The 265,214-nt window shown below is 55.5% G+C and overlaps 11 protein-coding genes, 1 long non-coding RNA gene and 2 other non-coding genes across 35 annotated transcripts; 8 read left to right on the top strand and 6 right to left on the bottom strand.

Annotated features, from left to right (window-relative positions):
* Positions 1-5,220: 5,220 nt before the first annotated feature.
* Positions 5,221-13,294, top strand: KXD1 (KxDL motif containing 1). Of its 2 annotated transcripts, none has more exons than XM_042978632.1 (5): positions 5,221-5,573; positions 8,139-8,260; positions 9,228-9,380; positions 10,960-11,006; positions 11,952-13,294. In XM_042978632.1, exons 1-5 carry the CDS (start codon positions 5,523-5,525, stop codon positions 12,179-12,181), a joined length of 603 nt encoding a protein of 200 aa, XP_042834566.1. In that variant the 5' UTR covers positions 5,221-5,522; the 3' UTR covers positions 12,182-13,294. The 2 variants fall into 2 exon arrangements, with proteins under 2 accessions (XP_042834566.1, XP_007088415.1); XM_007088353.3 differs by lacking the exon at positions 5,221-5,573 and adding an exon at positions 5,724-5,855.
* Positions 9,373-13,912, bottom strand: LOC102956213. 3 transcript variants are annotated; one of them, XR_006214737.1, is made up of 4 exons: positions 13,797-13,912; positions 12,617-13,310; positions 9,593-9,727; positions 9,373-9,451 (listed from the first exon to the last, which is right to left on the bottom strand). It is a non-coding gene; the product is annotated as an uncharacterized LOC102956213 (long non-coding RNA). The 3 variants fall into 3 exon arrangements; XR_445850.2 differs by lacking the exon at positions 9,373-9,451 and having other exon boundaries at positions 9,539-9,727; positions 13,797-13,910; XR_006214738.1 differs by lacking the exons at positions 9,373-9,451; positions 9,593-9,727 and adding an exon at positions 10,397-10,436 and having other exon boundaries at positions 13,797-13,911.
* Positions 13,913-13,976: 64 nt separating this feature from the next.
* UBA52 (ubiquitin A-52 residue ribosomal protein fusion product 1) lies at positions 13,977-17,207 on the top strand. 3 transcript variants are annotated; one of them, XM_042978634.1, is made up of 5 exons: positions 13,977-14,083; positions 15,164-15,277; positions 15,549-15,635; positions 16,823-16,925; positions 17,022-17,207. In XM_042978634.1, the coding sequence occupies exons 2-5, from the start codon at positions 15,175-15,177 to the stop codon at positions 17,113-17,115; spliced, it is 387 nt and encodes a 128-aa protein (XP_042834568.1). In that variant the 5' UTR covers positions 13,977-14,083; positions 15,164-15,174; the 3' UTR covers positions 17,116-17,207. The 3 variants fall into 3 exon arrangements, with proteins under 3 accessions (XP_042834568.1, XP_042834570.1, XP_042834569.1); XM_042978636.1 differs by having other exon boundaries at positions 13,988-14,083; positions 15,167-15,277; XM_042978635.1 differs by lacking the exon at positions 13,977-14,083 and adding an exon at positions 14,090-14,178.
* Positions 17,208-18,639: 1,432 nt separating this feature from the next.
* Positions 18,640-21,712, top strand: REX1BD (required for excision 1-B domain containing). Of its 3 annotated transcripts, none has more exons than XM_042977333.1 (5): positions 18,640-19,093; positions 19,188-19,270; positions 19,630-19,858; positions 20,237-20,373; positions 20,760-20,828. In XM_042977333.1, the coding sequence occupies exons 1-4, from the start codon at positions 18,992-18,994 to the stop codon at positions 20,333-20,335; spliced, it is 513 nt and encodes a 170-aa protein (XP_042833267.1). In that variant the 5' UTR covers positions 18,640-18,991; the 3' UTR covers positions 20,336-20,373; positions 20,760-20,828. The 3 variants fall into 3 exon arrangements, with proteins under 3 accessions (XP_042833267.1, XP_042833265.1, XP_042833266.1); XM_042977331.1 differs by lacking the exon at positions 20,237-20,373 and adding an exon at positions 21,472-21,712 and having other exon boundaries at positions 18,946-19,093; positions 20,760-20,839; XM_042977332.1 differs by lacking the exon at positions 20,237-20,373 and adding an exon at positions 21,472-21,708 and having other exon boundaries at positions 18,947-19,093; positions 19,654-19,858; positions 20,760-20,839.
* A 213-nt stretch (positions 21,713-21,925) lies between these two features.
* Positions 21,926-32,536, bottom strand: CRLF1 (cytokine receptor like factor 1). The gene is made up of 9 exons (XM_042977334.1): positions 32,425-32,536; positions 27,531-27,812; positions 27,104-27,233; positions 26,758-26,927; positions 25,575-25,732; positions 25,329-25,497; positions 23,033-23,220; positions 22,877-22,919; positions 21,926-22,328 (listed from the first exon to the last, which is right to left on the bottom strand). The coding sequence occupies exons 1-9, from the start codon at positions 32,534-32,536 to the stop codon at positions 22,315-22,317; spliced, it is 1,266 nt and encodes a 421-aa protein (XP_042833268.1). The 3' UTR covers positions 21,926-22,314.
* TRNAK-CUU lies at positions 24,991-25,063 on the bottom strand. The gene has a single exon. It is a non-coding gene; the product is annotated as a tRNA-Lys (tRNA).
* Positions 32,537-38,596: 6,060 nt separating the features above from the next.
* TMEM59L (transmembrane protein 59 like) lies at positions 38,597-43,870 on the top strand. 2 transcript variants are annotated; one of them, XM_042977335.1, is made up of 8 exons: positions 38,597-38,858; positions 39,816-39,972; positions 40,074-40,183; positions 41,336-41,488; positions 42,071-42,173; positions 42,497-42,614; positions 42,716-42,833; positions 43,084-43,870. In XM_042977335.1, the coding sequence occupies exons 1-8, from the start codon at positions 38,697-38,699 to the stop codon at positions 43,210-43,212; spliced, it is 1,050 nt and encodes a 349-aa protein (XP_042833269.1). In that variant the 5' UTR covers positions 38,597-38,696; the 3' UTR covers positions 43,213-43,870. The 2 variants fall into 2 exon arrangements, with proteins under 2 accessions (XP_042833269.1, XP_042833270.1); XM_042977336.1 differs by lacking the exon at positions 41,336-41,488.
* Positions 43,871-56,594: 12,724 nt separating this feature from the next.
* Positions 56,595-84,907, top strand: KLHL26 (kelch like family member 26). 2 transcript variants are annotated; one of them, XM_042978638.1, is made up of 4 exons: positions 56,595-56,680; positions 66,644-67,166; positions 79,394-79,576; positions 81,733-84,907. In XM_042978638.1, the coding sequence occupies exons 3-4, from the start codon at positions 79,395-79,397 to the stop codon at positions 83,312-83,314; spliced, it is 1,764 nt and encodes a 587-aa protein (XP_042834572.1). In that variant the 5' UTR covers positions 56,595-56,680; positions 66,644-67,166; position 79,394; the 3' UTR covers positions 83,315-84,907. The 2 variants fall into 2 exon arrangements, with proteins under 2 accessions (XP_042834572.1, XP_042834571.1); XM_042978637.1 differs by lacking the exon at positions 66,644-67,166 and having other exon boundaries at positions 56,602-56,680.
* Positions 84,908-93,589: 8,682 nt separating this feature from the next.
* Positions 93,590-164,927, top strand: CRTC1 (CREB regulated transcription coactivator 1). 10 transcript variants are annotated; one of them, XM_042978644.1, is made up of 16 exons: positions 93,590-93,720; positions 135,636-135,752; positions 136,946-136,993; positions 138,519-138,656; positions 139,658-139,719; positions 141,503-141,597; positions 143,599-143,684; positions 147,673-147,713; positions 148,200-148,420; positions 153,143-153,276; positions 156,277-156,429; positions 156,538-156,588; positions 158,778-158,882; positions 161,924-162,010; positions 162,633-162,813; positions 164,182-164,927. In XM_042978644.1, the coding sequence occupies exons 1-16, from the start codon at positions 93,595-93,597 to the stop codon at positions 164,391-164,393; spliced, it is 1,857 nt and encodes a 618-aa protein (XP_042834578.1). In that variant the 5' UTR covers positions 93,590-93,594; the 3' UTR covers positions 164,394-164,927. The 10 variants fall into 10 exon arrangements, with proteins under 10 accessions (XP_042834578.1, XP_042834580.1, XP_042834573.1 ...); XM_042978646.1 differs by having other exon boundaries at positions 148,353-148,420; XM_042978639.1 differs by having other exon boundaries at positions 156,277-156,588.
* On the top strand, positions 143,870-143,971 carry LOC122236778. The gene has a single exon (XR_006215030.1). It is a non-coding gene; the product is annotated as a U6 spliceosomal RNA (small nuclear RNA).
* A 5,425-nt stretch (positions 164,928-170,352) lies between the features above and the next one.
* On the bottom strand, positions 170,353-177,960 carry LOC102971808 (cartilage oligomeric matrix protein). The gene is made up of 19 exons (XM_042978650.1): positions 177,867-177,960; positions 177,538-177,623; positions 177,089-177,140; positions 176,461-176,630; positions 175,632-175,769; positions 175,290-175,364; positions 175,035-175,193; positions 174,832-174,936; positions 174,636-174,743; positions 174,255-174,414; positions 173,563-173,681; positions 173,321-173,373; positions 173,037-173,218; positions 172,695-172,873; positions 172,536-172,584; positions 172,021-172,217; positions 171,214-171,386; positions 170,647-170,786; positions 170,353-170,557 (listed from the first exon to the last, which is right to left on the bottom strand). The coding sequence occupies exons 1-19, from the start codon at positions 177,943-177,945 to the stop codon at positions 170,511-170,513; spliced, it is 2,271 nt and encodes a 756-aa protein (XP_042834584.1). The 5' UTR covers positions 177,946-177,960; the 3' UTR covers positions 170,353-170,510.
* A 29,786-nt stretch (positions 177,961-207,746) lies between these two features.
* UPF1 (UPF1 RNA helicase and ATPase) lies at positions 207,747-244,857 on the top strand. 2 transcript variants are annotated; one of them, XM_042978652.1, is made up of 24 exons: positions 207,747-208,195; positions 222,131-222,273; positions 223,904-223,993; positions 226,547-226,714; positions 227,067-227,247; positions 228,953-229,114; positions 229,765-229,882; positions 230,038-230,136; positions 230,610-230,718; positions 230,888-231,047; positions 231,164-231,282; positions 231,743-231,907; positions 232,009-232,123; positions 232,615-232,758; positions 233,428-233,641; positions 236,341-236,458; positions 237,124-237,280; positions 237,939-238,081; positions 239,223-239,397; positions 239,929-240,010; positions 241,403-241,564; positions 241,700-241,917; positions 242,290-242,412; positions 243,008-244,857. In XM_042978652.1, the coding sequence occupies exons 1-23, from the start codon at positions 207,965-207,967 to the stop codon at positions 242,407-242,409; spliced, it is 3,393 nt and encodes a 1,130-aa protein (XP_042834586.1). In that variant the 5' UTR covers positions 207,747-207,964; the 3' UTR covers positions 242,410-242,412; positions 243,008-244,857. The 2 variants fall into 2 exon arrangements, with proteins under 2 accessions (XP_042834586.1, XP_042834587.1); XM_042978653.1 differs by having other exon boundaries at positions 207,748-208,195; positions 229,765-229,849.
* A 387-nt stretch (positions 244,858-245,244) lies between these two features.
* On the bottom strand, positions 245,245-246,735 carry GDF1 (growth differentiation factor 1). The gene is made up of 2 exons (XM_007088368.2): positions 246,684-246,735; positions 245,245-246,029 (listed from the first exon to the last, which is right to left on the bottom strand). Exons 1-2 carry the CDS (start codon positions 246,733-246,735, stop codon positions 245,245-245,247), a joined length of 837 nt encoding a protein of 278 aa, XP_007088430.2.
* On the bottom strand, positions 245,947-264,403 carry CERS1 (ceramide synthase 1). 3 transcript variants are annotated; one of them, XR_006214739.1, is made up of 9 exons: positions 264,155-264,403; positions 261,673-261,832; positions 257,096-257,276; positions 255,263-255,424; positions 254,702-254,849; positions 254,347-254,456; positions 247,391-247,412; positions 246,684-247,070; positions 245,947-246,029 (listed from the first exon to the last, which is right to left on the bottom strand). XR_006214739.1 is itself a non-coding variant. In XM_042978654.1 (8 exons), exons 1-8 carry the CDS (start codon positions 264,401-264,403, stop codon positions 246,747-246,749), a joined length of 1,356 nt encoding a protein of 451 aa, XP_042834588.1. In that variant the 3' UTR covers positions 246,614-246,746. The 3 variants fall into 3 exon arrangements, 2 of the variants coding, with proteins under 2 accessions (XP_042834588.1, XP_042834589.1); XM_042978654.1 differs by lacking the exon at positions 245,947-246,029 and having other exon boundaries at positions 246,614-247,070; XM_042978655.1 differs by lacking the exons at positions 245,947-246,029; positions 246,684-247,070; positions 247,391-247,412 and having other exon boundaries at positions 254,091-254,456; positions 255,263-255,379.
* Between the last annotated feature and the right edge of the window lie 811 nt (positions 264,404-265,214).

Here is a 265,214-nt window from a genome sequence, read left to right on the forward strand (position 1 = left end):
TTGATGAATGAATAATTGAATGAATGAATGAATGAATGAATGAATGACTGGCTATTGGAGGTAGCTAACACTGGAGGAGGTAACTGGCTTTTGGAGGTAACTAAGGTCAGATTGTAGCTCCTTGCGAGGTCACCTCCTACAGGAAGCTTTCCCTGACCTCCCCAAGGCAAGGCCTGGTTGGCTGTCCTCTTAGCATGATGAACCTCTGCCTCCTAACTGATTTTATGTCTGTGCCATTATCTGACTTACCTCTGCCTTGCCCACTATATTAGAAAACTCTCAAAGCCTTGGAATTGTCTACTGTTTGCCATTGTTTTAGCGCTGGGGCCTACACAGTGACTGGCACAAAAGGAGAGGGGGTGAGGGGAATTCAGGAAAATCATTGTGGTTGGAAGGAAGGCAGGCTAGCCAGCCTCAGAGGTGCTAGGCTAGTGAGGATATGTAAGAAATTTCCTGGGAAAGAACATCAAATAAACTCTGGGCCAGTGGTGGTTTTGAGGGACTTGGACTTTTCCCTGTCCATCTCTGAACCTCAGTGTTTTCATCTGCCCAATGGAGTCTCTTACCCATCCAGCTTCACCTCTGTTATAAAGGCTGGAAGAACTGTAATAAACAATGAGGGGTGGGGCACCTGGGTGGTTCAATCCGTTGAGAGTCTGACTTTAGCTCAGGTCATTATCTCTCACAGTTCAAAAGTTCGAGCCCTGCCTCCGGCTCTGTGTTGACGGCTCAGAGCCTGGAGCCTGCTTTGGATTCTGTGTCTCCCTCTCTGCCCCTCCCCCGCTCACACTCTGTTTCTGTTTCTCTCTTAAAAATAAACATTAAAAAAAATTTTTTTTTTAATAAATAAATAAACAACGAGGGGTGCCCGGGTGGCTCAGTGAGTTAATCAACCAACCCTTGATTTCCACTCAGGTCATAATCTCACAGTTCATGACATCGAGCCCCACATCAGGCTCTGCGCTAACAGTGTGGAGCCTGCTAGGGATTCTCTCTCTCCCTCTCTCTCTCTCTGCCCCTCTCCTGTGAGCACACACTCTGTCTCAAATTTTAAAAAACACGGGAGCGCCTGGGTGGCTCAGTCGGTTAGGCATCCGACTCCGGCTCAGGTCATGATCTCGTGGTCCGTGAGTTCGAGCCCCGCGTTGGGCTCTGTGCTGACAGCTCAGAGCCTGGAGCCTGTTTCGGATTCTCTGTCTCCCTCTCTCTCTGACCCTCCCCCGTTCATGCTCTGTCTCTCCCTGTCTGAAAAATAAATAAACGTTATAAAAAAAAAAAACAAACCACAATGAGACTAATGAATAAACAGCTAAGTTAAATATAAACTGAGAACAGCAACTGATACAATAACAATAATAATGGCTGACAGCACAGGCGAAGGCAAACACTTTACATGTATTTAATCCTCACATCAGCCTTATGAGACAAATACATACCCTGATATTGGGAGGCTGTGTCAGGTACTGCATCACGTTGCAATGTCAGTTTCCTGGTGAACTGGACTTTTTATTGTTATGATGTGACCCTCTTTATCTCAACGCTTCTTGCCTTAGAGTGGGCTTTGTCTGATATTAAGATGGCGTGCTTGTTCTCTTTTGGTTCACTTTTCATTTTTGTTTGTTTGTTTAAAGTAGGCTTCACACCCAGCGTGGAGCTCAAAGCGAGGCTTGAACTCATGACCCTGAGATCAAGACCTAGGCTGACATCAGTAGTCGGACTCTTAACTGACTAAGGCGCCTGGGTGCCTCCAGCTCTTTCTTTTTTTTTTTAAGGTTATTTATTTTGAGAGAGAGAGAGAAGTGGGAGGGTAGGGACAGAGAGAGAGGAAGAGAGAGAGAAACCCAAACAGTCTCCATGCTGTCAGCACAGAGACCAATGCAGGGCTTGATCTCAAGAACTGTGAGATTGTGACCTGAGCAGAGATCAAGAGTCAGATGCTTAACTGATTGAGCCACCCAGAGCCCCTCTTTTTTTTTTTTTATTGGCTCATTAAAATTTTTTTTTAATGTTTATTTATTTTTGAGAGAGAGACAGCACAAGCAGGGGAGGGGCAGAGAGAGAGAGGGAGACATAGAGCCCAATGCAGGGCCCGAACCCACGAACCCTGAGATCATGACCTGAGCCTGAAGTCAGACACTAACCAACTGAGCCACCCAGGCACTCCATTGGCTCATTTTTTAAATGCTCCATCCTTTTGCAACCTTTACCTTTCACCTTTCTGTATCCTTATGTTGTACATGTGTCTCTTATAAGCAGCACAGAATTGGGTTTTGCTTTTTGATCTAGTCTGCCTGTCTTTGTCTTGTAACTGGGGCATTTGGCCTGTTTACATTCAATGTCATTATAGACCTTTTTGGACTTAAATTTGACTTCCTGTGTGTTTTTTCTCTGACCCACCTGCTCTGTGCTCCTTTTCTCTTTCCTTTATGGCCTTTCTTAGGATTGGATGCATGTTTTTTGGTAAGACTATCTTCATCTTACAGATGGGGAAACTGAGGCACAGAGACAGTAATTACCTTGTTCAAGGTCACAGGGATGAAAAACAATAGAGGCCAGATCTCTTCCCCTGTTGAGTTTCTATTCCACCTCCGGAGCTGGATATTGCACAATGATGCAAGTAAGTATCTAATTGCAGCTGTGATAAGCACTAAGTAGAAAATAAAACTAAAAAAGTGGCAGAGAGACGCTTCCAGTCCCTAGACTGTGGCGTCCCCTCAACAATGTCCCCATCACTGAATTGACTTTTCTCATCACTTTTCACCCTCTCCCTTGAACACACACAGGGGTTAAATATTTTCTTGTCTCTGATCCACCGTGCATCAAACATTTGGGGCCAACCAAGTCCCTTTTAGCCTTGACTTGTAGCTTCTACCCCTTCCAATACCCTCATAAAGGTTTCCTGGCTTCCAACAGAGCCCAAGGTACCCATTAAAGAGGTTGGTTTCTCCAGCCTGGGCCTTTTCTGCTGCAGCCTGCAGACAGAGCCATGGTTCTCAGCATCCCCAACCCAGGCTTTTCTCTCAGTACTGGTTGCTGCCTGGCTCACAGAACTCCACAGTTCTTACAGAAATCAAATCTACACTCTGTGATCCTCTCAGCCCTGAACGATTGTCAACACCTAGAAAACTCCTAATCTTATCTCAAAACCCCACCCAGATGTACCTGCTTCTTTGCCCCCGAATGAGTCCTCATACCGCACTCTTCAGGTTCCTCCAAGTTTAAGTCTCTCCTCTCTATAGTCCTGCATTATTCTCCTTGGTATTGGCATTGTCTGTGTCAGATACTGTCTCCTTTCATCCTCCAGGGCTAGGCAGGGATTGAATACTCTCTGCATCTCCAGAATATGGGCCACACCCAGAGGAAGTGCCTAGAGGGTTTACTGAACAATTTTTAAAACTGCTGAACTAAATATATAAGAATCCTGATCCTCATTAACTTTTCAGTGAATGAAGGCAGCAGAATGTGGGAGTAAAAAGTTTGCCGTCAGTTTACTGAGGGCTTATAGTGGGCCCAGCCTTATTGTAAGGAAGTAATCTGTATGATTTTACAAGGTTAAGCCATTTTCCCAAGTCCACTCAGCTAGGATGTGACAGAGCTGGAATTAGAACTCAGATATGTCCAAATTCAGGGCTCTAAAAGAGTCTTTTATGTACCCAAAGGCATGTATGTATCTTCCAAGGTTTCAACAACCTTAAGAGGCAGATGCTATGATCACTCACAGTTAACAAACTGAGACCTAGAAAAATTAGATCTATAATGTGTAACAATACACATAAGGCTTCAGTAATTAGCGATTCATGGTTTTCAGTATATTCAAAAGGAGACAGATACAGAAGGAAATATAAATGTGTATGCATTGGTTAGCATATATATCTCCTAACTCTTATTGCTGAGGGGGTCTTTGAGCAATGATACTCCAATAGCAGTGAGCACACACCTAGCACCCAGATCTTGGTTTCTCAATACCATTCTTCAAGAAAAGGAACCAGGATCCCTAGAGAAATGGCATGGAACATTTTGTAGTACTAAAGTAAGGAAGTGCTCAGCTTTAGAAAGTTGGAGACGTTAAAAGGACATAGAAGTTACGAAGGAGCAGCAAAGTAAATAATAGAAATTAATTATAGGGGCACCTGGCTGGCTCAGTCAGTAGAGCATGTGACTCTTGATCTCAGCGTCATGAGTTCAAGTCCCACATTGGGTGTGTGCCTACTTAAAAAAAAAAAAAAGAAAGAAAAAAGAAATTAACTGTAACCCACAGAATAGAATAAATAGTCATGAGTTCATGGTGATATAAATACATGAATAAATGGGGGTGCCTGGCTGGCTCAGTTGGTGGAGCATGTGACTCTTGAGCTCGGGGTTGTAAGTTCAAGCCCTGTGTTGGGTGTGGAGATTACTTAAAACTAAAATATTAAAAAAAATTTTTTTTTAACATTTATTCATTTTAGAGAGAGCCTGAGCAGGGGGAGGGGCAGAGAGAGAGGAAGACACAGAATTTGAAACAGGCTCCAGGCTCTGAGCTGTCAACACATAGCCTGATGCTAGGCTCGAACTCATGAGCCCTGAGATCATAACCTGAGCTGAAGTCCGACACAACCTAGTGAGCAACCCAGGCGCCCCTAAAATCTTTTTTTTTTTTTTAAGTGTAGTTATTTACCTTGAAAGAGAAAGAGAGGCAGAGAGAGGAGAGAGAGAATCCCAAGCAGGCTGTGCACTGTCAGGGCAGAGCCCTATGCGGGGATTGAACTCACCAACTGCAAGATCATGACCCGAGCTGAAGTCAAGAGTCAGATGCCTAACCAACTGAGCCACCCAGGCGCCGCCCCCCCCCCCAAATAATAAATATATAAATACTTGAATAAGTGCATAACTAGTGAAGAATGGACAGCTCTTGTTTACAATAGAATTCCAAATAATAATTAAACTAGTAAGTAGAAAATAACCATAGTAATTGTTGCTGGCAAGAGCCATGGATGGGTGCAAAAACGAGTGGGTGAAAATATATTAAATAAAAAAAAAAAAGCGCTAGGGTATTTGCGCTATGTATCTCCCCGTAAGATACTTATTGCAAAGAGAAAAATGGTAACTTAACAGTTGAGAAACTGACAGACATTGCTTAAGCAAGTAAGCAAAGTCAACATCACCAGTAGTGAGACACATCAATATCCTGTGACGCCAGACATGACGCATCGAGACGGCTATAACATCGCTTCTGCGGGAATCCTGCCCAAAGTGAGAAACTTCAGTCTAATTATGAGGAAATATTGGACAAACCCATATTGATGAGTAGTCTAGAAAACCAGCACTCTTCAAAAATACTAAGGTCATAAATGATTAGGAAAGACTGAGGAACTGTCCCAGAGTGGAGACTAAGGAGATACACTTAAACATAATGCGGGATCCTGGACCAGAAAAAGGTCACCAAAAGCAGAGCAGGGATTTTTGAACTGGATGAATCTGATTTCCCACCTAGGAAGCAGGATGCCTGGGTCTGGGTCAACTACAGGCCACTTGAGCATCGCATGACTTTGAGGGAGTCCCTGCCGCTCAACTTCAGTCTCAACATCTACAAAGTAAGACGCCTTTTAGACACCCCCAACCCCTTCCGGCTGCTGGGCATCTCGGGCCTTGGAAACTACGCAGGCGTCAGAGGGACGGCTTGATTGGCTATTCGTTGTGACGCACTTGCTAACTGTAGCAGCGCCTAAGCCCCACCCCTTCCTGCCGCGACTCCTAGCACGCATATCGGCTCCGGGCACGTCGCCTATACGCGCGGTTGCACGCGTGTTGCGTGGTGACGTCGTGGCGGCACGGGCGCCATCCCGGAAGCGCGAGCAAGGCCGCCAGATGTGCAGGTGCTGCTGCCACCGACGCCGGGGCCGAGTTCGGGGTGGGGCTGGGAATGCCGGGGCCGCTGGGGAGCCGGGCCGGGTCGGGCGCGGCCCCCGGGCTGTTGCGGGGTGGGGCGCGCCGCTGGCCACATCTGGGCACTCCCCCTGCCTACAGGCCTCAGTTTCCCCGTCCGCGCAATGTGTGCGCCGGCGGCGCCACGGGCCGATTCCGGAGCCAGGGCGCCGGAGCCGGGGCTGCTTGTGTTCAGCCTGCAGTGTCACCCGGAACCGGGCGTTGCAGTCTTTGGGCCTCAGTTTCCCCGCTTTGCAGGGGCGGGGCGTGAGGGGATAGGCGAGTCCCGCCTCTCTCGCGGGTTTTGCTAAGCTTGGGCCGCCAAATTAAATTCTGTTAAATACTGGGTGGAATTCATGGCTCTTCCGCCTTGCCGTGTGACCTTGGGTAACTGAGCCAACCCCTGTGAGCCTTAGTTGCCCTTGGAGATGATAGTGTTTGCTTCGTAGGGATGATTGGGGATAAAATGAAGTGCTGTACAAGTGTTGGCTCCTGTTCTTGGAAGGACCAGGGAGCCCCTTACTACAATGCTGATTCCCTGGCCCCGCCCTAGGACTTCATACTCTCCATGGAGAAGCAGCCTGCTCCGAACCCAGCTCGTTATCACTATCACAGACAGCGCTGTGAGATTCTGATTCTTTATTACTCCCATTGTCTGGATGAGAAAACTCAGGGAGGTGCGGTGACCCTCCCAAGGTCACACAGCCTCCTTTTCTGCGTATTTCCCTCATAAGTAATATTTGGAGCAGAGACCAGAGCCCGTGCTAGGTCATTTCTACTCTGTTTGTGGGCCAGACTAGCTGTTAGGGAAGTTTTCCTGAGGCAGGGGAGCGTGCCTTGAATCAGCCCTCACGTCTGGGAGCCAGAGACTGGAAAGAGCCCCTTGAAGCAGAACCATTTTACACAGGTCCAAATCTTGTGCCCTGCCAAGCACTAGCTGTGGGCTTCCTGCCACACGATTCTGCCCTTTGGGCCCAAGTGTCCTCATTATACACATTTCTGAGGGTTTTTTTTTTTTTTTCCTGGAAAAATTCAGAAGTCTGGTAGTAGTCAGTTACTGTAAGAAGCCGCTGTCCTGGCAGAGGTGGATACTGAACATCCGTTCAGATTCACACTCGTGGGTCCTGCAGACTGGGCATCTGAATTGTGACTCGGGTTTACAGAGTATGTGACAATGGTCCAGTTTCTCAGTTTCTGAGTCTCCGTTTTCCTAATATGTAAGTAAGGGTAACAGTTCCCGGTGTATAAAGTTAGTGCATTGGTTAGCATACAGTAAGTGCTCAATAAAGAGGAGAGTGGATTAAGGGCTCTGAAAGCCCTTTGTGATTCTGCATGTGAATCTCAACCAATTGCAAATGGGCCTTTCTGTCAGCAGTTAAATACGTGGACCCCAGAGCCAAGCTATGTCAAGATTCTGGGTTTTACCTGACACCCTCGCCCCTGAGGGTGAGTGCCGAACCTGTGGCCCTTCCTGCCCTGGCAGGGTCCAGGAGGCCCCCCACCTGCCATGATGGTCATCTACCTAGCCACACAGCCATCTGGGTTGCTGGGGCCCGTAGCCTGGCTGAAATTCTTGGCTTGAATTTGCTAATAAAACCCTAGAGTCAGAGCGGAGTTTGAAAGCCTCTGGTTGCCTCCACCAAGCTAAGTTCTGGTGACCCCTTGCTGTGAACCGGTTTCTGGGCTGGGCTCTGGAGGCCTTTGCTCTCTTGAAGCTGACATTGCTTTGGTAGCGACGGACAAAAAAGTCAAATGATTACTAAGATAATTTCAGGAGGAGATGAGTCGATGAATAAAATAAGGCAAAGTGCTTATAAAAGCGATCAGAGTCGAGAGGAGGGGCAGTCATCACGGGAGAAAAGATACTGGAGGTGGTGATGATTTGAGGGGGCAGTCATGTATGTGAGGACGGCAGGTGCAAAAGCCCTATGGTGGGATGAGCAAAGTTGGGGGGATGTAGGAAGAGGCTGGCAAATCTATGCAGGCGGAAGGTGGCCGTGGCCTTGGGCACGTGGAGAGTGGGGGCCACAGAGGTCGGTGGGTGATGGGATTCTGATGTGCTTGGGTGCAATTTACAAATATGTCCTCCCAACACCCCTGGATTCTCAGGATGACAGAGCTGAGGCTCGGGTGGCATGACCAACTCGTGGCCCGCGTTCCCAGCCCCTCCTTTCTGTCCCAGCAACCCCACGGCCTAGTGCAGACTGAAGACTCTTTCGCCTTGCCTGTTTTAGGCAGCGGAGGAGGAGGAAGAGATGGACCCCCCGGACTCGGCCTCGAGGGTCTTCTGCAGCCGCATCCTAAGCATGGTGAATACAGACGACGTCAATGCTATCATCCTGGCTCAGAAGAACATGTGAGTGGTAGCCAAGGGCTGTGGGCCCCAGGCGTGGGAAGGAATCCACTCGCTGGCCAGCATTCTTGCCCTGTCTGCCCTTACCCTGGGCCCACACTGGTGATAAAACGAAGGAAATGAGCAAATCTGCCGACTGGCTCCAAAGTAAATTCCTTCCTGGCCTGGAGGCGAGGCCTTGGCACAGGAAGCAAGGCTTTGGGATGGTTTCGCAGCTGTGGATGGCTTGGCAGGGGCTGTAGCAGCTCCTATCCCAAGGCCCGGGGTGGGCTGTTGGGGGAATAGGAAGGGGCTGCGGGAGGGGATTTAAGGAAGCCAGTGAGCTAATCTCCTGTTGGGAATCTAGTCTCTCACAACCCAGGCTGTCTCTGCAGAGGACCTGTGGTCTTTCGGAGGGGCTGTCAACACCTTTGCCCTCCTTAAGGGCTTGGCACTGTGACCACTGTGACTGATTCCAGCCTGCTCTGTGGGGAAGAGAGGCTTACACAATCTTGGGATGGAAGCACAGCCTCCTGTGGCTTTATTTTTGTGTATTTAAGCCAAAGGCTCTTCCTTCCATTTATGACACAGCAGCGACCTGATACCCTTCCATTTCTCTCCACCTGTGACAGGGGTACTGGGTTTGTCTGGGTCAGATTTAGGCCTGGCCTGGTGAACTCCCAGAATGAGGGGAGACAAAACCAGACACACACCATGGCCCCATGGTGTCAGGGCTGGGCCAGAGGAATAACCTGGGTCTAGGGACTCAGGGGAGTCAGAGTCTGCTTGAGGGAGGGTTTATACATGAGAAGGATGTACTTGGGTAGGGTTTTGAAGGTTGAGTAGGAGTTCGCTAGATGGCTCAAACAGCAGGTCGAGTTCTACATGGCAAGGAAACAACACATGCAAAGATCATGAAGCAGGAAAGGGCCTAGCACGATCAGTTTATAGGGCATGGTTTGCAGGGCTGGTGCCTTCTCTTTGCTGCCAGGCTGGACCGCTTTGAGAAGACCAATGAGATGCTGTTGAATTTCAACAACCTGTCAAGCGCCCGCCTGCAGCAAATGAGCGAGCGCTTCCTGCACCACACAAGGACCCTGGTGGAGATGAAGCGGGACCTGGACAGCATCTTCCGCAGGATCAGGTGGGTCCCCAGCCTCTCCAGCTTCTGCCTCCCCCTCAGGTTTCTCCCCTCTTCAATGAGGATCATCCACTCTGCAAAACAGAGATTCTGCTAATTTGTTCTCTGAGGCTTCATCGCTCACTTAGCGTCTGAGAAGATCTGAAGTTTGGGATAAAATCTTGAAGTTTCTGGATTTAGATTTTATTTTTATGTCAATAACTGCAACGTAGTACCAGATGCAGGATGCAAAAGGCAGGCAAGTGCAGACAGTGAAAGGCAAGTCTCTGGTCCTCCAGCCCCCGGCCCAGGTCTTCTCTCGAAAGGCATCTGACGTTGCCAGTTTTGGTGGGTCTTTTCTGAGCTGTTTTCTGTGAGGACAGAGAAGAATGACGTTCAGGTCCTTAAGCACGTAGAATGCTCAGTGCAGCACCCGGAGCCTGCATCACTGTGGCCACATGCCTGGGCCTGGAACTAGCCAGAGCTGCAGCTGTATTTCCAGCTGACAGCACCACTTACTCTGTCCTGGGGGCAGCCCCACCCACTGGCAGACTCAGGAACAGAAGATCATGAGACAGGCCAATTAAATCCCGTATAAAAACACATATTTTCTGAGGTGTCTCATCAGGCTGGTTGCCCAGGCGTGGTTTTGGGGGTGAGCAGGAACCCCAAGTGTTGGCCTCTTTTGTGCATATCTGTATCACCCAGGAAGGGGATAGTTGTGTCTGCCCAGTTGCCTCGTGGGTGGGGACCCAGCAACGGTGGTGCTTCTGGTGGGGACTGGGTCACCACAGTCAAGGATGAGACTCCACCCCCCGAAGACCCCTTTGTTATTCTTTGTAAAGGTGACTTCATTACTTTTTTTTTTTTAATGCTTATTTATTTTTGACAGACAGAGCATGAGCGGGGGAGGGGCAGAGAGAGAGAGGGAGGCACAGAATCCAAAGCAGCCTCCAGGCTCTGAGCTGTCAGCACAGAGCCCCATGCGGGGCTCGAACCCACGAACCGTGAGATCGTGACCTGAGCCGAAGCTGGGCTCTCAACCGACTGAGCCACCCAGGCGCCCCGGGGACTTCATTACTGTAGGAAGAAAGGCAAAACAGCTGATTAAAAATGAAGGAGGCGTTTCTCTGTGAACGTCAGTTCAATGTCTGCAAGTACTCAGTGTCTGGGGTGCGCATAATCACTCCTGGCCCCCACACAGACACTGTCATCCTCGTGGTGGGGGACAGGATGGGACAAGTCACCCAGAGGAGCAACAGCTGAGGAAGGGGTGAGGAAGCCTCCTGGAGGGTTATCTGGGCAGGGAAGGGTTAGACCTAAGAAAGGCATTGCAGATAGAGGGCCTAGCCAGACCCAGCACGGAGGACACGCACAAGCTCTTGACAGCTGAGCAGCTGCCATCTATCCTAGGGCTGGGAGGTCCGCAGGGCTGAGCACATGGGCCTCCTTCCAGCCCGGGAGCAGAGTGACAAGCAGGAAAGGGTTGGGGGGAGTTCCCATCCCCCGCCACCTGCAACTGCAGCAAGGGTTCCTGGCGTGCACCAGGCCCAGCCTGTCCGCTTGGCAGGTTCAGCCCTGTATGCCTTCCCTTCCCCTGCAGGACGCTGAAAGGGAAGCTGGCCAGGCAGCACCCGGAGGCCTTCAGCCGTAAGTGTCACCCAGGGCTCCTGTGCCCCACGTCTGGCCTCTGCACCCACGGATGCCAGCACCCTCACCCCAGGTCTGGCTTCTGGAAGGTCACCTCAGGGGCTGACACTGAGCCCAGGTCCTGGTGGGCTGTAGATCTAGAGAGACTTGGAGCAGGGGGCAGGGGCATGGGTGCTTGGCTGGTCTTGGCAACCTGTAGAGCAGGTGCTGGGACGAGGATCCCCTCCCTGGGGGAGGTTACGCAGGGGAATGTGGATAAGAACAATGACAGTCCTTGCCCAAGTGGATGTAGTGTAGCTCTATGAGCTAGGCTCTTACCTGCAACCACCCATGAGAGTGGGGGCTGTGAGTATCCCATTTCATACAGGGGGAAACTGTAGCCCTAAGGAGCAGTGACTTCTCAGAGGAAGTGCAGCACCCCCTATGCTGACTCTCAGTTTACCCCCTCTGCCAAACGGGCCAACATCTCCCTACCTCAGGGCTGCTGACAACCATAGGCACAAAGGCAGTGCTGTCGGGTACCTGATTGCCTGTCAGTAGAGCATGCGGCTCTCGATCTTGGGGTTTGAATTCAAGCCCCCTGTTGAATGTAGTGCTTACTTCAAAAACAACAAAACCCAAACAAGGCAATGCTATCATCAGGCCTGCTTTGTTTCTAGAGCAGAATGCTGAGGCAAGGGTAGTGAGAGGCTTGGCCCTGGCAACACAGTCAAGAGGGCAGAGCTAGGCTCAGGCCTGTGTTGGCCTGACTCCCGAGAACCTGGGTCCTTATACCCTGAAGGGAAACCTCTCCTCTGCCTGGGCCTCAGTTTCCTCCTCTGTAAAATGGGCCAAGTTAGGCCCCACGGGGTGGCAGGGGAGCTGTTAGGGGTCATAGGCCCAGTGAATCCCTCATCACGGTGCCCGCCACAGTGACTAAGCCAACTCCTGACCTCCTTCCCCCAGACATCCCAGAAGCATCCCTCCTGGAGGACGAGGATGAAGATCCCATACCACCCAGCACCACGACCACCATTGCCACCTCAGAACAGAGCACGGGCTCATGTGACACCAGCCCTGACACTGTCTCACCCTCCCTCAGTCCTGGCTTCGAGGACCTTTCCCATGTCCGGTCCAGCTCTCCTGCCATCAATGGCCGCAGCCAGACGGACGATGAGGAGACACCGGGGGAGTAACCCTACTCCCTGGCGCCCCGAGGGGTCTCAGGGAAGTGGCAGCTCTCCCCAGGTGTCTGAGGTGGCAGTAGGTAACCCTGCCTGGAGATCAACAGCTTTGCCACCCTGTTCTGTCCCCCAGGGCTCCTGGGGGACAAGACTCCCTCCAGGGGTGTGGAGTTCCTGGGGGGTCTATCATTCCCAATTCCTCCTCACTGAGAACATCTGTCTTCTGCAGACCCCTCTGCCAGGCCAGGGGATGACCAGCGCAGCTGGAGTTATGGGCTGGGCATAAGGGAGCTTTTCCAGAGCCAGGCTTGAGGTCTGCTCTAAACATTTAAAGGCTCCCAGAGACCAGAGCCAGAAGGCCCCTGCCCCGATGCCCTGGTCAAGACCACCTCAAAGTGGATCGGCACTGTCATGTCTGAGTTCACCCCAACCCATCCCTGTACCTACTAATTCTGGTCTCCCTGCCCTTTCCTCCAACAAAAGTATTGAATGCTGTCTCCAGTTGGTATGTCAAGGAGGCTTCTGAGACAGTTGTAGAAGGCTCAAGATGGAGGCGGGCCATTCAGCTGCAAGCCTGATGAGGTCTGTGTTTCTCTGGCCAGAGGTGTGAACCCTCAGGGCCCAGCAGGCCTCTCCCAGGACCTCCATGGAGCAAGCTGAGCCACCTTGGAAAACAGAGTTAAACGGAATATTTTTGTACCCGATGTTTACAGATGCTGTTGGGAAGTTATCAATAAAAAGACTCTGTTACTAAAAAGGGAAGGGTGTACTTAGCGGTGGCTTCCTTCCATCCTTGGGGCCAGGATGCCATAAGGGGGACAAGTGCAGGACGTGAGACAGGAGGGGTATATGGACGGCCAGGCACCACTGAGGTAGAGACGTGGCTGCTCTTGGTGGCCGTCTCCAGTGGTAGCAACCGTAATAACCCAAGTTCCTATCACTACCTATGTACTCACACGTGCCGGTTCCCTTATCTCTGAGTAACTTCTCCAGATCGGTCTCAGGATGGACTCCTCAGGGAGGCAGGCCGGGTCCCTTTCCCCATTAGACACTGTGTAGAGTTCCCTGTAGAGTTCTTTTAAGCACTTAAAAATTACGTTATTAAAGACATTTTCCTAGATCCAAGAGTGTGTGCTTTTGCCTGTTAATAGGGGGCGCTGGTAAGTGTTCAAGGAAATAAAGAGGAACCCTGCCAAACCTACACACACGTAACTTCTCAGCCCTCACCCTTCCCGTTCCTGGCACTGTTTAGCCATCCACGACTCCTTGGTCCTATCAGAAGTCCTCTTTGGCCCCAAACTGACCCTGGGTGGCACCCCATTTTGAGTGAGGGCATCAGCTTCACCTTCCCTCACTGCTCTGATAGGCGCCGCCTTGAAATTCCTCCAGGCACAGCGGCTAGAAAGTTTTCAAATATCTAACTCCTTGGTGATAGGTGGCTCCCGAGGGTTCGGGCACGTCCCACCCCTGTGCCGCCTACCACCTTCCCGTCCTGAGCCCTGAGTCCCGGGCCCGTTGACCCTCTGCCTAATTCCTTCGCTTTAGCACAAATTGTCTCCTCTACTCTTGTCAACAAGCATTCCCCGAGTGACCGTTACGTGCAGTTTTTAGCCAACTGAGAGACAACCTGGAAAGGTGAGGCCGTCCCCTCACGTGCCCTGGAGGACAGGGGAATGCACCCGGAAGCGGGTGGGTGACACTCGCCCACGGGGGCTGCGGCTTCGTTAGCCAGCACCCAATACGGCGGCGGGGCGGGGCCGGGGGTGGGGTACGATGCGCGGCGCGGATTGTGACGCAAGCGCGCAGCGTGCTCGGTGCGCAGGCGCTCTCGGCGGCAAATCGGCGGTTTCCGGTCCGTCGCCCTCTTTCTCTTCAACGAGGTTCCCGAGCGGTTTGGTGGCAGCGGCGTTGCGGGTTCGCTCCAGACCGGGGTCGGGCGGGAGGCTGTGGGAGGCCGCGGGCGTCCCGGTGGCGGAAGGGACAGCCCGGAACCCGTCCACGCGGGCCAGGTTCGGCAGGGCGGCCGGGTCGGCTAAGTTGGGCGCGTGGAGCCGAGGTTCCCAGGCGGGACTGGGCCCGGGTGGCGAACGGGTCTTTGGGAGAGGAGCCTATGCGCCCCTCCGGCCCAAGCTATCCCAGGAGGCCTGGGGGCGCGGATGAACTTTCTGGGCAAGGGGGAGGGGGTACTAAGCGCAAGTTTTGTTTTTTTGGGTTTTTTTTTTTTGGTGTCCCACAATGCGCCAAACCTTTTGAAAATATTAAGTCCTTTCCCCCTCCCACAGGGTGATTCACTACTTGCCTTCTCTCATATATCTGTAAGGAGAGGGTGGTAGCATCCTCCTTATAAGGTTTTTTTTTGGGGGGGGGGGATGAAATATGTGTAAACAAGTACCTGACACGTGCTTGGCAGGTACTGTTTATGGGTTGGAGCAAAGGCAAGAAGTGTGGGCGAGTTTGGGTATAACTTCGAGGGAAGCCAGGGTGTCGGATGTCTGAGCTTGGAGTTGGAGAGAACTGCCACCGAGGAAAATGTGTGGGAGGAGCGGCTGCCAAAACGGGATTCCCATTCAGGTTGCAGGAAGGGCTGCTTGTGGAGCAAATGCGGCTTACAGAGGGGTAGGGAAGGGAGGGAGGATGGGACCTCCCGGCCACCCTGGAAGAAAACGTGCCTGACCAAATGGTGCCCCGGCTACGTACTTCTCATTCCATCTTCAAAGTTGCCAGAATTTCATTTGCTGGGCCCAAGGAGGATAACCACTGTCTTTGCTCCCATGAAGCACACTTTGCCACAGGGGTCCAGGGGTAAGGTGCGGAAAGCACAGTCTTTGATTATAGGATATTTGGGCTGTAGCCTCAGAGAGGTGGAAGGAAACAGGCGCTGGGATGGGCCAGGACTTGTGGTTGATACTGGCACGGGGCTGGCCAGCCCCTGAGCTCAAGCTGCTCAGACCTGCAGTTCTTAACCTCTTCATCCTATTCCTCCCCACCCTCCAGCAGTCGCAGAGATGCAGATCTTTGTGAAGACCCTAACGGGCAAGACCATCACCCTCGAGGTTGAGCCCAGTGACACCATTGAGAATGTCAAAGCCAAAATCCAAGACAAGGAGGGTGAGTTGAGCGGAGTCCAGAGGTTCTGTTCAGCAGCAATCCCTCTCGGCCCAGAGGAGACACCGTCATGTGCAGGATGGGTGCTGGGCTTGTATAGACCTCAGCCTTGGCCAGTGCTTCCCTTGTGTGATCTTAAGAGGACAGCTTGTTCTCTCCACCTCAGTTTCCCCTTTGATAGGTTGGAGGCTATGCCAGAACACGCCTGCGGGGAGAAGGGAAGCTGCCAGCAATGTGCTTGCCAGAGTCTTAGTCTGAGCTTTCCTCTTCCCAGGCATCCCTCCTGACCAGCAGCGTCTGATTTTCGCGGGCAAACAGCTGGAAGACGGCCGCACCCTGTCAGACTACAATATCCAGAAAGGTACTGGGAGTTGAGTGGCTGGACAGAGGCCCGCGAGGCCTAGAACCAAGGAAGAGGCTTTGCAAGGATGAGGCTTTGATGATCTCATTGGCAGCATTGGGGAGGGTGGGGGGAGGTGATCAGATGGGGCTAGAGGAGTCTTTTATAAAATAATGTTTTCACTGGGGGAAGCATCTCCTGGTCGCCACTTAGGTTTCCAGGTGTGGCAGTGGTTTCTCTTGATCATGCTCACCTTTTTTTCTTTAAAAGACTGTTTTGTTTAAAAATGTGCTAAGAGGGACACCAGTCTGGCTCAGTAGAGCACGCAACTCTTGATCTTTGGGTTGTGAGTTCAAACCCCACATTGGGTGTTGAGATTACTTAAAGATAACATTTTTTTTTTTTTAACGTTTATATTGGAGAGAGAGACCGTGTGAGCAGGCAAAGGGCAGAGAGGGAGACCTAGAATCTGAAGCAGGTTCCAGGCTCTGAGCTGTCCACACAGAGCCCAACATGGGGTTTGAACTCATGAACTGTGAGATCATGACCTGAGTCAAAGTCAGTTGCTTAACTGAGCCACCCAGGCACCCCAAAAATAAAATCTTTTTTTTTATTTCTTATTTTTTTATTTTTTATTTTTGAGAGACAGAGCGTGAGCAGGGGAGGGGCAGAGAGAGAGGGAGACACAGAATCAGAAGCAGGCTTCAGGCTCCGAGCTGTCGGCACAGAGACCGTTGCGGGGCTTGAACCCACGAACCGTGAGATCATGACCTGGGCCAAAGTTGGACGCTTAACCGACTGAGCCACCCAGGCGCCCCCACAAAAATAAAATCTTTAAAAACATGTATAAAAATGTGATAAGAGAAATCTTGTCCCTATCGTAAAGGAATTCTTGTCACTTTCTGTAGCAACTAGATTTAATTTCTCAGCAAAATGAAAGATCATCTTTACATCCCTCACAAATTACCTTGTCTGTTGAGAACCCCAATGCACAGTGTGGTTAGCATATGTTAGTCTCAGACTGCCCAAAGCCTGGGCTGGTGGGAAGTGAGATGGAGGTTGTGTGGGGTGGTCTGGGCCAGTATGTCCATCTACGTATAGAGTACCCAAGGGATTCTCATTTGAGGAAGTTCTGGAGGGCCCTACCCTGCGCCTGAGGTGCTGGGGCCAGGCTTGGTCACTGTCTCTCTCTGACCTTCCCCTCCTAGAGTCCACCCTGCACTTGGTGCTTCGCCTGCGGGGTGGCATCATTGAGCCTTCCCTCCGCCAGCTGGCCCAGAAATACAACTGCGACAAGATGATCTGCCGCAAGTGAGTACTCGCAGGTGGCGGCAGGGGGTGGCTGGCCCCGGTGGGGAGGGCTTGGGTTGGGGTGTGTCCTCACCAGTCTCCCTCATCCTTCTGCAGGTGTTATGCTCGCCTGCACCCCCGTGCAGTCAACTGCCGCAAGAAGAAGTGCGGCCACACCAACAACCTGCGCCCCAAGAAGAAGGTCAAATAAGGCCCCTCCACCGGCTCTTCCTTTGCCTGCAGGACGGCCTCCTGCCCGAGCCCCAAGGCCCTGGGGCCTCAATAAAGTTTCCCTTTCATTGACTGGAGCAGTAACTGGTGTCTGCATGGCTGGTGTGTCCAAGGAGGAGCTGGCTGAGTTGTGGGCATCTCCCGGAGGGACTCCCATCACTTGATTCTGCACAGCCCTCGAGAGTCCCGTGTCCTTTGGGTTTTGATCGTCTCAGCTATAAAATGTGCTGTGGTCCCTGCCCTTCACATCTAACAGGGTTTTTCACAGCCACAGCGCACATGGGTTTCAGTCTCGGCCCTCTGCCGCATACCCTCATGAACCTGCCTGTCTGCATTTTGTCATCCTTAATGGAGACTCCCCCAACCCCCCCAAGCCCAGGCTCTTGCCAGACTGCAGGTCAGCCATGTCACCGCCTGGGCCCTACTCAGCCACTCGGATGACTTCATGCCTGTGCCCTGGAGGTGTCCAGGTGTGGGTGGGTAGACAAAAACTGCACCTAGTGTAAAACGTGTTCTCCGTTGGCTGAATATGAGGAGCACCTGGGCCCACCTAAGCCCTCTAACCTTAGTCTTGGAGGGGCAGGCCTTGGTGTTGATAAACCTTGTGCTGATGCTCCTGAGAATCAGGTGAGCTTCGGAGTGCCCTGGACTGGCCCCGGTAAGGCCATGCTTTTATTTGTCTTGAGATGACTGGGGCTTTGTGTCAGGTGACAACCCAGGCCTGGACAGTGACTCAGATCTGGAGTACCAGCTAAAGGCTAATGTCTCTATTGTTTCATGGGTTTCAACCCTGTTAACTGCTGGCCCCTGCTTCCTAGGCTAGGCTACCAACATCTACTTATCCCTGGAGAAAGAAGCTTCCCAAAGCTCAAACAAGGTAGTGTATCCCTAGCAGAAAGCTCCAATGCCTCCCATGCACTTAAGACGAAGCCCTGCTGGCCTCACCCCTACCCCAGACTCCGGGCCTTTGCACAGGCTCCCTTCAGCTAGCTCCTTTCTGAGGGGTGCACACAGTACCTGCCAGTTTGCCAGATTTGTTAAACAGCTGGGGGCTCCTGGGTGAGTCCGTTGGTTAAGCATCCGACTCTTGGTTTCTGCTCAAGTCAAGATCTCATGGGTGAGATGAAGCCCCACATGGGGCTCTGGGCTGACAGAGCAGAGCCTACTTGGGATTCTCTCCCTCTCAAGCATTTTTTAATATGCTTTTTTTTTTTTTTTTAAATTTTAACGTTTATTTTTGAGACAGAGAGAGAGCATGAACAGGGGAGGGGCAGAGAGAGAGCGAGGAAGACATAGAATCTGAAACAGGCTGCAGGCTCAGCGGTCAGCACAGAGCCCGACGCAGGGCTTGAACTCACGGACCGTGAGATCCTGACCTGAGCCGAAGTCGGGTGATTAACTGACAGAGCCACCCAGGTGCCCCTCAAGCATTTTTTTTAAAAAGCTGCATTCCAGCCTTTTGGACTCTCCGGTATTGGAACCTCTGATCAAATCCTCATGTCACAGCAATCATAGCAAAAGATCACCTCTTGGGCTCTTTTTATTTGAGTGGGAAATGGGATGGGAGTGTGAAAGACGTTGAGATAAATGTGTACGAACAAACCGAGGGATGGCCTTGTTTACAGAGCTGTACATTCTAGGACAAACACGATAGGAAGCAGGAGCTCGACGGAGACAAACGAGGTGGATGGGGGGTACAGGGCCTAAGACTCTGGTCTTTCCTCCCTTCTTCCTCTGGATCTCCAAGTTTCCGGTTTGGCCGGCCACAGGTTGGGGTGCGGAGACCTCCGGGCCTGCAGGGGGCGCCTGGTGCAGCGGAGCGCCCTAATCTTGGGCAGGGCCGGGGCTGCGCAGTCATGATCACTGCCAAGGCCTCGGCGGACTCCGCCGTCCCCTCGGTGCATGGTACTGCGGTGGCCACCGGTGTCCCGGAGCGCGAGGAGCCAGAGTGGCCCTGGGTGAGCCCGGGCCTGAGCAGGAGCAGGCGCGGGGTGGGCGGTGCAGGCTTGGGGGCGCCGGCCTCATGCCCCAGCCATGCCCCCCGCCCCGTAGAAAGATGCCCCGATCCGGGCGCTGGTGCAGCGCATCCACCAGTTGCAGGCTGAGCGCGCGCAGGCCTTCCGCCGGCTGGAGGAGTAAGTGCGGGCGCAGGGGTGGGCAGGGGTCGCAGAGTTCAGCCCCAAGCCAGCTCCGGGGATGGGCGTGCCTGCGGGCGGAGCTGGGTCCCTGAGCGGCTGTGTTGTCAGAGGTGGGGAGGGGTTCGCTGGGGAACCAGATCTTTGCTTTCCCCCGCTGGGACCCAGGGCGCGTCCCCACTGCCCGATGGGCCACTCCGCGTGGCGTCTCTCCCTTCCCCAAGCGCAGGAGTGCGCCCATCTCCGTTTACCCTGCGGGAGTCAGAGAGTGTCCTCCACACTCTGGGGTCCAAGGACCCTTCCTGGGGGACTTTCAGGTGGTCAGTGCGGGTGCAGGGCCTGAGAGCCTGGGGGCGTAGCCTCAGGACCCCCACCTGCCGCAGAGGCCACCTCCAGTACCTGCGAAGCGGCCCGCCCTACGACTTCCCCCGCTACCGGAGCACGGTGCACGAGGTGACCCAGGCCTTCGCCGCCGCCTCGCGGGAGGTGCTGGCGGTGGAGGCCGAGCTGTCTGGGCCCAGAGGGCAGCCGCTGCTCGCGAGCCACGTGCGAAGCCTGCAACAGCTGGAGCAGACGCGCCTGGCAACGGTGAGGCCCCATCCTCTGCCCCTGTCCCCTTCGCCGCGCCTGGTCTGTCCTGGCCCTCTGTGCACCTCATAGGCGACAGCCAGAATCCGGCCACCCAAACCCCAGCCCCGGCGCCCCTGACCCCACTTCTCCCTGCCCCACCTCAATCCTCCACTAAAGTTTCACTTGGGATTCTCCTGCCCTGGCCCCTCGTAGTCCCAGGACACGCCCACTTCCCCGGAGCCCCAGTGCTGTGCCCAGTGCCCGCCCCCACTACGCTCCTACCCCTTTGGCTATTCCCATAGCCTCAGGTCTGGTCCTCAACCCGGTGCATACTGGGGAGCGTGAATTTCCACAGCAGACACCCTCTTGGGTAACGCTATATATATCCCCGTCTAGGTTCTGGCCCTACTCCTCCCCTGGGTTCCAAGACCCCGCCTACTCTACCCCTACAGCCAATCCCGACCGAGACGCACTTCCCAGGCCGAGCCCACGTGAGGCCACGCCCACGTCGCTCTCTAAAGTGGGATTCCCAGGTCACGCTGCTTTAGGAGACCCCAATCCCAGTCTAGGTGTTTGGCCCACTTCCACACGCGTCCTTGGGACTATGAGGTCCTACCTACTCCACCCCTGTCACCAATTCCTGGCTGAGCCTGTGCCGCTATGCCCATGCCACGCCTTCACGCGACCACACCCACATTGCGCCACCCACTAATCTAGGGCCTGCCCACTCGATCCTTCTCGGGGGCCCTTGAAACTGACTCGCAGACTCCGTGCGTGCGAAGCACCACCCGTTGCGAAATCCTGCCATGCCCCCATCCTGTGCTGCCTTTCTGGGTGCTTCAGTGTCTCCCTGCCTGATCTGTGTGGGAGGGCGGGGGGGTCCTGCCAGCTGTGACATCCTTCCGGTTGCCCACATCAGGTGGCCCTGCTGCAGCTGATGGGGACGCCAGAGCTGACTGGGCAGGAAGACACCCTGGAGACGCACCAGCTGAAGATGAAGTGAGCGCTTACTCCCAGTGGGCTGGAGGTGTTAGATTTGCACGTGCACCTTCAGGCACCCACTCTCAGCCAGGTGTGCCCCAAGGCTGGCACAGTCATACTGGGCTGACCCTTTGGACCTGCACACAACCCTTAGGGTGTGCACACTGGAGTCCTTACCTGGTGGTTCCCAGACATACAGCACACATTGTCCCGGTGCACACGCCCTACAATTTCACACCAGACTCGCACAGTTCTGGGACACAGTTGGGCACCTCATACATGCCCATCTTGCTCACATGGCTGGACTTAAGAGCTTGGACACGGTTGCCCACCAGACACGGGCCTGCACATTCCTACCTCCAGGCCCCGCAAGCACCCACGAGTGCACACCCACTCAATATCTGCTATGTGACATAGCACAACCTTCTGATGGCACCTGCTCAAGACGGCTTTTTCTCTCTGCCCACTCTCACCCACAGGACCACCCCTTCTCCCAGGCACCCAAATGGTTCTCTCGGCCACTAGTTCTGCCTGGAATTCTGGCGGCGGGCAGGAGGGCCCGGGGCTTGCCACGGCCCCCTAGGAGCTTCGCAGTGGCAGCTAATTCGCCCCATCTGGGTTTTATTTATAGTTCCCATCCACTCTTGTAGGGTAATTAAAACCATGGAAGCGATCAGCGAGGTTCTTCAGGACCTTAGGTTTGATGCAGAATCTGCTGAGTGATGGTGGTTCCCCAGTGACACACCAAGGGATATGGGAAATGTCCCCAAGCCTACCCCTTGACTGTCAGCTGGCTGGGGTCACGCTCCACCAGGTCGCCGACTGCCCTTGAGTTTGCTGCACCTCCCACAATAAAGAACCCTTCGTCTGTAGCTGCTCCACTGTCTCTGTGTCCTGGGGTGCTGGAGTGGGTGTCCCTGGGGAGGAGGCCCCACAAGGCCAGGGATGGCAGGTATGACTCCCCCCTGCTCCTGGACAGTAGGGCTGGTGTTTTGGATCACACCCTCCAGTGAGTTTAAAACCAGATATTTCACATCCTGGAGACAGAGTCTGAAATTCTGGGAGGCAAAGATTCCAAGCCCATAGGGTGGGTCATTAGGATTCCTCGTGCTTCCCCTAAACCCCACGGCCCCTGGGCCAATCGAGCCCCAAACATCTTCACAATCAGGGCACCTAAATAGCTTGTTTATTTAAAAAGATTCTTTGCAGGGGTCCTGGATGAGGTGGGGGCGGGGGAATAATGACCCCTCTTCACCCCCAGCCCTGGCAGGGGTTCTGGGCAGCTTAGCCAATCCTCACACACACCCCCACTGGAGTTGCACCCAAGAGTGGCCTCACATGGAGGTCAAGGATGTTGTGACCCTCAGAACACCCACCCCAGCTCCTGCTGAGGGTGCTCGGTGCCCTGAGGTGAGGGTACAGAGTTAGCCCCCAGTCTGGGTGCAGCCCCCAGGTCTCCACGCAGCAGGGAGGGTGGCCCCAGTCCCTAGAGCTTATCTGGCAGGACCTGCAGGCAGAGGGGAAGCCAAGCTAAGCAGGGAGCCTGGGAGGGGCCAGTACCCTCCAAGGGTACTCTGCCAATTACAGAGCAGTTGAGGAGGCCCCAGTTCAGGTCGGGGCCCTGCCACTTTCAGCTTGGTGACCTTGAGTAGGGTACTGCCCCTTTCAGGGCCTTGGTTTCCCCATTTGAGAAGTAAGACTATCTGTTCGTCCCAAAGGGTGTCCTGTGGGTAAAGCACTTGGCACAGGGCGAGCATGCAGTAGGTGCTCATATATGCTAACTGGGGTGAGTATGTTCATCCTTGAAGATGACATTCGACTTTGGACGTTTTCCGGGGTCAGATGCTTTTACTAGGCTAAAGGCCACAGGACTAGGTAATCACTAGGTGTTAGGTAAATGCTGATGAATAAGACATGGAGGAAGGGATTCCATCTCAGCAACTCTAAGGCTGAGGGTGGGGGGCCCACGGGCCTGTGGCCACCAGGAGGGGCCCTTGTCTCCCTCCCTTGCCCGCCCGCCCACCCACCCAGGCAGCTGGGGTGGGCCCCCCTTACCTCTCGTCGTGCCCCGTCTGCCCGAGGGCAGGATCCCCTCGTCCTGTGCTTGGAAGGAAGGAGGCAGTGTCTGGGGGCTGCGGACCTACCTCCCCAGCCCGATTCCCTCCCAGCCCCCACCACTCCATCCCTCGCCCGCGGGTCCCTCCTTCCTACCTGGTTGCGGGTCTTGTGTGACTTCTGCATCCAGGCTCGCCACTGGTCGTAGAGGCGGAAGCTCAGGTTCGAGCAGTACGCGTGCTTCTTGAGCCAGCCCAGGAACTGCTTGAGCTCGCGCCGCACCGGCCCCGAGCTCGGCTCGCCGCCCCGCGGCTCGCACGCCCCGCCGCCCGGGCCCGGGCGCTCTGATGTGGGGGGAGGAGCCGCAGCGTCATGACGCGCCCGCCAGAGGGCGCGCGAGGGCAGCAGAGGGAGGTTCCGCGCATTGGTGGGACCGTGTTGCCCTTGGGCGCCTCCCTCCCGGTTTCTCCGGGACCGGGTCCTGTCTACCACCCAGCACAGCAGCCCAGCTGAGCCCCCGAGGAGGTAGGAGGCAGGGGAAGGAGAAGGTCTTCCTTCATGTCTCCTCCAGGAAACTGATTCCCGTGGCCTGAGCCAGGTGTGAGTGGAAGGGAGGGGGAGAAGGAGCGAAGCCAGGGCCAGATGAGATGAGACTCAGACACCGAGCAGGGGACAGAGAAAGAGAGAGAGAGAGAGAGAGAGACAGCTGGAGAAAGAGAGGCAGAGATGGAAAGATGGAGACAAGGAGAGACAGGGAGATGTCGGGAGGGCCAAAGCAACAGGGGACAGCAAATGCAGAGGGACAGAAAAGGGCAAGGTCAAGAGAGGACTGGAGTGGGCAGAGACAGTGATGTGGGGATGTAGGGATACAGAAACCAGAAAAGGCAGAAATGCAGAGAGATACAGGGGAAGACAGTGACAGAAGGATGGAGGGAGACAGTGAGATGAGACCCCAAGGGGGCCAGGGGGAAGGGACGGTCCCCAGGACAGGCCTGAGAGAAGGAACCAGTGGGATGGGGAGTGGGCTGGGAGGGCCAGGTGGGAGGCCGGCCTGTCTGTCCAGCTGCCGGCCGCAGCCAGCCCCTAGCAGGCCGGCAGATAAGGACATCGGCCTCACGTCATAAATAACGCCGGGAACCCGCTGACAGGCCCTGGCACGGCCACGGCCCCCACCGCCCCTGCTGGCCTCCCCCGGCCTCCCTAGCCTCTCCAGCGGACGCAGCCGCCTGCTGGCTCCCGTGCAAGAATCGCAGGTGCTGGGCACGAGCAGGGGCCAAGGCGCAGGCCCCTCCCGGCCGTGTTCACTCCCGCCCACCCCAGAACCTGGAGGGGCCCAGGATGGGGGCTGGGGAACTGGCTGAAGCCTGGCTCTGCCCCCCACCATCCCCCCACCCCCCGGTTTGAAACACCCTCTGGGCCTCAGTTTTCCCATCATCCCACGAGGATGGACCTGGACTTCAAGGAAACCGAATTCAGATCCCTGTGTGACCTTGGGGGCTGGCTGAACCTCCTAGGGCCTCTGTGTCCTCACCTAAGAAGAGGAGGCTCCCTTGGGGTGAAACTGTGGGGGCGCAGGAGATGGGAACCATAGTAAGTACCACTTGCAAACACTTAGATGGCACCCACCAGGCGAGTGCACTTTCTTGGATTACCTCATCTAACCCTAACAATAGCCTGAGGTGGGTATGATTATTGTCCCCACTTTCCAGATGGAAAAGCTGAGGGCAGACATTTCATGTAACATATTCCGTACCATTTCGCAAAGAGAATGGAGGCTCATGGGCTTAGAGAAGCCCCAGATGGCAAGGCAAGTCAGACTCAGGCCCCTGATGGTCCCCATTCCCCTACCTTGATCAGAAGGGGAAACAAAGGCCCATTAGAGGGAGAGTTGGTAGCTGATCAGCCTCAGAAGCAGAGGTTTCAAACTCACTTGCCTTTAGGGATTAGGGCGGGGGTACAGATGGGCAAAGTGGGCCTGGTGGGGATGGGGCCACTAGAGAGTGAGGGCCCTGAGTGAAGAAGGGGCCACCTCTGCTGATGGGGGCTGTGGGGCAACTCTGGCTGTGTCCTGTTACATTTTCTTTTTTCAAGATTTTATCTTTAACTACTCTCTAAACCCAACGTGGGGCTTGAACTCACAACCCTGAGATCAAGAGTCTCATGCTCTTCCAGCTGAGCCAGCCAGGCACCCCAACATTTTCTAGACAATTAATTTTTCCAGGAAACCTGAGATACTGGTGTTAAAACTTCCTGTCTTTAAATGTCTGCAAGTAGGTCAAACTCCCTCCCCCCCCCCCAAATGACAGGTCAAAGAAAATGGATCCAAGGGCCACATTTGGCCCCAGGAGCCACCAACTTGAGACCTCTGCTCTCTCGGAGGAAACAAAGAAACAGAGGCTCTCGCTGCTTTGGGAGAAGTCTCCTGACCACCCAGCCCTGCTAGGGTGCTCACCACTGCGAGGGGTGGAGGCGGCCGTGGGGTGGCTCCACTCGCTCCAGATCCCTGCCTTCTTGGAGCCGTAGATGCCAAAGGGATTGCAGCGCACTTGCACGAAGTAGACTGTGCCTGGCTTCAGGCCGGCCAGGCGGCAGGAGGTCTGGTTGCTCACATCGTCCACCACCTGGCGGCAGTGGCAGGGTCAGAGGCCGGGGGCGGGGGAGGCGCAAGGGGTGGGGGTGGGGTGGGGGTGTCAGGCACCTTCCAATCCACGCTGTCCTCCACTCGGTAGCGGATTTGGTACTTGGCTTGGAAGAGGAAGTCCTTGAGGGCCGGCGGGGAAACCCAGCGTACGCTCAGCTGGTCCTCCAGGCCCCCAACTCGGCTCACGTGCACATCGGGTGGGGGGTCGGTGGTCACTGTGGGGCGGGCGGGGCTTCATCACTCAGCTGTCCTAGAACCGGGCTGGCCCCGTGTGGGCTCGAATCTCAGCGCACAGGGCTTTGGTGGCACCTGCCTGGATTCTGCCCTCTCCCCCACCCCCCCACCCTTTCAGGACGGGTGGATTACATTAGATAATATTTGGGAAACACTCAGCACCTAGAAGCACTCAATTAATGTTAGCTGTTATCACCCTTATTATCTGTGACAGGAGAAACATAATCCTATCTTCAGGGAACTATGTAAAAGCAGACGCTGCCTGGCTGATGCTATTGTTATTATTATGCCCAGGAGGCCAGGGGGCCATGAGGCTGCCAGACCCCTGGGAAGCTCCTCCTGACCTCACCCCACCCCCCCTCCACTGCCCACCTGCACCTCTGGACCTTCTTTCTTTACAAAAGTTTTCAAATGACAGCCTTCCTGGTGCAGAGGGAAGACTGAGGCTCAGAACCTGCCCACTGCACCTTCAGGACTTGAGGAAGCAAGGCAGGAAGCCGACTGGGGTGGGGGATGGCTACTAGCTTTCTGGGGATCCTTCTGGGAGCCCTGTGGGCAGCAGAGAGGTCTGGCCTCTCCCCCTGAGGCCTTAGTGAGGGTCTGAAAGGGTTAAGGCACAGGCCTGCTAGGGGCTGAGAAACACCCTAATTAGATTAGGCCCAATTCTGCTCGCAGATCATCCGTTTCCTGCCTCCCGCCTGCGCACCCCCCCCCCCAGCTCCAGGCTGAGGCTTCCTGGGGCGCCTCCCGACCTGGGCGCCCCCTCCCAGCTCCCCCGGGGCCCCCTCCTGCACACCTGGGCTGCCGAGGGGGAGGCAGCCAGGCCAGGTGTTCTCCACAGAGTGGGGGTATCCTGGCTGCTTTAGGGGACTGGGGACCGATGGGTGGATGCCTAGTTCCTCCCGGCCCCAGCCAGGGTCGGAGCTGGAGCCTCAGCCATGAGCTGAGCCGAGAGAGGAGGTGCAGGCTCCCTCGTGGGCCTAGGAGCTGGGGTGGGGGGGCTCACCCACATCCAGGATGTCCAGGGTGAGCACATCGGAGCGGGCCGAGCCCAGCCGGTTGGTGGCCTCTACCCAGATCTCATAGGGCGTAAAGAGAGCCAGGTCCTTGGGGATGTGGCAGGAATGAGGCCCTACCGTGTGGTACTCCTCACACGTGTTGTCCTGCCCGTACCACCTGCAGGGCAGGAGGGGGTGTGAGGACACAGAAGAGTCTCTTCAGACCCCCAGACCTCCCCATGGCAGTCCCAGAGGGCAGAAGGGACACCCGGCTTGGAGAGGGTGGGCTTTGCCGAGACCTCACAGCCAGGCTGGAACACACGTCACCCAAGGGCCACCACCACCACCACCAACCTCAGCTTGTACTTGAGAGAGTAGTTGGTGTGGAGGAAGGTTTCCCCTTGGGCTCCCGGCGTCCAGCGGCATGTCAGGTCCTTCATGTTCTTGGACCAGCAGCTGATGTTGAAGGGTTTCTCTGGGGGCACTGGGGAAGGGGGTGCAGGGGACTGAGGGTCTGGACCAGCCCTGGATAGGTGAGGTTCCTAGCCACCAGCTGGGCCCCCATCCTGGAGTAGAAGGAGGGTGACCAGAGTGGCTGTTGGCAAGGCTGTCTGCCTGGAACCTCCTGGGGACAGGTTTGGGGGTTCCAGGCTCTCATGCCCACGCCCAGAAGTCCCTGCCTCTCAACCAGCATGCCCACTGTTCCGTCCTGGGCCAGAGGGCCCGTGATGCATGCCCCTCTCCCAGGAGTTGCCCGTGGATATCCTGGGGGCCCGCTTACAGCCAACATAGAGACAGGAGCCGGCCAGGATGCTGCCGTCACGAGCGTGGCACACGAGGTTGTCGCCTGACTGCTGCCTGGATCCGTTGAGGTTGGCCAGGGCGAGGGCCAGGGTGGAGGCGTTGAGCACACGGGAGAGCTCGGGGGCTAGGCGGCGTCCGTTGAGGGTCCAGTAGAGGCCCTCGGCTGTGGCGCCTGACGGGTCCCCGTGCACTGAGCATGTGGCCTGCAGGGAGGAGCCGATGAGGAGCGTGGGGTCCTGGGGGCTGATGACAGCCGTGTCTGGGGTCAGAGAGGAGTGCCCGTCAGGCGTGAGATGGAGTTGCCCTGAGCCCCCCACCATGCTAGGACTTCTGGACTCATGGCAATCCTACAAACGAGCTGTTTATTTTTGTCTCCCATTTCGCAGATAAGGAAACTGAGGCTCAATTAGGCCAAGTGACCAGCCCAAGGTTGGCGGCAAATCAAGATTTAGCCTCAGGACTGTTGTGATTCCACAACTCAGGTCCTTCCAAGCCGCGTCTTCACGGACGTGCCCAAGGCTCTGGGAGCGGCCACAAAACTCAGGCATAAACGCCCATTCAGACTCAAGTAAATCTGGCTTCGCACATAGTTCTGACAACTATTACATTCTTTTTCTTGCCTTTTCTTTACTTCTTTTCTTTTCTTCATTTCATTTTTGGCAATTAGAAATAAAAGACTGATATCCCTACAGGCACACACATAGTAGGTATGTCTTTGGGGGTGGGGGGAGGGAGACACTTCTAAAAAAGTGTACTGACTCCTACTAGAATCCCGGTAATCTTACAGGTGAAAAAACTGAGGCTCTGAGTCATCATCTCTTGCCCAAAGTCATTGAATGAGAGAAGGGCACGCTACCGAAACCCAGATTTGTTGCCCTGTGCTGCTGAAACTGAAGGAGGCCGGGGCAAACTCTAGGCCCCCAACCCCCATCCAAAGGGACTGGCTCTCATTGTTCTTTCCTTCAACTCATTTTTCCTAATCTGCAAGACGGGAGCAAGAAAGCTCATGATCCCTAGGGCCATTGTGAAGATCAGATGGAAAGTGACTTCCTAAACAGGATTGTGTGGAACTGGGTGCTGGGCACAAGGGTCTCGGGGATACCATGGTTGATGTCCTCCCTCCTGTCTACTGCTGGGGTTAGAACCTAAGACGAGTCTGTTTTTATCCAAGGAGAAACCAAGGTCCAGGTAAGGGTGAGAGGCTGCGCAGTCCGAGACCCTGATACCCCTCTCTGAGCCTCAGTCTCCCCATCTGGAAAATGGGCATCGTGGTATAAACCACATGTTTGAGAGGAGTGAAAATATTGTCATAAGGACAACGCTGTGGGATGTTTAAGCCAGGCTGACCTGGGTTCAAATGCCCCCAGCTGACTGTGGAAGCTTGGCCCATTCACTTTTCTTCTTTGAGCCTCTGGGAAGGGGCCTCCCCCTCCACCAAGAGCAGTTGTGAGGACTCATTCACTCATTTGTTCATTCATGCATTCATGCATGCATGAATGGAACATCTACAGTTTGCCAGGAGCTGAGGGCACAATGGTGACCAAGATACTCAATATTCCTGCCCTTGTGGGCCTTGAATCCAAGGGAGCAACAGGAAAAAGAACAAATAAATATCTAAGAATAAATACGGGAGAAAGTGAAGCACACCCCCAGGAGACCTATCTGATGAGGCATTTGAGCTGAGACCTGAATAAAGTTGAAGTAACCAAGAAAACATCTGGGAGAGAGTGTCCAGGCAGTGGGAGCAGCAAGTGCAAAGGTCCTGGGGCAGGAGTGGTGGGGAATGAGGTCTGGGAGGTCAGCAGTGCCAGACCTGCAGGGAGGGGTTATTCCAGGGTTCCTAACAGGGGAAGATTTACATTTTAAAAGGATTCCCAGGCAGCTGTAAAAAGGGACTGCAGGGGGGCAGTGGGGTGGGGGTAGCCCAGCTTCCCTAAGATGGCAGCCAAGGACAGGGTGATCCTGGCCCCTTGGGAGGCACCCTGAATGCCAGCGGCTGCCCTTTGCTGGCCCTCACTGCCTCAGATGGGCGAGGTGGGGTGGACGTGGTTCTCCCCGCTGGCCCTGACGGTTTTCCGGGGCAAACTTGGCTTGAGGGCCATTTCTTGCTGGAGCCTGGGATCACAGTTGCGTTTGGGGCTTGGCCCAGGGCTCGCCGGAGGTCTCAGCGTCCGTGCGAAGAAGCCGGCTGAGCGGGCCAGAGCCGAGGAGGCGGGGGCGGCCGGGGGCGGGGGCCAGGGGGCCGCCCCGGAGGTCCCAGGCAGCCAGCCGCCCGCTAATTCGGAATTCCTTCGGCATGAACTCGGGCGTGCCAGCGTCTCTGCCCCGGCCCACCCACCGCTTCCTGCCTGGGCCCCCCCACCAGGGTGGGAGGCACGGCCAGGCCTGCCTGGACCCCAGGCCCACTCTCAACCGTTTGGGGGTAGGTCACGCCCCTCCTGCCCCCCACCCACCAGCATCCTCTTAGCCAGGAAGGGGCTCTCTGGGGGGTCTTGGCTGGGGGGCACTGCCCCTCTGCCACACCCGCCTGGCCTGGGCTGGCGTGGCCTGCCTGCCAGCAGCTGCAGCTGCCCTCCTGGGGCTGGGCGGGGGACAGGGCGAGAGGGCAAGGCCAGGCGGGCCTGGACAGGCCAGTCCCCCCCCCCCCACCAAGTTCCACCAGAAAAGGTCAGAATGAGGACTTCTCCTGGGACGTCGGTGCCAATCCCAGCTGGAGCACCTGAGCAATTGGCTTCCCCTCTCCTGTTCTCAGTTTCCTCCTCCATAAAATGGGAGGAAAATACGTTCTACCTGTTGGGGAGATTAATGAGATGAGATCATGATGTCCAGAGGGCCCAGCACACTGCAGCACCTAGGAACTATGGGGATTACAGCCCGTCCCAGTTCTGAGGTCCCAGCTGGCTCCCAGGTCCCTTCAGGTCTCCCCAAACAATGGGCCAAGGCGCTTGGGACCTGGACGCACACATTTCAGGCCAGGCAAAGCAGCTGGGAACAGCCCACGAAGGTCGTAGGGGCCCTTGCCTGGTTTGGGGGACCTCCTAGAAGGCTCCCCAAAGCATACCCCTGAGCTAAGCTTTTGGACAACCACCCCCCTCCCCTTGCTCCCTGCCTCCCTGCCTTTCACACAGAGCTGGGGCCTTTAAAAGTTTTTTTCCTTCTCCCTTCCCAATCTGGAGCCACTGCCGTTATTAAAAAGGAACACCATGTGTTTTAAAAGGGAAAAGTGTGAGATTCTCTGCAAGCAAGGCAGGAGGGTGGCCTCCATCCCGGGGTCCCGACAGGGGTCCCCATCTCCTGTCCCGCTGGTACCTGCAGACACTTTACGACCCACCCGCCTGCTGCTCAGGTGCTAAGACACACCGTAAGTAGAAACATATTGCTGAGGTGTGAGAATCTTTTATTTAATTTCTTCCCTCTTAAAGGAAAAAACACACGCACAACAATCCCCCCAACCACCACCTTTGCCTGCTGCTCTGCGGACTGGGAAACAAAGCCAGGCGCTAACAGTGGCACTTACAGGCACTGCTCACGGCCTAGAGCAGGGTTGCCAGGGAACCCCGGAGGGCCTGGGTCAGCCCCTCACCTGCCCAGGCACCTCGGGCATGCGGGGCTTTCAGCAAGTGTCCCCAGGGGGTGCCCAGACCCCGTCCTTTCTGGAAGAGCACCACAGGAAGCTTGCAAATGGCTCTGTGTAGCGTGGGATGGCCTGGGGAGCAGTGTGTGCGGGGGGCCCCCCAGCGACCCGCGCGCCTGGATGGGGCGCATGGAATGACTGGGAACGTCTAGGGCAGGCTGTGCCTGCGTGTATACCCCTGTGTTGCCTCCCCCGGAGGAATGTGTGTGACCACGAATGTGTGTGTGTCAGGGATGGAATGTGTGTGTGCGCGCCCCGATGGTGTGCGAATGTGCATCTGGGCTGCAGTGTGCGCTCATCTGAGGGCGAGGGTGACGGGCCACAAGCCAGTGTGTCTTTGTGTGTCTCTGGGTGTGTCCCAGAGAGGGTCTGGATGTAGAGACGGTGTCCTGGAGGGGGTGTGCTTCTGATGGGGGGGACAGAGAGTGCCGGGGGCCAGGAGCTCCTGACAGGGCAGGGGTCTTGGGCTGCGGGCCGTGGGTTCCCTGTTGCCCCCCCCCCCCCACCAAGGCTGGGCCACTGGTGCCCCGACTCTCTGGCTCCTGCTCCCTCTCACTCTCACCCACTCGCTCACAAAGATTTCTCTCGGTGGAGACTTTCAGCCCCGCGCAGCCTGGCCAGGAATGGTTCCGAGCCCGCCGGTGGCTGGGACTCCGCAGACCCCCGAGCGCGGGGTCCCGCTAGGGGAGGGCGGCGGCGGCGGCGCCGGCCCGCGGAGAGGCGCGTCCCCGGGGACCCCGGGCCGCGCGCCAGGCGGCCAGAGCGGCCCCCCTCCCGCCGCCCCGCCTTCCTCGCGGGGCTCATCCCTCCACTCGGGGAGGGGGGGGCGCCCGGAGCCAGCACCCAACGCGCCTACCGCGTGCGCCCCTGACTGGGAGCGGTGCCCCTTGGTCTCCACGGCTCCGAGTCCACGGGCGCTGTTGCGTGCACCCGCCGCGTCCTGGAGTTCAGCTAGTCCCAGGCCGCGGCACCCCCGACCCCCAGGGCAGAGCCGGGTGTCCCCGGCCGGGCGGCCCAGGTAAGAAGGCCTAGGGCGTGGAAGCCAGACCCTCTGGCCGGGGGACTGCGGCGCCGTGCGCCCCGCAGGTGAGGGCGCCCCGAGGGCCGCGCCGGGGGCGCCTTCCTTTGTTCCCGGGCCGTCCAGGTGGCGCCCGCGCCCCCCTCCCCCCGCAGCTGCCCCCGGGGCGCACGCTCTCGGCCCAGGCGGGAAGAAGGGAACAGGACGCCGGGTACTCACGGGCTCCTGATCCGGCTCTCGGCGCCCCGAGGACGCAGAGTAGCAGTAGGGGCAGCAGCGGCGGCGGCCGCCGCGCGGATTGGGCGGCGGGGCCCGGGCGGCCGGCGGGCATGGGGCCGGCGCTGCCGGGGGCGCGCGGCAGGAGGCGGCGGGCGGCGGCTGCGGCGGCGCGGGGCGCCGGGCGCGGGGCTCGAGGCCGGCGCGGGAGGGCGCGGGCCAAGCAGCCCGCACGTCGCTGGGCGCGGGCGCGGAGGCCGGAGCAAGTCTGAGCAGCCGAATTGACAAGGCGCTAATGCGCCGCTGGCCCCGCCCGGCCCCGCCCCCGGCCCGGCCCGGCCCCGGGGGGGCGGCGGGCCCCGCACCGGCCTCCCCGCCGCCCGCCCGCCCGCGGGCACCGCGCGCCCCACCCGTCCGGCCTCCGCCCCGCCGCACACCGCGCGCGCCCTGTCCCGCGGCCCGGAAGCCCCCGCTCAGCCCCTACCAGCCTGAGAACTCTTTCCAACCCCGCCAGCTCCAGGCTCCCCACCCCCAATCTGGGACCTGGCGCCCCCAACCCCGTTTTCATACCTCTGCCCACTTCCCTGCACCCTGCTCTCAGCCCTTTGCCCCTTAAGTGTCCCCTGCGGCCCCCAGCCCTGGCCCGCTCCTCCCCCCCATCCTGCCTCGGCCCCCACCCCGGTTTTTAGCCCCGCCCCCCCCACTGAGTGGTCCCTGAGCCCCGCCTGCTCCCATTTCCACCCCTCCTTCTTCCCCAGGGGCCTAAGAGTCGTACCCCCCAGCCCCACGCCCTGGGCGCGCGGATCCCACCGCTCTCGGCCCAGTGCCCCCCGCCTCCCACTTCATCCCGCCTCTCCTCGGTCCTCCGCGCGCAGCCTCGGTCCCAGGCTTTGCTGGAGGGAAGACTGAGAAAAAGCTGGAAGCCAACGGAGTCCCCGGCCCTGCCCTGGCTCAGCTGTCCCCTTCACGCAGGACAGGGCTGAGGTTCCTCAGGGGGCTCTAGGGGCCTTAGGAGGGAGCTCCGGCGCGGACAGACTGGGAGTAATGGGACCTGGTGGGAGCGGGGACGGGGATTTGCCCCGGTCCCGCAAGCGGGACGGGAAGGGTACCCACGAGGAGAGTGGTAAGGAGGCCCACTCCGACTCACTGACACCCCTCCCCACGGAAAAATCCGTTCAGCGGCCCGCGGGTGGGGTGCGCCACGCAGTGAGTAATAGCTCCGGCGGCCGCCGCCCGCCGACTCCAGGTAACGCCGGCTGCCCGGAGCGACGCATAGTTTGTCTTCCTTTTTTTCTGCGCCTTCTCCGTGTTATTATTTTTGGCCACTGCTTGGGTTTCGGGACCCCTCCTGGCCCGGGCGCCTCACTCCCCTCCTGTCGGTCAGCACCCGATGCAGTGCCCAAGATAGAAGGGCTCCTGGCCTCTCCGGAGGTTTAGGGGGTGCTTGAGATGAGAGTTCCAGGGACACCTCCAGCCCGGAGGTTTGAGTCTCAGCCCTGCCCCCAGCGGTGTGCCCAGAGAGAGAAAGGGCTCTAACTTCCCTTACGGAGGGGTTCCCTTAGAGGCCTGAACCCTCTCTCTCCATGTCCCTAACCATCCAGAGGGGTAAAAGCTTCTGAGCGTGGCTCAGGAGTCCTCACCTTGTTTGCTCAAAAGCTACCCTCCACTCCTGTTGCTTGGGTCCCCAACTCAGACCCCAGACTGTCAGAAAAGAGGATTGGAGGACAGGATCCTGGGGACTCTGCACACGCACATTCTGGATTCTGGGTGGGTTGATGAGAGAGTAAAGCCCTGGAGTAGTACACTGCCGTTCACTGATGCAATCAGGCCTCAGTTTTATCCTCTGTACAATGGGTAGCTCTCAGACAGCCTAAGGTCTTCTGTGAGAAAATGCATTGCTACAGAAGGTGCCACAATCTAAGCCCTTGGCACGGCCATTGGCACTGGAGGTATGTTCTTTTGTAGCAAAGATGGTCCCCAGGCCTCAGTTTGTCACCTCTGAAAAAGGGGGCCAGAGTTCCACCTGCCAGGTGGTCCAGATGGTTAAGAGGCATTGGCAGTTCGTCACTGGAATTGTTTTCAGGATATGCGCGACCCCTCCCCCACAATCTTTGCCCTGCAAAGTTTGACTCCCTCCAGGAGGACTTAAGACTTCTCGAGTGAGATCTTGATATCCCCTCCCCCTATCTCTGCTCCTCCCCCAGTCATTCCTGGGTTTTGGGAAAAGGCTCCCCCATCCACCCAGGTGCTCAGGCCAGAGACCTGGAGGCGTGCGTGACAACTCTCTCCTTCGCTCATCCCCCACGTCCAATCCATCAGCAAATCCTGTTGGCTCTGATTCCAAAACACATCCCCATTCTGAGATTCTGACCCCTTCTCCCCACCCCATCCCGGTCCAGGCCCCACCATCTCCCTCTGGGATACTGCTCGGCCTCCTCCTGGGCTTCCCCGGTGACCCTCCTGCCCTGGTCTGCACGGCAGGCAGGAGCTTTTAAAAGAAGGAAAGCAGGTCTTCTCTGCCCAGCCACCCTATCCCCCCTCCTCTCCCTTCCTCTCCTCCACTCTCTTTTTCCCCTTCCTCTCCCTCACTTCACTCCAGCCACTGCAGCCCTGTTTCCCCAAACACACCAGGCTTGTTGCTATCACAGGTCTTTACAGATTTGCTCTCCCATCTACAGGGATGCGACTCCTCCCAAAGCTCCCCCCCCACACACACACTTAGCACCTTATCTTCCATCAGGTCACAGGTCAAGTGTCACCTCAGAGGGCATCCCCCCCCCCCTTACAAGGCACCCTTCTACCCCTTCACCTCTTCAAGTTGTCTTTGTAACACAACTCTTTGAACATTGTCTTTCTCTTGAGACGTATTTTCTTTAGACTGTGAACGCCCTGAGAGCCATTAGGACCTCATGCTGGGCCCAGTGAGGGCCACAGGAGAAGAGCTCAATGAATATTTGCAAAATGAAAGGATGGAGAAGTTTCATTCCTTCCAAGTAGCTGGAAGACGCAGTCCCAGTGAATCATGATGCCTGGGGTCTCAGTGAGTCCCACGCTGGGACCCTGACTTGCTGTGTGAGCCAAACTGGTACCATCCCTCTCTGGTCCTTACCAATAGAAGGGTAGGGATCATTTGCCCAGTCCTGCCCTGGAGCATGCCCTCTACCCTCTGGGTAACTTTTACTTCATTACCTTTGACTTTAAGGAAAGAGACTTGACCCCTGGGTGCACACTCCCCAGCCCTGGCACTCCCAGAGGTTTAACCCCTTCCTTCCCAATCCACCGCCTTTTGCGAAGGAAGAGGAACCAGCATTGACGGCACTTCCAGCAAATATTGACCCAAGTCCTTGAAGGTGTCTGGGAATGTACTGAGGGGGCAGATGGAGAGAGGGCCCCACGTGGGCTGGGGGAGGACTCCTCCTTAGTCTGCATACTCTGTACCTAAGGATTAGGTCGGGGAAGACCCTCCAGCCCCAGCCCCCCCATGTAATTGAAGAGCATTGAGGGGACACTGGGGAGGAAGCAGCAGTAACAGCACTGGCCCGGAGGAACCCAGAGCCAGTGGGAGCGAGCAGAGCAGAGATGCTTCTCCCACGCTGAGACCCCAGTGCTCAGGGGCCCTCAGTATGGGATTAGCCTGTGTTCCCAGGAGGCAGGGGCAGTGAGGGTCCGGACCTGGACATATGAGGTTGGGACGGCAGAAGGTGGGGCTTTATCATTGCTACCCTGGAGCTTGCGCCTGGGTAGCTGGGATGCCTAGGTTCAAAGCTTTGTGCGCCGAACTTTAAAAATTCAGACCCCATAGGCATTGGAGGTGGGGCCTCAGGAGTGCTGCCTGGGTCCAGGTCAGCGCCCCTGGACACCCTGGAGAACCTCGGATGTCTGGGTTCCAAGAGGAGAAAGTTGCGGTGTGTGTGTGGGGGTGGGGCGGGGGGACGGACAGCTGGGTCCCTTTCTCCTCCTCCCCCCACTGTCAGCAGCGCCGGCGCCACGGTGCCGCGCCTCCTCCTCAGCCTGTACCCAGCTTGGGGGTGGGGGTCAGCGGGGTCGTGGTGACAAAGGGCGCTTGTCCGATGCCCGCCCTGACCTCGGCCGCCGCTTCCCGGACGCCCGGCCCGCCGCTGATTCACGCCCAGGCCCGCCGCAGCGCCCCGCGCCTGCCGCCCCCGGCCGGGCCGCCCCGGGGGGTAGGAAGTGGGGGGGGGGGGGCGGCGAGGGGCGGCGCCGAGTCAACTTTCCCTCTTAAGCCCCGAAGGAATGTCGGCGGATTTCCTGAAACCCGACCCCGGCCGCCCGCCGGCCCTCCCGCCCCTCACCTGGACCTGCTCCCCCGGGAATGGCAGGAGGGGCGCGGGGGCTCACCTGGGGGGCCAGGGTCAAGTCCTCCTTCCGCTCCCGCCCCCAGCGGCCTCGTGGAGCGGAAAGGGGGGTGGGTGGGCAGCAACCAAGCCCTCTCGCTCTTCTCCGGCAACCGACGCCAGCCTCCCCAACCGCGCCAGCCTCAGTTTCCCCTTCCCCAAAAGGATGCAGGGAGTCCTTCTTTCCTGCTGCTCTTTAAGTGACGCCTCTTCTGCCTGATGCCCCACCCTCGGCCCGCGTCTCTTTGCTCCTCTCGCTTGTATCTGGGCCCACTCCTTTTCCCACCCTGAGCCTCAGTTTCCTCATCTGTAAATTAGACAACGCTACCGGCACTTCCTTATAGGGTTGTTGCAAGAACACACCTGGGAGGGGCTTTGTTTGCAATGAATGGAAGTACAGTAACTGTGGAAGGTTTCAGCGCGCGGGGCTCTGGAATTGACATGTGTGGGCTTGAATCCTAGCTCTGCCGAGGGGTCCTGGGGCCCAAGTTTCCCACCTGCGAGGTGGGGGACAGTATCAGTCTTAGCCAATGGCTGTTGCCCAAGGCACAGGGCCCAACGCGCGGGGGTTTAGCCCGGGGGTTCCCTCGCTTTCGCGGAAACCGCGGGCTGGAGGCCCTTGCCGCAGGGTCGCCGCGGCGTAGCCCAGGAGGGGCGGGGCGGGGGAGGGGCCGCGCCGGGATCCAGATGTTCAGGGTCCGCCAGGCACAGCCGCGCCTGATTAAGCCACGTGGGGGCCGGCCGAGGCCGCGGAGATGAAAGCGCCGCGGCCGGCCCGGGGAGGGGGTGCGCCAGGCCCCCCCCCCCCGGGTCCCTTCCTCCTCGGCCGGAACCTGCGGCGCCCTTTGACCCACCGACCCCGCGTGGCTGCCGCCCCGTCTGTGGGGGTGGAGCGTCGATGGAAGCCAAGTGGACGGCTGCGCGACCTCCGCAGGCACCTGCAACCGGGCATGCTAGCGAGGGATGGAGGGGTCATCTTTGCAGGGGACCTAAGCGTAGAGGGGCGCCCACACTACCCTGCCTGACTGAGAGGGAGCTAGGGAGACCTCTTAAACCGAGATACAGGGGGTTTCAATCTGTCACCTTGGAGCGTGGCAGTTATGGAAGGCAGCAGTGTCCCTGTTTGCCCCAAGTTTTCCCACAAGAATTAGGAATTTTCGCAGCACCCACACCCCGCACCTACACGCGCCTCTGTGCCCCCTCTCACTCAGCGCCGGGCGGAGAGGCTCCCAGTCTGGGGCAGAGAGTGCTAGATCCCCCAAGCCTGTGGATCAGGGCTGGGCCAGGAGGGGGCGAGGCTGGGGGAACCCTGAAGGGCCCGGAAAGGCTTCCTACAGGAGGCAAACCAGTTACAAAGTTACCACCCCTCTCACTTGGCTGGCAAAGGACTGGATGCCACAGACCTTCCGGAGGCCTTCACTGACCCAGTCTTGTGATCCTCACGTCCCTCCACCTCCACTCTAGCTTCGGCACCACCACCCTCCTACCCGCCTCAGGGTTCTCAGTTACTTTTGCCTGGATTGCCCTCCCCGCTTGGTCAGCTCAAACTTTGCCTCCTTGGGGAGGCCCTCGCTGAATCCCCTGGCGAACAGAGACGCCCCAGCCCATCACCCAGTTTGTTTCCTTTTGGCCCCAAAGCGCTGGCTGAGATTCTCTAGCCTGCATACGAGGGAGGTGCCGTGGCACCCCCGAGATGGGACAGAGGGTCCACCTGCCCCACCCCACCCGCTCCCCGACGGTGCCGCAGCGCAGCTCCCCCGCCCGTTCTCCGCATCCCCCGCCCCCCCTTCCCAGGCTGCCTCGCTCGGGTGACGTCAGCGACCCGGTCCCCGCCGCCGCCGCCGCCGCCGCCGCCGCCGCCGCATCCTCGGTGCCTGCCAGGAGCCGGCGTCCCCCGAGCCCCTCGCGCCCGGCACGGCCATGGCTTCGGTGGCGCTGATGCCGCTCCTGCTGCTGCTGCTGCAGCCTCCACCTGCCACCCCCGCGCCTTCCGCCCGCGACCCCTTCGCCCCGCAACTCGGGGACACGCAGAGCTGCCAGCTGCGGTGCCGCGACCGCTATCCCGGTCCGCAGCTCTCGCAGGTGAAACGCATGCGGCGCCAGCCGGAGGACCCGAGACCTCCCTGGTGGGGGAGGGGTTGGGGATGCGGTTCCCACCGTCGGGAACGCGAGACGGGGGTTCTTCGGAGGGGGAAGGAGTCGGAAATGGGGCTTCCACAATGGGGATGGGTCCCTCTGGTGAGGGAAGGGCTGGAGTCTCTTCTGTTGAGGCGAGCGCAGGGGTCGGGTGTCCCTCCGATGGGGCTTGGGAGTTGCTCCTCCCGCGGAGGAAGGGCTGGGGGGGGGGGTGTCCCTCTGATGAGGGAGGGTTTGGAGATGCAAGTCCCTCTGATGAATGCGGAGCTGGGGGGGGGGGGTCCCTCCAAAGGAGGGGCTGGGAGGGGGACTGAGGTGTCTTAGTCCGCTGCGCAAAGACCCTCGGGGCGCCCATCCCCCACCTCCCTCAGGCCTGACGGTCCTCTTCTCCTCCTCCTCCACCTAAGCGACTTCCACATCCTCCTCCCTCCCCTCCCCCCCCCCCAAGAGCTACCAGCCCTCATTCACATCCTCAGCGCCCCCCCCCCCCAGCTGGATCTCCATTTTCCCAGGCCAGAAAATACGACAAAACCTCCTCCTCTTAGCCTCCTCCCTCCTTCCTGAGGCCTGAGAATCCCCCTCAATCTCTGCCCTCCTCCCTGGAGCCTTGGTGGGGGGAAGGCATTTCTCTCCCTCTTATGCATTTTACAACCATCTCTCAAACCCAGTGCCCTCCACGGTCCATCCCCCTTCTCAAGCTCCCTCCCCTTCTCTCTTCCTCAGAGCTAAGAACCCCCACTAATATTCTTAGCCTTCCTCTCCCCACCTCAATCTCTCTGGATTTGGGGGGGGGGAGGGGGGAGAGGACCACAAATCTTCTATCTCCTGCTCTGAGCGTGTGCTTCCAGTGCAGACCTCCTCCTGCCCCTCCCCCTGGCCTGAGCCCAGTGTCCCCTCTCCCAGGCAGAGCTTGAGGAGGAGGACCCCACGGAGTCCCCATATGAGTATGACAGGGCTGTCCTGATCAGTGCTTGTGAGCGTGGCTGCCGCCTCTTCTCCATCTGCCGATTCGTGGCCAGGAGCTCCAAGCCCAATGCCACCCAGACTGAGTGTGAAGCAGGTGAGGGCTGGCTGGGTGGCCAGGGTGGGGAGGGGTGGCGGGGGAAGGATCAGCCTTTAGTCACCCCTCCTGCCCCCTCCCCACTCCAACCCATCCCCCAGCCTGTGTGGAGGCCTATGTGAAGGAGACCGAGCAGCAGGCCTGCAGCGAGGGTTGCTGGAGCCAGAACCCGGAGCCGGAACCTGAACCCGAGCCTGAGCCAGAGCAGAAGGTGGGCACCCTCCCACCTGTGGCCCTGGGATTGTCACCACTCTTCTCTACCCCCTCCCTGCAAATCTGCACTCGTATCCAGAGTCTCCCAGGCTCTGCAGTCCATTCTGGGCTTACCGGGTGCCCGCGATGGAGTCAAGTCTGGTCTCAAGCCTCAACTATCACCTCTGTGATATGGGAAGTACTCTCTCCTCCCACCACCTTACGAGGAGGAAGAAAACAGCCACGGTTTGTCAGTCATTTGTCCTGGTCCAGGCTCAGCCATAATCAGCCTCAGTCCCAAATTCCTCAGGCTACCTAGAGGCACCTGGGACAGCGCCACTCCCATTTCGTGCCTGCGAAGCAACTACCCGAGTTCATACAGTTAGGGCTGTACGAGATGGGATTTAAAGCCAGTGCCACCAAGGCTTATGAACACCTCTCCCCTCACTCGTCTTCTGTGCTATTAGAGCTGACTTTATTGAGCACTTACTACATGCCAGGTGCTGGTCTGAGCACCTTCCTTGTGATGAACAGGTGGCCACTGTCTTGGGGGCGGGGGCTCAGAACTGAGTTTCAGGGAGGGGCGACCCCCCCACCCCCACTGCAGGGAGAAATAATAATTGCTCACCTGTCATGTCCATAAGTGAGTCTAGGAAACCCTATATCTGGGGAAACTAAGGCACAGGACATCATTCATCACAGCCAGAGACCCATGGACCGAGATTCCCCAGAAAGCTCTTCTCCCTTCACCCATTTTCCTCCACCCCCTCCAGGCCTTCACTGTTCATAAAAGCACACTGAACTATCATTCCTTCCTATTCTGAATTCTCTGCTGATGCTGTCAAAATAAGAAGGATGGTGGTGACAAATTTAATAATAGCATCTACTACACATTAGGTGCTTGTGCTGTACCGTTGTCTAGTTGAACTCTCATAACACCCCCACGAGGGAAGAGAATCATCCCCATTTGAAGGTTCAGAGAGGGCAATCCACTTCTCCGAGGGCAACAGGAAGCCAAATGCAGCTCCTAAGGCCTGTGTTCGTTGTACGAAGCCCTGTTGCCCCAAACCACTTAGCAAATTCCAATCATAGTGAATGCTCCCAGCTCCCCTCCCGTTGGTGAACGCCCTACCTTGGTGACATTTCTGTGCCTTGGGCCTTCCCTTGGCAGAGAAAGGTCCTGGAAGCTCCAAGTGGGGCCCTTTCGCTCCTGGACTTGTTTTCCACCCTCTGCAATGACCTTGTCAACTCGGCCCAGGGCTTCGTCTCCTCCACCTGGACATACTACCTGCAGACTGACAATGGGAAGGTGGTGGTGTTCCAGGTGAGGGGTCTGGCAGGGGCCACACCAGCGTGGTGGGTGGGTGATCAGGGTAAGAAGGTGGGATGCGTTGGTTCTTGGCTCATGGGATGCAAAGTCCTCAGGTGGTCAAGGTTCAGACACAGCTAGATTCAGGGGTTCACTGTCTCACTCCCCTCCTTGACTCTGCTTTTTTCTGTGGTGGCTTCATTTCCAGGCAAGCTCTTCCCTCCTGATAGCTGGGTAGATGCCCAAGGCTCTAGATTATAACCTCTCTGAAGTTTTAACTAAATTGGGACTTACTTTGATTGGCCCTGGCTGGGTCATGTGACCAATCTCTCGGCCAATCCCTGTGATTCTATTGGCTTGGTCAGGAGCTAAAAAGGATGGGGTCAAGTTGAATCGAGATGCCCACAATAGCAGGGAACCACATCCCTGATGTCACAGCCCAGAGCCCCACAGAAGGGTGTCCTCTCTGCACCCAGTGGAACGATGTGCCAGTTGGGCATGGGACAACGTAGCCTTCATGGGCCAGAGATGTGCTTCCCAGGGCTAACGTGGTGACTTTCTAAGTGGCTCTTCTGTGCTGTCTTGTTCTTGACCCAGACCCAGCCTGTGGTAGAGAACCTGGGGCATGAAGGGGCCCGTCTGCAGCGAGTAGAGGTGACCTGGCGGGGATCCCACCCTGAGGCCTTGGAGGTACACGTGGGTAAGTTCTGAGGCTAGACCCATGCTCCTTCCACAGGCAGCTCCACTGCCATAAGGCATCCTCCTGGAAAATGAACCTCTAGGAATGGGATTTCTGTCTCTCAACTCTTAGAATTGCTTGGTCCGTCTCTTAGGGTTCTGTAGTCTGTTTCCCAGGATTCCATGATCCATCTCCTAGAGTTCCATGGTCCATTTTCCCGGGTTCTGATCTATTACAGGACTGTATGTCCCATTGCCCGAGGTCCTGGCTTCCTTTCTCCTCTCCATGGCTGCTTTGATCTCTTGGGGGAGGTCTGGGAATTGCTAAGAGCAGACCTGTCTCAGACCCTGTAGGCCCCTTGGACAAAGTGAGGAAGGCCAAGATCCGAGTCAAGACCAGCAGTAAGGCCAAGGTGGAGTCCGATGAGCTGCAGGACAATGACTTCCTCAGTTGCATGTCCCGGTAGGTGACAGGACCCCGGGGGTGGGATGGGAGTGGAGCTGGAAGGGAGGGTCTCCCAAACCCCCACCAGGACCGCTGAGCGTGCCTTCTGGGTGGGTCAGGCGCTCAGGGCTCCCTCGCTGGATCCTGGCCTGCTGCCTCTTCCTTTCTGTGCTGGTGATGCTGTGGCTGAGCTGCTCCACCCTGGTGACCGCACCTGGCCAACACCTCAAGTTTCAGGTGGGCGGGGCCCAGTGGAGGGGTGGGAGAAGGACTGCTGCCTGGTCCTGAATTGGGCCACCCACTCTCCCCTGGAGGCAGGGTCTCCTGACTTGCTGTGTGACACTGGGCAAGTTTCTTCACTTCCTTATGAGATGGGGGGAACGATGCCAACCCATAGTTGAGGTGACCTGAGACCAGGGGTGGGAAGGAGCCTTGGCAGGGTGGGAGCTCATTAGCCCTCCCTCCATCCCTCTTCCTCCCCCTGCAGCCCCTGACCCTGGAGCAGCACAAGGGCTTCATGGTAGAGCCAGACTGGCCCCTGTACCCTCCCCCGTCGCATGCTTTTGGGGACAGCCCCCCACCCTACAAGCTGAAGCTGGACCTGACCAAGCTGTAGGTGTCCATCCACCCATGCATTGCCAAGTGCAGGGGCTCCGCGAGCCTCGCTTGCCCTGTGCCCAGGAGTCCAGGCCAGGGTGGGACCATCCTTGGGCTCCTCTACCCCCGATGCTTCTTCTTTCCCCAGTCCCACTCCTTGCCCCTCCGGGCCCTGGGATTGCCACGCCCCCAATAGGGGGGTGGGATCTGGCCTTGGTTCCTCCCTGCCCCCCCTTCCCCAGAGTGTGCTACTTTGTCTTCTATCTTGTAGCTTCTTGAGTATTTGAGCCCCAGTTCTGTGCTGCCTTCCTCTTTCCTCTTTCCTCTCCTTTTGGAGGGTGGGGGCTGAAGGCACAGGGGAGCCACCTTGTGCTAGGGCCCCCTCCTTTTACCCACCTCACCTCTGGAGATCCAGTCCCAAGAGAGGAGGCCCCTGAGAGAGGAGGTGGTGGGCAGCTCCATGCTGGGAGGGTGGCTGAGACTGGGGTTGCAGCATGGGGGTCGGGAGGAATAAACCATGTATATAAAAGATATTTTGGACTGAGCCTGCTTCTGTCTGTCTTTCCATCTGTCCTTGGGAGAATAGCCTGGGCATGGCCAGGACCCCGGTCCACTTGGAGATGGGGACAGCCCTGGCAACTCCCCGTGGCTTGAGGAAGGACAGCCCCTCTGCCGCCCAGCCCACATCACACTTCTGACTAGGGATGTCCCGAGAAAAGTGGCCTTTGCTACCTGCTTGGCCTGGATGGGTCAGTACCCTTTCTTGCCTCCCTTTTAGGGTCCCTTCTGTGAGATGCACAGGTAGAGTCTTGAGGGGGGATGTTTGTTAATGTTGTGGCCATCAGGTTTCCATTGCCCTTTCTTTTGGGGACGGAGTTCTGCTCCACTGGGAGCAGCTTCAGGGCACTGACCTTGGGTCTTATCCCCTTCCCTACCCAAGAGATCCATACTTGGCATGAAAAAATTTGTTTAATGTTATTTATTTCTGAGAGAGAGAGAGAGAGAGAGAGAGAGAGAGAGAGAGAGAGAGAGAGACAGAGCACGAGCTGGGGAGGGGCAGAGTGACAGAACGAGAGGGAGACACAGAATCCGGAGCGGGCTCCAGGCTCCGAGCTGTCAGCACAGAGCCCGACACCAGGCTCAAACTCACGAACCATGAGATCATGACCTGAGCTGAAGTTGGACCCTTAACTGACTGAGCCACCCAGGCGCCCCCGTACTTGGCACGCTTACCCCGTACTTTGCATTTCAGGAGGCTTGCAGGACAAGAGCAGCCTCCCCCCACGAGGCCACAGCCACGGCTCTCCATCCTTCCTGTCCATTCTGCTGACTCCCTGAGATTCTTCCAATAAATCCTCTTTTCAGCCAACTGGAGTCGTTTCTATTGCCGGCAACCAGAGATTGCTGGGGAGAGTTTGGGACGAGGGGTGTGGTGGTGGTCAATGGGGTGGCGGTTTCCCAGGGCTGATGGACATCTATGGGTGACAAGTGGGCTGGGGGAGGGGGTTTAGAGGGAACAAGGTGTGGGGCTGATTATCAGCCCATCCATGCTTCACCTTACCTTGTGTCCCAGGAGGTGGCGATCCACTTGGGCTCTCTGCCTTTTGCTAGAGTCACCACAGGTGGGAGGTGGGAGGAGGGAAGAGCGAGAAGTCAGAGTGTTTCTCTTCTGGTGTCGGTCCCTGTATCCCCCAACCTCCAGCCTGTGCGTGGTCACAGCTCCTCGCTGTTGCTCTCCCAGGCTGCTGCGCCACCCCCTGTCGGTTACCCAACCCTGCCCACACCTCTGCAGATAGCCCCTTTATACAACTCCTGAAGCATCCATTCTGAGCGGCTCCTGCCGGCACCTTCCTCCCTAATACCATGAACATCAGGACTCAACATATAGACAATTTAGCCCCCAAGGGATTGTTCTGGGTCCTGGTGGGGTTTCAAGGCAGCCCCTTGGAACGTTGCCAAGAAATGACACCTGGGCAGAGGTAAGAAGCAACAGCAGGCCCGTGCTGCCCAGTAGAGCTTTCTGCAATGATGGAAACATTCTGTCTGCAACATCCCCACCCACATAACATTATGGGTCCCTTGCGATGTGGCCAGTGAGACTGAAGACTTCATTTCTCATTTAGTTAGAGTTAGTGTACATTTAAGGCTTTCCCCCTATTTTTGTGTGGTGGTAAACTATATATATCACATATTTTAATCTGTTTTTAAGTGTACAATTCTGTGGCATTAGGTTCATCGACAATGTCGTGTGACCGTCACCACTATTTAAGTGGCTACTGTAGGGGCGCCTGGGGGACTCAGTCGGTTCAGCTTCTGACTCTTGATTTCAGCTCAGGTCATGATCTCACAGCTTGATGAGTTCAAACCCTGTATCGATCAGGTTCTGCGCTGACAATGCGGATCCTGCTTAAGATTCTCTCTCTCTCTCTCTCTCTCTCTCTCTCTCAGCCCTTCCCCTGCTTGCACTTTCTCTCTCAAAATAAATAAATAAACTTAAAAAAAAAAAAGGCTACCATAACTGCTCAGTTCAGTGCAAAGGGGACCCTAGTGGTCCTTTCCGCTTTGCCCACGGCCTCCCGTCTCATCGACTCCAAACACCTGGGTGGCATCTTGAGTCTTCCCTGTCCTCCCTCCACCTTATCCCATCCATCGGCAGAGCCTATCTCCCCCACCCCTCCAACCCACATGCTTTTCTTTATCTCCATGGCAACCAGCAAGGTCTAAGCTGCTACCACTTCTCAACCAACCACTGCACCTGCTTCCCCTTGGGGCTCCCCGCTTCCCCTCCAGCCCCCCTCCAGCTCCATGCAGCAGCTTGGAGCTGCCAGGATAAAGCGATCTGATCCCAGCTATCACCCGCTTCTGGGGTTTCCTGCTGCCACGAGGAGTCCAAACAGCCACATGTACCATTGAGGCAACCCACCATCTGGCCCCAGTCACGTCTCCAATCACTTCCATGGAGGCTCTCCCCATCGCTCACTATGCTCCAGTCACACTGCTTCTCTCTGGATCCCTGGAGCCTACCTTGTTCCTTCCCGCCCCAGGGCCTTTGCATTTGCATGTGCCTATGCCAGGAACTCCCTCATGGCCCTGCTCTGCCCAAGTCCTCATCTAAAAGGGCTCCTCCTCAGCAAAAGACATCCTGGCCTCCTCAGACTCCTCCTCCAGAAGCCCCTGTTACACCTGTGTTCAGTCCCTGCACCTGCGCTCACCACATTTATAGTTGATGAATGATCACTTATTTCAATGTTGGCCTTCTTCAACATAATTTCATAAACTCAATGGAGGCAGCTCCTGAGGGGCTCATGTGTGACCTGGCATCATGGAGTAGGTATTAATTGTTTTTGTTGGAATGTCTCCCTATTTCTCAGACCCTAGAAGCAGCCTCATCTGGTCAAGTCCCTTCCATACATGGGGTTAGACCTTTTCCCTCCCCTGCTGATCACCACCCCCTCATCATGAGTCGTTATTGCCCTCGGACATCACCAGATTTCCTCTGTTTATCATTTATTTATTTATTTATTTATTTATTTTAATTTAAAATTTTTTTTTCAACGTTTTTTATTTATTTTTGGGACAGAGAGAGACAGAGCATGAACGGGGGAGGGGCAGAGAGAGAGGGAGACAGAATCGGAAACAGGCTCCAAGCTCCGAGCCATCAGCCCAGAGCCTGACGCGGGGCTCGAACTCACGGACCGCGAGATCGTGACCTGGCTGAAGTCGGACGCTTAACCGACTGCGCCACCCAGGCGCCCCAATTTATTTTAATTTTAGAGAGGGGTAGGGCAGAGGGGCAGAGGAAGAGAGAGAATCTCAAGCAGGCTCTGTGCTCAGCATGGAGCCCGACACAGGGCTCGATCCCTCAACCCTGGGCTCATGACCTGAGCTGAAATCAAGAGTTGGACACTCAACCGACTGAGCCACCCGGGCGCCCTTATCTGCTTCTTTTTGAGATTTTTGTTTTTAAGTAATCTCTACACCCATCGCGGGGCTCGAACTCGCAACCCTGAGATTAAGAGTCACATGCTCCACCGACTGAGCCAGCCAGGCGCCCTTACCCCTGCTTAACCTTTCAAAGGCTTCCAATATTCGCCAGCCTGGCAGCCACCATTTCCTACCTTTGGGTCTGAAGACAAAATGGGTCCTACCCTCACGGTTCCCTGCAGTAACATCAGTCAACGGTCTAACCTCCGGGCCTTTGCTAGACCTGCTCCTTCTGCTCGGAACACCTTTGTGGATTTGGTAGGAATCTACCTGGCACCCTACGTCGCCCCCTTCTTGCTTCTGAACAGAGCGCCGGCTTGGTTTCATCAAAGATTATGTGGCTTCGGGCAAGCTGAGCAGCATGACCCAAGCCTTCCCAGGCGCGGGTGGGGTTTACTGGGAGATACACGCGCACACACACACACACACACACACACACACACGCGCGCGCGCTGTCAGCTGGGGTTGTTGAGCGGGGAGGAGGATGTGAGTCTGGAGCCCTCCATTTGTTACCACAGCAACAGAGCCGCCCAGAGGGACGGAGAGAGACTGTGTCTTCACACGCCATCGCGGGAAGTCCTGGATCAAATGTGCCTGAAGTCCACCCTGTCCCTTCGTGTTTGCCTTAAGCCGGTTTGCGTTGGAACTGCAAAGCTGTGACTGGTCCCAGTCTCTTTGCCCTCCCTCCCCCCTCTCAAGTCTGAGCCCCGAGGGCTCGAGGTTCTTGGTATGTTTCGATGCCATGTGTCTAGTGTGTCAATTCTCGAAGCTCTGGTGACCAGCCTAGGGCTGGGCCCAGAGTGGGTGCCTCAGAGATGTGGGATGAATAATGCCAGGTGGTGTGGGTAGAAACTATGAGTTCTGTGCTGTGTGGTGTGGGGAGAGAAGTCCCTTCCAAATATGTGGCGAGCGGTGGTTGCCCAGAAGAGGTGGCAGCTGACTTGGGCTTTGAGGGCTGAGTGGAAACTGAGAAGGGAGGGTGTCCTGGATATGTGGGTGTGTTAGAGTTGTCCCAGGGGCGTGCGCGTGTATATGGGAGGTGTGTGAGTGTGTGCACGTGCAGAGAAAAGCGATGTTCACTTATGTACACCTACCCTTTGGAGGGCTTCGTCCACCACCCGCAAGGCCTGCATGGCCTGGCCCCTGCCACCTCCTCCCTGCTTCTCCCTCTACTTTCCTCTCTCCTTGCTACAACATGCACCTCAGGGCCTTTGCACTGGTGTGCTCTCTATCTAGAATTCTTCTTCCCTAGATTATCTGGCCCTATCCCTGGATTCATTTTTTTTTTTTTAATCTGATATTACTTCCTCCCTGAGACCTCCTATTCAGCTCAACACCTGCTGAATCTTTCTCCTTCCTTGACTTGCTTACGGCTTCATGATCTGTCTCCTCCCCCACCCCAAACTGGACACGCTGCGACAGTCCAGGCTCTGTTCAGATGCATGATTGGGTCTGCTGTGGCCCCAGCATCCCTACTGGCTGACTTGAGGAATGCCCCAGCAGGGCCACCTGGAATCGCTGGGGGAGACATGCCAAGTGCCGGACAAATGCCTTTGGGCCCCTCTTCCAAGTCACCCCTGTCCCCTTCTCGGAGTCTCAGGAGTGAGAGGGCCCTTTGCCTCTGTCCGGGGCTCATCCAAGGAGTACAGGCCTGCAGAAGTGACCTCATGGAAGAACTCTGACTCTCTATAGCTCTCTAAGCCTCAGTTCCCTTGTCTGTCCCCACCCCCCCCAGGTCTGTGAGTCATCTAGGAAGCTGCCCCCCTGCCCCTTCCTCTGCCTTCCTCCCTCACTGATACAGACCTGATGGAGGGTGGGTGGCTGGCTGGCATCATGGCAAAAGGCAGGAGCACCCATGTGTCTGGGGAGTGCAGTGTTGCCATGGCAACTGGTGGTCCTGCTTCCCTGGTGACGGCCTGAGTTCTGGGCCCAGAAGTGGTAATCTGCAGAGGAAGGGAGGAAGGGAGGGAGGTGTCCCTGGCAACATTTATAAACACTTGGAGGAAAGAATGGGGACTCGTGTCTTTCCCTTTGGGGTAGGGGTAGTGGTGCGAGTTCAGGGCAGGCCCCAGTTAGGGGCTGCCCAAGTTCCTTCCCAGAGCCAAGCGCCAGCCCATTGGGGAAGCCGAGGGGCCTCGAGGAGTCCTATGTCACGTAACACTGCCCACTATCCCTTCACACCTGGTCCTGCCAGGCTCCGTGCAGCTCGAGGCACTCTCCCTCCTCAGGGTCCCCACATCCGTTGTTCCCTCTGCCTAAAAGTTTCTGCTCTCCTCCTGGCCAATTCTTCAGCCTGAGTATCGTCTCTGACCTCCTGGCTCAGCCTGGCCCCTCTAAGTCACTACGCCCCAAATCAAGCCTCTATCATGTTGACAATTAAGTTATTGCTTCTTTGCTTGTGTGATGATTGGTTTAATAAATGTTCCCCCTGCCAGATGCGACGCGCTAGCAGCCTCAGTCACAGCTGTGTCCCACACACCAAGGAGGCTGCTCTCAATACATCATTGTCGACACTCTCCCTCTCACTCCAAGCCTTGCCCACATCACCCCAGACAATGTGGTCTCATCTTTGTCCCTCAGGCTCTTTCTGGCACCAGGCTTGGGCCCTACACATCACTTCCACCTGGAATGTTCTGAAACATCCTGGGCCCTTCTACAATGTTCTGGAATGTCCCAGAACATCTTAGAACATTTTGTCCCCGGCTTTTATTAAAGCTGGCACATCACCTTCTCCAAGAGGCTCTCCCTAACCTTCTGGCTAAAGCAGTCTACCTCACCTGGTCACCCTCAGCCCATTGCCTTTATGACAGTTACCATCATCTGGAAAGGCCTTGGTCGTTGATCCTTTCATGTGTCTCAGGTGTGTCTTATGCATTTATAGGGGCACCTGGCTGGCTCAGTCAGTTGAAGGTCCGACTTCAGCTCAGGTCATGATCACGTAGTTCGTGAGTTCAAGCCCTGCACCCGGCTCTGTGCTGACAGCTCAGAGCCTGGAGCCTACCTCGGATTCTGTGTCTCTGTCTCTCTCTGCCCCTCCTCCACTCACACTCTATCTCTGTCTCTCTCAAAAATCAATAAACATTAAAAAAAAAAAGAATATGTTATTGCAGAGTATCCTGGAGCATGAGGGCAGGGATCTTGTCTGGTATGCATACAGTTAAATTCCCAGTACCTGGCACACAGGAGGTGCATTATAAGTGTGTGTTGATTGAATGGAGGGGGTCAGGGATGAGACCAGGGGTTGGTGCTGAGCTCCAAAGTAGGACAGCTCTGATCCTGAGCCTTGGGAGAGTTACTTATCTCCGTGAGCCACAGGGTCTTTCTTCCATTTATTTATTTTTTAATTTGAAAGAGAGAGAGAGTAGGGCAGAGGGAAAGAGAGAATCCTAGGCAGGCTCCATGTTGAGCGTGGGGCCCGATGTGGGGCTCGATCTCATGACCCTGGGGTCATGACCTGAGCCTGAATCAAGCGTTGGACACTCAAATGACTGAGCCACCCAGGGGCCCCTCTTCCTTTCTAATTGAGGTGTAGTTTACAAACGGCAAGGTGAGCCCATTTTCACTGTACAGCTCCATGAACGTTTACACTCTCCTGTGACGGAAATACAGAACACCCCCAGCTCCAGGGGGACCCCCTCATGCCCCCTTCCAGTTGGTTACCCCCTAGAGGTAGCCCTAGGTTTGACCTCTACCACCTTGGCTCCATCTGACCAGTTTCCTGTTTTGTTTGTTTTTTAATAAGTCAGCTTTAATGAGGCATAATCGCCATCCAATAACACAACCATTCTGAAATACCCAGTTCAATGAGTTTCGACAAACGTAAACCTCTCTGTTGTTCCATCACTAAGATAGCAGAACATCCCATCACCCTAAGTGCTGGGCGGCCAGGAAGGCTCCCTGGAGGAGAAGACCTGCAGCGGACGTGAAAAATGTGGAAGGATGTGCAGAGACCCCTCTGACCTTCCCCTCTGTCATGCCTGAGTGCACAGTTTCTTGTGGCTGCCATAACAGACGACCACAGACCGGTGGCTTAAAGCGATAGAAATTTATTCCCTCACCGTCCTGGAGGCCGGAAGTCTGAAATCAAAGTGTTGGCAGGCAGACCAACTCTGAAGGCTCTAGGGGAGAATGCTTCTTTGCCTCTTTCCAGCTCTGGTCGCCGCAGGTGTTCCTTGGCTTGTGACAGCCTCACCTCAATTTCTGTCTCTGTCTTCACATGGGCTTCTCTCTGTTTGAATCTCCCTTTTCTTTTTTTTTTTTAATATTTTATTTTTAAGTAACCTTTATACCCAACGTGGGGCTTGAACTTACAACTCTGAGATCAAGGGTTGTACACTCCACCAACTGAGCCAGCCAGGCACCCCTGATTCCCCTCCCTTTTTTTTTAGTTTATTTATTTATTTTTTTGACAAAAGGACTGAGTTCGTTTGTTTGTTTATTTATTTAATGTTTACTTATTTTTTTTAAATTTTTTAAAAAGTTTATTTATTTTTGAGACAGAGAGAGACAGAACATGAACGGGGGAGGGTCAGAGAGAGGGAGACACAGAATCCGAAACAGGCTCCAGGCTCGGAGCTGTCAGCACAGAGCCCGACGTGGGGCTCGAACTCACGGACCGCGAGATCATGACCTGAGCCAAGATCGAGAGTCGGACGCTTAACCGACTGAGCCACCCAGGCGCCCCAAGAGTTTTCCTCTCTTTATGAGGACACCAGTTAGTGAATTTCGGGCCCACCCTACTCCAGGATGATCTCAGCATGAGATCCTCACTTTAATTGTTTCTGCCAAGACTCTTATTCCAAAGGAAGGTCATTTTGAGGTTCCAGGTTAGGTATGTCTTTTGGGGAGGACACCATTCAACCAGTGTACTGAGAGTTTGTTCAATGCCTTTTCAGCGAGCCTGTTCACCCAGGGCCAGGGCTCTCTTAGTTTTGTCTGGCGCGTGTGTCCCATGCCCACCATGGCCTTTGGTGCACAGCAGACCGTCAATAGGTACTCGCTGAATGCCTGAATAAAAGAAAGGAGACAGGGAGTCAGCATGGGGCTCTGGAAAGGGCTTGAGACTCAGATTGGAGAGCGGGGTTCCCATTTCCTGATCCTGAGCCTTGGCAGGCTGCTTCCACTGTCTGGGCCCCACCTTCCCTGTTTTGCAAGGTCATCACGAGACCAAGGGTAAAAGGCGATGTAAAACCCACCATTTTAAAGCGAACAATTCAGGGGCACCTGGGTGGCTCAGTCGGTTGAGCGTCCGACTTCAGATCAGGTCGTGAGCTTACGGTTTGTGAGTCCAAGCCCCGCCTCGGGCTTGCTGCTGTCAGCGCAGAGCCTGCTTCGGATCCTCTGTGCCCCCCACTCCCTCTCTGCCCCTCCCTTGCCTGCTGTCTCTCTCTCTCTCTCTCTTTCTCAAAAATAAATAAACATAAAAAAATAAAGTGGACAATTCAGTGGCATTCACAATGTTATGCAACTACCATAGCTAGGAAGAGAAGAGAGTCTTCGCCCCTTGGGGAGTCGGCATTCTAGGGGGAGGATGGAAATACATGACAATTCCCCAGAAAGTTCCTCATAGAGCTACCCTCTGGCCCAGCAATTCCACGCCTAGAGACGTGCCCAAGAGAAGTGAAAACAGGATATCTGTATACACATGTTCATGGTAGCGCTAGTCACAGTCACAAAAAGGGAACCACCCAAATGTCCATCAATGGATGAATGAATAAATGCAACGTAATCCATCCGTACTACGGAATATTACTCAGTCATTCAAAGGAATGAAGCACTGATATGCTCTACAAAGTGGGGGAACTTTGAAAGCATTATACTAAGTAAAATAAGCCTGACCTAGAAGGACACATATTGTATGATCCATTTATATGAAACGTCCCAAACAGGCAAATTCGTACAGACAGAAAGAAGGTGGGTGGTTGCCAGGGGCTGGGAGAAGGGGATGGGGAATGACCGCTCATGGGGATGGGGTTTCCTTTTCGGGACAATGGAAATGTTTTGGAACTAGGCAAATGTCATGGTTGTATGGCATTGTGAATGCACTAAATGCCATTGAGTTGCACACTATAAAATGGTGAACTTCATGGTATGGGAAATACATCTCAATTTTATTTTCTTAATATATTTTTTGAAAGTTTATTTATTTAGGGGCGTCTGGGTGGCCCAGTCAGTTAGCGTCCGACTTCGGCTCAGGTCATGATCTCACAGCTTGTGAGTTCGAGCCCCGCATCGGGCTCTGTGCTGACAGCCCAGAGCCTGGAGCCTGCTTCGGATTCTGTGTCTCCCTCTCTCTCTGCCCCTCCCCCACTCACACTCTGTCTCTCTCTCAAAAATAAATGAACATTAAGAAAAATTAAAAAGAGTTTATTTATTTAGTTTGAGAGAGAGAGAGAATGAGCAAGGGAGGGGCAGAGAGAGAAAGACAGAGAGAGAATCCCAAACAGGTTCCACACTATCAGCACAGAGCCCGACACAGGGCTCGAACTCATGAACTGTGAGATCATGACCTGAGCTGAACTCAAGAGTCAGACACAAGAGTGAGCCACCCAGATGCCCCTTTGTCTCAATTTTAAACAGGGGAAAACTGAAATACCATACAGAGTTTGTTAAATAGGGGAAAAAAATCAAGCAGGGCTTGGGGACCCAGAGTAGGGGAGGAAAAATGCTGGGAGCTGCCTTGGGCTTGAAGCCTACTACCTGAGCTGCCCTGAGTGCTGTGTGTTGCTTATTTCATCCTGGCCTTGCTCTGTCCCACAGGGACACTTTAAACTCGGGAGAACTGAGGGATAAAGTGCTGGAGCGTCCCGCCCAAGGCCTTGAGGCTTATAAGAAGTAGGTGCAGAACTAAGGGTAACAACAAAGGTTAGTGACATTTATTCGATGTTGACTGTCTAGTTTACAGAGAAGCAAAAGGAGGCATTGGGAGCATCAGCAGCTTGTTTCTGAGACCACTCAGCGGCGAAGGGCAGACAGGGTGGACGCTGGCCCCAGCCCGAGGCTGTAAGAAAACGAGGCTGGCTTCCAGGCTTCCTGTTCCTCCTCTGCAACACCTGGGGGTTACAAGGAGGCCTCAGAGCTCTGACCTGGGGCCGCGAGTCCCACAGCTGGTCCGGAGCAGGGGAGCAGGTGGTGAGGCCCCCCGCCTCTGGGAGAGCAATGCCAGCTGTGGGCCAGATGGCGGCCAGACCTGTGGACGCTGTCTGCCGTGTCCTGCCTCCAAGCTCTGCCAGACCACAGGTCAGCATTATTGGATGAGGGTGTGCGGTAGCCTTCGTGGGCCCTCCAGTTCCCCCACCTGCCAGGTTTTCCACCTGCCTGTGTCCCATCCCCGGTACAGCAGCCAATCAGACTCAGGTCAAGAACCCTGGGGGCGGTCCCTGGCCTCGCTCTGCCTCACTCTCACATTCTATCTGCTGTATTCTCTGTTGGCTCCATCTGCAAAGTACATCCCAGCTAGGACCATTTCCCACCTCTCCCTGGGATGAGTCCCATCACTTGGACTAAATACTTGCCTCCTAAATAATGTCCCTAATTCAAGATACGGTCCACAAGGTTCTCTGTGACCTAAAGCACCACTCATTGCTTCCCACCCCGCCTTCTCCTCCCCTCTCCGTCTCCTTCAATTTTCCCTTGCCAGAAAACACTCCAAGCATGATCCTGCCTCGGGGCTGTTGCACCGGCTGTCCGGTGCCACACGATCTTGGAATGCCTGGTATGTTCATCGTCCCATGCATCTGTAGTGTGCCAGGGGCCCTGTGAACCTCTTCTCGCTTATCTTCAGCTGTATGTCTGTCTGTCTGACATGTGGGGCGGATCTTGGTGTTTATGAAGTGTGAGTGCATATGGATGCCATTGACTGCAGCCGTATGTGTGGCGGGCGTGCGAGCTGTAGGTCTCTGCTGAGCAGGGTTTGATGCCTGCATGTGGTTCATCTGGAACAAAGGCTCAAGTGGCAGGCGGACCTCGGGCGGGCAAGGGTGTGTGCGTGTGCAGAGCTTGCCAGAACTTGAGCTGGTCATGCGTGCACATATTTAACATTTACTGAGCGCTTATTGTGTGCTAGAGAAGTCAGCGGGACCTCTCAGCACCTGATATCTGTCAACTTGCACAATGTCAACTCCTGAGCATTTAACACAAATGACTGAGTATCTACTGTGTACCCACCCGATCCTCTGCTGTGGGTGGATCCAGGTCTGGTTCTATCTGCAGGAGGCTGCTCAAGCAGGCCCCTTGCTTCCTCCTTGCCGTTTGCATGTGTACCCCCTTCTCCTCACGCTGATTGCAGGGAAAGCTCTGAACTTCATTTGGACCCCTGGACCTTGCTGGGGGCTGCACAAGGGAGGGTTGGAGGGGTGGAGATTCTAGGCTTTCTAGGCTACACTTCGGGGGCTGTCCTTGAAGGCTCTGGAAGCTTTACAAAGGCTTTGCTGGCCCTGGGCTCCATGGAGTCTACAGTGGGGGTTGATGGAAGAAGGGAGGGGAGGAAAGGAAGGAAGGAGAACAAAGAGAAAAAGGAGGGACACAGATGCACAGCTTTAAGCCTTGGCTGAAGATTAGGTATTTGTTGGGGGGGTTGGAATTTTGGGGTCCAAGGGCATTGGGTCTGGTGGAGTGGACTTTGGGGGTGTAAGTGTGCTTTTGAAGGGTCTGTGGGCAAGGATTTGGGGGAGTGGGAGTTAGGATTGGAGTAGAGGACAGGGGTTTGGGGATGTCAAAACCAGAAATGTGGGTGAGGCAGGTTTGGGGATATGAGGGTCGGTGACTAGAGTCTGAAGGTGGATGTTCTTGGGTTTGAGGGTGGAGGCTCTGGGAGGGTCAGAGGAGAGTTAGGACCCAAAGCCTGGTTGGCAGTCTCAGGCCGGGGCAGGGGATGAATTCCCACGTTTGAGGGAGGTCTTGGGGAGTGAGTGACCCTGGAAAGGGAGGGGAAGTTCTCAGAGCTCTTGGACCAGTTTCTCCATGCTCCTCCCCATCTCGGCCCCGCCCCTCCCCCTTTTTGGAACAGACCCCGCCCCAGACCAGCCGAACTTCACCTTCGGGCCAGCATCTACTCTCCGAGCCCCCTCCCGGGTCCCACCCACCCCTCACTCTTCGCCTTTGTCCCGCCCCTTCCCAGCCTAGGCCCCGCCACCTAGACCACGCCCCACCCCTTCTCAAGACTCCGCCCCCACCCAGGCCCCGCCCCTCTACCCTGGGTTGAATTGGCCTATGCCTTCACCGCCCCAGCCCTTCCGCAGACCCCACCTCTCTCCGCCCAAGACCCACCCCCTCATTAGACTGGGCCCCACCCCTCGCCCAGGGCCGGGCTCCTTGCAGAGCAGGCCCGGTGCCGCCCGCCCCCGTCCCCCCACCCCCGCGTTTCTGTCTCCCGGGCCGGCGCGCGCGGCTCCCGTCACTTGAACGCGCGGCGGCGGCGGCGGGAAGATGGCGGAGTCCGGTGGCGGTGGTGGCGCTGGTGGCGGCGGCTTCGGAGCGGGCCCGGGCCCCGAGCGCCCCAGCAGGTGAGACCCGCCCGCAAGGTGGGCCGGTACCTGCCCCGGGGCCAGGGTAACGTGTGGGGAGCCCGGGGGATCCTGAGGGGCTGAGGAGCCTCCTGGGCTGGTTCGAGGGTCTTTGCGGGGGACTACGGGCTTCAGGGGGTCATGGAGTACTGAGAGGGACCGAGGGCTGCTGAGGGGCAGGTGAGGGCAGGCTGGGGGCCGCAGGACCTCGATGCATCTGCATGTGGCCCTAGGGATCTCCGGGGGCATTGAGGGGCATGGGAGTCTGAAGGAAAATTCATGGACTCCAGGCTGTGATGGGGTCATGGGGGAACTGGGCATGCCAAGGGCTCTGGCAGGCAGAGAGGGCCTCAGCAGAGGACCATGGGCAGTCTTGAGCTTGTTGAGGCAGTCTTGGGGACCCTAAGCAGTGGACTGAGGGAAGCTTGAGGGACTGAGGTCCAAGGCTTACTGGAGGGTGTTGGAGGACCCTGAGGTGTCTAAATGTGGTCCTGGGGGCATACTGTGGGGTCCTGGCAGGGATGAGGACTGTGGAAGGCTGGAGGTGGTGGCTCAAATGAACCTGAGGGCCTGAAAGAGGCCTAAAGGGCTTGGAACCTGAGAGGGGAGGCTGAGGTTGCCTCCCCAGGTCTCAGTGAGTTCTGATGGGCAAGGAGGGGTCTGGAGTTCCCCGGGGTCCTAAGGGCCTGGGGTGCGTCTTGGGGAGCTTTTGGTCTAAAGAAAACACAAGGAGCATCCATCTTGGGTGCTCGTTCCTCCCATCCCTGTGGGGTTCACATCCTCCCGCAGGCGAAAGGACTTGAAGCAAGGTCTTCCCCACAGACCAAGGGGGCAGAATTCACCCTCTTTGGTCAGAGGGAGGCCTCCCCTTTCCTTTGGCCAAGTCCTGAGACTGGTTGCTTGAATCCCAGAACTGGTGTAAAAATGGAAGGTGTTTGTATGCATTGTTTTGGATTCTCAGAGGGGGAAAACACGTGCTTTAAGTAGCACAACCTCCCTCTTCCCATTGCACAAGGGCAGTGTGGCCGGGATCCTCCCATCCTGGCCCCCTAGGAAACCCTACCAGCCTTGGCTGGCCGAGGAGGAAATCTGGGCTCTTCTTGATGGTGAGCTTATGGAAGCGAATAATTTCAGTGTGATAAGTGCTGAAGTTGTTCACTACTTGTGAGCTGTGGAAGCCGTCCTCATTGGGGAGACTTGGGCTGGTGCTGACCTGAAAGACTTGATGGGTCGGCACATGAATTGGGCTTTAGAGGCCTGCAGTGGGGAGCGAGGAGAGCTCAGAAGATTTGTAAGACACTCAGGGGGTAGAGTTGGCAGGGCTTGTTGACCAGGCATGAGGCGACATGTAAGAAACACATAAAAAGGGGCAGCTAATTCTGGGCCCCTGCCTTGGGCCCAGGGAGGGGATAACCTGGGGGCAAGAGCAACGTATAACTAATTGCATACCACATAATTCACTCCTTTTAGCTGAGCAGTTGATTGAGTTTTAATAAGTTCACAGAGTCGTGCATGCTTTAATACAATCCGGTTTTTATTTTTATTTTTATTTTTTTTAAATTTTTTGATGTTTATTTTTGAGAGAGAGGGAGAGAGAGAGAGAGCGAGCAGGGGAGGGGCCGAGAGAAGGGAGACAGAATCCGAAGCAGGCTCCAGGCTCTGAGCTGTCTGCACAGAGCCCGACGTGGGGCTCGAACCCATGAATTGTGCGATCATGACCTGAGCCGAAGTCGGACGCTTAACCGACTGAGCCACCCAGGCGCCCCAATACAATCCGGTTTTTAGAAGGCCTCCATCACCCCCAAGAATTCCCTCAAGCTTGTTGTGGTCAACCAAACTGCCAACCCCCTGCCCCAAACACACCCTGATTTGCCTTTGCTCTCTGGTTTTGCCTTTTTAGAAATTTTCTATGAATGGAATTCTACAATATGTGGCTTCTTACGTCTGGCTTCTTTTCCTTAACTGAATGTTTTTGGAAGTTCATCTGTGTTGTCACAGGTATCAGCAGGTTGTTCTTTTTCATTGCTGCAGAGTATTCCATTATATGGATGTATTTTTAAGAGAGAGTGTGCATGCTCGTGAGCGGGGGAGGGGCAGAGACAGAGGGAGACAGAATCCCAAGCAGGCTCTGTGCTGACAGCGGAGAGCCTGATGTGGGGCTCAGACTCACACACTGTGGGATCATGACCTGAGTCGAAGTCAGATGCTTAGCCAACTGAGCCACCCAGGCACCCCCTGATTTTGGTTTTAATTTACATCTCCTTAATAAATAATCATGTTGGACACTTCTTCATGGTATCATTGGCTATTCATATCTTTGGTAAGGTGTCTTTTCAGATTTTTTGCCCGTTTTCTTTTTGGGTTGTCTTCTTATTGTTGATTTTTAAGAATTCTTTATGTATTCTGGATACAAGTCCTTTATTAGATATATGATTTGCAAACATTTTCTCCCTCTCTGTGATTCATCCTTTTCTTTCCTTTCCTTTCCTTTCCTTTCCTTTCCTTTCCTTTCCTTTCCTTTCCTTTCCTTTCCTTTCCTTCCTCTCTTTTTTAAAGTTTTTATCTATTGATTTTGAGAGAGAGAATGTGTATGCATGCACAAGTAGGGGAAGGGCAGAGAGAATGAGAGAGAATCCCAAGCAGGCTCCATGCTGTCAGTGCAGGGCCCAGTTTGGGGCTTGATCCCATGAACTGTGAGATCATGACCTGAGCTGAAACCAAGAGTTGGACACGTAGCTGACTGAGCCGCCCAGGAGCCCCGCTTTCTTTCTTTTTCTTAATGATATCTTTCACGGGGCAAAATTTTGTCATTTAAAGAAAACGTTTATTTTTTGAGAGAGAGAGAGAGAGAGTGTGTGTATGTGCGCATGCCCGTGTGAGCATGGGAGGGGCAGAGAGAGAGGGAGACAGAGAATCCCAAACAGGCTCTGTCTCACGAACTGTGAAATCATGACCTGAGCTGAAGTCAAGAGTTGGATGCTTAACCGACTGAGTCACCCAAGCACCCTGGAAATTTTGCCATTTTGATGAAGTCTGGTTTATCAGTTTTCTTCTCTTATAGATCACACTTTTAGTGTTGTATCTAAGAAATCTTTAAAAAAATTTTTTTTAACGTTTATTCATTTTTGAGAGACAGAGACAGAGCATGAGTGGGGAAGGGGCAGAGAGAGAGGGAGACACAGAATCTGAAGCAGGCTCCAGGCTCTGAGCCGTCAGCACAGAGCCCGACGCGGGGCTCGAACCCATGAACTGCAAGATCGTGATCTGAGCCGAAGTTGGACGCTCAACCGACTGAGCCACCCAGGCGCCCCAGAAATCTTTTTTTTTTAAGTTTATTTATTTATTTTGAGAGAGAGAGAGAGAGAGGGAGAGAGAGCAAGCAGGAGAGGGGCAGAGAGAGAGAGAGAGAGGGAGAGAGAGCAAGCAGGAGAGGGGCAGAGAGAGAGAGAGAGACAGAGAGAGAGAATCCCAAACAGACTTTGCACTGTCAGTGCAGAACCTGATGTGGGGCTGAAACCCACAAACGGTGAGATCATGACCTGAGTCCAAGTCGAACGCTTAACCTCCTGAGCCACACAGGCGCCCCTAAGAAATCTTTTCTAAATGGAGGCACTTTTTAAAAAGACATCCCCCCCACCTCTGAGATGCCCATTTGCCCCCTTCCATCCATCCTGGTGAAAAATTACCTTTGTCTAGAGTAACTGAAAGGGAAGGTGCTCTTATCCCTGTGGTGCTGGTATGGGGAGAAGGGGCCAGAATCCCTAATATGGTGAGATGGAACGTATAGAAAGAGGATCAGGTTTTGAGGGAGATTGTGGCACACAGTGTTTTGCCAAGGCTCCCTTGAGGTTAGAGGCCTTTGTAGCATTGTTCATTTATTCATTCCTTCATTTATTCCAAATGGACCAGTGAGGACCAGTGTATGACATGCCCATGCTTCATCTCCTCCATACTTCCACACTCCAAGGTCATGGCCTCTCAGGGCCATCTGCCTGACCACCTGAGCTCAGTTAGCCCCAAGAACACTTTTTCTGGCCACTTTGTATTACGTGGTAAAGTTTAAATAGCATAAAGCTCACTCCCTTAAAGCGAACAATTCAGTGGCATTTAGTACCTTCGCGATGTTGAGGAACTATCACATCCGCCTAGTTCCAGAACATTTCCATCACTTCAAAAGAAAATTCTGTACCTATTGACAGTCACCCCCCGTTTCCCCCACCCCAGCCCCCCCCAACTATGCATCCAATTTCTGTCTCTGTAAATTTCCCTGTTTTGTAAACGGAGTCCCACAACATGTGACCTTTGTGTCTAGCTTCTTTCACTTTGCTCGTTTTCCAGGCTCATCTACATTGGAGTGTGTATGAGTATTCCATTCCTTTTTATGACTTTTTATTTTCACCATGTGGAAATAGCACATTTTGTTTATCCATTCACCAATGGATAGACATCTAGGTTGGTTCCACCTTTTGGCTACTTTGGATACTGCCGCTGTGGACATGCACGTTCAGGTTTTGGTCGGAACACTTGTGTTCAGTTCTTTGGGGCATATACCAGGAGTGAAGTCGCTGGGTCTCATGGCTGTGGTGTGTCCTCGATCACGCTGTCACCACCTGCCGCTACTTGGTATGTTTGTTAGTGGGCACGCCTTGAGGCTGGAGAGCATGTCTGCCTCATGCTGTCTTGTATGCCTGGAGCAAGGCTGCAACAGAGGAAGTAAATGTTCGAGAAATATGGCCGGGAGCGGGGAGGGAGAGAGGAAGGGATGGATTTGAAAGGGGTGTGGCAAAGCTCTCTAGAGCTTGCAGTCTGGCGGGAAGGAAGTCCCCTCTGCGGGATTGGGTCAGTCCTTCGCCTTTTCAGGGAGACTCGCGGGGTTGCTGAGGCTGGGGGAGGCTGGCCCTGTCGGTGAGGTGGTTTTCCAGTCTGCCAGGAGGCGCCTGCATCTGCCTTTTTGTCCCATGAAGGGTTTTGTCATTTGGCCAGGGGTGGGGGTGGTTCCTGTCTTCCCCTTGGCCTTTCCAACGGTCCCACAACTCAAGAAACTGTCCTCAGGAGGGACTAAGCTCCCCCACCCCCCACCGCCCCCAGCATTATATAACTTGTTTGTTCCAACTTCACTTTTCTGCAACCAAGGGGGAAAAAAAGAAAGAGAAAAGCTTATTCTCCTTCCTTCCCATCTCGAGGGATCAACAAAAAACTCGTTGCCTAGTAGAGATGGTCGTTAATAACCAAGCTGAACCTCCGGGATGGATGGAGCGTGGCTGTCTCAGCCGAGGGCTTGCAGACGGGAGGTGGGGTCCTAGCTGCAGACTCACTCGCACAAAAGACACTTGTTCTCTAGTGGGCCCCCTCCCAGCTCCACCTCAGGCCTTCCACGAAGGTCTGGGTTTTGGGAGGGAGAGGAGGTTTGTGGCCACTCAGGGTGTTGTGAGGGGGTGGAGGAATTCTCCTGGGAGCTGCACTTCCCCGGCTAAAATTCCATGACTGTGAGGTACCGGGCCGGTTGACTTCTGGAGGGACCTTCTTGCTACAGAGGCTCTTCAGATGTTGGGTCACTGGCATCCTCGGTCCTCGGCCCATCTTCCCTAACAGCGTCTGGATGGGGCCCCGTCTCGCTGACTCACGCTGCTCCCGGGGGCTGAGTCGAGGGTATCCGGTAAGGGACGTGCCGGCCGCAGGTGTTTTCATGGGAAGTTATGGCCCAGACACAGCGTGAGCGGGTTTGGCAGTTCAGCGAGGCATCTGCTTCTGGCTTGGTGACCTTTGCTTGTTTAAACTTTCTTAACAAGCCCTCTCTGCCTGTGCCCTAGATTGTCACCACTCAGCCCCGAGGCCCTAGAAGAGTCCAGCCCCCCAACCGTTGTGTGAAAGACTGGGGGACCTTTTGGCCTTTTGAGAAGGTTCTTGTTCCTTTGGCTTTGTCCTCTTTTCAGCCAGGAGGGAGAGAGGGAGTGTTGACTCTTCAGAGATGGGGCCTCAGCTCCTCCCCTTGAGAATTCTGGGAGATCTGGTGGTATCGGGGGCCTCATCAGAGCCCCCTGTGTCTGTGGTCCCTCCTTCTGGCAAGCAGGGCGGCCCCAGGTACTCACCGTGCACCTCGGGCATGTCTGCAACCCTTCGTGCCTTAAATTGCTCATCTGGGAAGGCCGACTGGGAAGGGTATCTGGGACGAAGTGACCTATGTGAGGGTGCACCTGGATGTGGCGTGTGCGTCGAAATGTTAATGTAGAGATGGCGACGTCACCCTGCAGTCCTGATGCCGCCAACATTCTGGCCGCTGCAGCCACAGGGGGCACGAGGGGATTGTGGGGTTTGGGCAAGTCTTGCCTACGAGTCAGTGTGGCAGGGGGGAAAAGAGAAAGCTGGTGTGTTAGTCCATTCTGGTTGCTGAATGTCATAGACTGGGTGGCTTACAAATAATGCACACATTTCTGAAAGTTCTGGAGGCTAGGAATTCCTCGATCAAGGCACCAGCAGGTTTGGTGTCTGCTGAAACCGCTTCCTGGCTCACAGATGGCTGTTTTCTTCCTGTGTCCTCTCGTGATGGAAGAAGCAAGGGGGCTCTTTGGGACCCCTTTTTCTTTTTCTTAAGATTTTTATTATTTTTAAGTAATCTCTACACCCGACGTGGGGCTCGAACTTACAACCCCGAGATCAAGAGTCGCATGCTCTACCAACGGAGCCATCCAGGCACCCTTGGGTTCCCTTTTATAAGGGCACTGATCCCATTCGTGGCCCCACCCTCATGACCCAATCACCTCCCAAAGCACCCCCCGCGGCCATCTGAATACCATCACGTCACGGGTTAGACTTTGACGTGTGCACTTTAGGGGGACACAAACATGCAGTTGTCCTGAGCAGTGGGGAGGATGGTGGCACTCTTACTTGGTGGCCGGGAGAGGGTCAGTGGCAGGGGCAGTAGGAGAATGGAACACATCAAGTCCAAGCTGCTTCTGCAACATGGAGAGGGCAGGCGCTTCTAGGCGAGCCTCGCACCCCCGGCAACAGAGGGCAGAGCACAGCTCTGTGGGTCGCTACAGAGTATTGGGGTGGGGGCAGTGGAGTCTGAGGCAGGCTGGAGGGAGCGCTGGGCCGGAGGTGCTAGAGGGCCGGGGCCCGAGAAGCTCAGCTCCTCCTCAGGCAGTGAGGTGCCCCCTTCCTCACCGCCCCCTTCCTCACCGCCTCGCCAGCAGGGTCCTGCAAGCTCACGATGTGAAATTGCTCTGAAAACCACTCACTTCACCCCGAATTGTGGAGCATTTGTCTCACAGCTGGACGGCTTCCACCTGGTAGCTGCGACCCCCCTGGGGGACGGCCTTCTTGTCGTCGGCCATAGGGGTAGAAAGGTTTTATTAGCCTCTGCTATCACAGTGCCATCTCCAGGGAGCCCATGCGGTGTGTCATCCCACTTTTCTCAAGGCCGATTATTTTTTATTGCCGATCCACACGGGAGAGCTTAGCAAGACCAGGTCGGAGGTTTGCGCGCGTATCGCCCACCCCAGACACTTTAAAAGCGGGGCTTTCTCTGCATTGCTACCCTTTGGTCTTAGGGCGTGTTACAGACTTGGGGTTGAAGGCCCTGGAGAAGGGGAGGGGAGGAAGGCCCAGATAGAAACAATTCCTCCACATAGGCGGCTTCTGGCATCCCTGGCTCTGGCTCCTTTCTCTTGCGGACGGGACTCCTTTGACGCCTTTCTCTTCCTCTGGTGATTGTCCTATGGTTCCTGTGTGCCTGCTGCTGTGCCTGACGCTAGCCCTGGGCCCCCAGGACAGACAGGCTTTACCCGCGTGGGACATGCCAGCGGGGTTAGCAGGACAGTTGTGTAGTCATTTCTTTTTTAAAAAAAAAAATTTTTTTTTTAACATTTATTTTCTTTTGAGACAGAGAGAGACAGAGCATGAACAGGGGAGGGTCAGAGAGAGAGGGAGACACAGAATCTGAAACAGGCTCCAGGCTCTGAGCTGTCAGCACAGAGCCCGACGCGGGGCTGGAACCCCTCACGGACCGCGAGATCATGACCTGAGCCGAAGTCGGCCGCTTAACCGACTGAGCCACCCAGGCGCCCCTGTAGTCATTTCTTTACACTTGCCATAAATGATCCTGAGGCCAAGTTGGACGTTCCTGCCTTTTCTGGAAGGTTCTGAGAGCCTCATGGATGTGGCTGAGCTGAGTCTGACGGTTAGTGTCATCAGCTCAGAGGAAGGGGGTCGTGGGAGGTAGACTATTTTCTGGGTATGGGCAAGTGGCATGTGAAGGTTCTGAAGGAGGAGCAGCCTGGCTTTTCAGGAGTCATGAGGGCAGAGAGGAGCTGGAGAGGGTGGGAAGGAGGAGGCCAGGAGACTCAGGGGGTGCAAAATTTGAGTCAGGGGAGCCTGGGTCAGATTTATGTTTTAGAAGGACCCCTCTTTCGAGAGACGAGGGGGCCTGGACCTAGCTAGGAGCCGTAGAGATGGTGAGGTGGGCATGAGTTTGGGGAAGATTCGAGATTGAACTTGTGCCATGTGCTGATGGACAGTGGAGGCCAGGCACGGAGTCACTGGCTCTCAGGTTCCCTCCAGAGACCGGGGAGTGAGTACTGGTTATCGACAGGTGGGCAGGTGAGCTGGCAGGAGGTAGGATGAGGCCCCACTTGCCTGAGGATGTGCTGCCTGTGAGCATCCAGTGGAGATGGGGGGCAGAGGTGGACAGCAGCCCGGAGGGCTTGAGGGCTTGTCTATGTTCTGGAAAGCCCTTGTGCCCTTGTGCCTCTCCTTGCCCAAGGGCCCCAGGTCTTCCAGCGAGCAGTTGCTGGTCCCAGGAATGTCCCTTCTCCTGAGAAGAGGCTTTGGCCTAGTCTTAGCCACCCAGGGAGGTCTCTCCAGTTTGGATTCCGCACCCCTGCTGGAAGCTTCGCTTTGTGAGCACTCCCCACACACACGTTTATTTGCTGTCTCCTCCCCTCATCTCTTGGCCCACCATGTTGGTTCCACCTTTGAGCCACATCCCTGTCTGGCCCCTTCTTCCATCTCTTCCTCATCCCTGCTCTGAGCCGCCATCGTGGGCTCTTGCCCTCCCAGCGGCTGCTGCCCTGCCCTCCGGGGGGTCCTTCCCAAGACAGGCATCAGACCACGTGGCTCTGCCTGCCTCCTGCCTGAGGGCTTCCTCACTTTCAGAACAACCTTTACTTCTCCATGGGACCCCCACCCCCACCCCCACCCTACGGTGAGGCCCTGCCCACCCGCTGTGTCCTTGTGCTTCTGCGGCCCTGCTGGTTTCCAACAGCACTCTGCTGCCACCCCTCCTGGGCCTTCCACCTGGCTCTTCTTGGCTGGAGTGTCCCGTCCCTGTGCTTTGCACAGCCCCCGGGTGGCCTTCTTGGGGCCTGGTGGCTCTGTCCACTTGCCTTTCTGCACCCTCCGCCCTGTGATCACAGTACATTCTGTGTGCTTAAAGACCCGTGTCCCCTAGAATGTATGCTTCCTAAGGGCAGAGCCTCCCTGTGGTGGCTCCGATTTGCTCCAGCAAATAGCCCACACATAGCCTGGGATAGGTTTTCGAGGGGACCCGGCCTGACCTAGAGGCTTCTGGAACAGCCTTCCGCACTCCGCTGGGTGAGGATCCTCCGTTCCCTCGCTTTATTTCACGGCACGGTCTGGGTAGGGAACCAGGAGCGGGCATGTTGGTCAGTGAACCAGCCCGTTAGAGAGAAGCCAGTGAGCGGTCCCCTTCTGCGGGTGCTTGACTTAGTTAACGAACAGGATCTCAGCGCTGTGTGCGGAGGACGGGAAACGGCCGGCCGCTCTCCCTGTCCAGCTGCCTGCAGTGGGAAGTGGGGGCCCGGGCCGCAGGGTCCCCACTGCCGGCAGCCCCGCCCTCCTCCTGTGGTAGCCGCTCCGCAGCTGTGCAGACGAGCTCTTAACACTTGTTAACCCCGAGTCTCCAGTCTCTTCCTCCTCCCCCGCCCCTTTCCCATTTCTCTCCAGAGAGGACCGCGCAGGATTCACAGAACTCATCCCCCACGGCTACGAGAGCGCTTCCCTAGCATTCCTCCTCGGCGGAGCGGGTTTTGGGGCACAGCCAGCGTGGTTTCAGACCCCGAGCAGCCGAGGGGCCGACTGCTTCGCGCACACCGCCTCACCGCACACTGAAAATATTGTGATTCGGGAGGAAGTAACCGGCACCTTTGGGGAATCGCAGACCTTTCCTGTGAGGGAAGCAGCTTCCGGAATTGAACAGCTCAGCCTGGAGGAAATCTTGAGGGGTGGACCTTTGGGCTTTTAAAGGCCTCGAGGGGGGTCACCCGAGTTGAGGCCGAAGATGTTTTCTAACGCCACAACTGCAGAATTCCACAGGGGTCAAAGACGGATCGGCCGGGAGCGGGAGCGGGCTGGGCTGCATATCCGGAGAGCTCTCCTCTCAACGGGATGTTAGAATTTGAAGCAGCCTGCCGAAGGAAGCAGAGCAGAGAGTCGTGATCACCAGAATCTTCCGAGACCGGAGCCCAGAGTAGGGCACTCTCCCAAGGCGGGGTTTAGGGGGTGGCAGGTACGGGAGCCCCACTGAGGATCCCCGAGGCAGCCTCCACATGGACAACTCACAGGACTGTGTTTAAAAGTGGTAACCACGTGCTTGCCTTGGTGAAGTCTGGGGGGTCCCTGGAGGGCATCTCCCGCTCTCTTTTCTCCCCTTCTCTGTCCTGCAAGGGGGTGAGGCAGGGCAGTTGGGAGCACACAAATGTCTATGCTCCACGTGAGTCACTTGCAGCAGCAACGGGTGGTGTTTTTCTTGCCGAGGCTGATGGCATCGCATCGCCCTGCAGCTCCAGCCTTAGGCTTGCCGCCAGCATTTTAGCATTTAGAGTTGCTGAACTTTCGCAGTGGGGGCCACGGCTGGCTTGCTGACCTTTCATGGGGAGCCAGCTGTCTTGTCACAGGCAGACAGGACTCAGGCTGAGTATGGCCACTACCCACTTGCTGCCAATTGCCCAGGTTGGACTTCCTCAACGCCCCCGGCTCCTCCCATCCCCCCCCCCCCCCCGGGGTGGGAAGATTAAATGCAGGGTAGGGAGAGGCAGCAGCCGGAGAAGTGTTCATTCCATGGTGGTTTTCTTAGAGGCTCATCTGCAGTGTGGTGGACAGGAGCCCTGGATCAGAGATTTCTGACGTCGAAAGCCCCCTTTGGTTATGAAGTCTAGAAACTCAACTCTCTGCCTTCAATTAGAAAATGAAAGTTCAGGGGCGCCTGGGTGGCTCAGCCAGTTGAGCGTCTAACCCTTGATTTAGGCTCAGGTCATGATCCTGGGGTTGTGGGAGCGTGTGCTGCATCGGGCTCCGTGCCGAGCATGGGGCCTGCTTAGGATTCTCTGTCTCTCTCTGTTTCTCTCTCTCCTCCCTTCCCCTCTGCCCCTCTCCCCTGCTTGCATGTGCTCTCTCTCTTTCTCTAAAAGAAAAAAAAAATTAAATAGATAATAAAGCGTTCTGTTAAAAAAAAGAAAAGTTCATTGTTCACATAAAAAAACCATTCAGGGAGAGTTCTAGTTTTAGGTACACTGAGATTCAGGGCTCAGATGATTCCCTTGGAATCTGTGACTCCTTTCTCTCAGCCCTCTTGCTCCCCGTCATCCTAGCAATCACAGGGGAAAGGCAAATCTCCACTTTCGTAGCTCCAGCAAAAGTCCCAGGGAGGATTCTGATTGGATCACATGGGTCACACCCCCATCCTGGGACCAATCAGTGTAGGCAGGGATCTGGGAGGCTCTAATTGGTCACCAGTCTCCCTTTTCAGCCCAGGGATAGGGTCTCCTGATTCCTACCACGGGGGAATAGGAGGCTCCCTGAGGAAAACAGGAAACCCTTATCTGAAGAGGGGAGGGATGTTGGCACCCCCTAAAATGGAGGTATTCATGACAGGCTCCTTCTGATGCCTGGATTTGTGCTGCTGTTGGAAGGCCTGGGCTGAGCCATCTCCATGTCTGCATCTGCCTGTGTCTGGCCTAGCACCACTGGTCATGAGCATGTGCCATTTGGCAGAACTGTCCCTTTTAGGGCCTCAACACCTGCCCTGCCAGGGGAGGTGGCCGGGCTGGCGCCGAGATGCTGGAGTTTGGCAGTGCTAGAATCTCACTGGGCTTTTGAGTGGTGCTTTGGGGCCATGTAGCCATGGGCCTACTTGCCTGACCTGCAGAGGTTTTGCTTATTTAAGTGGCTCCATCGTCAAGCCCAGTGTGGTGGGGGTAATATGCGGGGGGATGGGCTCTGACTGGGGTCAGCCTTGTGTCAGTGGGTGGGAACGAAATAGGCATAGCCTCAACCTGAGACTTGTCCACGAGTCTGCCCCTGCTGCCCCTCACCTGGAGGCCCTGGCTGGGCTTTGAGGCGAAAGGGAGGCTGTGGAGAACCCTGGCCGGGGCGCGAGGGCAAACATGGCCATGGGGAGACCCTTCTGCTTTCAGAAGGCGGGAGGGTAATGTGCCAGAGTGCATGGAAGGGTTGGTGGACTTGGAAGTGTGGCATAAGGAGGAGGGTTGGGGGGGAGGCAGGAGGAGTCAGCCCTTCAACATGGTGAACAGCATGAGCGAAGTGTGGAGGCCAGACATTCCAGAAGACATCCTGGTGAGGGCTTCCTGATTGAGCCCAATCAAAGGATAACATACTCAGTCCCAGAACTAGGCGCAGGAGGTTGAATGAATGGGACGAAGAGGGCAGACATATGCGGTAGCTATCTGCAGCAAGCAAAGATATGAGTCGGGCTCCAGCCAATGCTGCCCCCTGGTAGCCATCCACCTGCCACCTCACCAGTTCATCGACCTACCTGTCCACCCACTTATCCGTCCGTCCGCCCGTCCGTCCATCCACTCATCCACCCACTCAGCCATCCAGCCACCTAACCAATGAGCATGACTGAGCTCTGAGCACGTGCTGGGCACGGTGCCAGGTACTGGAACACAGCAGGAGACAGAACCCATCCTGCCCTGCCCTGGTGAGGTTCCTGTTTCGGCCTCAGGGAGATAGGCTGGGAACAGATGGGTGGTGTGCCCGATGGAGCAATAGTCGGGGGGCAGATAGAGCTGGGTTGGGGGTCAGAGAAGCCTCGGGGCCTGGATGGGGCTCTCCCACTGTCCCAGTGACCTGGCAGGATGGGATTACATCCCTTGTAGTGGCTGGAGGATTAGTGGGATAGTCTCCACCCTGGCCCTGGCCAACACTGAGGAGCCACATCTGGATCTTCCCGCTATCCAGCTCTGCGTTCACTCATGGTGCAGTGTCCTTAGGGAGTGGTTTCAGCTCTCCCAGCCTCGGTCTCCCCATCTGTGTCATGGAGCTGATATGGGGCTACCCACCTGGGGCTATGGAGCGGCTGACACCACGCCTCTTGTGTGCTCTGTGGCCTCGGTGGGGTGCCTGAACCTCTCTGTGCTTCGGTGTCCCCATCTGTAAGATAATAGTGGTGTCCTCCTTTCCAAACTGCCTACCGAGAGGTGAGCTGGGAGCCAGGTTTGCACCTACTCCAGCCCAGTATGGAGTGGGTGCTCACTCGCCAGGACGGGGAGGGGCGGAGGTACTGCGAAGGCAGAGAGCTTGCTGCTGGTGAGGGAAGTAGGGTCTGGGTGTCCCCTTTTCTTTGTTCCAGGCTTGAGAAGGGCCAGAATTGGGCAGGTATGGGATCAGAGGGGTGCTGCCCACAGGGTCCTCTGGCCGATCGGCAGTGGCCAGGTCCCCATGTGTTCTGGGCTCACTCAGAGATTGGGATATGGCCCAGGGTCCGGGCAGGAGGTCACCGCCCAGCTTGAGGGGCACTGGGCTGACAGCGGCTCATGAAGAATGAGGCTGTGGAGGGCCATGGGGGGCTTAGGCAGGAGAAAGATGGGGTTTGATGTTGTTGCCTTACCCCGGTGGGAGGGTGGGCAGTGTCTGCAGAGTTCTCCTCAAGGACCCAGTAAATAGTTGGGGAGGCGGGGGTTCATGTGGTTTGTCCCCGTCGTAGAAGGGCAGGATGGCCAAGCTGTCAGGGCCCGCCTTGAGTAGAACCGGCACTTGAGCGTGGCCACCCCATGCCAGGCTCCGTGCACTTGGAATCATGGGGGGCTTCCATGTGGGCTTGCTGGGCTCTGATTGGCAGGCTTGTGCTGTGTGGGGGCAGAACCTAGCCTCTACGCCAAGTCCTGAGGAGTTTACTTCTCTCCCCATGCCGGGCCCTTGGGAGGTTCAGGATGGTTCTTTCAAGGTGGATGTGGGAACCTCTGTCCGCTTGCCTCGATGACCTCCTCCCCACCTCAGCCTCCCTGGCTGTCACGTGGGGGCTCTCAGGAGTTGCCAGCCCCAGGGGCCTGCAGGCTGCATGGTCACTTCCTGCTGGGAGCTCCCTGACAGCCCCTCTGTTCTGTCACCCTGTTACTGCCTGACGAACCCCGACGGACGGGAGGTGAGGATATACACATAGGGAGATGGCTGTGATGGTGATGCCATGAAGAAGGTGAAGTAGGCTGGCGTGGCCTCCTCTGCAGGGCTCAGGGAGGGCATCTCTACAGGCAGCATGCTTCCAGGATGGGCTCACAGTGGGCCTTCGTCATGCCCACGCCTCTGGTTCTTGGAGACAGGTTGGGTAGGGGGCAGTGGGTGAGACCCCGTTGGCCCGGTGCACCTGCCCTCCCGGGATACACAGATTTACTCACAGGGTGCACAGATAGTAGGCCTTGGCTCTGGGCATCGTGTTTTAAATAATTGAAGCAGACATGGGAGAAAAACCAGCATGATGACTAGGAGTGAGAAATAAACAACCATTGGTAGCATGGAGAGGGCCCAGGCTTGGTGGGGGAACGTGGGGCCCGGGGGCCCTGGCTGGATTTCTTCTCTGCCTCTCTAGGTCTCTGTCTCCTTCCCTGGCTGGCTGTCCTCCTCTGTCTAGGTCTCTGTTCCCTCTCCCTCTGAGTCTTTGTCCCTTCTGGGTCTCTGTTAGTGGTTTGGTGACCGGGCCTGCTGGGACGCTGCAGCGAAGGACCTGCATCTGCCCCTGGGCTCCACGCTTGTCCACCCAGAAGCTCTGGTCTTTTGTCTGCGCCCCTGGGAGCCCAGGGGTCAAGCCTCATGAGACAATTGCAGGCAGCTCCTTTGGAGCTTATCAGGAAGGGTAGCCCCAGGAATGGGCCTGTTGCCGCCTGAGGGGTGAGGAGGGCGGGCTGGCCTCTGGCGAGCAGTCCCAGGAGAAAGCTCACTGACGTGAGCATGGAGGCTGCTGGCCAGCCTCAGCATTTGAGGGCCCGTGCAAGGTGCCAAAACATGGTGACTCTATCCTTTGGGCTGGGAGCACAGTACCCGGAGCTGTGAAATATTGTGGGAACCATGGCAACAGTAGCTGGGGGCGTCTGCCTTTGTGGGGCATGTGGGACTCTGGCTTAGATGCACTTTTTACCCACGGAGCTGCATGTCCAGGAGCCAGTGCTGCGGCCTTGGCAGTCAGCAGGCTGCGGTATAGCAAGAAGCTAGAGTCGCCTGCGACTACATTTGCGCACAGGGCTGCGCTGGGCCTCAGTTTCCCTGTCTTGAAGGGAGATTCATGAGGTTGCACGTGAAGAACCCGGCCCGGCATGTGCTCAGTCAGTGGGCCTGCCTTGTAAAGAGCCAGAGGTGGACGGGAGAGAGAAGGCAGAGAAGTTTCCGGTATGGCTGGAGGACAGGGGGTAGGGGAGGGTGTTGTGTGAAATAGGGCAGAGAGGTGGACCAGCTGGCCGCCAGAGCTTCTCCAACACTACCCCCCCCCCCCGCCCCGCCCTGGGTTCTGTCTCCCTCTCTGGGTCTCTCTTCCACCCCACCCCCCACAAGTCTCCTTCTCCCCTTCATTCTGGGTCTCTGTCCCCCTCTCTGAGTCTCTGTCCCCCTCTCTCCTGTGAAATGCAGCATCTTCCCTGCTGACGCACCCGGGACCCTCGGGCGGAGTGGCCTGCAGCTCCCTGGTACGTCGTCGGCCGGGGTGTGAGCCAACCAGCTGTGCTGTGCTGCTGCGCTCTATCGAGCCACATGGACAATAAAACCGAAATTGGCTTTGAAAGTGGAAGTGCTCTCCGTTTTGAGGGGAAGTGAGGGAATTTGCATGTCAGAACAGTATGTTAAAGGGGCAATACCGTCAGACTCTGTTCTGGCTCGAGCTTCGGGCTCCATGTGGGGGTGGGAAAGGATTTTACAAAACCCCAAAGAAATGTTTCCATGAAATTCTTTCTTGTTCTTGCCTTTCCTTTCCTTTTTTTTTTTTTTTTTTGACATTCCAATGAAAAGAACTGTTCCGGGGCTTCAGATCTCTCCTGTAGGGTCGGGAAACCAACTATGGGGACCAGGGCCAGCAGCCAGATGAGGGCAGGAGTTGGGGAGCACCCACCCCACCAGGTGTCACTTCCAGGGCAGCCCCCGCGTCCACTGTGGGGCCCTGTCAGTGGGGCGTGGGGACGGCAGTTGGTGTGGTCCTGCACCTCTTGTGGCCTTCCCCACTTGGCCATCTTGTCTTGGGTTGGGTCCCCCTAAAACAGACTCTCAAACAAGGATTCCAGCCCGTGGTGTATTCTGGGGGTGACCCCACGAAGGACTGCTCTGTGTGGGGAAGGAGACCACCCGGGGGGGTGTCAGCAAGGAGCTGGAGACGAGGTGGGCAAAGGGCTTGGCTGGCCGTGGACCCCCAGGGGATTGTGGAGATCTTGCCACAGATAGTCCCCCTGGGGTCTTCACCCTGCCCGGTCCCACTTTACATTAGCCCCGGTGTAGGGGAGACTCCAAGGGAGGCAGTGGCTGTGTCCCCATGTCCGGTAGAGGCCTAGGCCTGGCCAGAGGTGCCCAATGACAGTGCTGGGGGATGCAGTGTGGGAGTATGGGGTCAGGACAGCCCTGAGCTCAGGCCAGGCCTGAGGGGGGCATGTGTAGCCCCTCAGAGGCCAGATCCAGGCCAAGGGTGCAGCTGGGGCGGCAGTAAGCGGCCTCCAGAGACATCCTGACCCGGCTGCTGACGCATTGGCTCCGATGACTCAGTGCGGGTGACCGTGGCTCGGGTGGCCGTCTGGAGACTCGGACAGGCTCAGGGCCGCCGCCGCCGCCTTCCTGGGGGCCCGTGGCCCCGCCGCGCCGGCCGCCCCCTGTCTGGGCTGGCCTGAGTAATGGGTCCTACCCTTAGTCATCGGTCCCAGGCCTCAGCCCTCCCTCCTCCTCCTGCCCACCTCCGCCCAGCCGAGCCTGTCTGTCCTGGGGACTCCAGCTGGCTTTCTCCCTCCTTCCCCGAACTCCCCAGAGGCTGTGAGGTGTGTGTGGTGGGTGCTGATGGGGGCTTCAGGGACAGCTGTGCCATCTATGAGATGAGAGGGGGAAAACAGCCTTGTACAGTGAGCCTTGCCAGGGGCATGAGGAGAAGGGCCTGGAGAAGGACGAGGCGTGTGCAGAAAGGGGCCGTTTCCCCCCCATTCAGCACAGCTCAGGTCTCATACCCTGTCAGCAGCTGTGCGGTGGGCTTGGTCGGGGGCTCTGGGCTAACTCCTGTGTAGGAGCATTTTAATGCTTGAGGTGCACGCGGACCCTGTGCTCAGCTGAGGGCAGCCCTTGGTCAGAAGGTCCAATAATTCTTCATACCCCTTTGGAAGGGGTTTAGCTGGTTTCTCATCTTTGGCCCCCAGAGACGGTATTTGGTGAATATCCTCCTGCGTCCCTCATCTTGCACACGTAAGTATATCTCAGATAAATCCCAGAAGTAGAGTTGCTGGGCCAAGGACGTGAGCCTTTAGAATTTCGCTAGGTCTGTTGAACTGGCTTCCTGGGTGTTGTTTCACTTCACATTCCCACTGGGAACTGATGTGAGTCTTGGCTACCAGCCACAATGCTTCTGCTCACATGAAGGGTGAAGCCGGTCCCTTGCTGTGTGCACGTATTTTATCGTGAGCCCTTCTGACTCTTAGGTCTCTCCAGCCAGCTGTGCTTCCTTTCCTATGAACCATCCTTTGTGCACCTTTCTGTGAGGTTGCTGACTTTGTATTGATTTTTTGGTGCTCTTTTTATTTGAAGAACCATAGTAGATATGTACGGCCAGGAACCGACCAGTTCCAGGATGAAGTTGCCCCTGGTGTGAAATCTTTCTTCTGCTGGAAGCATGCATTGGCACGACAATTCTTAGGGCTTAGAGGAAGCACACAAAGTCCTTTTGCCCTACCGCACAATCTCCCAGCAACTTCTAAGAAAAAAAATGAAGCGTAACGGCAAAGGCTGGGGTAGGGGCACACATGTACAAAGTCTGTGAGGCAAGGTGTCCACAGAGTGGCACTGCCATCCCCGGGGCTGCCCCTAGCTGCTGAGTGTGAGTCTGTGTCTTGACATAGTCCCTGTTCACACACGTGGTGGGGTTGGAGACGCGCCTCTTCTCCACTCCCTGGCCCTGGGAGGGAGGCTCTGAGGGGTCACACCAGCTATCCCTGACCCCTGGGCCACTCTGCTCCACAGAGAGGTAGAGTGCTTGGCCCCAGGCCAGAGGGCCCTGTGGTGTGGGGAAAGGTGGTTCCCTGTGCTGTCTGGGCCCCAGGGGCCCCAGGGGCCCCAGGGAGAGGGTTGGCTTCTCAGGACAGGCCTTTTGTGGAAGCTGGGACTTTGGGGCCAATCCCCAGGATGCGGCCAAGCCTTCTGCTCCAAGGGAGAGGCTGGGTGTCACTGTCTTAACTGTGGGTGTGGTGGGGCTAGGGGCACCCTATCCTCTGCACATCTCTGCTGCGGGCTCCTGTCCCCTCCCCAGCTGTGAGGTACTCAGAGCTGCAGTGCGAAGCTGATTCTGGACGGTTCGACCACTTTGGGTCTCCATTCCCCAGACTGTGCACCCAGTGAGGGCCAGCCCTCTCCATCTTGTTCATTCTGTATGGTCCCTGCCACCAGAAAGGGACAAGGGGCTGACAGGCCAGTGAGGTGAGAGGAGGGTCAGGGGAAGGGTGCACGGATCTGAGCGCCTCAAGGGTCCTTAGAGGCTCATGCGGCATGTGGCCTTGGAGGATGTCAGTGAGAAGGCACAGTGAGATCCCATCGGGCAGCCCTGGCCAGAGGATGGCCACGCTTTGAAGCCGGTGGATCTGTGAGCCAGTGACATTCTCTTTGTGATCCTCAGAACTTGGGGCCACTGTGGGGTCTCGGGAAACTGGAAGAACAGAGACTTGAAGTCCCAGCGGCGGCCTGGTCAGGCACGACGGGCTAGATGTAGCAATGTGGGAGGGGCACAGGGCATGTGACACGGGCATCCCTTCTACCTGGCAGAGAGAGGTGGCCAGACCAAGCTAGAGACTTGGGGTCTTTCTGGGCCCCTTTCCTTCCCTCCCTCTGTGGCCTTCAGCGGGGCTGCGTGTCAAACCTCGCAGGCAAACCCAGGGTCTGGCCACGGGCACCACCGGCATCCCAGCATTACCAGCCCAGATGACCATGGTGCTGGGTTCTGAAACATGCGTTCCCTCCTCCCGGGATGGGAAAGCCTTCTGCCAAGTGCAGACCATGTCCCCCAGACATGTCCTGTATCCCCCTCCACTTCCCCATGTCCTCCCTGCCGTGTCCCATGTCCCCTATGCTGTGTCTTATGTCCCTTTCTCCCACACACCGGGTCCCAAAGGTCTGGGACCTTGCAGGCCTATTGCCAGCACCCCAGGGCCCTGCAACCCCTTGGTTGGTTTGCCTCCCTTTCCTGAGGCTCTCTTGGAAGGGCCACTGAGGCTGGTAGCCTGTGCCGGGGCAGAGGCCTCCAGCTGGCAGCAGTTGCATTGATTGAGTGCTGACGGTATGCCCCGTGCTGGGCATCTGCTGTTTTATCCGTGGTATTGTTTGGGGAGCTGCTGGACAGTGGGGGGCTGAGGAGCCTTCTTTCTCCTGCTTTCTTGGAAAGACCAGTGCCCACATTCCTGGCCCTCATTTGTGGGCAGGCGTTAGTCCCAGGAATGGGAAAGCAAGTTCCAGAGAGCTGGGGGCCTTGGGGAGAGAGCAGAATACTTGGCCTTGCCTTGGGGTGGGTGGGGTGAAGCATGGGTTGGGAGAGTCCTGGCGGGGGTTCTTGACCCTACAGGGGCCTGACCCTAGAGGTGATGGCATTATTCCCTCCTGTTAACGTTTGGGAGGTGAAATGATGTAGTAGGGCCGCCTAAACCATCCATTCTTTAAGGCATTCAACAAGTTTTCTAAGATGAGACGGCAGAGGGGACAGTGATGCTGGAAGGGAGGGGATGTGGGGGTGAATGAAGCAATGATCCTCGTATACGGTGGGGGTGCTGGTGGTTACGGCAGGGTTTATGCAGGACCTGAGAAGGCCCGCATGTCCTTTTGTTTATTTTTATTTATTTATTTAAATTTTATGAGAAATTCACATAACCTAAAATCTGCCATTTTAATTTTTTTTTTTTTAATTATCTTGGGGGCAGGGAGGGGGAGGGAGAGGCAGAGAGAGAGGGAGACAGAGAATCCCAAGCAGTCTCTACAATGTCAGTGCAGAGCCCAGTGCAGGGCTTGAACCCATGAACCATGAGATCATGACCCAAGCCGAAACCAAGAGTCGGATGCTTGACAGACTGAGCCACCCAGGTGATCCAAATCCACCATTTTATTTTATTTATTTATTAAAAAAATTTTTTTAACCGTTTATTTATTTTTGAGAGAGAGAGAGAGAGAGAGAGAGAGAGAGAGACAGAGAAAGAGCACAAGCAGGGGAGGGGCAGAGAGAGGAGACACAGAATCCGAAGCAGGCTCCAGGCTCCGAGCTGTCAGTACAGAGCCTGACATGGGACTCGAACCCACAAACTGCGAGATCATGACCTGAGCCAAAGTCGGACCACCCAGTCGGACCAACCAACTGACCCAGTCGGACCAACCAACTGACCACCCAGGCACCCCCCAAACCCACCATTTTAAAATGCACAATTCAGTGGCATTTAGTGCATTCACAGTGTTGTGCAAACATCACCTCTAACTTGTTCCAGAATAATTCCATCACCTCAAAATGAGACCTGTGCCTATCAGCAGTCATCCCCCATACGCCTGACGCCCAGCCCCTGGCAACAACTAATCTGCTTTCTGTGTCTGTGGATTTGCTTGTTCTGGACTTTTTATACAAAAGGAACCATACAATTTATGACTTTGTGTGACTGGCTTCTTTCACTCAGTGTCCTGTTTTTGAGGTTCGTCCACGTTGTAGCGTGATTCAGCTTCATTCCTTTTTGTGACTGAGTAATATTCCATTGTGTGGATGGCCACATTTTGTTTCTCCATTTGCCCTTTGGTGGACCTTTGGGTTGTTTCCACCTCTTTCTTTTTTAAAGCTTTATTGTTTGTTCTAAGATGACCTTTGCCTCCTGAGTCCTTATTTTGAGGTGCAGGAACCTCTGTTTCACTTGTCCCCATCCCCCCATCGAACCGCCCCCACAGGTAAACCCATGCTTGTAGGGCAGATATTCTCGGTTTTGTGACTTACCCACAATTTGCTGTGCCCCTCCACCTCCCCTGCTTCATTGACCCTGACAGACAGGGAGATCCCACCTACTCTGTCATGTCCTGGGCCTGGGCTCAAATCTTGCTGTGTTGTCTTACAGCTCTGGGACTATGGACAAGCCACTCATTGTGTCCCTGTCCCTGGAAAGTAGGACCAACGGGCCTTTCGCCTAGACTGGGCAGTCACCATAGCCTAGAAGCAAATTCTTCAGAAAATGACTCTGTGGTCATGTGGTTGCCCTCCCCTGGGGTGCTGGGCACAAGGAGCTCACTGGGCAGGTGTCAGAGTAGCTGGGCCTCCAAGAAGGTTGGCCTTTCCTGGCCTGCGACACCCCAACCCTGGGGACTGGAGCTGCCCTGGAAGCTGTCAGTCATAGAGCTCCTCCTGTGCTGGGGCCCTTAATCCCACCCCCAGCCCCTGCAGGGGAGAGAAGAGAGGTTTGCCCTCGGTGGGGGGGAGGGCAGCTTGCTAGGGTATGGGGGACAGTGCTGTGACACGAAGAGTCCTGCACTGCAGAACACGCACTCAGGAGACACATTGAGAATGAAAAATAATGAAATAAAGTTTAAGAGGAGGGGTGGAAGGAACTCAGATGTCCACAGATGGGTGAAGGGATCAAGAAATTGCGGTCTGGCTGCACGATAGAGTATTACTCAGCCATGAAAAGGAGCAAAGCATCGATTCACGCTACGACGTGGATGACCCTCGAAAACATGCTGAGTGAAGGAAGCCAGACACAAAAGAGCACACGGTATATGATTCCATTTACATGAGGTGTCCAGCGGGGCCACATCCAGAGGCAGAAAGCAGATTGGCCGTTGCCAGGGGCTGGGGGAGGGGGAGGGGGAGGGGGAGTGACTGCTGATGGGGACGGGGTCTCATTTCGGGGGGATGAAAATGTTCGGTGACGGTAGTAAATGTCAGTGAATTGTTCACTTTGAAATGGTGCATTTTATGCTATGTGAATCTTATCTCAATGAAAAAACAAAAGGGACATCGGAGCCTCCTCAGTTCGAGCAGAAAGCCTGCCCCTTTCACAGGTGGCAAACGGAGGCTGGAGAAGCGGTGTCCTTTGCCAAGGCCAGTTGGTGGCCGGGTGGCAGATGCGGCCGGGACCCAGGTTTTGTTTCTGCCTCTCCAGGGCTGGTCCTGGCGAGTTGGCGCCTCAGGCATCTTTAGAGCCCAGGCGAGCCAGCCCAGTGTCCCCGGGCAGAGATCAGACAGACCTGTGGCCGCTGAGCTGAGCCCCCGCCTCTGCTCTCCTGCAGCATGGCTGACAAAAATGGAGCTCTCAAGTGCACCTTCTCGGCGCCCGGCCATAGCACCAGCCTGCTGCAGGGCCTCGCTGCCCTCCGTGCCCAGGGCCAGCTCCTGGACGTCGTGCTCACCATCAACAGAGAGACCTTCCACGCGCACAAGGTGGTCCTGGCCGCCTGCAGCGACTACTTCAGGTGAGCCCAGGTCTCGGGGGACAGGCTGGAGAGCGCCCACCCTACTGAGAGGGAGTGTGATCTCAGTGCCAGCCAGCCAGCACGTCGCTGAGGGAAAATGGCCGGCGTTGGCCACGCATTCGGTAAACCTGTAGCTTTGTTTGGGTTTGTAACTTTCTCAAACTTTTGGGGGCCATGGTGCAGGCAAGCAGAACAGGCCTGGGGGATGGAGGTGGCCCGTGGGCACTGGATTAACCGTTTCTGCCCTGGGGGAGCGGCAGGGCTTGGCCAAGTTTTCACTCTGTCTGTGTTTGACACTGGCGTGTCCCAGGCACTATGCTTGCCCTTGGCGTTCCAGCAGGGATAAGACAGACATAAGTCTCTGTCCTCGTGGTTCCTCTACTCAGGCTGAGGGATAGGAGGGATGCCTAGATGGGGGTCCCCACCTGTACCTGTGACTGTGTTGCAGTCCCCTCATGCCGGGTGAGGCCTTGCTGGGTGTACTGGTCAGTCTGCTGCGAGGGTCTTCTAAAGTCTCCTTCCCTACGCTGGGCTGGGCAGGGGGGTGAGGGCCCCTTGGAGAAGGGCGAGGGCCATTCTCACCAGCTGGGGGCTGTCACGGGCCGAGGACAGTCTCCTCATTTCCTCAGTGACCAGCTGGCCGGTTCCTCCTGCCAGGCTGTGACCCTGCCAGAGAGAGCTGGGGCGTTGTCCTGGGGTGGTTCTCTGGCCCCACTTTGCCAGTGGTGGCTGAAGTGCCCCTGCAGACTGTGTCTCGGAGCTCCAGCCTCGGCGTGTTCCGAGGCCCGTACGGTCCTCGAGGCCAGGGTGGCGAGGCTGGGATGGCTTGCCCGGTGCGCCCCCCAGCTGCCCGCCCCCCCCCCCCCAGGCCCAACAAGGCCATTCTGGGGAGACGGAGCAGCCAAGCCATCTGGGGCGCCGTTTCTATTTTTATTCTGGATTTGGGGACGGGTGGGCCGGCCCAGCCAGAAATGCCCTTTAAAGGCTCCTCTGCGCTGGCACTGCAGCCGGCAAGGCCTTAAAAGGCAAAGCTCCCTCCCGTCGCCGTGGCTGCCTCTGTCTTCAATGGGCTGATGGGACTCATGGGGACAAGAAGAGGCAGGGTCCGGGGGGCTGCCCGAGCTCTGCTCCTAGAAGGCTCCATGGCGCTGCTGCTCACAGGGGCGGGCAGTTGTTAGCTGGTGGCTCAACTGTCTTTACTCTGGGACCTGACCCCAGACCACGCTGGTTGTGTGACTTCAGGACAGGTATCCGTTGGGTGAATGGATGAGGGGAATTCCTTCTCCTTGGTCAGCCGTCACAGCGCACATCTGCCCCGTGAGAGGAACCTCCGATGAACTCCCAGCAGGTGCTGGGGTTCTTTCCCCTCCTCCGGCCGGGGGACCCCAAAAGCCACGGGGTGCTCTGACCCAGGTCCTGTTTCTCTCACTGGTGCTCACACTAGCACTGCTTTCCAGAGCAGGCAGAAAGGCTGACAGCTGGTGTCACTGGGAGTCTCACGGTGGGCTAGGGCTCCTGTGGGCCATCCTCGGGGCGGGGCTTTCCTGACTGTCTGGCCTCTCTCTGGAAATGGCAGTGACCTCGGGTGGGGCCTCCTAGCGGGTACTCTGACCGGGGAACCCTAACCCTCTCCCCGTCCCTGTGTGACAGGGCTGAGATTCAGGCTGGGGAAGGTGGGGCCACGGGCCCACATGTGCCTGCTGGTGAGGGGCTGGGCTCTGAGAACCATGGTGCGCGGTGTTCTTGGGGTCCCCACCTTGTCTCCTGAGCCTGCTGTGTGTGTGGTCTTCCAGGGCCGGGTGCCAAGGTAGGGCTGCACCTGTCTCCGGCGTCAAAACCAAGGTTTTGCCTTCTTTTGCCCACCCGTACCTGCCCCGCCACGAGCGGGCCCTAGCACTCCACACCCCTGGGTGGGCTGAGCCCGGCCCCAAAATAGAGGGGCAGAGTGGGGAGTTGCTGTTTGTGGGAAGACATGTGGCTCGGGTGGGTTAAAAATCTTTCTTTTCTTTTTTTTTTGCGTGTCTTTAACGAGCATCTGGCCTCTTTCCCCTGGCCGGCCGTGCCCTGCGCATGGTGTCCAGGGGCCGGGCTATTCCTGGGTGGCCACGATGCCCCTTGGCAGCCCCGAGCCTACATGCTGTGTTTCCGAACTTCAGGGCCATGTTCACGGGTGGCATGAGGGAGGCGAGCCAGGATGTCATCGAGCTGAAAGGCGTGTCGGCCCGCGGCCTGCGGCACATCATCGACTTTGCCTATAGCGCCGAGGTGACGCTAGACCTGGACTGCGTGCAGGACGTGCTGGGTGCGGCCGTGTTCCTGCAGATGCTTCCCGTGGTGGAGCTGTGCGAGGAGTTCCTCAAGGCCGCCATGAGCGTGGAGACCTGCCTGAACATCGGCCACATGGCCACCACCTTCAGCCTGGCCTCGCTCAAGGAGTCGGTGGATGCCTTCACCTTCCAGCACTTCCTGCAGATTGCTGAGGAGGAGGACTTCCTGCACCTGCCGCTGGAGCGCCTCGTCTTCTTCCTGCAGAGCAATCGGCTGCAGAGCTGTGCCGAGATTGACCTGTTCCGCGCCGCGGTTCGCTGGCTGCAGCACGACCCGGCCCGGCGGCCGCGCGCCAGCCACGTGCTCTGCCACATCCGCTTCCCGCTCATGCGGTCGTCGGACCTGGTGGACAGCGTGCAGCCGCTGGACATCATGGTGGAGGATGTGCTGTGCCGGCAGTACCTGCTGGAGGCCTTCAACTACCAGGTGCTCCCCTTCCGGCAGCACGAGATGCAGTCCCCGCGCACGGCCGTGCGCTCGGATGTGCCCTCCCTGGTCGCCTTCGGCGGCACGCCCTACACGGACAGTGACCGCTCCGTCAGCAGCAAGGTGTACCAGCTGCCCGAGCCCGGTGCCCGCCACTTCCGTGAGCTCACGGAGATGGAGGTGGGCTGCAGCCACACGTGCGTGGCCGTGCTGGACAACTTCGTGTACGTGGCGGGCGGCCAGCACCTGCAGTACCGCAGCGGCGAGGGCGCGGTGGACGCCTGCTACCGCTACGACCCCCACCTGAACCGCTGGCTGCGGCTGCAGGCCATGCAGGAGAGCCGCATCCAGTTCCAGCTGAACGTGCTGTGCGGCATGGTGTATGCCACGGGTGGCCGCAACCGGGCCGGCAGCCTGGCCTCCGTCGAGAGGTACTGCCCGCGGCGCAACGAGTGGGGCTACGCCTGCTCTCTGAAGCGCCGCACCTGGGGCCACGCCGGCGCCTCGGCGGGGGGCCGCCTCTACATTTCGGGGGGCTACGGCATCTCTGTGGAGGACAAGAAGGCGCTGCACTGCTACGACCCCGCCGCTGACCAGTGGGAGTTCAAGGCGCCCATGAGCGAGCCCCGCGTGCTTCACGCCATGGTGGGTGCCGGCGGCCGCATCTACGCCCTCGGGGGCCGCATGGACCACGTGGACCGCTGCTTTGACGTGCTGGCTGTGGAGTACTACGTGCCTGAGACGGACCAGTGGACCAGCGTGAGCCCCATGCGGGCTGGCCAGTCAGAGGCCGGCTGCTGCCTGCTGGACAGGAAAATCTACATTGTGGGGGGCTATAACTGGCGTCTCAACAACGTGACGGGCATCGTGCAGGTGTACAACACAGAGACGGACGAGTGGGAACGCGACCTGCACTTCCCAGAGTCGTTCGCGGGCATCGCCTGTGCCCCCGTCCTGCTGCCCCGGTCCGGGACCAGGAGGTAGCTCCCGGGACCCGTGGGACCCGGCCCAGCCTCATGCTGTCTCTGCCAGGGGTTTTGGTGAGCGCACACCGGGGGTGAGGACCGCAGAACCACCCCCCCTGGCCCGTGGCCTGACATCTTGGGGCCTGCTGCGTTGATAAGGCCCCTCCCTGGGGTCCCTCCTTCCTTCCCGAAGCAGATCCTGGCTTCGTGCCCACCGAGGGAGCCTGCCGGCCCTGAGGCCGGCATGTCACGGCAGCGGGGGTTTCCTCACCCGCCCCACATCCTCGCTCATGGAGGGAATCGGGGTCTCCTTTGGGGTGTTGTTGTGTGGCTTACGTCCCACTTCTCTCTCCTCCCCCAGCTCGGCAGTCTCAGACGCTCAGATGCAAGCTCATTAGCGTCGAGCCCCAAACCCATGGTTTGCACCCTGCCCCCTCCCAAGTTTCTTGCACTGTGCGTTTTTAAAAAATAAACACACCCCAAACTCTGTAACACACAGACCTCCAGGAGCTGGTAAGGTGGCAAGGGTGCGCCCTGCTCAGGGTTGACTTCAAGGGTGGGCATGTTCCTGCCCCCAATAAGCCTGAGCCGCCGGGGTGGGGAGGATGGCCTTGGACGAGGGTCTCGCACTTATCTTCATTCCTGTCCCAACTCCCTCAACGTGTTCTGCCGTCCACTTTCAGAAGGAGAAAACACAGCCGGCTCTCAGAGAGGGTCCTTATGGTTTCCCAGCCTTCTATTTGGTGCTGGGCGTCTCAGGGGTCCTCAGTGAGGAGTGGGCCGACACGCCAGGGGGACACCTTTAGAATCTCTCAGTGTGTCTGCATTCCACAAGTCTGATGACTTTTATTTCTCTCCCTTTTTCCAGCCCTCCACCCCCCCACCCCCACCCCACCCATCCCATGTTCCGGTTGTCAGGCCACAGGGCCCGTGCCCTCAGCAAGGGAGATCAGGCGGGTGGTGCAGGCTCTTCCCTTCAAGGGCTTTGCGGCATCTCTGGCCACATTTGATTTGGTGTCAAACCTCTAAAGCTGGTTTGGTTTGGTTTTGCTGTTTTAGTGTTGGTTTTTTTTTTTTTTTTCCTCCTTTGGTTCTGTTTTGCTTCTTTTAAGACACCGGCATTGCTATCTTATAAATGGGATTTGTACCCTCGGGGCAACTTAAAGTGTCTCTTCTGCTGCTAACGGACGATTGATGTTGTGTCTCTGTGACCCACTCACCGTGTAAAGAATTAACCTCATATCTTAGCAGATGTCGTCTCCTAATATTTTCCTTCATTTAATAAAAATGTTATGGTGAAGAGATGGAGAGGGCCCAGCGCTGAGCTTGTGGGGCCTGATGGGTCACAGATTCCTCACGTCCTCTGTGTGGTTAGGGGCTCCTCTCCCCTCCTCACCCTTTTCCAGCATTGCAGAGGGGCTGGAAGAGGGGCTGGCCTTTGGCTCAGGGGCGTGGGGCAGTGGGAAGTGTGGCCAGAACTTCCACCTAGGGACTGGAGGAGAAGACAGATCCGCCCTGGGCTGGGTGGCCTTCGGTGAGACTCTCTCCAGGTTGTTCCATGTGCCTGCTGGCTTCGTCCCCGGCCACCAGACAGCCCCCAGCTCCTGGCAGGTTGTCTCCATCTGCTCAGTCCTGGGGTGTGAGATTGGGGAGCCAGGGAGCCCCTCTCCCTGGAGGCCATGATGGGGGAGACGCAGGGCAGTCCTAAAGGAAGCATGAAATCATCACCATTCCATATGGGCCTGAGAGCTCCGTGAATTGCCCCCAACCCTGGCTCTCATGCCCGGCCTCGCCACGGACCAGGCTGTATGTTGGCGGAGAATGCCTGCTGTCCACGGACAGCTTTCTGAGATGGGAGGCTTCCAGGATCACCCTCAAAATGCACCCACAGGCCTGGTGCTCCTGTGCAGCAGCCTTCGGGGCCCCAGAGCGAAGCCGGATGTGTGGGTGGGGGGCAGTGTTGAAATAAAAACTTGGTTGGGAACCAGGAAGGAGACCATGCTGCCAGGGGCATTGAAATAAAAGCGGCAGCCCTTGGGGACTTACCAGAACATTCCAGTCCCTTTTCACCCCCCTCCCCAACCTGAGCTCCCCCAAAGAGAACCCTTCCCTGCTAGAGGCATGGCCCCTTCAGGGGGGCAGTGAGAATCTTTTGCCAGCTGCAAGTCCCCCCAGATCAGCTCACACCTCAGAACATCTTGTCCCCAATGAGCTGGCAGGGGTGCCGGCGCAGGGGGTGGGGTTGGGAGGGGGGGGGCGCGCCGTATCTAACCGGGTCGATTGTGCATAACCGTCTGGGCTGGTTCATGGAATGTTCTCAGGGGCCCCCTGCCCCTCCCTCTTCACCACCTCCCCCCCCCCGGAAGAAAGGAAAATTATTTTTCGTATTGTAAACTTTAAACACGAAAAAGCTGTTTTTAATTTAGCAGAAACTGGCTTGCATCTTCACTTGGTGAACGTTTGTGTCCTTCAGAGAAAGGCGGAACATGCATTTGCACACACATGCTTGCACAAATGCACGCACATGCATATAAGCTCACATGCACACCTGCACTCGTGCACTGTGACATGCACGTTGACATGGTCACACTGGTATTCACACGTAGCCTTGCTCGTATGCTGAGTGACATGCACACACACTTGCTCACACAAATACACTCACACTCGTCCTTGGACCTGCCCGGGCCTCTCTGCATGGTATCCTAAAGGGTTCTGGGTCCTGTCAGCTCATCTCCTCCCTTCACCTTTCATCCAGGATGGCTTGGGCCATGAACGGCCAGCCACTGCATGTAGGGACGGAGCCTGGGGAAAGCCCGTCTGCTTCCAGATGTCCCATTTCCCCACCAAGGCCCTGGATGCGGCCGGCAGGAGCCTCCCTCCACACCTGGGCTCGGGCTGTGGGAAAACGCTGTCTCCCGGGATGGTGGGATTCAGGCCCGCTAGAGGCAGGCCAAGTGTGACTTCTGGGGCCTCGCAGCAAGCGAGGCCAAGGGGGCCTCCAGGGAGCTCTGTGAGGTGGGAATCTGCCCCGGACCTGGCCAGCTTGGAAACCCGCCCCTGGCTTTGTCTCCGAGAACGTAGCTCCATCTCCCGTGTTCTCACAGGCCCCGGAGAGTTTGCTTCTCATGGTGGAGCCTCAGTGCACGGGTTTTATTAGGGGCACCTGGCCTTGGAAGCGTAGCCCGAATGTTCACTGCACAAATGAGAGGTCCCGGGATGGGGAGGTGGGAGCAGAGCCTCATCCACTCCAGTGTCCATGGGCACCAGCTGCCTGCGGGTCCCGAGGGCAAGAGGGCCATGAAGCCGTGCTCCTGCCTACAAGGCCCCAGCTTATGTCTTGTCGCTGACCCTGCTTATTGCCATTCCGGCAGCCATGTCTCCCGCCTCACCAACAGAGCCCTGATTTGGTGCCAGCAACAGCGTGCCCAGCCTCGGGGGTTAATTTAGGATTTGGCTGAGCCACTCTTGGCAATGCCTTTTGCCGGGGTTGTTTTTGATCTGGGCACATTTCCCAGATCTGGCCAGCCGGCTTTCAGGGGAGGTCGGGGTGGGGGTTTCTGGACAAGGGAGAGGCCTTATTGCCCCCTTTCCTCCCTTACTGCTTCCTGTGAGGACATGATGCCAGGAGCTTCTGCAGCCATCTTGTGGCCACGAGGAGCACGTTAAGCGAGGTGCAGAGATGCCACCTCCCAAAGCCCTGGAATCGCAGGGCCACCTGTCCCACCCTGGAACTTCTGACCTCCGGACTCCTTTTTATGAGAAATCACGATGTTTGTGTCGCTTGAGATATTAGTGCTCAGGTAGTTCTGATACTTGTAACCCAAACAGTTTCAAAATTATATTATAAATGTAACATGCTGGGAGTTCCCCATCTTATGTAAGTCAGGGTTTCTATTTGCCAGCAACAGAAACTGCCTCTGGCTAATTTAAATAGCAAAAGCGTGTATTGGAAGACCATTCAGTTGTTCACGGAAGTGGCAGGAGGGCCGCAAAACCAGGCTCAGAAAACCCAGAGATCAAGGGGGGTGGCAGCCAGAGTGATCACCTGAAATCATGCCAGGGAAGTGGCTGGTGAGGACACTTCTGCCTTCAGCACAGAATCCAGATGCCTCAGCTGGTACTGCCATCTGCCCTTGGCACTCAGCCGTAGCTGCCCCTGAAAACCAGATGCTCAATGGTATTTCTTTGTACCACTTGTTCCAGAATGCAGACGTCCTGTTGGCCTAGCCCACGTCCTGTGTCAGTATGCCCTAGCTGCCTGGGAAAAGAATACATCGGCGTATTAGCTGCTACTGCTGGGTAACAAACAACCCCAAGCCTCAATGGCATGCAGAAATGAATGTTTATTTTTCGTGTTGTCTATGACTCGGCTGAAGGGCGCTTGTTCTAGGCTGCCGCTGGCTGGGCATGCTCTGCTTCTGGGTACGAGGCTGTGGAATATCCAGGAGGCACAGATCCCCCTGTCTCACATCCCCGGACCAGCAGCTAGCCAACATGTGTTCTCCAATGGTACCAGAGGACAAGTGGAACCGTGGGAGCCTTCTAAGGTCCAGATTTGGAAATCGTTGTCTGGCCAAAGCAACTGACATGGCCAAGTCCAAAATCAGCACTGGGGAAACAGGCTCTGGCTTAAGAAGCACGACCTATGAGGTAGTGTTGCAAAGGGCAGGACACAGAGACTGAGGGGGAACTGAGGCCCGTAGTTTGATCAGCCATACTGTTGGCTCGGAGGCTTCTGGTGTCGGTGGGGGAGGGTCTACCTTGGCATATGGGGACTCCCCAGACTTGGATGGGGACTCAGATGCTGGGCCACCAAAAAGAAAAGCCTGCTCTACGACTCCTGCAGCCAATCCACCCCCTGGTGGCCAGCCCTCCTTTTTTGTCAGGTAGGTTGGGGCTGTAAGTGTTCTGTTCTTTTGGACTGCAACGAGGGGGTCTGTGTGGGAGTTCGGTGGGCGCTTGTCCAAGTCGCAGGGCACTAAGGTGTCACTGGAAGGCCTACACCAGGCATCCCCTCAGCATGGGTGGTTACCAGGGAGGGACTGGAGTTCCTGCCCCTCAGCTCCAGCTTCTTCCTTCGGTCTTTGGCAACCCCACCTTGTCCCCCCCCTTTCACCTAACTCAGCCCGGGATGGGGGGATAAGGGGTCTGGCTCTTCATCTAACCTCTTCCTATTCAAGGGTAAAGGGTGAGTTCCTGGTAAAGGGCATTTCTGGCTGCCTTCGGGTTCTCCCCTCTTGCTTTATAATCAAACCTGGCTCTTGCTTTGCCTTTCAAAACTTTGATGGGGGCCTGGTTTGGAAGTCAAAGACGGGCCCTGGACGGTTTTTCTCTTTGCCTTCCCGCTCCGATGGCCCGAATTCACCTCTACCCGATGTGGGTACCCCGGATTGACTAAGATTCCATATAAGGCAGTGCAGAAAAGCAAGGCATGAAAACTAACATCTCGAGGTAGGGTTTTCTTTCCTAACAGTTATTGAATGCTTGCGAGGAAGCAGGCGCTGAGCTAAGTGCTTTACACGCATTATCTATTTAATCTTCCCAAGAGCCTGCGGGAAAGAGTACCACCATCCACATTTAACACAGGACAGCCTGGCTCAGAGAGGTGAAGTTACCTTCCTCTTTTCACAGAGCTGGAGAATTCCTAAGGGTTGGACCACACAGGAATGTTCAGGAGTTTAGGTTTTTTTTTTTTTAAGTTTATTTACTTATTTTGAGAGAGAGAGCGAGAGCGAGAGAGAGTGCCAAGAGGGGGAGAGGCATAGAGAGGGAGAGAGAAAGAATCCCAAGCAGGCTCCACGTTGTCAGTACTGAGCCCTACGTGGGGCCCGAACTCATGAACCGTGAGATCATGCCCTGAGCCGAAATCAATAGTCGGACACTTAACCGACTGAACCACCCGGGCACCCCTTGGGATTTTTTTTTTTTTTAAGTTTTATTCATTTAAGTAATCTCCACACCCAACGTGGGGCTCGCAACCCTGAGACCAAAGGTCCTGTGGTCCTCCAACTGAGCCAGCCAGGTGCTCCTAGAGTTTAGGTTTTAATTTAGCTTGTATTTAGAAGCTTTATGTTGAGGGGTGCTACGGTCTGGATGCAGAGGAAGGGCATTCTAGGCAGGGAGGCAGCCTTAGCAAAGCCCTGAGGCAGAATGCAGCAAGGCTGGAGCAGCGGACCTGAGAAAGGGAAGAGTGGGAGAGGACGTTGGAGAAGCCGACTGGGAACAAAGAGAGCTAGACAGAGCTATGAAGCCGAGAGAGAAAACTATATCCTGCAGCCAGCAGGAAGTGGCTTAAAAGGACTCACTTCTTAGCTCACACTTGGATGTGCTCTGTAAATAAAGTGAAACTATCCAACAATTGGACACTCCCAGCCCCTTTAGGTCAGGACTGGCTGGAGAAGGACCCAGGGCTGGGTGACCCTAGAGCAAGGAATACAGCTCTCCTTTGGGGTGAGGATGGGCTTTCGGGGGGGGGGGTGGTGGGGAGGCATTTGAGGTGGGTTTTGAGGGATGAATAGGAGTTTCCCAGGCAGAAAATGATTCATTTAACAAACACTTCCTAATCCGCCCTCTGTGCTTAGTTTTATGTTAGCTCTGGGGACCCAGGAAAACAGAATCAACAGGAAAGTATAAAATGAGGCTTAGGGCTCCTGGATGGCTCAGTCAGTTAAGCGTCCGACTCTTGATTTTGGCTCAGGTCATGATATCACAGTTTGTGAGTTCGAGCCCCTCATCAGGCTCCATGCTGATGGTGCAAAGCCTGCTTGGGACTCTCTCTCTCTCTCTCTCTCTCTCTCTCTCTCTCGGCCCCTCCCGCACACACTCTCTCTCAAAATAAATAAATAAACTTAAAAAAAATAAAATGAGGCTAGAAGTGCTCAGAACCTTCAAGGGATAGAGAATAAGCCTTACGAGTAAGGAATTGGTGTGTCTGTGTCCTTTGTGCATCACACAGGGAACCTGAGCCCAGGAATGTTCGGGTAGGGTGAACATACTTTCAGCTTTTGATCTCAGTCGGTCTAGCAGGGAGAAGATAGGACCCTAGAAACAGCTGCCTTCAGAGAGTGGGATGTTCCTGGGTCATGGGACGCACACAGGGGCATATTTCAGATGGACCCTCAGGGAGGGTCTCTCAGAGGAGAGCCCTGAAAGATGAGAAGGCTCCAACTGTGATGGTGCCACAACAATGAAAAAGCAGCCAGCAGAGACAACAGCACACGTCAAGATCCGGAGGTGGTGCAGCAAGGAGGCTAGAGAGTGGCTGCAGTGAGAAGCCAGGGAGGGGGAAAGGGGCACGGGGGCCTCCTGAGCCACCAGGAGGAGGGTGGATTTTTTTTCGTGAGTGTGATGGGGAGCATGAGATCCACCCTGATTTACAGAGACCCTGGGCTGCTCTGAGAAGCCCATCCAGACCACACTAGTGTTAGCAGCTTTTTTTTTTTTTTTTTTTTTGATGAGGGAGGAAAGCAAAAACGGCAGGGCTGGGTTCTACCCTGGTCACCAGACGCCTCAGCCTCGCCTTCCTCAGGGCTGGGGGTCAATGGAGCCGGAGGAGGGCTTGGGTCACTGTCCGGCCATTGCGCAATAAGCAGGCTCACAGCTTCCTCTGACTCATCACCAGGGTTTAGGACGGATTGAGTTACTGCCTGGGTGTGGGGTGAATGGGGGTGAGTAGGATGAGCACTGGCTCTTCACCTCTGTTCTGTGGGCATGGCCCGGTTCGGTGACCTGATAACCCCTGCTACCACCCAAATCTTTTTGATTTTTTTATTTTCTCTGCCCGGAAACTGGCTTGGTGCAGGCATGTATGTCAGTGATCAGAGTAACCAGCAATTTCGACCACTTATTATAAGCCAGGCACCTGACATGTATTAACATCATTTAAACCTTACAAACCCCTGGGGTTGAGGCTTGGCTCTGGCACTCAACTTGCTACAGACAGCTGCCATCTTGGTCTGTCTCTATTTCCTCTCCAATCTTACAGGATGGTGGCTGGAACTGGAAACCATATCTGTAGAACGCCCAGCTCTGCACCCGATTCACAGAAGCTGTAGTCTCAGTCAGTGCCAGAGACCAGAAAATGGACCTCAAATCGACTTCAGCAAAAAGGAGAATAAATTATTGGCTCATATAAATGGTAACGCCAGAGTGTTTGGCTTCAGGCATGGCCGGATCCAGGACCTCAGTGTCTCTCTACCTTTGGCTCTTTTTGCTCTGTGTGGGGTCACTCTCTTGGGCCATCTCTCTTCAGGTGACCTCGGGAATGGCAAATTTGTGTTTTCTTTCAAACCAGCCATCCAAGCAAAAAGGATGCTTTTCTTTCTCGTGGTTCAAGCAAAAATTCCAGAACTGGATCTCATTGGATAAACAGGATCACATGCCTGCCCTGAACCAATCGTGAGAGCAAAGCAATGTGCTTTGCTGATTGGCAGACTTCCAAATTGGGATGGGGTATTTGTGGGGAGAGGGGGTAGTGAAGCCCACACATGGACTGAATGATGTGAGTTCATCCCCACATCATGGACTGAAAATTACAGAGTGTTCCATGAAGGGCAGTTGGTTGTTGGCACCCAAAAGGGGATGGCAGATGCTTGTTAGGGGAAAAGGTTAGAAGTCCACGAAAGTGCTCAAAACCATATGAACAAAAAGGATAAAATAAAGTAGTGGCAGTGCCCAGGAGACTCAAAATTAAAACCTATATAGAGGGGAGCCTGGGTGGCTTAGTTGGTTAAGTGTCTGATTCTTGGTTTCGGCTCAGGTCATGATCTCATGGTTCGTGGGTTCAAGCCCCCAATTAGGCTCTGTGCTGACAGTGCAGAGCTTGCTTGGGATTCTCTCTCCCCCTCTCTTCCCCTCCCCTGCTCACTCTCTATCTCTCTTTCTCTCAAAATAAATAAACTTAAAAAAAATCCTGTTTTATATATATTTAATACGGACAGTTCACTAAACTGTTGTAATGTGTAAATAAATGTGTGTTCAGAAAGTACTCATGTCCCTCTGTGATCACCACCAGCATCCCCTCCAGCCATCCCTTGCCCTAGTAAAAAGTACTTTTGTGCAATGAGAGCTGTCCCACTTTCCTCCAGCTGCCCCTCTTGGCTCCCGCCCTGTCCATGATGGGAAACTCCTGGAGCCTCCCGAATATAAACCTTTTGATATTGGTGTTTGTCGTCCCTCTGCTTGGGAAGGGACAGTTAGACGTCAGAACCTCTCATTTCCCTGGGTCACTCTTCTGCCAACTAGGAAGATCCTGTTACCCTTTTCACTGCTGGGTCTGGTCTGGGTGGGATTTCTGGACCTTTCCTTTAGCACTCTATGGCAAAGCTGCATTCCTTCAGTAAGACTAGACTGGAGGAATTTGCAGAGAGAGGCTGAAGCCCTGTAGTTCTGGTTCTTTGGGCTTAAGGATACAGAGAGTAGAAACTGGTCAAATGTAAGGTGATAGGGAAAGCAACGTGTTAAAGATGATGCCTGGGATTTTGGGCTGGGGGCTGAGCTCAAGGTTTAGGGCTCAGTTCAGACGCCCCCCTACTTCCCTGACAGTGGTGGCGGTAGGAGTCTCCCTCCCTAACATCAATATCCTGCCAGTCCATCGCTAGTTTTATTTTCCACATCACAATTATCTCCATCAGAAATGTTCTTGGGTCATTTATTGGCTATGTCGGTCCCCGCCCCCCCTCCCCCCAACTGCACACCCCATCGGGTCAGGGACCACGTCTGCTTGCTCCCGCCTTTTCCCCAGTGTGCCTGGCACATACAGGCTCTCAATAAATATTCGTAGAATGAATGAATGCATGAATGAGCAACTCCTTCAACTGGTCTCAAAGCTGAACTAGTTCGAGCCCCGGCAAGCCTCGGGGTGCTATCTGTCCTTATGGGTTGCTGGCCCCATCCTTGTAAACTGGAAGGGTTTGGGTTCGGCGGTCTCCTTCTTGGGGGCTCCAGCGCCTGGACCCGTCCCCGAACCATGCACGTCCGACAGCCAGGCGGCCGCTGTCCAGCGGGCCAGGAGTCTGCACACTACGCATGTGCTCAAATCCTACTCTTTCTGCACCGCCCCCCCCCCCCGCCCCGCCTCCTCTGTTGGACACGAACGCGCCGGAGGGGCGTGCGCATGCGCTCTCGCCCCCGCGCCGCGCGCTACTTCCATGCGCCTGCGCCGCACTCACGACCGCCAAGGCGCCTGCGCACTGCCCGCCGCCCGCGGGCCCAGCCGGCGCTTGCGCGGTGCCACTGGCAAGTGTTGGGGGGGGGTGAGGAGGTGGAGGAGGAGGAGGAGGAGGAGGTGGCGGCGAGAAGATGGCGACTTCGAACAATCCGCGGAAATTCAGCGAGAAGATCGCGCTGCACAACCAGAAGCAGGCAGAGGAGACGGCGGCCTTCGAGGAGGTCATGAAGGACCTGAGCCTGACGCGGGCCGCGCGGGTAAGGGGGCTGCCCGCGTCGACCCTTCGGGGCCGGGAAGGGAGGGAGGGGGCGCGTGTCCGGCGTGTGCACGGGGCGGGGGGCGCGCGCCGCGGGGGCGGGGCGCGCGCCGTGGGGCGGGGCTTGGCACAGCCGGAGGGTACAGGTGTCCCTACGCCCCGGGCATCGTGGGCGGGACAGGTGCCCCCACATCACCGATACCTGAAAGGGTGCAGGTGCCCCCACATCTATGCTACCTGGAGGTTGGGCTAGGTGTCACTACATCATTATTATCTGGAGGGGACAGGGGCCTCCACATCATTACTACCTGGAGGGAATAGGTGCCACCACATCATCGGTACCTGAGGAGGGACAGGTGTCCCTACATCCTTGCTACCTGAGGGGGACAGGTGCCTCCACATCACTGCTACCTAGGGGAGGCAGGAGGACACTGAGGTGTATGAACTGGGCGCTGCTTGCACGCATCATTGTTACCTGGGGAGGGGGATACGTGCTCCCACATCGTCGGTACCTGGTGTGGGACCAGTGCCCCCACATCATTGCCGCCTGAGGGGAACAGCTGCCCCGACATCATTGCTATCTGAAGGGACAGGTGTCTCTGCATCTTTGTCACCTGTGCCTTCACTCCCTGGGTGTTGGAGGAAGGACAGGTATATCCCCATTTGCAGACTGGAGGTGGGATCGGTGCCTCTCTCTTTTGGGTTACCCGAGGGAAAGTTTTGTTGGCGTCCTCTCCTGTGGGGACCTGAGGGTGGTCAGGAAGGCAGATTGTGCTCCATTCTAGAGCTTGGAGTGGAGACAGCTACCCCTTCCCCATGTAGCCCATATGGTGGGGACCAGGTTGTGTTCCTCCCACTGAGACAAGAGACAGCTGGCCGTGGATGGCTCCTGGCCTGTCAGGACCAGGGTGGAGGGACAGTTCTTCCTCAGGTTGATGGGTGTGTGTGGCACGCAGGGGCAGACCAGGTTACTAACCTCACCTGGGAAGCCACTGCGGGCCCTGAGCAGGGTTGGAGCTGGAGGTCTGTCTTTTCTCCTGGGCCCGTTTCTCCGGCCCAACGACTGCACTGAGGTGCCAGTCTCCTCGGGCCTCAGTATCCTCTTTTGTCAAGGGTGCCTAGCAAGTCCTTCCTTCTGGTTCAAGGAGGAGAGCGCGCTTCGCACAGGTGACAGTAAGTCTCTGCTGCTTCCTGCAGAGTGGTGGGACCCTCCCCCTGTCCTGCACCCTGGGGCCTTGGGGAGGGTGTGGATGGGAGCTGCAGACCCCTATATAGCCGGTGTCCGGATTTGGCCTCCGATCTGACCGTCCCAGGCAGACATACCTCTGTGACATGAGCCTCAGTCTCTGCTTCTTCAGGTGCAACTTTCGGGTCACGTTATTTACTAGTTAGTTGCTTGTCTCTCTGTGAGGTCGTGACTGTGTGGGCTGGAATGCGAATCTCTATTTCGTTGTATTTGTTTGGCACCTATTGATGGGGTGCCCACCATTGACCGGGTACTGCCTGTTCCTGCTCCAGCCACTTGTGCTTTTGCTTAGGATGTCGAAGAAGAGATAATTGGTGAATGAATGAATGAATGAATGAAGTCGAGCAAGCAAGCAAGCAAGCTTGCGCCTCGAGTGTCCCCATAAATCAGGGCTTCTGAGGGCAGGAGTGTCTACTTCGTCGTGTCTCCAGCATGTAGCATGTGTTAGCATTCAGCTGTATGTAGTGTGGCAGGAAGAAGAAGGGGGTCACACAAGGCTGACGTCTGTCTTCATGATTGGAGGTCTGGGTTCTGTGTCGGGGTTGGGAATGTATTATTGTTGTTAAAAAGGTTTCTTTAAAATAACAGCTTTATTGATTCGTGTACTATATAATGCACTTGTTGGAAGCGTAAAAATCAGTGTTTTTTAGTGTATTTACAGAGTTGTGCAACCATCACCAGTGACGAATTCCAGAACATTTTCATCACCCTCAAAAGAATTCCCATCCCCACCAGCAGTCACTCCCCATTCCTCTCTCCCCCAGCCCCCCATTTTTCTCTCCCCCAGCCCCTGGCAACCACCAGTCTGCTTTCTGTCTCTATGAATCTGCCTGTTCTGGACATTTCATATACATGGGATCATACGACATGTGGCCTTTTGTGTCTGGCTTTTTTCACTCAGCACGATAATTTCAAGGGTCATGCACATCGTAGCATATTATCAAAGAAACTTCATTGCTTTTAATGGCTGAGTAATACTCCACTGACTAGGAGGGCCACATTTATTTTTCTGTCATCTATTGATGGATTTAGAAGAGATTTTTAAGATACGTGGATAGGAGTTCTCTCGGTCCTGGGAACCATTTCTGTCTCCCGCCTCCCTCTCTGTTGTCTTCTTTTACATTGGGAGTTGGGTATGAGCCCTGGGTGGAGGTGAGCTCACACTGGATTTTGTGAGACAGAGCAATGTTCTGTACTGGGGGCAATTCTGTCCCTCAGGGACATTGGGCAATGTCTGGAGACATTTGGGTCGTGTCGTCTGGGGGAGGAGGTGCTCCTGGCATCTAGTAGGTAAAGAAGGGATGCCGTTCCGCACCTCAAAATTTGTGGATGTCCCCCACCACAGAGAGTGATCCAGCCCCAAATGGCAGCAGTGCTTAGGCTAAAAATCCTTCAGTTTGGAGGAAAGGTTGAATGAGCAGGGGTGCAACCTTTGCACCTGGGCAGATAGAGTTCAAAGCTCTCTGCCCACCTGTATGGCTGTGCCATTTTGGACAGGCCGATGGCTTTTCCCACACCTGGGGCCAGGATGAGCAAAGTCTTTCCAACCCCGTTTGGCCATTGCATGTGACGAGTGGCGTATCTGCGGTGCCTGGTGCAGGCGAAGTGAACGCACCTGATTCAGGCACCCCCTCTGCCCGGCCGTGGCTGCAGCCTTCCACATCGCCTTCCCCTGTGATAGATGCTGAAGTTTCACCTCTACGTGTGAACAGGTGGCACATGGCCGGTTTGGTACCTGCTCCTTCCCGTGAATTCTTTGACAGCATGTCCACTCTTGGAACGAGCAGGGCTACTTAAGTTCCCATGTGTCAGCCTACAGTCCTCGGTGATGGTAGGCATGTCAGTGTCGTGTGAAAGCAGGCATGCAGCCTTTTTGTATAAATCCATGCTGTCACCTCACCCGGGGACAGGGACCCCGAGGACCAGATTTGGTATTGGGATGGGGTGTGATGTCAGGGAGACCACTTTGAAATCGCAGGGTAGAGGGGTGGGTGCATGAGTATTCCATTCTTGTCCTCAGACTTGGGGCAGCCCAAGGTGCAGGGAGGGCGGTGGTGCTCTGCTGTGTGACTTTGGGCAGGTCTCTTAACCTCTCTGGGCCTCAGAATCCTGACCTGTAAAGTTGCAGCGGCACATTTCAGGGACTGTTCAGGGACCATCTCGGGTGCTGGGGAGCCGGCAGCATACGAGGCATGTGAGGGCCATGCTCTTGGGGGAGCGAGTGTGGTTTTAGGGGGGATAGGAGAATCCCTGCAAATGAACACAACATATGTTCTTGGAGAGAGGCAACAGAGTGATGTGCTAGTTCTGGCGAGGGTGGGGGACTGACATCCTGGTGGTGAGATGGAGCCCCTCACACTGGGGAAGAGTTCCCCAGGTGGGGGACAGGCAGGTGCAGAGGCCCTGAAGTGGGAAGGGCTTGGTGAGGTTGAGAGAACAGGTGAGAAGACTGTGAGGCTGGCATGTAGAGAGAACAAGAGTCGAGGTGAGGTACGAGTGGCTTGTCGAGCCCTGGATTTCACCAAGGGAGGGGCCCTGGGGGGGTTTGTGATGGTGAATGGCGAGCCTTTGCTTATTGAGGTGCAATTCCCGGTGCGTTCGGTTTATTCCCTTAAAGCGTACTATTCAGGGGTTTTGGGTATGTTCACAGAGTTGTGCAGCCGTCGCCAGTCAACTTGGGAACATTTCCATCACTCCGGCAGGAAACCCCATGCCCCCTCCCCCAGCCCCTGGCAACCACTAATCTGCTTTCCGTCTCTATGGATTTGTGTGTTCTGGACTTTTTATGTAAATGGAATCACACAAGGTGTGGCCTTTTGTGTCTGGCTTCTTTGACTCGGCACGATGTTTTCAAGGTTCATCCACATTGTCGTGTGTGTCAGTGCTTCATTCCTTTTATAAAAATTGTGGTAAAATACACAGGCCATAAAATTTACCACCTTCACCCTTTTTGTGCCTACAGCTCAGCGGCATTAAGTACATCCACCATGTTGGGCCTGTGTGTCGTTTCCTTTTTAAGGCTGAATAATACTCCATTTTGTGGCTCCGCTCCTTTCCGTATATCCATTCATCCATCAAGGGACGTTTGGGTTGTTTCCGCCTTTTGGCCATTGTGGGTATCGCTGTCGCGGACATACGCGCCCGGGAGCTTGTGTGGCTGCGGGTCTTCTCCCTTGAGTGTGTACCAAGGAACGGAGGTGCTTGGCCGAAGAGTAACTCCCCGCTTCACCGTTCGAGGACTCTTCGTGTCTCACAAAGATGGCTGTGAGCTGAAGGGGCAAGGGCCGTGAGACGGGAAGCAGGCAGCTGGTGCGAGGCTGCTTAAGCACCTACGTCGGGGACTGGGGAGAGGTGACTTGGGCAAGGAGGTGTCTGTGGCAGTGACCAGGATCGGTGGCTTTTGGTGATGCTTCGGCAACAGAGCCGTCTGAATGTGCGGGTAGATCTCGTGGCGGGGGCGAGGGGAAGGAACGGGGCGTGTCACCTGCCTGCCCGGGACTCGGGACACAGCAGGCTCTGCGTGTGACTGATCACTGAGCATCCCAGGGAGCAGCACCTGGGCCAGAGAAAGCCCACGCGCCAAGCAGTCCGTGGCGGCCCAGCCAGGGCTGCCGGTTATGGCTGCACCGAAGGAGGGTGTTCTCCTGGCCCTACCCTGTTATGGGGGTGGCTCTGCACAGGCTGGAGGAAAACGGGTCCCTGGGCGGCAGGCATAGCGCAGCGGTGGCTCGGGTTAGCTGAGCGTGAAGGCCGCCCCCGGTCCTGGCCCCAGTCCTGGCTTTGGCACTGTTTGCCTCTGTGCCGGCTGCTTCAAGTGTCTGGTGCCATCTGCAGCCTCAACACACACGCACGCAGGACTCCCCGAGCTGCTCTGTTTGAGAGGATGGAGTGAGCCATCTCCCGCCCCCAGAAAGCCCCAGCAGTCTCCTGCTCTCCAGGTTGTGAGCTGCACACTGAGTTGAACAGGATAGGGGCCTCTAAAACGATTTGCCCACGTCCTGCCCCCCAGAACCTGTGGCTGTGGCCTTATTTGGAAAAGACGTGGATGAAATCAGGGTAAGGAACTCGAGATGAGATCATACTGGATTTAGGGTGGTCCTAAATCTAGTGACTGGTGTTTTCATAAGAGGAGAACACACAGGCGCATACGAGAGAAGGCCATGTGATGACGGAGGCAGAGCCGGGAGTGCTGCACCCGTGAGCCGAGGATGCCTGGAGCCCCCAGGAGCTGGAAGAGACCAAGGAAGATCCTCCCCTAGAGCCTCTGGAAGGAATGCGACCCTGCTGACACTTAGATTTCAGACGTGTGGTCTCCAGAACTGTGAGGGAATAAAGTCCTGTTGTTTCACACTTCTCAGTTTGTGGTCGTTTGTGACGGCGGCCCCAGGTCACTCTCTCCCCTGGCTAAGGCAGAGTCTGGGTGCCTTACTGAAACCACCTTGGGACAGTGGGCCTGGGGGCTGTCTGCAGATGCACACATCTGTCCTTCTCTGGCCCACTGGCACAGGCCGTGTGGCCTAGAGTGCACCCTTCAGTCGTCTGTCATCAGGAACTGGAGACCCACAGTCCGTCGCTGGCCCCCAGGCCAGTGGTGACTGAACCAGAGGGATAACACCACGAGCAAGGCCCGGGGGCGAGATGAGTATTTGGGTTGTATCCTAAGGCAGTGGGTAGAGTTTGCCCTCTGCACCCTTGGTTCCTGATCCCTGCCTGGCACCATGTGGCCTTTACTCACTCCCTGATCCTTGATGCTCAGCCCCCCTCAGAGAGGAGGTGTCGTCTTCCCCATTGTGCAGATGGGGAAACTGAGGCCCAGAGTGGTGTCCTAGCTGGGAAGTAGAGTTGCTGCTCAGCCCTGAGACAATCACACAGAACATGTCCAAAACAAGGAATTAAAACCATAAACTAGAACCTTCTATCGCTTGCCAGAGCATGCTTGGTCCCACTTGGGTCTTGGCTTCTCTGAGATGTGATTGTTTCTGCAGCTAAACCCACGTTCCTCTGGCGGCTTAGACCCGGGAATACATGTTTTCTGTCATTAACTATTGTTGTTACAGAAGTGGTGGCTCTGGGGTGCATCACATGCCCCTTTGTGTGTGACCGGTGGCTCTTCTCCCTATGAAAGTCATTTCCTAGATCAGGCTGGGAGCTGCAGTCTCCACAGCCTGCAAGAGACCAGCTTTTAAGTTGTCATTTGAAAGGAGGGAGCCCCAGCCTCGTTTCCAGCCTTTCCATGCGTGCTTCCCACAGGTGACTGTTGAGTGTCCCCCACTAGCCTGAGGTCCTGGGCAGAGAACCCTTCCCAGAGCTCATGCCCGGTCCCAGACACCCCTGGTTCCATGCACACTACAGGTCCAGAAAGTCCTCCTGGATTCCCCAGAACAGGTGGACCCTGCCACAGCACCCTGTCACCACCTGCCACCACCTGCTGAATCAATACACATGGCAGTTCCGCTCCTGAGCATGTGCCCGCACAGTGAAAATGGGCTCAAGCAAACACCTGCTGGGCAAGAGGAGCGTGTGACCGGCTGAGGGACAGGATGAGAGCTGAGGGCTTAGTCCCGAAGATACCTGCTCACTTCCTTGACTGACTCATGGTTAGAAATCTGTGTTTTGTGGCTTCCCAGCACCCAGCAGCAAACATAAAATCAAAACGACTTTCTCCAAGGAGTCCAGCCCTCCCTTTGTTGACCCTGTCAACACCTGGGGAAAGTAGATACAATCAGTTTTCTTCTATTTAACGTAGAATGGTAGTGGGGACCCGCTGAATTGATTTTTTAACCTGCCAACCCAGGGATCAGTAAGCTGCGCTTGTTTTTGTAAATAAAGTTTTATTAGAACGCGACCACGCCCATTCGTTTATGTCTCATCTGTGGCAGAGTTGAGTCATTTTGACGGAGACCACCCGGTCTGCAGAGGCGACAATATGAACCGTCTGGCGCTTCGTAGAAGGAGTTTGCGGGCCCCAGGACAATGGGTTTGTCCTGCAGTTTGAGACCTGCTGACTTAGAGCAACAGGGAAGGTTGGGAAGATGGTGGGCGGTTGTTCTCTCACTTTCCGGGGCCCCTGAACCACCTTGGAGATGAAGGATGCAAACTCCTGGACTCCTCCCAGATTCTGCTTCTGAAGATCCACTGTGGGAGCCTGAATTCTGAGTGGGGACCTGAAGACCTTGTCGTGCAGGCCTTTCCAAGAGGCCTGTGCACTGTGGTCACCAGGGCTGTGCCAAGCAGAGGGAGAGGGCCAGCCTTGGTCAGGGGTGTGAACCAGCTGTCTGGCGGTAGGTTGGTGGCACGGTGGTATCTGTTGGTGCATAGAGCCAAGGAAGGTGTTCCACTGTCACTGTTCCTAAAGCTGGCCAGGGGTACAGTGCAAAGTGACTCCTGTCCTTGCAGTGGGCCTTCTGGTCCTGGTTGGAATTAATTAGATTTCTCTGGGTCAGAGCTGGGCCATTGCAGGTATTGTGGGAGGCTAAGTGTCAGCCCTTTTCTGCTGCTTTCTGTGTTGGGGGCTTTCTGGTTTCTGGTGCTGGGGGCTTTCTGTTTCTGCAGGCTCAGGGGTCAGGATTCAGAGTACTTGGTGCTAGGGAGTTTCTTCAAATGGGACCCTCTGGAAAATGCCGTGGTGATGTCAGGGGTGGGATGTGGCCTGGAAGCATCAAAGATGCGTGGTACCTACCGGGTGCTCACCCCATCCGTTTCTGCCTCCAGGGGCATTTGGCAGCATCTGGGGATGTTTTTGGTTGTCAGGACTTAGAGCCGGAGGATGCTATGCTATTGGTGTCTGGTGGGTGGAGTGGGGATGCTGCTCAACGCCCTGCAGTGCCCTGACAGCCCCACCCCACCTGTGGTGCCCCCCCAACCCCGACAGCCCCTTCCCAGAGGATAATCTGGCTCCAGGTGTCTGCGGTGCTAAGGCTGAGCAACCCTGCTATTGCAGCCCTCGATATGCTGGGGTTGTGCGGGCGCAGAAGGGCTGGGTGGAGCCCCGGTTCCGTGAGATACGAGCGTCAAGCCTGGCAACAGGTAACAACACCCCCGGGCAGCGATGGTATCCTCCCCAGTTTCTAGAGGGGGAGACTGAGGCTTGGAGAATGTCACAGAGCATTAGAAACAGGTGAGTTGGGGTTCGATCCGAGTTGGACTAACCCAGTGTCCTGTATGTTTTCTTTCTTTTCACGCTGCTCTGGGAGTTTGCCAGCCGGTCAGGGTGGAGCAGAGCCTTCCGGGCTCCTAGAACCCTGTGCTCTAGGAGCATAGACTTTCATGGGCAGAGCAGCGGCGAGGGAGGTGGGGCAGGTGGTGGAGAGCCCGGGGCCAGACCCTGCATGTGGGCCATGGGGAGCCATGGAAGGTTCCAGCAGGATGACAACATAAGTGACAGGAAGATGCAGGGAGTGGCAGGAGCCAGACTTGCTAGAGCCCACGTGTGTATGGCCAGTGGGTTGTTGCAGTAACCCACGAGAAAGAGCTGCTGCTTTTCCTGTTGCAGATATGAGAAAGTGGTGGGAGAGGCGATATGGCTCACTGTGTGTGGAGGGGCCAGGTTTGAACCCATGCCTGATTCTGGGGCTCATGTTTTTCTTAACGTAGGCATAGAGGGACCCTTTTGTATGCTGGACTTTAGTTCATATCCATCTGTTGAGGATCATGAAGGTTGTCCCTGGGTTTTTGCAAACCAGACATTCATCGCATTTGTCCCCGTGCATGCACGCACCGGGTGTGGCCTCACCTGTGTGTCCTTACCTGTGTGTCCTTGTGCTCCGTAACAGGGAGGGGGTATGCAGCAGCTTAGGGTGGGCCATGGTGAGGACAAAGGGAGGGCTGATTTGGGACATGTAGGGGGTAATAGTGACAGAGTTAATCAGGAGGTCAGAGGAAGGAGGGCAAGGTGGGGCTCACTGTGATGGGGGAACCACAGAGAACCAGGGGTGGGGGTGGGAGAGTCCTATTTTGCTTTGGAGCTCATGGGATGGAATGGCCCCCTGTTTCTGGCTGGGGTGTCTCTCACCCCCTCTCCTTCCTCCTGCTACCACATCCAGCCCAATGCCAGAGGTGGGTGCCCAGCCCCGGCTGGGCGTAGCCATGGTGCTGCCGGTCGGATGGGGGTCCAGGTGCACAAACAAGGAAGCCACTGCCTGCCTCACGGGCCAAGGACATAGAGAGAGTCAATATTTATTATTTGCCAAATGGAAACAAAGTACAGAAAATGTGGGGGGATTCTGTAGCACCTGGTGCCAAGCCCAGGGCTTGGCTTCTCCTTGCTTCCTTCTGGGTGAGCTTAGATCTGGGTGAGTTTCCTCTGTGCTCTACTTCCTCTCTGTGAAGCAGAGGTCACGGGGGTCTCTGGTCGCTCTGTGGTCAGATTTAGGTTAATGCACGTAAGGCATCCAGAATCGGGCCAGTACATAGATGCTCACTGCGTGGTCGCTGCTGCTGAGCTCCTGGAGGTGTGTGCACAGTGAACGCATGGGGGCGCTCAGCGGGCACTTTTCAGGCGGCGGGTGTTCAGCAGGCACACTGTGTGTACTTAGCAGGTGCTCAGCAGGTACCTGGCAGCAGGCACATAGTGGACTCTTGGTGGGCACACCACAGACACTCAGCAGGCATTTAGCATGCACACAATAAGTACTTAAGTAAGCATTCAGCAGGCACACAGTATGTGTTCAGCAAGCATTCAGCAGGAATTCAGCAGGCACACAAGATATGCTCAGCAGATACTCAGCAGGCACGTAGTGGGCATTCAGCAGGTGCTAAGCAGACACTGGACTGTGACTTCCTTGAGGGCGGGCCTGTCTCCAGTTCATTCTGGAATTGCCTAGGTGCAAGCGTCCTTTAAAAGGGCCAACTTCCCACCACACAGTCAGGCTTACCCCCCTTAAATACCAAGAATGTGTTGTGTCTTCCTGTTATCAATCTGGAACACACAACATGGTGCCGAGGGGTCAAGGACCCAGGTGGGGGGAACATGGTGGTCTTTCTGGAGCTTCAGTCTGCCTGAACAACTTCAGGGAGAAGGTTGGAGTATTGACCATGCGTGGTGTATTATGGGGTGGACTGCAGACGCATGTGGGCTTGGGGCCAGTGGGCCTGGGGCAGCATGATGCCCTGGGAAACAGCATTAAGAAGTGTCAAGGTTGCCCAGTGAGGTCTCCCTGCAGTGGCCACAGTTTGGACTGGAAGGTCCATTGCTCCAGTCAGTGTGTATGGAGCACCTACCTGGTGTTGTGTTGTGGGGATGCCTTGCTGAACAAGTCACAGGAAACAGTGGCCAGCTGGTCCCCAGCCCTGAGGTCATGGCTCTAAGAGAGTGAAATGGGGTGGGCACCCTTTGGGGGAGGCGATGTTTGAACTGAGCCCGGGGGATGAGGACCAGCCATGGGAATGGAGACCCTGAAGCTTGTCATAGAGGGGAATCCTGACCTGATCGAGCTCAGGGAATGCTACCTTGTGGGCCCTGGTCAGGGTCTGGTAGTGGGGTGTTCTAGGAAGGTTTTAAGCAGGGCTGTGATGTGAGATGTAGGTTTAGCAAAGATTCCTCTGACTGCCATATGAGGGGTTGCAGGGACATGAGAGGAGACTGGGGCAGGAGTCTCCTCCCTCCATACCCCCTGCCCCCCAGAGGTCATGGGTGCTAGATTCATTACAAACCAGGACTTGCTGACTTGGCAGATGTTCTTTCATCTAAGAATCAGGAATCTGATTCCCCAGGCAGATGATGAGGTGCGGGGCGGGGGGGGGGGGGGCGGTATATTAAATAGCCTTGACTTTGTGCTCTGGTGGCCCCTGTACTGAGGAAAGGCATTTTTGCAAGAGACCCGGAGTCCTAATTTCATACGTAAATTCCTCTTTCTCTGTGGTCCTAGCTTGACACCCCACTGGTCATGGGAGCTTCAACCCAAAGCTGGGGTGTGGCATTCTGTCTAGAGAGGTGAGTCTCTGCCTGGAAGGACAGACTTCCTGAGTCAGCTAGTGGACCAGCACTCATTCCCAGATACAGCCTAAATGCTCCATGGTCTCTCCCTCATTGCCTAGGGCTCCCTGTCCAGGGGTGGAGTCCCTTGAGAACTTTTGCAGCCTGCCTTCCCTGCTGCTGGGCTTGCAGGGAAGCTCTCCGCCACACCTTTTTTTCCCTTAAAAAAAAAAAAAAATCATTTATGTCTGAAAACTGATGAAAATTGAAAACAGAAAACCTAAAGCACTTCCTGTTTCTTCCGTGCATCTGACACAGCTCACCTGGGCGCAGGGGGGGTGGGGGGCGGGGGGGGGTGGTGACTGCCAGCTGGTCATTTGCCTGGAAATCTCTGGGAGGAAGTGTCGGCCCAGCCAGGCAGAGTGCCTGGGGCTAGCTCTGCAGGGCCAGCCAGTCCTCGGACCCGAGGGCTGGGGACGTGGGGCGGCAGAGCAGAGCATGTCTCGCAAAGGGGTCACTGTGTCCACGCCCAGCCTGGCTAAAAAGCTTTTCTCAGTAAGTTCAGTGTTTCTCAAGTAACTGAAGAGACCAGTTCCTGCTGCCCTCTTCTATGGGTCCTTTTGCACCTGTGAGCATCGTGCTTTCTCCATTCCTTCTGTCCTCCCAGGCAGGCGGGGTTTGATAGCTGTAATTAGGACGGGAGCGGCTCATTAAATCATCACGGAATCAATGCACAGCCCCGGGAGTGATTTGTAGGCCCGGCAGCCTCAGTCTTTGCCTGCAGGTGGCAAGGAGATGCTAATTCCCTCACCGCTGGCTCAGCACTTGCAGAGGGAGGAGCCCTGAGGGTCCATAACAGGGCCCTGCTGGAGGCCACTTGTGTCCCCCCCCATCACCCCAGCGACTAGCCAAGTGGCTCTCTCTGGCTCAAGCCCTGCCTCTGCTGGCTTCCCTCAAATGACTCCACTTCTCGGTGTCTCAGTTTCCCATCTGTAGAGTTGTACGGATTAGGACATAGCTCTGTGCCTGACTGGCATCAGGGTGCCCCGTGGGACAGCTGTGAGGGCAGGGTCTCACCCTTTGCACCCATGGGCCACGGTTTGGCATGTGACAGATGCCACCACATGGCTGTTCAGATTTGTTTGGGGGGGGGGCAGTGGGCTTATTCATTTCTCTTCACTTTTTCTTTTGAGATAGTTTTGGATTCAGCGAGAAGCACAGACCATTTCATTACCTCCTCACCACCTTGAACATGTCACGTGTCAGTGTGGGTGTCAGCACGGTTCTATTAACTAGACTCTGGACTGCCTTTGGATTTCCCCAGATGTCCACCAGCGTGACCTTTTTCTGGCCCAGGATCCCGTCCAGGCTCCCATGTCGCATTTGGTCGTCGTGTGTCCTTGGTCTCTGATCCAGGGCCACTGCTTAGGGTTTCTGTGTCATCTGTGACCTTCAACCCCTTGATGAGAACTGCTCTATCTTTTTGTTGCTCAGGGTGGTTTTCTGGTATTTTCTTGCAGTTGAGCTGAGGTGGTGGGTTTTGGGCAGGAATCCCATAGTGCCAATTGTCTTTTTATAGTTTTCTTTTTTTAAATTGTGGTAAAACATACATAAAATTTATTATCTTAAAAATTGTTATTTTATTTTAATTAAAAAAATTAATGTTTATTTATATTAGAGAGGGGGACAGACAGAGCACGCGCGGCGGAGGGGCAAAGAGAAGAGACAGAATCTGAGGCAGGCTCCGGGCTCCAAGCTGTGAACCGTCAGCAGAGTCTCAAACTCATGAGCAGTGAGATCATGATCTGAGCTGAGGTCGGGTGTTTAATTGACTGAGCCACCCAGGGGCCCCTTATTTTAATTTTTTAAGTCAATTTATTTATTTTGAGACAGAGAATCCCAAGCAGGCTCCACACTGTCAGTGCAGAGCCTGGTGCGGGGCTTGAACTCAAGAACTGTGTGGGGCGCCTGGGCGGCTCAGTCGGTTAAGCGTCCGACTTCAGCTCAGGCCACGATCTCGCGGTCCGTGAGTTCGAGCCCCGCGTCGGGCTCTGGGCTGATGGCTCAGAGCCTGGAGCCTGCTTCCGATTCTGTGTCTTCCTCGCTCTCTGCCCCTCCCCCATTCATGCTCTGTCTCTCTCTGTCCCAAAAATAAATAAATGTTAAAAAAAAAAAAAATTTGAAAAAAAAAAAAAAGAACTGTGAGATCATGACCTGAGCCAAAATCAGTAGTTGGACGCTTAACCGGCTGAGCCACCCAGGGGCCTACTGATCTTAATTATTCTTAAATATGTGGTTCAGGGGCATAAAACACGTTCACATTGTGGTGCTCCCATCCCCATCTCCGGAACTTTTTTCATCTTGCAAAACTGAAACTCTGTCCCCATTAAACACTAATTCCTCGTCCTCTCTCCCCCTGCCCCTGGCTCCTACTTTTCTACTTTCCTGTCTCTGTGTATCGGACCACTCATATAAGTGGACTCGGAGTATTTGTCTTTTTGTGATGGGCTTAATTCACTGAGCATGCTGTCCTCAGTGTTATAGGACGCATCGGTGTCGTAGTGGGTCAGAATTTCCTTTCTTTTTTAGGCTGAATAATATTTCGTTGTATGTATGTGTCACATTTTGTTTATTCACTTATCTTTCGGTCGGCACTCGGGTCTCTTCCACCTTTCGGCTGCTGTGAACACGGGTGAACCAATCCCTGCTTCCAGGGTATATATAGCCGGAAGTGGGATTGCTGGATCATATGGCAGTTCTCTGTTTAATTTTTTTTGAGGAACTGCCCCGTTTTCCACAGCAGTTGCACCATTTTATATTTTCACCAGCGGGGTACAAGGGTTCCAGTTTCTCCACATCCTCACCACTTGTTGTCTTACAGTGTTTTTTATTATATCGTTATGGGTGTGAGGTGGTATCTCATTGTGGTTTGATATGCATTTCCCTAATGACTAGTGACATTGAGCGTCTTGTTATGTGCCTGTGACCATTTGTAGATCTTCTCTGGAGAAATGTCTATTCAAGTCTTTTGCCCGTTTTTGATTTGCTTTTTGTTGTTGAGTTTTAGGAGTTCTGTAGACGTTCTGGATATTAATCCCTTATCCGATTTATGATTTGCAAATGTTTTCTCGCGTTCCATGAGAACGGGGCCTTTTCGCTGTGTCGATTGTGTCCTTTGTTACACAAGTGTTTTTAATTTTGATAAAGTCCAATTTATGTATTTTTCCTTTTGTGGAGTATGCTTTTGGTGTTATAGCCAAGAAGTCATTGCCAAATCTAATGTTATTAAGTCTTTCCTCTGTTTTTTTTTTTTTTCTGAGTTTTATAGTTTTAGCTTTCAGCCTTTGATCCGTGTCGATTTTTATATATGGAATAAGGTGTCGGTCCAACTCCGTTCATCGCCTATGGAGATCCAGTTTTCCCAGCACCGCTTGTTGAAAAGACCGTCCTTTCTCTTTTGAATGGTCTTGGCTCCCTTGTCAAAAATCATTTGACCATGTATGTGAGAGTTTATTTCGGGGCTTTCTATGCCGTTGGTTTCTATGTCTGTCTTTATGCCAGTACCACACTGTCTTTATCACTGTAGCTTTGTAGTAAGTTTAGAAGTCAGGAAGTTAAGTCGGCCAACTTTCTTTTTTTTTTTAAAGGTTGTCTTGGCTATTCAGGGTCCTTTGAGATCCATATGAATTTTATGGTAGATTTTTCTCTTTCTGCAAAAATCGTTGTTGGGATTTTGATAGGGGTTGCATTGACTCTAGATTACTTTGGGCAGTATTGCCTCTTAACAACATGAAGTCCTGCTGTCCTCCTCCCAGCTGTGTGACCCTGGGCAAGCATATACCCGGGTCCTGTCAGATTCCCCATCGTGACTCCTCAGGTGCACTCGTGGAGGGGGTCATCTGTGTCAGCGCACAGATAGCCCTTAGGACTATACCTGTGCGCAGTTGGTGCTCTATGTAGGAAGTTGTGTCTGCTGACTGCCCTGCAGAGGCTACCGACTTAGAGGAGAGAAGAGGCTACAGGAGGGTGGGGCCAAGCTGGGAGGGCTGCCTGGAAGAGGAGAGCTCTGTGGTGGGACAGGAGGGAGGTAGAGAGGGGAAGGGTCTTTGGGAAGAGGAGGAATGACATGTATGGAGGCACAGAAGCTTGGAGGGGGATTGTCAGGGGCATGACTGTTCTATAAGGTGAATCTGGGTAGGGGGTGAGTGGCGAGAGAAGAGAGAGAGGGGTGGGAGTCAGATCTGGAAGGGCCGCAAGAGCCAAGCTGGGGAGCTTGGACATGATCCAGAAACTAGCTGATGGGGGAGGGGAGGGGCAGACCCAAGATTAGCTTTGAGTCTTAGGCAGAGCTTGAGAAAAGATTGGTCAGGGGGAGCAAGAGACCGGCTTTGGAAGGCATAGGGTCCTGGGGGACTCAGGAGCTGGGAGGTGCCTGCCAGGCCAGTGAGTGCGGGAAGCCTGAGGGAGGCACAGGCTGCGACACAAGAAGACCATGGTGCCACTGGCCCGGGCCAGGAGGAGCAGGAGTGTGGAGGGGAGGATTGGTGGGGACTGCTGGGATAGAGGAGGTTCCTCAGCATTGGACAGCATTCTGAGGGCAGGGGCAGGTGGCGCTCGTGAGCTGCTGGCTGATTTGGCATTCAGGGCCTCCCCAGATGGGGTGACACGTGAGGGGCGCAGAGGCCTGAATCCACGCAGAATCATGTTCGAAAGAGCTAGGAGGGGATCACAAGGCAGAGGCTGGAGGAGGAGCAGCAGGATGAGGGAGGGCGTCCCTTATGAGGGCAGCCACGGGTGCCAGGCTGGAGAGGCTCCTCCGGTCAACAAACGTCTGACCGGTACCTGCTCCGAGCCTGCCGGGTGCTTGGAGGTTCAGGGGTGGCAGCCACTTCTGGAGCAGTAGGTGCCGGATGGGGCATGGGGCAGCCATATTGAGCACAGCGGTACCCTGAGTGAGGTTTGCCCGGGGAGTGGGAGAAGGTGCACCTGGTAGGGGGCACGGCAGCTGCAGAGGCTTGTTGTGGGGTGCGTGGGCGTGAGAAGGTAGAGCCACGGGGACAGGATGCTGGGAGTGCCCCTGGCTTGGCCTCATGTTCCTGCAGGCATGATGGACTTCATCCGAGTGTGGCAGTGGGAAGCCTACAGCAGCGGGCACAGCCTCCGGTTGAGGGGACAGGTAGAGTGACGGGAACTGAGAAGAGCTGCAGCACCTTTCATAATTATCTACTAGCCACATGGTCTGAGTTGGGGCTGGATATGAAGGAGGGAGACATCAGGAGGAAGGATGTCTAGCACCTGCATGGGGGATGAGAGAGGGACAGAGTGTCCTAGGCAGGGGCTGTGTTCAGAGAGGCTGTGGACACCGTCCTCGGACCCTTTGGGAAGCTATAAGTACATCCAGGGGTGCGACCTGGGAGTACTCAGTCTCTGGGACCAGTGTTCCCAGGTTCTATCTGCCTAGGCAGTCTTCCTTGTACCTAGACAGTAACTACCTGTCCAGATGTCTCATTGGGCCCCATCCTGGGAGGCAGTGGGGTCAGGGGTCCCATCCCCATCTGGTCTGTGCCCCATCGGCCAAGGATGGACCACCCACTCCCATGTTGCCTACCCCACTTGGCCCCTCAATCCAGCTCCTCCCAGCACAGAGGACTCTATGCAGGGGAAGGTGGTTCAGGTCACTTTGGCTTAAATCTTTGCAGTGGCTTCTCATCATACTCAGTGAGGTCCCACAAGGCTCTGAGCCCTCCTCCCCCCACCTCCTTGCTTACTGGTGGGCGGTCTGGCCCCCTTGTCCCCTCCATGTTGGTCCTCCCCCCATCGTGCTCATTCTGACCCCAGGGCCTTTGCACTCGCTGGGCCTCCTGCCTGGAGTCCTCTTCCCAGCTCCAGTGTCCCCTCCTTGGCCACCTGCCTGCTCCCCCCACGCCCCCCCCCCTCCCATTTCCTGCTTGTTTTCAGCACAGGCCTTCTCACTCGGAAATCCTCAGCCTTCTTTCTTTTCCACTGGTCTCTCTGCCTGGAGCACACCAGGACCTGTTTGTGCTTTATGCTTGGGGCAAGCTCATGAGCCTGCAGAGCTTATCCCCAGCCAGCATGGGCCTGCTGGCTTCCCCTGCCAGCCTCCTTTCTAGCACCCTTGGGTGATGGGTTCCCTCTGTCTCCAACTGCCCGCCCAGGTCTCCCATCCTGCTGGCCCCAGGCAATGCCCTGTAGACCCTCCTTGGAGGGGACTGGCCCTGATGGCTGGGCCAGACATGCAGGATTTTCAGGGACTGCTGGAGGGCAAAGACAGGAGCCGATGTGAGCAGCCTGGGCTCCTGGGCTGTGTTGAGCTATTGTCAGGTGGGTGCTTTGGTGTGGGTGTAGTGTGGGCTGCCCTTGAGGAACCTCTGGCTCTTGAGCAAGCCTATGCCTAGGCCTGGCTGCTGACCCCTCTGCCTTCATTGCTGTCCCCACCTTAGGGCTTTGCAGGCCTCTTGGCATCCACTCAGGGCTGGGCTGCTAATGGTTAAATGCTGAACAGGCAACAGTGGATTTCTTTGGGGTTTTGGCTCAGGGTGAGACCTGCATTCCGGGCCTTGCTTGGCCCACATGCAGCATCCTAGCTCCACACCTTCCCGTCCCAGTTGGCCTGCTTCTTAGGGTGGGGTGGGGGCTTCCTCCCTCCAGGCCTTGGGTCAGGCCACGCAGCTGGAGTGAGGGCAGCAGGGATGAGCTAGGCTTGGAGGCCCTGGGTCTGCGGCCAGCTGGGTGACCTCAGGCTGTGCCGACCCTCTTGGAGGCCTGGGGTTGGGTGTGGGGTGTGAGGGGACCCATGGTGCCTTTATGCCTGGCCCTGCTCTGTCTGATAAAAATTCACCAGCCAGGAATCCAGGCCCTGAGTTGTTGGCACTTCTGGTGTTTCAGGAGAAGCCAGCAGTTCTGATGTTTAAGTTAATTTCAAAAAAAAAATTTAAAAGTTGGCCACCAGTTCACATTCTTTAAAATGCTTCTCAGACCTCAGGAAGGCCGCAGCTGCGGCCACCGTGCTCCTGCCTGCCAGGTTGCAGGCTCTGATGTGGGCCAGTGGACCCCGAGGCTGTCTGGGCTGCAGTGGACAGGCGGCCGTGCCACCCCTGGCATGGGTGCCATGTGGATCCGCCCATTCCTGGGCTGCCTGCAGAGGGGATGTGCAGTGGCCAAGAAGCCACGTGGCCGAGGGTCTCTGACAGGCCATGCTCTTCTTCTGGGTACACACATAGGGCCATAGTGGCTTCCCAGTTTGATGATACTGCTCTGAGGGCAGGGACACTGTGCTCGGTGACAGTTCCCTACCTGTGCTGTTGTCCCAAAGGCACAGACTTGAGATGAGACACTCTGGGCCTTGCCTGCTGCTCACCTTCACACTGATGTGTGCTTTGTCCTGAGCCAGGATGTCGAGAATGCTTTTCATTTCTTGTTTGTATTTTTTTATTGTGGTAAAATTCACATAACATAAAATTCACCATTTTTTAGTGACCCAATTTAGTGGCATTAAGTACATTCACGGCGTTGTACAACCACCACCTCACTGTGGTTCTAGAACAGTTCCATCACCCCAGAAGGAGCTGATCCCTGTTAGCAGTCACATCCCTCCTCCCTTCCCTAGCCCCTGGAAACCTCTTGCTGCCTGTATGGATTTGTGTGTTCTGGATATTTCGCATAAATGGGATTGTACAACATACAGCCTTTTGTGTCTGGCTTCTTTCAGTGTGATGTTTTTGAGGTTTGTCCGCATTGTAGCCTGTGTCAGGGCTTCGTTATTCTTTTTTATGACTGAGTAATATTCCATTGCATGGCCAAACTACGTTTTGTTTGTCCACTGATCCATGGATGGACACTTGGGTTGTTTCCACTCTTTGACAATTGGTGACGAGTGCTACTGTGAACATGTGTGTGTAAGTTTTTGTTTGGACGCCTGAGTTCTTTTGGGTCTATATCTAGGAGTGGAAATGCTGGGTCATGTGGTAATTCTGTGTTTTCACTTTTTGAGGGTCTTCCAAGAGCAGACTGGTTTTGTAAACCACTTCTTCCGTGTTCTTGGTTGCATCCCTCCTTGGGAGCTGGGGTTCTGTGCCCACTTACGGGTCTCCCCTCCACTCCCCACTCACTCCTGATTCTATTGGCCGTGTTACTACTTTACGTTGTCGAGGTTTGTGGCATTTGCTCATGGCCCTGTAACTGTAAAGCTCGCTGCTGGTTAGTCTTAGTTCAGTGTCCAAGGAATCGATGAAGGCTGGGATTTCTGCCCTGGTGCATCTGGAATATTCCATTCGTGTGCTAAGAAGCGAAGGCCCAGGGATGTTGCAGAGTACGCCCAGGGCAGAGCCCCAGGGCATGGACCAGAGTGGGGAACCCCTTTGTGTACCCAGGGGTTGCTCCTGGATGCCTGTGCCATGGCTGCCCGTGAGTCCCCAGCTTAGCTGTGCCCCATACCCACACAGTCCATTCCTTGTCCTAGAGGGAGGGCCTGTGAGTGTGGAAACCCACCCTGAAAATAGCAGCCATGTGCCTCCTGTGGGCGGCCTGTGCTGGCTTCCTCTGCTTGCACTGGGGCCCACCCAGAGGCCTCGGAGTGGAAGTGCTCGCCAGGGCCCACACGACTCCCCACTGGCTTCCAGCCTGGGCCACAATGCTAGGCAAGCCATTCACGCAGGCAGACCTCCTGAAGCAAGGGGTCACGGGTGCTCCAGAAATCATACTGGTTCCATCTCTAGGACGATGGCATAGTGTACATGCAGACATTAGGGAGCACCCTCAGTAGAGTTTGGGCAGCCTCATGGTATGGACCTGGTAATTTGTTTGCAGCAAAACTGATGCTCTGAGAACAGACAGAGGCAGCCTTCCATCCACAGATCAGATGTCACTGCTGGTGGGCTTGTACCACACTCATCAGAAGGGTTTCTGCAGAGTTTTCAGCTTTTCAGGATGGCACGATTGGGGCATCGTTCCCAACTCTGAGAGGTGGTGATGACCTCAGGGGTCTCCATCCCCCTGGCCACATCTTGCTGCCTGCTGCCTGCACCTTCCTTACCCTCCTTCAGTGCCTTTTGAGGGCAGGGCCCCTCCTGCTCCCACTGTGCTCTGGGGCACACAGGCGGAGGGCAGTCTTGCAGAGGGTCCCCTGGGAGTGTTCAGGGACAGTTCAGGCACTGTGTTTATTAGTTTCCTGGGGCCGCCGCAGCAAATGACCACAAACCCGGTGATTTAAAACAGGAATTTATTGTCTCATATTCTGGAGGCCAGTAGTCTGAAAGTAAGGTGTCGCCAGGGCCGGTCGGTTCATTTTGGGAACTCCGGGTGGGAGCCTTCTTGTGTCTTCCAGCTTCTGGTGTGGCTCTGGGCGTCCTCAGCTTGTAGCCACATCTCTCCAGTTTCCACCTTCCTTTTTGTCCTATCATCCTTTTTGGTGTTTTGTTTTGTTTTGTTTTGTTTTTAAGTTTATTTGTTTAATCTTGAGAGAGAGAGAGAGAGAGAGAGAGAGAGCGAGCGAGCATGAGCAAGGCAGGGGCAGAGAGAGAGAGGGAGAGGGAACTCAAGCAGGCTCCATGCCATCAGCACAGAGCCCGCCGCGGGGCTCAATCTCATGAACCGTGAGATCATGACCTGAGTCGAAGTCGAGAGTTGGAGTCTTAACTGACTGAGCCACCCAGGCGCCCCATGTCTGTCCTGTCTTATAAGGACCCCCATCATTGGGTTAGTGCTCGCCCCACTCCATCGTGGCTTTGTCATAACTTGATCACATCTGCAAATAACCCCGTTTTCGAAGTTACATTGCAGGTACAGTGGTTAGGACTTGGACATCTCGTTTTGGGGGTACATAATTCAACTCACAACAGAAAGATACGTGCATGAGGCAACACCTCAGTGAAAGCTCTGATCCCAGTACGGGGGATACCGCTTCCCCCTCGATCACCTGACACCCTCCAGGATACCCGTGCACCTTTGCTCTTGTCATGGTATTTTTGTATCCCAGACTAGAGTGCTATTTGCCTGTGTTCACATGGACCCTCAGGGCTGGCGTCTCTCTGAGTTGGACTGGGTTTTGAGGTTTGTCTCAGTAGAGGAGTGAGTAAGCCAGCATTGCTCAGCGCCGTATCGCGTTCCTTAGTCGGGTTTGCCATGGTTGATACTCCTTCCCACTGTAGCTTCCGCTTTGCTGCTCTTTGGAACTGCCACCTGAATTCTTGCAATCATAACCCTGGGCACGTGTGCAGCTGTGTGATGGGGGGGGGGTGGTCACCGAGGGGGAATGATGCTGAGGGCCAGGTCCCATGTCGGGCTGCAGGCAGGGAGAAGCCTTGGGGGCTCTGAGGATTATTCATTCCATGGTGAGCCGTGGTCCACCCTCGTGGGTCCCGCAGATCGTTGTTCTGAGGATCATTGTTGGAGGTGGTGCTGGGATGCAGCTCCTCTGGAGCCTAGGGCAGGGGTGCGTGGTGGGGAGCAGGGCCTGTGTGTCGGTAGAGGCTGCTGGGGAAGTGAGGACCAGAAGGTCCAGTGAGGAGAGGCGCTGTAGGACCTACCTACTCAGGTTGGCGGTTTGGCGAGACTCTGGTTGCCAGCTGCAGAGAGGACTGGAGGCTGCAGAATTGATTTGGGCACGCAGGCAGGAGGGTTATACATTTGTGGGGCCAGAGATGGTGGGGCTTGGACCAGGTGGATCGAGGTGGGAGAGGGTGACAGCTGGGCCTGGTGCTAGAGCAGATGTGGGAGCCAGTCGGGGGTGCGACAGTGAGAGACGCAGTCCTGGGGGAGGATGTGAATGCACGCATGTCCATGTTCACGAGTGAGTGAGCACACATATTTGTGAACAGCTGTGCACACGAGAGTGTGTGCGTGTTTGCATTGGGCACCTGGGTGTGTCTGAACACATCGTGTTCCTGTTTTCGGTGGCATCCCCCATTAGACCCCAGGTAGCTGTGGACACTGCTCCGGTCCTCCTGGGCCCAAGGGACGGGTCAGGGCCGCGCACTGGGTAGGGAGCAGATGCGGCTTTGGGGTGAGGCAAGGCTTCTTGGAGGAGGGGGCTCGGCATGCCACCCCAGGGTGGGGTGTGGCCATCCCCAGAGCTGGGGGGAGCTCAGGCAGGAGGAGGGGCTGGCACAGACAGAGGCCCTGAGGGGAGAGGGACTCGGCCATCTCCGGGAGCAAGACGACGACCCAGGAGGTGGGGCAGGGGGCAAGGGAGAGGATGGCATGGCCCAGCCAGCCTGGCGGTGGGGTCAGGTTTGATTTTCATTGATGATCTATTTATCATGGAGGTGAGTTTCAGGTAACATAAAATTAGCCGTTTAAAGTGAGCAACTGAATGACAGTACATTCACAGTGTTGTGCAACCGTCACCACTATCTCATCCTGAAATATTTCTGTGACCCCCAGAGGATACCCTGTCCCCTTGAGCAGTCACTCTTTACCCCCCACCCCAGCCCCTGGCAGCCACGAATCCGCTTTCTGTCTCTATGAACTTACCTGTTCTGGATGTTTCGTATAAATGGGATCATGAAGCACATGGTCTTTTATGACTGGCTTCTTTCACTCCGCACGATGTTTCCGAGGTTCATCCCCATTGTAGCGTCTCTCAGAGCTTCATTCCTTTTCATGGCTGAATAAATACGTCCCGTTGTACGGATGGACTGTGTTCTGTTTATCTGTTCTTCCATCGATGGACCCCTGGGTTGTTTCCATCTTTTGGCTGCTGTGAGCACGTGTGTGGACGTGTGGATGTAGACATTAGTCTTTATTTTGTTGTGATGTGTACCGAGGAGTGGAATTGCCGTGTCCTGTGGTAACTCAGTTTAACTTGTTCCAGAACCTCCAAACTGGGGTCGGGTTTTATTTTAAGTAGGATGGCAACCTACTGGTGTGTTTAAAACAGGAGGGTGAGGTGACTTGAATGTAATTAATCGAGAAAAGGAAAGGAAGGGCTCCTGGCAGCCGTGTGCAGAGAAGGCTTTCGGGCAGGAGAACTGGGGAGGAGGCTGTGTGGGTGTCCTGGTGTGACATGACACGGACTGGGACCAGGGAGAGGGTCACACACGGCCCTGGAGGTTGAGCTGCTGGGATTTTCTCACAGAAGTGACAAGGGGGAGAGGGAGAGGGGGGTCTGAGGAGACTCTGCAGTGTCCCCCTGCCAGGGCCTCAGCTCCCCAGTCCAGCACTCAGGCCTTGCTCCAGACTGTCCTGGCTATCCCTGTGGCCCGACCTCTTCACAGTCTCTCTGCCATGTCACCTGTCCAGCCACCGGAGCCACCAGTGGTCTCTTCCCCATAAGACCATGGTGTTCACCTTTCTGAATCCTTGTCTTTGCTTTCTCTTCCCTGGGGGGCATGGCCTTGGACAGGTCACAGTTACTCCATGGTGAGGCCTATTGTGGGAAGTGTCCACTGGACCACACACACACACTTCTGTGCAGGGCCCACGTCACCAAGCCGAGCATGTGGTCTGAGGGCGGTGAGGCAGTGAAGGGGCCAACCCTGCCCTGTCCCCATGCCTGGAGCAGTTGCTGCCCAGGATATGTGGGGGCTTGGGGGGCTCAGGGCAGGCACCCAAGGGGCACAGAGTGGGTCTGGACCACAAAATGGCTCTCATTGTTATTATGTAACTCCATAGTTGTGCTATCTCTAAAAAATGGAGCATAAAGCTATTTTGGGCCCATGGTAATGAGGGCATCTCGCTTTTGTCTTATCTTCCCGGGGCCCCTGCCAGCCATCCTGGGGGGAGGCAGCATTGAAGGAGCTGCTCGCAAGAGGTGGTTTCAACCCAGAACCCGAGCAAGGCCGTGTGTCAGCATGTGGATGCCATTTTCGAAAGGCATTTGTTTGCCATCAGCCCAAGGCAGCTGCTGGCAGACCGCCCTGTGGCACCTGTGATACCGGAGGCCCGCGGGCTCTGACCCCCTGGCAAGAGAAGTGCTGACTTCCTTGCCGAGTCTGGGACCCCACTCCCCCGAGGCACGTCGGGCCCCTGTCAGAAACTCAGCCTGAGGTTTTCAAGGTGGGACGCAGGACCTGTTACGGAGGCAGGTGTCCCTGTCTGGCTCCCTGCCTGGGCTGAGGGGCCGCTTGCTTCTCGTGACCGGCGTTCCGGCTGGTGATTTGTGTTACCCAGTTGGTGGCGAGATTCGGCATCAGGCTGCAAGGGGTCTGTTCCCTCGGCTACAGGTAGAGACGTGTGCTCGCCCGCTGCAGGGGCTGCGTTCACCGAGGGGCGTGTTCAGAGTCAGGGCGGAGAAATGACACGTTTCAGAGTTTTCTCTACACGTGCATGGGTAGGGTCTTGTGCCCATCTTAGTGTCCTGGGGCCGCCGTAACAAATAACCACCAAGCGGGGGGCTTAAACCACACAAGCGTATTCTCTCACAGTTCTGGAGGCCAGAGGTCCCAAATCAAGGTGTTGGCAGGGCCGCACTCCCTCTGAAGGTTCCCTCGGGGAAGACCCTTCCTTGCCTCTTGCAGCTTCCGGGAGCTGTGGCGTTCCTCGGCTTGTGGCTGCTCCACCGCAATCTCTGCCTCTGCCTCCGCCTCCAAATGGTCTTCTCCTTGTGTGTCCGTGTGTCTGTGTCAGCCTCTCCTCCTCTTCTACGGACACCAGTCAGTCATAGGATTAGGGCCCACTCGACTCCTACGTGATCTTGTCTTAACGTCCTCTTCAAAGACGTCTCCAAATAAGGTCACATTCCCATGTGTACAGGGGTTAGGAGGTGGATGCATATTTTGGGATGACACCGTTCAGCCCACTGCAGACCCTCTGCCAGGCAGGTCCCTTGGCCATCAGCGAGGCTCCAGCTCCCCTAGAGGTGCAGTGATGTACCCCACCTTACATTCAAGCACACGAGTGTACCTGGGTCACGGTGAGGCCAGGGGCTCAGCTGAAGGTGGGTGGGGGTCTCTAGTGTTTGGGCGCAGAGCTGTGGGTTTTGTGGACGTGCACGGCGGGCCCCTGGTGTCTGTGCATAGGCTTTCCGTGTCCCAGGCACCGTGTGACACTTCTTGTGTGAGAATCCTACTGACCGCCCCACCATCTTGCCAGGGAGGCACTCCCGGCCCCATGTTGCAGCTGGGGAAACTGAAGTCAAGTGATTACGAACTGGGCTGTGCTCCACAGACACGGGCCATGTGTCCGCTCGGCACCCCCTTCCCCAGCAGCCTTACAGCAACCCCGGTGGAGGAGGTTGCATGGTGTCCCCCAAACATATATGTCCAGGTTCTAACCCCTAGAATATGTGATGGAAAAAAGGTCTTTGAGGATGTGACTAAGTTGAATATCTGGAGATGAGATCATCTGGAGTAGGGCGGGCCCTGAATCCAGTGACTTGTGTCCTTCTAAGAAGGCCACATGAGGACAGAGGCAGAGATTACAGTGATGCAGCCACAAGCCAAGAAACACCAAGGATGGCCAAGAGCCACCAATGTTTAAACCGAGATAAAATGCACCATTTTGAAGTGAACAGTTCAGTGGCATTTAGTATATTCACGGTGGTGTTGTAGCCATGTCTGGCTAGTTACAGATTTTCTTCACTCCGAAAGGAAACCTCGTCACCATTAGTAGTCACTCCCCGCTCCCCCTACCTCTTCGCTCTTAGCCCCTGGCACCCACTAATCTACTTTCTGTCCCTACGGATTTGCCTGTTCTGGACATTTCATATAAATGAATCATACACCGCGTGGCCTTTTGTGTCTGGCTTCTTTCACTCGGCACGATGTTTTTGAGGCTTACCCGTGTTGTAACGTGAGTCAGTGCTTCCTTCCTTTTTATGGCCGAGTGATACTCCACTGTATGGACGGACCATGTTTTATTTACCCCTTCGTTGTTGGGTTGCTTCTGCCTTTGGGCAGTTACGAATGGTTCTACAGTTTATACATTGGTTTCGTTCTGACGTTCAGTCTCCCCACATCTATCCCCGTCTGCCCCAGTCCTCCTGCCCCAGGAGCCCCTGTGAGCCAGGAATGGATGCGAGAGGCCCTGGGAAGGGCAGGCGTCCATCCTACCAAGGCCAGCAAGTGTAGAGCTCTACCCAGCTGTGGGGCTGTCTGGCCCCTGGGGACGTGTAGCGCCACCACACTGCAGTTTAAAGTGTCCGATGTTTGTGATGTGGCAGGTGTGGGGCAGCGTTCCCAGCAATAGGCTTGGTGCCGGCTGCACAGGGGACCTTGTGGGGAACCCTGGGGCATGTGCTTATCTGTTTGGTGTTTCCTGCCTTACGGCCCTTTGGAGTTGGGGATGCCTAAAAGAGCTGTGAGCTCTGGATGGTCAGAGGGGCTCCTGAGGAGGAAGGATGCAGGGCCCAGATGGAGTGAGAGGGTTGCCACCTGGCCGCCATCCCCTCAGAACCCCTGGAAGGCAGGACGTGAGTCAGTGCATCAACAGTAATGACATCCAGCATCACCTGGAGGGAAGCACAGACAGGCCTGTGGCGGCATTCTCAGGGCCCCCTCGTCCACCACTTTGCAGGAGGAGCGTCTGAGATGACGAGGTAGTGACAGCTGTTAGGTCTTGGGCTGGGGTGGAGGTATGTTGTTTTTTGTGCTTGCTGGAATTCAATTTCATTTTCACATGAAAAGAAAGAGGTAATGAGGTGCTCTCTGTGCTTGGGGCGGGGAGGGTGGGGAGAGTGGGTTTCCTGGTATGAGGTTGGGGTTCAGAGACCGCTCACTTGGCCTCAGCTTCCCCTGGGAAGGGGAGATGGTGGGCATCTGTCCCGGCTCAGGGGAGCCGTGGTTTGCACGTCCTGGGCTTGCTGTGACAAGGACCAGAGACCGGAGTGGGGGTGGGGGGTGGGGAGGGGTGGGGACGTTGGGGCTTAAAACAGCAGGAGTTTATTCTCCCACCGTTCTGGAGGCCAGAAACCTGAAGTCAGGGTGTCAGCAGGGCCCTGCTGTCTCTGAAGGCTCTAGGGGAGGATCCTTCCTGGCCTCTCCAGCTCCTGGGGGCTCTGGTGTTCCTTGGCTTGTGACATGTGACCCCAGTCTCTACTTCCATCTCCACATGGCCTCGTCCCTGTGTGTCTCGTATAAGGACACTTGTCATTGGTTGAGTGCCCACCCACACAACACAGGAAGATTTCTTCATCCCATGATACTTAATTTATATCTGTAAAGATTGTTTTTCTGAATAAAGTCAAAGTCCCAAGTTGCAGGGGTGGGGATGTGGACAGAAGCTTTCAAGGATACAAGTGAACCCACTGCATGTACCTGAGTTGACCCACATCGAGTGCTTACATGACACCCACATGAAGCAGGGGGAGGCATTGGCTGGATCTTGCTCTTACTGTGTTCCTGACTGTTGCCTACCCACCCCCCAACTCACATTGCCTTATAGTTACCCGTCCCTCCCATCCTAGTGCCCTTTTTGGGGAGAGGGCTACCCAGAGCGTGGGGTGCCCCTCTGTCCTGACTGCACCAGGCAGATGTCTGTGAGCAATTGTCCATGTGTGAGATCACCCACCACTCCCTAGGCCCCTCAGCCTGAATAGGGAGAACTTCCTCTCTAAACTCTGTGGGGCCTCTGCACCCCAAGTACCGCCTTCCCAGCTCCATCCAACTGGCGTGTCCCTCCCCATGGTCTCTAGGGAGCCTTCTCCATTCTCACAGGACCCCTCACTGTCCAGATCATTGCAATGGCTTATTTTTGGGTTTGTGTCAGTCTCTGTCCTGGGGGGATAACATGGAGTGTTGGGCCCCACTTTGAACTCAAGTGGCCTCTGTCACCCCTGTTACATGGTTCTCCACAGCCCTTCTTTTGTTCTGGAGAATTCCTTTCCTGTTACAGGGGGCATTTATGGGGCTGCTGGCTACCCTGCTCTCCCGCCTGGCCCCCTGTACTTCAGTGTCCGGCCCCACTAGGGGATGTCCTGGGATGGGGGCGGCCCAGCCTTTTCCTCGGTTTGCCTGTGCCCGCGTGGACTGATCTCAGCAGAGGGCGCTTTCCCTACCATCCATCTCCAGCTCGGGGGGGCATGTCCTCTGCACTTCTCCAGAGTAGAGGCTACGCCCTGGCTTGGCCTGATCCTGCAGCAGCACAGTTTAGCTCCTTGCTCTGACGACTGATGATGCAGGAACATCTTTGCGCATAAATCTGTTATTTGGACGATCTCCCTCAGGAGAGCTTCCCAGAAGTGGGATTACTGGGTCAGAGGGCAGGAACGTTGTTCAGGCTCCATACGGACCCTGCCAAATGACTCCGCAGATGCTGCTGACCACCTGCCTGTCAAGATCCCAGTTGTTTCTGCTGTGGCTGATGTGTGCTGGGTGGATCCCTGTGCCACCTGGCTTCACCCCTCAGCTCTCAGGTGACAGTGGGAGAAACGGAGACTCAGGAGGGGAGAGTGCCACCTGGGGGCCCAAGGGCTATGGGAGAAAGACTGGGGCTTGAGCTTTAAGGTGTGGCCATTGTGGGAGGTTCTTAGCATGGGACCTCTGTAGGTCCCGCCCCACCCCCCCGATTTATGTCCAGCCAGAACCTGTGAATGAGACCTTTATGGAGATAGGATCTTTCAGATGTCATCAAGTCAGCATGAGGTCCTCCTGGAGTAGGATGGGCCCTAAATCCAGAGACTGGTGTCCTTACAAGAAGACAAAACAGGGACACACAGGCAGAAGGCCATGTGAAGATAGAGGTCAGGATTGGACTGGCGTGTCTATAAGCCCAGGAACACCGTGGGCTGCCAGCAGCCACCAGCAGCCAGATGAAAGAGGCCTGGGGCAGATTCTCCGTCAGAGCCTCCAGAAGGATCCAATCCTTCCCACACCTTGATTTCAGTCATCTGGCCTCTGGAATGGTGCGGGAATAAATTCCTGTTGTTTTAAGCTCTTTGGTTTGTGGTCATTTATTATGGCAGCCCCAGAAAACTTGTACAGTGTCCAAGAGTCGGGGTGGATGGAGAGAGCCTCTGGGGTCAGGGTTTCTGCTCTTGGAGAAGCACCCCATCCCCTGGTGCCCTGCCACCCACATTGTCCTGACACCCCTCTCTCTCCCCCCCACCCCTCTGTTACTAGGCAAGGAACTTTATTAACCTTGTTCGAAACTTTATTCCCAGGCTTCTTCAGCTTAATTAGCTGTACAGAATGAATTGTGGGTAAGCAAAACCCGGAAAGAGCTGCAGTGTCCAAGCGGTTTGGACTTAAAAATATCAGAGATCTAGATCTTATCAGCACCAGAAAGCAAATAACAGTAGAACGTAGTCATAACTGGCAGCTCCAAGTAACTTATTTAACCCTGATCTTCTTTAGAAGTTGACTTGATTGTGTTTGCCTCATTCTCGAAGCCCCTCTGGCCATGAGCCCCCTAGCCCTGTGACCTCCCCGGAGCCTCTTACTGGGCCAGGGCCGGGCAGGCCCTGGGAGGCCGGGAGAGCTTCCAGAAGTCACAGGTGAAGCCAGCTGCTGTTGGCCCTTTGGACGGGGCCTTGATGTGTGCCAGGGTCGGCCGCCTGTCTCCGGAGATGCTGGCCAACAATGAGCATGCGCCGTTGTGCTGTGGGAACCTGGCGCTCAGACAGATGGGGTGTGGGGTGGCTCTCATGTGCTGGTCATCCTGTCCCCTGTGGGGCAGTCGGCCTCCTCTCCCGTGGACACCATGATGTGGAACCAGGGGGAACAGATAATCTGAAATGTAAAAAGCCACCTCAGCAGTCCAGGGTCATCCATGGCCTCCACCAGATGACGGCAGCAGGCAGCCTGCATGTGCAGTTGGCTCTGCTGGCTGCACCGGGCTTTGCTTTTGGGCCGTGTGTGGACCCCGCAAAGTACCACCCCGTCTCCCACTTGGGGCCCTCACGCCTCCCCTGGGCCTGCCTGGCCTCGTACAAGGCAGAGGTGGGTGAGTGGCACTGGAGCCTCCTGGCCTGCTGTGCCTTGCCCCCTGTGGGTCCGACACTGATGTGCCGCAGCCCTGCAGTCGGTATGTGGGTGAGGGGCTGCGGCGGGGGGCAAGTCGTGCTGCCCGGGCCCTGCTCGCTGGATCCCACCCCGGCCCCGTAGGACGTGGTGCCCAGACACAGGCCAGAGGGAGGCATGTGTAGCCAGGGCTGGGCTCTGGTATTGGTCAGTTGCTCTACGTGGTGCGACCCCTAGGGTCTCGGGGGGGTGGGGTTGGTGTGAGGTCACGACGAGTGCTCCCACGAGCCGACAGGGAGCTGTGTCTTGGGGATGGCCCTTCTGCAGCTGCCACTGTGGTGAGCCACCCCTGCCTGGTGAGCCCACTGTGGTATCATCAGCCCCCGAGCTGCCAGCCGGGCATTCACCATCCCTTGTGCTGTCCTGGTCTAGGCTCCAGTGTCGCCCTCCCTGCCCTTCCACAGTGACTTCCTCCCAGAGCTGACCTGGCCTTGTCTTTTGTCCCTGTCTCCCTGGGCCTCCGCTTCTGCCCCTGCTGTTCCCTCTACCCGGACCCTTACTAGCTTGTTCTTTGAGGGTCCCCATGGTCGGCCCTCCCCAGCTGTTTAATTTTAGGGTCCTCACCTACCCTGGGCTTGGCTCTGATTGGCCCTGCCTCCCCCGGAGCCCCAGTGGGTTAGTTTTCTGGGGCTGCCATAGCAAAGAACCACAAACTGGGAAGTTTCAAACGACAGAAGTTTATTCTCTCACGGTTCTGGAGTCTAGAAGTCAAGATCAAGGCGTGGGCAGGGTTGGATCCTCCTGGGGACCCTGGAGGGGAATCTGTCCCAGACCTCTCTCCAGCTTCTGGTGGCTGCAGCAGTCCTTGGGGTTCCTTGGCCTGTGGCTGTGTCACCCCACTCTCCGCCTCCATCCTCATGTGGCCTTTTCCCTGTTTCTGTGTCCTCTTCTTTTTTCAAGACTTTTTGAAAAACTAATCTCCACACACAATGTGGGGCTTGAACTCACCACCCGAGATCAAGAGTCGCACGCTCTACCGACTGAGCCAGCCAGGTGCCCCTCTGGTAGTATGATTTAAGGACCTCCTTAAATCCGGGGTGTCCTTATCTCAAGAGTCTTACCTGATTACATTTGCAAAAACTATTTCCAAACAAGATCACACTCTGAGGTTCCGGGTGGGTGTGAATTTTGGGGGCCACTGGTCAGCCCAGTACAGGGGCTGAGCTGATTCACCTTGGGCTGTTCCTGCTTTGTCACATTCCCTTGCAGCCGCCCGAGATGCTGTCCAGCACTGTCGCCCATCTGCCAGCCCACGACCCTGGTGAGCAGGTGCATTATTTTGTATTTGGGCAACTGATTCTGGAAATGGTGCCCCGACTTTCCACCCATCGTGTCTTGGTAGCCCTGTAGCCCTGGAGGAGCACGCACTGCTTGTCACCCTCATCTCACTGACTCTTGGGCTCTCCAGGGCCAGGCCCCGAGAAGGTTTCTCCCCACAGGCCCCCCCCACCCGGGACCCTTGGGGCTCCTGCTGGGTCATTCCTGAGGCCCCTGGGCTTTGCCTGGGACTGACTGGCTGTGGGTGGTGTTCCCAGAGGACTCAGGCTGAGTTTTCCAATTCCAGATAATAGCTCTCCCCGGTCACTTCCTGGAGGTAGGCACTCATCCCTGAGGTGCCCACAGAGACCTGACAAGCAGGACCCCAGCTGTCTGGGCAAGCCGGCCCGCCGGACAGACACAGGCAGGCAACATATCCGTGAGAGGGTGCTGTGGACTGAATTGTGTCCCCTAAATTCACATTTATTAGAAGCCCTCATCTCCAGTGTGAGTGTGTGTGGAGATGGGGTCTGCAAGGAGGAAGTGACTAAGGTGAACTGGGGTCATAAGTGTGGGGTCCTGATCTAATAGGACAGGCGTCCTTATGAGAAGCGGAAGAGAGAGTTCTCTCCACCCACATGCACCACAGGGAAAGGCCGCGTGAGGACACAGGGAGAAGGGGAGAAGGGGGCCTTCTGCAAGCCAGCAGGAGGGCTCTCACAGAGACGGCACCCTGATCTCGGACTCCTGGCCTCCAGAACTGGGAGAAATAAGTGTCTGTTGTTTAAGCTGCCCAGTCTGTGGTATTTAGTTATGGTGGTCAGAGTTAACACAGAGGGTTATTTTAGAAGTAGGGGGTCAAGGAGAGCTTCTTGGGGGAAGTGATATTTGAGCTGAAACCTAAATGATGAGAAGGAGCTCCATGGAAGGTTCCAGAAAAGAATGAATTGGGTGCAAGGGTCCGGGGGCAGAAAACAGGGGAGGGCCTTGCGGGCCGCCCGTGGGAGGTTGAGATTTGCGGGAGAAAGACCCTGGCTTGTAACTGAGGCCCCTTCCTCTCGCTGAGTGACCTCGGGACAGGCCCATTGTGCTTCCTTTGGTGTTTCAGTTCCCCCACTTGCAAAATGGAGGTGAAGCCGTGTCTCCCCGTCTCAGAGCGGTTGCAAGTCCCCACCCAGGTCTGGCTCGCGGCCGGCTGGCAGGGCCGGGGTCTCCTTCACAGGGAAAGAGGCCCCCGTGAGCCAGCTGTGCTGCGCGCAGGCCCCGAGAGACCCTTCACACATCCCAGCCGGAACGTCTGTGCTCAACAACCGCCACCAACAAGGGAAACAAGACGTGCTCACAGAGGACCCTCTGATTCAGCCAGGGTTGGGAATTTGGCAGCGGCAACAGAGCCTGATTAAAGGCATTCCGAGGCGCACTCGGTGTTTGTGTATCTGGGTCTGTATTTACACTTTGGGAACGAGTGAGGAGGCAGCTGGGGAGTGTCTCAGTCGGCCAGGGGGCCGGGGGCAGGGGTGACTCAGCCTGGAATCCACGCTCGGCCACACGCCTGTGACGCTTTCATTCATTCCCTCATTCATTCAGCATTCCCTCCCGCGCCCAGCAGACGTTTGATGAGCAACTCCAGCGTACCAGCACGCTTCCGCGGGGCCAGCCTGGCGCTCCTCGCTGCTGCAGAGCCCTCTCGGCCGGCGGTGGGTGAGAGTGGGGCAGCAGCAGACTTACACGGAAATTAACTCTCAGCGTACCAAAGGCCTAAACGTAAGAACTGAATCTCTAAAACTCCTAGAAGGGAGCATAGGTGTAAATAGTCCCGGACCTGGATAAGGTGATGGGTTTTTAGACAGGACACTGAAAGTATAAGGCACAAAAGAAAAATAGACCAATTGGATTCTGTCAACATTAAAAATGTTTGTGTGTCAGAAGACCACGAGGAAAGTAACAAGACAACCCACAGAATGGGAGGAAATATTTGCAAACCACGTAGCCAACGAGAGATTAATATCCAGGATATATAAAGAACTCTTGGAACTCAACAAGAAAAAGACAGCCTAGTTTTGTTTTGTTTTGTTTTGTTTTGTTTAATGCTTATTTATTTACTTTGAGAGAGATAGAACATGAGCGAGGGAGGGGTGGAGAGAGAGAGAGGGAGAGAGAGAGAGAGAGAGAGAGAATGAGAATGAGAATCCCAAGCAGGCTCCACACTGTCAGCGCAGAGCCTGGCACTGGGCTCGAACCCATGAGTCTTGAGATCATGACCTGAGCCAAGATCAAGAGTCGGATGCTTAACTGAGTGAGCCACCCAGGCACCCCAACAGCCCGGTTTTAAAATGGGCGAAAGACTCAAATAGACGTTTCTGCAAAGGTGATACGCAGATGGCCAGTAAGTGCGTGCAAAGTTCCACACCATTAGTCATCGGGGAAATGCAACTCAAAACCACTACAAGAGACCACCTCACACTCATCAGGTGGCAGAAACCAAGTGTTGGTGAGGATGTGGAGAGATGGAAGTCTTGACCACTACTGGTGGGAATGTCAAATGGTGCAGTGGACGAGTCTGGCAGTTCCTGAACGAGATAGATACAGAATTACCATGTGACCCGGGCACTCCACTCCTAGCCATATACCTGGAGACTTGAATACAGGGATTCAAATAGACACGTGTACTCGCCTGTTCAATTCGCAGCAGCGCCAGTCAACAGTCACCAAAGGGCAGAAATGACCCAAATGTCCTTCAACAGCCGAACTGGTGGACGGAATGGGGTCCATCTGTATCATGGACTATAACTCGGCCACAAAAATGAACGGAGCACTGACACATGCTACAACATGGATAAACCTTAGAAACACTGGGCTGAGTGAGGGCGTCTGGCTGGCTCAGCCAGCGGAGTGAGTGACTCTTGATCTTGGGGTTATGAGTTTGAGCGCCACGTTGGGTATGACATTATTTTTTAAGAAACAAAACAAAAACAAAAACAAAAAAAACGTTGTGTTAAGTGAAAGAAGCCAGTCACAAAAAGCCACGTTATGTGATTCCACTTATGTGAAACGTCCGGAACAGGCAAATCCAGAGAGACTGAAGGCAGGTTGGTGGTTGCCACGGGGTGGGGGAGGGAGAGGAGGAGAGGGAATGACAGGTAACGGGATGGAGCCTCCTTTCGGGTTGATGGAAGTGTTCTGGACCTAGATGGAAGTGATGGTTGCGTATGACCTCATGTATAACATATAACTGTGTGCCACTGAATTGTACATGTTAAAATGGTTTATTTTACGTTATATTAATTTTACTTCGATAAAAAAGGTTCAGGAAGACAGAAAAAGCACTCGTGGGCCTTCTTGGTTTGGCACCTGTGCGTGCACAGCTGTCTCCCTCAGAACCCCAGGTTTCCGGTCCTTTCCAGAGAGGGCTGGGAGGCATGGGGAGCCATGGGAGAGATGGTGTGTCCCATGGACATGTGACATGAGTGGTCACACTGCGGGTCTCTCAGTGGCCACAGGGCAGGGGCTGAGAGTCCTTGGTTGGAGCGAGCGGCCCTTGGTTCTTCTTTCCCCGGGGTGACTCTGCCTGGGGTGTTTGGAGTCCATCCTCTGTGGCCTCAATGAGGTGTCCACAGCACACGTCACTTGAAGTCATCTGTGCAGTGTCGGGTCCCAGGTTGATGAGTGGAGCCCGGGAAGGGCTGTCTGCCCTCCCCAAATTCACTGCCTCGTGCCTGAGCTGAGACTGGGGAACCTCTTGGGGTCAGGCCTTGGAAGGAACCTGGAGGGACGTAGCCACACAGACTGGGGTATGCACACGTGTCAGGGAGCCGTGACCCCAGAAAACCCACTGGCAGCTCCACGTGACTCAGAATCACATCCTTTCAGGGGTTCTCGGGGGCTCCGTCCACGTGCCACCGTGGCTGCTGGGAGAACCTGCCAAAACTCTGGTCCCTTCGTCTCAGGGAGCATCCCCTACAGGTGGCCCATTCAGGGGCCTTTCTGCCGTTGGCAGCCTTCTGAAGGCTCCACCAGGGGAGGATTGAGGTGCAGGACTTTGGGCCAGGTGCGTGTACCTCCTGGGGTCTTGCTCTGTGCTCTGGTCCCCGAAGTGTCTTGCACTCGAGAAGGCGTTCACTCGCTACCTTCCTCGCGCGGGTGGTTCCTTGCCTGCGCACTTGGGCAGCTGGCCCTTCTCCCTTGGGCCTCAGTTTCCCTGAGAGGGGGCAGGTACTCCCCGTGTGGATGCAGGAGAAAAATCATCCCTGCCTGGGACTCTGAGTGCATCCGCCAACTGTTTCTATACTCACATGTTCATCCGGACAGCAGGTTCCTCGTGTGGATACCAAGCTCCTCCATTGTGCCAGGGTCCTTTGGGGTTGACGGTCTGACGAGAGGAGACAGGCAGTGCTCGATCAGGAGGTTTTGGACAGTGAACTGTGGAGGAGGTGATCCCCGTGGAGGTGGAGCTGAGGTGCGTAGTGTTGGGCTGACCCAGTGGAGGAGAAAGTGCCACTGCAAACAGCCTGAGGCATCGTCCTACTTGGCTGGTGGCGAGCAGAGGGCCAGACTGTGCAGGCCTTTTTTTGGTGAGAGGGGGAAACCAAGGTCTGCTCAGAGCACACAGCTCCTCCCTGGCCCTCGGCAGTATGGCCCCCAAGCCTGCTTGGCTTTGCAGGAGGACAGAGCTCAGCCTTCAGCATGCCCGCTCCCCTTAATCTCATTAGAAGGCCAGCCTGTTGCCATGGCAATTGCTGGGAGGGGTGGTGGGTGGGGGGAGCCAAGGCCAGCTTCATCTCGAGAGAGAGGACGGGAGGGGCTGGCAGGTGGGGGTGCATCTGCATCATCTGCAGGGCCCTGGAGGCCTGGGGGCTGCCCTGGAGAAGTGTCTGTGTTTGTCATGGCACACCTTCCCAGGGCTCCTGGCCGCCCCCGTTCCCCAGCTTTGTGGCTTCCACTCTGCCAGGGTTGAGGGGAGGCGTCCAGCAGGGGTGTGGGCATGGACAGAGGTGGGGGATGTGCGCGGTGCCCGAGGATCAGCAAGATGGGGCTGGGAGAGGCTGGAGAAGCCACCATTTACATAGGGCTCTGCACAGGGAATGGGTGTCAATGTGGGAGAGAGGGGAGAGGACTTTGTGTGGGCTAGTGGAGTGAGGTGTCCCAGGCCCAGGCTGTATCAGGAGGTGGGGGTGCCCTGCCTGGAAACGAGGGGCCCTGGGCCGAGGCAGGACCCAAAGGGGCTTTTTACAGAGAAGTTTGCGCTGGATCCCACCTTGACGGAGTCAGTGTGGGCTTGCGATTCATGCTCTGACTGGAAGCTTCGAGGAGCTGGTGTGCTCTCATCCCCGATGCCACGTGGCCTCTGACGCTCCGTGGTGCCAGCCACCTGCTGGTCTGCAGGGTCATGCAGGGGTTAAGTTCCAGGAGTAGAGTCTGTGCCCTCCTCAGTCGCCTCCAAGCTGGGTGACCTCGGACAGTCCCGTTGCCTGCCAAGCCTCACTTTTCACATCTGGAAAGTGGAGTGTGCTGGTTCTCCCCTCGGAGGACTTGTCTTAGGGCTGAATTGCGTCCCCCCAAAAGGTGTGTCTGTGTGTTTATCCCAGAACCTGGGAATGTGACCTTATTGGTAGGAGGGTCTTTGCAGATGCAATTAAGGGGCTCAAAATGAAATCATTTTTTTTAATGTTTATTTATTTATTTTGGGGGGGGGCATGCAAGCAAGCAGGGGAGGGGCAGAGAGGGAGAGAGAGAATCCCAAGCAGGCTCTACGCTGTCAGGGCAGAGCCAGATGTGGGGCTCGATCCCACGACCATGAGATCATGACCTGAGCCAAAGTCAAGAGTCCAACGCTTAACCGAATGAGTCACCCCGGCACCCCGAGATCATTCTTGATTAGGGTGGGGCCTGAATCTGGTGACAGATGTTAGAGAAAGGAGAGGGAGATTTGAGGCAGACACAGGGGGAGGCCACATGGGGACAAAGGCAGAGACCGAAGGAATGTGTGGCCACAAGCACAGGAACAACAGAGCCACCAGGGCCTGGGACAGACTCTCCCTTAGAGCCTCAAGAAGAAACCAACCCTGCCCACCCCTTGACTTTGCACTTCTACCCCCTAAACTGTGAGAGGGTAAATTCCTATTGTTTTAAGCTACCCTGTTTCAAGCCACCTTGTTTGTGGTCAGTTGTTATGGTAGCCCCGGGACACGGAAGGTAGGACTCATGTGATAGCAAGTGTGCTGAGACTTGGGAAGGGCTCTGTGCCCATGAGGGGGGCTCAGGGACCCCTGGGGTGCCATCGGAAATGCTTGGAGTGGGAAGATGCTGAGCACAAGGTAGCCGAGGTCTGCACTGTGCTTCCTGGCCATCCATCGTGGCCCTGCTGGCCTCAGCCCTGAGATACCTCTGACCCCAGGGCCTGATGCTGCTTGGTCAGTTGGTTCAAACCTGAGAGCAAGAGGGTTTGAGAGGCCTGGTCTTGGAATATTGTTCTGGAAGGACCAGTGATGGTAGGAGGTGAGGCAGACATGTGGCAGTACTTACTGGAGGTCCAGCATGACTACACAGAGGCCTGGCACTGGACACAGTGTGACCAGCAGACCATGAGTCTTGGGTACCTGCTGTCTGGTGGAGACCAGAGGGAGTGGTGGACAGGGTCAAGGGCATTTCCAATACGGCAAACACTATTAGACGAATTGGGAGGCTTTACATGAGTGGGGTCTGGGTCATCCAGGGGTGCTGCCCCACTGTCACTTTCTTAATTTTGCCCCAGTAAGGCAGGAGGATGGCTTTTAGGGAAAGCTGGGTGAGGGATGTTGGGGAACTGTGTACCACCTTTGCAGGTTTTCTGTAAATCTAAAACTTCTACAATGAAAACTTTATTAAAAACAACAAAAACAGGGGCACCTGGGTGGCTCAATTAAGTGTCCGATTCTCGATTTCGGCCTACATCATGATCTCATGGTTCCGTGGGTTCAAGCTCCATGTTGGGCTCTGTGCTGGCAGCGTGGAGCCTGCTTGTGATTCTCTGTCTCTCTGTCTCTCTCTGTCTCTCTCCCCCCTCCCTCCCCACATACCCTCACTTGCACTCTGTCTCTCTCAAAATAAACTTAAAAAACCAGAGGCTGATGTGATAGTGACTGGGGTGGGGGGACTGCTCCTTGAGTGGGGTGTCAGGGAGGCCCTGTGGGATGGGCATGGAAGGGGGGCCATCACAGGCCAAGGCCCTGGGGGTGTACAAACTCAGGGTGCTTTGGGACCAAGGAGTGGGGAGAGCAGAGGTCGGGCTATGGCAAAAGCATGGGTAATGGGGTACCCACACACCCTCAGCCTAGGCTCTCTACATCTGGAATGGGGTCCACTCATAATCGGGGAGCCTGGGCTCAGACCCTGGGCTATCATCTGACCCACAGGCCATAAGCAGGGAGGAACCCTGGGAGATGCAGGTCTCCTGTTGTAGCAGGTGGCCTCCAGCATATGACAGCCTTGTCTGGGCCTCAGTTCGCTGTCTGCACTGCCCTTTTCCAACAGCCATGAGGATGAGGTAGGGGGAGAAGAAGGCATCCAAGCCCTATTTTGACCTTGAGCCTCTAATACTTTGGGGAGTTGTGTTGGCCTTCTGAAAAGCCCTACGTGCCTCCAGATGGGCTGTCCCCTGGCTTGTGAAAGGCAGCCCCTGGGAGCAGGAACAGTGGTATTCATTGATTCACTAACGTGTTCATACATTGTTTGTTCCATGAGCAGGTGCTGCTGAGCGACAGGCCCTGGCTTGGATGCTGGGTTTATAGAGCTCTTTTGGCGAGGTCAGGGGCAAGTGCCGTTGTGGGGACATGGAGTGAGGGCTGCTGTGTGGAAGGACGCATGAGAGACTGGCTTGGCAACAGGAAGAGGCATGAGCTTTAACATTCAGCAGCACATCAGGTCCTGCCTGATGGTTTCACTCTGCTGTTTTTCCTTCCTTTGCACCCTCTGAGGCAGCAGGTCCTTGGGGCAGAGCCCTAGGCTGGCATCTTCTCACCTCAGTACTCTGCTCCTTGGAGTTCCTGGCCAGGCACAGGAGGGCAGGCAGCTCTTGCAAAGTGAGGGGGTCCCCAAGACCACACTCAGGTCAACTGGGAGGATGGACTCAGGATTCACCAGAAGCTGTTACACTCACAGTGACGGTTTATTAAGAGTGAAAGGACAGATTACAGTCAGCAGAGGAAGGGGTGTCTGGGGTGGTATCCAGGAGCGTTCCATGCATGGAACTTCCAGTCGTCCCCTCTCTGTGGGGTCGTGCGGTCAGCTTGTACTTTTCCCAGCACCAACGTGTGAACAACACGCATGGTGTACTGCCAGCCACGGGTGCTCCCCTGAGCCTCGGTGTCCAGGGTTTTTACTGGACTCACAGGGACCTGGCTGACTGCCACATGGGTGACCTCCACGTCTAGTCCTCGCAGAGGGCGAGCTGGTTCCACATGGCGCAAGATCCTACATCACACTGTTGGCATAGACCACCCGGTGTGGCCCAAGACCGCAGGCAAACAAAGATAGTCCTGCCAGGCAGGATGTTCAGAGGGCTTCCGCCTCCCAGGAGCTGGGGACAAAGGTCAGACTTCTCTAGGCCTTTTCTACATAGCCAATATGCAACCAAGGACAGGCACAAGGTCCCCCAAAGGAAGAGCAGGGCCCCACACAGCTTCTACTCCAAACCCAGAGGCTGTACTCCAAAGCCTGACAGTCCTATAGCAAAGGGGAGTTGGGTGGGGAGGCCAGTGCTGGAAAGAAAGACTCAGATAGAGGTGGGGCCTGGAAGGGCTGGTGTTGCAGCAGCATGTGAGTCAAGAGCATCCTGTCAGTTCCCAGTCCTGTAGATCATCCCCAACGCCAGGCTCTCTAGAGGCCTGGAACATGGCAGCTTTGTGGAGTGCTTGGACAGGATGCTAGGGTCCCAGAGCTGGCAGCTCAGCCTGTGACAAAAATGCATGTAGTGTAAGCACTTCTGTGTCACATGCCATGCATTCCTACACACTCTTGGACAACTAGGGAGGGGGAAACCAAGGCCAAGAAGGGGGCCACATGGTTCTTGAGAGGTGGGTGCAATGCAGGCTTCTGCCATAAGGCTCAGACACAAGGAAGCATGTGGAGTGTCTTGGATCTGAGATGACTTGTGCCTAGGCGGGAGTGGGGGCCCCCTGTATTTAGTCTCCCTCTCCCCCTGGCTGGGGGCTGGCCTGTTTCATCTTGCATGACTGTGGGGTGAGAGGGACGCAGCGGGGTATTCACGGTGAGCGTCTCCAGCCTTTGGAGACAGAGCCTGGGCTGGGCCCCGCAGACCCCAAGAACCACCCGCGAAGGATGGAACAAGGTCATTCTCCCTTCTGACCCCACCACAGCTTGCAGGAAACAGCTGTTTACCTGGGTGAGGTGCTCTGCTGGGCGGGCGGCCAGTTCCTGAGCCTCACTTCCCTCTCCAGTATCCCAGGCCCCCCAGGAAGCAGGGGCCGGCGTGGGAGAGCGGGGCGGCGCGGGCAGCCAGCTCACGGAGCTCTGCCAGGAGCTGTTTGTGAAGGAACGTGAGCCGGCCTTGTTGTGTACACAGTGTCGACCCTAGCAACCGCCCCAGCCGGGGCCGGAGCAGACGCCCACCCTCCCCGCATGCCCAGCCACCAACCCTCGGACATGACGTCTGTCTCCCAGAGCCGGCGTGACAGGCGTCGTGGACCTTCAGCCTTCAGTCCTGGGGGCCGTGAGTGGCACTGACCATGTCAGGGGCATCTGCTGTTATTCCCAGGAAAGTGGAATCGGCTGTTTAAGGGAGACGAGGCCAGGTCCCAGCCTCACTCCGAGGCAGCCACGGCCGGCCAGGGGGCCGGGCCGCTGGTTCTGAGGTGTGGCCCAGTGGGACAGATCCCCACGTGAGTGACGGGTAGAGGCCCGTGCAGGCATTCGGCCATCCCAGATGAAGGCCCTCCACTGGCCCCAGCTCCGGCGAGGCCCGCGAGACAGGCAGATGGAGCCTGGGGGCTTGAGCAGGACCCCTTAGAACTCGGGCGGGGTCTGGCAGACCTGCTTGCCCTGTGTGTGCTGCCGGAGGGATCACACATCCTGCGCTTTGAAAGCCAGGGCTGTGCTTCTGAGACGGCCCCTCTGATTCAGGCCATTGGAAAGACAGTTTCTCCTGTGTCCGGGTGTCAATTCGCAGCCTCTGGCCCGCGCCCCGGGAATGCGGCCTTTGGCTGTGATGAGAAATGGCTCCCCTGGGTGGGTGAGGGGCCTCCTCCACAGGCTGTAGGCTCCAGATCTGCCCGATGCTCTCTTGCTCATTCACAAATCGTGCGAGTGAACCAGCAAGGTTCCCCAAGTTCATGGAGGCAGCCCCCCGCCCACAGGGCACGCTGCCCTACCTAGGGAGAGCTGCCTGGGGCATCCTGGGTTGCTGATTCTGCCATTTTGGGGGGAGAGACACCTGGCTCCTTTGAGTATCAGAGTCAGAGGGTCCCGCACCCTCCGCGACTGATGCCGTTGGCCCACCGCTTGGTTCCTTTCTGGGCCCCTGGGGTGGCGCTCCTCACGATTTGCACGGGTGGGCTTCCAGCCCCCACTGTAGCCGCGGCCTTCTTTTGCAGCTCCAGCTCCAGAAGTCTCAGTACCTGCAGCTGGGCCCAAGCCGTGGCCAGTACTATGGTGGGTCCCTGCCTAACGTGAACCAGATCGGGAGTGGCACCGTGGATCTGCCCTTCCAGGTGAGCCCCCACGCCCCCACACAGCCTCCCACCTGGCACGTGTCACATCTGGGCCCCACCCTGGTCACAGAGCAAGAAAGCATGTGTGTCGGCCGCAGTGGATAGCTGGGGTCACCAAATAATTGCCGCAGCCCGCCTCCCCCTGCCCCCACCTACTCTTTTCCTGTCCCCGAGATGGCCTGGCCCTTGCCTGTCCCCTGTCAGCAGAGCCCCCAGCAAGGCTGTGGTCTGGCCGAGAGTGTTTCGGCAGCCGCTACACCTGTTGGCCGGCTGTGCGGCATCGGGAACCGCTCGGGGCCTCTGGGGCTTGGCTCCATCCTGCCTCACTAATCCGCAAGCCCAGCAATTCTCAGAAGGAGGCCCTGTGGCCTGACCCCACTTGTCTGCGAACGTTTCTTGGCAGAGGCGCACACAACGCGGCTCCCGGAGGCCACACAGCCGCTGTGCACGTCCTTATCATAAATAATGAGAGATAAGGCCCATTGCCTGGGCTCAGGGCTGGCTTCTTACCCCAAGCTCTGCCCTGACCCTGGTCTGCAGGTGGAAGCAAGGGCAAGGTGGGCCTGGGAGCAGGGCCAAGAGCCGGGGCCATCCCCAGCTTGTCTGGGCTCTGTAGGGACAGGTCCATCAGACGGCCACACACCCGCCCCTTTGCTGGGACAGGGCCTCAGAAACAGCCACGTCTGTCCATGTGTTGACAGGCCAGGTGTAGCCAGACTCGTCCCTCATGGAGCTCAGTCCCCCACCCACCCGAGTCACTCCCCAGCTCCTACTTCTCCCACAACGCTGCTGGAGTGCAGCAGGGCACCTGGACTCAGGTTGGGTCCACCTGGCTCAGCTCTGCCTCCCCTGGGCACCTCGGAGCATGACCCTCCTCAGATGGCCTCCTCGCTGGAGCAGACACGTGGAGCCGTTGCGCTGATCCTGAACGTGCTCCAGGAGCCTGACCTCTTTGTCAAGGCCCTTCCTAGTTCGAGTTTTCTCCCCTCTTCCTGCCTCTCCTCTTCCTCTGTTTCCCCCATCCCCTTCTCCCTCGAGGAGAGCATCTCTCTGGGCAGCCCCCCAGTACGGCCCTGCCTAGGGCTGGCATAGAGCCCCCTCGGGCCAAGGGTATACTGGGGCCTGGCGGGCATCCCACTGGGGGGCCGGATGAGGCAGGAGTGTCTCAAAGTCTCGGTTCTTTGCATTTTCAGCCCAGCGGATATCTGGGGGAGGCCCTGGCAGCGGCTCCTGTCTCTCTGGTAAATGAGCCCCTGGGCTGAGGCCTCGGCGTCCCTGGCACGTGCGCGGGTGCTGGGTATCACTGCGTGGTCCCCCAGTGGCCTGGCGGGATGTGTCCTGTCCGCCAAACAGAAGTGGATCCACTCTGCACCTCCCCCTGCCCCGTATGGGGAAGTGCGTGTGGTTGTGTCGAGAGACCCCTGCCTGGGGGTTCCGAGCATGGGCATCAATGCTGCATGGTTCGTTCCTGTGACACATGCACAGTTACGTGTGTGTGGATCCTAGGTGCAGCCTGGTGAGCTGGGCTGTGGCCGGGCCCGAGCTTCTCTCTGCCTCTGGCTCTGCTTCAGCTGTCTTGGTTTCCCCTCTGGCCTTCTAGGCGTCTCTGGGAGGAGATGAACAGCCCCTGCCCTCTGTTGTTTGTGCCTGGATGGCAAGGTTCCCACCTTCCTTCGGCCACTGAAGTCTCTCAGGCCCAAGGCCCTTTGGCGGCAAAAAGTGTAAAAAGACCCAAGCTGGCAGGGTCCTTTCTGGGTCAGAGAGAGACAGGGGGCCCCAGACTCCAGGGAGAGCAGTCAGCCCTGAACACTGGCTCAGGCATTTGGACGGGTAGGGAAGAGCAGTGATTCCAGCCAGTGGCAGTCTTCCGGAAGGAAATTGCTTTTGCCTGGCTGCCCAGAGAAGACAGAAGGGCTCAAGGGCCAGATGGCCGGGTGGGGGGACCGGCTGCCTCCAGAGCTGGCTAAGATTGCCAGTCTCGCCCCAGTCAGGTGGTGAGGAGCCCCATGGCACCAGGGAAGGCAGGGAGCAGGCTCCCAGGGGCCCCAGGGGCATGGAGCTGGGAGAGAGAGCAGGGTCTGGCCGGGGGCCTCGTGCCAGCCCCAGGTGCTGGAAGGAAGCCCCTTCCACCAAGCCGTGGGCCAGGGCTCCGGAAAGTGCTTGCACTTGGCTCCAGTGGTAAAGGGATGAGGTGCTGGGGGAGGGCGAGTGGGGGCTTATCTCAATCAGAACCGGCCAGGGCTCAATAAGGAGCCTCTGGGGAGCCAGCACTTGGCCAGGTGGGCCCCTTGACGTCCTCGGCTGGAAGTCCTGGGGGCTGTCTCTTGGCAGGCCCCTCCGGGGATGACGTAGGTGGGGAGAGGAGGCCAGCCGGGCCCAGAGAGAGAAGGCGGAGGCCTGTCTGCACCTGGCGAGGCTGGGGGGCGCTTGGGCCGTCTGCACCCCTGGCACCCCAGCCGGCACCGGGCCCCGAGCTTGTGCTGCTCTGCCTGGCCCGTGCATGCCGGCCGCACTGCACGCCTGCCACCCGGCACCCAGGATCCCCAGCTCGCCCCTACCCTGGCAGTGCTAAAGGCTGGGGGCCCTGGCTGCAGGAGGAAGCCCGTCTGGGCTGCAGAGTGGTGACAAAGGGTGTCTCAGGAGTGGGGGGCCCTGAGGTCAGATCCTGGGGGCAGAGCTGGGTTGGATCTTAGGCCACAGCTGATAACTGTTTGGGTTTCTCTCTCTTTTCTGGTCTCCTTCTCCCCTACCCCTCCCCTCGCCCAGACACCCTTCCAGTCCTCGGGCCTGGACACCAGCCGAACCACCCGGCACCATGGGCTGGTGGACAGAGTATACCGAGAGCGTGGCCGGCTCGGCTCCCCACATCGCCGGCCCTTGTCAGTGGACAAACATGGACGGCAGATATCTTTTACCCAGAGGACGGGAGTGGGGGATGACTGCGGGACCCTGAGTCTAGCTGACTGAGCTGCCAGCTCTGGAGATGGAGTAAGGGCTGTCCCAGCCCTCCCAGGCAGCACCAGGAGAGGGCGCAGTTGCAGGGCCACCCTGGAGGAGGCAGGCAGTGTGGCTGGCTGAAGAGCCTGTGGCTGGGGGCTGGGGGGCACACAGGGAACGGGGACACAGGCTGCTGGAGCACGCAGCGTGAGGCGAGGATTGGGTAACGTGAGGTCGGACCACTCTATGTTGGACGTCTGTCTGGGCAGTGGAACCCAGAAAGGCTGTGAGCAGGGTGTCCACATGTTGGGGCCATGTGGAAGGCAGCCCAGCCCAGGCAGTGGGGCTGAGGGGGGTCTGAGCCAGACCCAGACCCATCCAAGGGAGGCTCCATCTGAAGACAGAGAATTCGCCTCTGCACCTTGGCCAAGCAGAGATCGTCAGGAGTTTCTCCCCCACCCCCTAAGACTTGGCCGCCCCTTGGTGCTTGGCCAGCCAGGCCCCCGCCCCCGACCATCACTGGAGTCTGAGTGGCTGCTCTCGGGACCCCCAGCATTCTAGAACAGAGAAGCCTGTTCTTTCCCGGTTCTCATTTCCGTGGCTGGGGCAGCCTGACCAGCTGGGCCTCAGACAGAGCCCTCGGGCCCCGGGAGCCGCCCTGTCAGCCTAGAATTAAGAGTCAAGACCCAGGTCAACTGAACCAGACTCCCCACTGCCCCCCATGGGCCCCAGTTTCACAGCCGAGGCCCCTCTTGGAAAGGGTGCAGCCTGCACGTGTGCTTGCAGGGGGTGAGTGCTGAGTGCTAGGTGGATAGGGCTGAACCCCGGGGGCTGCTCGCAGCCAGGCAGGAAAGGCCCCCGCCCTGCGGCCCCAGCTGTTCACAGGCTCCCAGCAGCCTGGCCACGAGGTTCCTGGGGCTCGGGGTGGGGCCTGAGCCAACAGCGCTGTCCCCTTAACTCACACTCAAGCGGACAGCTGCCCATACGGCACCGTGTACCTCTCGCCGCCCGCGGACACCAGCTGGAGAAGGTCAGTGACCCAGAGCCGGCCCTCAGCCCTCTTGTTGGAAACAAAAACAAACTTACATCATGCTTGTGCTTGGAAAACCAATATGCAGTCACTTTAAGATGACAAAACTAAGAAGTATCCAGAAGTTTCTAGAAATTAGCTCTATCCCTGTAACACCAAGGTCATAGCTTCAGAGTCTTCCAGGAATTTTTTTTCCTCCTTCCATGACTTTTTTTTTTCTTTCATAGACAGAGTTGAGATTACATTAGATATTCAGTGTTGTAACTTGCCTTTTTCCATTTAATACTATATTGAGTGGTTTCCCACATTGTTGAACAGTCATTGAAAATGTGATTATAAAAGTATTTTATATTTATTACCAGAAGATTAGGAATACACATAAATGGTACCTGAAAGAGGAAAAAAAATAATGTCCTCATCTGCAGAGGTCTAGAATAATAATACCATAGTTAATACCTATAATAAATAATGGGTGATAGGTGCACGCCAGTCTGAATACAATTATACCAGAGAAGTGTGTACTTAAAAATGGTTAAAATGGTAGATTTTGTGATATATATATCTATCTATATATATATATGAATGATTTCATTAAACAAAGACCAAAGTAAGCAAACTGTTAAAAAAAAAAAAAAGTATGAAATACGATATATAATGTAATGGGTAATTCAATAACGTAATTAGATTCCTACCAAGCATGTATTATATATCGGGCCATATTTCAACCGTCATATTCATTAAATAACATAAAACACACAGAGCTCTGTGGAGTAGGTGAGCTTTTATTCTCTGCGTTTTCAGTATAAAGAAACTGAGCACAGAGAGGTCAGAATGCTTGCTCAGGGACACACAGCTGGTAGGGGAGCCAGGATCCGGACCAGCCTCTCACTGTTGGGCTGGCCCCAGGGTCAGAGACTCAGCCAGCCTAGTCCTTTATAGCCTGCTCTTCTCCTTGAATCGTTTCCTCCATGTCACTCTCAGCGGCTGACATGTCCCTTTTGGATTCATGCTGCTCTTACTTCATCCCCAGAGTGCCAGCCATGTGGCTGGATCCACCTTTGCTCATCTGCTCAGCTCCCCGTGGGTGCCCACATTTTCCTGGGTGCCTGAGGGGGTCTTCTGGGGACTTTCTCTCCAGGCACCTGCAGCTGGCAGTACATTGAGTTACTCTGTCCCCAGTGCAGAAGGCAGGGCTCCTGGCAGCCTTTGGGCTGGTTGCCCCCCAAATATTGCCTCATGCCACCTCCCCTCCCCAGAGGCTGCATTCTTTCTGGGTCATTCTCTGAGCCTCGTATCACTGCCTCCCCTTCCTGCCTATTACCCCTGGTTTGTAACTGATTATCCTCGGGGGCAGGGTTGCCCATTGGTCTTTGTCACCAGAAGGAGACCCAGTGATGGCCTGGGGACTTGTACCCCCAAGACTGGGCCACTGTGGGACCGTTGGGCCCCCTCTCCAGAGAGTATCAACAGGAAGGCACTATCCTTTCCCTAAAGCTGAGAAGCCTACAGAGGGGATGGGGGTAGGGAGGAGCTGGTTAGGAACGGGGAGGGACGTCTCTGCTACAGCTTTTGTCTTCAACAGGCTTTGCAGATCAAAGTAACGGTCACTCCTGTGGTTCTTTTGAGAACAATGTCCTTAGGGTTTTATGCAGGTGCAACAGCTCACAAAAATGACCCACTATTCCCACCCTGTCCCATTGATCATGTCCTGGATAGAGTGGAGCCAGGACTGTCCCATCGTCCGCTTTGGGGCCAAGGCTCACTGTCTCTCTCCTCTCCTCAGGACCAATTCTGACTCTGCCCTGCACCAGAGCACAATGACACCCACCCAACCAGAGCCCTTTACGGGCGGGTCCCAGGATGCACACCAGAAAAGAGGTATTGACGGGCATCGTTCCTTGGGTCAGGCGAGTCCAGTGGGTGGCCCCTATGCTCCCAGAGGTCACAAGCTCAAAGATGGAGAGACCTGCAAAGGACGAGTCAGTGGGTGCTATGGGACAAGGGGAGGGGTGTGGAAACTTGTAGAGGTGGTGCTGCTTGATTTGGGTTTTCAAGAGTACCCAGGAATTTTCTAGGCAGAGAAAACAGCCTCTGCAAACACTCATGGATTCAGGCCATAGCCCCACAGATGGGGGCCTTACACGTTCTGTCAGTTGTAGTGGGCAGCAAGCCAAGCAGAAGGAGGCATTTATCAGCTCATGACCAAGGAGTCCGGAGCTAGAGAGGTTCGGCTTTAGGTGCAGCTCTATCCAGGGCTTCATACTTCCTGGCTTTGCTGCTCAGAACCCTCTTGATTCACCCAGAATGTGCCCATTCTGCCTACTGTGGGTGGGAAAGGGGCTGCTGCTTTCCCACCTCTTCCCCAGGCTCCTCTCTGACCGAGCCATGCATACACCCCTGGGGCAGATCGGTGCCTAGGCCCCTGGTCTCTCCTCAGGGAGAGCTGGGCACTGGGGCAGTGTCCCCAGGACCTTCTAGGACGATGCATGCCATCTGAAAAACTGGGGCACCATCACCTAAAGAGAAGGACAGTGCTGTGTGGCCAGCCTCAGGAAACCCCAGCAGGCTTGATCTGCCCAGAGGCACTGAAACCAGAGAATTGATCACGTACAGTTAAGGTCCAAACACCCATTTTGGAGTAGCATTGCGCTGTGTGAACGTGTAAACATACCAGGGAGCTTCTGCTATAGAGTAAGGATTATCAACCAGAATTTCGCCCCTTGGGGGGGGGGGGGTCTCCGCATGCCATCTTCCTGGGATCCCTGTTCATCAGACAGCAAAGGTGAAATTGCAGAAGGAACTGTCTCTATAATAAAAGTGAGGATTCCAAATGTCCGGGGGTGAAGAGAACAGGGCATCTGGTGTTCCACTCCTGTTCCCAATGTTGGAAGCTGTTCCTGAAGGGGCTGTCTCCTTGGTGGGTTCCCCAGGAAAATGGGACTTTCAGGGTAGGCTCTCCAGGGCAAGTGTCATCTCTTGGGACTCTGTGACCATGGAAAGGAGCTGCAACCCAGGAGGCCCTTGGCAGCTCAGAGTCCAGTTGTCCTTGGCCTGGGGAGAGGGGAGACATGTTACCTGCCCCTGTTTCTCCACGAGGGGCCCAAGAAGTGATGGGGGCAGGAGGGAGGGAGGTGGTTAGCCTGGCTTCCCTCCCACCCCCCCACAGTTCAGTCTCTCTGGTTTTTAAGAAGGAGGAGTTGACCCATCTGGCTGTGTTCAGTATGGCTCTATTAAAAGTGAAAGACTGAACTTCCAATAGGTGTAAAGAAGCTGGGTCTCATAAAGAAAGTGTTTAATCTCACCTTAACCAAAAGGTCCTAAGAAAGGGGCCTTCAGGCACAGCTGGTTCCAGGGCCTTAAATGATGCCCATCCAGTCCTTCAGACCTTCCCTGCCCTCCTCTCCTCCTCTGGGGCTGGCTGGCATTGCAACTAATTCATGAGGCCACAGCTACCATGAGTAGACCAGCCAGCCCCGGCTCATATTGAGCAGCATGGCTTAGGATGCAGGTGACCACAAAGAGGCAGGTAGGGTGAGGAGGCCGGGAGAAATTCTCTGCTGTTCTCTGCAACCTGAGGCCTCCAGGACCTGCCATGGGAGGCAGAATTGATACATGTCCTCAGCTCCAGAGCTCCCGTTTTCATTTCTTTTTGAATCACAGGGTCTCTGGCTTGTTTTTTGTTTTTCAAGTGTTTTTTGTTTTGTTTTGAATGAAACCCTTTTTTGTACTCTAGTGCAGTCCCCAGAAGTTACTGTTGGGGCAGTTACACTTGTGTCATGGTTATGACCCTGTGTGTGTCAGGGAAGCTCCCCACTTTGGTGCCACATAGCTTCAAAGTGAAAAGGTTCTGATTTTCTTTCTCTTCCCACCCCACCCCAGTCTTACTATTAACAGTCCCAGGAATGGAGGAAACCACATCGGAGACAGATAAGAATCTTCCCAAGCAAGCATGGGATACCAAGAAGGTAAGAGTCTAAGGGCTTTCAAAAACGGTTTTCCTTCTTGATCTTTTTTTTAATAGCCTAGCCAAAGGTAGAGAAATAGCACACCTTCCCTGAAGTGTGAACCTCACTCAGATTTGACCAGGCCTGCCATTAGTGTTAAATAGACCTGCTATACTGGTCAGAAGCCATGAAGAATTAAAACCCATGTTCACTGTGGCAGCACATATACTAAAATTGGAACCATAGAGAGCTTAGCATGGCCTCTGCACAAGAATGACACGCAGATTCATGAAGTGCGCCGTATTTTTATGTATGGCGTTGGCTGTGAACTAGACTTACTGTGGCGATCATTTCACAGTACATACAAATAGTGAACCTATTTGTCCAAGTCTGTGAAGATGCTCAGGGTTTAGAACCTATACCTCCTAATTCTTAGCCTGTGATCTTTCTGCTAACCCACAGTATTGGGTAATTGTCATTGTTTATACATGGTTACAGTCATCCTTAAACTTCCATTAAGTCTACTTGGAATTTCCAGTTGAGTTGAAATCTCTGTATTACCTCCAGGTCCAGAAACAAATTTCCCAACAACCTACAAAATGTCTAGTGGTAAGATAGAATTTGTGCCATGAGTACAAATTTCAAAGAATTTGAATAGAACAAAATACACTTAACACCAAATCTGTTTTGAATATTAAAAAAAAAAACAACAACAAAAAACTAAAACCCATTGCTGGTCAGGGTGTGGTGAAAGGGGCAGCAACATGCATTGCTCATCCCCCCCAGGAAATCGTAGGGAGGTGACAAATGAACAAACAGCGATGTGTTCCTCAAAGGCAGATGTTCAGAACTTTCGAAATCAACTGGAAACAACTTGAATGTTCGACAGTAAGGGGGTCTTATAAGGAAAGCATCCTCAGTCCCCCGTGCGGAAAGTTCCGCACATGGTGAGTTGGGATTTTTGAAGGAATTTTAAAGGCATGAGTGACACTCATGATGGTACCGTTCTGTGGAAAGAACAGGATAAAGCATAAAACATTTCAAGATAGACAGGCACACCTCATTCTATTGCGCTTTGCTTTATTGTGCTGCGTTTTTTTTTACAAATTGAAGGTTTGTGGCAACCCCGTGTTGAGCAAGAATATCAGTACCATTGTCCCAACAGCATTTGCTCACTTTGTGTCTCTGTGTCACATTCTGGTAATTCTTGCAATTGTTCATATTTTTTCATTATTTGTTATGTGACGTTTGATTAATGATCACCACTCAAGGTTCAGATGATTAGCATTTTTAGAAATAATTTTTTTAACTCTTTTTTTTTTTTTTTTTTTTTTGAGAGAGAGAGAGGGTGCAAGTGAACAAGGGGCAGAGAGAGAGAAGTGGGGCTCACCGGGGCTCCAACTCATGAACTGTAAGATCATGACCTGAGCCAAAGTCAGATGCTTAACAACTGAGCTACTCAGGCACCCAACTGTTTTGTTTTGTTTTGTTTTTTTTAATTTATTCACTTTGAGAGAGAACATGAGCAGGGGAGAGGCAGAGAGAGGGAGAGAGAGAATCCCAAGCAGGCACTCCAGTCTCAGAGAGAGGGAGAGAGAGAATCCCAAGCAGGCACTCCAGTCTCAGCGCAGAGCCTGATGCAGGGCTCAAACTCATAAACTGTGAGATCATGACCCGAGCTGAAACCCAGAGTTGGATGCTTAACTGACTGAGCCACCCAGGCACCCCAGTGAAGTATTTTTTAAGTTTATTTATTTATTTTGAGAGAAAGAGGGAGGGAAGGAGGGAGGGAGGGAGGGAGGGAGAGAGAGAGAGAGAGAGAGAGAGAGAGAGAGAGAGGGAGAGAACATGAGTGGGGGAAGGGCAGAGAGAAAGGAAAGAGAATCCCAAGCAGGCTCTGTGCTGTCAGGCCTATGTGGGGCTCGATCTCACAAACCATGAGATCATGACCTGAGCCAAAATCAAGAGTCCGTTACTTAATCAGCTGAGCCACCCAGACGCCCCAGCAGTAAAGTATTTTAATTAAAGACACATAACTTGTTTTTTTAAAACACTGTCATTGCATACTTACACTGCAGGATAGTGTAAACATAACTTCTTTGTGCACTGGGAAACCAAAAAATTCATTTGACTTGCTTTACTGTGATACTTGCTTTATTGGGGTGTTCTGGAACTGAAGCTGCAGTATCTCCAAGGTATGCCAGGGTGTACACACAGATGCCTGGGTGTGATAGGACCAGTCCCAGGGGAGACGTGCAAACGGGGCGTGTCCCCTCGAGTGTCAGGTGCGGGCGCCATTGTCAGCCCTTTATTCATGTCTGCATGTTCCAGTTTTGCACAAAGAAGGCATAGGATTTTCATATTCAGGGGGGAAAAAATAATTCAAAAAGAATTCTAACAACCCGAACAAAATCGGGAAGCCACTGAAACACCTAGTCGCAGAGAGGTGAGTGGGTAAAGAAAGACATCAGGGTTACAAGCAGCCGAATGTGCTGCTGAACCATGAAGACAGGGAAGATGGTGGGGGTTGGTGCAAACACACTCGACATCCTGGGAGTGAGAAAAGAGGGCGGCAGAGCCCAGCATCATGGCTAAACTTTTAACTAGCACGCAAAATGATGTGGCTGCAAGGATGTCAGTAAAGGAATTCCACTGGATTTGTGGGGAGTGGGGTGGGCGGGGGGGGGGGGCAATGATGGGTGAATTTTTAATAGTGTTTAGAAATCCACTGTTATCTCCATAATGTTCGTGGAATGCTTTTGAAAGGTTATTTAGAAAGTCATTGTCATCACGCTTTGAAAAAATCCGGTAATGAAGCAAGTGTTTACTCACAGAATTAAGGAGCCAGTGGCCAAGTACAAACCTGTCCCTCTGGCATTTTCTGCAGAGGCTTAATGCTGCTGGTCGCACACCACCCCTCAGGGTCCCCAGTCACTGTGGGGCCCCCCCCAGCCCCTCCCCCACCACACACACTGGGTGTGCATACGGAGTCTACAGCTCTCCGCCAGTGCATCCACCTTCTTATCTGATAATCCCTAAAGAACACATCAGCCTGAGGGCCTGTGAGGTGGATGGAGAATGAGGGAAGGTGACACAGCCAGAGCCCTCTGTCAGCACGCGGGCTCTGTCCGGTCATGTCTGCTGCCATCCGGCGGGTTTCCTCCTTTGTCCTTGAATGAGAGTCTAGGGGCTCTGCCTAGAGCCTACAGTTCTCGGCTGGCATAGTGGCCCCAGCTCGAAGAGGAGGAAACCAGCCAGGGTCCTGCTGCCAACAGGGTTTCCCTGGGACCCCCTTCCCAGCCCCACAGGGCAGGCAAAGTCTTCATCCTCAGGTGGTGGCTGCGTGGGAGCACGCACAGCACCACGGTCCCTGTGGGAGCCATAGCTGAGGGACCACAGGAAGGTGGGTCAGCTAGGGGCATGGGGAGCGCCCTCTGTGTGTTCATGGTGCCCAATCTGAGTCTCTTCATGCTGCCCCACATGATGTACTTTACTGCCGTAGACAAGTGGATGCTGAGCAGAGGTGGCCCCTGCCCCGGGATCCCCTCCCACTCTGATCCAGGAATGGAATGGGGGATTGGTTTGGGGTGCCCACGTTTCCAGTGGCTCCACTGCTGAGGTGGTGCCTGGGGTTTTCAGGTGTGTAGACCGGACAAACCACCGTCTTCCCCAAATGCCTGCTGACAAGGGACCATGTCACTCCTCTGCTGTGCCCACCTTATGGGCAGACAGCTAGGCTTGGATGTGCCTGCTTGCCACCAAGGGCAGGGGCTGGAGGTGGGGGCTGTAGAGACCCCTCTGCACATAACTCTTGGTTTTGCCCCTGGGCATGTCTGGGACAGGCCCCTCTGCCTTTGAGGTTGCCTGGTTCTGGTTTGTGAGACGTTCCAGGACCTGATAAACTCCCTTCTTGCTGAGCGTCTCCGGCCCTTGTGGCATGGTCAGCCATGCCCCGAGGAGCCACAGCACGCCAGGAGGCCCGCTCAGTGTCCGCTGTCTTCTCTTTCAGACGGGGTCCAGGCCCAAGTCCTGCGAGGTCCCCGGGATCAAGTAAGTCTCAGCAGGGCCCACCCTGCATGCCCAGGGCTGTCAGGGCCGCTCAGATGACCCCAGGGCTTCCCGTCCGCTAGCTCACAGGCTGCAAGTCCTGACAAGAGGGGCGCCCCGCCACTGGCCGCCAGTCAACAAGCCTCACAGGGGGCGGGGGGGACATGGGGCCCTGCTCCCCTTCCCTGCCTGAGGTGGCCGAGCCCCGCCCCCACCACCCCTGCTCAGCTCCAGCTTGCCCGCTCCTCAGACACCCCCCGTCCCTGAGCTGCAGGAGGACCCTTATCGCAGCCTCCTATCCTGCATAGATAGGTAGGCTGCTTCCTAAGGTCCCGTTGGAGGTGTAGGCTGACGGTCATTTTCTGAGCATGGCAGCGCCTGATCTTTTTGCACCAGTCTCCCCCGACACCTCGCTCCCCCGCCACAGCTTCTGGGGAAGAATGGGCCAGCGAGAGCTCACCTCCCCCCTCTGTCTGGCCTTCCCCCCAGCATCTTTCCATCCGCTGACCAGGAAAACACTACAGCCCTGATCCCCGCCACCCACAACACAGGGGGCTCCCTGCCCGACCTGACCAACATACACTTCCCCTCCCCCCTCCCGACCCCACTGGACCCTGAGGAGCCCACCTTCCCCGCGCTCAGCAGCTCCAGCAGCACCGGCAACCTCGCGGCCAACCTGACTCATCTGGGCATCGGTGGCGCCAACCAGGGTAAGGCCAGGCCAGAAGGCGGGACAACTTCCTTCCCTGGCAGAGCTGAACACCTAGTGAGGACAACGCACGGGTTTGGATAAAGATTTGGCAGGGTGACATCCAAAATGCTGGGCATGGAGTGGGAGGCAGAACCTACCACAGGGGCTGGGCTTTCCCAGTATCGCCCAGGAAAGGCATCCCAGGCAGAGGGCACGGCTTTGGTGAAGGCCTGGAGGTGGGAAAACTCAGCGGTGTCCCCAGGGATCAGACAGTGGTTCTGAGGGTGTACTGGGGGCTTCAGAGAGTCTGGGTGAGTCCAGAACATTCTAGGAGGGGAGCCCCCAAGAGTTTGACCCGGCCGGGGTGTGCCGGGCTTTCCCCCCACCTCTCCTTGTCCTCAGCTCTTTGTGGAGGGCCAGGACCAGTCCTGACCTGCTCCCCCCACACTCCACCTGCTTGGGACACTCCAGTCCAGGCCACATTCATGGGGACATCCCATGGGCCCCTCATCTCCCAGTGCTGCCCAACCCTGCTTCCCTGGGGACGAGCAGCATGGTTTCCCAGTGGCTTGCCTCTTCTCTTCTCTTGCCTGCCCTGACCTGTTGATGCATCCCGTCAGCCCCACCATTGGGACCTGGGCCAACCCGGACCTTCTCTACCTTACATGGCCTCCACCTGCCTGCCCACCTCCCCCCCCACCAGCTCTCAGCCTCTTCTCAGCCAGGATGGCCATCACCTCATGGCTCTCGTCTGCTCAGGATCTTGCACGGGTCCTCAGTTCCCTCCCAGTGAAAACCTGAGACCCCTAGGGCCCAGGAGATCAACTACAGTTCACCCTCCGACTTTGTCTCCCGCCCCCCGCCCCCACCATCTCCTCTCTGGCCAGTGAGCTCACCTCAGGGCCTTGGCATGTGCCACCTCTCTTCCACAGACCTCTTCCTCCAGGTGGCTGCAGGACCCCTCGCCCACCCCATCCCTGCTCACACCTCTTCTCGATGAGCCATCGTGGCCCCCTGCCCACACTCTCACCTCCAGCCTCTCACTCTTGCTTTTCTTCATTTACCCTGCTGCTGTTGAGTCACTACTTTGCTCTCATCTGTTCCCTGGGCCAGGCCTGGCTCTCCCACGTCCCCACTATGACCCGCATGTCCCCAGTGTGATTCTTGCACCCATGTTGACTGTGGGATGTGTGGGTTTGCATCCAGGGAGGACACAAGGCAGCCCCAGCAGCCTCATGGTGGGATGGGCAGAATGTGGACCCCTCTGTGAGTCCACACATGTCAGGACTTGGTGACCGGTGAGAGCGCTATCTTGCTGCCCTGCATCCTGCCCAGGAGCCGATGCTCGCCCAGTCCATCTGCCTGTCTTACCTCTGTCCCAAGCGTAGTGGGCAGCACCATGCAGGGTTTTCTGAGAGAGAATCACACGCTCTAATTCACATTTGCCACAGCCCTTCTAACCACCCAGGGAGAATAGGCTATCAGGAGGGGTGCCAGTGGCAGGGCAGGGCCCCACTGAACACTGTAGAGAGACTTCCAGGTGAAGTTGTCTGGCCCACGTTACGGGGAACAGAGGCACCTGAGCCGGAGTTGTTCCGGCCTTTGGTGCTGACAGGATCAGAGGCAGGTGAGGGGTGTTACGGACAGTGCAAGTGTTCCTAGGTTTCCAGACTAGGAAATAGAGGCCAGAACAGTGAAAAGCGGGGCAGGACCCTGGCCTAAGAGCATTGAGGCTCTGTTCTTGCGTGTATATACCTGGCCCCGTGCCCACCGAGGCTCAGCCGCTAGGCAGAGGGCGTCAGCTTCCACTGTCCCCCCACCCCCGGGACAAAGTGAGCAGATTCAGGGGAGCCTGAGACCCATGGCCCCCTGAGAGGTGGGTGGGCAGGGAGGGTCCACACAGGCCTATGCAAAGCAAGAAATCAGCAGGTTGGCTCTGGGGACACTGGAGGGGCCCCCTTTTGTAGGCACCACTGTTTCCTGGTCCCCCCTTTTCTCCTCACGTCTTGCTGTGGCCTCCAGAGCACCACCCCCTCCTCCAGAGGGTCCTTGGCAGCCCCCCAGCACCCGCCCAGGAGCTGTGCACCTCCAGCCCATGCCGAGTCTAAACAAGCACAGGAAAACACAACACATGTGAAAGCCATAGACGCGAGAACAAGCGCAGACCCCGAGCGTGGGGCCCAGACCCTGGCCCGCCTGGCTGGGAGAGTCAGCCCAGTAATGTCTGACATGTGTTCGGTTGTTTGCGAACCTGCCGCTCTAGCTGCTCGCCTGGCAGGGGCTCCGCTTTCTGGGCGCATTTTAAATCAAGCCGAGCCGCTGGCCCCTGGCACACGTGGAGATGGCCCCCCCAGCCCACCCGCCAGTTGGAACGTGAGCCCCTCGAGGAAGAATGGGAGGCTTCTGCCTCCAAGGAGACAGCGGCCCCTCTCGTTCTCTTAAACATTTGCTGAGGTCGTTTTCCTGGTCGTTGGCCAGAACCTGGAGGAGGGCAGGCCCGGGTCCTCCTTCCTGGCACAGCTCCAAGGCCTGCCAGCCCCGCATACGAGGCTTGCGTGCCTCTGGCTGGGCCCCTGCCACCTGGCCTGCCCTCCCCTGGCAGCTCTCCCTGCCCGCCCCAGACTTCCCTTCCAGCTGGCCTCACTCCTTTTCCCAAAGGTGATCCAGGTTGCCAAAAGGAATTCAACAGCAAGGCGTCCGTCCGCCCTCCCAGCCCAACTGGCCTCTCCTGGGGTGGTGGCCGCCCAGTGTGAGACCAGGAGCTCACTCTGCAGCCCAGCGGAGGATTAAAAACTCCCTTGTGCTCAAGATAGACAGAGGCTGGCAACCCAAGCACCAAATCCAGCCTACCGGTGTGTTTTGTCTGGCCCGTGATTGCATGCGTGATGCTTTGAATCAACATCTGAAAATCAGGAGAATGTGTGTAAAACTCTAGACTTCTGGCTTCTCTTGAAGAATCAGAAGGCCCAGCAGTGGTGGGTCAAGTTCGTATGCCACAGGCCCCTCCTGCCCCTGTTGCCCCACTGACCCTCTCTTGGTATTTGCCTCTGCTGCTCACTGAGCCCTGACGTCTGCTCCCTGGGTGTTGAGTGCTCACAACCCGAAGGATGTCAGAGACAGTGGATGCTCAGAGAAGAGGAGGGAGCAGCCTGTGGTCCCGACTCTGTGTTCCCTGACTAGGCATCTCCCGGACTCTTCCTGCTCAGGCTTCTTGTCCGCGCCCCCCTTGATGCTGCTGGGTTTGCAGCAGCTTGATTCTGGGGCCCGAGTTCTGTGTATAACTTGGAACCCGGGGTTCTGCCTTGGGAGCACTCTGCCAGGCCCTCCTGCAGTGCACGGCTAAGTGGAGCTGCCAGGGCGACTGAGGGGAAGTGCAGGCGTGACCGGGCTTGCCTCGCACAGATGACACAGCCAGTGAGCAGCTGCCCTGGGCGGAGAGAAGGCCGCCCGTCATCTCCCCTCAGTGTGTGCTGGGCGCATTCCCACTGGCCTGTGAACCTGCCATCTCACCTGCTGGACCGAGGTTAATCTGACGGCCCTCGGCAGAATGGGGCCAGCTACCCCAGGTGAGTCAGGCTTCTACACCACCGGCCTTGACTACAGGCCAGACTGTCTTGAGAGCCTGCTCCCAACCTCATTAGGGCCTCACAGTGAACTCTTGAGGGTGGCTGTTATCGTTTCCATCGCAAGGACAAGGAGACCGACTGGGAGATCAAGCCAATCCCCCAGGGTTCCTGCAAGCATCAGGAGGTCTCTCCCTGGCACCGTGCCCCAGGATAACCCAGCAGGCCCCATCTGCTTCCATACTGAACTTGACCTCACTCAGCTCCTTCACAACAGACACATCCAGGGATGGGATTCCGGGGGGAGGGGGCCAGGGTGACGGAAGGGGCAACACGGAGCCCTCCTGACAGGAGCTCGATCGGGAGCAAGGGTGTTGGAAGTGGAGAGAGAGTAACTGAGTTTCTAGGTTGGGCAGCCCAGCAGGGCTGATGGTCCAGCATGGAGAGCACATGAGGTGAGAGGAGAAGGTTGTGGACATGAGATGGGGGAGGGGCTGCCAGATACACGGGTCTGGGGCTGAAAGGAGATCTGGCTGAAGGAATAGTTCGTTACAGGGTGGTACAATTTTGAGAGCATGAGGCTGTAGAGGAAACTGCAGCCTCTGGGCAGGACCAGCTTGCTTGAAGCTAACCAAAACCCAAGCCAGTTTAGGCAAAAAAGGGGAACCGATTATCTCCCAAAACCAGGAAGCACCACTGTGGCTGGATCTAGAGCTCAGGTGCTGCCTCTCCTCAGCCCCTGATTCTCCAGCTGGCTCTTCCCTTTGCGGCCATATGGTGCTCTCCTCACACAGCTCCAGACCTCCCTTCTCGGAGTTCCATCAGAAGTCCCAGGGCAGGCTCTCATTGGGCCAGTCTGGTCACATGTCCATCTGGGGGCCAATCATGTGGTGGTGCAGAGGCAGGGAAGTGCTGATTGGCAGGGCCTGTGGGACACGTCCCTGGGAGGGATGGCAGGATCAGTGGGATAGTGCTAGCCAGCATGGGGATGGAGCAGGAAAGAGAACAGAGTCTACACAGGTATTGGGGCCTTGGAGGGGGGCACCCTGGGTTTGGTGATTAGGACACAATGGATTCTGTCTGAGTGATTGGGCTGCTCCCAGCAGTGACCAAGGTGTGTGAGCAGCCCTCTGGAGGCCAGAGTCATGCCCACCCTTCTCTCCTGTTCTCCCTTTCAGGAATGAGCACGCCAGGCTCCTCACCACAGCACCGTCCAGCTGGCGTCAGCCCGTTGTCCCTGAACACCGAGGCAAGGAGACAGCAGGCCCAGCAGGTGTCGCCCACCCTCTCCCAGCTGTCACCCATCACTCAGGTGTGAGGGCGTGGTGGGGTGGGGCGGGGAGGCGTGGCCTGCTCTGCCCCTCAGGGAGGCCTCCCTCTCCTTCCAGGGGCCTATAGAACCTTGAAGACAAACGTTCCCAACATTTCTGGCTATTTGTCAAAATTTCAAGCGCGTGAAAATGTTTTAAGTACTGGCCTGGAGTCTCTTGTAGCTGTCATGGGCAGATTTGTGTGACTGGGTGTCCTTCTTTATGTCACTTCCCCTTCTTGAGGATCTGGTTGAATTTCTCCAAAATGAGATGTTCAGAGAGGTTTTTTGTTTTCTCAGTTTACCATAATTTTGTTTCCTCTGCTTTTTTTGGTAGCTCGTATGTGTCTAGGAATTGGTCTCTTTCATCTAGATTGTACAGTGTGCTGTCATATGATCATTCAGAGCACTCCTAATTCTGTTCTTTGAAGTGGGTAGTAATGTTCCCACTTTTGTTTCTGGTTTCAGTAATTTGATTCTTCTCTTTTTTACTTAGTCAATTTAGGGCCTTTATGGCCCTAAGTTAGGAAGCAATCCCTCCTCTTTTGTTTCTTTGGAAGCATTTGAGAAACGCTGGTGTGGATTCTTTAAATATTTGGTGGAATTCACCAGCAAAGCCCCTGGGTCTTAGCCTGTCCTTGTTGGGAAATTTGAGGGTTTTTTTTTTAAGTTTTAACTTAAATTCCAGGTAGGTAACGTACAGTGTAACATTAGTTTCAGGTGTATGATATAGTGATATAGCATTCCGTACATCACCCGCTGCTCATCACAAGTGCACGTCTTCATCGCCATCACCTATTTCCCCCGTCCCCCGATCTGCCTTCCCTCTGGCAACCATCAGTGTGTTCTTCTCTGTGGCTAACAGTTGGTTTCTTGGTTTCTCTCTCTCTTCTTTTTTTCCTTTGCTCGTTTGTTTTGTTTCTTAAATCCCACGTATGAGTGAAATCGTATGGTATTTGTCTTTCTCTGACTTATTTCACTTAGCGTGATACTCTCTAGTTCCATCCGTGTCATTGCAGATGGCAAGATCTCATTCTTTCTTTAAATTTATTTTTACTTATTTATTTATATTTCATTTTTTGAGAGAGAGAGAGATTGCTTGAGCGGGGGTTGGGGGTGGGGGAGAGAATCCCAAGCAGGCTCCATGCTAAGCATCACAGGGCTCAATCCTGTGACCCTGGGATCATGACCTGAGTCGAAATTAAGAGTTGGCCACTCAACCAGCTGAGCCACCCAGGTGCCCCAAGATTTCATTCTTTTTTATGACTGAATAGTATTCCTTTTTTTTTTTTTTTTTAAGTTTTTAAATTTATTTTGAGAGAAAGAGACAGAGAGAGAGAATCCCAAGCAGGCTCCACACTGTCAACCTGGAGCTTGACTTGGGGCATAAGCCCACGAACTGTGAGATCATGACCTGAGCCAAAATCAGGAGTCAGATGCTTAACCCACTGAGACACCGAGGAGCCCCCACATCTTCTTTATCCATTTATCAATCAGTGGATACTTGGGCCACTTCCATAATTTGGCTATTGTAAATAATGCTGCTGTAAACACTGGGGTGCATGTATCCCTTTGAATTAGTATTTTTGTATCCTTTGGCTAAATACCTAGTAGTGGGATTGCTGGATTGTAGGGTAGTTAGTTCTATTTTTAACTTTTTGAGGAAACTCCGTATTGCTCTCTAGAGTGGCTGCACCAGTTTTCATTTCTGTCATCAGTGCAGGAGGATTCCCCTTTGTCTACATCCTTGCCAACACTTGTTGTTTCTTGTGTGGTTAATTTTAGCCATTCTGACAGGTGTGAGGTGATAGATTTGCATTTCCCTGATGATGAGTGATGTTGGGCATCTTTTCATGTGTCTTTTGTCCATCTGTATGTCTTTGGAAAACTGTCTATGCATGTCTTCTGCCCATTTTTTAATTGGATTATTTGGTTTTGGGGTGTTGAATTTTGTAAGTTCTTTATATATTCTGGATACTAACCCTTTATTGGGTATGTGATTTCCAAATATTTTCCATTGGGAGGTTTTTGATGACTGATTCAATCTCCTTTCTTGCTATATAGGTCTATTCAGATTTTCTATTTCTTCTTGGATCAGTTTTGGTAGTTTGTGTGTTTCCAGGAATTTGTCCGTTTCGCCTGTTTTTTTAAAAATCCCTAATAGGTAATATTTTTGTTGTCTGTTTTTTAACATAACCTCAATGGCACTATCTACCTATAACACAACTGATAAGCATACCTTCCACTGCCTGGCCTCAGCCCGTTCCCCTCTGTGTCTCCCGCCTGCTTGTTCAGATCAGGATCCAGACAGAGCCATGGGTAGCTTCTGGCAATGTGTCTTCAGTCTCTCGATCTGTGACCCCTGTGCCTTCTCCCTTAGACCTGCCTGCCTTTTCTGGAAACTGTTTTTTGTTCATGTAACCGCCACTTATTAGAGGCTGGGCCTTCTGTTCTCTGTTATATCCTGTAGCTCCTGGTCACATCCAACCTCCCTCAGAGGGCAGGAGCCCCAGCCTGCCCCAGGAACTGTCCATATAGACTCACAAATGTTGAAAACTTCCCTCTAACCAGGAAAAATTTCTCTTTCCAACCCCAAGAAGGCCTGAGCTGATAATTACTGAGTGGCCACACCACCATCTCCATCACCCAGAGTGGTCTAGGCACAGGCTGCCTGCTGGGTTGCCGGAGTGTGGAGCCCTGAGCCTGAGCGGGTATGCAAGGCAGTGCCCGCCTCTCGGTGTGTGGCAAAGGAAAGGCTCGTTGGGCGCAGGGCACAAACAGCTGGATTAGAAGCCCAGGTCCTGTCCAGGTGCAGCCTAACCCTCTGTGGCCCTGGGAAAGGCCTATCCTCTCTAGGGGGTCCAAGGTCTGGATGTCTCTTTGTTTATCCATAACATCTTTGCTGAGCATGCCAGGCCATGGGGCCCCCCTGGGGACCAGGTACTCATAGTCTGGCCTCTTCTGCCCAGTGGCCTCCCACGTGACGCCCTCCTCTTCCCCCAGGCTGTGGCCATGGATGCCCTGTCTCTGGAGCAGCAGCTGCCCTACGCCTTCTTCACCCAGGCGGGCTCCCAGCAGCCACCACCGCCACAGCCACAGCCCCCTCCACCACCACCACCTGCGTCCCAGCAGCAGCCGCCCCCGCCACCCCCACAGGTGCCCGTCGGCCTCCCCCCAGGCGGCCCCCTGATGCCAAGCGCCAGCCTGACGCGGGGGCCCCAGCTGCCCCCGCTCGCGGTCACGGTACCGTCCTCTCTCCCCCAGTCCCCCCCAGAGAACCCGGGCCAGCCGCCAATGGGGATCGACATCACCTCGGTAAGCCTAAGATGGGGTCGTGTGGGGCCTGGCTTGGTTGGGGGGGGGGGGCGGCTCATGGATCCCAGGGGCTGTGGGAGACCCTCATTGGGCTCCCAAGGCCCAAAGACTCAGGTGAGGAGGCTGAAGCCTCCTCAAGGCTCCCCTTCAAGACCAGCTTGGCCAGGGGTCAGGGCTGAAGCAAGCACTGCCGGGCCAAGGTTGTCATGCCTTGTACCGATGGGGAAGCTGAGACACAAGCAGGGATCATTTGTCCCAAACTTCACCCAAGATGGACTATACTGTGTCTGACCGCAAAGCCTCTCCCATGCCCTTTGATGCCCAGTACTTGAACCCTTCCCATCCAAAAACGGCTCCCTTGGGGGCAGGGAGGACACAGAACTCTCAGGGCCTGGGGAACAGACTGCTGGGACTTAGAAGGACAGAGTTGAACTTGGAGGAGAAGGGATGAATCCAGCCCTGTGGTTCATGCAGCACAGTGCCCTGGGCCAGAGACGTGCAGTTTAGACCATGGGACTCCCTGCTTGGGGCCTGGGGTCCTACAGCTCAGACCATGGGACCCTTTGCCTGGACCTGGGCTCAGGGTAATGGGTGCTTGATTTCGACCTCTGCACCCCCAAACCTTCTCGAGTGTTCAGACTTTCACCTTGGTTGCCCTGGTGGGAAGGGAGTGGTCTCGGCTATCTTTGACTATATTTAGAGCAATAGGGACTACGTTTAGGGTACAGCAAGCCCTCTCCACTCAGCCCTTGGCTGCCAACCCCAAGATAAATGTCATCAAAACATGATGTGCTCTGCAGAGACTAGGCCCCCTGAGCTGGGTGGGGTAGGTGGAGAGAGACCTGTTTCCAAGCTGCTCTGACCCCTCAGAGGGCAAACCCCAGGGGTCCCCCAGACAAGAATGTGCACAAGCCTTTTCTTTGTCAGAAACATGGCTGGTGTGGGGGCAGCTCTGATGGCGGAGCCTGCTTGGAGTACCTCATTCCCTGACGCCCTCCAGCGGTGATGCCTCACTTTTGAGCTGGGCAGACAATGGAGGCAGGGATGTCTGGGCCAGGTGCACAGATGTTACCCCTCCACCCCCGGGGCTCTCTGTTGCCTTGCGCCCCTTGGGGGCAAGGGCTCTGGTTGCCTCTTTCTTGAGTTCGTGCAGCCTCCAATGAGCAAGGAGAACATCCCTCTGGACAGTTTCCTCTTTCCAACTCTGAGAAGGCCCGAACCGGTCATTGCCAAGTGACCGTGCTGGCGCCTCCCACACTGATACCTTGCCAGTTGTGCCCCCGTGCCCCTCCCAGGCTCAACCCCTATTCCAGACTACTCAGAACAGGCCACTGAGGAAATGGAGGAGACCGAGCATTTATGGGGCCCTGGGCTGGTCAGCCGGGCCTCAGTGAACAACATGCACAGGAAGTCAGGGAGCTTGCCCAGAGGCACACAGCAGGTCCTGGGTGGACTGGGACCAGAGCAGGGGCTAAATCCAGGTCCTGCCCCAGTCCGTCCTGCCCCAGCCCGTCCTGCCCCTGGTGAGAAGCTAAGGCCCTCTGTCCTTCAGGTGAGGAGGTGGCCGCCCCTGGGAGGTCTCTGGACAGCAAATGCATCAGGCTCGTCCCAAGCGGTGCCGGTGTAATGACTGCCGGGTACCAGACGTCTTGCAGTGTGCCCCGCATGGCCTTGTTTGTCGGTCCCACCACCCCTCGAGGTGGGCAGGCTGTGCTGTTGCCCAGAGTCGGCAGCAGAAGGCGGCGGCTGCCTGCCCGGCCCTGGGCCTTGTGTTGCCCACGTGCGTGTGGGTGTGTCTGTGTGTACACAGGTATGGCTGTGTGCACACGTGTGTATGTGGGTGCGGGTGTGTGTTCGTGTGGGTGCTCTGAAGCCTGCCAAGCTAAGGTGGACCCCTCCGCCCCCCCCCCCCGACGGTCCTCCGGCGCAATTCCGTGAAGCTGGGTTCTCTGACCACGCCCCCCCCGCCCCCGCCCCCCCCAGCCTCCGGGAGCTGGGTTTGGAGACACGTGCCCGAAAGGCCCCGGGCTCCGACAGGGCGCAGGGACCCGCACCACTTGCAGGTGCTCCTGGTACCGTGCTCACCCGCTGGGCGGGGGGTCTTCGGGGGGATGCTCGGCGGGGAACGGCCAGTCCCAGGAAGCCAGGCCCGGGGCCCCTCGCGCGTCCTGACCTGTCTGTCGTCGCAGGCGCCGGCTCTGCAGCAGTACCGCACTAGTGCCGGCTCCCCGGCTAACCAGTCTCCCACCTCACCTGTCTCCAATCAAGGCTTCTCCCCCGGGAGCTCCCCGCAAGTAAGGGACACCGCCTCCCCCCCTCCCGGCACCCCGCGCCCCAGCGTTGCTTCGCGCCCCCCCCCCCCCCGCGTCCCCCACCATCTGTGCCTCGCTCCATCCCATCTCGTCCACTCCGCTGGGGCGGGGAGGAGAAGGCGCCGCCCCACCAGGCCCGGCTCAGGAGCTGCCACGTTCCCGCCGTGTCTTTGTGGCCGGTGCGGAGCCCGAGCTGGAGGCGGTGGGCTCTTCACCTGCCTTCGTGACCTCGGTGTTGGCCACACCCCCAGGCTTCTTGCCAGGGTCACCCCGGGGTCCCACAGCCTGTGCACACATCCCCACGCGGGCCTGCCTGCCCGAGGCTCCCCAGAGTGGAGGAGGGCTCCACCTGCTCTGGGGCATAGCTGAGGCGGTGGCCGGCCTGTGACTGGGGCTCTGACTCCTCAGACTCTTCTCCCTCTGCCTCACAGAAGGGTGTGTCCTCACAGGAAGCTTCTCTGAGTGGGGTCCATGTCCCCATCTCACAGACGAGGAGACTGCGGCTTGCCCCAGGCAACAGGCGGGGCTCGACCACATCCATCAGATTTGGGTTTTTTCCCCAACGCGGTTGGACCCCAACCTGTGACACACATACATGCAACATACCCCCATCTGGGTTCCTCAGGAGTCCCCTTAGCACAACTCTCAGCTTATAACCAAATTCTGTCTGCAACATTCCACCAGAGAGGAGGTGCCCACAGAGCTGACATCAGGGCCCGAAATTTCCAGGCTATAGAGCCTCCTCAGGACCCCGCCATGCCGTCCCCAAAATGTCACCACGCTGAGAAGCTCCTAGGAGCCTCTTAGCAGTGCCCGAGGCCCTGAAGCCTCATTTTTGGTCCAGGGCACAAAAGAGAAAGGATTTTCCTCCCCTCCTAAAGAAGAAGAGCTGTCTCACCAGGCAGGACCGTGCAAGAACAGTGTTGAGTTCCCTGGTCCAGGGGACGTGTGGCCCGCTGTCCCCATTTCCCCAGCTCTCAGAAGTACGCCCACATGGGGCCCTGTGTGTTGAGATGGCAGGTGTCCTGTTCAGGAAAGGCTGTTCTCATGGTTCCATCTGCTGTAGGAGGAGCTCTCCTAGGATCCTTCCTCCACCACCCAACAGTGGCCTGGGGTCCTGCTGGGACCATCTGTGTGCAGCTTCCTGCTCCATAGGCAGGTGGGGAGGGCATCAGTGAGCTCAGGGCAGGCCAGAGGTCAGTTTGGTATCTGTGGGCTCTGGATACATCGACACCGGTTCTGAGCCCTGGTGGCTCCCGAGAAGTGTCTAGTCTGGTCACGTGGTGTCATGGGATGCTGAGGGAGGGGAGAAGCTGGTCCAGGCAGGGGAAATGGCGAGTGGGGCCTATTCCTGAGGCTGGTCCTTGAATAATGTCTCTTTTTGTACGGGAGGCAGGAGAGGAATTCGGGGGTGGAGCAGATTTCTCAGTAGAGATTTGCCTAGACCAAGGCGGGTTGGTCCATCCTCGGCAGAAAGCGTGTTGCCGTCTTGTGAAGCCCGTGTCTGTGTGTTGGTCTGTCCATCCATCCGCTGGGTGCTGGCAAGGGAGGTGGGCCGCTCAAGTGGCTGTGAGGTCAGGGCTGTCACGTTACCTGGACCGAGCCAGACACGGGCCTGACATGGCCAAGAGGCCCACTAGGGGGCAGACCACGCTGGGTGGGCGGCGCCAGGCCTGGCTTCATGCTGCACCTGGATCCCTAGGTTGCACTCAGTGGCCCCGTGGGCCGGGGCCTCCCCTCACCTCCCCGGCCTCGAGTGGACATTGTGTCTGTCTGGCTGCACCTCGGGCCTTAGGCAGCTGGCCTTTGGTACTGTGTGCTGTGCTCCTCCCTTCCACCCTGAGCAGACCTTTCTGGCAAACTCTGATGGCAGCCTCGCAAACGAAACCTTAGCCTGGGTCCCCTGCTTGTGTTGGGCCTCTTTGAGTCCAAAGCCACGGGGATGGAAACAGGTACCCTAGAACAGACCTGCTGCTTCTTCTATGGGGAAACCCATCCACAACCTTGCAGCCCCCTTTTCCAAACCTGAAGCTGGCTATATTTAGGGCAAAGGTGGCATTTTTGCCACATTGGCCGTTTTTCTTTCTGCTCTCAGCCCACTGACCAAGGAGGAAACAGACTTGGTGTCCGGGCTGGGGATCTGTTTCCTGTGGCCTGGTGCCTCATGTGAGGTCTGGCCACGATGCACTGGCTGTCCCTCCTCCCGTCCTTGTCCCACCGGGCTCCATCCTGCTCTCTCTCTCTGGCATCATAGGAATAAGCAGGGGCTCCAAGCTCTTGTTTCTGGTATCTCTTTTGCCTATGAGGGTCCCCAGTCCCTTGCTCTTCTGCTGGGAGCAGACCTGTCTCCCGGCTAGCCATGGAAGAATGGGAGTTGGGCTGCCTGCCCACCCATGGGTCCTCGGGTCCCCCAGGCAGGCAGCCATGGACAGATAGGTAGACGGGGCTTTCTATGTGCCTGTCTTATGTTCGCTTGGCCAGCATCTGGCTCTGTGCGCCTGTCCTGTCCACATGTATGGCCTGCTACCATGTCCCATGTCTCCCTGGGGGCCTGACAAGGTTCGCCAAGTACGCTTCTCATCCTGAAATTCAGAGCACCTACTGCCTTGGCCCCGATCACATATTTTACTCTGGAACCCTTCAGGCGGGGTTCCCAATCCCTGTGGCCCCCCTGTCTTCCATCTGTTGGAAACCAGGTCACCCATTCCTGGGTTCAAGTAGAGGAGATGGGGGATGGCTCTTTGGGGGCTATTGGGGTACTGAGGCCCCCCCAGGAGCAGGTGGCAGAAAGAAACATCCTGAGATTGGGGAGCACCGTGCTCAGAGTGAGCCAGGCACCCCTCCATCCTGGAAGCTGTGGGCTTTCCCAAGAGGCCTGAGGTAGATGCTCAGCCTCCTTTATCCTGAGCATCCTCCAGGAAGTTCCAGGGGCCTCCCTGTGGGCACAACCAGCCTGAGCCCCAGCAAGCCCCCGACCTGGTCCGGGGGACCGTGATGACAGCAGGCCTCTCTTCTGTCTGCAGCACTCCTCCACCTTGGGCAGCGTGTTTGGGGACTCGTACTATGAGCAGCAGATGGCGGCCAGGCAGGCCAATGCTCTGTCCCACCAGGTGAGCGGGTGCCCGGGTCACAGCGCCCACAGCTTACCCGGACGCTTACCCGGACCCCGCCCGCCCCTCGGGCGTGAGCTTCGCTCTTAAGGCTCCCTCCTGTCTCCAGGCCTTGGAAGGGGTGGCTTGGCTTTGCCTCCCCAGGAATCTGTGCCTGGCCCACAGAATGAGGCCAACAGCAGAGGGGGAGGAAGGGTGGGCGGTGAACACTGGCAGGGACAGGCAGTGGCTGTAGCATCGGTGCCTCAGCGTGGGCCGTGCATGTGGGTTTGCCGGGAGGTAGAGCTGGCTCCGCGTGGAGGCCAGGGTCCGGGGCGTGTGGGCATGAGAAGGGTTGGCCGCTTCCTGGAGCAGGTCACGCACCCGTCCCTCCTTCCATCCATCCATCCATCCATCCAGTGAGCCCTGAGGGGGCCGTGTGCAGGCAGGCCTGGGCAGGTTCAGAGAGGGCGGAGGGGGAGACCCTGGGCATAGAATCTCACGCTCAGCAGCCCCGAGTGTCTGAGCGTGGGTGCTGGGCGTCTTGCAGAGGAGGTGGTCCCGGCTGCCACAGGGCAGGCCAGCCGGCAATAGCCAGGGGCTCAGCAGGGCCGGCCTCACGCCTGTGTGCTTCCCCTGGCAGCTGGAGCAGTTCAACATGATGGAGAACGCCATCAGCTCCAGCAGCCTGTACAGCCCGGGCTCGACGCTCAACTACTCGCAGGCGGCCATGATGGGCCTCACGGGCAGCCACGGGAGCCTGCCAGACACACAGCAGCTTGGCTACCCCAGCCATAGCAGCATCCCCAACATCATCCTCACAGGTGAGGCCACGTGTGTGGCATCCTGGGCGGGGGTCTCGGGCAGAGTGGGGGGCCCGGCAGCTGCGAGAGGCCTCATCCCCGGGAGAGACGGCGCCCCCGCCCTGCACGATGAGTCGTGACAGGACTGGGCCGAAGGAGGCCAGACCCCACCAACTTTGACTCGTTGCCGGGTTGTGGGACAGGCCAGGGGGACACACGCCAGACCCTGAACCAGGCTTCCAGTGTCCCATGCTCAGAGCAAGAACAGGACAGAGCCAGTCACTCACCCAGCCCCGCATCTGCTCCCCAGGTCCCTGAACCCCATTAGCTGAGAATAGTGGGATTGCAGGTGACTAGGGGGTGGGCCCTGCATGGCAGGGCTTGTCACATGCAGCCAACATACATGCGGCAGGCCACACAGCAATGAGCATCCCAACGAGCACAGCGCCCAGGCTCCTAGGGACATGCATAGCACATGTGAGTAAGTCCCTGCTCCACGTGGCATAGAACCCAGACCCTTTGCTGCCTCTGCTCCACCCTGTAGATTGTGGGTTTTATTGAAGAAAGAAGCAATTTCCTTATAAGCCAGGACTGTCTCAGGATTGAGGGTGACACCCCCTGGTGGTCCCACTGACCTCTCCAGGACGGAGAAGTCCGTGGCCAGGACCCCTAGAGGCCTAGTGCTTCCTCCCTACCCCAGGGGTGTGAGCAGTGGTCTGCAGGAGATGCTCTGGGGGTGGAAGCTTCAGACTTGAAAGAAGGATCAGGCTCCTGGGATTGCCACAACAGCCCAGAAGGACTTTTACACCCCTGTCTCAGACTGGGAAACTAAGGCCTAAGGTCTCATTGCAAGTAGAGGAGAGAGCCTAGGTTTGAATCCGGGTCTCTCTAGGGAGAACTCAGACATCCCCCCAACCCACAGGGAGGGTCCCTGATGCACACGTGCACACACACCCCGGTTTGCTTCTCAGTGGCGTACAAGGAGGAGACCTCCTGGCAGAGCAGGAGAGGCCCCTGCTCCTGCCAGGTCACACTAAACATTTGACCTGGCTCCTAGTTCAGGGCTTCCCAGCCTTGGCACTGCTGATAACGAGGGGCTAGATCTTTCTCTGGGGTGGTGGGACCATCTTGTGCTGAGCAGCATCCCTGGTCTCCACCCACCTGATGCCAGTAGCATTCCCTCTTCTCTAGTCATGACAAGTAAAAATGTCCCTAGACATTGCCAGTGTCCCCTAGAGGGCAACCCCCCACGTAAGCACCCCTGGTGTGGCCCAAGCCCCTCTTCCCTGAGCATTGACAGGGGCCGCGGAGGCACAGGGCGTGGGGTCAGAGAGCCAGGGCCACGCTGAGGCTTGTTTGTCCTGTGTTCCCCCCCTACCCCCGCTCCAGTGACGGGAGAGTCCCCTCCCAGCCTCTCTAAAGAACTGACCAGCACACTGGCCGGGGTCGGTGATGTCAGCTTCGACTCGGACAACCAGTTCCCCCTGGACGAACTCAAGATTGACCCCCTGACCCTGGATGGACTGCACATGCTCAACGACCCCGACATGGTCCTGGCCGACCCGGCCACCGAGGACACCTTCCGGATGGACCGTCTGTGAGCTGCACACCCGGCACACCGCCGCCCAGCCCCCGGCTCCATCACCCCGCCGGTCAGTGGTCCCGACGGCGTCTCCCTGAGCCCAGGGACGGCCGCGCTCCGTCCTTCGCAAACGGCCGAGCTTGTGATTCTGAGCTTGCAATGCCGCCAAGCGCCCCCTGCCCACCCGCCCGCCCCCCAGCTGTCCACCTCCCTTGGGAGGCCGCGTGTCACCCCCGCGGAGCCTCCCTGCGCGTGCTCTCTCGCCCCCCACCCTGGGCCATGAGCCGTCCCCCTGTAAAATGCGGAAAGCGTGTTGGGGAGGGCCGCCGGCCTGGAGGGGGCGCTGTGGTCCACGGCGGCGGTGGGCTGAGGTGCATTTTCCGACTGTTGTCCAGCTCTCACTGCCTTCCTTCGTTCCTGGTCCCCCGACCTGCCCGCCACCCCCAGCCCGAGGTTAGGTAGAGAGCCAGCCCCACCCTGCCAAGGGGAGAAGGCACCAGAGAGAGGGGCAGACACAAAGCGAAATAAACACTATTTTGACTGCTGTCTTTTATATTTCTGAGCACATTCAGAGAATGCTAGAATCCATCCCATGGAGGTAGAACATAAAAGGTGTGAACAGAGCATGCAAAGCAGCTAAATCTTCCTGGGGCCCTTGCTCCCGCTTTGCCCACCCCCAGCCAGGTCCCTCTGTGGCCGCCTTTGCCCTGAAAGTGAAGCCCCCGGCCAGGACGAAAGGGCCTTCCATGGGGGATGCATGTGCAGGCAGGGGTTGTTTCTGGGGGTTGTTTTCATCTCTCAACCTGTTTTCATCTTTTCTTCTCTGTACCTTGGTCACTGTCACTGTTATTTAAAGAATGGGGTGGGGAGGGGGCGGCCAGGACATTTTTGTTGTGTTATTGTTTGTTTGTTTCTTTTGGTTTGTATTTCCACTTTGGTTGTAGACAAGTAGCTGACTCTTTTGATCCAATACTTGCCTGAGAGCATGTTTTTATTCCAGAAATCCCATGTTATATATTTTTTAAGCTAACTGGAAGCAGTCTGCTGCCTGCCCGGATCTGAGCTGTGTCTCTGGCCGTTTTAGCTAAGGCCCACATTATCTCAAAACGGAAGGGCTGAGTGAGGGCGGATTGGGCCTGGTAGGCTCTCTGGCAGAAGCTTGAGGTGGCTAGAGGTGCCTCCGCTCCAGCCACGTGAGAGGCAGAATTCCAGGAGGGAGCCACGGCTTTTATGAAGGGTCCCTCCGAGACCCAGCTCTGCTTGGCCATCCTCAAGGTGTCCGCTGGTCTTCAGGGAAGACTAGTCCCAGACCCCGAGACTGGTGGCAACTGCAGCCCCTCTGTCCTGACGTCCCCAAGATGAGGCTGTCCTCTTGCCCCCCACCCCGAGAGCCAGCTGACATCCGTCCCCTTCAGCTACCCCTTTCATGGTTCTTCCCGGCAGGGCTGGATTGGGGGGGCAGAGAGCAGTGTTGTCGTAGCGGGAGGTTTCCAGGTGCCTCTTGAAGTGCCTCCGGAGGCCGTGGTGACCATCAGGGCTCGGCCACCGTGCCGGGGGCTGTCCCTGTACCCTCCAGGCCCCGGGAGGGGTGACGGGGCTGTCTTTGTTTTCCGTCAGCTGCTCTGAAATAGGAACTTCTGTTGCAGTCCCTCCAAAGCCGCATCCTGAGCTCTTGCTGGCTCCTTGGCCTGCAGGCCGGGCCCACACCTTCTGCTCGGTGTGATTCTTCTCTGTGGCGTCGCAGCCACTGCCTCTGGGTCTCAAGAGCCCTTGCCTCTGTCCGTGGGAGCCAGATTTGATCTAATGACATCCATCTCTCTTGTTCCTGGGCCGGGCTGTTAGCACGTGGCCAAGTGACTGGGCTGCCACAGGTGTAAGAAGGCCCCCTCCTCAGTCATTTGGCCCCTGATACCCTCGTCTGGGCTAAGGGACACGGGGTTAGTCCGGGGTTAGTCCGTCCAGGTCAAGGGCCCAGCCTCTTACTGAGGTGTAGGGGCTGGGAGCAAAGAGTGAGACTTTTTTTTTTTTTTTTTTTTTTTTTTTTTTAAGAAAACTACATGTACATAGAAGAGTTTGATTACCATTAGACTTGTATGTAGAACTTTTTAAAAAAATGGCCTTAATAAAATTATAAACCTTCCTGGATGCAATTTTCAAACAAGGCATCGTGGACCCCATGTGGGAGCCTCGTCAGCCCGTATTTCCTGTCTGCCCGGCACCCAGTTCTCAGTGCAGGTGGGCAGGAGAGGGAGGGTGTCCACCCCTGCAGCCTGTTTCCAGCATCCTCTTGGCCAGGGGCACAGGCGACATTGTATTTACATGGCCACTTCGGCTCATGAGGGGCATAGGTGCAGTTTTCCCAGGGAGGGGGTCCCAGCCAGGAGCCAGTGGCCAGGCATCCCTGTGTCCTCAAAGGGTTCATACCCCTGCCTGGGCCTGGGCAGGCCTCCTGAGGTCTGCAACAGGGGATTTTGTTTATTTCTTAAATATTGCTTCTCTACTAAATATTCTTGAATTGCCAAGACTTCCTGAAACAGGACAGCCTAAGGGAACCAGCCCTTTAACTTGTGATGTGAAAATACTGTGATTTCAGGCGAGCTGCGCCGTGAGGGGTGGGCCGGGGCCCCTGAATATTGTATATAGACCCCGCCGCCTGTGTCCTCGCTCGCTCGTTCTGGACAGGCCTGGATGCTCAGCCCACATGAAGTCAGAGGCTAGGCCTGTCTGTCCCCCCACTGCTGCCCCCTGAGTGCTCCTGATTTCAGTCCCCTACAGCTGTGCGAGTTTCTGCCCCAGGAACACAAACCGAACAGTGTGTTCCCACCTGCCTCAGTTTACCCTCTGTCCTCCAAGCCCCCAGGGCAATGAGTTTATTACCCCCACAGAGGCTTGTGGGCCAAAGTAGAGCCCGGGGTCAGCCCCTCTCTGTGTCCTTCAGAGAAGAGGGTTTATGCCACCACCCATCAAAGTCACCCCCCACACACAGTGTCCAGGGCTGATGTGGGGGAGGAGAAGGGGTCTTGTCGGGATCGTGTTCCCTGTCACAGGTACCCATGCCAACCTCCTCCCCCACTATGTCCTTACCAGGGAGAAGATAGGCAGCACTCTTCGGGGCATCCCGCATTCCCCCCACCCCCGCCATTCTCCTCACATGCCCTGCTTCCTTCTGACATACTTCTGGGCAGGAAGCGGTGGGGGTGGGGTGGGGCGGCCCCTTGGGGCAAGAGGCCCTGAGACCCTCAGTGGAAAGCTCAGGGGGCAAGTTGACCCTTTAGCAAAATTCAGGGGCCACAGCTGACAGTATCCAAAAACTGTCTACACTCTCCTGTGGGGGATAAGCCAGAGAAGGAGCCCTAATTGTGGTGGGTCCAGTCCCCCCTGCCATTGCTGTCCATAGGACTCCCTGGGACTAGCAAGGCCTAAGGGGAGGGCAGCCGTGTGTGTTTGGGGCCTTTCCCCAGCAGCACCTCCACCCAGACCTCCCTGCTGGCTTCTGAGCCACCTGCCTGCCCCAAGGGTGTGCACTGAGCGCAGGGGTCCTGAGACACTCAGGCTGGCCTTTGCAGCCTCTTTCTGCTCCTGTCTACTTGTGGGTTTTGGGGGGCTGGGAAAGGAGGGTTCTGATGTCTGTGTGTTTGGCATGATTTCTTTGGGTGGCTGAGCTCCCCGGAGGATGCCTAGCCAAGTGGGCCCTGTTGTGAGGCCCGTGTGTCAGAGTGGGGCAGATGAGAATGGACGTCGAACACTCTGAGACCCCCACGTGGAGGGTGAGAGGCTCTGTGTCCATCCGTATGTCCAGCGGTGGGTGTCCAGTTTTTGAGCTGTATGCCAGGTGCTAGCTGTGGCCCGGTCAGGATGGGAGCAGGCGTCGGGTCTCCGGGGGGCTGAGTGGGGCTCAAGCAGTAGAGACTGCCTTCCCCACCATCCAGCATCCTGGGCCCAATGAGCCCCCATGAGGGACTATCCTTAGAGGGGCCCCCAGGGCAGCCGAGGACACATGGGAACGTGCCCCCTCCCCAGACCTCCACATCTCAGCCGACCCTGAGCTGGTTCATAACCAAGCATCCTTCCAAACTCCCAGCCCCATCTGGATTCTGGGTTTTCTGCATTTCCAAAGAAAGCATCCCCACTCCTAGGTACAGTCTGGGTGTGGTAAGGCCTGGCGGTTATTGGGGAGCCCTCCACTCCCCACCCCCAGTCCTGACAGAGCAGCACCTGCACCCACCACCCTCACTGGGTTCTGATGGACCTTTAGGTAGAGGCCACAGAGGCTCTCATTGTGGGGGTAGGGTAGGGGGGGCCACAAGGTCAAGGGTGTCCGGTGCCCCTGGTCTTGACCCATCACCCCTGCAGGTGATGCTCCAGGAGAGGGAGCTGTGGCCCCCTGAGCCCTTCCCACTTGGTTTGCAGAACTGTGGGGAGGACTGTGCGCCTCCCCCCACTGCTGGAGGCCTGCCCCGGGGTGAGTGGGCAGCTAGGTCTGTTTCTGCTCCCGTTCTCCTTGGAACCTGTGCCTCCACCTTCTGGGGGTCTCACAGTGTGTGACTAGGGGTTCCTGGAACACTCCTCCGTCAGGCCCCGCCCTACCATCTCAGCCTGAGCTGACTCTCCTTGGTTTCTCTTGGCCTTTGGCCTCCAAGGTTCCTGGTTGGGTGGGGCTCAGGGCCCTTTCATAACCCTTAGCCACAGGCAATTGGCCACAGACACATTCTCTCCGAAGTGGCCACTCCCAGGAGAGGGAGATGGGGTAACCTGTATCCCCAGGCCTGGGCGCTGGGATACTCTTCAAAGGCATTGGCGGGGGGGTGGGGGTGGGGGTGGGGCGGCGGTGAGAAAAAGACCCTTGTGACCTGGGCCTCAGTTTCCCTCTTGTCACTGACTCAGACCCGTGGGTCTCGGGCCTCAGGGTCCTCCCCGACAGGGTGGGGGCTGAGGTCTGGACATGAGAGTGATGCTGGCTCCAAATAGTTCTTTCCACCCGCCCTCTTGGCCAGCCCTCAACACCCCGTCCCAAGATGCCAGGGACATGTGGCACATGCAGGGCGTGGTGTTGCCCCCATCTTGCAGGGCTCTGGACTCTGGGGCCAATCAATGCCCAGCCCATCCTAGCCCATCACTTCCGACCTCTTGTCCACTCGGGACAAGTGGACACAGCTGTGGCCTTTGCCACCAGTCCCTGAGAGGGAGGGCTTTGGCAGCCAAGGTCCACTGGCCCCGCTGTGCCCCCCCCCATAGGAAACTGCCCCCCAAGGGGCTGGGCGGCACCACTGATATATGCAAACCTGCCGGTCCAAGCCCTGCTCCACCTGTTTCCCTCTGTCCCCAGGCTGGCTCTGCCCCTGCCCCCAGCATGTACACTCTGCTGTGGATGTCCGTGGGCCGTGGGTTGGGTGCCCACGGTGGGTGGGGGCGGGCGGCTCAGGGCGCACTCGGCCGGCCCCTGCCCATCCTCTCTGGCGTGGACGCTTTTGTCTTTGTACCTTTGCATCCTTTGTAATGAAACATAATAAAAATCCAATGTTTTCGTCCCTGCCTCCTCTCCTTTTTTCCTGCCCCTTCCCCTACACTGGGGATGGAACGTGGGCCAGTAGGTATATCAAGTGGGAGCCACACACAGGCCCCCCGCCACACACACACACACACACACACACACACATGAACGTGGACACCCAGGTGTGAGCCCCTCACCCCGACCCCTAGCCAGCTAGTTGGGCCTATTGCCTGGAAGGGGAAGGACCCCAGGATCCTGGGGGCAGGCACTCGGTGGTGGGGATCCAGCCCTGTGACCTCAAGTGGGTAGGATGCAGTGGCAGGCCTGGGGCCTCCCCAGTCAGTGTTGGACACTCCTAGTCAGGCCGCTGGTCCCCAGCCACTCGGGGCAAGGGGACGGGTAGTCATTAGCAGGTCTGGGGTCCCTGGCCCAGCCTTTCCTGGCCCCACCCCACGATCTCTCTGAAGCAGAGACCACAGCCAGCCACTCCACCGCACACACTTTATTTCGTCCTCTCTGAGCCCCTCAGCCTTCCCTCCCCCAGTCCAGCCACCCCTCGGAGCCGGGCACTGAGCTCCCTGCTTGGCATGCTGAGGGCAGCCCTGGGGGCGACCTTCCTCCAGCAGTGGGTCCCCACGCCCATCCCTAGGCCTGCAGCAGCCTCTGAGTCTCGTAGTCCTCAGGGATGGTGTCTGTGGAGAAAGGGCCAGCGAGTGAGAGGGGGTGAGGTTGGGCGGGATGGACTCCCACCCCCGCCCCCCAAGCAGGGCTCTCCCCTCACCATTGCAGCGGTAACGCAGATTGGCCCAGATGATGTTCTCTTGGGAGAAGCAAAAGACCCCCAGGCGGCCACCCCTCATGGTCGTGTCCAGGACCACGTTGCTGTCAGCCACCAGCTCAGGGCCCTCGTAGAACCGCACTCTGGGGGGAGGATGGGACAGCGAGGTGGGGCCCTGGGCTAGGCCCTCCCCTCTGAGGCCTTGGCGTCTGCCCTGGAAGACGAGTCCCCTCCTCTCTGGGAGTGGAGGCCGTGTGTCCCCACCCCCCCGCCTGGGCCACTCTCAGGGCAGGTGGGGCTTCTGACCTGAGCCTCAGCTTCCCCGCGTGACAGGATGGACTTCCTGGCAGTGCAGTGGGGACTGAGAAACACAGTAGGACCCCACCGTCTGAGGACCTGCTGTGTCCTGCGTCCTAGGAGAAGTGTCATGTCCCAAAGCCAAACACAGCTAATTCTACCTGCCCGTATCATTCCCATTTTACAGGTAAGGGTACCGAGGTCCCCTGAACCTCCAGGAGCCAGGACAGAGCAAGGGACTTCTGGTCCACTGGCAAGGGGCGAGGTCCCCACCTGATGTAGCCCACTTGAGGCCGGTGCTGCAGGAACCAGCGGTAGGACGTCTTGTCCTTCCAACCCACGTTGCGGGGGTCCTTCCACAGCAGCCGCACCTGCGACGCTGTGTCCCCTGTGTGCCAGAGTGCATTCCGCAGCTGCTCCCCGGGGCCTGTGGAGGACTTCACAGCCTGCCATGCCCAGGGACAGGGGAACAGAGTCAGAGACTGCACAGCCTATCGGAGCCCTGCAGAACCCTGCCTGGTGGGACGGGTTTTGGCAGTGGTGGGAGGCTCTCGGGTGCCTGGATGGGATACCTGCAAGGAAGCCTTCTTGGGGGCCACGTGGAGATTTGCAGGTCGGGTATTGGGGGGGGTGGTGGGGCGGGCAGGGATGGTCTGGGAGCTCACGTGAGGATTTGGGAGTCCGTGGACAGGTTTGGAGTCTGACAGGATTTGGAGGGGTCTGCGAGATGACTTAGTGACCCATAGAAAGTTTTGGGTGTCCATGGGATAAACTGGGCTCTACAGGATTTGGGGAATTTGCTGGAGGGTTTCAGTGACTTACTGGGGTCTAGGGGTTCTGCAGGAGGATTTGGACCCTGAGGGGAAGTTTAGGGCTCCGTGAGGTTTCGGGGCCCGAAGGAAGTTTGGGGGCCCTAGGGGAGTGTTTGAGGGCCTGTAGGAATCCAGGGGGGTGCTGAAAGGAGTCTAAGGTCCACAGGATGATGCTAGGGGGCTGTAAAGGCTTTGGGAGACCTTGGGAGGATTTGGGGCCTCCTAGAGAGCTCAGGGACTGAGGGAGGTCAGGCAGGGCCGCGGACACCTTGAGCTGAATGCCGGGTTCAGCCACTGCACGGAAAGGATTCGCCTGCCAGTATGTCTGTTCCATCTGCTTCCACATAACCACATAAAAGCTGGAGCTGTCCTGGTAGCCAAAGATGAAGCCTGCGTAGTCGTCATCCGTGACCGTGTTCACGTGGAACGTGCCTTCAAAGTCCACGCCATTGAAGGCCGTGTAACCTGGGGAAGAGAAGGGAGCAGTGGGGCTCTCCCCATTGGGGCCCTGCCTCCCCCCCGCCCCCGCCCCTCTGGAGTCCAACTTGCCCCTAGGCCCAGATCCCCACCCATATACCCGCCCCATCCCTACCGGCCGAGTCCAGCCATGACCACATCCCTGGGCCTGTGACATGCCTTGGGTCACGCTCCTTCAGAGTCCAGAACTGTTGGACCCCAGAGCCCAGACTCAACCTGGCTCTGCCTTTCCTAACTTCAGACCCGCCCCTGGCCCCGCCCCCTATTCGGCTAGCTGTACGGCCTGGACCCCTCTCCGTGTCTCACCCACAGCCAGACCAGGGTCGCTGTTCATCGTCTGCACGATCTCCATACCCTGATGGGGTCAAAGGAAGAAGGGCCTCAGGTCGGCCGCATGGGTCCTCGGTTCCCCCGCCCCCAGCTTAGGACCCAATCCCACCACCTTCCGCGGGGCCCTGTCCCCACCTGGTTGAGCACCACCCAGTTGGGATCTATCTGAGCGTCGCCTTCGGGGTCCAGCACGACCGTCTGGAAGGCCCGGAAGTCAGTGAGGGTGACCTCGGCGTTCTCCGGACACACATCGATCTTGTCCACCACTTTGTCCGCGTCGAAGTCGCCCTGGCACACGTCGCCCACTCCGTCCCCTGAGAGACCCCCGTGGTGGAGTCAGCGCCAGCCCCGCCCAGGGCCTAGTCACGCCCACATCTGCTATAGGTCCCGCCCATACCACGTCCCAGCCCCTCCCATACGTGCCAAGGTCTCCACAACAGCCTCTAACCCACCACAGGCCCTGCCCCCTGCCCTTACGGTCTACATCTTCTTGATTTGGGTTGGGCACCAGGCGGCAGTTGTCCCGACTGTCAGGGACCCCGTCGTTGTCATCATCCTCGTCGCAGGCGTCACCCTGGCCATCGTGATCTGAATCCTGCTGGGCACTATTTGGTACTGTAGGGCAGTTGTCCCGTGAGTCCTGGTGCCCATCCCCATCCCTAGAATTGGTGGGTGGGACAGAGAGACAGTGAGATTTCCCAGAGGGCTGCGTCGGGGTCGCCCACCCTCAGTCCCCACCCCACCCCAGATGGCCTCCTTACTGGTCTTGGTCGCTGTCGCAAGCGTCTCCCACAAAGTCGTGGTCCACATCACTCTAGGGAAGGTGGATGCAGGAGTCCGAAATCAAGGCAGAGGAATTCAGAAGCCTCCCACCGACCCCGAGTTCCAGAACCAAGGTCCTCCTGACCCCAAGGAACCATGCTTAGACGGCGCTTCAGTCTCCTTAACTAGTCTGGAGCTCACCTCAGGGATCTGACCCAGCTGGGGTGCCTCTGGCGCTCACCTGGTCTGCGTTGCTCTTCTGGGGGCAGTTGTCACAGGCATCCCCTACACCATCACCATCGCTGTCCTTCTGGTCTGAGTTCGGCACCCTTGGGCAGTTGTCCACCGTATTTCGGATCCCTGCGAGAAGCAGGGGGACAGCACAGGATCCCAGGTTGGGGGCGGGACCAGGCTAACTTCGGCAAGGCAGCAGCAAACCTGGGGCTAGCCTGGGACACAGTCGTGCGCCTCTCGGGGCTCCCAGCGCTACAAAGTTAAATCAAGTAGGGCATTGGCCCAAGCCTCAGAGACTTGATGGACGGCGGGCGAAGGGACTGGCTCTCACTCACAGAGGAAGCTCAGCTGGACCCTCCGCTGGCACTGGGAACGCACCATGCTGAGTGTCTGCCCCAGGTATAAAACTGGCACCTCCCTGGCCCTAAACTGCAGGCTCACGTCTCTGTTCAACTACTTAACTCCTTGCAGCATCTGACACAGGGCCGCCCTCCCCTCCTCCAAATGTTCCTGCCGCTGCCCCTTCGCGTCGTGTCCCAGCCTTATTTTTCTGCCCGCAGGAGCACAGTCCGTGGTCCCTGGAGCCCTGGACCGAGCTCACCCGCAGCAGCTTCAAAAACTAGCCGAGCTCCGCCCTCAGGCAAGCCGCGCCCCTCGGTGCTTGCCCTTCCCTGCCCCCCTCCCTTCTGCTGCTCTCACGGTCGCCGTCGATGTCGTCGTCGCAGGCGTCGCCTTTGCCGTCCTGATCTGTGTCCTTTTGGTCATCGTTCTTCTGGGACCGGCAGTTGTCGCACGCATCACCCCACTTATCGCCGTCCGCATTGCGCTGGTCTGGGTTCCGCACCAGTTTACAGTTGTCCTGGGGGACAGGGCCGATTACGGGGGGAGGGGGGGCCGGTCAGGCCTGGAGGGGCAAATGTCACTGCCCAGACCAGACCAGCTCCGAGGCCCCGCCTCCTCCGCAGAGCAGCGGTCATCCTTCCTGGACCCCGCCCCCCCCCAGTCCACATCCTCTGAGGCCACTTCCCTCACCCAAGCCACAGCCCCACCTTGCCTAACCTAGGCCCCGTTTGGCCCCACCTGCTCGTTGAGGACCCCGTCCCCGTCGGCATCCGGGTCGCAGGCGTCTCCGATGCCGTCGCGATCCACGTCCTCTTGCCCTGAGTTGGGCACCGTCACGCAGTTGTCCTGGGGGGAGGGCACAGCCGGCGTGAGGAGCGTGGCTAGGGAGCCCCGCCCACCACCGCGCAGTTCTGGCCCTTCAGACCCCGCCCACCTTGCGGCACTGGCGTTCCGGGCAGCGCAGCTTCTCGTCGGGGAAGCCGTCCAAATCCGTGTCTCGGCCGCAGACGAGGCCGTTGCCGGCCCAGCCAACGGCGCACTGCGGGTGGGGTGGTGAGTAGGTGCCCCGGCGTGTTCGCCACCCACCCCACCCCCTCGTACCCCATGCCAAGGTCGTTTCTGCTCGCCCGCACTCACCACGCACGACCTCGAGCCATCGCGTTCCAGGATGCAGTCGGCCTTCTCGTGGCACGGGCTGGGCGTGCCGTCGGGGCAGAAGCGCTGTGAGCGCCGATGGCAGCCAGATGCCTGGTCGCCCACGAAGCCGGGCTGGCAAGGGCCGCACTGGAAGGAGCCCTGGGCCCGGGCCGCGCGGGCAGTGAGCTCGGGCTGCCTGCCACTTCTCACCCTCCCCCAGTGTCTCGCTCCTTCCCCGCTCCTACCGTGCCTTACCCGGGTATTGACGCACACGGAGTTGGGGACGCAGTTATGCTGTCCGGTCTCACACTCGTTAATGTCCGTGCAAACCTGGATGGCAGGGAGCGCAGAGGTCACCGCCCCCGCGCAGAAAACCCTCATACCTCCCACCCGGTTCACGTCTCCTCTGCATCCTACCTCTCCCCTACCTACATTCCTCCCCCAACCTCCACCATCTTGATGAGGACCCTTCCTCCATCCATCCCCCGGGCCCCCGGGCCCCGGGCTCCACCCCTTCCCACTGAAGCCGGGCAGGAAAATAGCCGCAAGGCTAGCGGACCATTTCCCTGATGAAGCCCACCCCTCCACGGCCCTCACCTGCTTGTTGGCTTTGGCGAAGGCCAGCCCCACGCCCTCGTGGGCGGGGCCGCTGAACCCGGGCGGGCAAGCCTCGCAGCGGAAGCCGGGGCTAGTGTTGACGCAGCGGACGCGCGGGAAGCAGGGATGCGCGTTGCACTGGGGGAGGAAAGGCCACGGAGGGTCAGAGGACGCAGGAGGAGAGCCCCGTCGAGAGCGGCGCCTCAAGATTTTGGGGGCTTGAACTTAGGAAATTCAAGGGCCATTAGCCAGCACTTGGAGGGGGGAGGGGGCTTGTGGGGCAAAGGCCATTATTCCAGGGGTCAGACGCGACTTCGCCTTGATGGGGGCAGGGGAGCGACCTGGCGGAGAGAGGGGCTGTTCCTGGGAGCCTATGGGCTGGGTGCTCAAGGGCGGGGGAAGGAATTGTGAGGGCGGGCGTCCCCAGCAGAGGGGGGAAGTGGCCGTCGAGGCGTGCGTGCCCGGCCGTAGGAGGGTCGTCCGAGCGGGCTCCTCGCGGTGGTGGGAGGGTCGTTGGGGCTTCCGAGCCCCGGAGGTGAGGGGGGCCTTTGGGGCGGACCACTCTCGGCCGTAGGAGAGTGGTCGGGGCGGCCGTCACTGGCTACGGAGGGGGTTGGCGGGACCGGCGTCACTGGTGGTAAGGGAAGTGGTCTGGATGAGTGCCCCCCCCCCACCCGGCGTCAAAGGGGTCGTCCGGACGGGCGCCCCCGGAGGTGAAGAGGGCCTCCGGGTGAGCACTTTCAGCCGGGGAAGAAATCGTTGGGGAGGTCGGTAGTTGTAGGGACCGGTGTTATAGGGGGGTCGTCGGTGGGGTGGGGGACGGGCGCACCTCGTTGACGTCGACACAGTGCGAGCCATTGCCGGTGAAGCCCGCGGGGCAAGGTCCACAGCGCGCGCCGCTTGCCGTCTGAGTGCAAACCACGCCTGGGTAGCAGAAGCCGGGCGCGCACTGGGAGAGGGGCCGCACGCTCAGACCTGGGGTGCGCGCTGGCTGCATCCCTGCGGGTGGTGAAGTGGGGCTGGTCAGGGCCCAGCCCCGGGGGCGGAGTCTATCAGGAGCACGCCCCTTCCTGGAGGGCCGCCCCTGGGGGCGTGGCGAGATCCCGGGCTTTCTGCGACCCCGCCCCGGACCCCGCTCCAGGCCCGCTAGGCTTTTCCAGTCTCTGCATCTCCGCGCGCGTCAGTTTTCTGCTTCTCCCAGAGCGTCTCTGCATCTCCCTCCATCTCTCGCACGGCCTCTGCTTCTTTTCGTGTGTCCCCCTCTCCCTTCCCATAGTCTCTGTCTCCCCCTCCTTGTTCGTCTCTCTCCATCCCTCATCCAGTCTCTCCATCTGGCAGCCTCCGTCTCTTCCTGTCCCTTTTCCTCCCGGTCTTTCCTTCGCTGTCTCCGTCTTTGTCTCCCCAACTCTTCTCGATCTCCCCGCCTGCCGCGCCTCTGCCGCCCCAGCTGTGCTCACCGCACGCGTCACACTCCATCACTGTGTTTTTCAGAAACGTGATCTCCTTGACCTGCGGTGCAGGGGGAGACGGGGTGTAGTCAGCGAGGCCCCATCCCTCTTTTCCTCCCTTGAGTCTCCTCTCCCCTCCCCCAGACTCCCTTCCCACAGACCCACCCACTCCCCTCGGACCCTCCCTCCACCCCCTCGGACTCCCTATCCTCCCAGCACCTCTCTTCCTTCCTTGGGACTCCCCCCCTCCACAGACCCCTGTCATCTCCCGCGGGAACTTCTACCCCTGGGACTCCCTTCTCCCTCTTTTCTACAACTTCCTCCCTGGATCTTGGTACCCACGATCCTCTCCGTCTCCACCGGCACCTCCTTCTCCCATCCCCCTGCCTCTCCTCCTCTTCCAGGCCTCACTCCCCTCCTCCGCACTCCCCGTCCCCCCCCCCCACCCCGGTCCGCACCTGCTGCCGCAACAGCTCCCGCACATCCTGCAGAGCCGCGTTGGTTTCCTGAAGTTCCCGAAGCATCTGCGGGCCCAGATCTGCACCTGCGCCGACAGGGGGCGCTGGTGGGGCGTCAGGGTTTGGGGACCCCCGCCACACCAGTCCTTACCGCGGCAGGGCCCTGGGACTCCCTCATTCCTTGAGCGTCCGCCCTGCTGCCTGGTTTCTCCGACCTGCATGCCCCGATGAGCAGTCCCTGAGCCCCCAAGAAGCCGCGACCCCAGGCCTCACGGGTCCTCCGGTACGGTTGGGGGTCGAGGCCACGCGTGGGGGACGGGGCGGCTTACCTATCTGTATCTGGCCCTGGCCCGACGCACGGAGGGCTGCCAGGGTGAGCAGGAGAACGCAGGCGGCGGCAGGAACCATGGCGGCGGCGGGGAGCTGGACTGCAGCTCGCTCTCTGCTGCCCACGAGGCCCGCGGGGCGTATTTATCCCGGCGGCTCAGCCGGCTCCGGGGACGGCCCACCCGCGGCCCTGCCCAGCGTCCAGCCGCAAGGTAAACAGATGGCGCTGGCCTCTGCGTTCGAGGCCCCGCCCGGTGTTGCTGAACCCGGACACGGCGGGGAAACTGAGTCACGGGGAGCCGGGGTAGGGGTCGATAGGGCAGGGAGTCAAGTGGGACCACCCTCCAGCCCTCTCTCTCACTTCTCTATTGAGTGCCTGCTGTATGCCAAGATTGGGACCTAACAGTACGAAGCAATCCGCACGGCGGCTCCCCTCAGCTCACACCTGGGGAACCGGTCAAGAGACGCTAAAAGTTAGGACCCCCACCCCCGACTCTGCTTTCAGTCAGGCCGACTGGCCCTCCACTCCCTCTTCACTTGCTTCAAAATGAGGCAAATGACATCTCTCGGTGCCTGTTTCCATCCCCAGCAGAGGAGTGCGCAAATTAAAGGGCTCCCGCTGGAGGAGGTCTGAGGGGGGTGGCCAGGACTTCTGTTTGCGGAGACTTCGCCATACCTTCCGAGCTCCGCTCCAGCCGCTGTGGGAACAGCCTGTAATAAAAATAAAAATTACTTCTAATCAGGAAAATCGTCCCTCCCAGCTCAGCCTCGCTCCTGAGCTACAAAACACTTCGACTTTCTGGAGTTAACCCTCTCCACCCGCTTTCCAAGTGCTCAAAGCCTCGGTCGTATGGACCAGAACACTGAGGCCCAGAGAGGGGAAGTGGCTAGCCCAAGGCCACCGCAAGGGGCAAGGGTGAAATCAGAGCAGGGTCATAGCCCGGTCTGTTCTCCTGGGAGGTTCCAGAGAAGTCACCAAGGGCTTCCCGGAGGAGGTGGAAGGGAAACCTAAAGGAAAAGAAGGACTCGGATCAGCAGAGGGAAGTGAAGACAGTTCTGACATAGTGAAGCACGTGTGGCTTGGGGAGGGGGGAGTTTCAGACACATCTGTTTACTCCACAAACACACACTGGACACCTACCGTGTGTCACGTCCTGCGCTGGACTCTTGACACAGGACGAACAAGCCAGAGGGGGCCCCTTCCCCTAGGGGAGCCCAGGTTGGTGGGGAGGCCGCTTGCATAATCACCCAAAGGGGCCAGAGCTGTGATGGGGATACACAGAGAGCAGTGGGGAGCCCCAACAAGGTGCTGGACCCAGCCCGGTGTGGGGGGAATCTGGGTAGGCTTCTCCGAGGAGGAGGGAATGCTAAACTGGGACCAGGAAGGTGAGGAGAACATGGCCAGGCAAAAAAAAAAAAAAAAAAAAAAAAATGGTGGTAGGCATTCCAGGTAGAACAGAATATGTGGAGATTCCGAGACAGAGAGGAGTCTGGTCTGTTACAAGGAATGATCTCAGGGTGGAGAGATGTGGGGGCTCAGGAGGATGCAGTGCCAGCGGTGTGGAGCTCAGGCTGTCTTCAAGGGCAATAGGGAGCCACAGAGGGTGAGGGAGGAGGAGCGGGCCGGGCGGGGAGGCTGGGTGGGAACAGTCAGCCCCAACCTGGGCATTTCTAGTGAAGCCTGTGCCCTGACAGTGCCCACCTTGCCTGCTGCCTGCGGCCGGGCCATGAGCTCACCTCCTGTTTTCCTTGGCGTCCAGCACACCTGGGGGCCGCTCCCGGCCGGCACTGGAATTCTTGGGAAAACCACAAACTCCGGCGGGGCCTGTGGGCTTGCGTGCGCCTCATGCAGCTGAGACAAGAGCACATGGAAGCCACAGGCTGGGCACGGGGCTGAGACTTGGACACACGTGGCCTTGTTCATGGCCAGGCCACGGGGAAATGCGGGGAAGGGCGTTCCGGGCAGGGGGAACGGCAAAGGCAGAGGTCCCGAGGATGTCCCAGCCTGCAGATCAAACAACAGGGGCCCAGGGACGAGCAGTCTGGGTTCGTGCTCCTACCTCCTGGGTCTCACCAACCCTGAGATCCCCCGTCCGGCAGTGGCTCCTTCTCTCATGCGCACCACACACGGCCTCACATTACAGAATAACTTTCTCTACGTGTCCTTCCCAGTCTTTGCACCTACTGCTCCCCTGACCCCAAATACCTTCTTCCATCCTTCGGGGGCGCCTGGGCGGCTCAGTCGGTTGAGCAGGAGACTTTCGGCTCAGGTCATGCTGTCACAGTTCACGAGTTTGAACCCGACACTGGGCTGACAGCTCGGAGCCCGGAGCCTGCTTTGGATTCTGTGTCTCCTCTCTCTGCCCCTCACCCACTCATGCTCGGTCTCTCTCTGTCTCTCTCACTCTCAAAAAGAAATAAATAAACATTAAAAAAAAAAAAAAGACACTTGGGCTCCTTCTTCCATCCTTCAAGTCTGGGCTCTGATGCCCCCTCTTCCGTGAAGCCCTCCCAGCTCTTCCTGGGCAGGGCTCAGGGGCTGGCGGCTGTCTGTATGACAGCCATCTGGGACCCCTGGCAGACTATTCTTGGCAGAGAAGGTTGGGATGCCCTGACTCTGGGAACTGGGATTGTGTGTGTGTGTGTGTTCAGTGTTTATTTTTTAGAGAGAGAGAGAGAGAGAGAGTCCAAGCTGGGGAGGAGCAGAGTGAGAGGGAGACACAGAATCTGAAACAGGCTCCAGGCTCCGAGCTGTCAGCACAGAGCCCGATGTGGGGCTCAAACTCATGAACCGTGAGATCATGACCTGAGCCGAAGTTGGACGCGTAACCGACTGAGCCACCCGGGCGCCCCGGGTTTGTCTGTGTTTTGTTCTGTTTGTCACAGCCTGGGGATCTCCCGGTTCAGAGAGAGAAGGGGCTGGCGAGCTGTGAAGTTACCTACTAGGATTAGCATATCATGTTCTTATTCCTTATCATTAGTGGAACATCATTACTATTAATAATAGTTATAACTGCCACCACTGTACTTTAGGACAGACTTGGGGGACACATGGTCTGGGTTCAAACGTCGGCTGGGCACAGCCTTGCTGTGTGACTTCGGGCAAGTTGCGTGATCCCTCTGTGCCTCGCTTATAAAACGGGAGCAGTCGTTGTTGAGAGAATTGAATGAGCTACCGTGTGCCCGACGTCTGGCTGCGGCATTAGCCTTGCTATACAATATGGAACTTATACACTGTCACTTATACCTCAAATTGTCCTTATTCACATTTTCCGTAGAAAAGAGACGAGACAGCTCGAGGTCACACGGCAGGAATTAGAACTGGGGAAGGCGGGACCCCTAAGGCCTTCACACCCCCCTCATTGCCCTTGGCCACAGAATCCAGACGAGAAATGCTGGCCCAGGCCCCTCATTAGCTGTGAAGATTCTGCTGCCCAGGACCTCCTGGCCCGAGCCTTTCTTTGGCTGGCGCCCCAGCCATCTCCCCTTCCCATCACACCAGACCCAGTGGTTCCGGGAGCCTGGCCAGGCTGGGGCAGAGGGGCTGGTGCCTGTGTGATGGGGCCCCGGGGCCCTTCCTGGCAGGGGTTTGCCGGGCCAGGAGACATGCGGGCGCCCCCAGCTCACCCAGCCGCCTCTCCTCGTGAATCCAGAGGGAAAGTATGTCGGGAAGGCAGCTGCCCTGCCCTGGGCGGGCCCGGCCACAGGCTCAGGGTCTGGGGAATTCATCAGGGCAGTGAGGGAAGCCATTTGGCCACTGCTACATCCATAACTGAGGAGCCTGACCCAGCCTGCCTCGGACGGCCCCACTGGACCCATCTCTCCAGAAGGACCAAGGAGCTGGGGGCGCGGGAATGGGCGCCAGGGGGACATCCAGGCACTGGAGTCGGGCACACCCACCCTGACTTACACTGTGAACTTCAAGAAGCCCTGCCTACACTCCCACTTTCCATCTGCCCCAACCCTGTCCCCGTACCATCCCAGGTTCCCAGGAAGGTGACGATAGAGAAAGGAGATAAACAATAAATATAGTGGCTACAATTTTATTGAGCAGGTGCCAAACGTTCAAAAACCTGGCCATACCACTTTTGTGGGGTTCCCCTTTCTGCTCCCCCTTTCCCAGCCCGGGAGGCAGGAACTCATCACCATAGGGGGCAGCAGGGCACAGTGATGAAGGTCCTGTTCTCTGGCGTGGGGACCGTGAGTTTCATACCCCAGCTCTGCTGTGAGGCCTGAGGCAGGTTGCTTAACTTGCCTGTGCCTCAGTTTCTTCTTTTTCCTTTTCTTTTTTTGGGGGGAGGCGGGGGGGGGAGAGGGAGAAGAGCCACGGTCAAACGCTTATTATAATGTAAATTTTTAAGTGTCCAGGTCAGCCAGCGTACTGAAGAGTTGCTACAAGGGAGAAAGAGCGTTACTAAGAACCTGCTGGAATTTACCAATGGCGGCATTCAATGGGTATTGATTTTAGAGAATGAAATTATACAGGCGTTATTTTCATAAGTTTCCAGAGATCGCTGTGGAAGGGGCAAATGACCACCCCGCCCTTCTCTCCTTTCCTCTGACATTTAATGAGAGTTTTGTAGGTAATAGTAAAACAAACTTGTGTCTGTGTTACGGGGAGAGAGACAGCCTGTGTGGCTAACTACACAAGTTTTGTTCTTTCTCTCTCTCTCGCTGTTTAATGAAGTGGAGAATGGAAATACCTAAAGTTTTGCACACCTTAACAGGAGCGGTAAAAACCCAGATGAGATGGGGGGACAAGAGCCCCCCACATCTTAGGGTCGTCACCAGAAGTGAGTAAGTTACTCTATAAAAAGTGAAGACTTTTCCACGGTGGCAGTCATTAATGCCCCCCCTCTACAGATGGGCAAACGGAGGCTCAGAGAGGCAGGTTTGTCCTGTCGCCTCGATTTGGGCACTGGATGCTCAGAGAAGGAAGTCACACGCTCCCCTCCCCGTGAAGGCTGTAGGGAGAGGGTCCCCCACCCAGGTTTCTGCAGCTGTCTGGGGACAATGGGTGGGTGGGCAGCAGGGAGCACAGGAACCAGAGCCCTGATCCCGATTCTTCATTCTCCGTCCTCCTGCCCCTCTCTGGCCCCCACCCCAGCTCATTAACAGGAGGCCCTTGTTCGGGTCAGTGATGGATGGGGCAGGAGGCCGAGGGCGGGGTGTGTTTACTCACCGGCTGCCTGGCAGGCAGAGGCCCAGACCAGGGCATGGGCCAGTGGGGGAGGGAGGCTACTGGGAGGGGAGGAGCCCCAGCCCCAGTGTGGGAAGACTGGCACACAATGGGGGCCAAATAAATGATTATCGATCAGTGGGGTGAAAGCAAATAATTTCATCCACCATACAGACCCTTTGCCTCGTAGCCAACAGGGAGGAGGTGCTCTCCGATTCTCAGCCCGAGGTGGGCGGCCTCGAGGGTGGACAAGTGCATACAGTGGCCCGGAGCGCTTGCCACACAGAAGTAGGAGCCGGCTGGGCCAGAGGAAACGGAGCCTAGGGGTCAGGGAAGCCACCGTGGGGGGATGTTGGTGCCAAGGCCGGGGCAGATGAATGGGTTCCGGCTGATGAGGAGCACCCAGCAGAGGGCACAGCAGAGGCAAAAGCCCAGAGGTGGGACGGGCCTGATGCACTGGAGGTTCACGGAGGAGGCAGGTGTGGCCGGGACAGAGGGGTGAGGGAGCAGTGGAGGGGGAGGAGGGCTGGAACACAGGAAGGGGTGTGGTGTCCCTGCGCAGGGACAGAGCCATGAGCCATGTTTGCAGTCCATGGGTGAATAGGTGGATGGATGGAAGGATGGATAGATGGATGGATGGGTGGACAGATAGGAAGGATGATGAGTGGATGGGCGGATAGATGAGTAGATGGATGGATGGATGGGTGGATGGATGGAATGACTGGGTGGATGGATGGATTGCCAGACAGATGGGTGGGCAGATGCATGGAGGAGTGAGTGGATAGGTGCGTGGGTGGGTGAATAGTTGGATGGGTCGGTGGGTGGCTGGCGGGCTGGACCCCCGGGAACCTCTCTGGCTATGTGGCCACCCCATTCAGAGATCACTATGAGTCAATGAGAGAATGAAATTGAAGCACACAGTAGGAGCTTTTTGTCCATTCTCTGCCCCCTTTGCCTTACATGAGACAAAGGGGAGGTGAACAGTTAGCCTTCAGCCCAGCCTCACTGGCTGCCTCTCTGTGCCTCTTACTTTTAGGCTTTTCCCCACCTCAGGACCTTTGCATAGGCTGTGCCTTCTGCCTGGAGCACTCTTCCTTTACCTGGCTCTTTACCTGGCTGACCCCTACTTACCCTGACTTAAAGGTCACTCCTTTAGGCCAGACCAGGCTCTCTGTGTGTCCATATTCCTGCGCCACAGAGGGAGACTGAGGTTTAATAAAAACCCTCCGGGAACGGCCAGACCATAGCAACCGTCAGCATACTCTGAGCGGGAGTTGTAGAACGGTGACAAGCACATGGAGCCCTCTGGAAAAGGGGTGATGTCAGTGTTGCTGTTGGTCCGCATGGTGCTAAGTGGGGGGGGGGGGTCACTGGAACACCCACCCCTTGAGGCTTCCTGAGTCTATTTCCCACTGGGTTGAATAACTCACCTTTTCCCAGAGCCATGAAGTTGCAAATAATCCAAGAGTCATGAGACCACAGAACAAGGAAACACAGAACTAAGGAGGGACAAAGTCATAACAGCATGGGTTGATGGGGCCGTGGGACCACAGTCTGCTAAAGCCGTAGGATCGTGGGGACCCTCGAGCCACGGGGCTATGATGGTGCGGAGCCACAGACCTAGGGTGATGTGGCTACCATTCAATGAAAACACAGAGCCGTAGGAAGCCACAGGACCCCGGGGAGGCTGAGACATGGCACTGGGGCATCCCACATCTGAGGTGCCACAGGATGGAGTCTCCGAGTTGACCCTAACAGAACCTCCCTCTTGGCCATACCCTCACCTGTCGGCTGTCCAAGGATGCCCCGGGAGGCCACGGGAGCTCCGAGGCCCTTTCTTCCCCAGCTCTGGAGCAGCCACAGGAGAGAAGGGCCACGCCACTGCCGACGCCTGGAGCCCGCCAGCCGCCACTCAGTGAGTGCTTGTCTCAGGGCCAAGTGAGGCTGTCCAGGTGCCCGGAAACAGTGCCAGCCTCCGGCCAGGCGCGCCGGAACGCTGAGTGCTGGGCAACAAGTGGAAAAAGAGTCAAGGAGTGACTTCTACATCCATATCCTTTTGGAAGCCAACAGCAACACGGCATGGAGGGGAGGCTGTACCCTGTACCCTGGCTGCATCCCCCTCCGGGTGGCAGTAAACTGGCAAGCTGTCCCCCCTCCCTCCCCCACCCAGCACCCGCCTCTGCCCATGCCAGCAGTCCTAGCCCAGCTCGGATTCCACCAGGCACATCCATGTATTAATGAGATCCCCTGAGACAGCAGCTATGCACCCAGCAGACGCTGCACCTGATACCCAGAACAGCCAGTCTGTTTTGGAGAGGGGAAACTGAGGCCCAGAAGAGAAACCGCAGGACCAGGATCACAGAGGGCCGGAGCCAAGACTTGAACCCACAGCTATCAGATGCTAGGTGCGAGCTCATCAGCACCCAGCTGGGCTGCCTCTTGGGGCCCCAGCCACCCTCCTCCTGAGGCCCCAGCAGTCTGCTTCCAAAAGTGGCACCGCATGGAAGGCAGGAACGTGGGCCTCCTCCATTTCTTCCCTTCGCTGAGCTCAGAACACCTTGCTCACAGGCCTGTGATGGGCAATGAAACATCACCATAGTGAGTCCATACGGGGACCTGTTGTTGCTGGCATGGCGGGACCTTGCCCCCTCTCCTCTTATAGATGGGACAGCAGAGGGCCAGGGAGTGGGGTTTGGCCCTTCCTGAGGCCCCCAGCACCTTCGGTGAGGCTCTTCTCCTCATGATGGGGACGTGGGCAAGAACAAACACAGCCGACTTTCTGAAACGCCAAGTTTTAGGCAGAGAGACAGCCCATTTCTTGCTGCCTTACCTCAACGGCAGGGCTGCCTTCAGGCATGGCTGGATCTAGAGCCCCAAATGAAGCCTCCAGGATCTCTGGGTCAGCTGCCTTCTTCCTTAAAAAAAAAAAAAAAAAAAAAAAAAGAATTGTGGTAAAATACACATGACGTAAAATGTATCATTTCGACATTCTAAAGTGTACAATTATTGGGTTTTAGTACTTCTACAATGCCATGCGATAATCCCTTCTATCTATTTCAGAACATCTTCATTTCCTCCCAAAAGGAAACCTGGTACCCATTAGCAGGCACCCCTCCCCCCATACCCCTCTCCCAGGCCCTGGCAACCGCTAATCTGTTTTCTGTCCCTATGGATTTGCCTGTTCTAGACATTTCCTATAAACAGAATCATACAACATGTGTCCTTTTGTGTCTGGCTTCTCTCACTGGGCGCGTCCTCAAGGTTCATCCGTGTTGCCGCACGTATCAGAGCCTCATTCCTTTTTATGCCTAAATAGCATTTGATCGTCCGCATAGGCCGCGTTTTGTTTATCCATTCTCCAGCTGACGGACGTCTGGGTTTGTTGGACTTTTTTTTTTTTTTTTTTTTTTTTTTTTTGCAATTGCGAATAACAAATGCCCGGAACGTGTCTGTGCAAAGTTTTGTTTGGATACCTGTTTTCAGTTCTCTTGAGTCTCATGCCTGAGCGTGAGATTTCCTGGGTTCTACAACGCGATGCTTAATTTTCTGAGGAGCTGCCACACTATTTTCCACAGTGGCCGCGCCACTTGATGAGCCCCGCCCGCCATTCGCGAGGGTTCCAGTTTATCCACTTCCTTGCCAACACTCGCTTTCAGGCTTGTGATTATGGCCATCCTAGCGGGTGTGAGGTGGTATCTCCTCGAAGCTCTGATTTGCACCTCCCTGGTCGGTGCTCTTCAGGCCCCTTGGGGCAGCAAGGTGGGCCAGGGCCAGGCTTTCATTTGCCAAGGTCTAGAGGAAACAGAGCATCTTTCCTCTGATAGGCCCAGCGGGTCTCAGGGCTGCCTCTCATTGGCCCAGCTCGCGTCCCATGCCCCTCCCCGAGCCAATCACTGTGGTCTGGGCTGAGCCGGCCTCTCTAGGTGTGAGAGTGTGTTCCTAGGGGTGGCGGTGAGCCCCTCCTGGACGCCACTCTCAGTAGGCAAACGGTAGAGACTGGATCCCCCACCCCTCACTCTTGCCTCCGTGGGCTTTCTGGATCCCAGGCTGTTAGGCTTGACCTGCTTTAATGGGGACGACCCTGGCGGTGTGCCAAGTCCTCGTCCTCCACCTCCATCTCCAATCGCTGTCAGAAGCCCTTCTTGCTGTCCTCTGCCCTTGGGAAGGGGGACAGTCCCAGATCTGACCCAGGAAGGGTGCCGGAAGGGTGCCGCTGAGGGCGGCTCCAGGCCCCGTCAAGGCCCTTCCCTGCTTTGGTGGCCTCTTGACCTCTCCCGGGTACCAGGCAACCTTGAACATCACCGGAAACGGGCTTCGCCCAGAACGGCTGCACCGCCAGCCTGTTATTTCCCAATGGCTGGCGAGTAGTGGAGGAGCCCACAGGAGGGGCCTTCTCACACCATCACCAGTTCCAAGGCAGCTCAAATGATGTTTGGCTCCCTTGCTCCCAGCCCTGCCTCAAGCCCCAAAGGGCTGAAATGGGAAAATGTACAATTGAAGGGAATCATTAAGATCAGGTTGGTGACCATGATCCAGAGCTGGGAGGGAGGGAGGCAGGGAGCCCAGAGAGGGTAAGACACTTGCCCAGGACCACACAGTCAACACGAGGCGGATCTGATTCCAATCTCTACCTTCCACCCCCACCCCACCCCGCCCTTTTAAAAAAAAAAATTAGCTTTGGGGCTCCTGGGTGGCTCAGTCGGTTAAGCGTCTGACTTCGGCTCAGGTCACGGTCTCACGGTCCGTGAGTTCGAGCCCCGCGTCGGGCTCTGTACTGACAGCTCGGAGCCTGGAGCCTGCTTCGGATTCTGTGTCTCCCTCTCTCTCTGCTCCTTGCCCGCTCACGTTCTGTCTGTGTCTCTCTCAAAGTAAATAAGCATTAAAAATTAAAAAAAAAAATTTTAAGTAATCACTACAACTAACATGGGACTCGAACTCACAACCCCGAGATCAGGAGTCACATGCTCGCTGACTGAGCCAGCCGGGCACCGCAGAAGACCTGATTTTCGACAGTCAACTTGCCCCCTTGGCCTGGAACATTTGGGACCATGGGGGTCTTGGCCGTGGTGCTCCAAGCTGGGTCATACACAGTCCAGCAAGAAGAAGCTGTCCCAGGAATAATGGTGGCTCTCAGAGGTGACGGCTATTCTTATCCCTATCATAGAGATGGAACAACCAAGTCCCAAGGGTGTGACAGCCCTTGTCCAGCAAATCCTTCATCTTAAAAAAAGGTTTTTTTTAATGTTTATTTATTTTTGAGAGGTGGGGGAGGGGCAGAGAGGGGTCGGGGGGGGGGACGTGGGGGGACATAGAATCCAAAGCAGGCTCCAGGCTCTGAGCTGTCAGCACAGAGCCCAACATGGGGCCCGAACCCACGAATCCTGAGATCGTGACCTGAGCCCAAGTCGGATGCTCAACCGACAGCCCCCCAGGTGCCCCAACGAATCCTCCACAGCCCACCTAGGAAGCTGTGAGGGCAGAACTGGCCTTGGCTTGTCCAACATTCAAGTCCCCAGCACTTGGCCCCGGGCTTAGTGCACAGTAGGTGTTTCAGAACTTGAGGATGATGTGGTTCTAGAACAATGCCCCATTTTCCAGATGGCAAACTGAATCACCTCTCATGGGTACAGAAAGATTGGGATCCAGCTTTCTGCCCTCTTGACCCCTGCCCCTGCTCCTGAACAGGCCCCTGGGCAAGTCTCAAGCCTTGTGGGCTGGCGGGGGTCCCGGGGCCCGGTTTTCCACCCGGCGCTGGGGTTGATGACGGGAGGGGCGAGGTCTCGGGCCTGGTGATTATTTTTTTAACCTTTGTTGCAGCCAGAGACTCAAGGCGAAGCCATCCTGCCCCCCACACCCGGCCAGGCGGTGGCCAGCGAGGCCACACGGAGGCTTGACCCACTGGACGCCTGGCCGCTGGGCCTCCCCAGACCGCACGGTCACGGGACTGCGTCCAACTCCACATCTGGACTTTTCAATTTGGTCCCGGTTTCCAGCTGGAATAAAAGGGCCCGGGGCGGGCCCTGCCTGCTTGCACAAAAGTTGGGCGTAAAGGGCTTGGCCCGTGCCCCCTGCCTGCTTCTCCCCGGTGGACGCCATCCAGGCCCAGACATCAAAGGCCATTCTTCGCCTCCAAAGTCCACGGTTCCATCTGGAGTCTGGCCAGCCAGCCCAGGCACATGGGTCCAACCAGACACCACAAGCTCACGGCCAAGGTGGGGCTGTTGGTCCCTGACGTCACCTCTCCAAGTCTTCCTGTCTCAGGCAGCGACCCCACCATTCACTCAGTGCTGGGCCTGAGACCTGGGTGGCGTCTGAGACTCCTCCCTGGCCCCCTCTGTCCAGTACTCCAATAGCTCTCGTCCCCTCGGCTTCCAAAATACACAAATCCAACCACTTCTCCTCCTCTGCCGTCCGGCCCCGGTGTCTGCCCTCCTGACTCCTGCCTGGACGCTGCCCCAGCCTCCTCCCCAAAGCAGCCACAGGGAATGTCTCAAAATCATAAATCGGATCGTGTTTCCCTCCCGCTCACACACCCTTCATGGTTCCCCATTTCTCTCAGAATAAAACCCACCTTCTCTCTGTGGCCTGCAAGGCCCCACGTGACGTGGCCTCAGCCCATCCCTCTGGCCTGTCTCCTCCTCCTTCACTCACTCTGCTCCAGCCATACCAGCCCCCTCCCTGTTCCTCCAGCTCCCGAGCCCTTTCCTGCCCCGGGGCCCCACGAGCCAGTCATCCTTTCTATCTGGAATGCTCATCCTCTATATTTACAAGATACTTTCCTATCATCCTTCAAATCTTAGCTTGAATGTTACCACCTCAGGAGGTCTCCCCCGACCCCTGAGCATAAATACCACCACCCAACTTTCTTCCAAATACTCTCCAGTCTTCGAAATTATCATCTTTGTATGTTCATGCCAACACGCACTGTGTTTTACCGTCCCCCCCCCCGCCACCTCCCCCGCCCAAGTGCATCCCGTTGTGCCTGGCACGTAGTAGGTGGGGTTGTGTCTTCCTGGGCACAAAGGGACATACCGGCCCCAATGACAAAGTTGGAGAGACATCTACCCCTCCGAGGTCCCCTCACTCCCCGCAGCAACACCCCAGGACTTATAACCAAGAACTGCTCTCACTACTTGCCAGGGTGGGTGCAGCTGTGATGGGGAATACACAGGTAGCCGTGGGGGGCCAGGAAGAGGCACCTGTAAGCTCCAGTTGAAGGAAGGGTAAGGGTAAGCCAGGTCAGAGGCCACAGAGGGTGCTTGGGGTGGTAGGCGTCAGTGTGAGCAGAGGCCTGGAGGTGACAGAGAACAAGGAGGCGTTCTTGGATCTGGTGGGGCCCAGCTCACCTGGGGTGGTGGAGCTGGATGGTCTGGCAGCACGTGGAATGACGTGGAATGTCTGGATTCCATCCCAGGGCAGTGGGGAGCCATAGGAGGTGAATGAGCAGAAGGCACATAAGACCCGTACCCCCGTGGCCCTGTGCCGGGCCCTGGGAGGCTCCCTCCCCAGACCTCAGCACCCTGTGGGTTCAACGTGCTCATGCTTGCTGAGAACATCTCCAAACAGCCTTATGCAAATTCCTGCGGAAAGCTGTCTCCGACCGACCGGTGAGGCCACCCGCCGTCGCCGCCACCACAAGGCTCAGGGAGGTCCGTCAGGCCGAGGGATCCTCCCAGAACCCAGATAACGCACTGACAGCTGCCTGGCTCTGCCCGGGGTCCCTTGGACTCCCCTCAGGCCAGTTGGGTCCCCCCAAAGCCCCGGGTCTAGCCACCACCTCTCAGCCCTCAGTGGATGCTGAAGACCTCTCTCCTTATTCCCCTGGAATTTTCCTTACAGGCCCTGCCAACGCCTCCAGGAACATATTAAAGGAAAATGTTTCCAGCCCAAGCAGGGCTGTTTTATGGCTCTCGAGGCCAGGAGTCTGACCGCAGAGTGGAAAGGCCTTGTCACCCCACTGTTCCTTCTGCAGAGTGGCTCAGACCCCCACCCGCCCTCCTTTGCCCTCCTCGGAGGCCCAGGTTCTGCAGATTCTCCAGCTAAGCAAACCCCCCTCACCCCTGTCCCCCGGACTGGGGAACAATTCCCTAGAGGCTTGGGCTAAAGCCGGGAGCTGCTCTATTTTCTATTGTGTATTCACTCAACAAACACCTGCTATTCTCCCGCTGTGCACCGGTCCCTGTCAAGTGCTGGGGACACAGTGGGAACAAGAGGGACCCGTCCTGGGACTCCTGGGTGGCTCTTAAGCATCTGACTCTTGATCTCAGCTAAGGTCATGATCTCATGGTTCAGGAGTTTGAGCCGCACATAGGTCTCAGCGCTGACAGTGCGGAGCCTGCTTGGGATTCTCTCTCCCCCCTTTCTCTTTCCCTTCCTCACTTGTGCTCTCCCTCTCTCTCTCTCACTCTCTCTTTCTCAAAATAAATAAAATAAACTTTAAAAAAAAAAAAGAAGAAGAAGAAGGGACTCATCCTGCCAGAGCCCTTGATGATCCCAAGACAGTGCAATGGACATTGTTACATCCCAACGTGGCTAAGCTGTTAAGTTGTCAACACCGGCCTGGGTGTCGCCGTGGAGACATTTTGGTAGATGTGATTAACACCCACACCAGTTGGCCCTAAGGAATTGGGGTGGGCCTCATCCAGTAAGCTGAAAGGTCTCAAGGGCAAAACTGAAGTTTCCCTCCGGAGGAACAAGTTCCAGCTTGTCCAAGATGAAGCCAGACCCTAGCTAAAGTCAGGACGTACTCTTGCAATAAGAAAAGGGCCCAGTGTGGCATGAACTCAACATCAGTTTGGCTTTCACAGGGAGAATGGGGGAGCAGGGAAGTGGGCTTCATAGACAGAGAAATGAGCAAAAAGCTGGCAGGAGGGAGGGCTTGGTCCTTGTGAAACCCATCTGGGTTTGCTAAGGGATGCTTCTTAAAGTTTCGCTCCTACACCCCCCAGAGGCTGGGAGACGGGGCTTGCCTTCGGGTATTGCTGGAACAAAGGGCTGGTTCCTTGAGCAGCCTTTAAAATTAAAAAATTGAGGGGCGCCTGGGTGGGTCAGTCGGTCGAGCGTCCGACTTCGGCTCAGGTCATGATCTCGCAGTCTGTGAGTTCGAGCCCCGCGTTGTGCTCTGTGCTGACAGCTCGGAGCCTGGAGCCTGCTTCAGATTCTGTGTCTTCCTCTCTCTCTGCTCCTCCCCCACTCATACTCGGTCTCTCTCTGTGTCAAAAATAAATAAACATTAAAAAAATGAATAAATAAAAATTAAAAAATTGAGGGGCGTCTGGGTGGCTCAGTCGGTTAAGCGTCTGCCTTTGGCTCAGGTCATGATCTCGCGGTTTGTGGGTTCAAGCCCCACGTCGGGCCCTGTGCTGACAGTTCAGAGCCTGGAGCCTGCTCTGAGCACATAGGCACAAGCCAGTGGCTGCTGTCCAGCCTCGTGCAGGGGGGTCTGAAGGGCAGTGGAAAGGCACCCTTCCTCGTAAGCAGATCTGTGAGGGAGCCCCTGAGCCCCCCACTTTGTGGGAGGGGGAGGTGACCTAGGATGAGAGCTTACATGGATTCCTGGGCTGGGGCCATAAGGAAAAGGACAGAGACAAGGAAGTCAGGGGTAGAGGCATCCACGGGTGAACGGGACTGGACCAGGCGTGAGGATTTTCGTATCAGCATCAACACCTTCCGGAAAGCATCCACCAGGAAGGGGCTCGGAGCAACCACACAGACCACGTGACTCAGCCAGGTGATGTTGGCTGCCTTTATCACTTGTCACGTGAGAGGCTCATGAACGGAGGGGTCATGGGGCAGAAAAGGGCGACGCATAGGTCAGCAGCGGGCACTCCCGCTTACAATGATGATCCGGCTACCACTGCTTCTGGAATAGTCCCGCTTATCAGCGACAGAGAGCAGGGCCGGAATAGGAGCACTCCTTCAGCCTGGCCTGAACCTTCTCATGGCTCCCACCCCAAGCTTCTCCCCACCCCCCTTCCTCCCCTCCTTCTCGGGGTGGCAGCTGCGTGGTCTGATGGCCCTGCCAGCCTCCATCAGCTCCCGCAAACCTCTCGCACATCTACTCCCTTCTAGGTGCATCTGGATATAAGGTCCTTCCACAGACATCCTCCATGCTCGGAATGACCCGTGCCCACCTCTCACACCTCTGCCTGCGCACATGGGGTTCGCGGAGGGTCACTTCCTCTATCCCGGCATGCGCCGTGTCACTTACAACATATCCTGCAGGTAACACCTTATCGATTCTCCGAGCACTCTCTGTCCTCTTTTTGTTGAGATGATATTTACATGACATCCCATTCACCATTAAATTTTTTTTTTTTTAATTTTACATTTATTTAGTTTTGAGAAACAGAGTGAGACAAAGCGTGAGTGCGGGAGGGGCAGAGAGAGAGGGAGACACAGAATCCGAAGCCGGCTCCGGGCTCTGAGCCGTCGGCCCAGAGCCCGGTGCGGAGCTCGAACCCACGAACTGTGAGATCGTGACCTGAGCCGAAGTCGGACGCTCAACCGACTGAGCCACCCAGGCGCCCCAGAATTCACCATTTTAAAGCGGAAGATTCAGGGGCGCCTGGGTGGCTCAGCCGGTTGAGCGTCCGAGTTCGGCTCAGGTTATGATCTAACCGTTCGTGACTTCGAGCCCCTTGTCGGGCTCTGTGCTGACGGCGCAGAGCCCGGAGCCTGCTTCCGATTCTGTGTCTCCCTCTCTCCCTGCCCCTCCCCCACTCGTGCTCTGGCTCTCTCTGTCTCTGAAAAATAAATAAATGTTAAAACCAACCAACCAACAAACAAACTTCCGGGAGGCAACGCTGGGTCTTTTCCGCTTTAGATGATGATCGTCCTAGTGGGTGTGATGTGGTCCATTTTCCTTTTGATTTGTTTGTTACCCTCAAACACAATACACCAGCTCCTGGCTTCTGAGGACTCTGCTTATCCATCTCTCTGCTAGAAGAGGCCACACAGCTATCTGGGGACCGGTGGCAGTGACATGCCGTCGGGGCCCACGAGGAGGGGCTAATTTCCCACCCCAACACCTTCTGAAATGGCCACAGCGGAATCCCAGCCCAGACATTTCCCAGCCTGCAGCCTCGTGCGAGGCTCGAAGGGGGTCCCCAGGGACTGCCTTTCCTCCTCGGAGCCTTGCCACCCACAATCGGAGCCTTGAGCCTCTGTGGGAACCGAGCTTCGAGGCCAAGCCAAAACCCACTTCTCCAGACGCCCCAGCACATCCCCTAAAAAAGCAACGTATGGTCAAATTAGAACCAAGGTGGCCGCCAGCTGTCCTCCCACCCGAGGCCTGCTGTGACCCATCGTCACCTTCAAAGAGGCCGTTCAGGGAGCAGAGAAGAGCTATAAAATACACACACATGCCTATTTTTCTTTTCCCCACCAGCATCGCTGGGGCCTTGGCCACACATCCATGTTTCACAAAGAACTCCTTTGAAGCAAGAATGGGGCCCCAGAGGGGCGCCCACAGAAACCCACAAGAGCCCACTGTTCTTGGGGGGGCCCTCACTGGGGTCCGGGTTTGCCGGAGCTGGCCCCATCTCAGCAAGGGCAGGGTGAGGGCCACATCTGCGGAAGCCGGGACCCCGACGAGAGGGGGTTGCAAAAAAGGCTGGCGGCTGGGCTGGGAGAAGCGGCTGTAATCCCAAGTAGCCTTCCTCCGGAGTTGTGGAACTTCCCTGTGGCCACGGCCGCTGCTTACCCTTGAGGGACCTCTCTTGGTGCGAGAGAAGAATTCCAGTTTCCTGGACTCGCAGGCTGGCAGGGAACTCGAGGAGGGGCTGGACCAGGATGTGGAGCAGAGCTCTGAATTCGGGACTGGCGGGTGGATTCAGGAGTGCAGCCCACGCTGGCTTAAGTCACCAAGTGGGATGGGCCCGGATTGGCCAAGACCTACGGGGGGGACCCAGCCAGGGGTCGAGAGAGAGAGAGACACCATACGCACCCGTGGTGGAAACCCGATGGGACTTTGGCATGGTCTGAAATGACTTTTTTTTTTTTTTTTTTAATTTCAATGATGAGTTGTTAAAATGTGGACAAAGCAAAGCAGAGCCGAGCATTCGCCACGAGCCAGTGCTTGATGGCTGCGGGCTAGGTGCTGCCCTAAGTTATACTCCGCGGGGTGTTGGGGCCACTAGAATCCCATTTCACAGGTGAGGCATCGGGAGGCGGAGACATGGGAGAGAGGTCACACACACAGCAAGCCAGTGGCAGGGCAGGGATGTGAATCCGGGCCTGCTCTAGTTAGCTCACCGATGGGCTGCCCTCCGTGGCCAAAGTGAACGATCTGATGCATTTGGCGTAGCTGTCCCCGTGGCGAAGACAGTGAACCCAGCCGTCACTCCCAAACGTTCCCTCCTGCCCTTTGTCGTGCCTCTCTCTCGCCTCTCCTCGGGCAACCTCTGATCTGTTTTCTGGCAGTTGACATCACGTTGCACTTTCTATAATGGCAAATAAACGGAACCTTGCAGTACGTAACCTTTTGGGTCTGGCTTCTTTCATTCTGCGTAATGCCCTGAAGGCACATCTGTGCTGTGGTGAGTGTCCCTGGTTCATTGTGGTTCATCCATTGCCCGGATGATGGACATTGGGCTTGTTCCCATAGGGGACGATGCTGTGAGCATTCATGTCCCAGATCTCTGATGGGCACCCGCTTTCATTTCTGTCAGGGAGACACCAAGGAGGGAAGAGTCGAGCCCCGTGGTGGGTCCGTCACTACCTTTTGCAGAAATTGCCAACCTGCCTTTTCAAGCCACTGGGCCGTTTTGCGTTTCTGGCAGCCCGCGTGCCAGAGAGTTCTGGTTTCTCCTCATCCTTGCCATCACTTCCTCGTGTCAGCTTTTTTCATGTTACCGTCCGGGCAGGAGATCAGGGTCGACCTCGTGTCCTGGGTTGTGAGGCTCCAGGTGGTTTTTTTTTTTTTTTTAATTTTTTTTAAATTTTTTTTTAACATTTATTTATTTTTGAGACAGAGAGAGACAGAGCATGAACGGGGGAGGGTCAGAGAGAGAGGGAGACACAGAATCGGAAGCAGGCTCCAGGCTCTGAGCCATCAGCCCAGAGCCCGACGCGGGGCTCGAACTCACGGACCGCTAGATCGTGACCTGAGCCGAAGTCGGACGCTCAACCGACTGAGCCACCCAGGCGCCCCTCCAGGTGGTTTTATATTCCACTCTTCTGTTTTGTCTGATTTTTTCTTTCTTTCTCAGCATCAAGAATATGCTGAGAATGGAGGCACCCGGGTGGTTTAGTCGAAGGTTAAGCATCCAACTTCAGCTCAGGTTATGATCTTGTGGTCCGTGAGTTTGAGCCCCACGTCGGGCTCTATGCTGACAGCTCGGAGCCTGGAGCCTGTTTCAGATTCTGTGTCTCCCTCTCTCTCTCTGCTCCTCCCCTACTCGTGCTCTGTCTCTCAAAAGTAAAGAATCATTTTTTGAAAATTAAAAAAAAAAAAGAATATACCGAGAATGACTCTTAGGGGCGTCTGGGTGGCTGTAGGCTGAGTGTCCGACTCTTGATTTCAGCTCAGGTCGTGATCTCAAAGTCTGTGTGATCGAGCCCTGAACTGGGCTCTGTGCTGACAGCGTGGAGCCTGCTTGGGATTCTCTCTCTTCCTCTCTCTCTCTCTGCCCCTCCCCTGCTCACATGTCCGCTCGCTTTCTGTCTCTCAAAATAAACAAATTTTAAACTATTAAAATTAAAATTAAAAAAAGAATATGCTACTTTTACAGTCCGGGACCCTCTGTCTCATACACACAAACCTGGTTTTCTCCCAAATAGGAAAAACAAACAAAGATTGAATGCCAATTGAACAGCTGCTTAGTTTTACTTGAAAGTTGCATGAAAGGCCCAGGGTTTCCTTTTAAAGTGACGAAAATGTTCTGGAACTGGATAGAGCCGATGGTTGCACAACGTCATGGATGCACTAAATGCCACTGAATTGTCCACTTGAGAATTGCTAAGGCGGTAAAGTTTATGTTATGTGAATTTTTTCAATTCAATCTTTTAAAAAGTTGCGTCAGAATAACCTGAATATCTCAGTGAGATACCACTTCGCATCCAGCTGTTTGGAAAAAATGACCAAGTGAGATGATACCCAGCGTGGTGAGAATGGGGGTCCCGGGGAACCTCACAGATGGGGCCGGAAGGGGTTGCTGGTGTTACTTCCGGTGGCCGTGCTGAACCAGGAGCCGGTTGCCCCTCTTCCAGTGGAATATTCACATGCCCTGCAATTTGGCCGAGAGAAGTTGCTGGATATGTTGGAGGTGTCCACAGCTGGGCAAACATGGCTCAGTGCTGATTAGAGGAGACCAGAAAGCCATCAGAAGCCTTGAGAGATGGGCACCAACATGGCCACAGCTCAGAAATAGAATCACCACGTGAGAAAGAGTAAGTGTCCCTAAGATCACAGGTAGCATGATGACCTTTATAAAGTTAAACACAATCCAGCTAAAAATGGACATGCATTTGTAGTAACACATAGAGTTACCCGCCCCCCCCCCCCAAATAGAGCATAAGTTGAATGGAGGGTTCTAGATGGAGGGTACCTGGTGGGGGTATTAGTTTTCTGGGGCTGCTGTAACAAGTCACGCCAGACCGGGTGGCTTTTAGGCCATGAATTTATCCTCTCGTGGTGTCAGCAGGGCCGTGCTCCTGCCAAAGCCAGAGGATGCTTCCGGTCTCTTCCAGCCTGTGGGGGCCCCAGGTGTTCTCCGGCTTGTGGTCCCATCATTCCAAACTCCGCCTCTGTGTCCACATGACCTTCTCGCTATGTGTGTCTCTTCTTCTGTCTCTCGTATGGACACTTGTCATTGGAGTCAGGACCTACCCTAAATCCAGGACGATCTCCTCTAGAGGTCCTTCACTTAAGTAGATCTGCAAGGGCCCTTTGTCCCAATAAGGTCACATCCATAGGTCCTGGGGGGGGCAGGACTTGGCCATATCTTTTGGGGGAACACCATTCAACCTATTATAGGAAGCAAGTGTTAATTTTTGCTTGTTAGAGGTTTTTTTAAAAAGTTTATTTATTTATTATTGAGAGAGAGAGAGAGAGAGAGGATGTGCACACAAGCGGGGCAGGGGCAGAGAGAGAGAGAATCCCAAGTGGGTTCTGCATTGTCAGTGTGGTGCCCGATGCGGGGCTCAAACTCATGAACTGCAAGATCATGCCCTGAGCCGAAGTCGGACGCTTGACCGATTGAGCCACCCAGGCATCCTTTGCCTGTTAGATTTTTAAAAACAACTAGTAACCAAGTCAACGAAAGTGGTCGCAGAACTCCCAGTGATGAGAATATGGCCAAACCAAGCATTATTTTTTCTCATCCTTTCCATGTCACATCCTAAAAAAAAAAAAAAAAGCCCTCGGCGGGGGGGGGGGGGGCGGGGGGGGAGGCGCGGAGGGGTCAGTGTTAACAATGCAGGTATCTGGGATCATCCAGAACCTTCTCAATCTGAGTGCCTGGTGTGGGGGTGGGGTGGGCTCCTTGGAGATTGAGTCCTTCAAATCTGAAATGCCTGCACCAAGGGGGATACCCAGCCCCTTTGAAACGCCTCATGGTTCCCTTCTGGGACAATTTCTCCTGGACCATTTTTAAGACTATCCAGGCAAATCCCACCCCCAACTCCCCTAGCGTTGGATTTCAAAAGCAGTGTGTTTCACTGCTCTGAGCCTCGGTTTCTACTCCCGGAAAAACGGGCCAGTGCCACCAACTCGCTGGTCGTCAGGTGATGCTGTCCCCATGTTTGTTTCACAGCAGGAGAATAGTACTTTTCACATTTGGGGCCAGATTTCATGTTGAGGTTGAGGGGACTGACCTGTGGGTTGTAGGACACTTAGCAGCATCCCTGGTCTCTACCCACTAGATGCCAGTATAGAGTTGCCAGATTCAGCAAATACAAATACAGGATGCCCAGGGCAAATCTGAATTTCCGATGAACGTATAATAATTTTTTAGCCTAAGCGTATTCCAAATATTGCATGGCACATACTTACACTAAAAAAACATTGACAAGGGTGCCAAGACAATTCAGTGGGGAAAGAACAATCTTTTCAACAAATGGTGCTGGGACATCTGGATGTCCACATGCAAAAGAATGAGGTTGGACCCCTACCGTATAGACCTTGGATATCTGTGACCTTGGATGAGGCAACAGTCCCTTAGTTGGTTATAAAAAGCACAATCAACAAAACAGAAAACAGGTAGGGTAGACTTTACCAAAATTTAAAACATTTCTGCTATGACAAATACCGTCAGGAGAGTGAAAAAGACAAGCCACAGACTGGGAGAAAGCATTTGCAAAGCACACGTCTGACAAGGGACTTGTATCCAGAATACAGAAAGAACTCTTACAATGCTGATAAAAATATAAATAATTTAAAAGAGACGAAGGACTTGAATAGACATTTCTCCTCCAGAAAACAACCTTAAAAACAATTGGAGGACTCACACTTCCTGATTTTGGAAATTACTAAAAAACCACGGTAATCAGGATGGAGGGGTACTAGCATGAGGACAAACAAATATATTAATGCAACAGGATGGGGAATCCAGAAATAAAGCCTGAAGTTCGTGATCAGTTGATTTTCAAGAAGGGTGCTATCTTCGTCTGCTTGGGCTGTTACCACAAAGCATGATACAATTCTCCTGAGTACAACTGAGAATGAACTAATCCTTTCTCCAGAAAGAGTGCAAAGTCTCTGGGGGATGTTTATTCTTGACCTCGATACCTTGTAAGTTGATTACTATGATGCGAAGCTAACCATACTTACATACTATGATATAAAGTCAATACATCACATCACATGATGAGGAGATAAGGAAGAAAACAAAGGTATTTGCTGTATACATTATACACACACATGCAGAACAAAAGAAGTTAGAAATTCTCATGACAGTGACAGTCCTCATCTCTATAACTGGTCATGTGGCCATAGCTGGTATATACTACCTTCTTCCACCACCCATCCCATATTCCCTTTGTTCTCAGCAAGCACCTGAGTGGGCATGGTTCTTTATTTCACGGGATGAGCCAAATCTTCATTCCTCAAAGGTCTGGGCCATTAGTAGTCTTGGCTGAATTGCGTTGTTGTAATTTTCCATTGACCTTAATGGTGATCCTAAGGGCATGGTCATACTTAGAGAAAACTTCAGCGATCTCCTACATGCCATATACACTCTTCCTTACCTGCATTGTGAGGTAGCTGGCCAGTTTCCCCTTGGTGGTCAGGATCAATAACCCAGCCAGGAGAGTAACTCCCTTCTTCACCTATTAACTCCAAGGCACGGGGAACCCCAAGTGGCTGGGTGGTCATCTTAACTTCAAGTTCAGTGGAATCATTGTTGTTTCTCCCGGTCTAAGCATTCCTCCCTTTGAAATGAAGACCTCTAGGGGCACCTGGGTGGCTCAGTCAGTTGAGCTTGCGACTTCGGCTCAAGGTCATGAGCTCGCAGTTCCTGAGTTCGAGCCCTGCGTCAGGCTCTGGACTGACAGCACGGAGCCTGCTTGGGATTCTCTGTCTCTCTCTGTCTGTCCCTCCCTTACTCTCTCTCTCAAAATAAATAAATAAACATTAAAAGAAAAAAGAGAAATGAAGACCTCTAGGCCAGGAGAGCGGAAGGTCATGGGGACAGGAAGCAAAAACTTTGCGAGGGTGACACTGGGGGTGAAAATGTGTGGTGGCACTCCCATCTCCGCCCCTTGATTCCCAGATCCGTGAATCCTGCCTGTGGGAAAAGCAGCACCGCATATTGGGTGATGATTCAGAGCACATGCAGCCTCCTGGAGAACCGTGCCCCAGCCCGGAAATGTATTGCTACCTTGCTGGCACCCCCCCCCCCCGCCCCAAGTCTTCAAATGGCTGTTCCACTACTGGTCTGCCAAACCAGCTGTTCCACGGTGGTGGGGAGCATGGGAAAAAAACAACGAATTTCATACACACGGGTCCATCGCTGCACTTTATATGCTGGCAAGTGAGTTCCTTGGTCAGAAGCAGTGCTGTGTGGAACACCATGATGGCGGATAAGGCATTCTGTTAAGTCCACAGATGGTAGTTTTGGCAGAAGCGTTGCATGCAGGGAAAGCAATTCCGTATCCAGAGTAAGTATCATTCCAGTAAGGACAAAATGCTCCTTTTTCCATAATGGAACCATTGTAATCAACCTACCACGAGGTAGCTGGCTGATGACCTCGGGGAATGGTGCCATATCGGGGGCTCAGCGTTGGTCTCTGCTACTGGCAGATGGGACACTCAGCGGTGGCGAAAGCCAGACTGGCCTTGGTGAGTGGAAGTTCATGTTGAGCCCATATATAACCTCCATTCCTGCCACATGGCCAAAAGGTTCATGAGCCCACTGGATAATGGGCAGGGGTGGCTGGGGAAGGAGGCTGCCTGGTATCCACAGAACAGGTTATCCTATCCACTTGATTATTAAAATCCTCCTCTGCTGGGGCTCCTGGGTGACTCAGTCAGTTAAGCATCTGACTCTTGATTTCCGCTCGGGTCGCCATCTCACGGTTCATGAGATCGAGCCCTGCGTCAGTCTCTGGGCTGACATTGGGGAACCTGCTTAGGAATCTCTTTCCCTGTCTCTCTTTCTGCCCTCCCCTGTTCACTCTCTCTCTCTCTCTCTCTCAAAAATAGATAAATAAACATTTTAAACAAAATAAAAGCCTCCTCTGCTGAGGTCACCCTTTGGTAAACATTCACATGGGACATAAATATCTTCACATGTCCCCTGTTCAAAGAGGCCTATTAACATACCTCCTTCCCAGATTTCTTTGTCACCAATTTTCCAATTGTCTTCCTTCCAATTCTCTGACCATCCAAACAAACCGTTCGCACAGCCCATAAATCAGCATAAAATTGCATGTTTGGCCTTTTCTCCTTCCAAGCAAAATGAGCAACTAAGTGCACGGCTTGAAGTTTTGCCACTGGGCAGACTGCCCTTCACCATTGTCCTTAAGGGATGTCCCAGAGGGACGGTAGTGTTGCAGCTGTCCCCTTTAGGTGGTGCCTGTATATCGTATAATCCAGACCCGAGATCACGTGCTCTGCCAGCTGATCATAATAAACTTCATATGAGGCCGTAGATACAGCTACAGGCGAGAGGAGACCACACAGCAGAGGTGGGGACCATGGGCATTTGGGCCACTTTTTTTTTTTTTAAGTTTGTTTACTTATTTATTAAAAAACTTTTTTTTAAATGTTTTTATTTATTTTTGAGACAGAGACAGAGCACGAGCATGGGAGGGTCAGAGAGAGGGGAGACACAGAATCCGAAGCAGGCTCCAGGCTCCGAGCTGTCAGCACAGAGCCCGACCCGGGGCTCGAACTCACGGAGTGTGAGATCGTGACCTGAGCTGAAGTTGGACGCTTAACCAACTGAGCCACCCAGGCACCCCTATTATTTATTTATTTATTTAGAGTGAGTGGGGAAGGGACAGAGGGAGAGGGAGAGAGAGATACCCAAGCAGTCTCCGTGCTGTCAGCGCAGATCCCAACGCGGGGCTCAAACCCATGAACCGGGAGATCATGACCTGAGCTGAAACCAAGAGTCGGGCGCTTAACTGACTGAGCCACCCGGGTGCCCCAACCGGCTGCTTCTTTGTGGCGTTTACTTGTGCCTTTGGGGTCGGCTTGGGCCAGATCGTGTATATACCACTCCCATACGATGGTGGAGGGCTGCCGTGTACATCCACCTTTACAGGTTGATGTGTCAGACAATATATAGTTCATGCTGGGCTGCTCAGGTCACATGGTACCTTGGTGGCTCCATGGTGAAGCATTCAGTCTCTACTAAGGCCCGGTAGCAGGCCTACAGAGGCCTGCAGAGGACAGCAGGCCTCTCCCCCAAATCCTAAGGGCCCGCACTGCGATTTGCTTACAGCAAATTCTATCGGCCACTGCCTCTTCCAGAGTGATTGAGATGGCTGGATCTCATGGCCCAAGTGGCAGGGCAACTTTTGGGGCCGTCATTTCGGTTTCTCTCTTGTTCTGGGCCTCACTTAAAACTCAGTTTTTTGAGTCACCCAGGCCGGAGTGGGCCACCCAAAGGAGGCATCTGTTGCCTCCAAAATCACGGAGGCCCACCAGACATGGTGCTTCTTTTTGGCTTGTGGTAGGGGCCAGATGCAACACCTCATCGTTCACCTTAGAAGGGGGAGTCTCGACGTTCCCCACACCGCTGCACCCCTAGAAGTTTTACAGAGATAGAGGGTCCCTGAAATTTTGTCAGATTTATTTCCCATCTTCTGACATGCAACTGTCTTACCAATAAGTGTAGAGCGTTTTCTCCTTCTTACTCGCAAGGCTCAATCTACATACCGCTATCAGTGTAATGGCCTGGTGTGGTATCTCGTGGAAGGGAAAGACGATCGAGATTCCTGATACCTAACTTATGACATAAGGCTGGAGAGTTGCTACGCCCCTGAGATAGGAAAGTGAAGGTGTACGGCTGGCTTCGCCAGCTGAAAGCAAACTACTTCTGGGGGGCCCTATGGACAGGGCTGGAGAAAAAGGCATTTACCAGCCCAATAGCTGCATACCAGGTACCAGGGGAGGGTGTTCATTTGCTTAAGCGATGAAACCACTTTGGTAGAACAGCTACAATTACAGTGACCACCTGGTTAAGCTTGCAATAATCTACGGTCATTCTCCAAGCTCCATCTGTCGTCTGCACAAGCCATGGAGGAGAGGGGAACGGGAATGTAGTGAGAATCACCACCCCTGCCTCTTTCAAGTCCTTGGTGGCAGCACTAATCTCCGAAATTGCAAGAATGCAGTATTGCTTTGGTTTACCATTTTCTCAGGTAGAAGCAGTTCCAGTGGCTTTCCCTCTGCTATTCCCCCCATAAGAGCCCTTACTCCACAGATCAGGGAACAGATATGAAGATTCCGCCAGCTGCTAAGTGTGCATTCCAGTTGTGCATTCCAGAACCGGGTGAAGAGCCACAGGATGGTTTTGGGGACCACTGAACCCATATCTCACCTCCATAAGGGCCTATGGAGGGCCACTGTGACTGGTGGACAACAGTGACATTTCGGGTCTCCTGGAACTAATGTCAGTTCAGAGCCAACGTCCAGTAATCCCCGAAAGGTCTGATTATTGCCTTTTCCCCAATGCACAGTCACCCTGGTAAGGGCCAGAGGTCCTGTGGTGGAAGGCTGAGAGAAAGATGAACAGTATAAATTTTCACTAGTGTGCTGGAGTCCTTCCTCAAGGTGACCCAGCCTCCCCTTCATTCAAAGGACTTGGGTTTGTGAACTGGTTCAAGTCTGGAAGTTGATTGAGGGGCTGCGACTCTGTTTTTTGTTTTTTGTTTTTTTTAATTTTTTTTTTTTTAACGTTTATTTATTTTTGAGACAGAGAGAGACAGAGCATGAACGGGGGAGGGGCAGAGAGAGAGGGAGACACAGAATCGGAAACAGGCTCCAGGCTCTGAGCCATCAGCCCAGAGCCCGACGCGGGGCTCCAACTCACGGACCGTGAGATTGTGACCTGAGCCGAAGTCGGACGCTTAACCGACTGAGCCACCCAGGCGCCCCGACTCTGTTTTTTATGATTCAAGATGGACTTTTGTTCACTTGATCTAGGACTCTTCTGCTTGTGCAGAGCAAATAAGGACTTAGTAAGCTTCATGTTTATTTCACTTCTGGGAGTAGAATGATCAGCTAGCTAAAGCCACAGAATAGTCTGTGGGTCAGACTTTTCTCATGGCTGCTTCGACTCTGCTATCCATTATGGTAACCATACCTGCCTTGCCTTTGTGGTTGAGTGCCACCACTTGGCCCCTACCACTAGAGTCCGGTTACTCTCATTTCATTTAGGTTTCTCAATTCAGTGGCAGCAGTCACCACTGTAAGTTCTGGTCTGCAGAAATGAGTGATCAGAGAGTTCGAGGATGCTGGGCCCCTCCCCCACCTCCCTGCAAATTCACTTCTCAAAGTCCCAGCGGAAGGTGTGTCCTCTGGACCCTCTGAGGATTGTCTTAAATTGCAATCCACTCTAACATTCTAACCTCTGGTAAGCCTTTGGCTTCTTTTCTCTAAAGTAAGCCACAGAGACTGTTAAATTGTTTATTTCTCCTTTCAACTTTATCACATTTTGCTTATGCGTTTTGGGACTTTGTTGTCAGGTCCATGTATGTTTATAGTTATTATATCTTCCTAATAGATGGAAACTTTTATCATTATATGGTGCTCTTTGTCTTGAGTAACAATTTTAATCTTAACACTTATTTTATCTGATATTAGTATAGCCAATCCAGCTCGATTTTGGTTGTTGTTTGCGTGGACTGTCTTTCTCCATCCCTCTACTTTCAACCTATTTGAGTCTTTGAATCTAAATTGAGTTTCTCTTTTTTTAAACATTTCTTTTAATGTTTATTTTTGAGAGAAAGAGAGAGCGTGAGCGGGGAAGGGGCAGAGAGAGAGAGAGAGAGAGAGACAGAATTCGAAGCAGGCTCCAGGCTCCAGGGCTGACAGCTGTCAGCACAGAGCCCAACACTGGGCTCGAACTCATGAACCGTGAGATCATGACCTGAGCCGATGTCAGAGGCTTAACCGACTGAACCACCCAGGTACCCCTAAAGTGAGTCTCTTGTAGACAGCATATAGTTGGATCATTTTTTTTAATGTGTTTTTTTAATGTTTATTTTTGAGAGAGAGGGAGAGAGCACGTGCGCACAAGCTTGCATGCACAGTGAGGGATAGAGAGAAATGGAGACAGAGAATCTGAAGCAGGCTCTGTGCCAACAGCAGAGAACCTGATGTGGGGCTCGAACTCATGAACCGCGAGATCATGACCTGAGCCAAAGTCAGACGCTTAACCAATTGAGTCACTTAGGCACCCCTGGATCATTTTTACAAAATCCATCTGATAATCTCTGCCCTTTTAGTGAAAAGTTTAATCCATTTACATTTAAATAATTACCGATAAGTACTTATTTCTGCCATGTGGCTATTGGCTCTTTATGTGTCTGTGTCTCTCCCTCCACCAATTCCTCCATTACCAACTTCTTTTGTGTTAAATAATGTTTTAGTGTACCATCCAAATGCCATTTTGCAGATGTGACTGTATGTAGAAAATAAGAGGAAATCCTTAGAAGTGGAATTGCTAGGTCAAAGGACGAGGGGGAGAGGATGTGTTTAAAACTCTGATGGGTGTTACCAGATTGGTCTTAAATGCTTCTACCAATTCAACTGGATATTTTCCAAAGAGGGCTTTATGTTTTATTGAAACCATCCATTGGCTTGTTGGGATTTCCTCTTCAACTGTGTCTTCCTGGAGAGGGGACCTAATTATTCAATTTCTGTATTCCCACATTTTAGTGCATGGTAGGAGGCCAGAAAAGATGTAAAGAAAGAAAAAGGAACCTCTTATCATGTAGTGACAGGAGTATTGGAAAATGAAGAACCATTCAGGATCAGGAACTTTTAGTGTAGCTGTGCAAACCAGGAGCCCTATGAACTGACTTCAAGCATTTAGAGAGCCCCAGAATCTCGGGACAAATAGGGAATTGGAGGTGGGGAGGTTCTCTGAGATACTATATAGAAAAGGAAGCTGAAGCTTGGAGTTAAGTTCATAAACCAGTAGCTGAGCCTGGGACAAACTTTTACTTAGCACCCATGTGTGGGTTATTATTATCCCCTTGGGGAAGACTGTGTGATGTGAACAAAGCCAATCCCTGTCCATGTGGAATTTTCCTTAATGTAGTTTTCATCCTATCTGCTTTATTATATGTTTTAACGTTTCGATTTTTAAGCAATCTCTACATCCAACGTGGGACTTAAACTTACAACCCAGAGATCAAGATTCGGAGGCTCCACCGACTGAGCCAGCCCGGGGCTCCTCTTCATCCTATCATAATGGATAGTATTTAACCTCTCCCCAGGGAGGAAACTCTAGGCTCAGAGAGTTGAAGTCACTTGTACAAAGTCACACAGCCAGAAGGTGTCTAGGTCTGGATTTCACCCCAGAGCAAGTGCTCCCGATCAACTTTGCCATATACTACCTCTGAATAGCGATTACAATTATGTAATTATAACTAATGTAATTAATAATTGCAATATAGCATTATAACGTTAGTATAGCTAATATATTAACATTATTGTTATGATGATTACTGTCCTAAAAAGCAGCAGCAACCACCTTTGCCCTGGGCCAGCCTCCATGATAAGGGCTGTCCCTATTCTTTTATTCAACCAATGAATGCTGACCACCTGTTTTGTGCCAGGTACTCCCCCCCCCCCCATTTCACAGATGGGGAAACTGAGGCCCAGGAAGCTTCTCCCAGAGTTTGAGGTATACCGCAACTGGGTGTTCCGAGACCACCTTTGGAAAGCAACCGGATAGTGCTCAATTAACCCGACGCAGTCTCGCCGCCCCTACAGACGGAACCACCGCGGTCACACCGCCCACCGCCCAGCGCTACTGAACAGCGGTTGGGGCGGGACCACGTCCTCGTGAGGCCGCCGCGACGGCGGTTAGAAGCCCTGCCCCCCGCGCGTGCGCCCTGCCTGTTCCGCCGGCCCGCTCAGCTGCGGGTGTCCGGGCGCGGTTGGAGGCGTCCCCGAGGAGCGCGCGCGCTTGCGCCGGCGTCGGGCTCGCGCACGCGCACCTGCGCCGGCGTCGGGCTCGCGCACGCGCACGACGGCGGCGGCGACGGCGGTTCCTGCCGGGGGCTGCGAGTGGCGGGCGGCTCGGAGGGGAGCAGCGTCGCTGAGGGGCTCGGCGGCAGTGGCGGCGGCTCGGCACGCGTGGCTCTTGGCCCGGCTCGCGCAGCGGCGGGCGTTTCAGTCCGGTTCAGGGGCGTGGGCGCGGCGGCGGCGGCGGCCCGAGGCCTGCGGCCTAGGCCTCAGTGCGGCGGCGGGCTCGAGTGCGGCGCGGGGCCGGCCTGAGGGCCCTACTCGGCGGCACCATGAGTGTGGAGGCGTACGGGCCCAGTTCGCAGACGCTCACCTTCCTGGACACTGAGGAAGCCGAGCTGCTTGGCGCCGACACGCAGGGCTCGGAGTTCGAGTTCACCGACTTCACCCTCCCCAGCCAGACGCAGACGCCCCCAGGTGGCCCCGGCGGCCCCGGAGGAGGTGGTGCGGGAGGCCCGGTCGGCGCTGGCGCGGGCGCTGCGGCCGGACAGCTGGACGCGCAGGTGAGCGGCACATGGCGGCGCCGGAAGCCCGGGCCGGGCCTCGGCGCCCGGGAACCTGCCCCGAGTCCCGCACTCCGGCGGCGTCCGAAGTAACCTGTTCCAGGTCCCTCACTCAGGCCCGGCCCAGGCTGACCTTCCCCGGGTTCCCCGATCCGGCCGGGTCCGGAGTAACCTGCCTCGCCTCCCGGTCTCTAGCGGGGCCGGGGCAGACCTGTTTCGAGTCCCGCTCCGGTGGGGTCCGGGTGATCTGGTCAGGATCTACTTCAGGCCGCGTCTTAGGTCACCTGCCCGAAGTCGCCTTCTGGGCGTGTCCGAGGTGACCTGCCGTCGGGGGTGACCTGTCCCCAAGTTTTCCTCCAGCTGAGTCCGTGCCCTGTTCAAGCCAGCTCCGTGGTGATCCGTCCTCCCTGCCCCACCCCCCACCTGTGGTCCCAGCCGTCTGGGCATTCCCCCTCGCCCGCCCCCGGTCATGCCCACTAAACCGCGGGTTCAAATTTCCCCGGACCCAGGGACGCTGGAGAGGGCAGGGTCGAAGCTCCCGGAGTAGAAACGGAATTTCAGCCTCCAGTTGAGAACCCCACGCTCGCTGGTTATGAAGATTATTCAAGAGACAGGTTGCGTTTTGTTTTTCCTTCTTGCATTGCCTGTTGCTGAAACCGACTTGTTATGTAACTCCCCAGCTCTGTCTTGGAAAAGTTAGGTTTGAGTTTGTTCCTCCAATGGGGGCAGTGATAGTGGGTTTTACATAAGTGGTACTGCCACGTTGGAAAATTTTGTTTTTAATGATGTGAATGTTTAGGGAAAGCTACTTAGGTATTTTAAGTTTGGGTTTGGGTTATGAGAAGTATTAGGGACGCACTTCCTGAACCTAGGTCCCAGCCCTGGAGTGGCAGAGGGGACTGGCTGGGGTTTTGGGGTGGGATCCCTTGTCACAGGTGTTCCTTGGCATGAGGATCCACTGTCAGGGCTGGGGGAGCCACCCCATCCTCAGCCAGAGTGAGCTCAGACTCTGTCCTTGGGGGAGGAGGGCTAGCATTCTAGTTGATTGAGTCACTCTCGTGGGTAGACCACCCACTTGGATTTTCTTTTAGCCCCTAATAGAAGCAGAAAACATTTGACTCATTCTAACCCCAGATTTCCTTAAAAATAGATGCCTGATGGGTGGAGCATCAGGGAGAACAGGTGTGCAAGTATGTATTTTTTCAGCTTGGTTTACATATGGTGGAGGAAGATAGGAGAGAGTTTGCCTGGAGAAACGAATGAGCCGTTGGACACTCATGATGACACCTGTAGACCTCTCTGTTTTCACAGCTGTGAAATGGGGGTATAGGAGTTTTATTTTTGTTACACTTTTCAACATACCTGAAATCTGCACTTATGTTTGGATGGACCGGAAACATACATGAAATCTGGACTCAAGTTTGGATGGACCAGATAACGCTGTTTGTAACTTGTGTCCAGTGCGTCCGGAGGCTGAGGATAAAGATCACTCAGTTGAGCGATGTGCCATGGTTAGTGGCAGCTCAGGGTTGGTAAAGGTAATCGTTAAATTGCAAATTCTTTTTAAGACTTCATTGCATATTCTTTTCTTTATATTGGCCAGTGTTTTTCTGGCCAGTGTAAAACAGCTCTGAGTTCTAGTTTTGTTCCTTGTATTCTGTTTGTGATCAGTGAGTTACAGGGCATGCCCTTCTCTTTCAGTTGAAATAATCTATTTTTCTGCACCTGAGCACTGAGTTGTATAAAATAGGAGCTTTAAAACTCTCCACCAGAGGTAAATGTTGCAGTTGAGCTCACCTGAGTTCTGATGACATCAAAAGGGTTTATCCTTCTTTACTTTTAATTAACTCAGATGACCCACTCACGTGTAGCCCAAGTTTGTGTTTGGGGAATGGGAGTTACATCCTTTGTGTCGTAAGAGAAGGCTCTGAATTTGGGGGCAGGAAAAGTCTGAATAGAATTGAAAAGTGGAAAAAAAGTTGATTCTTCCCTATGCCAGTTGGTGGCATTGGCTGCCTACAACATTTGGGATTTTCCTTATTTGTCCTCAAGAGTTGGCTGGGTAACTAACTGTACAGTGGGGCTTCCAGAAAGACTCAAACCCATTCTGAATGCCTTTTGATTTTATCTTATTGAATGAGTAGCTGTAACTTATCAAGTGCTGTGCAGCTACTTCTGTTTCACAGCTTTCTTGAGATAGAATCCATGTAGCATACAGTTTGCCCATTTAAAGTGTACAGTTCAGGAGCTTTTAGTACGTTCAGAGTTGTGCAGCCCTCACCATCGTCAATTTTGGCATATTTTCATCACCCTAAAAAGAAACCCCATACCTCTTAGCTTGTCAATCCTCCTTTCTCCAACCCCAGGCAGCCACTGATCTTTCTGTCTCAGGTTTACCTACTGTGGACATTTGATATAAATGACAATATGTGGTCTTTTGTGTCTCGTTTCTTTCACCAAGTATGTTTTCAAGGTTCATCCATGCTGTAACATGTATCTACTACCATTTCTTTTTTGACTGAACAGTATTCCACAGTACAGACAGACCACATTTTGTTTATCCACTCATCTGTTGGTGGACATTTGGGTTGTTTATCCTTGTAGCTATTATAAATAATGCTGCTGTGAACATTCATGTGCAGGTTTCTGTGTGGCTGTAGGTGAAATTGCTGGGTTGTGTGGTAACTCTGTGCATAACCTTTGCAGGAGCTGCCAGGCTCCTTCCCAGCGTGCAGCCACTTTTGATACCAGTTTTGCTTAGTTGGTTTTACCTGAAAGTTTGTTTAAAATTTTTTTTTTAACGTTTATTATTGAGAGACAGAGACACAGAGCATGAGCAGGGGTGGGACCGAGAGATGGAGAGACACAGAATCCGAAGCAGGCTCCAGGCTCTGAGCTGTCAGCACAGAGCCCGACACGGGGCTCCAACTCACAAACCGCGAGATCCTGACCTGAGCCGAAGTCGGACGCTTAACCGACTGAGCCACCCAGGCGCCCCTACCTGAAAGTTTGTTTAAAGGCAGAATGTGTGTCCCTGCCAGGGTAGGAGAATGGCACAGGGGTGACTCCTGCTGAGCTACAAGTTGGTTCAAATAACATTTGTTTTGCTTATGAAATGAAACTGATATTTATCAAAGCCTTCCAGATCATGGAATGAAAAGTGCTGACATAATCCTGCCAAGTGTCCTTAAGATACAAGGGACCATTTTCTTTTGCCTATCTGACTCTTCGTGGGCCCTTCCCCCGCCCATCAAAGGGCAGGGAAAGGTAATTTCAGAAGTGCTTTGCATAATAGTTGGTGTTATAAACCTTCTGCCCTGTCTAGTTGGAATATATCCTTTTGATGGTTGCTACTGTCATGTTTTCTCCAAATATGGGAATTATGGTAAAGATGTAAGAGTTGGGAACACTACCCAGGCAGAAAAAGGAATTGATACACACAATGATATGGATGCATCTCAGAATAATTCTGGGTAAAAGAAGCACTCTGACCAAAAAAAAAAAAAAAGAATATATACCCTGTGATTCTGTTTGTATGAAGCCCTAGAAAGTGCTAATAGTAGTAGAAAACAGATTAGTGGTTGGGAGAAGGAGGAAGGAAAAGAGAGAGGGTGACAAAGGGCATAAGGAGACTTGGTGATGGATGTGTTGGTTATCTTGATTGGGTGTTTACATACACTGATGTATGACAACTTATAAAACTATACACTTTAAGCATGCACTGTTGATTGTATGTCAGTTACACCTCAATGAAACTGAAAAGGCCACAGGGAGATACCACTACCTGCTCATAAGAGTGGCTCAAATTTTTTAAAAGGCTGGAAAGCCACTTGTAACTTTCATACCTTGCTGATGGGATGGTTCACCCATTTCTCTGTGGTCCAGCAGAGAAGCAAAGGTGGTTGTCCACACGTGGGGCTGCTCTGAGCATTTATAGCTGGTTCGTTCTTGAGAGCCCCAGACTGGAAAAAACTCCAGTGACCATCAACAGGTAAATGGGTAAACAAAGGCTCTTCATCAGTTGTAGTCTTGAGTACATACACTTGAGCTTCTTTTCCTCTTCAAGTGGTAGATACTTGAGTAAAGAGTTGCTACCTAGTCTTCAGAATTGATCATGGAAAGCTGTCCTAACATATTCTTGACCATCCAGGTAAACAGATCATCTTCTGCTTATTGGCCTGTAGTTTATGAAGAGGAGGAATGAATTCAGTACAGTCTAGGGGTTCCCAAAAGTGGTGAGTTTAAAATTTGAGTGGGACTTTTTCCATCTGGTTTTGTGAACACTCAGTTCAGCGGTGATATAAGCACACCTTGAGAAAATTGGAGATAAGACACTGGTAACCTTGCAGGAGCTCTGGCAAGTGTTCGTTCAGCACTTTCCCCTTATTGGATTTCCCAAGTTTGTTTCTAGATGGTTAGGACTCCTTGGGCGATTAGGGGAGAGGAAGGGCTTACGTGTCATTGGTGAATAAGCAAAATGACTTCTTACTCTGTTCACCCTAATTTCTTAACCCAGATTGAATACGATTGGGGGCAAAGTTAACACTTGAACAATACCAGTGTTAACTGAAAAACAAAGTTCTTTCTCAATCCTGCTCCCACAACCAAAAAAAGGAGACGTTTTTCTAATAGCTTTATTAAGGTATGATCACATACCATAGAGTCTTGTATGTAAGTGTGCAATTCAGTGTTTTTCTAGTAAATTTGCAGAGTTGTTCGACCATCACACAATTCATGGTCTTTGATTCTTCTTCATGCCTCTTTTTCTTCCCCTTCCTGCTCCTTCTCCTTCCTGCCCCTCCCCTTTTTGCTCCTGTTAATCTTTGTAGTTTCTCATCAGCATCTCTAATGTAGGGAAATGGAGTGACCCCGTGCTCAGCCACTCCCAGTCACCTGTTGGGGGAGATTCACCACCCTGTATGCTGGGCCCTCCACGTGGGTGCAGAGTCAGGAACGGAGGCCTGGCCACGCTGCTTTCAGGGTGAGCCTGGGAGCCCTCATATATCTGTTCATGTTTACTTTTGACCCCACTGTACATGCTGTCAGGCCAGTCTCTTCAGCCTGGTCCTTGTCTCCTGCCCCTCTCTGTAGTCCTGCCTCTTGCCTTGCTGTGCTCTCTGAGGATTGGGGGTCAAAGTGAATCCTTTGCCATCTGTAGCTGTTGTGTTAGAAATGACAGGTGCTGCTCAGACTGCGGTTGACCTTTGGGATCATGAGGGCCCAGAAGAGGGAGTGGTCTGCCCTGCAGAGGGAAAGCTTTTGTGAGCAGTGTTCCTTGAGTTCAGGAAGGCATGCTGCTGGGCAGAGAGGTGGGCATGGAGCGCTACACTTGGCTTGGTGTGGAGGAGAGTGGGTGCGGGCAAGGGTTGATACGCCGTGCCAGGGGCTCGGGCTGGATCCTAGAGCCTCATGGAGCTGCTGAGGGGATATTGTGACCTCGCTTGAGAGGAAGGGCCCTTAGATGGCAGGTAGACCTGGCAGAGTGTGGACAAAGCCAGAAGGGGAGCTCCGGCAGAGTGCCTTGTGGTCAGATATGTGCCTGTGCATGCCGGCGCATGTGTATAAATGTGAGTGTGTGAACTACTACAGTACCAGGCAGCCAGAGTGGCCACTGCTGCTGGGACATGTTGACTGCACTGGATACCCTGTTGCCCCTGAGTCCTCATAAGGAATTATGGCTAGAGCAGACACAAGTTCTGTCTGTGGTTTTTGTCAGGGCCCGTGATCCCCCAAGGCTGAGGCAGGGCTCCTCTCTGATGGGAGGTATGGGTGGAGTTGGTGCTGGTCAGCAGACCCTTTGGAGACACTGCCCTGAGAGAGAGGGTAAGAGGCTCTGCAGAAAGGGAGAGACCCCACCAGAGCAGCATGCACGGAGGCTGGAGGGAGCAGATTCTGGGCAGTGGCTCTCAACTGAGGGGCATTTGTGGTTGTTGCCCTGGCAGGGTGGTCTTGCAGTGTTGCCGGGATAGTCCTGCCCGCAGAGAAGGGTCATGACTCCCAGTTCTGCTTGGTGGGACCCGGAACAGAGTGTGGCCTGGAAGGTGTGGAAGGGCAGCGAGTCTGGCTGAGTCTTCAGGGCTTCATTTTCCAGGTCTCGGGGCCCTGCTTTCAGGGGGTCTTTGAACTCTTCTTGGCAGAGGAGCTTTCCTTGAGAGCAGCATCCTGCTTCCTCTAGTAAACATGGGGATGCTGGGTCCTGGGATCCCATGGCTGGGAAAGGATCGTTGTGCCTGTTTGTATGTGTTAGTCTGGTAGCAGCTTGTGAGCTGGATTACTGAGCCAAGCCGGGCTTCTTTGGATCCCTGCAGACTGTTGCCTGGATGGCTTCTAGACCTAGGCTGCTTGCTGAGCTCTGCGGGTAGCCCTTTGTCACGACTGAGGATGGCACTTTCGTGTCTGCTTTGCTCCTTGCAGAGCTCAGCTGCCAGGGATGCCAGTGACTTGGGGGAGGTGGCTCTCCTCATCTTGGAGTAGAAGGCATTTGGTCAGAACTGTGCTTGCCTTCCGTCACTCTTTTTGAGTGCATGGCTCCTCGGACTCCATGGAGGCCACCGTGTCCATCTATATTGTGTAAAAACGTTGGTTATGGATTCTCTGCAAGTAAAGAAAACAAACCCGGCATATCCATCTCCTCAGTTCAGCAGTTTTGTCCTCTGGCCCTTTATTCTCATCGCAGAAGAGCTCTAAAAGAAATCCAACATGTTATTTCATCCTTCCTTCTGAGGTTGAGCCATATGAGTTAGCAATACACAATCATTTTGACCTATATTTACTATGCGTTTCTAGAAACAAAAAAGCATCTTTCCATCATAGGCAATACTGGTGTTGTCAGATGAACAGCACTGACAGTCGTTTTTTGGGATCATCTAATCCACAGGGCTTCCCTTTCTCCACAGATTCTTCACTCGTGAGAAGATGTCTTGACTTGGTCTGGCCCCCAGTGAGGTCCACCATTTATGTGATGGTTATGAATCTTGGCTTGCTCTCCAGGGCAGCCTCTCCCTCTTCTTTTCATGCCACTGAGCTGGGGTCCAGTCTGTGTCATTGTCCTGTGAGGTGTCCTGGCTTCTGGACTGAACCCATCATCACACCCTGGCTTCTCCCTGCAGGCGTGGAGTGGGCTCCTTTGAGAGTAATGATCCCAGGGCTGGACATGCAGAAGCAGCCCAGGTCGAGGTGGGGATGCCTCGGACACATCAAGGACACTCTGAGCATTGAAATGAACCATAGGCCTGGACTCAGCATGCTGGCCAGAACAAGGGTTCTCTGTAAAGAGGGAGGCCGGTGAGGATCCTTTTTATCCAGAATCTGGGGACCACTCTCTTGAGTGGGACCATGTGAAGGCATTTTCGTAGGTCAGAAATGGTTGAATGTCAGCAGTTACATGTGGTTAAAACTAATGGATTAAAGAAGGCTAAAGAGACAGCATAAGTAACGAGTGTTAACTAGGTCTTGAATGTAGAAAACTAGAAAGGACGTTAGGGTGTTGGGGAATTGTGCTTGTGCTTATTAGATAGCAGTATTATATCAGTTTTATCAGCATAATTCCCAAGCGTGAGGCTTGTATAGTGATTACATGGAGAAGATGCTTGTCCTGGGGCTTGCGACTCTGAAATGGGTCAGGAAAGTAAAAGTGTGTGTGTGCAGAGGGACAGAGCACGTGTGGTAAAGTGTGAGTGGCTGGTGGATCCAGGTGATGGTTATGTGAGTTGTTTATTCCCTGTAGTTTTGAAACTTTCTCAAAAGCTGGGGGGAGGCCAGAACTTCTGTTAGCTTTTTCCAGTGGTGAGGCTCAGCCTCTCCTTACCCTGAGGGAAAGGTGATTGCCCACTCTCTTTTTATTTAAACCTCAGGATAAAAAAATAGTTTTATTGATGAGATGAATTATTTTACATTTCAGTGTTTATGCTTTTAGTGTGAAGATGTATTCATTTAGCCTACACTATGAGGGCTTCCTGGGGTGTGGCTCATTTCTAGGTCCTGGGGTCATAGTAGGGACCCCTGCTTTGGGGCTCCACAGATGGAATGGGAGAGGCCTCCCTGGGAGGCGCCCTGTGGACTGAGACCCAAAGGACCAAGAGCCAGCTGTGCAGAAACCAAGGGACAGTGAGTGCAAAGGCCCCGGAGCACTGGCAGACTCAGAGACTGAGGGACTGAAAGGTCCATTTCATGCTGCGTGGTACAATGCTTATGAGGTTTGGAGTAAAAATCTGTGGTCTAAAAGTTCTTACCAGCACATTTGGGAGTGATTTTTGAATTTACATGCTTTTCCTCTGTGGGACTGAAGCAACCTTTCTTCCTGCTACTCTGATGTACACAGTGAATTCTGTAGTTGCTCGTATGAAACTGTCCCTGGGCAGAAAACATCTGCAGACCTCTACCCAGAGCAGAGGCGAAGAGGGAACTGTTTCTCCAGTGATGTGATGCCTGGGAGTGGGCTCAGGGTTCCTGTGGGTGTGTGTGTGTGGGGGGGGTGCTGCCTCTCTGAGCCTTGCAGGCTGCAGGGGTCCTGACTGGAAGTGAGGGGTTGATAATCTCGGAGGACCTCAGTCCTGTTCTGGCCAAGGACCCTTCACTCCTCCCGTCTTGTCACCTGGCATGGGTTGTGGACCTTCTCTGTGCTGGGCACTCTCTAGTTAGAGCTTTGTTTTAACTAATTTAATTATAGTTTCTAAGGTCAGATGTATTTTTGAACTTAATGTTTATCTTAAAACTTTCCAGAGAGTAGAGGGAGAAACTAACAACCCCACTATAGAAGTCAGTTTGTGTTGTGGCCAGATCGTAGCTGGGCAGGAGTGGGGCTGAGTGGGAGCTGGGAGTGTGTGCGTGTGTGTGTGTGGGCCACGTATACATTATACGTTCCCTAACCAGGAGGCTGGAGGGCTACTGGGCCTTGGAGAATCTGGACTGTCTTCTCTGGGCCCCCAGCTGTAGTGGAGGTGTGGAGAGTCTACCTGACCTTGTATCTGTATCATATTGTCTCCCAAGAGTTCTGAGAGTAGACCTACATTTCTTTCCCCATTATTAACCTGAAGGGGTAAGTGTGCAGGGTGGGTCCCCATGTGGCTGGTCAGGAGGTGTCCTCTGCTGGTTCAGGCCTTCCCCTGGTGAGGGGAGGTGAACTGTGGGATCTGAGGCCCAGATGAGGCAGGAATGGGTAGGAAGATGGCACCCAGGTGGTATGCACTTTTCTGTATTACTCTGTGGACCAATTTTGATGTTTCAGGACAGTAAAGTTTCAGATATCACCAAGGGCATTTCTTTACACGTAAGAGCTTATGTAATCTAATAAGATATTTTAGGAGTTCTTCTAGATAAGGAATCTGTAAACATTTTCTTAAAAGGCTAGATAGTAAATGTCCTAAACATTGTGGGATAAGAAGTAAAATTGAGGATATTATTAGGTATTTAATCCAGCTGTTTATAAATACTGGGGAGCGCATGGATGGCTCAGTCGGTTAAGCATCTGACTTCAACTTGGGTCAAGATCTCATGGTTCGTGAGTTCAAGCCCCACTTCGGGCTCTGTGCTGACAGCTAAGAGCCTGGAGCCTACTTCAGATTCTGTGTCTCCCTGTGTCTCTCTGCCCCACTCACACTTGGTCTCTGTCTCTCTTTTTCAAAAAATAAACAATTTTTTTTTTTTTAAATATGAGTACCAGGGTGCCTAGGTGGCTCAGTCAGTTGAGTATCCAACTCTTGATTTCGACTCAGGTCATTGTCCCAGGGTCATGGGATCAGTCTCCAAACCTACTTAAGATTCTCTTTCCCACCCCCTGCTCATGCTCTCTCTTTAAAAAAAAAAAAAAATGTAAATGCTATTCTGAGCTTGAGAGGGGGAGCTGCATGCTGATTCCTTCCTGGACCACCTTCTTAGCCTTCTGATGATCCTGGGTGGTGGTGGTTTGTTTGTTTTTAAGTTTATTTTGAGAGAGGCAGAGCATGAGCAGGGGAGGGGCAAAGAAAGAGAGGGAGAATCCCAAGCAGGCTCCATGTGGTCAGTGTGCAGAACCCGACCCGGGGCTCAAACCCATGAAACCATGAGATCATGACCTGAGCTGAAATCAAGAGTCAGATGCTTAACCAACTGAGCCACCTAAGCTCCCTAATTCTGGGTTTTAAGGTGTTTTTCTGCTGAGATTGGATTGGAAAGATAGCACATTTCTCTTTGGAAAGATGAAAGCTGATCAGAGTGAAGTCATAAAAGGTGTCAATATGCATTTAAGCTCAGGATACCAGATCTGTGGAAAGAATTGTTTGTTTTTTAAAGTTCATTTATTTTGAGAGGGAGAGCATGAGCAGGGGAGGGGCAGAGAGAGAGGGAGAGAGAATTCCAAGCAGGCCCAGCATTCGTCAGCACAGAGCCTGATACAGGACTTGAACCCATGAACTATGGGATCATGACCTGAGCCGAAATCAAGAGTTGGACGCCTTACTAAGCCACCCAGGCATCCCTGGAAAGAATAGTTTTAGATCAAGTAAAAAGTTTGCCTTCCATAATATTCTCAGAAACCTTGTTACCTTAAATACTTGAGGAACCTGTTTACTGACTTTAAGAGTTTAAATGGGATCACAGATGTCAATTTCTTTCTTTCTTTCTCTTTTCTTTTCTTTTCTTTTCTTTTCTTTTTTAATTTTTGAGAGAACATGAGCAGGGGAGGTGCACAGAGAGGGGGACAGAAGATCTGCAGAGGGCTCCATGCTTACAACAGAGAGTCCGATGTGGGGGCTCAAACTCAGGAACCTTGGGATCATAACCTGAACTGCTTTATCAGTCGAGCCACCCAGACACCCCTGCAGATGTCAATTTCTAATTGCTGCCTTCTGCAGCATGAGATGCATACCTCCTTCTCTGCCATAAGATGAAATCCTGGTGCCGTGACCTGGCCACACGCTTTCAGAAAACCAACATGTGTTGGGGCGCCTGGGTGGCTCAGTCGGTTAAGCGTCCCGACTTCGGCTCAGGTCATGATCTCGCGGTCCGTGAGTTCGAGCCCCGCGTCGGGCTCTGTGCTAACGCTCAGAGCCTGGAGCCTGTTTCAGATTCTGTGTCCCCCTCTCTCTGACCCTCCCCCGTTCATGCTCCCTCCCTCCCTCTCTCTGTCTCAAAAATAAATAAATGTTAAAAAAAAAAAAATCTCTTAAAAAGAAAACCAACACGTGCGTGCCTAACACAGTCATACCAGGAGACATTGCGAGCCAGCAGTGCTGGCCCTGGGTGGCAGCCTCACAGTAGCATTGCCACTGCATGTGTCAAGAGAAACATTGCCAAACAGGTGACTTTTTGAAGTGATAGCCAACGATCAGAATTTCAAAGCACCTCAACAAAGAATGTAACAATCTAATTAAAAATGGGCAAAGGACTTCAATAGACATTTCTCCAAAGAAGATATATAAATGACCAACAAGCACAAGAAGAGATCCTCAGTTTCATTAGCTAGCATAGAAATGCAAATCAAAGCCACAATGAGATAACTACCTCATATTCATTAAGTTGGTTATTTAAAAAAAAACCAGAAGAATGATAATGAGTATCATCGAGGCTATGGAGAAATTGGAACCCTTGTGCACTGTTGGTGGGAATGTAAAATGGCATAGTCTCTGTGGAAAATACTATGCAGTTCCTCAGAAAAGTTAGATATAGAATTACCATAAGATCCAGCAAGTCTGCTTCTTTTGGGGTATATCCCCAAAAGAATTGAAAGCCGGAACTTGATGAGATCGCTGTATACCATGTTCATGGCAGCCAAAAGGTGGAAAAAACCCAAGTGCCCACTGAAGAGTAAACGGGTAAACAAAATGTCTGTCCATAGTGGAATGTTATTCAGCCTTAAGAAGGGAAATTCTGACACATGCTACAACATGGATAAATCTTGAGGACAGTATGCTATGTGAAATAAGCCAGTCACAAAAAGACAAACACTATGAGACCATTTATATGAGATCTCTAGGGTAGTCAAGTTTTCAGAGAAAGTAGAAACGTGGGTCCCAGGGGCTCAGGGGGGAATGGAGGGTTGGTAATGGATACAGAGTTTCAGTTTCAGATGAAAAAGTTGTAGAGATGGGTGTTGGTGATGATTGTAGAATAATAGGACTGTATTTAATGCCACTGAGCTGTACACTTAAAAATGGTTACAAGGGGGAGGGGGGTGTCTGGGTGGCTCAGTTGGTTAAGCAATCCAGTTCTTGATTTCAGCTCAGGTCATGATCTCACAGTTCATGAGTTCAAGCCCCGCGGCGGGCTCTTCGCTTACAGTGTGGAGCCCTGGGCAGTGTGGAGTCTCTCTGCCCCTTGCTTGCTCGTGCTTGCTCTCTTTCCCTCCTCCTCCCCCTCCCCCTCCCCCTCCTTCTCTTGCTCAAAAATAAATATTTTAAAAATGGCTACAGTAGTACATTTTATATTATGTGTATTTTACTACAATAAAAAAAAAAAGAGAGATCAGGGGTTCACACAGAAGTGCTTGTGATTGTTACAGTACTGTCTTTGCATTAAAATCCAAATGTTGATTTTGATTTTTTCTTTGAAAAAAAAATTTTTTTTTCAAACAAAGCATAGTTTTCTTTCATTTAACTTGGTTGTTGCCTGCCTGAAAAAAGTGCATTAAAGTAGTGGCAGAAGCTGTGAAATGGGGTTCTAATGTGGGCTGAGACCATTACAGACACAGCTGTAGATACCCCCCTACTCACAACCCAAATGCGCCACTGCAGTTTCCAGAATGCCCCCTAGGGGGCAATGCACTTCCTGATTCCCCCGTGTAACTGGGTGTGTGCTGCCCTCTCCCCCACCCCCCCCCCCCAACCCCCAGCTCCACATCCCCAAGAGATCTGCTGTCTTTAGAATCTTACAGGTAACTTGGCTGGAGCAGTGGACAGGAAAAGGCCCCGGGGGCACTGCTGGCTTGAGCTGCACTGGCCTGAGCTGACCCCACATGGTGTGGCTCTAAGTGGCAAGGGCTTTTTGAGGGAGGGGGGGCCAGTGTCTGATCCTGTCTCACTGCTCAGAGAAATCTGGTGCCTGCCCTGGGGCTTCTGTCATTCATTCCTCCCCGTCCTCATCACTGTTCCGACACTCCTGCTGCCTGACCCAACCTCATGTGGGAGATGTGTCATCTCCTCCTGTTGGGAGGATGGGGAGATGACAAGGACTGTTGACTGCTGTCTGAGGTTCCTGGCGGTGGCTTTAGGAATGCCCGTTAATCTCTGGCGAGTTGAATCCATGTGCCTCTGAATGGAAATGTGAGCTCAGTAGAAGTGCCTGTGAAATTCATGGGTTATTGTTAAAATTGCCTTTTGGTATGTTTTTGCAGTTGTAACTTATAAAAGGTAATATAAGTAGTAAGATTATAGCCTGAGTTTGGAAGGTCATCCTAACATTGAACTACTAATTCATAAGGAAGAAGGGCTGCCCTCTGGAGAGGGAAACTGGCAGTGGAGGAAGTATGTTGACTAGTGAGAAAACTGCTCTCCCTCATCTCCAGTGGACACAGCCTTTACGTCTGGTGCTTAGGCTTTGGTGGGACCCATCACTCTGCTGGCATTCCAGGCCCTCTGTCCTGACACTGTGCAACTGTCCCCAGAGGAGATTGCAACAACTTTGTAAAAAGTCATCCTGCTCCTCGTGACCCTCAGTCATGGGAACGAAGCGTTTTCCTCAGCATCCAGTTTGCTCATGGCTCCGTGACCAGATGGGATTGGACCTGGATATGCAGGAGGCAGGGTGGATGACCTAGGTCACCAACACCCTGTTTTTGTCCAGATGGGTTGAATAGGGAGAGTGTAAAAAGTCCAGTCAGAAGAAGCTGAACTGTCTTAGGTGGAGAGCAGGCCGGCACTTGTGGGAAGGTCACCACGGCTGCTCGTTTGAGGAGAGGTCACGTGCCTGGGCTAAGGCCTGGAAGCTGCAGCCTTGCGTGGTGATGGTACTGTTCTGCTGTAGGTCGGTGGACCAGAGGGCATTCTGCAGAACGGGGCTGTGGATGACAATGTGGCCAAGACCAGCCAGCTGTTGGCCGAGTTGAACTTTGAAGAAGATGAAGAAGATACCTATTACACGAAGGATCTCCCTGTACATGCCTGCAGGTGAGTGCCGACGGCAGAGTCTCAGACTCATCCCGCAGAGCTTTTTCATTCTGAGTGGGTTTGCTGGCTTTAGAAGCCCATCTAAGCCAATGAACTGTGACATTTGGTATTACGAAATAAGGAGATTCTTCAGATTTGTGTACACATAGTCAGGAGCAGGAGGGTGGGGTCAGCACACTCTGACATCCCTAATTCACCTAGAGGGTAGGGGAAAGACTCTCCTTCTCAGGCCTTGAGGTGGTTGGTTCCTGGTACCTGTTCTGCTCACTCATTCAAAAGAATTCCTCACATTTGGTGAGCATTTAGGTTTAGAGGGTAAACAAACAGCAGCTAAAATTTCCCTTACAAAGAGATGATTGATTGTAGGATACTTTAAAATATCTGCCTCTCTGATGTGTTCAAAATTCCCCCAAAATTGGAGTTGAATAATCAGTGGGTAGACCTGTTTGTTGACCAAATTTGGAATTCTCATCTAGAGCAGGATCCATCTGTTACATTTTGACCCTTAAGCTTGGACTTACTCTTGCTTTGTTACACATACGCAAGAAAATTGAGACCAAAAGAGGTGAAATGATCTTGCTCAGGGCACCCGGCCAGTCAGGGCCACTTTAGACCTGGGCCACGGCTCAGTCTTGCCCACCTCTCGGGCACATTGCCCCCCCAGAGTCTGTGCCCACCACAGGATAGTGCTGCTCTTTTCCCTGCTCTGTGGACAGACTTTTTTTCTTTTTTTTTTTTTATAACTATTTTGGCTTTTTGTTTTTAACTTTATTTTGGCTCTTGTTTCCACTCTTGTTTACAAATGTTTTTATGTACGTGTTAGTGATGTGTCAGTGTTCCTGTTGCCTACACATTTGACAGTGAAGTGGTTCCGGTAAAGCTGCAGGTGGTTAAAGTTTGCACACCCCCTCACCTTCCCAGCTGTCCCCAAGGTGTGGGGTGTTGCAGGGAAGGTTCTTGGCTGACCCACATTCAGTTTGAGACTGAGTCTTGGCTTCATACGCACAGAGGACTCTGTGGTGAGCCAGTTTTTGTTTTTGATGTGTTGATTTTCAGAAGAATGAGGCTGGGGGCTCTCCTGAGGTGCTCCTTGCAAGCTTGAGCTCAGTCTGCGCCCTGAGACTCTCTGCTGCTGGGGCTGAGCTGAGCGTTCCCAGGAGCATGGCGCCCTCTGCTGGGATGTGGAGTGCCTTGTGAACGTGGTGTGGTTACAGCTTACTCTTCTGTGTGCCCAGAGCCAGGGATGCTGACTTCCGTTCTTTTAAGTCACAGTTCTGGAAACTTCAGGCCAAAGGGAGCGACAGGGGGTTGCTTTGGGGTGTCAGACTTCCATTGTTGGGCTCACCTGGCACTTTCCACAGTTCTCACCCCTCACCGGGAAGGGGCTTTGCTGTTGTCTAGGGCCTCTCTGAGGAATCTCCCCAGCACCCTGAACCCTTTCCCTGCATTTGCAGGGTCAAGAAGCCTCTGCAGTTAACTGATTGGATTTTGCTAGTGGGATCGTTGGGTTTGAGTATGTGTTTAATGAAAAATTTAAAAATGTTGTAAGAGGAAAGAATTTTACATCCTGCCAAATTAAAACCAGAGAAAGACCTTCCAGCTTTAACTGTTGATGTTTTGCCTTTTTTAGTTACTGCGGAATACACGATCCTGCTTGCGTGGTTTACTGTAATACCAGCAAGAAGTGGTTCTGTAATGGACGTGGAAATACTTCTGGCAGGTAGATAATCAAACCGCGCATGTGTCTTTAATCAGTGCTGTGCTCAGATTTGTGTGTAAATTATGGAAATGTTGAAGCAAAAGCACAATATAAAATCACGCTAACAAACCTGGTTTTTTCCCTCCTCTGTGACTGGTTTAACTTGAAACAGATGGTGGTGTGTGAATGCCTTAATGTATTTACCCTTGATTTATTCTCTGTGGTTCTTTTTATTATGCAAGTAGGGTTGGCTTAATTCTCGTTCCCAGTTTTTATTTATATTTTTCTGCAAGATGAGCTCCTGGCACGCCCGTTTGTCTTCATTACTGGGTGCCTGGGGAGGATGTTCCCAAGACAGTAATGGGCATCCATGGGAGCCGCTTCCTGAGAAGGCTCCCTCTGGCCTTAGCTCATCGGAGCAGTCCTGAGGCTAATACGGGCCAGATCCTGAATCATCGGATTAAATTAAGTTCACTTGACCGTCGTCTCTGGGCTTCCCTTCCTGCTGTTGATCAGCAGCAGCTGTGACTGGGTCTCTTGTATTTGGGGTGAGACCAGTTTTGTGCTGGTGCTTGGATTCCAGGGAGAGTCCAGTCTGTTTGTCTAGTTCTAGTGATGGGACTCCTTGGTCCCTACCACCAGTGAGGGTCCAGTCCTAGTGGCTTCTCCAGAGGCTGCCATCATGTGTGATAGCTCACTCCTCTGTCATAGAGAAGCAGAGCAGAGTCTTGTGGGAAATGGCGCCTGGTCTTCGGCAAGAAAGCAGCATTTTCTGGGGTTCGTGTTTTAGAGACATAAAGTGGCAAAACCCCATAGGAAAGTTTATTTGCGCAGAGCCCCCACTCTTCCTGTGTCTTCAGCAGCTGTAGGCCAGGCCTCACCATCTCGTACTGCCTGAGGACAGTGGACAGATCTCGTGTCATCTTAGAGTGAGCAGTGCGAACTGTGAGCTTCTGAGTGAGGCAAGAAAGGGGACTGATGCTTAATTTTTTTAAAAATGTTCCATTTATTTTGAGAGAGTGAGCACAAGGTGGGGGGAGGGAGGGAGGGAGAGAGGGAGGGAGGGAGGGAGGGAGGGAGGGAGGGAGAGAGAGAGAGAGAGAGAGAGAGAGAGAGAGAGAGAGAGAGAGAATATGAATATCAAGCAGGCTCCATGCTGTCAACACAGAGCCCTTACTCAGGGCTCCATATCACAAACCGTGAGATCATAACCTGAGCTGAATCAAGAATCAGATGCTTAAGCACCTGAGCCCCCCAGGCGTCCCATGGTATTTAATTTTAAAGGTTTGAAAGGAAAAGCATCTTCAGGGTAACCAGTATCATGTCCCATTTTCAGAATGTTCTGGGTAATTTCAGCATTACTGTGATTGCATTAGTTCCTCTCCTGCAGGAAAAGCAATTAAATAAAACTTAGCTGGCAACCCCAGCTTCCGGTCAGCAGAGCCAAGATCAGGGAAGTGAGTGAAAGGCCTCTAAGAGAAAACAGACTCTGTCAGCCAGCACTGCGTGTTTGCATGAGGCCAGATTATAAAGATAATGGGGCAGCCACTGCCTTCAGGGAGCTTCCAGTGTAGGTGGGGTGAGGTGGGTGCAGAAAAGACAGAGGAAATCAGAGTCTGGTAAAATGCCCGGTTGTGTGTGACAGCTTCAGAAAAGTGGATGCTGAGAGCCGTGACGGTTGGTTGGATAATCTGACTAGCTTCATGGGTCCAGAGAGGGTTAGGATGTCAGCTGAAGCTTGCAACAGAAGGGGTTTCCCCGGAGGTGAAGGGAGGGCGGCAGCAGCAAGGCAGGCTGGAAGCCCAGCAGGCGTGCTCAGTGCTCAGTGTCTGACAGGCGTTCAGGTAGCTGGGAGAGCCCAAGGCAGAGCCAAGCACCACTTGTTGGACCCCAAGCAAGGCTGACTTGTCTTAGGGTGGAGTTTGCAAGCCCCGGGTGTAAGCGAGCTCTGTCCCGGAAATGGGAAGGCCACGCGGCAGTAAGGAAAGAGCGAGACAAGCCGGTTTCAGATAGTTCAGTGCCGGCCCTGTGCTTCCTGAGAGTAGCCCTGGGCCCTGCTGCTCCATGTTTTTTACTGTCCTCAGGTTTCTAATATGTTTGGTTATCGAGTTTCCCGGCCTGCAGCAAATTAGGAGGGGCTGTTGCTCCTGGAAGCAGGCACAGTGGCCAGAAGAGGCTACACCGAGAAAGAAGCCTCTCCAAACAGAGAGGAGCGGTGGAAGGGGCAAAACCTCCTGCTTCTCCAGGACAGCAGTCTTGGCCTCAGTGATATGTTCAGTCAGGCCCCATACGTAGGATTTCAGAAAGCAGGAACTAAAAAAAAGAAGCAGGAACTATGTGAAACGTGTTAGGAAAGTTTTCCTTAAAGGCTGTTCAAGTCGGATTGATTTTTACGCTCAATGGGGAGCCAGTTCAGGGGCGGGCTGGTCCCCTGGGATGCCAGATGGATGAGGTGTGACCGCCCCTGCTAATGGACTGTGAACGGTACCGGAACTTTTAACGGGGGGCTTGAAAATTGGAAGTGGTGAAAAGCCAAACTTTGGGTGTTAACTATTTATCATTTCCTGGTTTCAGCCACATTGTAAATCACCTCGTGAGGGCAAAATGCAAAGAGGTGACTCTGCACAAGGATGGGCCCCTGGGGGAGACAGTTCTGGAGTGTTACAACTGTGGCTGCCGCAATGTCTTCCTCCTCGGCTTCATCCCTGCCAAAGCGGACTCCGTAGTGGTGCTCCTGTGCAGGTGAGGGCGGGGCCCTGATTTGGAGGGGGCGGGGCATTCGGCGCCAGCCGGCCCTATTCTGCCCAAGGGAGAGGTGTGAGCACATTTGCGGGGGAGGGGCTAGTCAGAACTGAGTGTGTTGAGGAACTCTTCTGGGGCGGGTTCTGGTTAAGGCATGAAAACACTTGTGTAAAAGCGGTGTTCTAAGAGTTCAGAGCTCAAGTGCATGGGGAGAGGCAATGTATTATTAACAATTTAAAGGTAATGTGATCACGTAATAAAACGTAGGGAACATCATTTTGGGGTGAAAAGTAAGCCTTGGGGGCAGAGGTCATCCTCACCTGGGCTCTCCCTGCCCACGGTGTTTCTGTAGGCAGCCCTGTGCCAGTCAGAGCAGCCTCAAGGACATCAACTGGGACAGCTCCCAGTGGCAGCCCCTGATCCAGGACCGCTGCTTCCTCTCTTGGCTGGTCAAGATCCCTTCTGAGCAGGAGCAGCTGCGGGCCCGGCAGATCACTGCTCAGCAGATCAACAAGCTGGAGGAGCTCTGGAAGGTAAGGGCCTGCTGAGAATGCAAATCTGCCTCAGCACATTTCTGGTCCAGGGGGAGCTGCTGGGAGTGTGTTCAAAACAGGAGATTCTGGAAGGAGCTCAGGAGAGACTGCCCTGTGTACTTGAGTGGCCCCTTGGTAGAAGCCCATGGCCACCTCCTGCCAGGCCTGTGGGGAAGGACAGCTCCGGTTGTTGGAATTTCTCTCTTGTTGCAGAGGGAAAGAGGGTGGGAGAGGGTGAGGGTGGGTAGTGGGAGGGAGGAGGACCAGAACTGTCTGTGGATGGACCTGCTGGGAGGACCCTGGGCCTGGGGAAACAGGACTGTGAGGGTGCTGTACAACCCCGTGGGGCCTGTGATGTGTCAGCCAGGGTGACACCAGGCCAGGGGTGAATGTTCAGGGGGAAAGGGTCCAGGTCACACAGGTCAGAGAGGCAGGGCCTATGGCAGCTGGTGGAGTGAAGGGGAGGGGCTTCCATATTGCGTGGTGGGGTGCCTGCACCGCCCAACAGATCTCCTTCCCAAGGGAAGCCCTTCTCTGCTTCTGGCAGCTTTTAGGATAAAATTTCAGTAACTGGGCTAGAAATTTTAATTAGGTACCTGTATAATCTGAAAAATTTTTTTAACGTTTATTTAGTTTTGAGAGAGAAAGAGAGAGCGTGAGTGGCAGAGGGGCAGAGAGAAAGGGAGACACAGAATCTGAAGCAGGCTCCAGGCTCTGAGCTGCCAGCACAGAGCCCGATGTGGGGCTCGAACTCACAAACTGGAAGATCATGACCTGAGGCGAAGTCGGACACTCCACTGACTGAGCCACCCAGGAGCCCATGTATAATCCAAAATCTTTTTCTTTTTTCAATGTTTTTTTATTTGTTTTTATGAGGGGAGGGAGGGGCAGAGAGAGGGGGAGACAGATGGTCCGAAGCAGGCTCTGCACTGACAGCACAGAGCCCGATGCGGGGCTCAGACTCATGAACCATGAGATCATGACGTGAGCTGAAGTCGAACACTTAACTGACTGAGCCGCCCAGGTGCCCCTAATCCGAAATCTTAAATGTGAATTTATTTTTGAGTGCAAGTCAGAATATTTCTGCAGTGTCATCTAGCAGGGTACCTTTCTGCTTCGATTTTCAGGTTGCCAGATTTATAAACGTTTCCTGTTTATATCCCCACAGCCCAGATACTGTTCTGTCCCGGCCAGGGAAGAGTGTGTCACCCCCGTCGGTGCAGCACAGGGTCAGAAAGAAGGGGGGGGGTGCTCCCCTTTTGTTTACACACCCAGGGAACTAGTCTTTCTTGTACCCCAAAAGAAGTATTTTCTCTCCTAGTTCAGGGGCTAGGCATTGGTTGGAGGATGCGGCCATTTGATGGTATAGGTGCGTCAGGCCGTGTGCTTGGGGTGTCATTGCCAATATTCGCCCTGCTGGTGTAGCCCTGGGCAGAGGAGGGTTAGGAGCAATGGCTGAAGTTTGAGCAAAGACCCGGGCCAGCGTCTGCCTCCCTGTGCCACATACACTTCCTCATACGAGGGCTCTCCTTGTGGGGTGGACGCCACTGACTGCTGGTGCCCTTCTCTGTGTCAGGCCAACGTCGACTCATTCTGAGAGGTCACGGATATGCTCTGTTCTTCCGGTGACTAGTGAGCTCGTGTGTGGTTCCTGTCGTATGTCGGTGAAAATGGGCAAGAACATGGTGTGGCGCTTGTGTTGTAGGAAAATCCTTCTGCCACCCTGGAGGATCTGGAGAAGCCCGGTGTGGATGAGGAGCCGCAGCACGTCCTCTTGCGGTACGAGGACGCCTACCAGTACCAGAACATATTCGGCCCTCTGGTCAAGCTGGAGGCCGACTACGATAAGAAACTGAAAGAGTCCCAGGTGATGTGTGTGCAGGAGGGTTTCGGTCGTTTTAACACAGCGTCTCTCCTAAGGTCTGGGGAGGGCAGTTTCCTCTGCAAACTGCGGACGCTGACGCGGGCTGAGGCACAGTGCCCTGAGAGACAGAACGGTGGATTGAGGGCAGGCGAGGGCGTGACCCTCGGGCAGACGCCCGGTCACTCTGAGCTAAACACCGGCCTGAGTGTTTTCTGATTTAAAATCCAACAAAAATCCCTCACAGTTGGGTTCGCAGCCTTTGCCCACAGCTACAAGAGTCGGACCCGAGGAGCCATGGCACGCTGAGGGCGCTCCTCGTACCAGTTCCACGAAGAACACGTAGGAAGTGGGAGCTCCGAGGATCAGCTGTCAGCCTCCTTCTCCCTCTGCAGTTCACAGAGAAGCCGCCTCCAAGAGCAGACATCGCGTGGGGGTCTCCTGGTCAACTTGAGTGGGTTCTGGGGGTCCTAACGGCTTCTCTTCTGGATATGCCCTTGTCGGTGTTTCAGGCTGTTGGGTGCTGCTCGCTGTACCCCGACGTCATGGCTCGTAAGGTTGCCATAGGGCACACACCTGTGGAAACCCAGACACGAGGAGTCCAGGCCTGTGTCTGTGTCTCAGGCTAACAGGGGTCTTATCTTTCATGTGCTCAGACTCAAGATAACATCACGGTCAGGTGGGACCTGGGCCTTAACAAGAAGAGAATCGCCTACTTCACTTTGCCCAAGACTGACTCTGGTAATGAGGATTTAGTCATAATTTGGTTAAGAGGTGATTTTAAGTTTTAAAATATTTGTGACCATAAGTAGCATAAAATTCCTAGTTTCTCCCTTGTAAAGTGTCCCTTAATTTGTTTAAACTCTTCATGGTGGCAGCCTCGGCACATGTTGAAAACGCTAACTTTCTTGTTGTCTTTTTTCTGGAAGACATGCGGCTCATGCAGGGAGATGAGATATGCCTGAGGTACAAAGGGGATCTGGCACCCCTGTGGAAAGGGATCGGCCACGTCATCAAGGTCCCTGATAGTATCCTTTGAGTAAAGAAAGACGAGCTTGTCCTGAGCGCCGCAGATGGAAGAAAGGGCGTCTTGGGCGGCCATGGCTGGAGGTGCCCCTTTGAGGGGAGTTTGCCGCCGAGCCCTTTCTTCGGCTGCACCGAGGGCGTGCGGTCTGCTTCAGACCGGTCAAAGAGCGGCTTTGCCTGAGGCCAGGGTGCTCCCAGCTCTGCACCCCGGGGCTCTGTGGAAGTTCCTTCAGAAGCCCGCCGGCCGGGGTGGGGCCGCTCCGTGCCTGCACTGCCCCAGTGCGCCCAGGGAGGGTGCGGGAGCTGGCTGTAGTGAGCCACACACAGCGGCGTCTGTCCGCGAGCGCCTGGGGCAGCCTGGCCTTCTCTGTTTGGCGCAGAGGAGGGGGCTCTCTCCTCAGTAGCCTAATGAAAAGTCTCCTCAGAAAGGTAAACCCGGCTTTTGACAAAGATGAAACTTAACTCAGTGGCACAGATTATGGCGATGAGATCGCCATTGAGCTTCGGAGCAGTGTGGGCGCCCCTGTGGAGGTGACTCACAACTTCCAGGTGGATTTCGTGTGGAAGTCAACCTCATTTGATAGGTATGTCCACCTCGCCCCCTGCGGGCGCACCTGCCACCTGCTGTGCAGTCGGTCACTTGCTGTTGGCGCAGGCACTGCCTTCAGCACCTGGATGATTCTCTGCATCCCAGAGGGCAAGACTTCACCCGTCTGGGTCGTGCGTGTTGCTGACCCTGAGCTTTCCTTCCAGGATGCAGAGTGCTTTGAAAACGTTTGCTGTGGATGAGACCTCCGTGTCAGGCTACATCTACCACAAACTGCTCGGCCACGAGGTGGAGGATGTGATCATCAAGTGCCAGCTGCCGAAACGCTTCACGGCACAGGGGCTCCCAGACCTCAACCACTCCCAGGTTCTCACTTTTTCAGGGGGGCGGAAGGGGCCTGGCCTGGCCGGCAGAGCCTGCCGGGTGGGTGGCCCTCCACTCGGCGGGGGCGGCTGCAGCCTAAAAGCTGCTTGTGTCTGAAGGTTTACGCTGTGAAGACTGTGCTGCAGAGACCACTGAGCCTGATTCAGGGGCCACCGGGCACGGGGAAGACCGTGACCTCTGCCACCATCGTCTACCACCTGGCTCGGCAGGGCAACGGGTAGGGCTCAGCACGGCCCGAGGTGGAGAGAGGGAGGCCTGTCTGCTAGGCTGCCCGGGGGCTATTTTTTGTATTATTCGTATGAGGTCTGGCCTTTATGGTCGCTTTTAACAAGAAAGCCTGCTGCTCTGGTAAAGGCGGTGGATGGGTTGACGTATCCTGAGTTTTGTGCCTGTGTGCTTCGAGGGGCTTTGAAAGTCTTCACGGTGCAGACGGGAGGGTGAGGATGCGGGACCCAGTAGCACTGCTGCGCGAGAGAAGTGTAGAAACCAGGTGGGTACAGGACGCTCCGCAGACCGGTCGGGTTTTGTAGCTCCTTCAGCTTTGTTCACTCCTGGCGTTAGTCTTAGATTGCGAGCGGGTTCCACTACCTGTGATTCAGAAGGCCAGTGCTGGCAGTTGGCGTTTCCTGAATTTCCCCTGGGCGAGTCCTGAGACGTCTGTTCACGTTGTGTTGAAGGCCTGTGCTCGTCTGTGCTCCGAGTAACATAGCTGTGGATCAGCTGACTGAGAAGATCCACCAGACTGGGCTGAAAGTCGTGCGGCTCTGCGCGAAGAGCCGTGAGGCCATTGATTCCCCGGTGTCATTCCTGGCCCTGCACAACCAGATCAGGAACATGGATAGGTGGGTGTTGAGCCGCCTGCCTCGAGCGTGGTGCTTCTCCCGCGTGCGGGCCCTGGCGGCGCCTGCCTCCTGTGCCCGCTCACGTGTTGCTGTGCCTCCAGCATGCCGGAGCTACAGAAGCTGCAGCAGCTGAAGGACGAGACTGGGGAGCTGTCCTCTGCCGACGAGAAGCGGTACCGGGCCCTGAAGCGCACCGCCGAGCGGGAGCTGCTCATGGTGAGCTCTTACCTGTGGGGTGGTGTCGTGTTCGGTTTGGCTGTGGGAACTGTTTGAGTTTGCCAAGCGTAGGATGGCATCTCCAGGTCAGGTTTTTTGTGGTTTTTTTTTTTTTTTGCTTTTGAGAGAGAACTTCCATACCTCCCGTATTTACCTTCACTGTGGTTGTGCACCTTGGCCGGGAGGTGGGTCTGCAACATTCTCCTGCTCTTTTTTAACAAACTAAGGTTTCCCTGGCTCTGCATTGCCTCTCAGAGGCTGTCTTGAGGCACAGAACCATTTCTGTGCTGAGGGGTTATTCTGATGAAGTTCATCAACTTAGGATCTCAAAAGTTAGTGTCCCTGCAGCCTAGACCTAGAGATTGTTTGGGTGGGACAGCCTGTTGCCATAGGTGTCAGGGTTGGGGGGTGGTCCGTGTCCTGTCCCTTCTGCCCTTTGGGGCCTGGCAACATTTACCGTGCCCTGAGGCCTCGCCTGCTCTCATTTCCAGAATGCAGATGTCATCTGCTGCACGTGTGTGGGTGCAGGGGACCCGAGGCTCGCCAAGATGCAGTTCCGCTCCATCTTAATTGACGAGAGCACCCAGGCCACCGAACCAGAGTGCATGGTCCCTGTGGTTCTTGGCGCCAAGCAGGTGGGCCATGTCACGTTCGCTGTAGTCCTGTTTGAAAACCAGTGGGTATTCTCTTGTTCGGTTTCATGTAACTTTCAGTGCTGGAGGTTTATTTTTGGTAATGCTCTGTAATGCCATATGATGTCCTGGCAGAGCAGAGGGATGCGTGGAGGGTCCGCTGAGGGGTTCTTGGAAAGATGGGTGACACAGAGAGCTCTTTGGGTCCAAGTGCATGTCTGTGTGTCTCATATACAGGTCTCCCCCACCGTCCGAGAGTAAAGAATTCCCTTGAAGCCTCTCATAAGCCAAAATGGGATAAAGTGAAGAACATCCCCGCTTTCCAAAAATTCGCATTACACCATTCTGCTTTTACAAAAGGCCCGTGTTAGTTCCTGTTTTTGACAACCAAAATAAATTGGCAGAGGATTTGTGCTTTTACGGAAAAAGCCATTAGCATACTAACGTGGTCTTTTGTGAAAGAGAGGTGGCATAACACGAACCTTTTTGGGAAAGCCTGGATACCTGTATGTGGCGGCAGGTTTTCTGGCGCCTGGTCAGATGGTACTGCTTGAATTCGCGCGGCTGGGTGGTTGTGTCTCAGGGCCCCTCAGGGCCCCTTAGTACCCCGTGAGTGGGTGTCTAGGCGGTTTCGTACTTGAGCTCCTCACCTGTGTGGGCTTCTCGCCACAGCTCATCCTCGTGGGCGACCACTGCCAGCTGGGCCCTGTGGTGATGTGCAAGAAGGCCGCCAAGGCTGGACTGTCCCAGTCGCTCTTCGAGCGCCTGGTAGTGCTGGGCATCCGTCCCATCCGCCTCCAGGTCCAGTATCGGATGCACCCAGCGCTCAGTGCCTTCCCGTCCAACATCTTCTACGAGGGCTCTCTTCAGAACGGCGTCACCGCAGGTAGTGCTCGGCCCACAGTGGGGCCTGGGGTGACGGAACCTGTTGTCACTGCCTACCCGGCCTTATGTGCTGATCGCTTGTGTGTAGGGGGCACCTCAGAGAGGCACAGTGGTCAGAGGGACAGGATGTCGTCCACTCTGGAGTATGGGATGTCCTTGGGGTGTGGGCGAGGGGAGCTCATGTCCTTGCAGAATGCAGTCACTGTCTGAGAGTTCACACCCGGGGGCTTATCACACAGCAGGCAGAAGAGGAGATGGCAGAGCTGACGGCCCCTCTAACTCCTTGCCCTGTTGAGGTTCTCAAAGCCCAGGCCCCAGGAGCTCACGGCACTGAAGTCCGAGCTACTCTCATAGTAACACTGAGGCGTCACGTGCCCTTTTACCGTGCTGACACTGGTGCTGAGGGTGCAGGAGCAACCCTGGAGGGCTGGCCGGTGCCTCAGCATGAGTGGGGACAGTGCTGCCAGCCAGCCTGTGGCTTCAAGGAAAACAGTTGACAGTATTTACCACCAGCGATAAAACCTGAGGGTTCAAATGAAAATCAGAGTTTTGGAAATCTCCTGTCCCTGTCCTGAGCTGACCAAGTCTTCTCAATGCTGAGAAGCTTTTCTGATGAGATCTGTGGTGGTGACAAATGTCTGTGAAGACTGTAAATCTTTAGGAGCTCTGCTTGACTTGGTGAGCAAGTACTTCCCATTTGACAGCCAGCAGGGGTGTTACAAAGTCAAAGGCCATCCTGAGGGCACGGCGGAGGAGAAAGGCTCTCTTGTCACCATTCTGCAGGGTAACCTCCTGTCCAGCTTTGGTGTGGAATCTTGCAGAACTCCACAGTTGTGGAGAAAGTTCTGAGACACTCTTCCCTTTCCCAGCTGCATGCATCTGTGAGGCCTGATCGCCCTACTGCAAGGGCTCACGGGAGACTGAGTACGGAAGCAGAGTCAGCTGAATTGTGAACTGAGTAGCAAAACCTCAGAGATAATATTAGCAGGACATACTACTTTTCGTTAAAAATATTTTTGCTAATGTGTTTAAAGGAATTTGTATTTTATATTTCTAGGTTTCAAAATACAGTAAATGTCAGTAGATACAACCCATGGAATTGGGAGCTGTTTGCATTCCTCACCTTTTCAGAATGTAAACGGGCCCTGAGACTGGCGTTCTTAATGTCTGGTTAATGCCGCAGCCTGCCCTGTCGGCCTTGTCTGGCCTGCTGTGTGGGTGAGGTGGAGGCTGAAAGCGCACGCCTGACCAGGGCCGTGCAGCCACTGCACAGTACAGCCCTGGGAGTTGATGGTGCTGTTATTACTACCGTCACCGTGAGACTTAGAACATCACTGGTCCATTGGGTGGTGGGGCTAGGAAAGGCCAGGCCAAATGGAGCTTGTTTGCAATTTGACAGTAGCTGGGAGAGCCATCACTTAGCTCTCATTCAGGCCCTTGCCGGCCCTGCTCTGCCTCCTTCCGTGGCATTGGCTTTGTGGGGTAGAGGGAGTGGGAGTGGTGGTTCCCTGCTGTGTCCTCTGTGCCCAGCACGTAGTCAGCACCCAGTAAAGCTCATGTTTTTAACTTCATTGAAGTGTAAAGAAGTGCCCAAATCCTAAGTGCCTAGCTTAGCGAGTTTCCACTGAGTGAACACTCTTGTATGATTAGCTTCTGAACCCAAAACACAACCTGACCATCTTCCAGGAGCCCCGTTGGGCCCTGAGGTGATCCCTGTCCAGGGCAGTGCTGGCACCAGCCCAGACCCATTCTTGGAGTGGCCTGACATCAGCTGTGGCAGGAGCATTTGCACTAAGACTGGCAGGCGCTATAGAGCGGCCCCTGCCCCCACCACCCTCCGTGGTTAAATGCTTGCCAGCAGCCCCTGGGCTAATGAGCCACCAAGCTAGCCAGTTGGCTCCTGGATGTGATCTCTTTCTCAGCTTGACACAAAGGGGGTCATTGATCTTAGGCTGTTTGGATGCAAAAGTAACATTTTTCTCATGCTGATCTGTTGATTAGATGCAGCTCCAAAGTTCCCAAAGGGATGGGTGGGGTATATGAACGGACAAGCCAGTTTTTAAGATTAAAAGGAAATGTTTAGGACCCAGAATGGCCAAGGTGAACGTGAAGACCACAGTGAAGGCGCTGGCTTAACACTATCAGATGTCACAAGTTACTGCAAAACTGCAGTTGCCAGGATACTGTGGACATAGTGCCCAAGACAGAGTCTGGGGGCAGACTCACCCATCATAGACCTTGATCTGTGACGGGATGAGGTGGACTCGACCGTGTCATCCACAGAGGCCCATTGTAGGGGCTTATGAATCCTTTAAGGCACTGCAGTGAAGCTTCCAGATGAAAATAATATTTTTGTGGCCCTGAAGTAGGCAGAGGTTTCTTAAACAGGCCACAGAAAGCACCAACCAGTGAGATCTGTTCAGTGGGTAAGCTGGCTTGGTGCATCAGGCAGCTGGGTGTTGGTATGCATGGCTTCACTGCATCCTGGGTGTTTGGGGGCAGTGGACCCGACCCACTCTGATGGCCTCCCCAGGGTCCCATGGACCAGGAGCTCCTGCCCGGGGCTGCTGCTTCCTGTTCCATCATGTACCTCTGACTGTGCTGTCACGGTCTCTGCGTTGCTCCATTTGTGCTCAGTCCAGATAGGCTGTGGCTTTTTTCTCTAATGTGAAGTGTTGCCTCTTCCCTCCCTGATGACAGCGGATCGAGTGAAGAAGGGGTTTGACTTCCAGTGGCCCCAACCTGATAAGCCAATGTTCTTCTACGTGACCCAGGGCCAAGAGGAGATCGCCAGCTCAGGCACCTCCTACCTTAACAGGTAAGCAGACTCAACTGTGGCGTTTACAAGCTTCGTTGGTAGCTTGGCACGTGGCCACTCACCACTTGCTAATGTGTTCATTTCTTAACCCAGTGCTAAAACTTGCCCTTGCCCTCCTTGTCCTCATTCTGTTTGGACACCTACACCAACATCTTATTTCCATCTTGCACTTTCAGTATGTATTTTTTCTATTGAGCAGATCTTCCTTTCTTTCTTTTAAAGAATTGTATAATTTTATTTTTTATCATCTCTCGGCCTTTTGGCTAAGATCAAGTGTAATTTCATTTTTTAACATCTGTTTATTTTGAAAGAGAGTGTGCACAAACAGGGGAGGGGCAGAGAGAGAGGAGAGAAAGAATCCCAAGCAGGCTCTGCACTTTTCACGCAGAGCCCTACAAGGGGCTCGATCCCACAAACTGAGATCGTGACCTGGGCAGAAATCAAGAGTCGGGTGCTTGACCGAGCCACCCAGGCACCCCTGTTGAGCAAATATTTCTAAGCCCACGTGTGAGCCATTTCTCTCCCCTTGTGACTCCCTTGGTAAATGATGTGCGCCGGACAGGGCCTTCACAGGGCCACCCTGGAGGTGGGACTTGTCCCCATACCTCCCACAGCCTCAGGAGCCCACCGGTACAGCCCAGGAACTGAAAGGCTAATTTTCGTAGGACGGAAGCTGCAAATGTGGAGAAGATCACCACGAAGCTGCTAAAGGCGGGTGCCAAGCCTGACCAGATCGGCATCATCACACCCTATGAGGGCCAGCGCTCCTACCTGGTGCAGTACATGCAGTTCAGCGGCTCCTTGCACACCAAGCTCTACCAGGTGCACACCTGATCCGGTCTGTTGGGTCCCCACATAGGAGCTGACCTTGACCTGATCTCCTGGCCCGGGAATGTGAACTGGCATAGTTTTGTGAAGGCGCCAGGTTCCCTCAGGTTATTCTCAGGATAGTTTTCAGAGCAAAACTTAAAATAATCCCAGGTTGAACACTGTAGTGTAGTTGTTAGCATTAGCCTTACAGTGGATATTACATAGTCGTGAAGACGCTGTTCACTGTTGTGTCAGCTCCTAGATAAAACCTCCAGAATACAGGACAAGATAATTATTTCTCTGTGTGGAAGTGAACTAAAATGCAAAGTAAGACAAGCGGTCTCTCTTCTGTTAACTTGGGTACAGTCTAACGTTTTTTGTGATAGGCATGTATGCTTTCATTATTGGGAAACAAATTGCCAAGGTTAAAAAGACAACCAAAGCACAGGAAGGCTAGGAGAGTGGGGCTGGGGAGTGGGAAGGCCCAGTGGGAGCAGGCCTAGCCAAAGGGACCCCCTCCTCGCTCCCCAGAGGTGCACTGAGCAGGGGGCTCTGCAGGCTTTGGGTCCCAGGCTTACTGGTGGGATGGGACGGTGCGTCTCAACACAGTTCACACAGTCTGAGGGTCCTTGAAGGCAGCCAACTGACTATGACCATGTGTCCCTTGTAGGAGGTGGAGATTGCCAGTGTGGACGCGTTCCAGGGACGAGAGAAGGACTTCATCATCCTTTCCTGTGTGCGAGCCAACGAGCACCAAGGCATTGGGTTTTTAAACGACCCCAGGCGGCTTAATGTGGCTCTGACCAGAGCAAGGTATGGAGGACTAAGTCCCCTTGGACCTTGCCAGTGGTCGGGTGCCTCGTTCCTGCCATGGGAGTTCTTCAGATGGACTTTTCCCTTGGAATCTGGAGCTGGGAGGGTCCACCCGAGAGCTGATCCTTGCCTGGTCGTCCTCTTCCTGTGATTAGTCCTCACATCACACCCTTACAGGGCCGGGGTGGGGCTTCAGCAGCCTGAGGTCAGAGCACTCACAAGCAGCAATCTAGAAAGAATGCCTCCCTGCAAGACACTTTTGTTTATTGTCCTGTTGGGTTTCTGTGGCCTCAGTTTTGTGGGACGTGTCATCTCGGCCCTTTTGACCTAAGATCAAAACGCAGTAGCATGGGTTGTGTCCCTGTAGAGACTTTTAATCCATGAAATCTAATCTTTTGGTCCTGGAGTGTAACCTTTTTTGAAACAGTGATGATAGCAGAGGGCACCCAGAGAATTAGGTGGCCTCCTGTGTCACCCTTGAGTAAAACCAGACCACAGCTGCCCTCATACGTTGGTTCCTTCCCCTGTCAGGCAGGGTATCTTGGTTTTTGTCTGTTACCCCCCTCCCCCCTTCTAAGGTGCTCTCGTTTGGTGGCCAACAGTGGGGGTCCAAGTTCAACTTGGGGGTCTTGCCACGGCTAGGTGAGGGTGAGCATCTGCCAGAAGCCAGGCCCTGGCTTGGGTGTTGAGTTCCATGCCCCAGCTTGTCAGGGTTCCTGAGGCCCCAGAGTCTGCTGGGACTGCCGATAACTTCCCAGGAGGCCGACTTATGGCTGCGGAGAGACTCGTCTGTGAGCTCATCTGCTCATTGTTGTGTTTTGACATCTGGATTCCTTAGAAACTGCCTGCAGATCTATCCAGTGCACTGTTGGCAGCTTGCAGGGTGGGCTCCATTGCCAGGTCACCATGACCAGCAACCTACCTGTCCATCCCCAGGCCTCACGTTGGGCACTGTCACAGGCAGGCCAGGCGTCTGGGGAGGGATTTAGTCGGTGGGATGAGAGGAGAGCGGCCTGGGCTTGGCTCCTCTCACCTTGGATGTGGATTTTGAGTTTGTTCAGTCTCTCCTCACTGTTCTTCGTGGTGTTCTGCTCACCGTGCAGAACCCTGAACACCGCGTTCTTGGGCCCACACCTTGCAGGTATGGGGTCATTATCGTGGGCAACCCAAAGGCCTTGTCCAAGCAGCCACTCTGGAACCACCTGCTGAACTACTACAAGGAGCAGAAGGTGCTGGTGGAGGGGCCCCTGAACAACCTTCGGGAGAGCCTCATGCAGTTCAGCAAGCCCAGGAAGCTGGTCAACACCATCAACCCGGTGAGCACTGGCTGCGGGTGGCCAGAAAGGGGTGGAGGAAGACTGTGCCAAGAACCCCCTTCTCCCCAGGCCGGTGTCCTGGCACATGGTAATGGGCAATGGCAGGTATGACCTGTAGTAGGTGTGAGCCGAGGGAGAACACACGTGTGTGTGTACTGGAGTGATCACGCTGGCCTTTGCCCCAGAGCTCTCCCGGCCCAGGTCTCACAAGCATTCTTAGGCCTGTTTGGACATAGCCTTTAGGGATACAAAGTCATGGGTGGCGCCTAGGAGTTGAACGCAGGCAGTTAGGAAACCTTGTGAAGCCGGGGTGCTCTGGGGGACTTAGAAGCGGTGATGCTGCTTGATGTGAAGCCTGGAGACAAACATTCAGCACCAAAGGCCAGATCTGTGGAGGAGGGGTGGGCAAGGCCCAGCAAGCCTCAGCGTTGGCCTAGTCATGGCCTGGAAGGTGGCCAAGCCATCACATCTTCAGAAAGTTCTTCCTTGTGTCAAGGTGATAAATTCCTCACCTATCTAAACCCTTTGCAGGGAGCCCGCTTCATGACAACAGCCATGTATGATGCTCGGGAGGCCATTATCCCAGGATCAGTCTATGATCGGAGCAGCCAGGGTGAGTCTGCTCTGTGGGGGGGACCACACTGCCCTGTGGATGTTGATCATTCCCACGCCTGCACCTTTTGGCTCGGTCACTCCTGGGGTGATCTCCCAAACCTCAGTCCACAGAAACCTGCCTGATGAAGAGAGTTCCTTCTTGCTTTCCCTTGCCTGAAATCAAAGAATTGGTCTTTGTCCGTTTCTAAATACAAAATGTTTTTTAAATACCATAGCTCTGCCTTGTAGAGGTCTCCAGGCAGATACTGTAGCGCTGCCCGTTTGCTCCCGTGCCGCAGGCCGCAGCGCTCCCCACCCACCCCGCCGTTTGCTCACCTCCTCAGCGGGAGGGGCACTCCTGCAGCACCTCCAGGCCCCCCACGGTCTTGGTTCTGGTTTCACTGCCTTCCCCAAGTTTCTGCTTGTTTTCTCAGACTGCTCTCTTGTGTGGGGTCTCTGTGTCCTAAGGCTGAGCCTTAACTCTTGCTGCATGGAGTACCTCCTCTCGCTGGAGCCAGTGTCTAGATCGTTCCCATTCATTCCCCGGGTCCCTGCTTCCTGGGACGCTTCCCTGCACCAGTCTCTACAGAAGGTGACAGCCTCGCCCAGGTGCTTGGGGCCACATGCCCGCATTTTACATTGAGCCTTGTCCCCTCATGTACTCACTGGCCATCCTGGGGCCAGGTATGCCCTGGCAGCTGGTCTTGTGTGAAGTGGGCGAACCCCCTTTCCTCGCTTGCCTGTTAACTCCGATTGCTGGGTTCAGGTGACAAATCTCATTGGCACATCCAGTGAGTTGTCGTGTAGTTGAGGGTACTCTGGGCCCATCCTTCGTCCTTGAGCGCACTGTGGGCCCAGCTGAGGCTCTCGACCCTTGGGGGCAGACCAGAAGGTCACATTCTCGTGCCTCAGCAGCTCACTTTGGCTCCCCAGCCCCTAGGGCAGCTCTGTGCAGATTGGGACATCCCTAGCCTTGGGGGTACCGGGGGGCCTTTGCCTTCGTAGGATCCACTAGTCTGTCAGCTCAGGGGTTTTCCGTGGAGTGGTGGAGACGGGGGTGCGTGTAATACGAATAAAAAGTTTGCCCTACAAAGGACTCTTTTTTTTTCCCCCCCAGTTGGAAATGAAGTGTAGTTTGGATGCTTGTAAGCCATTGATTCTCCAAATCCCGTGAGAGAAAAGCTTGTTCCCAGGAGCCAGCCCCAGGGAGGCTATCGAGAGTGGGGGTTGAGTTGTGAGATTCTGTATCGGGTGGCCTCGTTACAGGACCTCACGAAGAAACGCTGTGGCAGTCAGAGCAGTGACAGGACAAGATGGACATTCCGACCATTCCGACTGCCATTTGGGGGCCAGGCAATAGGCTCGTTTGGATATGGCCAGTGACACCTGCTGTCTACCTTGTGTCTTGCAGGCCGGCCCTCAAACATGTACTTCCAGACCCACGACCAGATCGGCATGATCAGTGCGGGACCCAGCCACGTGGCTGCCATGAACATTCCCATCCCTTTCAACCTGGTCATGCCACCCATGCCACCACCAGGGTATTTTGGACAAGCCAACGGGCCAGCCGCAGGTGAGCGCGCCAGGCAGCAGCACCGAGGACAAAGCGCATTGGTGTCGGAGTTTGTTCACATCTGGGCTTTGAGCGGTTGGGCCGGTCTGTCAGGTGCAGACCTCCTTCAAGGAACCCTGGACTGCTGTCTTTCAGGCCGGGGTACCCCAAAAGGCAAGACTGGTCGTGGGGGGCGCCAGAAGAACCGCTTTGGGCTCCCTGGACCCAGCCAGACGAATCTCCCCAACAGCCAGGCCAGCCAGGATGTGGCATCACAGCCCTTCTCCCAGGGCGCCCTGACACAGGGCTACATCTCCATGAGCCAGCCCTCCCAGATGAGCCAGCCCGGCCTCTCCCAGCCCGAGCTGTCCCAGGTGAGCCAGCAGCAGAGAAGTCAGGACAGTCGGAAGGAGCCCTCCCCATATGCAGACCTCACACGCTCCCCTCTAGCGGCCTGAGCACGCCTCTCAGAAGGATGGCCTCCTACGTATCCTACCCTTGGCAGGGGGTACTGTGGGGTCTGGAACATTACCTCTCCGATCTTGTCTTAAGCGGTGGTTCGGGTTACCTGTGTTCTGTCAAAAGGTAACCAGTGTGGGTCCTGTGCCGCTTAGGCTTCAGAAGCGAGCTGCCCAGATCCTTCTCTGGGGCTGGTGAGGGGCCAGACATGGAGCAGGTTCTTGCGGCTGCAAGGATTTTAGCACATCCTCTGCTCGGGTGCTTATTTCCCCAACTTTGTTTTTCAGGACAGTTACCTTGGCGATGAGTTTAAGTCACAGATTGATGTGGCGCTGTCGCAAGACTCCACGTACCAAGGGGAGCGGGCGTACCAGCACGGCGGAGTGACAGGGCTGTCCCAGTACTAGAAGGCAAGCTGATCCCTGCAGGAGGTCGTCACCAGTAACTGGATTTGATGGGAGATTTGGGAAATGCGTGGGAGGGCTCTCAAGACCCCCAGAGGCCAGCTTGTCCTTTGAACTGTCATTTTCTCTCCCTGTACATCTGCTCGTGGCAGTGGGAGGATGGGAGCTTCATACACACGTCTCTGCATCCTAGTCCCTCCTGAGAGAGTCCTAGAACTCCGCGAGGAAGGGCTGGATGTGGGAGTCCTGGCGGAGGGGCACCTCTGCAGGAGGGCCTTCCGGGTTCCTTGAAAGCCCTGTCATGTGGTTCCCCTGACTGTGGCGTGACCAGAGCTGGGCGAGCATGGGCCCGGTCCCCTATCCGTGCGTGTGCTGGGGAGGTGGGGTGCTGGTGCCGCTGACAGAGGAGGCCCCTTAAACTCTCGGCTTCCTTCTCTCTGGGTGGGGAGTCACTAGGCTGGGCACCCAGCTTCTGAGGTTCCGCTTCACGGGTGCAGAGGGAAGTGGGGGGAAGAGCCCCGCACCTTCTAGCTGCCCAGCTGCGTGGGGCTCTGCCTTCTCTGACGGCCCCTTGCCTCCCTCCCTCCCTCCCTCCCCACAGGTGGCGGCGGAAGAGCTAAGCTATGTGGCTTAGTCCATCAGCATCTTATTCTGGGTAATAAAAAATAAAAATAAATGGATACCTGTTTTCCACTGCTAAAACTGAAGCACCACTGTGAGCAACAGGAGAGGGAGAGGAGCACCCGAGGGAGAGAGGAGCCCGAGACAGAGCGAGCGCCCACTGCTGGCCCGCGGCGGCGAGGAGAAGGAGAAGGGAGAGCGGGAGGCGGGCGGCCACGGAGGACCGCCCGCCAGCGAGCCCTGCCAGCCCCGCTCGCCAAGGAGGCCCAGCGCTCGCCGCGTCCACACCTGGGTCTGCGACCAGGGCGGAGGGAGGAAGACCCTCATCTCAGAGTAGCCCTTTCCTCTGTTCTTTTCTTTCTGTTTCTCTTTTATTGAAAGGGGACTACGTTCTAGCAGGAAAAACTTCGCATTTCTGTGCCGAGCAGGCTCCTTGCCGGGGCGGCCATGCCGGGAGAGCCCCGAGGAGGTGTGGGTTCTGTCCACACCAGCTCTGAAACTGCCCTGGTCACGCTGCCTGTGTTCTAAGAGGGTTTCATTTAAAGAAAACACGGTGTTTTGGGTTTTTCTGTTTGTTTTTTAAAGATTCTTTCAAAGGAGTACTGAAAAACATACTTTCCTGAGTTTGTCTCTCAAATCTTAGTGGTGGACCTGGAAGATGTGAGAAGCTTCCAGGAACGAAGTTTAAACGAGCCAACACATCTCAAGATTAGGATCAACACCTGTGACGGGATCGCGAGGAGGATTTTTGTTTTCAGTTTTAGCTTCCGGCGGCTTCTCCCTGCACGTCAGGGCGGTGAGAGAGCACCGTCTCGTCCCGGGCCAGGCAGCCCCAGTCTCCGCTGGACTCTGAGAAGCAAAGTGCTTCCTACACGCGGTGGACTCGCGCCCCACCCTGGGAGGGGCCTTGGGCAGGACTGGCTGTGAGGCCAGAGGGTGAGGAGGTGGCTATTCTCTGGCCAGTGGCTTCTTCCCTAGGGTCCTTCCTGAGGATTTGATGGAAGACAGCAGCAGCCAAGAGGACCCATCCCCAGGGAGGCACCCACGGTCCCCGTGGCTGGTTAGACACGCTGAGTGCCCCACTCACCCTGTTCTCCACCCCACCCTCCAAGTTGGGAGCCCCTCTACCTGTGGGCACAGGTGTGATAGGGTGGAGTGATTTCTGCTTTTGGGGGGGGGGGGGGAAGGAGCATGTATCAGAAATAGGTTGGTTCTGTGCCGAGGGGGCTTGGGCCACAACACAGGAAGTTACTGTAGCTGGGAGAGCCACCCCCAGCTCCTTGCGCACCACGGTGGGGTAGTACTGTCTCCCTGGCAACCACCTATTTGGGGACCATTCCCTGCCTATCCAGGCCCTGGTGACCCTGCCCCCCCCCCCCCAGCTTCCCCGTCCCTGTGAGGCGAACACTGGCCCTGATCTCAAAGCCTCCAGATTCCAGCTCGTACGTGGGAGACGGGGACACACAGGCCACCTTCCTTCTGGCAAGGCCTCTTATTTATTACCATTGCTGTAGGGCTTTCGGTTTCCCCCTTCTTTTGATAGGCCACATAGAGGCATAGAGTTTGGATAGGTTTCCGCTATGACCCCTTGTGCGACACACCCCGTGGGCGACACCTGCGCCCACCCACCCACCCACCCACCTGCCCTGTTCTGTTCCCTTGGAATGCCTTGCCTCTGCTTTGTGCTGTTTGCTTTGTTCTTCACCTTCATAGCAGCAGTTAATTCTGAGTTTTCCAAATCAAGGAGCATATGTACCAAGGCAATGTAACTTTTGATTTCTGGTCAATTTGTTTTAAGCTCTATTGTCACCAATAAAATCTTAATTAACAGCTCTTGTGTTCACACCGGGACAGATCAACTGCAGGGAGAAGGCAGAGCACTTGGTCTGGGGACCTGGCTGGTTGGGAGCCTTGGGGTCACCTGGATGGCAAAGCTGAGAATGGCCCGATGTGCACAGCAGGGACTAGGGGGTGACCTCGGTGCAGTGGGCAGTTCCCAGGCTCTTAGGCACGTTAGATGTCAGGCCGCCTAGAGATGAGGTTCTGGGAACCCAGCTCTAGGAGGGCTGGGCAGGTGGCATCACTGTGGGACACTCCCAAGCCCTGGCAGTGGGCGGTGATGGATGTGGCTGCTTCCTTTCCCGCCCTCAGGTGACCAGACCGGAGACAGGGAAGCGGACCACGCAGTGTTTATTGTTGGGCCCCTGCCTGGCTCCGTCAGCGACAGCCACACTCATCCACCACCATGTCCTCGTAGTGCCGCAGTACCACATTGTCGCTGTTGTCAAAGAAGAGCACAGAGATGGGCGACAGACGCGCAGGCACGCAGCAGGGCAGACCGGCGGCACCGGGGGCGGCCGCGTGCATGAGCGCGCGCAGCACGGCGTGGTTGAGCGGGGGCGTCCCCCCGGGTCCGGACAGCGCCGCGGGCAGCGAGCACTGGCCCTGGCAGTAGTTGGCCAGGAAGCCGCGCGGCGCAATGACCCATCGGTGCCAGCCCACCTCGCGGAAGCTCACGTAGAGCCGCCTCGTGCGACACGCGCCTCCAGGGCTGCCGCCCACTGAGGGCTCGGCTTCGCGCCGCGGCCGGGCCAGTGGGTGGCACAGGCGCGGGTCAAGCGTCACCAGCAGCAGCGAGGCCTCGGCCAGGTGCGCGCAGGCGGCGGGGACCCGGGGGCGCAGCGCCAGCGCCAGGCGGAGGCTGCGAGGCGCCGAGGCATTGTGGGCCCAGGCGGCGCCCAGCAGCTCGGCGCGCACCGGGACCGTCAGGGTGGGCACCACCTGGCGGAGCAGCACGGGCCCAGCGACCGCGCCTTCGGCCGCCTGAGTCACGCTCAGCTCCCAGCCGGCCGGCTCCTCCGCGGCCGCCGTCGCAAAGCGCATCTCCAGGCGGGCCCTGCTCGGGCGCTCGGCAGGTTCCACGGCTGACAAATCGAAGACGACGGTCCACTCAGGGCACTGCCCCGAAGCCCAGGCGGGCTCCGGGGGCCGGGTGGGCGCACCTGGGATGGCAGGGAGAGAGCTCGGCTCGCGCTGCACCCCAGCGCCCTGCCCGGCCTGCCCTTAGGGGGTCTGGGGGGGGGGGCGGTGTCTCTGCGGGTGGGGGAAAGGTGAGCGCCTGGGGAAGAGGGGCGCCAAACTGCCTTCTAAAGGCGTCAAATGGTGTGAAGTGGCGCGGGGGGGGGGGGGGGCGATAGAGTGGGGGCAGGGCATCGTTTACAAGGAAGAAGTCCTGCCCAGCGCAGGGCAGCCTGCCCGCCAACCCCAGGCAGGGGAAGAGACGAACGGATGCCTGGGGGCTCGTGGGGAAGCGATGCTGGAGAGGTGGTATCTCCGGGAAAGGCATCAAATGGTGTGAAGCAGCGGGGGTGGGGGCTGGGGTGGGGGAGGTGGGGGCAGGGCTTCGGCTGCAAGCTGGGGGCCTTGCCGGGTGCAAGGGCGCCTGCCTTGGGACAACTCCAACCGGTGCCCGCAGGTGTCCACGGGGGAAGAGCAGATCGAGTGAGGAGGCCCAGATTGCTCGTGGGCTGGACGGGACGAGTGGGGACACTCGGAGGTGCTCTGGCCTCCCCCACGCGGCGCTGGAGGCTCGTGGCAGGGCGCACAGAGGAGTCTCGGCCTCCCGGACACACGCCCCCAACGCAGGCCCCACTTACCGCGGTCCGAGATGTGGCGCACGATGTTTCCGGCGACCCCCAGTTCCTCCATGTGGCACGGTCTCAGGGTGGTTCCCTGGGGCGTCCGCCGCGGGCCCACCCTGGCCTCCTGGGGGTCCCGGTGGCGGAAGAGGCGCCACATGACGGGGGGTACGGGCCGGGGCGTGGGTGCGCCCCGGTGCGCGTCAGGCAGCCCGAGAGCCTGGAGCAGGGTGGCGGCGGGGCCCGGCGGCGCTGGGGCGCGGGCTGGGGGCGGCGAGGGCAGCAGCAGGGCCAGGAGGAGGAAAAGGACGCGGCGGCCAGGACGGCGGCACGGCGATGGCATCTTCCTCGCTGGCGGCGGCCGGACGAGTGCTCAGGGGCCTCCGGACTCCCCCGACCTGCAGGCTGGGGGGCGGGGCCGAGGTCCCTGGAGGGGCCAGGACAGAGGTCTGGGGCTGGGCGGGGTCAGGGTCCCGGGGGACGTGGCCGCGGTTCTGAAGCCCGACGAAGGTAGACCCCCGGGGGCGGGGTCTCGGGGGTGCCGGGCAGGGGTCCAGGGGGAGGTGACGGGCAGTGGCCAGGGCCCAGGTGGGGCGGAGCTGGACGGAGCCAGAGTCCCGAGGGAGGGGCGTGGTCGGTCCCTGGAGGGGGGCGCGTGGTCGGGCGGGGCTGGGTCCTAGGGGATGCGAAGGCGGTCGAGGAGTTCAGAAGCGCTTGTCTCTCACCAGGCCATTCCTCAGCGGCTTCCTAGAGGCCAGAACCGGGCCGCGGTTAGCCCCGGGCCCCATGCCCCACATACTGCCCTGTCCCGACTGCCTTGCCCTCCACTTCTCTTTTTCCTACCCGGCGGGGGCTCACCTGGGTCCTTCTTCCCTTCCCACAGGGCCAGAAGACCTTGCCTTCCGCCCACTGGGCGTGGCGTAAACCCTCCTCTCTCCTCCCTCCTGAGCCATCCACAGCCCGGCCGCTGGAAAGTAAAAGCCCTCCGCCTGACTTCCGTCTTCTGCACCTTAATTTTCCAAAAACGCAACGCCGAAATCGCTCCCGTGTGCCCCACTGCTCTCTGTAAATTCCATTTCCCCTGCCTGTATCAGTGGCAGGTCTCTGGGGTTCCGACTGGGAGGGGACCTGGGCACTGGGGGTCTGCCCACGACCATCTTACCAGATTCAACAAGGGTTTCTGCCCCTGCTCCTTGGTGCCTTTGCCAGTGCCTGCTGGTGCGGAAACCACATCTTACTGTGGCTTAATGGTCATGGTATTGCCTATTCCTTTTCCCACTTAGGCGAGCCCTTCCTGTCTTTGCACATGGTCTGTCTCCGCAGAAGTGGATTCCACCTTCTCGTTTACATACAAATGTATCAAGTTTCTTGAGCTGGTAATATATTCTCAGGATCCAGACATCAGAAAGAATCTCGCAGTGTGCCTGAGCCGCTGCTGCGACTCGGCCTCGGCGTCTTGCTTCTGTGTGGTGCTTTACACAAGTCTTGCTGGTGTCTCACAGATACTAGCCTACAGGGGTATCGCCATCCCCTCACTTTGCAGTGCAATCTAGCTCAGAGACCCTTTCATGTAAGGATCTACACTGGACACGAACTCAGTCACTTCGATCCATTCTTCCCTTGGGCTAGACCCACTGGATTCCCTTCCTGGGAGCACGCATCCCATCCTCTGCCCCCTTTCCCGTGGTTGGCTCTCTCTCTTTCTCTCTCTGCAACGGGCAGGGGCCCTTGATCTGTGAGTTTATAGATGAGCCCTATGTGGGCCTCCCATCTGCCCTTGCTCTTCTGGCTTTGCCTGCTGGCTCCCTGAGCAGAGCAGAGCAGAGCAGAGGTGGGGTTCCCAGCTTCTGGACTGTTCTCGTAGTTCAACTGCTAGACGACACAATCTCCCTTTCGGGCTCTGGTTTCATTTCACAGCCTCTGCTTGGCCGCGATATCTGATCTGTGGGGAGTTTGCCCTCGGGCTGATTCGAGATCCCACGAAGGTTTGCTCTTCTCCAGATGGTTACCAAGTATTCTGACAGCTCCTGCCTCCCAGTGATCTTTAGGACTAGAGTCTATTCTATTTATGGACTCAGCTCTGTTTCGGTTTCTATATATTATGTTTAATACCTTCAAGGATGGGTACCCTCACACGTGCCTTTTTATCAGAACTTTCCCAATGATGCTGGTCTATTTTTCTGTACAAGCTTCCAAGCACCCCTCCCCCTCAAAACTAGTGTCAGTATTTTGGGGGGGATGTGTGGCTTCTCCATGATGTCAGATTTATGCTTTTCAGGTTCATTGCACCACTATGGGGAAAAAAGAATCAGAACAAGGGTGGAAGCTGGAGGGTGATGAATGAGGGCAGGCAGCGTCTCGGGTGGATTCTGGATGTTTCCTCAGAGGTAAGGAAGAGAGGGAGTGAGGGAACTCCCTAGGGCTTGGCCAGGTCTTCACCCTGAGTTTCCTTCAACCGCAATGGAAAAACTATTCCGGAGAGGATGTTTGGGGTGGGAATGGGGGCCGGTTCCGGATGTTTTCAAAGATGCTAGGGATGTCAAGCAGACCTGGAGACGGAGATTGGTGCACAGAGGAGCACCGTGAGCTGGGAGAGAAACTTGGAAGTTGGGGTGAATGAAATGAAAGGGGCCTGGGAGGGGGGGGAAGGCCAGCAAGGAAATGGTGGTGGGTACCGTGGGGCAGGTCAGCAGAGCGAGTGTGGGGTGAGGAGGCCCCCCCCCACCCCATGGCTGGTGATCCGGGCAGAGCCTGAGGCGATGACGGGGGCTTCAGACTGAGGGGCTGGGTGAGGGGCACTTGAGCTGTGTAAGTCCCCGCCAGATGACCAGGGGCTCTGGGAGGGGGAAGGGGTGAGAAGAGAGAGAGAATGAGGCCGAGCACAGTGAGGACGGGGGTGGTGCTACCTCGCTGGCACGTTTTGTTTTTGCAGCTCCCGAATTAAAAGTGGTCCCCGTCGTCATTCCTTGCTGTTCTCAAACCTCACTGCATTTTTGTCCGTGCAGCCTGCACGATCCTGGTTCTGAGTGCTTGAGATTTCCCCCGGGGAATGGGTTTGGTCAGTTGTGAGAAATGCCCTGTGCTTCAAAAGGACATCTGTTCACCCTGCTTCTGGGCGGCTTGTGAGCCCAGACCACTTCCCTCAGTCCCCTCAAGTGGAGATTCTGGGTTGTACACTGTGGAACGTTCCAGATCAAGAATGCCACCTGAATTTCTTGTCCCATCCTTTTACTCGCAACTTTCACGTACTCTGGACTTGAAGTCTTTTAACCAGTATAGAGGTGGATATTGAAAGAAAAAAAAAGTCTTGCAACCATTATGATTATTTCATGCGTATGCGTATTTGGATGCGTGATATTTGGGATTCTACCCTCTTCTTTTGCATTACTTATCCTGCTTTCACTAACCTTCTTTTTTGCATTTATTTTGTTGTACCTGTTTTGTTTTGTTTTGTTTTGTTTTGTTTCCGGGCTGCCCTCTATGCCCCAATAGCATTAACAGAAGTATTTACTATCTGCTAACGGTAAACCCCACCCTCCTGCCAAGTGCAAAGGCCCCAACCCCATTTTGATATTTACTACATCAGGTCTCACTTTTTAAAAAAAAATTTTTTTTTTTTTTACGTTTATTTATTTCTGAGACAGAGACACAGCATGAGTGGGGGAGGGGCAGAGAGCAAAGGAGACACAGACTTGGAAGCAGGCTCCAGGCTCCAAGCTGTCAGCACAGAGCCCGACGCGGGGCCCGAACTCACAAACCGTGAGATCATGACCTGAGCCGAAGTCGGTCGCTCAACCGACTGAGCCACCCAGGCGCCCCTCACTCTCTTTAAATATCAAATTAGGCATTTAAAATTTTCCACCCAGGTATGTATCATTTCATCTGCTGATCTGCCTCTTGGGATAGTGTTTCTGTTTTCTGAAATATACCCATCGAGATCTATGCATGGTACATTTTCATAGGTTTCGTTCTTGTGGGTGTCCTGTCTCTGGAGTAATTGTTTTTATTTAAAGATTTTATTCATTTTTTTTTAATTTTTTTTTTTGAACGTTTATTTATTTTTGAGACAGAGAGAGACAGAGCATGAACACAGGGGAGGGTCAGAGAGAGGGAGACACAGAATCTGAAACAGGCTCCAGGCTCTGAGCTGTCAGCACAGAGCCCGACGCGGCGCTCAAACTCACGGACCGTGAGATCATGACCTGAGCCGAAGTCGGACGCTCAACCGACCGAGCCACCCAGGCGCCCCAAGATTTTATTCATTTTTAAAAGTAAACTCTATATTCAAAGAGGGGCTCAAACTCATGACCCTGAGGTCAAGAGTCTTGTGCTCCACTGGCTGAGCCAGCCAGGCGTCCTCGAGCAAATGCTGTCAAAACTGTGTATGAAGGGGGCACCTGGGTGGCTCAGTCAGTTAAGCGCCCGACTCTTGATGTCGGTCCAGGTTCTCATCTCAGGGTTCGTGGGATCGAGCCCCACGTTGGGCTCTGCGCTGACAGGGCGGAGCCTGCTTGAGATTCTCCCTCTCCTTCTGCCCCTCCCCCACTCGTGAGCATGCACTCGCGCTCTCTCAAAAAAAAAAAAAAATTCGTGTGAAATTCCCAGTTGCTTCAGCGTTTGACATGCTAGTTTCCTCCACGGTCGTCCAGCGTCCCTCGCTGCTGTTAGTGTTACGGTTCACCGGCCATCTTTTCTGTGGCTGTTTTGCATTTTTCACCGTGGTGTGTTTGAGGCCTGGATGTCTTTTTATTCGTCCTCTTTACGGTTTACATCTTTACATCTGGAAAATGCTCCACGTTACATCTTCTCATACGGTCTCTCTCTGTTCTCCTGTGAGGACTCAGCTAGCCCAGGGGATTCTTAGAATTCTAGCTGTCATTTTTTCCAACTGTTTTCGCTGTCTTCTGGGCCACTTGTTCACAGCTTTTCAGTTAGCGATTCTCTCTTCAGCTGTATCTAATTGTACGAGTCTTAACACGCACAGCAGGGCGAGGAGTGGTCCCCAAAAAGGTACGTCCACATCCTAATCTCTGGCACCTGTGAATGTGACTTTATTTGGAAAAGAAGGTCTCTGCAGATGTAAGTGAAGGGATCTGGGATGACCTCATCCCGGCTTTAGGGTGGGCCCTAAATCCAAGGACGAGTGTCCTTACAAGAGAGGAGAGCCAGAGAGGAGAAGGTCATGCGAAGACAGAAAAATGGAGATTGGGGCGATGCAGAGAAACACCTGGAGTCCCCAGAAGCTGGAAGAGACACGGAAGGATCCTCTGCTAGAGACGTCAGAGGGAGCACGGCCCTGCTGGCAATTTTAGACTTCTGGTCTCCAGAACCGTGAGGGATAAATTTCGGTTGTTTTAAAGCTCCCCCAACGTGTGGTACTTTGTTACGAGGGCCCCGGCAACGTAAAATGACATCCAACGTCATTTGTGATGGTTTTTCACGCCTTTTGTTTTTCTTAGTAAGATTTTTATTTTCGGATAACTGTAGATTGGCAGAGATGTTGCAAAGACAGTACAGGGGGCTCGGGTGTAGCCCTCACCCAGCCTCCCTGAATGTTACCGTCTTACACCTCCACAGTGTATTTGTCACACTAGGAAACCAAGGCTGGGACAGTGCTGTGAACTAAGTGTAGGCCTTATTTGGATTTTGCAAGTTTTTCCACGGATGTCCTTTTTCTGGTCCATGATCCCACACTGCATTCAGTCACCGTGTCTTCTTAGTCTCCTCTGATCTGGGACAGTTCCTCAGCCTCCTTGTTTTCCATGACCTGATGGTTTGGAGGCGTCCTGACCACTTTTCTGTAGCACGTTCCACATGCTCCTTGCTGTTTATCCCATTCCATTTTATACCCAACTGAGCTAACTCTAGCCAACCTTGGGGAACTTGGTTCTTCTGCTCGTGATGCCCATGGGGTCGATCGTGGCAGCGTGTTCCCTGGTATGCCCTGCCATTTGTGCACGGAGTTTGTACTTTCATCCTACTGGAAATGCTGGCCAGGTGCCAGCTCCTCAACGCACATTCTGGCTGGGCATTCGCAGGGCAGACAGAGGAGGGGGCAGCACTGAGCAGGGCTGGGTGGTCTGGCCTGCTCTTTGCCTTGGGCTCTGCATTGCAAGGACATCTCCACCAGGAGTTCACTAGTTTACAGCAGGAAGATCTTTCGGGTTTTTAGTTTTGGCCAAGCAGGTGCTCCCCTCTCCCACCCCTGGAGTTCTCTTTAGCCGTTGCTTTTTCTGGAAGCCTCTGAGGGTTGGTCAGACTCTTCGGCGAGACCTCACTGAAGTCTTTGTGGAATGGCCAATTCACGTTCCCTGGACATCGGACGATCTAACATCCCCCAAACTAGACTCTTAATCCCCCTCTGGCAGTGCACACAGCCCTGAAGTCTTGGATTGTCTTTGTTTCTTTTTATTTGTTTCGCCTAAAACAGCACAGTTGGGATCTGATCACTCTCCTCCTCCCACTATGGCCCCTGTGCCCACATGCCCCGATGACAGTGACGGCCTCGTGATGATCAGTCACCTTGGCCAACAGGCCCACACACAATCCAGCTGGGGAGACCACACCTGCTGCCCAGCCTCTCATGTCTGTGACCCCTGCTCACCTGTCTGGTCCCTCTCTGCCCTGGGTGCCAGCTTTTTGGCCTTAGCAGTCCCCACTTGTAGTCTCCTGCTTTGAGGGTGCAAAGTGCTTTTATTCATGTGAACCAGCCACAGAGCCCTCCTCTGATTCAGCTCTCCGCTCTGCTAATCCTCCATTTCTCTGCTCCCCTGCCTCTGAACTCCAAGGAGATGTTTTAAATCTCTGCTTCTCTCACCCTCCTCACTGCCCGTTCTGACCTATCTCATCGAGCTCTGAGCCCACTGCTTCCCTGAAACCACCTTTCCCAGGTCGTTCACTGATGAGGCCTCCAGCAGCCAAGTCACAGGGGCCACTGGCTCAGTGCCTTGTGAGTCGTCGGGAGCCTCCGACCTCGCTGCTGCTCAAACGCTCCTCGTGTTGTCTCCGGGGCGCCGTGCACCCTAGACTCTGCTGGCCACCCAAACCTGCCTCCATTCACTCCTGGGGCCCCTCCAGGCTAGGGGCTTTGAATATACCATCTGGCTTACAACCTGGGGCTGGTGAGTCCTGGGGGCCTACCTCCATGATGCTTGATGAGGACCCCCCTTTTTCCTCCTTCCCTAGGACTCCTAGGGCCTGAGCCCCCAGCCTTACCTCCTGCTTGGCTGACCACTGGGCTGCCCTGCTGGACCTCAAGGCCGGGAAGAGTCAACGTGGACAGAGAGGGGGCTCTCTGGGCCACCATGGCACCCCCGCATCCCCACCTCCACTGCCACCTGCTTAGAGGTCACTCTCTGGCCTGGCTAATGGTTGCTCATCCACTGGACCAGCTCCTCAGCTTGGCCTCACGGCTCCTACCCCGATTCTTGCCTTTCGCCAGTCTGCCCCCACCCCCACACCTGTCTACGCACTTCCTGTCTGTCCTTACAGCATCTAACTCTGTTGCTACATCATCCATGCCTTTATTACAGTCTCTTTTGGATGCAGGCTCTTTTGGATGCAGCGTCCGTGGCGTGGCGACATCATCCGCTGCCTTGTCTCCGGGGCCGGCCCACAGAGCGCGGGGCGGGACAGACGTGGCTAAAGGAATGAACCGGGGCGGCGGCCCCTCCACACTCACTCAGCTTTGCTGGCCTTGGGGCTCTGGGCCTCTGCCGCGTCGTACTCCCGGACGTCCTTCAGTTCGCGTACCTGGCCCGTCAGCACCTTGGCAGCAAAGGCCACGATGTACTGTGGGAGGGGGAGGCACCGGTGAGAAAAAGCCACTTCTGCCCTGATCCTGCTGCCCTCCTAGAGGCCGCGCGCTCCGGGGCCACCAGCCCAGCGCACGCGCCGTTCCTGCTGCCGAATAAGCCCCGCCCCGGGTGTGCCCGAGAACGGCCTGTGCCTGGACCACTGCTTGGGGCCGGGGGGCCAGGACAGGACTACCAACTGAGGAACAGCCGGTGGGCAAGGAGCTGGGGGCTCCGACTCACCAGGAACCAGTAGAGGTTCATGAGGGTGAGCAACAGAAGGAGCGCATTGAAGAAGAAGTAGAAGGGGATGTCAGGCACTGAGCGCAGGCTGCAGTGACACGTGGCGTACAGAACCTTGAGCGGGAACCAGTAGAGGCGGAACCAGAACCTGCAGCGGGGAGGGGTGGGTGGGGGAAGCTGTCTGGGAGAGGGGGAGGGTTGCCCCACTCGGCCCCTGTGCTGTCCCATCTGGACTCGTCTACCTGTCCCTGCACATCCCTACCCACCCCTGTCTCCTTGCCCACCCCTGCCCATCCGTCTCCATTCCCGCTCTGTCCTTTCCGGCCCAATCCGTCCCCCCCCCCCCCCCCCCCCCCCCCCCCCCAATCCCGTGGCTCTCCCATCCGGGAGGCCCTGCCCACCTCACCAGCCCCACCTCCTTCCCCGCTTGGCCTCACCCCTTACCACAAGCCCCACCTCCTCCCCTGAGTGCCCCGCCCCTCCTCGCCAGCCCCACCTCCTCCCCTGCCTGGCCCCGCCCCTTCCCGCCAGCTCCGCCTCCTTCCCTGCCCCCCAACTCACCAGCTGAGGCAGAAGCTGAGGCAGCCCAGGTCGGAGGCCAGCGCATGGAGCCTGTGGTGGGAGCCTCCGCGAGACTTGAAGTAGACATTGAGCTTGGTAAATTCCAGCTGCACGTCGCTAATGTCATGCAGGAAGAGCACGAGGATGCCCACATTGTGGTACCTGGGGGGAGGAAGTGGGACAGGAGGGAGCGGGTTACACTGGGGACCCTTGCCCTGCAGCAAGGCTGCACCCCAAGCTTCCTGTAGGCCCCTTCGAAGCTGTCCTCCCTGGCCCACGTGACTTGCCCATTCCTGCCACTGGCCAGGTCAGTGGCAGCACCCAAGCTGTACCTGCCCCTCCGCAGCCCCATCTGCACCCTCCCTGTCTCACTGTCCCCAGGTGTCCTAGGAGCCTCCCTGGAAGTTGTCTGTCCCGTCTCATCTCTGGGACCCCTGACCCTCAGTGGCCTGGGCCATTTTGTATCCAGATCCCCTACAAGTTTTTCCCTCACCTTAAACATCACTGCCATGCTAACACGCCTAGGTTTTTTGTTTGTTTAACCTGAACACTGCTGCAAGCTGCAGACTTGCCCAGGAAAGGCCAAGTCGGCACTAGGCTCTGAAGGAGCCTGAAGGCAGTCCCACTATCCCTCCTCAGCATTCCACCTTACAGCTGCTTGGGCCACTGGGCCTGAATTCAGCCTGGTGTGGCTTGGGCTCTTTCACTGTGCCCTCTTGACAGCTCATGTGCCGCAGGCCCTTTGCACATGCTGTCACCATCCCCTAACGTGTACCTCCCCAGTGTTCGTGGAGCCTTCTTTCACCTCCCTTCAGTCTTGGCTCACCTGTCACCCAGCCACCCATCTGTACCTCACCACCCCTGCGGCCCTGATCTCCGGGCTTGATTTTTCTTCACAGGTATTACTTTTAAACAAACTCTCGAGTTCTTTTCTCATTTGTTTGCTTGGGTTTTGTCATCGGATTCTACTCTACAGCAGTGCTGATAGAATTTTCTAAAATGAGAGGCATGTTCTAAACCTGCCTTGTCTAATACGAGAGCCATCAGCCACATGTGACCACCGAGCAGCGGAAATGTGGCTGGTGTGGCTGAACAGAATATACGACTTTACTTCCGTGTAATTAAAGTTGAAATAGGCCCGAGTGGCCAGCAGCTCCCGTACTGGAGAGTGTAGCTAGATCAGCTAGTCCAATAGGAAGAGGACGTGAACCGTCTGTAATTTTAGATTCTCTAGCAGTCACATTAAAAAACAAAAAACAAAAAACAAAAAACCACACATACCAGTAAAGAAGAAGAGATAAAAACTAATTTTAATGCTATATGCTAATGAACTCAGTACATCCAAAATATTGTCATCTTAACATGCGGTTGGTACAGCAAAAGCATTGGCCACGTATATTCACTCTCCTTTGCCTTTGAAATTGCGTGGGATTTTACACCTATGCGTGTTGAAGTACGGATAGGCTACATCTGAAGCACTCAAGGGCCACATGTGCTGGCTGCAGTGGCTCTGGAATGCCAGGGTCGGTCTCTCGTGTTCATAGCTGCACCACGCACACCCGTGCGTGGCAGGCGGCCAGGAAACACTTGCTACGTGACCCGGCCAAGGCTGCCGTGGGGTTGGAGGGGGATGGGTGGGGGGATGAGCAGAGTGGGGGGTTCTCTGCACTTGATATACCCCGTCCCTCTGGAATCTCTCTTCATAACCACCCCTCCCCCCGCGGATACTCACCGTGGCCCCCTTCCCCTACAGTCAGTAGCCTGTGCCCCATGCCAGCCTCCTCTCTGTGCTCATGCTGTGCCCTGTGCCCTCCTGCCTGCTCCCGGACTCACCGGAAGGCATAGGAGGAGACGATGAGGACCAGGGTGACCACATGGTGGACGAGCATGACCACTGAGTCCTTGCGCCAGGCGTCCATGTACAGCGTGGCATAGATGGAATGGCCGTAAAAGCTTCCCTGCAGCAGGTAGGCGGCTGCGATGTCCCGTGGTACCGCCATGCCCGACGTCCAGTCTGGGGATAGCAGGACTGTGTTGGCAGGGACCTACAGGGCCTCCAGGACGCCTCAAGCTGGGGTGCGTCCTCCACAAGCCAGGGCATGCCACCCATTTCTGCAGGTGTCCTGGTCGCCGGTTTTCTGTTCTCCTTCTCTACCCGTTATTTTTTACGAATAGCTGTTATTTTTCGGAACAGCTCTAGATTTATAGAAAAAGGTGCTCCTACCCCTGAAATCTGTCCCTTGCAGGATTTCCAACTCTGGCTTGGCCCCCCTTCCTGTCTTCTCTTACTCATCGGGCTCTCCTGAGCCAGCCCCGATGCCCCTGGCCTGGGCTCTCCAATCCCAGCCGGATGGAGGCTGCCCCCTGCCTCTCCATGCTGGGCGGGACGGCTGAGGCAGAAATCGGACCTGCCAATGCCATGAGTACGGACTGTCCCACCAGGTGGGTTGTGACTCCCCTTCACCGGCTCCTGCAGCCACCCCCATTCCTCCTGGCACCTGTGCCCACCCATATGCAGGCTTCACACCCTCCCGGTGACACTGACCCCTCAGCTCTCCCCATCACCTCTACTTCCTCCCCAAGAGGGCTCTGTCTGCGTTGACCTGGACTTCTCTGGACTGTGTCTTGTTCTCTGGCCACTCCCTAAAACGGCCTCCTTGGGCTCCATCCGGGGCCTCCTGTCCCCCAGCCTCACAGACCTGGAACCAGACCCTCATGTTCCCCGGAAGCCTGGCGGTCCCCTAAAAATACTCAGTGCCCTCGCCTCAGTGACAATTCTTCGTCTGTGCCTTGACCTCTTATGCACCCGGGATCCACTTGGACCCCCATCCAGGGCCCCCTTCCATCCATACCTCTGCTCACTTCCTCTGCCCTCGCCACCCTGACCCTGGGCCGGGCACCGCTGCCTCCCGCCCGGCTCCGCCCCAGCTCCCCCTGACCTTCCAGAGCCTGTTCCCGACTCTCCACTCCCCATAGCGGCTTCAACAGCCGTGAACACACAAGCTCCGTCACCCAGCGAGTCCACGCCTGGTATGTGCTCAAGGGAACGAAAACCAGGGCTCCGTGTACACGCGCATCCACAGCGGCACTGTTCACAATCCCCAAAAGGTGGAAGCAACCCAGAGTGCCCGTCAACTAGTGAGGGGGTGAGCAAAACGTGGTCTGGCCACACGACGGAACATCACTCAGCCGTTTCTAGAAAGGAGCGATGCGCTGGCACACACGACCGTGTGGATGAACGTCAAAAACAAGAGGCTGAGTGAAAGAAGCCAGACACAAGAGGTCACGTGACACACAATCCCATGTGTATGAAACGTCCAGAACAGGAGACTCCGTAGAGACAGAAAGCAGATTCGGGGGTGCCAGGGGCCGGGGAGGGAGTGCTGCTCATGGGGACAGGGTCTCTTTCTGGTGTGATGGAAATGTTCTGGAACTAGACAGAGGTGATGGTGGCACAAGTTTGGGAATGCACTAAATGCCTCTGAACTGTTCACTTTAAAATGGTGAATTTTTAAATTGTATTGTTTTTTTAATGTTTATTTATTTTTGAGAGAGAGAGAGCGCACACGCAAGCAGGGGAGGGGCAGAGAGAGGGGGACAGAGGATCCGAAGCAGGCTCTGTGCTGACAGCAGAGGTCCCGATGTAGGGCTCAAACCCACAAACCCACGAGATCATGACAGGAGCCGAAGTCGGAAGCTTAACCGACTGAGCGACCTAGGCGCCCCCAAATGGTGAATTTGTTTGAACTATGATAAAACACATGCAACATAAGCATTGCCATCTGAGCCATTTTTAAGTTCAGTAGCATTCATATGTTCACACTGTTATGTGTGAACTCCTTTCATGTTATAAGACTCCAGCCAATCCCCAGAACTCTTTTCATCTTGGAAAACTGAAACTGTCCCCACTGAACACCCGCTCCCCGTCCCCTCCCCCAGCCCTGGCACCCACCGGTCCACTTCCTGTCTTTGTGAATCTGGCTACTCCAGGACCCTGTATAAGTGGACTCATGCATTACTTGTGACGGGCGAATTTTAGTTAATTTTATGTCACGTATATTTTACCTAATAACAAAAAATGCAGCCACCCCTCCCCCATCGGTGGATTAGATCTCCTCCCACCACTTTGCCAGGTCTGGGGGCTCCCCAGAGCTTGACAGCAAAACCCACACTTGTGGCAGGGCCCTCCCTCCGAGTTCTGTCCTCGGCCACGTGGGAATGCTGCAGGCAGTGGAGGCCCCCCAACACACACAGCCGCCGGGTGCTTCTGTCCCTCTTTAGAAGGAAGGGATGTCGGGGCGTCTGGATGGCTCAGTCAGTTAAGCATCTGACTCTTGATTTCGGCTCAGGGTCATGATCTCAAGGTTCGTGAGATCGAGCCCCGTGCCGGGCTCTGTGCTCGACAGCGTGGAGCCTGCTTGGGATTCTCTCTCCGTCTCGCTTTCTGCCCCTCCCCCACTCATGCTCTCCCTCTCTCTCAAAATAAATAAATAAACATGAAAAAAAAAAAAAAAGAAGGAAGGAACGTGGGGGCGCCTCAATGCACAGAGCTCACTGTGGAAACAGGACACCGAGTTTTCCACCTATCACGCTGGCAGGACTTTTACCATGGGTGAGCGTCCCCCTCCAGCTTCAAGCTCTAGGTCTGAGGCAGGGTGGTGGGGGGGGGGGGCACAAATACGATTCATCATCCAGACTCTGTCTGCACCTCCGCGCCCTCGGGGGCCGGGCTCCGCTCACGGACTGCCAGCCTGCTCTCCACGTTCACATCCACCTGCTGCTCTGGTGTCACCCCTGCCACATTCCCCCTCTCTGGCCTCTGGGAGCAGCTCCTGGGTGTCCCAAACCCAGCTCCTGCTCTCCCTGACCCCCCCCCCGCCTCCCCCCCACACACACATACACACCAACCTCCGCTCCAGATCCCAGCCCCTGGAGTCTTCCCCACTCTCCTTGCTCACCTTCAAACCATTTCTCAAACCAGCCACTTCTCTCTCATTCTGGGCAGAGCCCCTCTGTGCCCTGGCTCCTGCCCTCATTCCCCTGCTCATCTGGGCCTGTCAAAACCCCCCTCTGCTCCCTCCAGGAAGTACCCCCTGTCTTGGGGGGCTCCTCGCTGCTCTGATCTGCCAGGAGTGTGCCCATCCCGCAGTGGCCAGTGCAGTTCTGATCTGCTCTAGGCACCTCCAGGTCCCCATTCAAAAGTCACTTTTGGGGAGGCCATCCTCACCCCTGTAGAAAATTCTCCCTCCCCGCCCCCCTTTCCCCCAAGTTTTCTCATCAGGCTGTTCATAGATTTCGCATTTCACTGGCACCACAAGACATCAAGGCTGGGAGCTTTTGTGCTCACAGCCGTGTCAGCACAGTGCCGGGTACACAGTAGGCGCCCGCTAAACGCACATGCGAATAAGCAGCTAACCTGCAAGCATGTGATCACAGCATAATTTGTAAGAAAAAGCCAGAAAAAGCTCCAGGCCTGAAACTGAGACAGTTCCATTGTGGTTCTTTCACATAAAGGAAAAATTGAATGACGGCTAAAACCTGCCCTCTAGGGATTCATAAGAATGGCCACGTGGGTGACATGGTCCCACCAAGACAGGCTTGTCACCAGGACACCGAAACACAGCAGCTCTGTGCCCAGCCCTCTGATGGGAGCGTGGGGCTTGGTGCCACCAGGAGCCTTCGGAAACTGTTTGTGTCACACGGCAGGAAACATGTCCATGTGTGTCCCTGGTACACAGCCCGGGTGGTCAGCACAGGAATAGAGAAATCCTGACATCCCCGTCACAGGGTTTTCTGTAACAGGCTGCCTGTTGACAATAAAGGGCACTGCCGTCACCTTCCTGCCTGTGCCACCAAGCTCAGGCCTTGACAACCCTTATATCTGACCCAATCAACGGCTGCAGCCATTTCACACCATCGTTGTCTCTCTGCCAAGCTGGTCAAAGCCACATAAGCCACGTAAGGCCCGCTGGGCCACTTTCTTCCTTGTCCAAGACTCTCCTGCCTCCACATGGTAGCCAGAAGCTTTTTATGATTCACAAACCCATCTCATTTGGGAGAAAACTCAAACTCCTCCTATGTTCCTCTTGTCCTCGTGCACCAAGCCCACGCATGCCCCAGGGCCTTTGCACATGCTGTTCCAGACACCTGGAATGCCCACCTGGGCCCACACAAGGGCTCACCTCATTCATTGTGCCTCCCTGAGCCCTAATAGGACCAGTGTCTAAAGAGGTCATTTTCCTGTCTCCAAAGCCCCTTGATCACCCTTGTCTTGGGGCTACCTTGGGGCCTTGTCTTGGGGAAGATATCCAGCATGAGACGTGTGATGAGTGTCTGGCTCCCCCACGTACCCCTCTCCATGTGCAGAGCAGAACCCTCCCCGACCCTGCTCCATCTGGCAAGGCCCCTACCGTAGAACACAGAGGGTGGGTCGTGAAAGAAGGGGTAGTCGGTGCCGAAGAGCAGGTAGGCGCTGTAGCTCCAGGCACCCAGGTAGAAGAGAAACTTCCAGGCGCTCTCAGGCATCTTGGCGGCATCTCTAGGCTGGAGGCGACACCGCTTGGCCAGGGGCTACGGGTGAGAAGGTGGGTGGCCATCAGCGCTAGGGGCCCAGGGCCAGGAAACCCAGGCTCAGGGGCCCTCCAGGCTGGGTGGTGTTGGGGAGGGCCGGGCCCAGTACCCACAGTCGCCTAGAGCGTAACCAGAGCCCACGTGTGCCAGCCAAGGGCTAAACTTAGTGCCCAGCTGTCCGGTGCAGGGTGGGGAGGCGGGTGAGGGAAGACCTGAGGGAAAGCCCTGATGGCAAGGAGGGGGACATGTGAGTGTAAGACAAGGGAGACCAATGAGGTCAGCCCAGGGGAGTTGGGGGTCACAGAGGGCGCTGGGGATATAACAGGGAGGAGGGAGGGGGGTTAAAGAGAAGATATGAAGGGGACTGTGGAGATAAACCTGTGAAGAGAGCCTGGAGGTGAGCATGGGGGCATCTGGCAGAAGGGAGATGGGGCCGGAGGCCCAAGTGATCCCTATGGGAGGTACCTCGGAGGCAGAATGTGGGGGTAGAGAGAAGTGGGTTGGGGAAGATGGGGTGGGTAGCTGGGGGAGAGCATGAAAACGTGGAGGGACGGAGGGGGGAACGGGGCAGAGAGGGAAAGGGGAGAGGGCAAGGAAAGAATGTTCAGTGAGATGGTAAGACACGAGCTGAGCCACAGGGACCTAAGGGGACACCAGGGAGGACTCGAAGGAAGAGGGGTCATGCAGTGGTGAGGCATGGAGAAATTGAGGAGGGGGGCACAGATCCCCTGGAGTCCGGGAGCCTGGGCCTCAAGCTCCCTGGGGGCGGGGCTCCAGGGCTGCTGGGTCAAGCCCGCCCCCCTCCCTCCAGGAGAGGCTTGAGGGGGCCCAGAGCGCCAACAGTTGCCATGGAGACAGCTGGAGCCAGTTTCGGTAACCCCTGGCAACCAGGCGGCTGCCAAGAAGATGAGCTTTGGAGGAGAGGGCAGCCCCTCCACCCATTTCTTGGGAAGGGCGAGCCTGGAATTGTTCTCGTCCCACCTGGACTGACGGTAGCTCCGGGGGTTCCAAAAGGGAGGGTGTTTGCGATCTTGCCACCAGCCCCCCCTCATTGCCAAGCCTGCTCCTCCGGGAGGGAGGTGGCTCCACTCTGGTTGTCCCAGACCAACCACATGCCCCGCCTGGGCTCTGACCCTCAACTTCCTGGATCTCCCACTTCCCAGCTGGAAATTGGGAAAGTATAGGGGGAGCAACAAAGCCAGATATGGACCAAGGCTGACCTGTGGAGGGGCACATGTGCCTGCTTTCCCCTCCCTGGAGCAGGGTGGTGGCTGGGGTCTCTTCCCCATGTGGGTGATACGGGGACGGTGGTGGGGACAGTGGCGGCCAAACAACACCCTATCCTTGACTTAACAAGAGCCAGCCTCTTCCCAGCCAGTAGAGAAAGGCCCCTTTGTTGGCGCCGAGCACTCTGTCCCCGCACCCCCTGCCACCTCCAGCCAGATTGGGGCGGGGTGTCCCCAGTCGGTCCATGGGGGAGTCGCAGCCAAGCTAGGGGCCCAAATGCCTTCCCAGCAGCTCTCCTAGCAGCGACCCCTCCCTAAGGATGGGAGGGAGGCCAGGCGCCAATGTCACCCACAGGGTCACTCTCCAACTGGAGCGGTAGCCTCCTCAGACTCGCTAGAAACTGGGCAATTCGGACGCAGCCCCTCGGAGGCAGCCCAGTCCAGCCCTGGAGACCCAGGCCGTGCCACCTCCCAAGACTGCGACCACCGGCGTGGTCGGGGAGCCCAGGCCTTTGCCTCCCCACGTCGGAGGGTGGCGCTGACTCCAGACATGCGCGAGGCAGCGACCGGCCTCTTCCCGGTAGCAGCGGAGGAGTCGGCTCCGCCGCCCCAAGGACCTCGGGCCCCTCTCCGGTTCCGAGCGCGCTCCGCATGGCCCCGAGGCGCAAGGCGCAGGCGGCTCCAGTGCCCTCAGCCCACCTCGCCCGCGTCCTCCGCTCCTCCATCCCGGGTTCGGCCCTCCCAAAAGGGCGCGCGGCGGCCCGGGCTCTCCCACCGCCCGGGGCCGCCTTGTCCGGCACTGACGGGTCTAAGTCCGCCCTGGTTCCCCTACATCCCGAACACCCCATCCGTGTGGGGGTCCCCACGGCCCGGCGTTCCTACAGCTCGGCCACACCCCCGCATCCACCCCACCCCCACCCCTCTCAGCCCTAAAGGGACCAGCTCCTCCAGCCGCAGGCGCCCCACGTTCCAGCGACCCGGCCCGTAGAGGCAGAAAGGGGCACGCGAGGGCCCGGGGTCCGTGGCCCGGACCCCCGATAACAGCCCGGCCCCCCCCAGCCCGCGGCCCCACGTCCCGGCCCTCGGTGGCACTGACCCGAAAGAGGCGCGCGGTGGCCGCCGAGCGCAGCGCCGTCCAGCCGAGCGCGCCGAGCGCCAGCAGCAGCAGCTCGGGCGGCGCCAGGTGCGCGTGCTCGGCCAGGCCGCGGCGCGCCAGCCCCCAGCCGCAGTCCGCGCAGCCCCGCGCCGCCGCCAGCGCGCTGCCCCAGCCGCGCTGCACCAGCTGCGCGTAGCTCGGCATGGGCTCGGGTCCCGCCGTCCCCGCCGCCGTCCCGGCTGCCGCCATGTCGCCCGCTCGTCGGCCGCCGCCGCCGCTTGCGCCCGCCCGCGGTGGCCGCCGGAGCCGCGCGCCTCGCGTCACGCGCCGCAGCTGGGCCGGGGGCGCGCCGGCCGGAGCGCTGGGGCTGGGGGGGCGGGGCCGGCGCAAGCTCCGCCCCGAAGGGGGCGCGGGCCGCGGGGACTTGGGGCTTGTCTCGGCGTCCGAGACCCTGAGGGCGCAAGGGTGCTCTGTCTCCCAGAGGCGGCGGCGGCGGCGGCGACCAAGGGCGTATAAGACCCGGCGTTGACGCGATGCGTCCTGGAGACGGGCCCGCGCTCCTGCCCATTTTCCAGTGGAGGAAAGCGAGGCGCGGAGCAGCGGGGGACGGAGTCTGCCCGGCGCCCGCCGGTCCTGGACCCGGTACCCGCTCCGTAGTGCCCCGTGCCCACCCTGGGCCCCCCCACCCCACCATTCAGTGTCCGCGATGTGGGGCACGGTGAGCACCCGCCCTTCGATAATTCTCCTTCCAGGGCCCCCCAGCATGCTTCTCCGGCCCTGTCTCGTCCCTCCCTCGGATTTCACCATTCCTGGCCTCAGAGCCACCTGCTGCTATCCATGACCCTGAGTACCTGGCAGGCCTCCCCTCCAGCAGGTTTAACACAGGCCTGCAGGGGAGGCAGAGGGAGTGGGCACTCATGTGCTGGGACTCAGACGCTGGATCAAGACTACTGGTTCCATCGGGAACACCCCTGGTGATACTCTACTGTCCATTGATCAGGCCCTGTGCCTGAAGCCCCCAGTGGCCATGATCGAGGTCACCTGTTGGGGATATCACCTT

Source organism: Panthera tigris, chromosome A2 (genome assembly GCF_018350195.1).
Source record: "Panthera tigris isolate Pti1 chromosome A2, P.tigris_Pti1_mat1.1, whole genome shotgun sequence".
In the NCBI taxonomy this organism is placed as follows: Eukaryota; Metazoa; Chordata; class Mammalia; order Carnivora; family Felidae; genus Panthera; species Panthera tigris.

Excerpts from the sequence above, each read along its gene's own strand:
- KXD1 (XM_042978632.1), top strand. The coding sequence starts at position 5,523 with ATGACTTTGAGGGAGTCCCTGCCGCTCAACTTCAGTCTCAACATCTAC. Across the intron at positions 8,261-9,227 it reads ATCCTGGCTCAGAAGAACAT|GCTGGACCGCTTTGAGAAGA; the intron begins GTGAGTGGTAGC and ends CTTTGCTGCCAG. Across the intron at positions 11,007-11,951 it reads GCACCCGGAGGCCTTCAGCC|ACATCCCAGAAGCATCCCTC; the intron begins GTAAGTGTCACC and ends TCCTTCCCCCAG.
- UBA52 (XM_042978634.1), top strand. The coding sequence starts at position 15,175 with ATGCAGATCTTTGTGAAGACCCTAACGGGCAAGACCATCACCCTCGAG. Across the intron at positions 15,278-15,548 it reads CAAAATCCAAGACAAGGAGG|GCATCCCTCCTGACCAGCAG; the intron begins GTGAGTTGAGCG and ends TCCTCTTCCCAG. Across the intron at positions 16,926-17,021 it reads GACAAGATGATCTGCCGCAA|GTGTTATGCTCGCCTGCACC; the intron begins GTGAGTACTCGC and ends ATCCTTCTGCAG.
- REX1BD (XM_042977331.1), top strand. The coding sequence starts at position 18,992 with ATGATCACTGCCAAGGCCTCGGCGGACTCCGCCGTCCCCTCGGTGCAT. Across the intron at positions 19,271-19,629 it reads GCCTTCCGCCGGCTGGAGGA|CCTCAGGACCCCCACCTGCC; the intron begins GTAAGTGCGGGC and ends CTGGGGGCGTAG. Across the intron at positions 19,859-20,759 it reads AGCAGACGCGCCTGGCAACG|GTGGCCCTGCTGCAGCTGAT; the intron begins GTGAGGCCCCAT and ends TGCCCACATCAG.
- CRLF1 (XM_042977334.1), bottom strand. The coding sequence starts at position 32,536 with ATGCCCGCCGGCCGCCCGGGCCCCGCCGCCCAATCCGCGCGGCGGCCG. Across the intron at positions 27,234-27,530 it reads CTCCTGTCTCTATGTTGGCT|TGCCCCCAGAGAAACCCTTC; the intron begins GTAAGCGGGCCC and ends CCCCTTCCCCAG. Across the intron at positions 25,733-26,757 it reads CCTGGACATCCTGGATGTGG|TGACCACCGACCCCCCACCC; the intron begins GTGAGCCCCCCC and ends CCCGCCCCACAG.
- TMEM59L (XM_042977335.1), top strand. The coding sequence starts at position 38,697 with ATGGCTTCGGTGGCGCTGATGCCGCTCCTGCTGCTGCTGCTGCAGCCT. Across the intron at positions 42,174-42,496 it reads GGCCTTGGAGGTACACGTGG|ACCCTGTAGGCCCCTTGGAC; the intron begins GTAAGTTCTGAG and ends GACCTGTCTCAG. Across the intron at positions 42,834-43,083 it reads GCCAACACCTCAAGTTTCAG|CCCCTGACCCTGGAGCAGCA; the intron begins GTGGGCGGGGCC and ends CTCCCCCTGCAG.
- KLHL26 (XM_042978637.1), top strand. The coding sequence starts at position 56,604 with ATGGCGGAGTCCGGTGGCGGTGGTGGCGCTGGTGGCGGCGGCTTCGGA. Across the intron at positions 56,681-79,393 it reads GGCCCCGAGCGCCCCAGCAG|CATGGCTGACAAAAATGGAG; the intron begins GTGAGACCCGCC and ends GCTCTCCTGCAG. Across the intron at positions 79,577-81,732 it reads GCCTGCAGCGACTACTTCAG|GGCCATGTTCACGGGTGGCA; the intron begins GTGAGCCCAGGT and ends TCCGAACTTCAG.
- CRTC1 (XM_042978639.1), top strand. The coding sequence starts at position 93,595 with ATGGCGACTTCGAACAATCCGCGGAAATTCAGCGAGAAGATCGCGCTG. Across the intron at positions 136,994-138,518 it reads CAGCGGCTCCTGTCTCTCTG|ACACCCTTCCAGTCCTCGGG; the intron begins GTAAATGAGCCC and ends CCCCTCGCCCAG. Across the intron at positions 158,883-161,923 it reads CCCCCGGGAGCTCCCCGCAA|CACTCCTCCACCTTGGGCAG; the intron begins GTAAGGGACACC and ends TTCTGTCTGCAG.
- LOC102971808 (XM_042978650.1), bottom strand. The coding sequence starts at position 177,945 with ATGGTTCCTGCCGCCGCCTGCGTTCTCCTGCTCACCCTGGCAGCCCTC. Across the intron at positions 174,744-174,831 it reads CGGAACGCCAGTGCCGCAAG|GACAACTGCGTGACGGTGCC; the intron begins GTGGGCGGGGTC and ends CCCTCCCCCCAG. Across the intron at positions 172,218-172,535 it reads CGACCCTGGTCTGGCTGTGG|GTTACACGGCCTTCAATGGC; the intron begins GTGAGACACGGA and ends TCTCTTCCCCAG.
- UPF1 (XM_042978652.1), top strand. The coding sequence starts at position 207,965 with ATGAGTGTGGAGGCGTACGGGCCCAGTTCGCAGACGCTCACCTTCCTG. Across the intron at positions 208,196-222,130 it reads CCGGACAGCTGGACGCGCAG|GTCGGTGGACCAGAGGGCAT; the intron begins GTGAGCGGCACA and ends GTTCTGCTGTAG. Across the intron at positions 231,908-232,008 it reads CAGATCAGGAACATGGATAG|CATGCCGGAGCTACAGAAGC; the intron begins GTGGGTGTTGAG and ends CTGTGCCTCCAG.
- GDF1 (XM_007088368.2), bottom strand. The coding sequence starts at position 246,735 with ATGGAGGAACTGGGGGTCGCCGGAAACATCGTGCGCCACATCTCGGAC. Across the intron at positions 246,030-246,683 it reads GCGCCACATCTCGGACCGCG|GTGCGCCCACCCGGCCCCCG; the intron begins GTAAGTGGGGCC and ends CTGCCATCCCAG.
- CERS1 (XM_042978654.1), bottom strand. The coding sequence starts at position 264,403 with ATGGCGGCAGCCGGGACGGCGGCGGGGACGGCGGGACCCGAGCCCATG. Across the intron at positions 257,277-261,672 it reads CCCACCCTCTGTGTTCTACG|ACTGGACGTCGGGCATGGCG; the intron begins GTAGGGGCCTTG and ends TGCTATCCCCAG. Across the intron at positions 254,457-254,701 it reads TGAACCTCTACTGGTTCCTG|TACATCGTGGCCTTTGCTGC; the intron begins GTGAGTCGGAGC and ends CCCCTCCCACAG.